At 34.1% G+C, this 288,358-nt stretch overlaps 1 protein-coding gene and 1 non-coding gene across 3 annotated transcripts; both read left to right on the top strand.

Moving 5' to 3' along the window:
- The first annotated feature begins 104,287 nt into the window (after window positions 1-104,287).
- Window positions 104,288-240,556, top strand: CDH9 (cadherin 9). Of its 2 annotated transcripts, none has more exons than XM_019450738.2 (12): window positions 104,288-104,766; window positions 152,084-152,360; window positions 205,844-206,138; window positions 212,694-212,813; window positions 213,403-213,570; window positions 215,637-215,824; window positions 216,775-217,028; window positions 228,117-228,289; window positions 228,703-228,824; window positions 234,069-234,186; window positions 234,301-234,552; window positions 239,531-240,556. In XM_019450738.2, exons 2-12 carry the CDS (start codon window positions 152,133-152,135, stop codon window positions 240,016-240,018), a joined length of 2,406 nt encoding a protein of 801 aa, XP_019306283.1. In that variant the 5' UTR covers window positions 104,288-104,766; window positions 152,084-152,132; the 3' UTR covers window positions 240,019-240,556. The 2 variants fall into 2 exon arrangements, with proteins under 2 accessions (XP_019306283.1, XP_019306284.1); XM_019450739.2 differs by having other exon boundaries at window positions 104,289-104,766; window positions 228,117-228,253.
- LOC128778438 (U6 spliceosomal RNA) lies at window positions 138,304-138,410 on the top strand. The gene has a single exon (XR_008424026.1). It is a non-coding gene; the product is annotated as a U6 spliceosomal RNA (small nuclear RNA).
- Window positions 240,557-288,358: the final 47,802 nt, after the last annotated feature.

The raw sequence follows: 288,358 nt of genomic DNA, 5'->3' as shown, positions 1-288,358 counted from the left end.
TGCCATTGAATTGCTTGGTTTTAAGTGTGCCCTTAATCAGTAACCAGCTGCTAAAACTTTGAAAAAAACACTAAGTAACCAAAGTTTCAGCATCTCCATCTATAAAGTGATGATAATAATAAAACCCTTATTATAGGAGTGTTGCAACAATTACATGTAAAAATTCTTAGACTGGTGTATTACACATAATTTAGAATGAGTAAATAGCAATCTCAAAACCTGTTATCTAGGGCACTGACACCTTACGATGTGATTTAAGTTCAAATGTTTAACATGCTAATATGTTTAATTATTCCTTAATTATTTAGCCACAATATGATTTAGCCACAATTTTATCATTTGTTAAACTAATTTATTTGAGAGAACTATCAGAATTCAGTAACTAAACTGTAGTGGTGATTAATGCAGACACATGATTTCCCCTAAATAATTGAAAACCAACCCCACATACGACATTTTTCTATACTTTCATCATAGAATACCAAAACATAGCACAAATTACTACTGTAGGTCACATATGTTACTATGAATATTTAGAGGAAAGGTAAGGTTTTAGAACCCCAAAACTATGGGGTGTAAATAGGAAAACTAACAAGTTCCTATCCTCATTTTTTTAATCCCTACCTGGAAGAAGCTCTGGTTTGGAGCAAAAGAAGGAGCCCTTTTATTTATTTTTAATTTTTTTAATGTTTATTTATTTTTGAGAGAGAGAGAGAGAATACAAGCAGGAGAGGGGCAGAGAGAGAGAGAGAGAGAGAGAGAGAAAGGGAGGCACAGAATCCGAAGCAGGATCCAGTCCCCGAGCTGTCAGCACAGAGCCCAATGTGGGGCTTGAATCTACAAACCGGGAGATCATAACCTGAGCCAAAGTCCGATGCTTATCCAACTGAGCCACCCAGGCGCCCCAAGAAGGTGCCTTTTTAAAATTTGCTTTTGTTGTTTAACTTTCCAGTAAAAGTTAGAAGTAGAGTTTTTAGTCTTGTTTTGTTCCAGAGATCAAAGTATGATAAATATTCTTGTAGCTGTCATTTGTTCAACATGTGGATGCATTTTGAAACATTATAGAAATAGGAGTAGATACGCGTATAGTCAGTTCTAATGCAAAATGCAATCATCTTTAGTAGATAATACCAGAGTTGGGGCGTCTGGTTGGCTCAGTGGTGAAGTAGCCCACTTCAGCTCAGGTCATGATCTCAAGGTTACTGGGTTCTAGCCCCATATCAGGCTCTGCACTGACAGCTCAGAGCCTGGAGCCTGCTTCAGATTCTGTGTCTCCCTCTCTCTATGCTCCTCCCCTGCTCACGCTCTGTCTCTGTCTCTCAAAAAATAAATCAAAACGTTAAAAAACTTTATAAAAAGATAATACCAGAGTTTTTAAAGGTGTATTTATATTTGTTTTTGTTTGTTTGTTCATTTTTTTTTTTTTTTGAGAGAGAGAGAGAGAGAGAGAGAGGAGTATGAGTGTGGGGGAGGGGCAGAAAGGGAGAGGCCCACAGAGGATCCCAAGCAGGCTCTGTGCTGACAGCAGTGAGCCCTACCCGGGCTCGAATCCATTAACCACGAGATCATGCCTTGAGGGTGCTCAACCAACTCAGCCACCCAGGTACCCCAAGGTATATTTATGTTTGTAAGTTCTTTTTTTTTTTTTTTTTTAGGGGGTGGTTAATTTATGGTATCAATCATTTGTTTTTATGCTTTGATCTATTAATGTAACACAGTAGTACCTTAATAAACATTAATATTGAGTATTTCACAAAATTCTAAGATAAAATTTGCTTTGACATTTGATTAATAATCTGATAAATTTGCTTTGTCTCAATATATAATGTAAGCTTTTATAAAAGTATGGATAACTGAATTTTTTCTAGTATTTAATGTTTGTGTATCTATTTCCTTGTTTTGTTCTCAGTTTTATCCTAGTCTTGTTAAATAAATTGAGAATATTTCAGTTATTATATTAGTTCTCAATGTTTAAAAAATATAATCTCTTTCATAAATCCATGGTGGAACTATGATCGATCTGGGAATAGGTTTCTTTTCCCCACTACCATTTAAATCTAATGTTTTCTACTTGGTCTTGAAAAAAAAAATGCATTTATATTTTCCTAGGGATTCAATTATTATAGTTTTCAAATAAAATCATACAAATTTACATTAAAATGTCTGAAATGCTTAAAATCGATCAGTATATAGAATTAGGTTTTTATTATTTCTAATGGTGTATAGTTCTCTTCTTTTGTGTTTCCTTATTTAGTTCAATGAAGTTTTACTATTTTTAGATAGCTTTTATGTAATTGTTATGTAAAACTAGAAACTGACTTATTTTTCTATGGTCTTTATAGTTTATCTCTGTACTTTCATATTTTGAAGTTATTTTGATATCCTCTTTATTATTCCTTATGGTAACCGCTTATTAGAATCACTTTTCAAGTTTTATTCTCATAAAATTTTGCTTCTATATAATTTGCTCCTAAAATGGCTTTACTGTATCTCATGGGCTTTGATATGCAGATATGTTATTTTCATTTATCTCTATTTATAATCTATTTATATTTCCTTTTTTATTCTTTTTATTTTTTATTTATTGAATTTTCTTTCTTTTTTTTTTTTTGAGAGAGAGAGAGGCAGAAAAAGAAGGAGACAGAGAATCCGAAGCAGGCTCCACTCTGTCAGCACAAAGCCAGACATGGGTCTAAAACCCGTGAACCGTGAGATCATGACCTGAACCCAAGTCAGACCCTCAACCAACTGAGCCACCCAGGTGCCCTATTAATATTTCCAATCTGTGAGTTATTCATATTATACTTTTACTTTCTTAATGAAAATGCATTAGGTAATTATGTTGTATTGTTATTTGCTAATTATATTGAATGATTTTTAATCTGTATTATGTTTGAAATTTATAATATGTTAAGGTATAGTACAGTTTTTACTTTTTTTCTGTTTTTCCATTTTTAATATGTTATTTTTTTTCCTAGGATTACCTGTTTTTTAATCAGAAAATTCAGTTAATTTATGTTAAATTATTAACAATATATTTGGATATATGTATGTATTTTTACTTTATTTTTTATTTACTATAAAATGAAAACTTTCTGCCTTATTTGGATTGGATATTTGGATTGGTTAATTTTTTTCCTTTATTTCTTTTACACAGGGATGGTAACGTTTTTACTTAGAGGGTCAAATATTAAATATTTTAGGCTTTGGGGACCACATGTAACCTTTGCTACATATATACCCTTTATTATTATTATTATTTTTTACAGCACTTTAAAGTTGTAAAAATTATTGTTTGCTTGCTGGCCATAGTTTGTTAACTCTAGCATCCTATTTCTATTCTTCTAGTGTTTACTGTTAAATTTTCTTATGCTTAAACATTTTTCTTCCAAAATCTATAGTGAAAAATTCTCTCTCCCCTTCACAAAAATCTAAGAACTTTCCCACCTTTATTATTTTCAATCCCTCCCTCTACTTTTTCGTATTCCATTCGAGATCATATGGGGATTTAAGGTCCTGACTGTTGTAAATTGAATATTATAGATATTTATTCTTACGGGTATTATCTCATTCATTTTCATAATAATAGGTAGATGTGATTGCTTTTTTGCCATTTTACAAATGAGTACTATTGAGAGTACATGCTCCTAGCCATTTAGATTTCACTACAGAGAGAGAAGGAGAGAGTTCCAACTGCACTGTCAACGTGGAGCCTGATGGGGAGCTAAAACCAATGAATCACGAGATCATAACCTGAGCCAAAATCAAGAGTTGGATGCTTAGCCAACTGAGCCACCCAGGATCTTCAATCATCACTGTCCAAATCTTTCCATTGAGATTCTCCCCATCCTTTTTTTTTTTTTTTTAACCATCCGTCTTCTCTTAATTTATTTAGATAAAACTATATAGTAAGAGAAAACTACATAGTAGATGTTGTTTCCATATTTTTTATTCTTATGCTATCATCATTTACTCTTTTTTTTTAATTTTTTTTTTCAACGTTTTTAATTTATTTTTGGGACAGAGAGAGACAGAGCATGAACGGGGGAGGGGCAGAGAGAGAGGGAGACACAGAATCGGAAACAGGCTCCAGGCTCCCAGCCATCAGCCCAGAGCCTGATGCGGGGCTCGAACTCACGGACCGCGAGATCGTGACCTGGCTGAAGTCGGACGCTTAACCGACTGCGCCACCCAGGTGCCCCTATCATCATTTACTCTTGAATTGGGTGACATTTGGGCAAAGACTTCTACCTACAAAATAATTTTCATTTTTTTTTCCAAACTATGAAGCTAATGCTCCAGTATCATCTACCATGAGTTTCTCCTGCTGAGAAAACTAATGCAATGAAATTGTTTTGAATTTAAAAAATTTTTCTGGTAAAAACAGTTAACATAAGGTCCGTTCTCTTAGATGTTTTAAGTGTACAATGCAGTATTGCAGACTATCAGTACAATGTCCTACAGCATATCTCTAGAGCTTCTTGCTTAACTAAAACTCCATATCCATTGATAAGTAACTATAGTTACTCTTGGATTTCTTTGCAGTTATGGGTGTGTGTGTAAATGTGTTGTCATTGTCATATTATTCTGGACATATTTTAGAATTTCTCTTGAATCATGTTTTCATAGCATGTGGTTACTATGAGTCTTTAGGTTTGATTACAGGAATAAATATTTTATTTTGTATTGTTTAAATTGAAGAAAAGATGTGGTGATTTTTTTTTATTTGTTTAAAAATTTTTAATGTTTATTTAACTTTTATTCTTATTTTTTTATTATTTTTTAAATGTTAATTTATTTTTGAGATAGAGCACAAGTGCAGGAGGGGCAAAGAAAGAGGAGAACCAGAATCCCAAGCAGGCTCTAGACTCTGACCTGGCAGCACAGAGCCCCATGCAGGGCTCGAATTCACAAACCATGAGATCATGACCTGAGCCAAAGTTGGATGCTTAACCGATTGAGTCACCCAGGTGCCCCATCTTTTTGTTTAATTTCAATTTTATTTTATTCTAGTTTATCATAGTATTGTTTTCTTCTTGTTTCCACTTAAAAATATTAATTGGGGTATTTTTGTACTTTAAAAAAATTTGTATTTTTTTTAGTTGAATATTTAGTTGTTTCTTTTTGTTTATTTCTTTTCTAATGAATGCACTTAAGATATTGATTGTTCCTCTGAATAGGATTTGGTGGCATTCTACCATCTTCATTTTACTCTTCTCTGACAATAAAACAAAATACAGAAATTAATAAACTGATATAGACAAAAAGCAGGGCTATATATTGAACCAGCATAGTATCGCATGCAAGTATTATCCTAATTTTCATTAAAAAAATAAGAATGAGAGGCACCTGGGTAGCTCCGTCAGTTAAGTGTCTGACTTCGGCTCATGTCATGATCTCAGTCAGGGTTCGTGGGTTTGAGCCCCACGTTGGGTTCTGTGCTGACAGCTCAGAGCCTGGATCTTGCTTGGGATTCTGTATCTCATTCTCTCTCTACCCCTTCCCCACTTGTGCTCTATGCCTCTCTCTCAAAGATAAACATTAAAAAAAAATCATAAGAGTGAAACTTAGAAATTAAAGGCCTAAAGTGCTGGTGGAGCCATAGCAAAAGTAGAGAAATATTTATCTTCCATTTAAGAATATTATATTTTACCATTCAACATGTTTTTTTTTTAAGATTTTCTTTATTCTGGCTCATCTTTTAAATTCAGCCAGTAAGGTAATACTTCAATATTTGTCTTCAATAATATGAAAAAAATTAAAAAATCAGAAAAAGGTGATTATAAATGGGAGCAGGAATAAGGACTCTTGAACTCTACACTTATTTCAAATTCATATTGGCAATGTAATTTTGGTCAACTGTATATGTTTTTAATATCTTCACAGTTGAAGTAAAAGGAATCATTTAATTGCTGGGCTTTGTTTGTGACATGTTTAAGAATGGGTCAGAGAAAGATTTATTTCCTTTGTTATGCAGAAGCTTTCTAGTTTGAGGCAATGTCATTTGTCTATTTTTACGTTTGCTGCCTAGGCGTTTTGTGTCATATCCAGGAAGCTTTCCCATGTTTTCTTCCTGTAGTTTTACAGCTTCAGGTCTTATAGTTAGGTCTTTAATCCATTCTGAGTTGCTTTTGTGTATAGTGTGAGATAATGTTCCAAATACATTTTTCTGTGTGTGTATATACAGTGTTCCTAACATCATTTATTGAACAGACTATCCTTGCCACATTGTGTGTTCTTGGCATCCTTGTTGAAAATCTATTGTCTGTAGATGTGTGGATTTATTTCTGGCCACTCTATTATGTTTCATTGGTTTATATGTTTGTTTTTATTTGGCTTGATTATGGTAATCATTCCATAATTTACACATATGTCAAAACATCATGTTGTACATGTTAAATATACACAGGCTTGGAAAAAATAATTTAATAATAAAATGGCTTGCATTGATTATTTTTTGAAAAAGTTAGATTTACTGTGTTATGGAACATAAAATCCAGGACAAACACCAGAAATTACAAACTGTTTAAAGGACCCAATGCATACTCAAGAGGGAGACAATATGATCTTGAACTAAGGGAAAGCCTTACGTTGATCTAGGTACAAGAAGGGGTAAGCAAAAGACAGACCTTTCAAGAAGCAGAATAAACATTGGAGGCAACAAATTAGAGAATGACCCATTGAGGGATTGAAAGCAATGTACAGTTGCCAGAATTTACAAGGAAGTTGGAAAAAAGTGAGAAATGAAATAAATACGAGATAATAGGTGGACAGTTCTTGGAGAATACTTTGAGTCATAACAACTTAAGTGGACTTTAAAGACAATAGTAAAGGTTTTAAGTGGGAAGAAGCAGAATTAACAACAGAAAAAATAAAAAAAACAAAATAGAAATTCACAACAATAATCATAGTAAAAGTCAGTTTTAAACATATAACCCCAAATTACCTTTTGTAAGTAGCAATAGTTCATCTAGTGAAGCTACATCATAACAATTTATTTATATCCCCCAAATTGAAAAAACAAATTAAAACTGTCTTCATCTCAAACAAAATCACATATACCTGTAACTCATTTTGAGATATTTCAGTACATATCTTACTTTTGGCAACTCCCAAAATTACCTTTTTGTACGGATTATTAAAATGCACATTATTTAGATAGCTGGATGAAGAAAAAAATGTAGAAGATCCTATACTATTAAAACCAGGAAAGAAGACACAGTGCAGATTTGAATATAAATATATATGTATTGATTTAATAAACCACGGTTGTTGGGAGGTAATTTGCCAAGGGCTTCTTACACTTTCACATGTCTGAGTATGTTGAGATTGCAAGGCTCTGATCATTCTGTCATCCAGGTCATTTTCTTTTCCTCTGGGTGTTTGTGTGACTAGAAATCTTAAAAGCTGAGATGATGTTCTTTCTGGACAAAAAGCAGTGTTGTTTATCATAAAAATGAAAGATTCCTTAAGCTCCAAATCCCACTGTATGCAAAAGTCCCTTTGTGTGCAACACACTGCCCGTGCAAGCTTTATTCTGACCACCCATGTAACCTCCTGCGATATGGGGGCAACAGAAACTTGTACAAGTTTCTGCCCGTCTGCAAATTGGAAGTATAATAAAAATCACTTGTCTCTGACCCAAGAGTTTCATGTCTTCTGTCAGCATCCCTGGAACTGTGACAGGCCGACATTTTAACTTGTATGAAGGGTGACATTCATCTCCTCATAATTATATCAAAAATTCCAATTAGATTTGAAAGCACAAACAAAATGTATAAAATTCTAGAAAGTGCAAAATCCACTTATAAAATTTTAAATATGAATAAATTAATTCATTTAATAGAAATTAAATAAGTTATCAAAAAACTATACTGAAAAATATGTCTGACACTAAACTTTTGGAAAGTTATTAAGATTGAAGAATCTTTTTTTAAAATTTTTAAATGTTTATTTATTTTTGAGAGAGAGAGAGAGCACAAGCAGAGGAGGGACAGAGAGAGAGAGAGGGGGAGACAGAATCTGAAGCAGGCTCCAGGCTCTGCGCTGTCAGCACAGAGCATGATACAGGGCTGGAACTCATGAACTGTGAGATCATGACCTGAACCAATTTCGGGTGCTTCACTGACTGAGCCACCCAGGCACCCCAAGATTGAAGAATCTTTAATGACAAGCTTTTCATGGGGGAAAAGAAGATTAAGAAAAAACATGCCAGTCCGTTAGGCGTCTTGATTTCAGCTCAGATCATGATCTCGTGGTTTGTGAATTTGAGCCCTGTGTCCCGCTCTATGCTGACAGCCAGAGCCTGCTTGAGATTCTCTCCCTCCCTCTCTCTCTCTGTCCCTCCCCTACTCATGCACGCTCACCCTCTCACTCTCTCTCTCAGAATAAACATTAAAAAAAAGAGAAAGCATGCCAATTTATTCTAATACTGTAAGTATGAGAAGGAATAAATTATGATCAATTCAGTCACAATTATGAACATGGTTACAAAAACCAAATACAATTATCATTTTAGTATATGAATCAAATAATGATATACAGTACATCTGCTCTTAGAATAAAACTCCAACAGTATTGAAACAACTAATGATTTTAGTATCTGAATTGAGCAGATACAGTTTTATTTTTTTTTTAATTTTTTTTAACGTTTATTTATTTTTGAGACAGAGAGAGACACAGCATGAACGGGGGAGGGGCAGAGAGAGAGAGAAACACAGAATCGGAAGCAGGCTCCAGGCTCCGAGCCATCAGCCCGGAGCCCGACGCGGGGCTCGAACTCGCGGACCGCGAGATCGTGACCTGAGCTGAAGTCGGACGCTTAACCGACTGAGCCACCCAGGCACCCCGAGCAGATACAGTTTTAGAGATAATTCTGGATTGGGATCTGTGACCATAAATTGCTATTCATTATTTTTTAATATATTTATTAGTTTGAAAATTCAGTTCTAGACTATATCAGAAATATATTTAGCTGGCTTACTTATGAGAAATTTCATTTACTTATATAGACATTGCCTAGTATAACATTGGACATTTGGAAAATTATTACCATTTAATATTAACAATAAATAAGCTTTTTTGAAAGTCTACTATGGGCCTTGTGTTTTATTGAGTGCTTTAGCATACGTATTTTTATATTCACAGCAGGAGACATGAAAAATGAAGCTCACTGAGGTTATGTAAACTTTACTACCTCATTTGCAAGAGGAAGAGTTTATTTTGTTATTTTCAGTTTTGCAATGCAAATGTTATCATATAAAGATGTTAATTACCTCAAATAAATCGATGAATCAAAAGAAATTTCATTAAACTTCTCATTAGGGATTTTTAAGATGACTAACACTTAGGTGAAAGAGTAAAAAGTGTAAGAATATCCAACTGTATGTTGAAAAATAAAAAAAGAGAGAGAGAGAAATTGGAGAAAGAAGAAAAGGGAGAAGATATGGAGGAGAGGATTGGGGAAAATAAGGACCAGTTTAGAAATGGGGACTGAACCTGATTGACGTAAAAAGTTAAAATAAAACTAAACCCTGTGAACTGGTTAAAATGATTTTGGTGTGTTAACTCAGAGCCCAGTGTACATAGAAAATAAAGCAGCATATTAGGAAATAATACTGAATGCAAACAAATACTTCAATTTTGTGGGTTATGTTAAGGAGACTGTTTTTTCTAAGTGTAACAAGTAAACTGTGAGTTTTATGTGGAAGTTGGTATAACATGATAGAATACATGTTTTGGGGAAGATCACTCCACCTGCACTAAAGTCAGTAAGTTGAAGAGGAACAAAAACACTTGGGGGAAATAAATTATTAGGCGTTTGTGGTAGTATAGATGGATAATTATCATAATTCCTTTGAGCTAATTGAATCTATGCAGTCATTCTAGGCTCTCTGAGTTGAGTATAGTGATTCGAGCTTTCTGCCATGTGGTACTGAATGAATATTTTTCCAGTATGCTGTTTTCACACCAATTCACCTCTTCCCAGGATTCATTAACCAGTATGCTTTATTTCTTTTGATACCATTCATCCGGGGAAAAAAAATTGACATAGCAGAAGGCACTAAGATGACAACTAAATCTAGTAATAATTTGATATTAGCTGAGAACCTAGTGTTCAGGGTTGTGTCTGTTTCTATTACTGACCAAAAATAAAATGATAAAGCTTTTTGAATATGCACATTTGCCCATAGAGATGACTACTTTAGGATATCCTGTTAGGTGTATATATTAAAGGAAGGATAAACATTTAAACTACTTACACATACTGTGATTAAATGAGAACTATTTCTAGGGGTGAATCAAATTTCATCAATTTGTGAAGTCCAGTGAATCTTTCACAGTATGGCTTTTAGTCAATATTTTAAAAAGTCAAGTAAATGCATAAGCAGGTTGAGAAATATAAATTTGCAGATAGATGTGCCTATAATATAGGCTTCTGGCTACATAGGTTTCTTTTATTAGACTATATTATAAAGTTATGGATATAGAAGCAAGATAGCAAGATCAGGAGAAATTAGTTGATGTGTGACAGTTCCTTAACCTGCAGGGGGGTATTTATAGCACGTTTACATCTAATCATTGAAAACTGGAAGAAACCGAGAGGTCCAATAGCTGAATCGATAAACAAACTATGGTACTCCATATAATGGGATGTTATTCGATGATAAAAAGAAATGAGCTACAAAAAGTCATGGAGGAAACAAAAGTGTAAAAATCTGTATAGATACCTGAAAATTCTGCAGTGTATGACTCCAACTATATACAGTGTGGGAAAGGCAAAACTGTAGGTAGAGTGAAATGATCAACGCTTACCAGGAGGGTTGGGATGGGAGGCTGAAGGATGACAAGGGGAAGCACAGGGAATTTGGGGGACAGCAAGTACTATTCTGTATGAACCCCTAATGGATCTGTGGCATTATGCATTTCATAATATTCATAAAAATATATTCAACACAAAGAATAAAACTTAATGTAAACTATGGACTTTGGTTAATAATATATCAATGTTGACTTATTAATTGTAACAAGTGTATCACATTAATATATCAATGGTAGGATAAACTTTGTGTTGAGGTAAGAGGTATATGAGAACTGTCTATTATCTACTCAATTTTCTATAAATCCAAAACCTTTCAGAAATGAAGTCTATTAATGTACACATAAATACAACCAAATTTTGAAAAATTAAAGAGAGGATTGGCCATGTAATATGATGTATATTTAAGGTGGGTAAAGTAATAACTTGTTATTCATAGCTGAGAAATTCAGAGGCAGTGATTTAAGTGCTCCACGTCTATTGTTTCCTTCTTTGTTCACTGCAACTAAAACCAATTGACTAATAAATAAACACGGCCAGAGACTTTTCAAATACTTTTTAGTTATGAGGAATGCTGTAGTTATATGTGTGTGTGTGCACATGTTCACACAAAGATGTGTTCTCCTGGGTGTATATTTGGATAATGCAACAGAGGTATATGTATACCATACAAAGTAAGATAATCACAGATTAAATATTAACTATATTCTTAGTTCTAAATATATAGATAACATGATAAAACAACTAATCTATTTTCTCTGGGTCAGGTTTCTATGCTTAACATCAATGACTGTATTTCCCTTTCAATGAGGCTGCAGAAAAACTAGTAAAACCCCTTTATGGTTTCTGCAGCATTTATTTTTTATTTTTTTATGTTTATTTATTTATTTTTGAGAGAGAGACAGAGGCAGAGAGACAGAGAGAGACAGTGAGAGAGAGAAAGCACACAAGCAAGAGAGGGCCAGAAAGAGAGGGAAACAGAATGCTGAGCAGGCTCAACACTGTCAGCTTAGAACCCGATACAGGGCTTGAACCCGAGAACTGCGAGATCATGACCTGAGCCAAAATCAAGAGTTGGACACTCAACCTACTGAGCCATCCAGGTGCCTCAGGCTTCTGCAGTATTAAAACAAAACAAAACAAAACAAAACAAAACAAAACAAAACAGGTGTTTGTTGTGTGTCCTGTATTCTATTTTCACAAAAAAACTCACCTCTCTAAAGATTCAATACCAAAATATCACACAAATACACAGACACACGCAGACACACAGACACACAGACACACAGACACACACACACACACACACACACACACACATACACACACACACACCCCGTATGCAGAATCTAGCAAGTATTTATATGCCTCCATCTTTTTCTATGTTAAGCTTGTTACAAAAATGGAAATAGGTTTCTTTGTGACAATTTAGCAATACCTAATGGTTATTTATTTTACTTCTATATGTATGAATTTTCTTCCATGCCCAATAACCCTCATCAAAAAAGACAACATTTGGGACACCTGGGTAGCTCAGTCAGTTGGGACTCCTACTTCAGCTCAAGTCATGATCTTGTGGTGCGTGAGTTCAAGTCCCGTGTCGGGCTCTGTGCTGACTGCTTCAGATTCTGTGTCTCTGTCTCTCTGCCCCTCCCCCACTCACGCTCTGTCTCTGTCTCTCTCTGTCTCTCTCAAAAATAAATAAACATTAACAACAACAACAACAACATTTTATCCAGAGAATGAGCAGATTTGTTGCTTAATGATGGAAGCTCCTTATTGCTCCCAGATGCTCAATTATAGGTGGTGGAAGACATAACCAGTATCATAGCTTGTGAAGCCACATAGTTGGGGAAAAACATGCAAGATGTCTTCAGCCAGGTTTTCTCCTCCCTGTGGTGACACGTAATGAGGGAACACATCACATTGCCACCAACTTTATCCACTTACACATATCTCTGAAGGTAGATTTAAAATAGATCTTTTCTTCCCATATGGAAAAAACAAATAAGCCAAAAACAAACAAACCACCACCCCCACACAAAACAAAACAAAACAAAAAAAAACAAAAACAAAACTTGTTTTCCATCTCATTGATTTTTCTCGTGTAGTATGGTGCCTTACTAGCGGATTTCTGGAGTGAAAGAGGACACTGGGAATAAGGTCACAGCAATTGAACACTGATTCTCCCATTCTATGAATTAGGATGGGCCCAGACAACCACCCCTGAAACCCAGGCCTTCCCCAGTATGGTCTGCCTTCAATCCATAGAATCAATCCCATTATATCCTTCATCCTTGTTTGTAGTAACCACAAGAACAACCAGTCTCAGTCATCCCTCAACTCCCTAAATCCAATCTTTTTCAAACCTCTGTAATTTGTTCTTCCACTTGTTTTTCCAGCTGAGTTCCTGACACCCTTATACTGTGACCAGGGAATTTTTTTAATGTTTGTTTGTTTGTTTTTGAGAGAGAGAGAGAAAGAGAAGCAAAGAGAGAGGGAGAGAGAGAGAATCCCAAGCAGGCTCCAAGTTGTCGGTGCAGAGCCCAATTCAGGGCTTGATCTCATGAACTCATGAGATCATGACCTGAGCTGGAATCAAGAGGCAGACCTTCAACTGAAAGAGCCACCCACATGTCTTATGCCCATGGAATTTTTTTTAATATATATATTCTTAGATAAACTTCTCTGACCATTCCTTTCAAATTATTTTTCTGATGGAATCATTGATCTCTCCTGAGGACATAACCTCCACTGCTGGATTCTTAATGATATCTTACTTTGCTCCCACTCTTCTTATACCAATGAGCCTGGATATTTTTTTTTAGATTTTACGCATTGTTTCAGGCCATTCTCCCTTTCTCCTTCCTAAAGACTTTTGGTTTTGATTTTCACACATACTATCAAATCTTTTGACCCACTAACCTCAATTGCTGCTTACATCTACAAACTCTTGGCTTAGTTCCTTTAGTCCCCCTAATAGAAATTTTAGCACTGGTTCCATCACTACTCCTGCCTTAATTATCTGTGATTATAATAAATACATAGATAATCCTTCCAAAGCTGACACTTCATCTCCTTGAACTCCATATTTCTAATTTTTTTTCTTCATCTCAGCAATAATCTTTCATGGCTTTACTCATAGTCTAGATCTTTTGATTACCATAAAGTATAAAACTCCATGATTGAAGATTTTTGAATCTTATTCTTTAACCACCATCTCTTCTAATTCACTCTATCACCTTGACCTGAACAAAACTTCATATCCATTGAAACCTCCATTCCATTGATCTTACCAGCTCTTTATTGTTTTTTTTGAAATATCAAATATTTTTTAAAATTTTTACATGTTTTAGGGGTGCCTGGGTGGCTCAGTCGGTTAAGCGGCCAACTTCAGCTCAGGTCATGATCTCACGGTCTGTGAGTTCGAGCCTCGCGTCAGGCTCTGTGCTGACAGCTCAGGGCCTGGAGCCTGTTTCGGATTCTGTGCCTCCCTCTCTCTCTGACCCTCCCCCGTTCATGCTCTGTTTCTCTCTCTTTTTCTCAAAAATAAATAAAACATGTAAAAAAATTTTTTTAAACATTTATTAAACATTATTAAACATTATTAAGACAGTCTCTCTCTGTCTTAAAAATAAATAAATGTTTAAAAAATTTTTTTTACATGTTTTATTTATTTTTGAGAAAAAGAGAGAGAAACAGAGCATGAGCAGGGGGAAGGGCAGAGAGAGAGGGAGGCACAGAATCCGAAGCAGGCTCCAGGCCCTGAGCTGTCAGCACAGAGCCTGACGTGGGGCTAGAACTCACAAATCGTGAGATCATGACCTGAGTTGAAGTCGGACGCTTAACCAACTGGGCCACCCAGGCACCCCATAAATTAATGTCAAATACTTTTAATTTTTTAATATTTATTTATTTTTGAGAGACAAAGAGAGACAGAACATGAGTGGTGGAGGGGCAGAAAGAGGGAGGGAGACACAGGATCTGAAGAGGCTCCAGGCTCTGAGCTGTCAGCACAGAGCCCAATGCATGACTCAAACCCATAATCCATAAGATCATAACCCGAGCAGAAGTCGGACATTAACCGACTGAGCCACATAGGCACCCCTTCATTGTTTTTCTTTTACTTGATATCTTATATTCCTCATTTCTCAGCTTTAATTCCATGACTATTAATTAACTCATTGATTATTTACTATATGCCAGGCACTATTTTAAGTGCTTCAGACAGTAAACTAAGATGAAAATACTTCTGCTTTCATGAATTTCAAATTATGATCATTCTCTTGCATATATCCTAGTATATCAGTCATTTTGTGCTAAATTTTCCTGTGTTAATAAATGATGCCCAAATATTCATGAATCCTGTTACTGTATATTATGAGTTGGCTTAGGTGTTCCTTCATCAAATCAGGATTAGGCTATATCTTGAACTTGTCCATTGCAGTAGAGAGAGAGGAAATATTGCATGTGGTGGCTCTAAAAGTTCCTATTTTGGGGAGCCTGGATGGCTCAGTCAGTTAAGCCTCTGATGCTTGGATTCGGCTCAGGTCATGATCTTGCAGTTCATGAGTTCTAGCCCCACGTAGGAATCTGCATTGAAAGCACAGAGCCTGCTTGGCATTCCCTCTCTCTCCCTCTTACTCTCTCTCTCTCTCTCTCAAAATAAATAAATAAACTTTAGAAGTTCCTATTTCTAAGTGGAATATGATACTCCCACTAAAATGGAATTGACCCAATTAAATAACGGAGCCACAATTAAAAGGATAACATACTTAGGATGAGGAACACAACAAAGAGCCTGATAAACTTTTTTCCCATTCTCAACAGTCAACCTTACTTTGTAAAACTGTAGACTTAACCTGTTCCAACTACCTCAGCTTACTTTCATCTGCACCTATACATGATGCCAAGAAGTACAACCATAGATCTGTTATGGGTTAAGTCTGTCCTCCCAAAGTTCATAATGTTGAAGTCATAAACTCTAGTATCTCAGAATGTGACCTTATTTGGAGACAGAATCTTTACAGAGATAATTATGTTAAAATGGGGTTACCAGAGTGACCCTAATACAGTATGACTGGCACCTTTATAAAAAGGGGACATTTGGGCATAAAGACATGCATAGAGGGAAGATGCCACATGAAGACACACAGGGATAAAACAGCTATCTACAAGCCAAGTAAGGAAGTATGGGATAGATTCTTCACTCAGTCCCAGAAGGAATCAACTATGTTGACACCTTGGTCTGGGACTTCTAGCATCTCAAACTGTGAGATAATACATTTCTTGTTGTTTAAGCCACCTAGCCTGTGGTGCTGTGCTATGACAGCCATAGCAAACTAACAGTCTCTAAAATATTCATCTGCTTATTCTCCTATCTCACACCACCCTGTCTTCCTAAGCATTAATAACACATCCCCTATCATCAGTCTGATGATGACGTCAGTGAGCTGATGACTTCATTTCATACTACTCTGAGAATTAAAGTCATCAGAAAATATCAGAAGGAGCCCTTTTCAGGCTCTCTCTACAAATACCCTCACTTAACACCTACATTAGCATACTCTGCATTATTGTCAAAGGCCATAGATGGAACAGCCTTGCTTCTATCTAAAATCAATACCGTTACCTCCTTTCATGTATTCAAGGGTGTCATTTTGGTAATTCTCTCTCCCATTTACATAATAAGTTTTCCTACTGTATTGCAATATTTTCATTGTCACATACTCTCTCATCAAAAAAAGGGAATAATATTTTAAACTCACTTCTCTTGCCAGATACAACCCTGTTTCTTTATTTGTATTTGCAGCAAAACGCATTGACATCATTGACAACTCCCATTGTTTCCAGTTCCTCTCTCATTTTATTTTAAATTTGCTCATATCAGGCCTTTTTACCTAACTATACTGAAACTACTCTCACTGTGCTGGACAGGATATTAAAGCGACCCTCATGATCCCTGCCTCCTAATATGTCTTGTGCAATCTCCTCCTGTTCAGCATGCATAGGAATTGTGACTGGCTTTGAATCCTTACGATGTGACAAAGGTGGTAGGTTTTATGTAATTATGTTCAAGTGAATATGTACTAATCTTTTGTGAGCCTCTTGCTGAGAGACCCTCTTCCTTGATAGCTTTGCTAAAACAATAGACTATGTTAAAGAGGTTCCTGTGTCATGGGACTGGTGGGCAACTTCCAGCTAACAGAAGATGAGGGCAGCCTCTGGCCAACAGAAAAATGGAGAGGCTCGCAGTTTAATGGCCCATGAGGAATTGATTTCTGCCAATGAACTCGGAAAACAATTCTTTCACAGTTGAGATGGGACACAGCTGGCACCTTGATTGTGTCTGTTAGATCATGTTGTAGAGTCGAGAATCTAGGAAGGTCATCATAGACTCCTAACTTACAGAATCCATGAGATTAAAGAAAAAGAATTGTGTTGTTTTAAGCTGTTAAATCTGCATTAATATTGTTATACAACAGTAGATAACATATACTCATCATCAATGACTGTCATCAGCAATGACTGTCATGTTGTTTAACCTAAAGATCAGTTCTTATTCCTCATCCTACCTGCTCTGTTAACTGTAGTTAGCATGGTTTATCACTTCCTTCTCCTTCTGTACTTGACTTCTAGACTGATGACATCTTCACTTTTTCTTCTAACATATTTCCTGGTATTTTTCAGTATCCTTTACTGGGTCCTTATTTTCTTCCTATATTTTACTTTATGAATTTTGCTGGGCTATAGGTTCAGGCAATGATCCATATGAAACTGAAACTCAACTCTACCTTGATAAAGAAAAATTTATTTATTTATTTATTTATTTATTTATTTATTTATTTACATGGAAAGAATAGAAGTACAGCGAAGCACAATGAGGGATAGATCCTGGTAGAACAAGTCAGCTTCACTCTCCTTGTCTTCCTCTGTCTTTTTCTCTAGTCTCTGTAGCCTGATTACTCTCACTGCATTTCTCCACTCAACCCCCACTCCAGCTCTGAGATCACTTTCTCCTCCCAAGTTGAATGCCAGATCTGCATGTTTTCTCCCCGTAGAATCTGTGTAAAAAGCTTAAAAGGGTGCAGACAGCCTTATCCTGGATGCTGGCAAGAGGAAGATCACTTGGAAAACATGACTTCGTCATGGGTGAAGAGAAGCTTCATGAAGTAGGAGTTGCAGTTTGGAAAATTAAAAAGGAGATAAAAGGGGAAAGGGTAACTAACCATCATCCAATAGCAAATTCTACCAATTTTTAGCTTTTCTCATCAGTGAGTTGCTTAGTTTTGAAATATGCCTCCTGAAATCTAGAATAATAACAATAAAAATCATAGTCATTAGTTTATTTTATCTCACTACCTGGCATGACCTCTGTAAACATTTTATAAGCATCTCATATGATTCTAAGGAATCCTTAAAAGATATAGATACTATTATTATTCTCATTAGCACATGAAGAAATCCAGGCATTTAGAGAAATTTTCCAAAGCTACCTCTTATTAATAATTACAGCTGAGGTTTAAATATAGGTTCCCTGACTGAAAATTCATGTGTAATATATATATATATATATAAATATATAACAAACAAATAATTTATATAATATATAAATAAAATAATTATTATACAATTATTATAAAATAAAATAATATATAAATAATAATAAATATATAAATATATATATACTAACCCTGCCTAAAAGTGTGCCTATGATGATGCTTGTTTTTTGTTTATGGGAGCAGGTGTGTCCTGGCAATTAAAGCATGGGCTTTGATGTCCATTTTGAAATGAGTCATATGATTCTTTTTATTTAAGTGTATTTATTTATTTATTTTGACAGAGAGAAGGGGGGGAGGGGCAGAGAGAGAGAGTGAGAGAATCCCAAGCAGGCTTTCTGCTATCAGTTCAACAAACTGAGATCATGACATGAGCCTAAATCCAGAGTTGGACATTTAACTTACTAAACCACTAGCCTCCTCAGTCAAATGATTATTAACATTTTTAAAATGTTTATTTTTGAGAGAAAGAGAGAGAGAGAGAGAGAGACCGAGCACAAGTGGGGAAGGGGCAGAGATAGATGGAAACACAGGATCCAAAGCAAGCTTCAGGCTCTGAGCTGTCAGCACAAAGCCTGACATGGGGCTTGAACCAAGGAGCCATGAGATCATGACCTGAGCTGATTCTTAATCATGTAACCTAGTCAACTTTGTTTAACCCCTTCTGTGTGCCTTATTTCCCAGTAGATTAATTGGGTAATGGAGTAATAATGTCTACATATGATAAATTTTAAAAGATAATGCACTTGTAGGCTTTCTTGCCATATAGTGTTCACTATTAACAATTATTATTGTGAATATTAAGATGTCAGAGTCACATTCTCCCAAGTAGATGCATTTCACTTTCTCAAGCCTTTTTTCTTAAAAAATAGAAGTATTTTTTAACCTTGGTTGTAAATATGGACTTACCTAATGGAATTCTGAGAAAAGTATGTCTGAATTGACACAGGTTGACATAGTAAACTCTAGGAAAACTGAGGAAGCAAAGAGGATAATAGCAACTTATCAGAATACTGGGAATCAATTATTTAAAGTCAATAGGACTGCATTCCATATCTCAATTCTTCACCCACTTGAAACTATGACCTATACCTTTTGACCTCACAGTATCTCACACTAAGTGATGAAGTGACTTTCTCTTCCCTTGACTTTGGGTTCAACCATGTAGCCTAATTTGGTCAACAGAATAAGACAGAAATTATGACAGGCCATCCTGACCCTCAGTCTCACTTTTAATACTTTCCTTCTTATGTCACTGCTGTTTTCTATGAGAAAGACATGTCAAGGCTAGTTCACTTGACCAAAAAGGTGGTAAGAGACACTTGGATCAGAATCATACCCATCCCCCATTGGGTCAATAAGTCTAATTAAGATCAGTGGACCTCCTAGCTAAGCCCAAACAAGTTGTGTCCATAGTCAACCAATTTATAGGTCCATAACAATAAATTCTACTTACTTTAAGCAGCTAGTTTTGGGCTGGTGTGTTGCATATCATTTCTGTGACAAATAGCACGGGCTAAATCTCTACTAGGTAGATGATAGGAAGATAGATAGATACAAATACAGAGATTTATAGTTACAGATATACATAAGCATATATATTTATAAAATCAGTGCATAGAAATATATGTTTCTATGCACTGAAAGAGAGAGAGAGAGAGAGAGAGAGAGAGAGAATAGGGGTATATAATATACATTATAGCAGCATGACTAGTTACATAAAGTCACATCAAAAAATAATATACACCACAATTTATAGCTTTGTCTGGCTCTCGACTTAAAGAAGGATTTTTCCTGAATTGGATTGGGAGTCTTCAGAATATGGTAGACATTATATCCAACTGACCAATAGTCATACCTGTCCATTATTAAAAATTATCTTCTTCATATTCAGCCTCAATCAATAATAAATAATGAACTTTGTTCATTAAATTATTGAATTTTGTTCTAACATTAAAACTTTGTTGTAAAAAGCTACTGCATATGAAATTTGGTTTAAAAGTTTAAAGTAGGATTTTAAGTAAATTCCACTGAGTCCTTATAAACTCTTTTTTGCATTCTCTTTATGACTGAACTAATCAAGCTCAAGTAACCATATTTTAAAAGATTCATATGAGTTTGAGAACATCATCTTTGCCCCTTAAGAATGGTGTGGAAGAATGGGATGACTTGGTTAATTCATTACATTTACAAATCAGTAGTGATGGAGTGATTATAGATTGACGATCATGTCTTTAAGCAGAACACATTTTATTTAATTCTTTCATCAGTTTGTACGGGCTAATTATGTGTGAGGAATTTTATTCTTTTATTTCAAAGGCTTGTCAATGTGTGGGATGAAAGCACAGGGAAAGAGAGCAGTTCTTTTAATTGCTCCCAGCACTGAACGCTCTTTTGTGCATAGTTGGAATCTGAAATAATTTGACCCTCATTGCTTTTATCTAAACACATTTAGACAATGGAACAAAGATATATTAGCAAATATACAAACACACCACCTTTTTTTAAATCATGGTTCCCATTAATCCAGTAAGACTGACACTAAAATAAAAGCAGAGGTATAGATGAGTTGGTTTAAACAATTGTTGGAGAACAGACTGAACAATTGTGCCAGAATTTTTCTTTGATTCTTATAAATATAGTGACTCAAATGCAAAAGTTTCCTATGTAAATAAGATCTAGTTAGAGTTCTCTAAATACTTACTTTCAAAAATTTAGATGAAGAAATGGATGTTGATATCCATAGTAAATGCTTCATATGATTAATTTTAACATCCTCCAAAAATATTTTCTGCTCATACATTCTTATTTGAAAATAGTCGTCTAAGAATAAAGCTATAAAATTATCCAGTTATTTAAGTTATTTTTAAATTAAACTAAAGAGAGTGAAATAATCGGTGTAGGTAAGTCTATATACACCTATTTTCAATCATTTATTAAAATGATTTCTAGAGTGAATATGCTGTGAAATAAGTGAATCTTAATTTAAAATGACTATAATTTCCAAAAAAACTGACTATAATTTCATAAACATCAGTGTATCAATGAAAAAAACAAACAAACAAAAGCTATAATGATACTAAACTTCTATTGAAATATTTTCTCCAGGATAGAAAAATCAGTATATTAAAAAAATTTTTAAATGTACCCTGAGAATGCAAACTGGTGCAGCCACTCTGGAAAACAGTACGGAGGTTCCTCAAAAAACTAAAAATAGAACTACCCTACGACCCAACAACTGCACTACTAGGCATTTATCCAAGGGATACAGGTGTGCTGTTTCAAAGAGACATGTGCACCCCAATGTTTATGTATATAGCAGCACTATCAACAATAGCCAAAGTATGGATAGAGCCCAGATGTCCATCGATGGGTGAATGGATAAAGAATATGTGGTACACACACACACACACACACACACACACACACACACACACACACAATGAAGTATTACCTGGCAATCAAAAAGAATGAAATCTTGCCATTTGTGACTACATGAATGGAACTGGAGGGTATTATGCTAAGCGAAATCAGTCAGTCAGAGAAAGACAAATTCATATGACTTCACTCATATGAGGACTTTAAGAGACAAAAGAGATGAACGTAAGGGAAGGAAAACAAAAGTAATATAAAAACAGGGAGCGGGACAAAACAGAAGAGACTCATAAATATGCAGAACAAACTGAGGGTTGCTGGAGGGGTTGTGGGAGGGGGGATGGGATAAATGGGTAAGGGGCACTAAGGAATCTACTCCTGAAATCATTGTTGCACTATATGCTAACTAATTTGGGTGTAAATCTAAAAAAATTAAAGATAAAATAAAATAAAAGACATGGCTGGGATAAAAAGAAAAAACAAACAAACAAAAACCAATAGGCGCTTCTAAAAATTTAAGAAATGTTGAATACATGAATTATATGGTAAGCTCTTTTATAAAGAGAACTGCTTTTTTTGTTCATCATAATAAATTCTCAAGATGTAAAAAAAAAAAAAACCTCAATTTTTTTTCTTGTCTTTATTTTAAATGCTATAGCATTAAAGATCATTTTTAAAAATTAAAAACAGCCATAATCCTGCCACCTAAAACCATGACTATGATAAAATTTCATTCCATCCGTTGCTCTACTTAGTGTATATATATTTAGCATAATTGCAATCGCACAGCATTTGCAATTATCAGTTCACTTTTTTCCTTTTAAATTTTATAATAACTTATGTGTCTGTAAAGCCTTTATAAGTATTATTTTAGTGACTGTATAAATGCCTCATTGAGTTAATGTGGAATAATTGACAGTTTTTCCTTTTGAAATTTGGTATGTTTACAACTTTCACTACTAAAGATAATTTTTCAATGAAAAAAAATTTAAGTTGTACCCAAATATTATATATATCACAATTGACCCTAAAATAAGAAAAAGATAAAATATATTTGATTTCTTTTTCTGACCTTGTTGGTTCTGGGTACTGTTCTTTGTGTCATCCTCGTTCTTCTGTCTCCTTAGCATCAGGTTATGTAAGTGTTTGGTCACTATTTTTATCTATTTTTTGGACCAGTTTTTCTCTCTGACACCTCTTACCTAGCAACTGAACTATCGTAGCCGATTCCAGGTTGATGCCAGATCCAGTCTCAGCAACATGAGTAGCTGAATTAACAGCCCATAACTCCATATCTTCAGTTACCCAGGATCTCAACCATTCCAGTTGGATGTGTCCATACAGATTGATTAAAAAAAAATCTATTTAATAGGAAATAGGTGGTTTGGAAATTCATCTACAGCAAAACAACACAAGTAAAATTATTTACTCAAATTTCTGTTAGTATATGTATGCATGTATGTATTTAAGACAGAAAATCTCCAAAGCTGTATATCACATAGTATTTTGTGATTTTTGTTCTGGTCTGTAAGTGTTTGCTTTCTTCTGTGTTCTCATTTGTATGTTTTACTAATCATATGTGTTTGTTCGCATGTATGCACTTATTTAAAATTGGTAACTATTATAGAAGAGGCTATATTCAAAAACAGTCCCTTGAATATAATTTTGAGTTTTGATTGCCATGTCAAAACCCCTAATATTTGAAATTTATTGATTTGTTCCCTAAAGTAATTATTTTCTTGGCCTATATTTTGGCTTTATGTCCATAATTTATGTTTAGAATTGAACTATATTGTTTTCCACCATATTGTTTCATTCAGGATGATTTTACAGGCAAGTAAACACAAAATCTGGCTCCAAGTGGCTTAATTAGTATGGGAGTTGATTGACCTAGGCTAGTATTTTAGGGAGGAATTTATGGTCATTCTGAGGGGGCATTAAACATTAAAGGAGACATAGAGTGTCATTCTCAGAAAGAGAAAGTGAAATAATACATAAGCATACTGAACGCAGGCTGTGAACTATGAATTCATAGTATTCATACCTGGTTGTGGAATCAGGTTGCAATAGCTTTAGTGAAGCTCTACTTTTGGAGAAGAATCAGAGAAGAGAGAGCATGCCTTGGAGATGAAGTGGTGAAGAAAACGAAGTAAAAGAGGGGGAAACTGACTAGCATGCAGAAATAAGAGAAAAGAGAACAGCATTTTTTTTTTTACTCATAATCATAAAACAAAATACACAGGATTGGGCAGAACTCACAAAAGAGGGGACTCACCAATAGGAACTCTGCACTTGAAATAAGAAGCAAAAAAATTGGAAAGCACCAATATAAAACCACTGTAGATAGTCAGAGGTTGTAAAATACAGATTTTCTGTGGGTAGAAAATCTCAACAATAATATACCATGAAGCTGAGGAAAACTCACACAACATCGCAAAGTGAACTAAATATATAAAAAATAACTAGAAATATGAAATATCAGTTTGAACAAGCAATACAAAATCTTAGGGTGCCTGGGTGGCTCAGTCAGTTAAGTGACTTCGACTTAGGTTGTGATCTCATGGTTCATGAGTTCAAGCCCTACATCAGGCTCTGCACTCACAGCAGAGCCTGCTTCAGATCCTCTGTCTCCCTCTTTCTCTGCCTCTCCCATGCTCATGGTCTCTCTCTCTCTCTCAAAAGTAAATAAACAGTAAAAAAAAAAAAAAAGAAGAAGAAATACAAAATCTAAGGTAGATATATAAAAGGATTTAAAAAAATGAAACTTGACTGAAATTGAAAAAGAAATATGTATATGTAAGAGACAAAATGATGTCAGAAATGCAGAAAAAAATTACAAACTGTCCAAGATGGCACAGATTGAGGAACGCTTAACAAAGAACATTGAGTCAGGGCAGGAAAACAATCACGATAGTAAATGTGAGATTTAAAAAATGTACAGTTAATCAGAGCAAAAGTGGTGGAGATGGAAAACAGGCAAAAGAGGTTGAACTTTTGTATTATTGGTTTCCCTGAAGAAAAAAATCAAAATAATGGACCCAAGCTAATATTACAAACTACAATCCAGAAAGATTTCCAGAAATTAAAGTAGATGGTATTTGTAGCTGTCCTATTATATTGGGATAATGTCATGCTATTCCTTCTAATGGACTTGCATGGAAGTATTTTGGGAGACCTTAGGAACAAATCACTTAATTGTGTGTGTGTGTGTGTGTGTGTGTGTGTGTGTGTGATTTATCATGACTTTTCCTCCTGCCCCAATAATCTTGAAATTCCACATTTAGATAGAACTGCAAAGAGAACAATGCCTCTTGGAATACCAAACCACTGCATGGAGGAGATTCGAAGAGAGATTTGCTTGGACTCACTTTGAACTTTGAAATAAAGAAACTGTTTTACTCTACAATTGGCAATGTGATCTTGTGGTGGCAGCAGACCTGAATCTGTTCTGTCCGATACAATTATTCATATTAAAATAGCATGAAACAATGAATAAATGAAACAAATGAACAAAAAGAAACTGAGATATGATTTTGTGAAGTAATATACGTGAATAAATTATAAAATAAATGTCAAACTCTAAAATTGCTGAACTCTGGCCTTTTACATCAGAATTCCTTTGGGCAAAGACTAGGCATTATTTATTTACTTATTTTAATGTTTATTTATTTTTGAGAGAGAGAGAGAGAGAGACAGAGGCAAAGTGTGAGTGGGGGAGGCTCAGAGAGGGAGGCACAGAATCCGAAGCAGGCTCCAGGCTCTGAGCTGCCAGCACAGAGCCTGACGTGGGGTTCAAACTCATGAACTGTGAGATTATGACCTGAGCCCAAGTCAGACACTTAACCAACAGAGCCACCCAGGCACCCTAGACATTCTTATTTTTAACGTGTATTTATTTTATTTATTTTTTTTTGAGAGAGAGGTAGAGTGGAGGAAGGGCAGAGAGAAAGGGAGAGTGAGAGAATCCCAAGAAGACATTGCACTGACAGTACAGAGCCCTAATGTAAGGCCAGATCTCATGAACTGCAAGATCATGACCTGGGCTGAAAACAACAGTGGGTCGCTTAACCAACCAAGCCACCCAGGTGCCCCTAGGCATTGTTATTTTTAAAAGCTTCTCCAAGTTCATAGCTGTGGCTGAAGACTGACTTTAGTGAAATGAAGTCTGTACATAATTATGAAAATGTTTCAGTGAAAATCTGTTTCAAAACAAAATACATGGAAAATTTATCATTACAGAAATCGTTATTTTTCCTCTCTAGAAGATAATTATTTCAATGTGATTCCATATCATCATGTATGATTTGCACCTGTTGATGTTTTGCAAAATTCTTCGTTTCTAAGATGATTGCTTGTGTAGTTTGTGCTTCTGCTATTAGAATTTGCATCATCCTCTGAAAAACTACTTGTTTCTGAACTAGGGTTCTCATTAAAGTTTTCATGGCTGATTGCAGTTGATGTGTACTGTGTAATCACAAAGCTTAGTCACATAGCTTGGAACAAGTATGGCATCTAGTCTTTCTTAGAAAGTAATTAGGTAAAATTTAACATCTTTAAAACTAAAATCGCCTTTTCTTTAAAATAAAAGTTCTTTTCCACCTGTCTTCAATTTCATTTTCATGTCACATTTTATCTTTTTTTAAATCCCCTTAATGATTCTTCTTTCTATGTTTTCCTATTTTTATTTATTTTGACTCAGCATCCTCAGGAACTTCTGCATCTTTTGGAAAAAATATATTTTATCACTTCCCCTGGAAAGATAGCTTTAATGGATTATGATCTAAAAATCTATCTTTATCACCGATCTTTTCTGTCATGAGAACTCTTCTCATTAACAATTGTCATCTGTATATAATTTTCCTTGTAGTGGCTCTGAATAATATTATTTTCATCTATTGTCTCATCCCATATAAGAAGTGGTTGTTTCTTTAGGAAAGATTTCCTTTCAATTAATTTTTAAACAAGAAACAGGCAAGCCTGCCAGGGGTCTTGTATATTGACAAACAATTCAAAAATTAGTTATGATGCTGTGCAGAGGAGGCATTCAAAAAAGCCTGAGTGGGCATGGGAAAGTTGAAAACCTGGACAGGGTAGTTTAAAAGTGTTAAAGAAGAAATATTCCTGAGAGTAATCCATACCCTATGCTACCCAACCTGCAATTTCATATCATTGCTAATATCTAAATGCATTGTCTTCTTAATAATATATTTGATTTGACATTCCACAGGTTGAATTGTTAATCTTCTGAAGATGTCTATGGTGGTTAGAAGCCATAAACCTTGCAAGGTTTCATTAATAAGCCAATTGTTACAGACTTAATTGTGTCTCCCAAATGATATGATGAACTTCCAACACCAATACCTAAGAATGTGATCTGATTTGGAACTAAAGTCATTGTAGATGTAATTAGTTAAAATGAGGTCATTTTGAATTAGGTTGGGCCCTTAATCCAATATAAGTGGAGTGCTTATAAGAAGAGAAGAGACAGAGACAAAGACACAAAGAGAATTCCATGCAATAATGGAGTCTGAGATTGGAGTTGCACATATGTAAGGCAAGGAATGCCAAATATTTCATCACATGAGAAACTAAGAGCCAATCAGATTCCTCCCCCCCACCCCCACCCCCCCCCCCCATCCCTCCGAGACTTCAAACAGAACACTGCCTTGTGAACAACATGATTTGGGACTTTTAGCCTTCGGAACAGTGGGAGAAAAAAAAAATTTCTGTTGTTTTAGGCCACACATTATGCCTTGTTACAGTAGCCCTAGGAAATGGATACACTGGTGAATAATAATTTCCCATCCAGCTTGAGTCACATCTTGCTGGGAGTTTGGGGGGCTACATTCCCCCAATATATCATAAACCCATTTGTATTGCATTTTTCCTACTTGTTTTCTGCTTTTGTTTTGGGAATACCGTAACCATATGTTAGTAATATAACACATAAATTTACCTTCATAGCCATCAATCTTGAAAAACTATTTATGGATAAATAAGATGTGATGTACACACACAGTGGGATATTATTCAGCCATAAAAAATGAGATCTTGCTATTTGGAACAACATAGATGGACCTAGAGAGTATAAAACTATGTGATAGAAGTCAGACAAAGACAGATACTGTATGATTTTACTCATGTGTAGAGTTACACAACAACAACAAAACTGAACCAACAACAAAAAAGACAAACAAAAAAGCAGACTCTTAAATACACAGAACAAATTGGTGGTTGCAAGAAAGGAGGTGAGTGAGGGGATGGATGAAATAGGTGATGGGGATTAAGAACACACTTATCTAGATGAGCACTGAGTAAGGTGTAGAAACTTTGAATCATATTGCACAACTGAAACTAATGTAACACTGTACGTTAACTCTGCTTGAATCAAAAAAAGAAAACCTACACTAGCATGTAGAAAACTCAGCCAATGTGTAGCAATATAATTAACTAGGCAATGCCTAGTATGTTATGCAGAACAATTATTCTAATTGGCCAACACTTATTTCACACCTGTGTTTAAATATTTTGACTAGTACTCTTGGAATAAATCATTCAAATCTTCATTTTTGAAAATTAAGAATAATGCTAGATAGTTAATTGATTGTAAAATACTTAAGAAAAAAATGGGCTTCACAAAACCAAAAATAAAAACAAAAAACAATAAATTATAAAACGACCTCCTGGAGTGGAGTGTCAACTGATACCAGACTAACCTGAAGCATAACATTAACTGCAATGTGACTATTAATATTGGAAATGCCATCTGGGAAGCAGCTGGGTAGCTCAGTAGGTTAAGTGTCCAACTTTGGCTTAGGTCATGATCTCGCAGTTTGTGATTTCAAGCCCCACATCAGGCTCTGTGTTGACAGCTTGGAGTCTGGAGCCTGCTTTGAATTCTGTGTCTCCCTCTCTCTCTGCCCTCCCCCGCTCGCAGTCTGTGTCCCTCTCTCAAAAAATAAACATTAAAAAAATATTTTTTTAAAAAAGGAAATGCCATTTGAGTTTTTATTGACATACACTTAAATATATGTGAAATCTTATAAATGTGCATCAGCAAAAAAACAAAACAAAACAAAACAAAACAAAACTTCTATTCACTACAAAACAGGTTGTAACACCCATGACTACCAAATCTAGAGGAAATGATTTTCTCTTGCTGAAAGGTGCAAATGGACCACAACAGAATAGTCAACTGGTAGTTAAAGTACTTCCTTGATATCTGAGGAATAAATTCTTTTAACGTGGTCTCTTTTATTTTATTGAAATGGTCATCTTTAGGTCTTTAAAATTACTTGAAAATTGTTTGAGGCTACTATTGGCTTGGGTTTCCTAGAAATGTTTGGAATTATGAGTTTACTCATAACAATATAAAGAAGTTTGGATTCTTAATTTTAAATGCCAGGGAAATTCTTTTTTGAGTCTCCTCACCCCTGTTATTTTCCTCCTGATTATGGCAGTTAGCTGTGCGCTAGAATGACTATCCTGCTGTGGTGTTAATCAGATGAGAAAAGACCCTGCTGGGAGATGTGGTAATTACACTGGGATAGTTCATCTCTTTCTGAACTCTCCCTAGGTCTTCATTTTTCCTAACAGCAACAGTGATACTAATTAAAAATGGATGTTAATTATAAAAGTTTAAAATATCCTTCCTTTACAAGTTAGTATAACCTTTTCCACCAATGAAAGAGAGAAGTTTTTACATTCTTGTAGCACTTTTGTCTGATGCTTCAAAATGAGTGAAAAAAAAAGCATTTTGTAAATGATAAATGTTCCTTTATACAGAGTCATAGTTTTCACCTTCCTTTAGGTGCTATTTTAGTCCCTAAGTTCTTTTCATTTATTAATAAGTAAACCTTCTATTAAACTTTATGGCTTATAAAATTGGCATCCTGCTTACAAAAAGAGTAGGATGTTTATTGAGGCTTTGAAAATCAATCTTTATTTATAGAGGGTTTCTAAACATCAACTAGCTGATGTTTGTTTGTTTTTTTCTCAAGAATGACAAATGCAAATAGAATTTGATGTTAATGTATGTATATATCCATTGAGGTGTTTCATCTAAACCTGTTTTTTCCATTGAGATTCAATTCACGTAACCTGGTATTGCAAATGAATGTGAATAATATTTATTAATAAAACTGTGTCTCTGAAAAGAATAAAATCAGTCTAAAAAATCACAAGTGTATTAGGAACGTATATTGGTCATAGATAATGGAGAAAATTGGTAGTTAGATTGTTTTAAGGGGATATAAATAGAGATATTATTGTAAAAAATCTCAGGCATTTATATGTTTAATTTAAACATAAAACAGTAATTCATAATTTGGAATTATCAGTTAACTTCAATTTAAATTTATTTTTTTTTTACTTTGCATAGAAAGTATTAAAATGCCCAGAAAACATGCTTTAAAGAATAAACGCTTCTGACTCATAAGCACCCGATAAAGTTCTAGCAATTATTCTCTGAAATCTGGGACAAAGAAGCTAATTGAGTGTATTATTATAAAACTCTAGGGGGAGAAACAACAAGTTCAGCAGAACTGTCAAAGGTTTAGAATATTTCTACTCTTTATAGGATTAATCTCTGGAAGCACGAGATCTGAAGCAAAGTATGAAAGAAGCAATCACATTTTAAGTGCTAATGTGACTGAAGACATTGTCATTTTACGGATAACCAGAGCATCTTTAAATATTAGATACTCAAAAAAGTTAGGGTTTTCAATTTAGTCCTCCATCAAATTCTTTCAAAACACACTTACATATTTTTAATCAAATAGGTTAAATATTAATATCTCATTTAAAAACAAACCTTATTTCACAAAATTTGCATATTTGAATACTGTAAATAAATAATGCCCAGTACAGTATATTTTTTTAGAAATTTTTGATATCCAAATTTATTTAACTTTATGATACTTTTTGTTGAATCTGACATACTTTATTTCTAAAATTCAGAATATATATAGTTCATGTTAAGGATACATAATTCAAGTTTACTGTGTAAACACTGTCCCAACAATGAACCATTTATGAAGGCTGGATCTTCCAGTTTTCTAACAGACTTCCAAAAAAGGTTTTAATAGCCATAGACTTTATGTGGAACTAAAGAATCCCAATCAGTACAATTTGAAAACCCTAAATAAATGAGCATAGTGCTAGCGAAATGATACAACATACAGAGAGTAGAAGAACAAACTAAAAAGCTTGGTTTTCAATTATTTAGCCATATGACTTTTAGGAAGTTAATTACTATATTTGAGTTGTAATTTCCTCATTTAATTTGTTATGAGAATTTAATGTTGTAACTGTATTAGGGATGCGATGTATTTATATGATCTAAAATAACATGTAGGAATCCTATACAAGGCTTATATCATTCTGAGTTCTTAAATATTTCCATATTTGATGTACTCATGGGAAATCTGAAGGCTCTTTGGAAAAAAAATCAATAATGTGGTTGCACTGGGAAATATACGGAAGAAATTATTTGGTAACTTGTTGCCTAAATCTATATGAACAGGTTATGATGGAGCTTTCCTATAGCACCTCTTGACCAACCAAGTTTTCAAACTTCCAGTTACAAAATCACACTACTTTATGCAAGTGAAGTTATATTTATGGATTGCACCATTACAAAGTCATTAGTGATATACCCTTGCATAACTGTTGGATGCACATATTCAAAGCAAAATAAATGAATACTCCTGATATTGATGAAGCAACTCAATCTCTCATTCTGCTCATATTAATAAGAAATAATGTAACATTCTCTCCACAGTTACCATAATGGAGAGGAAAAACTTTACTGTAGATAGGTCCACATTGGAGGTATATCATGAACAATATGTGTCATAAATCCTGGGACTTTCCCAGTAGGGACATTGGTCCTCATATTCATAGATTCTGTATTTGTGAATTTACTAACATACTAAAATGAGTTTGTAACCCAAAATCAATACCATAGCACTTTTGTGCCCATTTGCAAACATCCATAGGCAGTGAAAAACTTGAGTCATTGAATGCTCACCTTTCCAGCTGAGACTGAACAAGATGTCTCTCTGCCTTCTTGTTTCAGCCCTCATACTGTACACAAGTGTCCTTTTTGGTCTGTCTAGTACCACAGTGTAGCATTTTTGTGGTTTTTTTAATGGTGATTTCACTGTTTACAATGGTCCCAAGCTAGTCCTGAGCTACTATCTAGAGCCTAAGCTCAAGTAGACTGCAATTTGCCTTATGGAGAAAATATGTGCATCAGGCAAGGCCTCATTTAGACATGAGTTATAATACTGTTGAATGTGAGTTCAATGTTGACAAATCAACCGTGTGTGTGTGTGTATGTAGTATCTATACACAGAAACACACATAATAAAAGGTTATATATTGATTGGTTGGCACAAGTGTTATGACCAGAAGACCTAACTCTATATTTCCCCTAAGACCATTGATTCAGTATTCACTAATTCTGTGTTCTCTTAAACTTTATAGAAAACAACTGCTATGAATAATTACACTCGCCATATTTCCCTACCTTGATATTTTTTATTTATAGAAATATATTAATTTATTGCCTGGTATAAAAATTTTTCAGTTCTATCAATCATACTTGGTATTTATTTAAATGAGTTGGAAATTTACATCTGCACGAAAACCTGCACATGGAAGCTTTAGCTGTAATTGTCAAAGCTTGAAAGCAACTGAGATGTCCCTTAATACTAAATGAATAAACAAACGGTACATCCAGACAATGGAATATTATTCAACGAAATAAAGAAAGGAGCTATCAAGCCATGAAAAGACACAGAGTGACCTTAAATACATAATGCTAAATGAAAAATCTCAATCTGAAAGTGCTACATATTATATGATTCCAACTATATCTGGAAAAGATAAGACTATGAAGACAGTAAGAAATTCAGCAGTCAATTGGTTCAAAAGAAGGGAGAGAGGAATGAATAAGCAGAGCGGAGAGGACTTTTTAGAGAAGGGAAACTACTCTGCATGACACTATAATGTTGGATACATGTCATACATTTGTCAAAACTCATTGAATGTACAATACAAAGACTTAAACCTTGATGTAACCTATGAACTTGAGTTAGTGACAATGTATCAATATTGGTCTCTCAATTGTAACAAATGAACCATGCTAATTTAACATGTTAATGACCAGGCTGACTCTGGTGAGGATGGTGGGGATCAGGAGGATATGAGAACTCTATACTTTCTGCTCAAATTTTCTATAAACTTACAATTGCCCAAACAGTAGTCTATTCATTTGAAATAGAAAAAAATGGATGTTAAGTCTCTTAGATTCAAGTGAGATAAGCCCAGTTTAGCTAATTTAGCAGAAATAAAATGGGGATTTAAGAGAATTGCGAGTTCAGGAGAAATAGGCATTGAGGCACCTTAAAAATACTGGAAATTATAATACAGAATTATTGCAGCATCTGCAAGTAAAAATACTATTCATTCTGCCGCCACCGTAGCCGCTATTGGACATTGACTGCTATAACAAACATCAGCCTTAGTGCAATCCCAGCAAACTTGAATGTGTTGCCATAGATACTCCCCACACATTGGTTTTTCTGCTGTGACTTCTTTTTGTGTCACTATCTCCTGACGGAAAGTCTGTCGCCATTTAGGCAATGCACTGAGTCTTGGTCTAGTGTTTCTATCCTAGTCGTTAAGGGAACTCTGCCTTCATCTAAGATGTTCAAGTTAAGAATTCTCCATGCATAGGAAGAAGGCTCAGATTCTGAGAAGCCATAAGGAATATTAACTGTTCACTGTAGTAACACAATGCATTAATAGAAGAGGTAATGTAAAGATATTGTCAACACAGCACGTTTATTCATTGTAAAAATTTACTTAATGAACTAGCAAGAAAGTTATGCTATTGAAAACTCAGACATCAAATCAGGATTTGATATACATTTATTTTTTTTTTTTTAGATGACAACCTAAGGTCTAACTGATGCTTTTGAAGCAATGCTTCCATTCTCTTTTTTATTTCTCTAATACCAATCTGGGTAATTTCTTGTTTTACTCTGTTTACAAGTTACTTCAAAGAACATTTTACCTATGCTAGACTCCATCCACTGCATTCAGTTTTCTCTTCCTATAACTTCACTGCAATTGCTCTTATGAAGTTACCAATGCCTTCTAAAAATTTTTCTATTTTAAATTTCATTTAAAATAAAATTATAGGGGTGCCTGGGTGGCTCAGTCTGTTAAGCGTCCGACTTCGGTTCAGGTCATGATCTCAGTTTGTGAGTTTGAGCCCCACGTCAGGCTCTGTGCTGACAGCTCAGGGCCTGGAGCCTACTTTGGATTCTGTGTCTCTGTCCGTCTCAGCCCCTCTCCTGCTCACATTTTGTCTATCTCTGTCTCTCCAAAATAAATAAACATTAAAAAAATTGTAATAAAATTGTAATTACATACACTGTTGAGGACTCCCACCTTGCAACACTCTACTTCTGTTCCATGAAATCACTTCTCTGTTTCTGCCTATTTCTTTGACTGTTTCTTAGCAATTTATTTAAGAACCCGTAAAACCTAGAGGGTCATGAGGCTTCCTTATAGACTCTCCCCTGGATGAACTCACCCAAGACTACTGCTTTAAGCATCACTTATATACTCTTAATTCTTCCATCTAATCTCTGTATTTCCATTTTTCTTTAATGTAGACCCAAATTTCCCCAGTGTATCTAGAAATGTCCTCTTATATCTCATGATCCTCTCCAAATTAACACATCTTATAAGACTAAAATCTATTCCTCCACCTCTAGTCCTTTCCTAAATTAAACATTACTGCCACATTGTATCTAGTATACCTAACTGTATCTAGTATATTTAATTAAACATTGCCACACAGATAGGTTAAATCTTGTACATTGTTCTAAAATTTGCATTCTGACTTGGTCATCACAGGCAACCTGTCCCATAGTCCTATACTTTCTCCCACCTAAATAGAATGACCCTTTTTCTCTTTATTTCTATTTCCAATGTGTTGGTTAAACCTTTACTTTTTCTCCCCAAAGCTATTACATTTTGTATGTTGCTAACATTTTTACATTCTCAATCTCTTCCCTCACTAGAACCTTTCATACAATGTGTATAGTGAGATTTAACATAAATAAACCTCTTTCAAATTCTTCAATGTTGTGACACAGCCTATAAAACAACATCCGTGCCTTAACTTTGCAGTCAGCCTTCACAACGTGGCTCCTACTACCTGTTCTTAACCCTGGGCTTTGTTCGTAATGTAAGCAGTGACTCGACTGTTTACATTTGCCTCTGTATGTCATCTTTGACAATTCTGTGTCAAGTTGGGAGGTAGAATGGTGTATATAAGGAGATGTGGCTAGGATTTAGATAAATCTGAGGATGAATCCAGGCTCTTCACCGTACCTATGACTTGAGAAATATCGTTTCCCTGGGCTTCAGTGTCCTGATTTGTAAAACGGAAATACATACCTGACAAAGTAGTGATGAGTTGTAGACAATTTAATATAGCCCAAGAGTATGGAACCCTGTACAGACCTTTTGTAATCCACCATTTTATCCGTTCAAAAAATCAATTATTGAGTTACTATATGCCAGACAATACTCTGGAATGAGAGGTGTGCATATTTCTATGAACAAAACAACCATATTTCCATTGATTTCCTTTGTCCCTTTCTCTTTTTGCTTTTGACACTTCTGATCCATATATTTTTCTGATCTTACTCGTCTGATAAACGACATTTGCAGACACTGCAAAATTTCAAATGCATTTCTCCCCTCCCAACCTTGTGAAGTTTAGTGGAGCTTGTATGCACATTCATTATGGTGTTTGTTACTTGATTTCAGTTTATTATTTGTTCTTACTGTCAGACAAAAACGTTTTGTACAGCAGAACTCGTATCTTATTATTTAAGTAGCTATCCATGGTAAATAGCATACAATGAATAAAAAGTCTTATTCTCAGATGTTTTAACCTAGGTGTTTACATTTCCGCAATTATATCTTTAAAGCTATAGGTCAAGCATAGTGGTAAAAAGATTGGAGATACAAAAGTATAGGAATTATTGCTAAAAGGTAATTTGAGCAGAAAACACACATCCGTGAAAAAAAAAAGTTGAATTGAAACATAGTGCTCATGGTTTTTTTTGTTTTTTTTTGGGTTTTTTTTTTTTTGGCTAATTAGTAGTTCAGGTAATAAATTCCTTAAGAGTTCAGGGTAGAGAAACATCACTGTGGATTACTCCAGTTAAGTGAAATTTCCATGGAGAATTCAACTTTAATGAGAGGAGAGAAAAGGCAAAGACATTCCAGGTGGTAGGAATGAAGTAAGCAATGGAACAGAGCCAGGGATTTGCGGCATATTTTATGGGGAAAATATTAAATCAATTTTCTAAAGTAAAGAATTCACTTAGGGAGGTAGTGAGTGATGAATCTGGAGACACACAGACTGGCTATGAGAGATCTGAAGACCAGAGCTTTAGTGGGGCTGTATGATTTAGGTAGAGAAGAGTTACGACAGTCGATTCAGAGATGGAAGCAGAAAGCATTGTCTCAGAACATTTGGTCTGGCTGTGAGATGCTCGATGGTTGGCCTTCAGGGTGCCTTTAGATCTGGAGAGATAGTTAAAAGCCAATGCTGATTATTTTTATGTGAATTAATTACGACCACGGCTAGCATTTGTGTATCCTCTTTAGTCTTCTAGTAAATTTAATTCATTCTTGATGTCAAAGTGATGGCAACACTTCTAAACTAAATATGACAAGTTCTTCTGAAATACATAGTTTCCATAATTGTTTTCAACTTTACTTATTTCCAAAAGATACCTAAAATAGGTTGTATTAAAATCATATGGATTCTGGAGTCATATATTATTTTAATAATAATTGAGATGACTAATATGTGTATTTCCTTTTTATTCATTGAAAATTTGAGTTATTATACTGTAGAGGAGAGAAAATAAGTGGAATAATTTCTGCTTTCACAATGTTTACAATCTATTATGGAGACAGTTGAATTCATCAGCATGATATAAAAAATCAGTGGTAGATATTGTAAGGGTTTATAAAAAACAAAAAGTCTCATGGAAGCACAATTCTGGCAGGCATAATTAGAGCAAATGCCACTGAAAGGCTTGCACATAAGCTCTGTTTTAAAGTATATGTGGAATTTTGAAACACAGAGATGGATGAATAAAGGCATGACTGTAAGAGTGTCAAACAAATAGAGACAGAGAAGAACACGTGTATGACATATTTGGAAATTGACATATTGACAGGAAATCACTGTGGTGTGAACAAAGGATAAAAAGAATAGTATCCTGAGAAATAAAGAAGGTATAATTAATTGTGGCCATGCCACTGGAGTGTGTGTGTGTGTACGTGTGTGTGCATGCATGTTCATGAATGTGTGTGTGTTGGGGAAGCAGGGCTTTAAATATCATTATATTAATTTTTGATGTTATTTTTTGATAAAGTAGAGAGCCACGGGAGAAGTAGAAGGAGGACAGAGCAAGAGACTTCAACGGATGTGCTGGGGCCATAACACAGGCATAGGAAGGAGTGTGGACTCATGTTGGCCTCAGTGAATCATTGGAGATTTGTGAGCAGAATAACAACATGGTTCCTAAGGTATCTGGTTTAGGGAAGTAGCTGTGTCAGTAATATATAAGAGTTGAGAAACGAGAGCTTGTGATAAACAAAGAGAACATTTAAAAGATTTCTGCAAAAGTTCAAGTAAGATGTAAATGTGCCCTGAAATGCTGCTTTCTATCCAACACAAGCAAGTACACGTAGGGAAAAATAAACTGTATTCTAACAAGTAAAATTTAGTTATACAATCCATAACCAAATACTGTAATATATATTGAGGTAAAACTAAATTTTATAATAATAATTTTTCAGGTATAGAAAAAAACTAATTATAAACACAACCAACATATTAAAAAAGGAGGTTTTCTTTATTTTGCCAAAATCATAAAAACTTCTAGAAGCCGTTATAGCAAAATGTTTCTTTTCTTTTAAAGTTATTTATTTTGAGAGGGAGAGAGAGAGAACATGCACATGTGTGCAAGACAGCACATGAGTGTGGGAGGGGCAGAGAGAGAGAAAGAGAGAGAGAGAGAGCGTGAGACTCCCAAGGAGGATCCATGGAGTCAGCACAGAGCCCAACATGGGGTTCAACCCCAGGAACCGTGAGATCAGGACCGAAGTGAAAATCAAGACTAGGGCACTTAACTGACTGAGCCACCCAGGTGCCCCTATAGCAAGGTATTTCTATTAAAAAGCTATATTCACTAATAAATCAGTGCAAATGTTTGATTTTTAGTATTTATAAAACATAACCTTAGAGATATTGGATATTTCAAAACCCTGAGAAGATTAAGACTTACTATCGTCAACTACACATATGGTCATTATTCTTTATAAAGATATATTCCTCTTGTCTAAATATAATCTCTTACTGGCCATGTATTGTTTCCAGTTCAACAAGAGAATATAATATAAGGAGTATATTTTGTTTTATTATACACATATAATACTTTGGAATTCTGAGCAAATTCAAAAAGCTCAAATCATCCACAAAGAACCAGCAGTTTATATATTAAAAGTGGTGATACTTTTATAAAAAATACATTCTACAAAGTGTAGGAGTGGGCTATAAAAGGCAGGGGTTACAACATACCTTACCTATCTGCTATCGTTCCTGATGACGGGATGGTCATTGTCAAATACCATGCCCTTGTCACTTAACTGATGGTAGACCAGGACCAGATCCGAGGACTTAACTGTTAGTCTAGGTTACCTTTCACCTTCCATGGAGTTCTTCTGTTGGAGAGTGCCATGATGTCACCAATATTAATATACTATAACTTTGCTTTAATTTGAAGCATTATTAACCTTAAAACAATATTTTATCCAGGCTTCCTCATTAGAAATAGTGTATGTTTTATAACTGAGTACATATTTTTAATTTATTATTAGTATGATGACATTTTAATTGGAAAGCTTTATTTTACCAGCACTTAAGAGTTTAAAAGTTTACAAAAATCATATAGCTTTCAACTTATTTTATTTGTCATAAAGTCAAATGTTGTGAAATGTTCTCTATAATCTTGATATTGTCTTCATTTAGCAAGTTAGCAAGTTACCTAATTTTAACTGACTTGTAAGATATTCCAGAGATTTCACCCTTCCATGTATTTATTTTTCTTATAATTAAGGAAGAGTTTTATTTCATAATATAGTTCACAAAATATTTTGCGTGTATGTATGTCTTTACTATACTTACAATATTTATTATGTAAAAATTAACTCCCATAGATTTCATTGCTATTCAAGAAAACTCCAACAATATTTTACATATTCCCTCCCCACCCCTGTGCAGAATATATGCAGAGACCTTTAAGCCTAGAAGTTTCCATGAATACTATAAGGACAACTATCATTTTTTTTTAATTTAAATTTAGCTCTTTGATTATTTTCTAAAATGTACATTGTCTTAATAACATTAAGTTACTAGGTAACCACTGATTTTTCACAGAAATATATGTACAATTTGATTAATAAGATAACTGGAAGAAAACTTCTTCAATCTCCTCTCTGATTTCCAAAGACTATAAATACCTTATGAGTTTCAAGGTTCTAAAGGAATATGGTAGAGGTTAGAATCTCAAAAGTTGCATGAAAACTACTAATATCTTTATTTGGAGTAATGGATGTTTAAAATTGTATTTTGGTTTTCATCACCTTTTTAACTGATTTTAGTGTTCTTAACTCATTTTGTGTACTTTCTCTTTTGGGAAACACAAAACTGCATTATCTCAGAGCTGACTGGAGATGAATCCAACAACTGACTTCTTTCAGAAAGGCTGTCTGTGTTATGTTTTATGTATGTATGTGTGTGTGTGTATGTTTGTGTGTGCGTATGTATGTATGTATGTATGTATGTATGTATTTAAATAAGCAGAGTCAGATGATTCCTTTCCTGACTTTATTGTTGAGTTTATTCCATTTCATCTGTGTTATCCTTCCACTTTTTGTACTAGGAACTTTTAGTTTTTAAAGAAAGTTTTGTCATAGTTGTTGTGGTTTCTCTCCCCTTCCCTTCTGTACCTGTGCGATTTCAAAATTCGTTTTCTTTTCTCTCTGCTATGACCCTGACACTGAAAATGAAAATTATATAAATATAGTAAGGTATAATATTTAAGAATGTTTTATCTGCTTTCCAAATCAGAACATGTATTAGTTTGCTAAGGCTGCCCTAACAAAATATCAAAGACTGTAGGGCTTGAACAACAGAAATTTGTTTTCTCTTAGTTCTAGAAGTTGCAAATCCAAAATCAAGGGGTCATCAGGTTGTTTTTCACCTTCTGTGACCTCTCTCCTTGGTTTGAAGATAGACCCTTTCCACGGTGTCCTCATGTGATCTTTCCTCACTGTGTGAACATCTCCAGTGTCTGTGAGTATAAATTTATGCTTCTTATTAGGATACAAATCATGTTGGATTAGGATCCACCCTAAAAGTGTCATTTTAACTTAATTGCCTCTTTACAGGCCATATCTGAAAACAGGGTCATATTCTGAGGTACAAGGACTGAGGGCTTCAACATACGAATTTGGTGGGGGCAAAATTCATCCCATAACTCAACCCATTCAGAAAGTAATTTAAGGGTTAAGTCAGAGAGCATTAACCTTGAAGTCAGAAAATCTGTATTAAAAAAAGTTTCATGCCATTTAATAAGCAATTCAACATCTCTGAAACCCAGTTTGTCATTGTTTGAGAATAATAATGCCCATTTCGAGGTAATGGTTCTATGCTTGCACATATAGAAAGCCTGCCATATTGCCGTATTCATATTCATAATACATTTACTGAATATGTATATTATATCAATGTCACCACACATTTTTGTACATCCTAAGACTAAGGAGGTAATATGATAGAAATGCTGAAATTTAAATAGTGTTTTCATTTTGCCTTTGTAAGCAACACATTTTTTGTGAAGAATAAATTTGACCATAATATATTAAATGTGTCCTAAAATTATGAGAGCATTTTTGAGAAGCCAAATTGAAAGACTTTATTTGTATTTAGTCCTTCGTAATACTCTGGTTCATGCATCATTGATTTATAGACATTTGTCACAAACAAGATAGGCCCATATGTTAAAAGCACTTGCCATTTTTTTTTGTGACTGCTTTCAATCAGATTGAACAGATTAATGATTGTAATAATCAGTCATCCTGATTTTCAACTACATGGTCTTAACTATTCTACTATTTCAGGTTGTCCCTTTATCTAAATCATTAAACTCTTTAGGATTTATTAAAGCCTCTTTTTAGGCATATTGATCTGCATTCAATTTGTACCTCTTTGGAATGCCCTTTTCCAGCATGAATTTTCATAGCAAAGTATTATTGTTGATTGATGTGTTCATGTGTTGTTATATTGCTTCACCTTAAGTACCTTTTTTCCCCCACCAAATCTCCTTGAGTCTACTATTTTAAATGCTTTAACCTCTTGTATGTCTTTGTAATGTCCTTCCATGTAAGATCAGGTACAGTGGGCTGACTGTATTTTCTAGTGCAAATTAAAAACCCATTTGTTCAGCTTGACTTCTGCTTAGTGACAGCTCTGTGTATTTTTATGCTTAGTGACAGCTCTGTGTATTCACATGCGATGTGAATACATGAAGGACACAGCACAAAATCTAACTGCATTATACTCCATCTGCATTGTGAGGTAAATGTGGAATAATTACTACTGTCTAAGTTTTTATTCATTTTTTCATTAAAGCTGTTATCATGTCAGGGACAAGGATAAATAATACCCAATACCTGGCTTTTATTAGTTTCTGTCTTTGTTAAATGTGAATGACGTGAAAGGCAATAAGTAAGGCTGTAAAAAATCATAAATAAAACATTAGCACATTTTTTTAATAGTGCAGGTGTAAATGTCACTAATGAAGTAAGAATAAATATGTTATGTTAATTACACTGGTTTGCCTTAGTGTAAAATGTGAAAGGAAATGTAGTGCTTGACAAGAATGAAAACAGGAAAACCAAATTTTTTTTACCATAGGAAATACTCATTTATTTTAATATTTGCCATACAAGAGTAGGTTATATTACAGATTTGGCCATGTGCTAGACCTGTTTTACAGAGTGATATTCCAAGCACAATAAGTCACTTATGGCTATAATAGTTTCACCGGGTGGCCCCAAACAGATACCTACTTATACAGACTGTGTCCTACAGTGTGTTTTTCTCTGTTTCTTCAGGGTCAAATAGCACATAGTACTTGCTTCTTTAATGCTTCGTATCCTTTTCTTCTGTAAATCCTCTCTTGCTATATAACAATTACTCTTTAATATGCAAAAATACAGGAAAGTCAAGTGTATTAGAATGTCATTTAACCAAGTCTAAGTAGATTAGGAATTGACACTTTAAAAGCCAACTAATAAAAGAAGTTCATGAACTATAAACAGTAATTAAAAAATTATTTGTTTTGTTTATTTTGTGTGTTCCTCTGTTTAATCTAGAAAGAGCAAGAAATGTGTTGTCAAAGTTCATGGCTCACTTTTGAAGGTCTCATTGTATCTATTAGTGTGCGTTGGGAAGATAGACTATTACTTCATCCTTAGAGTAGAGAGCCACACAAAGATCAAATTTGACTAATTCTGCTAAAGTGTCAACTCCAAATTTCATTCATTCTTTGCTTATCAAATATCATTGTATCCAGCAAATCAAAAACAAAAAACCCTAAGGGTCATTCTGCTCTATTTTACAGGCAATGATGGTAAAATTGATCAGGCTTAGCACATATATAAATAAAAGTCCCCCTTTTAGAGATGAGTTATCTTTGGATCAGAAGGGATATTAAACTCTTACAACTGCACATAGCCACCAAGTCTCAAAATCAGAATTCATATTAGAATCAACACAACATTTGCAACCAACCTGCAATGCTCATGTGTCCTAAAGGATTATCTCTAGCCCAGACCTATGTCCTGAGGATCACGTCCACTTACAAATCATAACATGGCTTCTCAACATATTCTTTGGATGGTGCAAACACATCTTAATCCTAAATTACTAAAAGTCTGTCTTCTTCAATTTTTACTTATTTCAATGAATGATGCCACCTTGAAACCAATTTCTTAAGCCTGGAACCTAGCTTTCACTTTTCACAACTTCTCCCCTGAGAAGTTGTCACTTCTACATCCAGTATATCACTTGGCCCTGTCATCTTTGCCTGACAGATATGTCTTACATCCATTGACATTCACTCATCACCAGTGACATCACTGATTACTGCAGAACACTTTCTTCCTCTCTTACACACCTGCCCGGATACTGCAGTGGGCTCCTAACAACTATCCAGAGACATCATCTTGTCTCTCTTCAATCATTTCTTCACACTGCTGTTAAATGATTTAAAGCCCACTATACCACTGTTCCTTCATGTTATAACATTTTTATCCTTGCTGTAGTTCAACCACTCTAGATTTCTTTAAGTTTCTCAAATATACCTTACCAATGCCTGCCACAGTGCCTTTGCATATGTTGTCCTACTTGGAAAGCTGTTTGCCACCAAAAACTTACTTAGCCCTTGTCTACATCTATTCATCTTTCTTTTTTTTAAATATTTATTTATTTTGGGGGAGGGAGAGAGAGAGAGAGAGAGAGAGAGAGAGAGCACGTTTGAGCAGGGGAGGGACAGAGAGAGAGGGAGAAAGAATCCTAAGCAGGCTCCACACTTAACAAGGAGCCTGATGTGGGGCTTGATCCCACAACTGCGAAATCATGATCTGAGCTGAAATCAAGAGTCAGAGGCTTGATTGGCTGAGCTACCCAGGTGCCCCCATCCTTCTTATTTAAGGTCAAATACAATTTGCCCAAAATATAATTAACTGAGCTTCATATTAATATGACCTCCATTTTGCATTGTTAACAATATTTTATGGCCTTTTTGTTTATAATTGAATATTTACTTGTGTGATTATTTAATGTCTTACCTACTATGTGTACTGATACACTTTCTGAAGGAAATGTACATGTCTTATTTTTCACGTTTTTATATTCTATAGGTTTAGCACAGTGCCCAGGACAAATTATACAATAATTAGAAATATGTTGAAGTACTAAAATCATGTTTCATGCTAAAGTTAATGTTATCTAATGATGTAAAAACGTCACGCTAGAAATAGCATCTATTTTTCAACAGCTTATTGTGAAAGAGATCTCCTTGAATAAATTTTGAAGGCTTACGGTGGACATCAGTATAATCTTCACTACATTTCATTATTTTTTAACATTTTGCCATCCTTGCTTCATCTAGCTTTCTGTCTTTCTCCTTCTTTTCATTTTGCTTTTCTAATCACTTGAAAGAAAATTGTACACAGCATGACATGGAAACCTATTCCTAATTACGTGAACATTGTATTTCTTAAGAACAACATTCTTATCCATATTGTACAGTACACACCATTTTCACATTCAAGATATACAAAAATGGAAGATTATAATGTCTTGAAGGTTATAATAAAATAATTCACATATATGTATATTTTATTATAAACCTGTTATATAAGATATATAATAGGCCTATCATTATATGTGTTACAATATGCTCAAAAATGAATTTGATAGGTTAGCTTTCTATAATTATTTTAAGTGTCAAAAAGAGGATTTAAACTGAGGTCTACAAAACTCCAAAGCTCATTACTATTCCACCATATTATCAAAAATCATGATCATGTTATTGACATTGTTACCAGAATTAACTAGAAATTAGACAATATTTTGAGAGCTTAAATAGAAAATGTCACATAGGAAGGCATACTATGTACATTTGAATGCCAACTGAAGAATAGGAGATATTCTCAGTTTTTAAAATATTTTCTTCTCTCGGGGCGCCTGGGTGGCTCAGTAGGTTAAGCGTCCGACACTAGCTCAGGTCACGATCTCGCGGTCCGTGAGTTCGAGTCCCACGTCCGGCTCTGTGCTGACAGCTGAGAGCCTGGAGCCTGTTTCAGATTCTGTGTCTCCCTCTCTCTCTGACCCTCCCCCATTCATGCTCTGTCTCTTTCTGTCTCAAAAATAAATAAACGTTAAAAAAATAAAAACAAAATAAAAATTTTCTTCTTTGAAACTGGCTTTATTACTGTATGTGAATATATGATATTGTTCTGAGCCCGTTATGGTATAAGAATCACTGATAGGTTCTAGAGTTGTGACTGAATTATTAAAATTTGTGAGAGTAACACTTCATTCAAGAAAAGAAGAAAGAAAGAAGAGTTAAATAAAATAGACTTTTAAAAAATAGAAAAGATCAATGAAACTAAGAGCTGATACTTTGAAAAGATAAACAAATTTGTAAACCTTTAGCCAGACTCATCAAGAAAAAAAGACAGAGGACTTTAATAAATAAAATTAGAAAATAAAGAGAAGTAACAACTGACAAAACACAAATACAAAGGATTATAAAAGACTACTATGAAAAATTAAATGTCAACAAATTGGACAACCTAGAAGAAATAGGTACATTCCTGGAAGCATACAGTCTTCCAAAACGGAATCAGGAAGAAATAGAATATCTGAACAGATGGATTACCAACAATGTTATTGAGTTGATAATCAAAAAGACACTCAACAAACAAAAGTTCAGGACCTGGTGGATTCTAGTGAATTCTACCAAACATTTAAAGAAGAGTTATTTTTCTCAAACTATTCCAAAAAAATAGAAGAGGAAGGGAAGCTTCCAAATTCATTCTATGGGCCTCGCATTACCTCTATACCAAAAGTAGACAAAGACACTACCAAAAAAGAAAACTAAAGGCCAATATCCCTGGTGAACATAGATGCAAAAATCCTGAACAAAATATTGGCAAACCAAATTCAACAATACATTAAAAAGATTAGTCACCATAATCAAGTAAGGGGGATGTATTCTAGGAATGCAAGATTGGTTCTATATCCACAATTTGAAACATCATATTAAAATTTTTTTTAAAAACCACATGATCATCTCAATACATGTAGGAAAAGCATTTGATAAAAATTCAACATCTGTTCATGATTAAAAACTCTCAACAAAGTGAGTTTAGAGGGAACATACTTCAGAATAATAAGGGTCATATATAACAAACCCTCAGATAACATCAAACAGACCAGAAACAAGACAAGAATGTCCACTTTCATCACTTTTATTCAAAATACTGGAAGTCCTAGACAGAGCAATCAAACAGGAAACAAAGACTTCCAAATTAGTAAAGATAAAGGAAAACTGTCATTATTTGCAGATGACTAGACATAGAAAACCCGACTCCACCAAGAAAAACTATTAGAACTGAGAAATGAATTCAGTAAATTTGTAAGATATAAACAATTAATATACAGAGATCTATTGCATTTCTATACACTAATAATGAAACAGAAAGAGATATTAAGAAAAAAATCCTATTTAAACTTGCAACAAAAATAATAAAATACCCATGAATCAATTTAGGCAAAGAGTTGAAAGATCTATACTCAGAATAATAAAACATGGATGAAAGAAACTGAAGACAACACAAAAACATGGAAAGATATAACATGCCTATGAATTGGAAGAATTAATATATTTTTAAAATTTATTTAAATTCAAGTTAATTAACATATGGGGAATATGGTATTAGGACTACAATTTAGTGATTCATCACTTACATATAACACCCAGTGCTCATTTCAACAAGTGCCCTCTTTAATGTCCAGTATCCATTTAACCCATCCCCCACCCAACACCTCTCCAGGAACCCTCAGTTTATTCTGTATTTAAGTCTCTTATGATTTGATTCCCTCTCTGTTTTTATCTTATTTTTCCTTCCCTTCCCTCTATGTTCATCTGTTTTATTTCTTAAATCACACATATGAGTGAAATCATATGATATTTATCTTTCTCTGATTGACTCATTTCACTTAGCATTTACTGTCTAGTTCCATTCACGTTGTTGCAAATGGCAAGATTTCCATATTATCCAAAGCAATCCACAAATTCAATGTAATCTCTATAAAAATACCAATAGCATGTTTTCACAGAACTAGAAGAAATAATTCTAGAATTTTTATGAAACCACAAAATACCTCAAATAGCCAATGGAATTTTGAAAAAGAAGGAAAAAACAGGAATCATAACAATTCCAGACTTCCAGATATAATTAAAAGCTATAATAATCAAAACAGTATGGTACTAGCACAAAAAATAGACACACTGATCAGAGGAACAAGTTAGAGAGCTGAGAACATTACCCATAGTTATGTAGTTAGTTAATCTATGTCAAAAGTGGCAGGAATATACAATAGAGAAAAGACAGTCATTTCAATAAATGGTATTGATGAAAGTGGACAGCTACATGCAAAAGAATGAAATTGGGCCACTTTCTTACACCACACACAATAAATAAACTAGAAATTGATTGAAGACCTAAATGTGAGATCTGAAATCATAAAATTCCTACAAGAAAACATAGGCAGTAAATTTTTTGACATTAGTCTTAGCAATAAGTTTATGGATATGTCTTCTCAAGCAAGGGAAACAAAAGCAAAAAATAAACTATTGGGGCTACATTGAAATAAAAAGCTTTTGCACAGAGAAGAAATCCATGAACAAAATGAAAAAGCAGCCTACTGAATGGGAGAAGATATTTGCAAATGATACCTGATAAGGAGTTAGTATCCAAAATATATTAAGAACTTATACACTTCAACACTAAAAAACACAACTAATCTTTTTAAAAAATGGGCAGAGGACCTGAATAGACATTTTTTCCAAAGAACATATACAGATGGCCAGTAAACACATGAAAAGATGCTCAACATTACTAGCCATCAGGGAAATACAAATCAAAATTACAATGAGATATCACCTTACAACTGTCAGAATGGCTACTATCAAAAGACAAGAAATGACAAGTACTGGTGAGAATGGGGTAAAAAGGAAATGCTCATGCACAGTTGATGGAAATATAAATTGATTCAACCACTCTCAATAATTGTACTGAAGTATCACAAAAAAATTAAAATAGAAATACCATAGGATCCAGTAATTCTACTGCTGGGTATTTACCTCGAAAAAATAAAAATATTACTTCACAGTAATATGTGCAGTGTTATATCTATTCAAACATTATTTACAATAGCCATGATATAGAAGCAACATAAGTGTCCTCTGATAGATAAATGGGTAAAGAAAATGTGGTATCAGAGTACAATGGAATATTACTCAGTGATAAAAAAAAACCAATGAGATCCTGTCATTTGTGACAACATGGATAGCCTTAGAGGGTATTATGCTAAGTGAAAAAATGCATACAGAGAAAGACAAATACCATATGATTTCACTTGTATGTGGAATCTAAAAAACAAAACAAACAAACAAACAAACAAACAGAGATCATAAATACAGAGAACTGATGGTTGCTGGAGGGAATGGCGGTGGGAGAGGGGCAAAATCGATGAAGAGGATTAAGAGGTACAGACTACTAGTTATAAAATAAGTAAATCATAAGGATAAAAAGTACTGCATAGGGAATACAGCCAATGATATTTTCATAATATTGTATGATGACAGATGGTGACTGTACTTATCGTGATGAGCATAGCATAATGTATAGAATTGTTCAATCACTATATTGTATGCCTGAAACAAATGGAATGTTATGTGTCTACTATACATCAATAAAAAACATGTACTTAAAGCACTATTCCTTGACCACATCTGGAAGAATATTGAGCAGAGTTGACCAGAAGACTCATTCTAGCAAAAAAAGAGTACTGCCTTTCAAGTCATAGCACTTGAAAGAATTGTTGTTCCTGCCATGGGAAACTGTCAGTTCCTAAACACCTTCATAAAAGGTATGGATCTCCACCAGAAAAAATCTCTCTCCAAACCCACATGTCCCTCACAGTGAATCTCTGACTGAGGAAGAAGTTGAAAATGTAAGGGTAATTTTTACCACACCATTTTTAGCAACCAGAGAATGGTCTCTAGTCATGAAAACAAACAAACAAAAAGCAGATAAACTGAAAAAGCAGAATGGAAAGGCTACTATGGAGGAACATCATAGAATTAGACCAAGAACTCATAAAGATATATGAATACAGAACTAAAGGGTGTTTCTGGCCAAACATATGATTTTCCAAGTGTGCCAGAAATTTTGTTTTCATAAATTGGTATTATGCTTCTTGAAGAAGGGTCCCTAAATTATATAAACCTCAGGCCCAACAAAAGTTCGTATTTCTATATGAGACTTTAAGAATATTAAGAGAGGAATTGAAAGAGTTATCATTACTGAACTTTGAATCAGTACTTTGAGACACAGCTCATAAAACAGCACATTTTAAAAAATAATGGAAACCACAGGTAAAAAGCAAAAGAGAGATACAGAGTACATATTCAGGATAACTAATATAAAAACACATTAAGTTTTATGAAATGTCAGTTAAAAAAACAACAGAATTAAAAGAATTATCACACTTACAATATAAGAAAGCTTTTTAACTTGTTGAAAATTTTTTCCCTATAGACAGAAAGTAGATAATGAGCACCAGCAATATTTAATTCACTAATTGAATGAAACCATATTGGGCATCTTCAATTAGTCAAGCAGAATTCTAAGCACTGGGGATTCAGCAGTAGGGAAAAGATGCCAGGCTTTTTCCTTTCACAGAGTTTAATGTAGTCAGGGGAGGCATCCATAAATGAATAAGACTATATCATCACAGAAGATCATGTCAGGGCAGTATACATCCTGAAATATGAGAACATGGTATGAAATGGTAGTGAGTTGTTGGGTGTACAACTAATTATAACATTGAAATATATAATCACTAAGTATACAGAAAATATCTCAATATTTTCCAGTAAAAAATATTTTTGTATTAAGAATTTCAATACAGAAACAGTGGGACATTAAACTATGCACAGAGTCTTTCTAAGGCAGTCTTGTGCCACTGCCCCATCCACAGGCCCATGAAGCTGGCCCCACCACTGCCTCCTAATGGCAGCGAGTTGGAAGGGAGCCTTGAAAAACGCTTTCCAGGAGTTAGCTTTACCGAAACAGAGAGGAGCAAAGTGAGGAAGGCTGCTGAGTGTGTCTGTAAGCAAACAGGCCAATGGCCAGCAAAACATTCAATGAGTAAGCAAAACTTGCGATATTGACATTGGTGTGAAATATTAAATGGGATAAAAAGTATATGAAATGTACAGTTTACTGAAAATCTGTCTTTCAAAATTAGCAGAAAAAATTGTTTTACTCACTGAGCTATACTTTAGAGAAACTTCAAATGATACATAATTTTTATTTCATTAAAATTATTTTGGATTCAATAAATTAAAAAATTAGTTTAAACACTTAGCATAAATTTATTAATGACATCTTACTGAGAATAGCTTAGAGTAAAAACATAACTCATTTGTATTTATGAAGCTTTCAGTAAAAGGTTGGGTTTCTCTTCATTTCTTGAGCTATTGATGCTATTTCAAAAGATCTACCATAATATATTTCAACTATATTTCATTTGAATCATGTATTTGTATGAAGACTTAATTTTTTCTTTCTCCCTGGAATGGTTCAGAATTTCTTTTATCTCTAATTCTATATCTTGTACATAAAAGCCCTTATTCTTTCTTCAAAGGCATTCTAGGATAGTATCTTAGATCACTTTAATCTAGTTGCAATATTTACTTTTTAGAGTTTTTTAATGTGCATCTGTCACATTTTAATTAAAAACAAATCTTACTTTATAACATTAATTTTTACCATAGTTGAATTAAGAACAAATCATGTTTTAGAAAGTAAGCATTTAAGGCAATACGTGCATTTACTAAGTGTTCACTAAAGTTTTAATTCATATTTATGTTAGAGAATTTGATGAACTTCCTGAAAATAAGATATAAAATTGTTACTCCACTGGCCATAATGAGCCAAGAATGGAATTGGTTTAAAAACCCTATTTGCAATAGTAACAGAAATCCATAAAATTACTTAGGTATAAAATTCACAAAAATAGATGAGTTATATATTAATAAAACTACTAAAATACTTAAAATATAATAAAATCCAGAATATAGGGAACAATTAATATTCCTGGAGATTATAATGTTGAAAGGAAATTTACTGCAAATTGCAATTTATTAATATATATTAACAAAATATAAAATGTTAGGATATGAAAATAATATTTATTTGTTAGGCTAGAATAAATTCTCAGAACTGAAGATATTCTTTGGAAATAGTAACTGAACTTGAGAAATATTTTGAATTGTGCAGTAGAATGGATTTTTATAGCGTACAGCCCAGCAATTCCATTTTGGTATAAAATGCAAATAAATTTTCACTGAAGGAACTATGAAAGAACACTTAAAACATAAGAATATATTTTTCTATAAGCAATATGTTAGAAACAAACTATGTTCATCAGCAACAAAATGAATAAATTGTGAGTATAACCATACAGTTAAATACTATGTATTGATAGATATATATATAAATTAGATTACATTGATGAACATCATAAACCTGGTATTGAATGATGAAAAGTTTCCAAAAGAATACAATCAGTATATTATTTCCATAAAGTTTAAAAACTTGATAATCAATGCCATAAAATATTTATGTATATATTTAAACATGTATAATATAAAATAAACAAAAATGTATAATAATAAGAAACACCAAATTCAAGATAAACAATGAGTGCACAGGTGTCTGAAGCTGACTTGGTAATATTTTATATATATATATATATATATATATATATATATATATATATATATATATCTAACTGGATGGTGGGTACATATAGGTTTTTGGAAATAGTTTCACAAAGTTCTAAAAGTCTTTAATGTTTTATAACATATTTTTATTTTTATTTTTTTATTTATTATTTAAATTTTTTTTGTTTTTGAGAGAGAGAGACAGAGCATGAATGTGGGAGGGGCAGAGAGAGAGGGAGACACAGAATCTGAAACAGGCTCTAGGCTCTCTACTGTCAACACAGAGTCAGATGCACGGCTTGAACTCACTGACGATGAGATCATGACCTGAGCCGAAGTCAGTACCTTAACTGACTAAGCCACCCAGGTGCCCTTATAACATATTTTTAAAGAGCAGATATCTTACTATACATTATTACCTTACATATCTTAAATCAAAATTTAATTTTCAAGAGATTGGTAAAACATTAAAACATTTCATTTATATCCATGCTTATTACTATTGTTGTTACTGTTATTGACAAGCAATTTGTATCATGAGTGTTTTGGGTTTCTTTTTTATGTATATCTGTTTCACATTCTATAATCACATGTGTGATCAGAACACTTAATATTAGAAAGTATCAGATATAAAAATGTGCCTTCTTGAACTAGAAATATTAGCTATTACAGAACTATGGTACCAGTAGTATTACAAAATTTAATTTGTACTATGCATATCAAATAACAAACACAAAAGAGGACTAGGGTATGAGAAAGGCATTTTCCATCAGATGATAAATCTTTCTATAAACATCCAGTAATCAAAAGAGAATGGATTTGTACATAACCAAATAGATAGCTGAAAGAGAAAAGGTTGATTCCAAAAGATGAAAGTACATATGAAGCCTTAAGCAACACAAATAATACAATTAGTAGTGTTGGTATTAATGGTATTAGTATATATGGAAAGTTTACCATGCCCAGACATTAATTGTTGAATGCAAATTAAAACATCAGGGAGTTATTTGGTGCTCACCAGGAATGGTGATCTTTTGGGCAACAGGTAACCTCATGCATTCTACTGTTAATGATCATTGTTAAAACTCATTTGGAAAAAATATAGGAGAATCTATTAATATTCAAAATATACATTTTTAAAAAGTGAAGTACAATATTTTGGACTCTACTTACATAGAAATAAAAAAACCAAAGAATTTTCCTAAATGAAAAGATGCAGGTTAATTGCTACCCAGAAAAGAAGTTTGTAATTGTCAAATGTGTATAACAAATTGAATGCTCATGATAGGAGAATTAAAGAGAATAGAGAACATAAAAAACATTAAAGAAAATACAGAGAGGGTATAAGATATATCTATTTTAAAAATTTATGTTGCTCACTTTTGGCAAGGATATAGGTCAAAGATAGTTAGCAGAGTAAATAAGTAAACATTTAAGTATACTTCTTAAAATAAAATAAACTGTGAGTATGCACGTGACTTTATATGTGTTTATGATCACAGAGAGAAGTGTAAAGGGTACGCATAAATCTATGTTCAACGGAAATCTGAAGAGTTTGCACCGTAAGGAGAAATGAATACATAAGTGTTTCTATATATTATTACTTCCTTTGTTACTATTAGCATTTGTTATTTGTAGGAGAATATTTTAAAAAGTCAAACAGTATACAATGAAGACCCATGTTGTAATATACTTTTGTAGAAATCCTAAGTCAAGTACTTTAAAGGAAATCCATATGCTTTAGAACCAGAAGGATATAAAGTCAAATTTCTCTCCTAGTGTATTAGTATGCAATTTTTATCTCTGTAGAATATGCATATATTCCCTTTCAGAGTTATTTCTATAGGGCATACATATATTCCCAGTAGAATTTACATATATTCCTTTTTCTCTCATTTTTTATTTTGATGTTATGTGATGGTGATTAATATCTGAGAGTGGAGACTACTGAACCAGTAACTGGAAAACCAAAAGAAGCTTCCATTCCTTTGTCCAAATTAAGTCTTTTGATAATGATTGCAGACATGATGTGAAATGCTTATTGTTCATGAATTATAGTTAGCCTGAGAATATTTTGCTGCAAAAACCCTTCCTGATTCTCTTTTAATAAGCAATAGCTGTAAGAGAGTTCTGCTTGGCAAATCAGAAATCTGGAGTAGAGCAATATAACACTGGCTCTCCTGAGGCTGAACCCACTTGGTAATGTATTTAGTAAAACGAAGCCTAATGCAAAAAGTGCACAGGCTTGAATAAACAAAAAAATCTCCTTCATTTTATAAGCCTTTTAACAAAGTTGTGGATGAAAAGATAAATAATACAAGGATAGGAAATTATCCAGGTCTACAAAGGAGTAGGTTCATTGTTTGAGAACTAAAAAGGCTCTCAGTGGAAAGGCTCTCACATACTTGACACTTCTATATCACCTCATCCCATCAGTTTCCTCTTCTTGTGTCCACAATTGAAGTACATTTCCATTTCCATTTTAAGCAAAATCCTTGAAAGGGTATTTGAAGTTGTTGAGAAAGAGGGCTATGGAGGAGGTGGCAGAACCATTAAAGTTTCAAGGAATGAAAAGATGAAAATAGCTTCACAAACATAACAGGAATGATTTTAAACATCAGCATGTTTAGAAAATTGAAGAACCTGAACGAGTAATCTAAAAATAAAAACAGAGAATGAAAGCCATGAGCACTGCTTTTCTATCTCAACTAGGTGTATCTTTACATCTTCCTAGGTGATGAAATTCCTTGCTGTAGCTCAAATCTAAGGGAGAAAAATGAAAAAAATAAAATAAATATTAGAGTTTATAGATTCCTTCAGTTATTGAGATAGAATCATTGGAAAGGAGCTTACATATGATTTAGTCAAATCCCTCAGGGAAACTGGGGCACAGAGAAGTGATTTATGCACATTTATGAGAGAAAAGTCAGTCATGATTGGAACAGGGATTAACATGTAGGATTGTTAGCCCTTTTTTGGTGATTTTTTGGTATATTAAAAAAAAAAGAAATAATAAAGCACTTTATTTATCCAGTTGATAAACAAGTATTTATTGGGCACATCTTACTCATCAGGTATCTTCCCAGGACTGAGTATGGAGTTGAGAATAAGATATGTTCTTTTTTGGGACATAGTTTAAATTCTAATATGAGAGACATGTAATTAAAAAATGAAAACAAAAGATTCAACATGATAAATTCAAATGATTGTAGCATAACAAACAGAGAAAATGTGTGAATATAATTCAGGATTATTGCAAGGCACTGTTAGCCTTGAAAAGAGCAGTTTAATAGTAAAGGATGGAAGAAATGTTATATGAGATTATATATGATGCTTGTACAAATAGGAAAGAATTCGAAATCACCCTGAAGGAAAGACATTTGAGATGGATTGTTAATAGGTTTCATCTGGTTTGTACTAACTTCATGATTTGAGAAATTTCAATGGCATTTTCAATGAGGAAAAGCTAATATAATTAACCTGAAAAATTCATCTAGGCAAAAAAGTTAACACTGGCAGAAATGAAAGTTAAATCATAACTGTTCAAGTGAAATAAATAGTCCTGCTTCACTGTATAAAATAATTGCCCCCAAAAGTGATGTACAAAGTTAGTCTGCTGGTTAGAGACAACATCACATGGTTGATTACATGATATGTAAAATTACCCAGTACTGTAGAATAATAGGTAACAGTCCTGCGTGATGTCGATTTTATTTTTCAATCCATTTTAAAAAGATATTGCTTTTCAATTTATTTTATTTTTTTGAAAGCTATCACTAGATGTTGGGACAAGCACATTTCTAAGACTTAATTCACTCCAGAAATAAAATAGACTGCAGGGTAATATTTTTTAGCCATTCCAGGTTATCCTTTAAATAAGTTACTTTCCCTGCACTAGAAGCTCCCATGGTCAGTTCTGTAGCTGATTGCATAGTTCTTTCCTGATTAAAGATAGCTTTATAATGGGTGCCTGGGCGACTCAGTTGGAGTTGGAGTTGGACTCAGTTAAGCGTCCAACTTAGGCTCAGGTCAGGATCTCACGGTCGGTGAGTCTGAGCCCCGCATCAGGCTCTATGCTGACAGCTCAGAATCTGGAGCCTGCTTCGGATTCTGTGCCTCCCTCTCTCTCTCTCTGCCCCTCTCTCACTTGCTCTCTCTCTCTTTCTCTCTTTTAAAAATAAATAAACATTAAAAAAAAGTTAGCTTTATTTCATTTGTTTAAACCATCATCCTGATTTGAGAATACAAATTGCTTCATTGTATTCAGAGAGTCTAAAAGGTACCCTCAAATAGGAATAAATAGGAATTGAAATTTATTCTGCAACTAAATATTACTGTTGGCTGGGGTAGGTGAAATTGAACTACTACAAACAAATAGAAAGGGCTATTCGTAATGATTCGAGCTTACCTTGTAATAGAACTCCAACTTATTGTAGGAGATAGTTTTAATGAATAATTTGAATTTTTGATGCAATAACACCCCCCACCCCCCGCCCATGACAGACATTCAGTTTTTGCATGTTAAGGAAATAAGGTCTTGAAGGGATGCTTATTCACGGACAAACATACATCCCACCCCAAAATCCCCAGCATTACATAGTGTGATGCAAACGATTCTTAGAGATATCAAATTAATTAATTTGAATTTCTGCTCTTTTTGTTCCTGTTGGGTCTGGGGAGACAATTGTGGGATAGCTCTCAAAAAATGGGAGTAAGTATCATTCTGATTTATACCCTTGCTTTGTGGTCTTGAGAAAGACACACAATGAATATACTCACTTTATCTTTAATAACGGTAGTTTGACTTCAAAACAATTGAGGGATTTTTTTCCCCTTAAAAGAAAGGCATATTTTCTAACATCCACTTTTACTGGAAGATACCCATTTTAAGATCTTCAAATGGGTTTGTTATCTGTAACAAATACATGAGTTAGGGCGTATGATTTTAGAATAGAAACCCATAAAGTTAAAAGCAGAGAACTGAAATACTACCCACTGAAAGGTAGAATCCAACTGTTCATAATTGCTTGTGAATGCAGAAAGTGAGAAAAAGAAAAAAAAAGAGCCCTAATATTTCTGATTCATTTTCATGATCCATTGGCCAGCTGCTATGAGGAGAATCACTAATGAAGCATGGGGTTTCATGCTGTTTGGCCCCACAGCATGAGCCATGCTTCACCTTATGGTCACATTCTTTACTCGTTCCTAACACCAAAAAGGTCCATGTGTTCTGAACACATTAAAATAAGATATGTACATATTATTCAGCTTTCTTTGAAAACCACTGACAGCTACCATACCATTGGTGAGAGTGACAGTGTTCAGCAGAGCATTGTTCTGTGAAATAGAGTACAGAATCACATAGTGTGAAAGGAAAAATGTAAAATCAAAAGTTTTCCAGAAGCTATTATTTAGTATGGCTTTTGTTAAGGAGTTAATACTGTCATAGCTCACCTGTAATTTTTGTTTCTTCTTCAGAGAAAAATTGGGTTTCACAACGAATGAGATTGTAGTGTTTATTACATGTTTTTGATGTTCCCATCACTTATTAGTTTTGCGTTGCATTTCCTAGCACTGTAAAAATCTATGTGGTCTTTGACATTACAGTTTACAATTGAGTGCTGACAGCATAACGATGAGATTTTCTCATTTATTCTTACAAGTATTAAAAATAAAATTCTTAAATGGACTTTAAGTTCTGGCATGTCAAAAGTAAGCAGCATTGTTTTTTCTTAAGCCACCTTCTGTTTATAAGAGATTGTTCAATTGATTTGGTAAGTAAGTGGATATATGGAACTCTTTTTTTTTTTTCCCTCTGCATCTTGTCCTGGTTTTGAAATTGAGATTGATTTTCAAATGTAAACAATTTGTAGAAATCCATCTGTGAATACTAGCTGTCATTGGAAGATAAGCATGTATCTTACATTAATCTACTGAAATATGCCCTAACTCAAAATGTTTAATCTAAGTTAGAAAAGCCATTAAGTGTGCTTTCTTACATTATTTAGTTCATTATATCATGAATTTGTCCTATGAATAATACATTATGTACATAAGGAAATTAGAGAAATTATAGTAACACAGAAGGCCCCTCTATGGCACTAGCTGAGTTAAAATTACAGCGAAAGCATTCTCCTAGATATTGTGGATAAAACAGAAATTTGCTGTAGTTACGACTGTTATATAAAGCATAATGTGGGTTTTTTTAATCCTTAGAAATGTCATATTTTTGTTTTCTCTAAGAATGCCTCCTCCTGGGTTCCCCAGAAAACAGGATCTGAAGACCTGAAATCAACAGGAAGGCAACCTGTGTAGACACATTCTCAGAAAGGTCACCTGTTGACGGGAGGCAAGGATTGGACAGGGCTGGGGAACAGGATTTGGATATTGTGGCAACAGAAGACTCAACCTGGACGAAGTTCAGCTTAGGATCTAGGATGGACTTTGAGACAAAGAGACCAGGACCCTAAACTCCCGCAGAATTAGTCACTGGATATGGGCTCTGGGGAGAACAATACGTAGCCTTGGGCAAAGTGGTTCTCTTCCCCATAAGAACAACTCCCAGGGAGGGTCTCAGCTTTCACCATACTGTCAATTTGTATCTACCAACACTATTTTGCATGAACTTAGGCATGTTCAAAACTTCACCATATTATTTAAAGTTTAGCATTGTTTTCATAATTAATAATATATAATAGTGCCTCAAGGATTGGGAAGTATCAGAAAATTTTCATCCCTTTTAAATCATGAAAATGCTATTTGTTAATTTTTCTATGCTGCTGCTGATGTTGATGGCTCATAAATATGTATGTTGTTAAATCTGTGTATGATATTTGCCAAAAAAGCATTACCAAAGATATGAGTATGCCCTCATAATTTCTTGAGAAAACTTCCATATAAAATCGGTGAAATCGATTTTATCCTATCCTGTAACACGTATATGATAATGTTAGAGGAACACATAAATATCTGGTGACCTGAAGCTCCCCCCGCCCCCATATGTTGAGCTGTATAGTTACTTAAGAAATTCTACAAAAATAAACACCTAATATGTACTAAGGACAGATAAACTGTTGACCCTTACACAATGCAGGGGTTAGGAGTGCTGACTCCCCTGCAGTTGAAAATCTGTGAATAACTTTTAACTCCCCAAACACTAAAAACTACTAATAGCTGGAATCCTTACCAATAACATAAACAGTCGATTAACACCTGTTCTGTATGTTATAGGTATTATATACTATATTTTTACAATAAAGGAAGCTAGAGCAAAAAATATATAATTAATAAGATCATAAGAAAGAGAAAATACATTTATAATACTGCATTGTGAAAAGTCTGTGTATACGTGGATGCATGCAGTTCAAACCCATGTTGTTCAAGGGCCACTTGTATAAAGTATCTTGCACTCATGGGAGCCAACTTCTGGAAATTAGGGATTCCTTTCTTTAATTAGATTCTCTTTATCTTTAAAAAACGCACTGGTGTAAAATAACATGTTTTTTTTTTTGAAAGGGAGCTTTTTTCTTTTTTAAAAATCTCATAATAATTGCTAAGTTTTTATATATGCACTGTAACTTTAGGGATATCATTCAGTAAGCTGTAAAAAGTAACTATGAGTTTATAATTTAAAACATCTATTTGTGAGTGAATGCATAGTGACATTTTGTCTTTGCCTTATTGAAATCATTTTATTTCTTGGAGTCAGCTAACAATTGGCAGTGGTTATGTAGATAGTACTGTACCTCTTTCCAAAAGATACATTGTACATTCCTAGAGTGAAGTTCTTGTCTCTTAATACAAACTTAATTCTAGTGTAACTTCCAGTAGGACTTTATACAAGGCTTTCCCTCTGGCTTCTCCAAGTTTTTGAATTGAACAAGAAAAGTTACATAAAATGTTAATGTTTAGATATAAATTTCTGAATACAAAGTCATGTGAGAAAACTAGACATGATTTCTGGAACTTAATCATTGTCAAAATAGTAGAACACAGAATAGTTTAAATAATTTTTCAGATGTAATTTTTAGAGGGATAGGCCTAAAGTGTGAGGAAGTAAAAAAAGAAGAAATGTGTAGAATAGTATATATGTGTACAGAGAAAATTCTGTGTTTTCTAACATTTTATTTAAAATGTTCGAACATTGTGCAAAGGAGAAATGATTTACTGTAAATACCCATCACTTACCATTAATATTTTACTATAATATTTTACATTAATCTAGCTCTCTTCCACCCATGTTTCTTTTTTTGTTTTTAATGTTAGTCATGTTATGATTTTAAATTATTAATCAAGATGCTCACAATAGTTATGCAGATTACTGCAAAAATACTTTCTCATTCAATCCTGCCCTAAACTATTCTATTTAAAACTGGAATCCTCCCAACAAAAACAAACACACATGCACATATGCACGCGGGTGTATGCACACACACACACACACACACACACACACACACACGCACACACCTGGGGTCCAAATTCCCATTGCACCCATCTACATTTTTACAAAACCTTAACACTTCCCAACTTGCTATGAGGATGTAAACACCATAAAGATGCTTATTTGGTGGCAGTTTCTGTCTTTTGCTTGATAATTTATTTCAAAATTTCAGAAAAGAGCATGGTTCATAATATGAACTCAATATATATTGTTTCTCTTTCATTGTACGTATAGGTGATGAAAAAAGATGTCTCACTGCACAGTATCCTTACATTTACACAATACTACTACAAGTTTCTATATGCAATTGTATAATTTATTTATTTATTTATCTATCTATTTATTTATTTTTTATTTAAAGAAATTTATTTTAATGTTTATTTATTTTATTTTTTTCCACTTCTTTCTTTCTTTCTTTCTTTCTTTCTTTCTTTCTTTCTTTCTTTCTTTCTTTTTAATATATGAAATTTATTGTCAAATTGGTTTCCATACAACACCCAGTGCTCATCCCAAAAGGTGCCCTCCTCAATACCCATCACCCACCCTCCCCTCCCTCCCACCCCCCATCAACCCTCAGTTTGTTCTCAGTTTTTAACAGTCTCTTATGCTTTGGCTCTGCAATTGTATAATTTAAAGATACCCATATAATTACAAATTGATCCAAAAGCCCCTTCCCTATAATGTCCTCTATTAATTTATCATTTTTTTTCATTTTTTCCCTAAAGCTCTGTTTTTATGTAGATCTGGAGATCTAACTTCCATGGCATCATTTTAATTAAGAATAACTGCAAATAACCCAATTTTATCTTTAGTGTGCCTTACCATCACCATTGTCATTTTCTATTTGCTTATTCTGCCATTACGTATGGTTAAGTTTCTACCACTTGCTTCTACTTCATTTAGTTGTTTCTAGTACTTCTATATTAGCACAGATATCAAAATTAATAAGGGAACTGAAAGCCAGGGACACATAAACGGTCTCTCTTTCCTTCCTTTCTCTGTGTCTCTCTCTCTCTCTGTGTCTCTAAAATTATGTATGGAAGACCAATAAACTTTCAAGATCAAAAGAGTAACCTTAGAATGACAAAGCAGTAGGTTGGGCTTTTAAGCGCCGCCCCCCCCCCCCCCCCCCCCCGCCCCAACCCGTCATACCCTGAAACTGACACAAAGCCAGCCTCCTAAGCTACTGGTTCTAAGCTGTGGAGCACTTTGCTGTTTTGACAATCTGTTTATTATGATGAGGTTTCAGCTTTGACTTAATCTTGACATCAGTTGGCTTTTTAGCTGAAAATCTGCAATTGAGATGGTGAAGCTGTCACTCTTGCTGACCTTTTAACAGCCTGGTGACAGAGAGTCATCTCCTTTTACTAGACTTTAGTTAACCAGAGATTCTGTGGGCCAGTTTAAACCAGAGATTTGGAAACACAAGCTAACAAACTGACAAATAGGATTAAAACATTCAATGTGTGAAAACATGGTTGTTATTCTAGCAGATGATAGAAGAATTTGGGGTTGGCTTGCATAAGCTGCTTTTCAAAGCACATGAGCCAAATTCAGCAGATAATTTTTCATTTCTCCCTTTGACTTTGCTTGCGTAGATTCCTCCTGAAAGTAAAACTATTCAATTCTAGAGAACTGAATATTTTAGACTGAAGTCTTTCCTCATAAAATTCAAGTGCAGTGTGGAAATTGGATATCACAAGTAAAAAAGAAAACTATAAAAGAGAGTGTTTACTATCTTCAATATAAAATATTTTTTATATATTGCAATGATAAATGTTTTAAAATTGTTAAAGCATAAAAAATCCATAACAGCCAATAATATTTTCAAACATATATAATAGATTGTTTATATAGTAATTTTCTAGTTACCTTAGTATAATCTAATCTTGAAATTCTGAAAATATTAAACTATTAATTAGTATTTATTCCTTAAGTTGAGGGACACAATTTTAAGAAAGAGTGCTTATGGGGGACACCTGGGTGACTCAGTCAGTTGAACGTCCAACTCTTGATTTCAGCTCAGGTCATGATCTTGGGGTTTGTGGGATGGAGCCCCGTGTGGTCAGTGTGGAGCCTGATTGGCATTTTCTCTCCCTCTCTCCCTGCCCCTCCCTCACTTGCACTCTCTGTCTTTCTCTCAAAATGAGTAAAAAAACAATAAAAACAAACAAAAAAAACTTAAAAAAAAAGAGTGCTTATGGTATACATTTTATTTTTGTTAAAAATCTCACTCTTAAAATTCGTATGATTATCCTATGGTATTTTTAGAAAAAGCATTTTCATGATCCATATTTGGGATCATATTTCCTCTTCTTTCCTTACAATTTCCCCTTGCAATCCTTTTCCATTACATGCCTAATTCATATTAATCCTTTAATAGTAATTCTACTTCATCATTATAATAAATCATTTTAATGAGCATTTTTAAAAACACTTCTGACATTCTTATCAAGCATTTAATAGCGCAAATTAAGTAAATGGCAAATTATGATTTCATTTGTGTTCACTGTAATGTTATTCATCAGACATTATTTTGGCATTTGTATGAATGCAGCCCTCTATTTCCATGGAAATTTATTTTTATTTTGTTCTTAATTGAGTCAACTTGACTCATTGTTCTAGATGGTTTAGTTAGTAGGCTCAGAGTACCTAAGAAATAATTCAGGTACAAATGGAAGAAAAGAATCTCTACCCTTTTAACAAGTGTTTGTTTGGCCTATAATAATTAAACTTTTGGAAAATTTACATAGCTTATAGAATTTCTGCCTTATCCTCATAAAAATGGTTTGGGGGTTGCAGGGATAAATTTTGCATTTACAGTGTGTTCTACAGTTTAAGGGCCATTTAACTTTCATATTGTGCTTGTTGCGCTAAGTTTTAGTAGCTTCTTATCTCTTGCAGATCAATGAGACTGCATTGTCTACAACACAGACTTTCTTGAAGAGTACTGGGGACATCTTATCACTTTGTCACCTGTTTAGACTGTTTTGCCACGCATCAAAATTGGTTCTAATCTCAGTCTAGGTATAGGACCTTACATAACCAATACTGTTATCGGTAGACAAGTGATTAGGTAAAGTACAATTCATTAGGGTTTTAGTAAGCCAAGAAGGAAATACTTGTAATTGAATCAACCATTTGCCTGGACTAAGCTCTTGGTCTTGATTACAGGAAGGATACTCTCCCACCAGATGGATGTTGTGGAAAGTGGATTAGCTACTTGTGATTCCCTGTGTTCATGATAATTGCTAGATCTCAGAAAAATGTTTGAATTGGGAAAATGTTATGTGTCCAGTTTGGTCACAGAAAACAAAAGTACTCTGTTTAGAAATGACTGTGTATCATGATAAAAATAATATAATAATGATGGTAAAAGTAAATTACAGTTATTGAATTGGTTTTGAAGGCACAGTCAGAAGAAAAAAAATTAAATATTCCAACTATTATAGTCATTGATGGTGACTGTTTTGTTTTGTTTTTCTTCCTTTCCACATTTCCTGACATTTTAAGAATCCAATGTGATGACATCTACATTGTGAATTATGCTTCACATTGGGAGGTAAAGTGATTACTCCTTTACGTTAGCTGTCATTGTACATTCTCTTTAGTCTTTTCAGATATGAGCGTGGGAGAGCCGGAATAGAATTAGCAGCCAGTACTGAAGCTGAAAGGAGAGAGAAGAGACTCTATTCTGGGGTAAATGGGAGGTGTCTGAACAGCCTCCATTGGAAACTGAACATGTACTGTTTTTGTGTCTATCTGAAATTCTTCTGAGAGATGGAGGACAGAATGGGCTTCCAAACTACAAATCTTGAACTGAGATTGATATGAGAGACAGTGACATAAATTTGAAGGGGCCACGTCAGAAAAGAATCCAGACATTATTGTTACTAAATCAGAGCAGAAAGGAGAACTCAAGTGATTCCTTAAAATGAAATGTAATGGATAATGGTTGTAGAGATGGATCTTTTGTTCCTTGTCTGTTTGTAGCAGGATATTTTCAGACTCATTCATAGAGAAGGCACAAGCTGTTAAGGAAACCAAGCCAGTTCAGAAAAAAGAAAGAAAAAAAGACCTGGGACAGGCCAGGGTCTAAATAGTGAACTTTTGGTCTAATTAATTATGAGGAGTCTGCTTTGGCTCTGTTGCACGAGTATAATAATATTCTTTAAATCTGTTTTCCTAGGATTTGATAAAAGAAGTATATTTTTAGATAATGACTCTTAAAGCAAAAGTACTCTTTTTGGAAATGACTGTGTATCATGATAAAAATAATATAATAATGATAGTAAAAGTAAATTGCGATTATTAAATAACTATTACGTTCAAGGCATTGTACTAAGCAGTATATGAACATATTTTCATTTACCCTCTTAAAATTTTTGTAATCACCGTATCCTAAAAACCAAATGTAATATTGGAAGCATTATGTCATTTGATCAAGGTCCCTGAGTACTACAGAAAGCTAGAATATAGGCTGAGTGTGTCTGTCTCTCATCTTTTGAGCATTGATGTCTTCTACCACTATCTACCTCACCTCTATATGTTTACTTTGAAGGTAGCTTTACTCCGTGGGTAACTTTTTGCAAGCCTTCATAGAGAAACCGGTTTATTTTTCTATAAAAAAATCATTTTAAGGTCTTTTTAAGTATTCTCACTAAAATACCTTCACATGTATCAACTTAATGATTAAATTTTACATGCACCAACTCAAGTCAAAATCAAAGACAAATAGTAATAGAAGGCTTTCAAGCATTCACAATGGAGTATTAAGAGGAATTCAATACAAGGAAAATGAGTTTTCCTTTTCATTTTAAATAATTACTTGCTGACTACCTAACTTTTGGGGGGAGGCAGATTCAGAAATTTCAGGCTCTGGATTTGGTATTTGTTCTAATTTACATAATTTAAAGCAAAGTAAGTTTTATTGTTGAAGCTTCCTATACAACAAAGGAACATTTTTAGGTTAGATGAAAATGCATGTATTCTGCTAGTCATGAAACTAGAATTATTTTCCTTCATGTTTAGTAAAATGCTTCTTAGAATATAAAATATTCTACCTTTAAGTAATAAATACTCAAATTTTTTCTTCATTCCTTTTTAAACCTTTTGTATTACTTCTAGGTATTTCTAAATAGGCTTCTATTTGGAAATAGACATCAGTATTTCTGTATTGTGGAAAGAAAGGTGTTTTATTTAACTTTGATTCCTTTCTTATTCTCTAGCTTATATTTGACTTTGGATATGAAGATAAGAAGCATGACTATTTCAGGCCAGTAACTGCTAACACAGTTTTAACCACAAAGGAACTTAGTAGTTGGTGTCAAAGTGCCCAGGTATTTGTTAATTTGACTCTGGTAATATGACTGCATATCATGTCCTTACACTTTGGAGCAGAGATTTATAAGAAATCACGTATTTGAAAAAAATGTAAAAAAGGTGATGTTTATGCAATTAAAAAAAATAGTCCTCATCCTAAAGTTGGCTCATATCATTCATTCAAATTAACCTCCTGTCAACTCAGAAAGTCCTGTGAGAATCAAATAGCCCCAGGGACACCATAGTCCAGTCAATAACATGCCAATAAAGCCAGCGGTTCTTATACACAGTAAGGGCATGACCATTAATATCTGTACTTTTTCTGGACTTCTTTTTTTTTAAATTTTTTTTAACATTTATTTATTTTTGAGACAGAGAGAGACAGAGCATGAACAGGGGAGGGGCAGAGAGAGAGGGAGACACAGAATCTGAAACAGGCTCCAGGCTCTGAGCTGCCAGCACAGAGCCCAACGCGGGGCTCGAACTCACGGACCATGAGATCGTGACCTGAGCCGAAGTCAGCGCTTAACCGACTGAGCCACCCAGGCGCCCCACTTTTTCTGGACTTCTAATCAGGATAGACTTAGGAACATCTCGTGTTAATTCTGCAATGCCTGGGGGGAATTTACAGTTTTGTTTTCTTAATAGACCAAACTGTTAGTACTTATCCAAGCTTATACCTCAAACTCTTAACCATGAATTTATCACCACTATTTTTTTTTTCATAAGTTGAAGTTTTTTGAGACATTATTTAAGTAGACTGGGGGCAAAACTAATATATCTGATCCTAAGAGGGTGCCTGGATAGCTCAGTTGGTACAGCATTGGGCTCTTGATTTCGCCTCAGGTCATGATCCAAGGGTCCTGGGATCGAACCCTTTGTCAGTCTCTGCACTGAGTGTGGAGCCTGCTTAAGATTCTCTCTCTCTGTCTCTCTCTCTGTCCCTCTCCCTTGCTTGCATACATGTGCACACTCTCTGTCTCTCTCTGTATCTCGTAAGCAAAATAGAACTAATCTTAATATACAGTTATTCAAATGCTAAAATAGATCTAAAAGAAAAGTCAGCCCCAATATGGGGAAAATGATCTAGGTTATTCTAAATTCTCAAATTTATGCCATCATCTCTAGCTCTGAAAAATAAATCTAGTTTTCTTATCAGAATGGTGGCTGATTAGTTTTTAGCTAAATATGTCATTAAAATTAAAATATCAAAGTAAAGATTACTGCAAATAAAAATCACCAAAGAATCACTTATCTATTGTGTTAAATTTGTTAGATTAATTTCAATGAAAAAAACTAAATAAAGAACTTTCCACATAAGAATAGCAAGTATGTTTATAAGGATGGAGGAATAAAGCCATTCATATAGCTAAAATTCTACCTCAAATTAAAAATAAAATGGAAAGCTTTACAAAATGAGGCTACATTGTGAGGATGAAAGCCTTACAGTTAGAATGAAAATATGGATTTCCTTATTACATATAGGAAGTGTTAGATGTCTACATACTGAAAGTGCATAAAAAGTCTCCAAGCATAAATATTTTTGCTCAAATAAACTATTTTATCAAGTCCCATTTGCTAGTATTCCCTAAGCACTACTGAGCATTGTACATTATCATTACACACTTTAAGACCTTTTATATGCTTCAGTTATTTATGAATCATTGGTAGATTTTGTAAGTCAGAAAACAATGGCGATTGTGAAAATTAATATTCAATAATCATATTAGTTTACACAAATTATTAAAGGCAGTATTACTAATCTCTCCTTAAATGTAATTGGATTCAAAATACTATACTAAAAAGTAATTTTTGATACTTTTTCTGTAACTAAGAAAAATTGTATTTTCATTAATGTTTCTACTTATAATTTTCAAATATTTAATTTAGAACAACTGAAAACAATATTTTCTAATAGGTAATAAATTATAAACTATTACACTGTATAGCCAAAACTGTATTTATGATTTAGGGATGAGTTTTAGACTTTAAGTAAATAGTGAGAGCATTTATGTAAGGAAGTAAGAAATGTTGAGTTTGTATAGCTGAATTATTAGGGGTTGACATTTTTAATACTTCCAGATTATTCTACAGGTTAAATCTTTACAAAAAATGAGAAACAGAAATCTGAACTAGAAAATTTTTTTAATTGATATTGTACTTCTATTATTTATGCACTACGAAATTGGTACTTTTCTTGGACATTTGCACATTAAATATTAAATTTAGCACTTGGTTGAGAATAAGAGGCCACACAGTTCATCTTAAATATACAACTATGAAAAAGGGCAGGGAATTTTGCATGTTTAACAGAAATGGCTTCCCTTCACATCCATTTCTACCCAAAGCACGTCTATATCTGATACTCAAATCTACAATTAAAAGGAAGCAGTCATTGTACTTGGGGGAAAAAAAAGATAATACCACATGATGTGCTGCATATAAATAAAGGTAGATTGAACATAAAATAATGAGAAAGTAAAGACATACCATACAAATATTAATTATAAGGAACACTGTAGTAACTCTAACAATATCAGGAAAAAAAAAGTAGACTACAAGAAACAGAATATTTTCATGGATAAAGATAACACTTCATCATGATGAAAGACTTAATCAAAAGAGATTGAAGCACTCTATCTCTTCATCATTAATGAAAAAGTAAAAATCAATGAAATATATAATGGACAAGCAATATAGAAAATCAATGAAATTAAAGATGGTTGTTTGAAAACCTTAGTAAAATCAATAAATCTCTAAGAAAATATAAATGGTACAAACTACTAATACCAATAATGAAAGAAGAGAAAGAAACTCTAATTTTATAAAGCCAGAATTACTGTTACACAAATCTAACCAAACTATCATGAGAGGAAAAACTGTGATCTTTTCAAGGAATGTAGAAAACTATTTCACCAAATTCAACACCCAGAAAACTAGTAATAAAGGAAAATTTCTTCTACCCGATGAAGGACAGTATGAAAAATCAGCAGCAGTCACCATGGTTAATAGTGAGCATTCGGTGTTGTACGTAAGTGATGAGCCACGGGGATCTACCCCAAAAACCAAGAGCACACTTTACACACTGTATGTTAGCCAGTTTGACAATAAATTATATTAAAAAATAAATAAAATAAAATAAAATAAAATAAAATAAAATAAAATAAAATAGAAGCAAATCATACAGTCAAAAAACCCAAAAACAAAAACAAAAAAAATAGTGAAAACTATAATATTTTCTCCTGATGAAACAATGATTTCCACTCATGCTCTCATTTAGTTTTTCATTGCAGGTTCCACCCAGTACATTAAGGCAAGGAAAAGGAAGAAAATGCATACAGATTATAAAATGTAAAACTCTCTTGAATCATAATAATCATATGTATTTAATATAAGTGAATATCCTAAATCTATAAAAACCTATTAGAAATAAGTAAATTAGCAAGGCCATAGGACATAAAATCAATATACAATAATTAAAAAAATTTTTAACATTTATTTATTATTAAGAGACAGAGAGAGACTGAGCATGAGCATGGGAGAGGCCAAGAGATGGGGAAACACAGAATCTGAAGCAGGCTCCAGGCTCTGAGCTGTCAGCATAGAGCCCAATGCCCGTCTCGAACACCCAGACCGAGAGATCAGGACCTGAGCCGAAGTCGGACGCTTAACCCAGACGCCACTCAATATACAACAATTAAATAAAAGACAAATATTTAGGGTTAAGTCTAAGAACCTAGAATTAAAAAAAGAAAGAAAGAAAGAAAGAACAAAGGTGGAGGGCCTAACTTAACCTGATTTCAAGATACACTATAAAGCCATAGCAATCAAGAGAACGTGACATCAATATAGACATAAACATCAACTGAACAGAAGGCCCACAAAGACATTCACACACACAATCATCTGAAACTCTATAAAGGTGCCAATATAATTCAATTGGGGAAAGATTCTTTCCCAAGAAAATAAAAAGGGTGCTGAACTTTGATATACTCGTAAGATAAAAACAGGAATCTTTATAGAATTATACACATCTTTCATATCCTGAGATACTCTTAAGCCATAAAAAAGAACAGACTACTGATCCACACAAAGCATTATGTGGAAGAGGTCAGATCCAAACAGAACATTCTGGATTATCACATCTATGTAAAGTTCTAGAACAGTGAAAAAAAACTTTACATCAAACTGTATTCATCTGCAGGAAGAAATAAGTTTTGTTTAGGTAAATATCTCCCTTTGGGTCTTTGATTTCCTGATTTTAATAAATCTTTATAAATCAATTCCTAAAAGAGAAAATCTAAGACAGAATTCTTTGACCTGTGGTTAAATTAATTACATTACTTTTGTTCACTTTATTTAACTACTGGAGTCTCAAAAATGTCTGTATGTTGTGGTAGGTGACACTTCTTATAATATTCATTTGGCTAAAAATTTTAGAACAAAAATAATGAAAAAATTGGTTGTGCTTTCAATTTGGTCAAAAACAAGCACCTCCAATTAGGAGTTTTTATCTGGGGTGACATTAAAAATATTAAAAGTATAAGTGTATAAATATTGCCAAAATGTTTCTTTCCATTCCTCTCTTCTTTTTTGGTATTGCTTCAGATTTCAGTCTGGTGTTGCACTGGACAGGGAGTTACAGATTTGAAGAAATTAAAAAACAAAATTAAGAAACAAAAAGGGTAGTAAGCTTTGTATAGCTAGTGCTTGGAGAGAGAAAAAGATAAAGGAAGAGAAAGAATTAGGACATAGTAAGTGACTGGGAAAGGGTTTGGGAAATTATGGAAAAATGAGATATGAATAACAGAACTAACCTGAATGGAACATCAATCAGGAGGAAGATTTTAAAGAGATTTTGCTATATTTCCAATGTTATTATTTGGCTTTTTTTTTTTCATTCTCAAGAGAAACTTAATATAAAGCTACATTAATTTATACTTTAAAAATCAGATTTAAGATTGCTTTTATCATTCTTATGCAGAGCTTTTCTTCAAATGGCTCAATTTCATTTGTATCCTTCATATATTCAGTTAGGATATGACATTACAAAAGTTAGACATTTTGATGTCTTTAATGTTTATTCATCAGAATTCGTCCCTGTAATTCTTAGTTGTAACATTTTTTAAGTTTTGAAAATTGGGTATAGTTTCCAGTTAAATAGTTCTGTCAAAAAACACACTCATAATAGTAAATAATTAGAAATGAATCTCTTACAATAGGAAAATTGTTGATGGAATAAAGTTGGTTAAAAAAAAAGGCCTATACACTGAACGCAAAGATTATAAAAATCGATAGCTATGATAATGTGGTTTTTACTATTTTGCAAGAAATCATTGCCCAAACCTTAAATTAAAATTCCATCAAACATGCTACAATACAAAAACTTACATTCTGTTTTATTCTTTCCCCCCTAAATTTGCAACTTTTTTTAATTCGGAAAGTAGAACAAACTCATCATAAGAAAATCAGAAAATATGGATATGACAAAAGAATATACAGAACAATCATGATCCCAATCATCCTATGTTGGGTTTGGTGTTTATCCTTCTATATTCCTTTACTTGTATATTATGATTAATAGTATTATTGCATAAGATATATTGTGCCTGCTATGCATAAATTTGCCATAATTGGTTGAACAAGTCCTCTGCATTGGGGCTGTAAGGTTTTGTGTGGTTGGTGTGAGATGAGTTAGTGACTAAGACTGAAAACAGTTTTCACCAACTGGCCCTACATTCCTTTGGCCAGATTTTAGTCTCATGACTGTCGCCAGAGACATGGGCATGAAAAATGTGATCCATCAGCACTAGTGGGCTTCTAGATCTTCCCAATGGTGAGTAGAGAGCAAGATATAGAAATAATTACCTAAAATTTAACATCTGTGAGGTATATCAGTCAAATTGAAACAGAATAAACTTATTTAAAATACAGATCAGTACAAATGTCTCAAACTAGTATGTTAAAAGTGAAATGAGTGAGGGTAATCATTTTGACCAATCCTAATTATAAAAGACCTATTTGGATAAAGTATAATTTAATATATTCCTTAGATTTTTTATTTATCCTATGCAGTTAAAAAAAATCAAATGTACCCACTGAATTGCTTGTCTATATAAAGAATCGGGTTTTAAGAACTTAAAAATTAAACAAAAATATCATAAAAGATTTTTTTTAACTTCCAAAGAGCTCAGAAGTGAGGGGGAAAGATCCTTCAGTTTAAGCAGTGTCATATTCTGTCTGAAAATCAGTTTCTCCTTGATATGTTTTTCCTGCAGCAAAGTATTCTGACAGAGTCAAGTGTAATTGAACAAAAAGTGAAATTATTTCCTTTTATACAAAGGATGCCACACAATATTTGAATTTATATGTAACCTTGAATTGTCATTTCCTTTTATATTCAAGGTATGCCTATTGATTAGCTTACAAATTTTGTCACAAGTGTGACCCTGTCTTCATAGTTACTGTTAAAAATACTATTGTGAAAAAAAAATAAATAAAAATACCATTGTGTCACACTTTCTATCTTGTCCTGATGGCAAATAAAATTAGAATTGGAATAGTTCAATCAGGATTGTGGCTTGGGTCAACATTAAAGTTAAAGATATGTTCACAAACCTAAGATCTATGAGGAGAAGCATTGTCATGTTCAAGGCCATATCCTTGGCACTTCTATATCCTATCACATAGTAAGTATTCAACAAATATTTGATAAGTGAGATAGTAAGGTTTTTTGTCCTCCTAGCTCTGAGATGTGTAAGCTTTTATTTGGGAAATAAATGACATATCTTTTTCTCTGGTTTTGCCATGTATAGAAGGAGGCAATGCTTATACCATGGTGATTATGGTTTATTATGAAGTTAGACTACCTGAGTTCAAATCTCTGTTCTGCCATTTATCAGTTGTGTGATCTTGGGAAGGATGTTAACTTCTGTACAATAATTTCTCAGCTAGAAAAAGGGGAGATAATAATAACTCATATCTAATATGGCTGATGTGATAATCTAATGTGTTTACATCAGCTCTTGAGAGACCAAGCACTAAAAGGACACTGCTTAGCTCACTTAATGAAATTTGTAGCTAAATTGTGTGCCTACTTATGTCCACATTACAGTATAACTTGTTTTGTTTGATGCCAAATATGTAATACAAAATTGTTAGTGTCTTGTAAATTAAGCAGTAGTTGATCTTTTAAAATGCTTTTTAAAAAATGTCTTAATAATGGTTTACATTTATAAAACATTTTGAAAATAATCAGTTACTCATGTTTTCCTCTTAGTACAAGAATTCTTCTAGGTAGCTTTCTTATGTCAATCAAATAACAGCCATAAAAATACAGATAGATAAATAGATTTTAATGTCTCAGAAACTAGTGATATCAGTTATAAAACTTTTGCCCAAACACAAGGGTAAGGATACAATTTTCAGGGGGCTACATAATGAAAATATGAAGGATATAGATTACTTTCAATATAGTAGTATATTTTTAAACTCCACTTTCTTTAGAAATTATGAATAGATTCTATTTGGGCTTGTGTCAAAGTAATTTTCCGTGGTAGGAATCTTTCTGCTAGTCATTTTTATTCATTTTATTTGTTTGGATTCACTTTTTCAGTGAAAAATTACACATTGGTTTCAGGATTTTCTCTGTTGAATGAACATAGTAGACCCAATCCCCAAGCTGCTGAAGTGAAAAGGTAACTTAATGTCATCAGAACTAGGAATGTGAAGCTGAAATTGGTGACATATAAACAGTGCTAGTAATCATTTTCCATATAGAAATATTATTCAAGGGTCTCTAAAGAGTTTCTTTAGAAAGTAATAAAATGGTTTTCCATTATATAAACTAGCCATTTGTTAAAAAGAAAATGTAGCTAGCTGGTCATTTAGAAAGTTGGAAAATTGAATTTACTCTATAGTTGAGTGAGGAGGGTAAACAGTAGAGTGTGGGGTTCGTAATAACCCTCTTGAGGTCACATTATTATCATTCTCATTCTGGTGCTCTTAGACAAAGTTGATACAAAGATTTGGGGACTTTACATGGTGCTTCAAAAGACTCCAAGAAAAGAAATCTGTCATATCTAAACTAAGAAGGCTCTTTCAATGAACGCATTCTATATAAATACATTCTTGCTGAACTGTTAGCCTTTTAGATAGAGTCTTATAAAATTAGCTCTTAATCTTTGTATTCCAAGATATCAATACAAAAATCAAACAGATTTGAGGAGATCTGCAATTCACTTTATTCCTTCTAGAATATTTACATCACACTTCATTGTGTCCACTTGAAAACACATAATTATTTGAGATCTCTAATGGATATTGTAATACTCAAACAATAACCAAATAAGCACAAGATAATAGTATATACTTAGAAATGTGTTATATGGATTACAAAAACAATCTTAAAGCAAAGAAAAAAACTGTCCAATGATTGGATAGTTAAAATAATTTCTGATAGAAAAGACTATGAATAGTGTAGTAAAGAACACAGATTTTTGAGCTACATAGATTTGGATTCCTATCTTCAGTTTTGCCTATCAACCACCAGCAAACAGGTTTTTCCAAGTAATTTAGTCCCGCTATTTGTTTCTTGATCACTAAAATTAGAATAATGATATTGGAATGATATCAAGAAGTTATGAGATTTATATGAGATAATCATCTGGATTTAATGAGATTATAACTGACTAGTCCAGAGAAATCACTTTCTAATTCATAATCATGAAGATTTATCATAGAGGTATTTGCCTTTCACCTGCTTATTCTCATTTCCTGAAGTGGAGAAGATATTCTTACTTCCAGCATTGAGTTAGCTTTTAATGATAATCTAATAATTACTGAATCATCATGAAATGGGGTGATACTAAAACTTTTGTCACTGGTAAGATATTAGGCATAATCAAATAAAAACAGATGCCAGGTATGAACTGCCAGTAAGTAAGGACTAATACAAACCAAGTGAGTATCAGCCTAACAGAAAGCTAAATACAAAGAAAAAAAATACATCATATTTACAAAATGGAGATAAACATGTTAGCAGTTAATATTGACAATGTGTCCTGTGACACCATGGTTTTTTTTGTTTTGTTTTTGTTAGGGGTTATACTTGGGTTTTTCTGCAAACCTAATATATTTTGTGATAGGTGATCTTGCTCAAGATGATAGCAAACAGTTTGTCAAATGAATGCACAGAAAACCATAATTTATTTTCATTTTTTACAAATATATTGGTGTTATGTTACTAATAATTCAACCAAATTTACAGAAATTTATTCTTTCCTATAGTGAAGTCATTGTTATATGGGATTTCATACAAATTCTACTACCTTTCTCCAATTAAAAAATTTTAATTATTTAAAATCCATAATTTACATTAGGGTTCACTCTGGGCATTGTACACTTTATGAGTTTTGACAAATGTGTAATGACATGTATCCTCTGTTGTAGTATCATACAGTCCTCTGTGCTCTATTTATCCCTCTCGCCCCCAGAGCCCTTGGCAACCACTGCTCTTTTCACTGTCTCCATTGTTTTTGCTTCTTCCAAACTGTCATATAGTTGGAATCATACAGTATGTATCCTTTTCAGATAGACATCTTTCACTTGGTAATAAGCATTTAAAATTCCGCCATGTCTTTTAATGTCTTGGTAACACATTTATTTTTAGCACTGAATAATATTCCACTGTCTGTACATACCAACGTTTATCCACTTTTCTATTAAAGGACATCATGTTTGCTTCCAAGTTTTGGCAATTATGGATAAGGCTGCAATAAACATACATGTGCACATTTTTTTTATGGATATAGGTTTTCAACTCCTATGGGTAAAAATACCAAGGAGCAGAATTGCTGGATCATATGGTAAGAATATGTTTAGTTTAGTAATAAAATGCCAACTGTCTACCAAAGTAGCCACACAACTTTGCATTTCCACCAACAATGAAGGAGAGTTTCTGTTGCTCCTCACCCTTGCCAGCATTGCTCATTTTTTTTTTGGATTTTCACTATCCTAATAGGTGTGCACTTATCTCATTGTTTTAATGCACAATTCCCTAATGACATATGATCTTGAGTATCTTTTCATATGCTTGTCTTCTTTCTATATAGCTCTTTGGTGAGGTGTCTGCTTGAGACTTCTGCACATTTTTAATTTTTTTTGCTTAATGTTTATTTATATCTGAGAGAAAGACAGAGCAAGCACAAGTCAGGAAGTGGCAGAGAGAGACCAATAGAGAATCTGAAGCAGGCTCTAAGCTCTGAGCTGTCAGCACAGAGCCTGATGCGGGGCTTGAATTCACAAGCTGTGTGATCATGACCTGAGCCAAAGTCAACGCTTAACTGACTGAGCCACCCAGGAGCGCAGGAGACCCATTTTTGCTCATTTTTAAATTGTTCATTTTCTTATTTCTGAGTTTTAAGAGTTAGTTATATATTTTGGTTAACAGTCTTTAATCAAGTATATTTTTTTCTGCGAATATTTTGTCTTGGTATGTGGCTTGTCTTCATTTTCTCTTAACATAATCTTTCACGTAGTAAAAGGTTTTTTTTATTATTTTAATAAAGTCCAGCTTATTATTTTTTTCTTTCATGGATTATACCTTTGGTATAGTGTCTAAAAAAGTCATCACCATAACCAAGGTCACCTAGATTTTCTCCTATGGTATTTCCTAGGAGTTTGATAGTTTTCCATTTCATCTTTAGGTCTATGATCCACTTTGAGTTAATTTTTGTGAAGGGTAGTAAGGTCTGTGTCTAGATTTATGTTTGTGCTTGTGGATGACCTGTTGTTCCAATACCTTTTGTTGAAAAGACCATCTTTTCTCCATTGTATTGTACTTTCTCCTTTGTCAAAGATAAGTTGAATGTATTTATGTGAGTCTATTTCTGATCTCTATACTGCTCCATTGATCTACTTGTCTATTTTTTTGCCAATACCACACTGTCTGGAATACTGTAGTTTTATGTAAGTCTTGAATTTGAGCAGTTTCAGGTCTTTGATTTTGTTCCTCTTCTTTGTGTTGGAAAAAATAATTTAATAAAATCTAGACTGAGGATTATCTTGCAAGTATATCTCATATTCTAAAGAAATAATTGAGAAAATATTTTATAAAAGAGGCACTGTGTGTTATACACTTGCACACAACATCGTCTCAACTATTCAACTCTGCTGTTTCAAGTAAAACAGTCTTAAATAAAATATAAATGAATTAGAGTGGCTATGCTACAATACATCTTGATTTGCAAAAACAGATGCTGGGTCACAGGTGCTAAACCTGTTTTGTCTACTACCTTATAACTGGTATCAAACAAAGTCTTGGCAAATATCATGGATTTAGTAAGTGTATGGTGAAGAGACAAATAAAGAATATTTTTCCATTGGAAATATCTATTGATATTTTATTTTTAAGGTATTTATTTAAATTCCAGTTAGTTAACATACAGTATAATATTAGTTTTAGGTGTACAATATAGTGATTCAACACCACCCCGTGCTCCTCACAAGTGCACTTCTTAATCCCATCATCTACCCATTCCCCCCTCCCACCTCTCCTCTGGTGACCATCAGTTTGTTCTCTATAGTTAAGTGTCTGTTTCTTGGTTTGCTTCCTTCTCTCTCTCTCTTTTTTTTTTTTTTGCTCCTCTGTTTTCTTTCTTAAATTCCACATATGAGTGAAATCATATGGTATCTGTCTTTCTCTGACTGACTTATTTCACTCAGCATAATGCTCTCTAGCTCCATTCATGTCCTTGCAAATAGCAAGATTTCATTCTTTTTTTTTTATGGCTAAGTAATATTCCGGTGTGTGTGTCTGTGTGTGTGTGTAAGTGTGTGTATGATATACATATATGACATATATGAATATATATCATATATAGATATATATATCTGATATCTGATATCATATATATGATATATTACATATATATAAGTGGTATACCACATCTTCTTTATCCATTCATCAGTTGATGGACATTTGGGCTCTTTTCATAATTTGGCTATATGCTGCTATAAACATTGAGGTGCTATAAACATTGAGGTGCATGTATCCCTTTGAATCAGTATTTTTGTATCCTTTAAGTAAATACCTACTTGTGCAAGTGCTGTATCATAGGGTAGTTCTATTTTCAGCTTTTTAAGGAACGACCATACTGTTTTCCACAGGGGCTGAATTTGTGTACCAGTTCTAGCAATCTTTTGGTGGAGTCTTTCAGGTTTTCTATAAGAGTATCAAGCCATCTGCAAATAGTAGAAGTTTGACATCTTTCTTGCCAATTTGGATGCCTTTTATTTCTTTTTGTTGTCTGATTGCTGAGGCTATTTACTTTGTAAATAACAGTGGTGAGAGTGGACATCTCTGTCTTGTTCCTGACCATAGAGGAAAAACTCTCAGTTTTTTACCTATAATTCAGAAGTGTATATCCTATTTTCAGCAAAGCTTAAACTCCATTAAAGGGATTCTGGTTATAAGAAGCTAATAGTTCATGTATATTCCTCACTGAGAGGAGTATTATTGCTTATTACTCTATGCATAATGTATACAATATAGTCATCCACATCTGATAATAGTTTGTACAAGTCAATAAGGAGTCTATAACACAAGAAGAAAAAATAAATAATATTCCCATTAGGTAAACTTAATGTCTGCATTTTTAATACCGAAGGCTCTGTGTATTGTAATGGAAAAAATATATTTAGCTAAAATACATATTTATAATGCAAAAAATATATTAGCTAAAATACATATTGTAGATGCAAATTTCTCATGACTCTGAAGTAGATACTCTCATTCAAACACAAGATATAATAATAACATTTTTTTAGTAAAGTTCACTGTAGAAGTGAGACATTATTTCTGAAAACTCAGTTTATTTCATGTTTTAATTTAGCATTTCAAAATGTCTGTAAAAAGTTATTTAGAAGCATATTTATTTCTGTAAATTACAGTCTATTTTAGTAGTCAATTGTAGTATTAATATTCATATTAATTCTAGCCTGCTAATATTCCTTATTCTAATCAGAATATGCAAACCTTTGTTATTATTCACTGTTGCCATCCATTAACAAATCACATGGGAAAAATGTTCTTTAATACATTTTGCACTGAGAGTGCAATCTGAAATAAGGATTTTTTTCTTGTGGGATCCAAGAGGCATATTGGTATAGGTAATCTGAAATAGGAAATGATGTAAAATTGGAGAATCTGCTTAGCCATTTGTTGGGGTTATTACTGAGGATGATGAGATTATACACAATGCTTGGCTAACTGAAGCGTAGCTCAGAGATTTCAGGTGGGCTGCAGTTAAGCCTGGGAGGGCCTTGGGTCTCTTGGGATGCCTGTCTAACCAGCCTGATTGTGGAATGCTTGGGGGCCGGCCCTCTCGGGTGTTTCTGCAGTCCTTGGAGAACTCCGTTCTGTACCTTGTATACAAAGTTTAGCAAAACAATAGGACACAAAGACCCTTGCCATATATCTCTGATTTGATGAGTTTCTTTTGATTGTTCCCCTTGAAGTCAACCACCCTTTGTTTTTGTACCTGAAATGTTGTCCGCCCTCTGTACACAAGCCATCTGAGATTTGTGACCGGCCTGACACTGCAAGAAAAGAGAATAGGAGTGAGGTGAACGGGGTCTTCGTCTTTGAACGTTGACCTCCAAGCCTTCTCCTCTCCTTCTTGGCAAAGTGTAGAGTAATCTTTCATGCCTCGGGGCAGGGTTTGTTGGTCATTCCTGGCAGACATTGAATATCCAAGCAAGGATCTTAGTGGGTTTCATTAGTGTCAAAAGGGATCCACTATTTTAAGTAAATTCTTCAAGCACAGTGAACTAATTGGTCTAATAACAGCCATTATGTTTATTGAATTTGTTTCCATAGTAGCATATTTAGACCTATAATAAATAAAGGCTTTATTAAAAACTTATATTACTAATGAACAAAGGCAAGAGATGATAAAAGTAAAAACAAAGATTTAATATAGTCTATTAAACTATAATGTCCCTATGTTTTAACAAAAAGTTCTCATGATGCACAATCACCAGTTACAATATTCACTGCAGTGGCCCCGCTGTCCAGCTCTCTGATACTGACCTTACATATGAGTCCTAATTTCATCTCTTGAGCAATTTATAGGGCGTTTCCATTTGCATGTGCTGCCCTTGCCTCAAAGTGCATGGTTTAATACTGACATCATATTTTTCTTTATGTCTCAACATTCCTATCTCTTAATAAATAGGTCTAGAAAGGTTAAGTTTTCCTTCAGGGCAAGTCCAAACAACAATTATCAATGCTTCAAAAACTTAACCTTTCCTGTGGTCTGCACTGAAATATTGTCTGTGGGTCTAGACTCTAGCTCTTTGTAAAGAAGGCATCCAGTGAAAAGTAATAAGACTTTAACTATAATCTTCAAATTATCACTTGATTGATGTAAGAACTGAGGCTTAGAGAGCTTTGCCAGCTTGCTCAAAATTGCATTGCTGATGAGACTGCAAGAGGCTTTAAGAGAAAAGAAGCAGATATTTGGGGAGAAAAGGTAGAAGGGACTGTCTGTGAAAGAGACATGAGTACACAATTGAGAGAGTAAGGAAATGTGCCAATTGAACAATATTATCAAATACTGATGTGATTAGATATTAATACTATTAATGCTGAAGAATATAGGGTAATTTTCTTGTCATTTATTTTTTGTTTCAAAATTGACCAGTTTGAATTCACCTGATTTTCTTTGATTTAGGTAATGTAATTACTTATCTATTACATAAGAATTTGTATAATTTTTAGGATTTTGAGTGTTCTCCCTAATGTTCTCCCTAAATTGGTTTCTCATCCAGAATACAAAGAACCTTCTAAGCATGTTAAGTCTTTCTTGGTGAAAAAAAAAAAAATGCCAGTTGCAGAAGGTTCTTACTATTGTAGGGGAAATCTCAACCTACCCTGGTCCACTGGAAACATAAAAATGTTACTGAACTAATAGGCTTCTGATTTTGTAGGTTATGTTTCTCACTCTTTTTCATAAGTGCTTCCAAACAAGGCACATAAGGTATTCACTAATCCTTGGTTACCAGTGCTAATCAACATTCTAATCTAATCTTCACTTCACATTTAACCAAGTTTCTACTGCTAGCCTGAATGCTTTCTCTGAGAACAATTTGCTACATATTCAACAGACTGAAAACCCTTCTGGAATTGGCATCATTCCTTAGGAGCAGAGCTTAACCAAAGACTGAAGGAAGACAGAATATGCATACTTCAGCTCACTTGCCTTTTCGACATATGTGTTGTATTCTGTTTCCTGGAATTCGCATGTGTCATTAGGCTTCAAGTAAAACTAGTGGTAACTTGATGGATAACAACACATTTTCAATATAATATGATGAAAAGTAAATACCTATGGATTTCTTGGTTTTATAAGTCAAAACCTAAGAAAAAAAGATTTTCTTTTTAACTGAATTGGCTTAATATCTTGATAACACATATCATAGGAAAATTCATTAGTTTACTAATTATAACAGCAAACCAAGGAGATAAATAAATAAATCAAAAGTTGTTTTTTTTTAACGAAATGGCATCTACTTTTTTTCTGTTAAAATACTATGGGTGATTATAATGCACAGTCATATTTATTTCCTCCTATTAATGCTAATAAAAGCAGCCTTTTTTTTAAAATATGAAATTTATTGCCAAATTGGTTTCCATACAACACCCAGTGCTCATCCCAACAGGTGCCTCCTCAAAGCCCACCACCCACTTTCCCCTCCCTCCCACCCCCCATCAACCCTCAGTTTATTCTCAGTTTTTAAGAGTCTCTTATGGTTTGTCTCCCTCCCTCTCTAACTTTTTTTTTCTTCCCCTCCCCCATGGTCTTCTGTTAAATTTCTCAGGATCCACATAAGAGTGAAAACATATGGTATCTGTCTTTCTCTGTATGACTTATTTCACTTAGCATAACACTCTCCAGTTCCATCCACATTGCTACAAAAGGCCATACTGCATTCTTTCTCATTGCCACATAGTATTCCATTGTGTATATAAACCACAATTTCTTTATCCATTCATCAGTTGATGGACATTTAGGCTCTTTCCACAATTTGGCTATTGTTGAGAGTGCTGCTATAAACATTGGGGTATAAGTGCCCCTATGCATCAGTACTCCTGTATCCCTTGGGTAAATTCCTAGCAGTGCTATTGCTGGATCATAGGGTAGGTCTATTTTTAATTTTTTGAGGAACCTCCACACTGTTTTCCAGAGTGGCTGCACCAGTTTGCATTCCCACCAACAGTGCAAGAGGGTTCCCGTTTCTCCACATCCTTGCCAGCATCTATAGTGTCCTGATTTGTTCATTTTAGCCACTCTGGCTGGTGTGAGGTGGTATCTGGGTGTGGTTTTGATTTGTATTTCCCTGATGAGGAGTGATGTTGAGCATCTTTCCACATGCCTGTTGGCCATCTGGATGTCTTCTTTAGAGAAGTGTCTATTCATGTTGTCTGTCCATTTCTTCACTGGGTTGTTTGTCTTTCGGGTGTGGAGTTTGGTGAGCTATTTATAGATTTTGGATACTAGCCATTTGTCCAATATGTCATTTGCAAATATCTTTTCCCATTCCATTGGTTGCCTTTTTTGTTGATTGTTTCCTTTGCTGTGCAGAAGCTTTTTATCTTCATAAGGTCCCAGTAATTCACTTTTGCTTTTAATTCCCTTGCTTTGGGGATGTCAAGTAAGAAATTGCTATGTCTGAGGTCAGAGAGGTCTTTCCCTGCTTTCTCCTCTAGGGTTTTGATGGTTTCCTGTCTCACATTCAGGTCCTTTATCTATTTTGAGTTTGTTTTTGTGAATGGTGTGAGAAAGTGGTCTAGTTTCATTCTTCTGCATGTTGCTGTCCAGTTCTCCCAGCGCCATTTGTTAAATAGAATGTCTTTTTTCCATTGGATATTCTTTCTTGCTTTGTCAAAGATTAGTTGGCCATACTTTTGTGGGTCTAATTCTGGGGTTTATATTCTATTCCATTGGTCTATGTGTCTGTTTTTGTGCCAGTGCCATGCTGTCTTGATGATTACAGCTTTGTAGTAGAGGCTAAAGTCTGGGATTGTGATGCCTCCTGCTTTGGTCTTCTTCAAAATTACTTTGGCTATCTGGGGTCTTTTGTGAGAAGCAGCCTTTTGAATCTAGTAACTACATCCTAAAATTATGGCAAGTGAGAAGTATCAAATTTTAAGACCTATCCTTCTAGCCTTTACATTATTTTAAAAATGTTTACTTTTGAGAGAGAGAGAGAGCTCCTGTGCATGAGTGGGGGGGCAGAAGGAGAGGGGGATGCAGGATCCAAAGTAGGCTCTGTACTGACAGCAGAGAGCCTGATGCAGGACTTGAAATCACGAACTGTGAAATCATGACCTGAGTCAAAGTCAGATGTTTAACCGACTGAGCCACCCAGGCAGCCCTAGCCTTTCCACTTTAAATTGCTTATAAAGATATACATGGAGTTTGGATCCTACTTTTAGGAAGCAGATCACAATTGCTCATAGATATGCACACACACACACACACACACACACACACTCAAACACACACACATATGATAACTTCTAGTACCAGCAATAGTGTTGGAAAGCAATTCAGTCATGGACAGTGTGAATATAAATTGTGACAAACTTTGGAGAAAATATGTGGCAGTGCAAATTAATATCAAACATGTATATTACCTTTGACACATCAAATCAAATTTTAGAATTCTAATAGAAATGATAACACCATGCATATACCTTGTAAAACTATAGTGAGAGAACATGAGAAAAAAAATTAAATGTCCATCCGTGGGGAATGGTTGACCTTTTCTATATCCACCCAGTGAAATTGAAATATCATATATCCATGTCAAGCCATCATAATTAAGTATGAAATCTTGTTGCAAGATTAAATATATAAGAGGGGGAAGAGAAGAAAAGAGAGGAGACAGCTGAAAAAAATATCAAAGAAAAAAAAAAAAGATAGCTACCAAAGCTACCAAAGGGGCTAAGAGACTGACAGAGACTCTTTTAAAAAAATTAATACCATAATCATACTTAAAGCAAAATCTAAAAAAAAAAAAAAAAAAAAAAAAAAACCAAGCAAAAAACAGGATTGTAAATAAAATACACACATGAATTTCTTAATGCAAGTATTAAGAACCTTCATTTAAATATAGAATTTGATTGGGACACCTGGGTGGCTCAGTAAGTTAAGTATCAGACTGTTGATGTCAGCTCAAGTCATGATCTCACTGTTCTTGAGTTCGAGCACCACTCAGGACTCTGTTCTGATGGCATGGAGCCTGCTTCAGATTCGCTCTCTCATCTTTCTCTGCCTCTCCCACTCTCCCTCACTTTCAGAATAAACTAAATAAATATATAATTTGATGAAGAGAAGCAAAGAAACTTCTTCCTTCCCCCCTTAACACACAATTATGTACATAGTCAACATTTAGCATGTTCAGCCTCTGAAAGTTCATCAACCATGTTTTTTGGGGGGCCTTTTTATTGTCCACAGGGATTTATTATTCACCTTAATAAATTAATAAAGAATTTTAGTGATGTTTTCCTCCTGAATATCTTAGATAGACAACAATGACTTGTGCTCAAAAAAAAAGTCTTTATGAACTCAAAACATTGTGAAACCTTTTTATAAAATATGTCTTAGCCATGAAATACAAAATCAAAACTTTCCTTTAACACTTAAATTGTTACCAAATCATTCAATACCATTGTTTAGGAAGATCATGGGGAAATTAGTGATTTCAAGAAACACAGAAGTTTATATGCAAAAGTAACCTCACATTTAAATTTCACTTTGAAAATTTACTTGATCAAAAAACATTTCTTAGATTCTTTTATTCATTTCTAATTTACAGCATTATAAAGTCAAATTTTGACTGTTGAAAACAGTTGCCACAGATGAAAATGTTTTCCAACTGAATTTTCATAGTCATTACAAAGTTAGGTTTATAATGCAATTGCTGACAGGCTTTTAGCATCTTGATGTTCAATATTCATTTCTGCTACAAGAAAACTCAAACTAAAAACTTTTTTTTTGGTAGCTGACACTGTTCAATGCTTGACTGGAAGACTATTTTAGGACAATCAAAAGGAATAATAGCATACAAAAATTGATCTGATTTAATAGACACAATTTTGGAAAGGAATAATTTAACATAATGTGGAAGAAAAATCTTGTCTGTTTACTTAAAGACCAGAAAGCCCACAGATAAGCAGATGTTCAGTACTTCCCTTTGGTATTTTGATATTTAAGGGACTAAGCAGAGTTAATACAACCTCGTCTTTTCAATTCTACTAACTTTCATTGGATTTTCATCCTTTCCCTGTACCTTTTTATTTTTATTTTTCCTATTTTTTGTAGTTTCAAGTTTTTATTTAAATTCCAGTCAGCTAAAATACAGTGTAACATTAGTTTCAGGAGTAGAATTGAGTGATTCATCACTTGCATATCGTACTCTGTGTTAATCACAAGTGCCTTCCTTTTATAAAAAAAAATTTTATTAAGTGTACTTATATTTGAGATACGGGGGCAGAGAGAGAAGGGTACAGAGGATCCAAAGTGGGCTCTGTGCTAAGAGCAGACAGTCTGATGTGGGGCTCAAACTCACGAACTGGGAGATCATGACCTGAGTTGAAGTTGGACACTTAACCAACTGAGCCCCACAAGTGCCCTCCTTAATACCCATCACCCATTTAATCCATTTCCCCACCCACCTCCCCTTCAGCATCTCTCAGTTTGCTCTCTATAGTTAAGAGTCTGTATGTTGGTTTGCCTCCTTCTCTTTTTTTTCTTTACTTCTCTGTTTTGTTTCTCAAATTCCTCATATGAGTGAAATCATATGGTATTTGTCTTTCTCTGACTTAATTCACTTATCCTAATACTCTCTAGCTCCATCCATATTGTTGCAAATGACAGGATTTCATTCTTCTTCATGGCTGAGTAATATTCCACCACACACACACACACACACACACACACACACATGTATACCACTTCCTCATTATCCATTCATCAGTCAATGGACATCTGGGCTCTTTCCATAATTTGGCTCATGTTGATAATACTGGTATAAATATCAGGTTTCATGTATCCCTTTGAATGAATATTTTTGTATCCTTTGTGTAAATACCTAGTAGTGCAATTGCTGTGTCATAGGGTAGTTCTATTTTTAACTTTTGGAGGAAACTCCATACTGTTTTCCAGAGTGGCTGCACAAGTTTACATTCTCATCAACAGTATAAGAAGATTCCCCTTTCTCCATATCCTCACAAACATCTGTTGTTTCCTGCATTGTTAATTTTAGCCATTCTGACAGGTGTGAGGTGATATCTCATTGTAGTTTTGATTTGTATTTCCCTGATGATTAGTGATGTTGAGCATCTTTTCATGTGTCTCTTAGCCACCTGCATGTCTTCTTTGAAAAATGTCTATTCATGTCTTCTGCCCATTTTTTACCTAGATTATTTGTTTTTGGGGTGCTGAGCTTGATAAGTTTTTTACACATTTTGGAAACTAACCCTTCATCAGATATGTCATTTGCAAATACCTTCTCCCACTGCTTATAGTTTTGTTTATTGTTTCTTTCACTATAGAGACGATTTTTATCTTGATGAAATCCCAATTATTTATGCTTTTGTTTCTCTTGCTTCTGGAGACATCTAAAGAGAAGTTGCTATGACCAATGTCAAAAATGTTACTGCCTGTATTCTCTGACATTTTGATGGTCTCCTGTCTCACATTTAGGTCTTTCATCCATTTGGAATTTATTTTTGTGTGTAGTGTAAGAAAGTGGTCCAGTTTCATTCTTTTGCATGTGCCTGTCCAATTTTCCCAACACCATTTGTTGAAGAGACAACAGACTCATTTGTTGAAGAATCTTTTTTCCATTGGATATTTTTTCCTCTTTGTTGAAGATTAGTTGACTATAGGTGTGGGTCCATTTCTGGATTTTCTATTCTGTTCCATTAATCTATCAGTCTGTTTTTTTTTTTTTTTATGTCAATACCATACTGTATTAATCACTATAGCTTTTTAATATAACATGGATCCCAGAATTGTGATGCCTTGAAATTGCTTTTCTTTTTCAAGGTTTCCTTGGTTATTCAGGATGTTTGGGATTCCATACAAATTTTAGGATTATTTGTTTGTTCTAGCTATCTCTGTGAAGAATGCTGGTGGTATGATAGGGATTGAATTAAACGTGTAGACTGCTTTGGGTACTATCAACATTTTCACAATACTTGTTTTCCAACCCATGGACATAGAATGTTTTTCCTTTCTTTGTGTTATCTCCAGGGCCAGATGGCTTCACAGGAGAATTCTACCAAACATTTAAGGAGTTATTACCTGTTCTTCCCAAACTATTCCAAAACATACAAAGGGAAGGAAAACTTCCAAAACTCATTCTGTGAGGTGAGCATTACCTTGATTCCAAAACCAAAGATTCCACTAAAAAAGAGAATTACAAGCCAATATCCATGATGGACACGATGCAAAAACTCTCAACAAAATACTCGTAAAGTGAATCCAATAGTAGATTAAAAGAATCATTCACCACAATCAAGTGGGATTTATTCCTGGGATGCAAACGTGGTTCAATATTCACAAATCAATCATAATGATACATCACATTAATAAAAGAAAGGATAAGAACCATATGATCCTCTCAACAGATGCAGAAAAAGCATTTGATGAAGTAAAGAATTTTTCTTGATAAAAACCCTCAACAAGTAGGGATAAAGGGAACATACCTCAGCATCATAAAGGCCATATATGAAAGACCCACAGCTAACATCATCCTCAATGGGGAAAAACAGAGTTTTTCCTCTACAGACAGGAACAAGACAGGGATGCCCACTCTGTCTACTGTTATTTAACATAGTACTGGAATTCCTAGCCTCAGCAATTAGACAACAAAAAGAAATAAAAACCACCTAAATTGGCAAGGAAAAAAAATCAAACTGTCACTATTTGGAGATGACATGATACTCTATATAGAAAGACTCCACCAAAAAATTGCTAGATCTGATACACAAATACAGTAATGTCGCAGGATATAAATTAATCTGTTACAAAAAATCTGTTACATTTCTATACACTAATAATGAAGAGCAGAAAGAGAAATCAAGTAATCAATCCCATTTACAGTTGCACCCAAAACATAAGATACGTAAGAATAAAGCTAACCAAAGAGGTAAAAGATAGGTACTCTGAAAACAGTACAAACACTTATCTCTGCATCTTTTTAGAAGCTGCTTCTGTGGGATCTTATGTATACTATAGCCTCTTAGTAAGATATATAAAAAGCAAAAAAACATAAATTTTATTTATCCAGTTATACCAGCAGTTAATTATATAATCCAATTTTGTTTCATTTGTACTTTAGTATGAATATTTGTATGTCTAAGGAATTGGGAAAACCCATTTTATTTGCACATCAGAATTAAACTGTCAATATAGATGGAATGATTTCATGGTTAGTTGCTATTTGCCAATATTGTGTCCCAAACTAGAAATCACTTCCAATGAAGAAGAGAGGAAAAAAAAAGACAAAGAAAAAAGAGACAGAGAAAGGCAATGACATTTCTGCACAAAGAAGTTTGAAACTGTGTCAATTACTTGAAAAATCAATTTAATGTAAGCCCAGTCTCAGTGTGTTTGGTAGCTTGAGTTTAGATAACTATTTATAAAGTTCATTTCTGCAACTTCGGTTTAATCAGTAACATTATGTAATGGTAGGAGACAAGTCTCAGGGTGCTGAAATCTGAAACAGTTTTGGCTTCCTATGTGATTGATAAAACCTGTTTGAAACAAAAAACTTAATTCCATTGTCAAATGCAGTATCAGTGAGGAGCCTTATTTCACTTTCACGGTAGAACAATAGGAGATATATAATTCTACCTAAATTTGTCTCACTGTTCAGCTTATAATTAAACACACTGTCACATGTGCATTTTCTACTTTTATATTAGTGATTAAGAAAAGAATGGTTTCACCTAAATAGTATAAATTTCTATTTCAAATGGAATGATTCCTTTATGTGTTTATATAAATCATCCACACTTAATTTTTCTCTAAAAATTTTATTAGAATTATGTATACACATTTATAAAGATTTGTAAGACATTTGCTTGCTTATGTAGTTTATAGTTTTCTAAATGTTTAGTGGTAACAGTTAAATTAGTAACATACTTATTTCTTTAAATTATACAAACATAGTTTGCATGTGTGTCTTCAAATTCTAGGAAATTCTGAATATACCATTTACTTTTTCAGAATGACATCTTTTCCTTGAGTTTTATGATTTATATTGTAAGAAATTAATATATGGGGCAGGTGGGTGGCTCAGTCAGTTAAGCATCCAACTTCAGCTCAGGTCATGATCTCGCAGTTCATAAGTTCAAGCCCCGCATCAGGCTCTGTGCTGACAGCTCAGAGCCTGGAGCCTGCTTTGGATTCTGTCTCCCTCTCTCTCTGCTCCTCCCCTGCTCACATTCTGTCTCTGTCTCTGTCTCTGTCTCTCTCTCTCAAAAATAAATCAACATTAAAAAAAAATTAAAAAAAGAAATTAACATAGAAGTATACATTTTCTAAAAAAAATGTATATCTATCTATCTATCTATCCAAATATGATTTTATATTCAAATTTACTCACTATGATGATTCTATGCTATTCCTCTGGATTATAACATAGAGTTAAAAGCTTTCCACTTATGTTGTATTCTTAGTACATCATGTGCATAATTTGAAATAATAATTTTGCTAAAATTTCCATCCAAATGGAGAATTATATGTCAGTTGGGGTTACTGGAAAGAATATGGATTCTGGAGTCTTAGAAAAACAGTTTCCAAGTACTGGATTCAAGACTGCCTATTACAGGAACTTTCTCTCCTTCAGTTGTTTTTTTTCTTTCTTTTTCTTTTTTTGTTTTTAATCTTGCATTGAAAGGTGGTTAGGATAATTAGAGAAATTTTATTTAAGGCACTAAATATATCATACCAATATTGCTTAAGAAATCTAATGTGTTACACTCTTTATTCACATGGTCATTTATTTATTTATTTTTTACCTAACAAATATTAATTATTACCCTCTTCTATGTACCTATTATAGTGGGAGAGAAAGGAACATAAATAATAGCAGAACAAGGAGGTTTTGCTTAAAAAGCATATAGTTTAGTGTGCCACATGTTAAACAGAAACATGCCAATGTAGAATTATGCTCAATATTTTTCGGAGCATAAAGCAGGGGTCTCCTAATTCTGCTTGTGCAGTGGAGGATAGAGAGTTAAAGAGAAAGTGATATTTGATCTATGACTTGAGGGTTGCGTATAAGTTTGTTCTTCAGGTAAATTGAGTTTATGGGTAGAATAGTCAGGGAGGGAGAGATTAAAATGAACTGGAAACTTTCTAGACAGCGGGATAAGCATATGGAGGTAAAAAATAAACCGACATATACAGCTACCTGAAAATAAGAGCACATGGCTGAGATTCAGCCATGTGTGCAAGAGATGAGATTTTATACCATAAGGAGTCACATAAGCCATCTGTAAAGCAAAGAGATAACACTAGCAGATCTGAGTCACCCCTTCCCTACTTGAGGTTAATTTAATTGAGACACCAATTTTTCTCTAGGACAATAACCAATTCAGTGCTATGATAACTTGAGATAAGGAAAGCATAAAAATTGAACTCCACATTTATCTTAGCTTTTTTTCTGGGTGTGTTTTCCAAAGGTGCACAGGAAAATGGAATACAAGCAGAAATGCCTATATTGCTGCACGAATGAAACGGAGATTGGAAACCAAGACAGCCAGCGCAACTGAATTTTGGAGACAGGATATGAGAAAGGTAGAAATTGCATATAAGGATTCTCCGAAAGCTATATAAAAAATTTCCCTGGTGTCCTTGGCTGTACATATTCAAGGCAAAACTTTGGGATGCCTAAGACAGAACAGATGCTGGGAATCTAAAGAGCCAAATGGAAATGTCAGTGTTTTCACAGTGCTGAAATATTTTGGTGTATGAACCCAGCCAGAGAGAACACTGAAGATTCTGACTATTCAGCTGAGATTGTGAAAGGCACTAGGAGAAAGATCAAATAGAAAAAAATCTGCCTTAATGGGCCTATAATCCAGTTTCAATACGATCAAGGTGATCCATGAGAATTAGACTGCACAATAGAGCAAATATCAATACTCTTCAGAAGACACCATAATCCACATTCTCAGGGCATATTATCCACAATGTTCAGTATAAACGAAAAATCTCTAGACATGTTAGGAGATAAAATAGTCTAGTGATATTCAGGTGGCGACACTGTCAATATAGCATAAAGGAACGCTTGAAAATAATCCAGATATTACAGCAAGCACAGCATCAAAACAATGAGGACTAACCTGTGAAACAGGGAAAACAGTTGACAAAATCATGTCAATAAGATGAGCTAAGACCAGGCTGGTATTAGCAAACAGAAAATGGGATTAGAACAATTGGAAACCACTTATTAGAAAATATCCTATCTGAAGCATAGAGAGGAAAAAATAATGGAAAAGAGAGACAGCATAAGAGAAATGCATATGATAAACAAAAATGAACCATCATGCAACCAAGGTTATAGAAGTAGAAGAGAGTGGGAGAATGGAACAGAAGTAATTTTTTTAAAAAATATGTTTATTTATTTTTGAGAGAGACAGAGAGACAGAGCACAAGTGGGGAAGGGGCAGAGAGAGGGAGACAGAATCTGAAGCTGGCTCCAGGCTCTGATCTGTCAGCACAAAGCCTGAGGCAGGGCTCGAACTCACGAACTGTGAGATTATGACCTGAGCCGAAATCAATGCTTAACCAACTGAGCCACCCAGGTGCCCCCAGAAGTCATTTTTAGAAGAAATATTGGGCATCAATTTTCCAAATACAAAAAGATACATCAAACCACACATTCAAAAATGTGAATAAATAAACCAGAAGAAGAAACACAGAGAAAACTACAACTTGGAAAGTCATAAGCAAATTTAGAGAATGAAATGTAAAGAGTAAATTATAAAATCAGGCAGAGAAAAAAATATCATCTTTCATAATCAATAAGAAATATATAGAAACTTTGTCTCAGCAGAAGACAAAGAAATGCTATCTATAAAGTGATGAAAGAAAATAGAACAGTTAACAAGTAATTCTATATCCAGCAAAAGTATCCTTCAAAATGAAGATGATATAAAAATAGTCTCAGGAGGGGTACCTGAATGGCTCAGTCGGTTGTATCTGAATTTGTCTCAGGTCATGATCTCACGGCTGGTGAGTTCAATCCCCAAGTTAGGGTCTGTGCTAACAGCTCGGAGCCTGGACCCTGCTTCAGATTCTGTACAATGTCTTAATGCTTTGTAAACATGTAAAATTAAAATACATAACTATGACTGCACAAAAAGTGGGCACAGGAAATAAAGTTATTCCACTATCATTATTTTTGTATTGTTTCATATGCTATAGAAATACTAATTTGTTGTCTCTCATAATAAAACATGTATTGTCGTCTCCAATACATTTTCAACTTCTAAGATAACCAGCAGAGGATAGTGATAAATGACACAGCAAAAAACTAGTAGAAGACAGAAAAATGAAATAATTGACATTTACAAAATATCTAATATAAAGAATGACAAGAAAAGAAGAATAAAGGAGAAAGTAACAGGGATGTCTGGGTGGCTATGTGGGTTTAGCGTCCGACTCTTGGTTCGGCTCAGGTGGTGATCTCACAGTTAGTGAGTTCGAGGGCCACTCAGGCCCTGCACTGACAGTGCGAAGCCTGCTTGGGATTCTCTCTCTCTCCCTCTCTCTCTGCCCCGCTTCTGCTCGCTCATGATCTATCTCTCTCAACATACATAAATAAACTTAAAAAAGGGAGAAAGTAACAAAACAAAGAGCCATATGATAGATGTAAACCCAACTATGTGAGCAATCATATTATAAGTGAATTATCTAAACATGCCAATTAAAACACAAATATTATGGGGCACCTGGGTGACTCAGTCGGTTAAGCGTCTGACTTCGGCTAAGGTCATGATCTCACAGTTCGTGAGTTCGAGCCCCACGTTGGGCTCTGTGCTGACAGCTCAGAGCCTGGAGCCTGCTTCACATTCTGTGTCTCCCTCTCTCTCTGCCTCTCCCCTACTTGTGCGCGCGCTCTCTCTCTCTCTCTCAAAAATAAATAAAATGTAAAAAAGAATAAAACACAAAACACAAATATTATGAGACAGGATTTGAAAACAGATAACTCAAAATGTTTTAAAGACATACACACATTTAATGTATTTAATTATATATGAAGCTGACAGATCCAGAGTCATTCCCTACTCTAAGCATGTGTAATATACAAAGCAGGAATCTAACACTGATGACATTACTAATGCAATTGTTTTACCACGCTTTTCTCAGCCATAAGTCAGGAGATGTGCTCTCCTGTGGCACATTGCATAGGTTCAGGACATACAATTTATATTTCCTCCTTTGTCTTTCTCTATAAACATGTTGGTAGATTCTCTTTTCTCTACATGCAAGAAAGTGATTTTTCTCCATCATCTTGTCCTTGCCACGTTTTCACATGTTAATATTCCATGACCAGGTTTTGTCAACATTAGCTGTCAGTGTTAGTCTAGTATCTCAAAGTGAAAAAAACCAAACAGACATCTGAGACTTCAGCTGTGAGTGAACAGATACAAACCAAATGCTAATGTGGGCCTGGAAGTCAAACAGACACCATCAAATAAGATGATACCTGTAGGCCACTGGAACCAGAATTCCTAAAATGACCAGAGCCTTCTCCCCAGTGATGCACTTCCATGTGTTTTAAAAGCAAAAATTCCAAATTTGACACCAGCGACATAAACCTAGTTCTCTATAGCAATGTCATTGTCTCCTTTGGTCCTCACAGAGCTCCTATGATTATTGCCTCGTTTGTTGGGCGAAAACAGGCTGTGAGACATGAGTAGCTTGCTCAAATTCACACCTTTAGTACACAGAAAACTTGGAATTATTATCGAAATTATTAAAGCCATTCCTCTGAAAGATGGAAGACACAGCAAAAATCAGACAAATGTGCTCAGAACGTGTAATCTGATGTTTTCGTGTATGGCACACTAGAAATAACAAGTATCAGAAAAAAACAAATTTGGGTTCAATCACAACTGTGCCACCTGCTGGTTATGTGATTTGGCCATTATACTTGACCATTTCTGAGCCTACATGTAAGATGAGAAAACTCAGGCATGCTTTTTTATATTACTGTGGACTTGCAATGAGGTAAATTTAAGAAGTCCCTAATGGAATAACCATCATAGTTGGTCTTCAAGCTATGGCAGTTTCACTGTTAAAAAACAAGACCAATTATACTTAAAACACAAGTACAGTCTAGTACTTCTGTGTATATTTTTCATTTTAAGACCTAAAATTAATACATAGGTATTAAAATATTAATCTCAACAACACAGAATTGTTGACTAATGTTACATTTCCTTTTGTGGTGTGTTTATAATAGTTGTTAATCTACTTTTGCTTGTTAAATTATTTTGCTGTATAAAGTTAATCATACTTTACAGATAATGAAGTGATTGCAGAGGGCTCTTTCTTTTAGTAAAAAAAACAAAAAAAAAAACAAAAAAACTGAGGTCTTATATATTAACTGATTGGCTAAATTAAAAATCTGACAGCACCCTTCATGAGCCAAACCATATGCCAGGCAGGTAATGATATATGTGTTGGTGATGTCACAGTGTGTAAATAAGGAAAGTTTTTAGCCTCTAAGGAACTTACAGTCTGATGGCTGAAGGTGGACCTGTCAACAGCAAATACAAAACACAGAAATAAATATATGCCCACTAGTGATATCTGAAGAGGGGCGTACAAGAAGGAGGCCTTCACTGAAGGAAGGACACTTTCACAGAGGTGAAATTGAAAAAAAAACAAAAAACACAAAAAAAACAGAGAACAGAAAGATTTTCTCGCAGAAGGAATAATGTATGAGAAATATGAAAAACAGGCAAACAAAACATGATATACTCAAGAAAGTATGGAAAATTCCATTTACCTTGAGTACTGCATATTGGGGTGGGAAGGACCGGAATCTAAAGTCTTATGAGATCTCTAGACGTCACGCACTTAAACCTCCTGAACATAACCAGGGGCTGAATTTGTAAGCCCATTCTCAAATCAGCTCCTGAGCCCGTGATTGTTATCTGACCATTCTGCTTGTTGGAATCACAAGGGGAGCTACTGAAATTGCCAGGGTTTGGGCTTTACCCTAGAACAACTGAATCAGAATCTCAGGAAGAGAAGTCTACACTCACCTGATTCTCATGCGTGACCAGGTCCAGGAACCACTGAGCTAGTTACTCCAACCAGGGTAAGATGCTAATAGACAGTACGTTAGAGTCAAAAAGTCTTTCCTGTTTATTGGTTTAAGAAGAAACCGTCTCAAGGTCATTTTCAGTCTTCAGGGTTCTAAGGTATTCTTTTGGTTTCTTAAGAGAAAAAACTCAGACATTCTACTTTGGTATTTCGGTGTTTCTAGCAAAGTACTGTGTGTGTGAAGGTATTCTTTAAGTCTGCTTATTTATGAAGATGATGTTAAAGTCACTGTTTAACTCAGAGCTTTCGATCTTTTATTGGGTCTTGGCTGTGCACTTAAGATATATATATATGTCTTTTTTAAGTATATTAATTATAATTTTTGTGCAATTTGTTCAACTCATGTGTATTACAATCACATTATAATACAATGTGTTGATCTATTGTACATTATAAAACATACAATGTAACAATTTGCCGTGATGAAATAGAGAACAATTTAACAATATTTTAAAATTAAAACCTCCAAATGAAAAATAAAAGGACTGTATAAATTAGACTTTTAGATTTTAATATAAATTAGATTTTTATCTTCAAAAGACTTGGTAAAAAACAAAAGGACTATCATTAGCTGGAAGCTTTGCAAGGCATTTACATTAAGGCATGGATGGAAGTACCTTTACAAACCACCTACCAGAGGTGCCTAGGTGGCTCAGTCGGTTAAGTGTCCAACTTTGGCTCAGGTCACGATCTCACAGCTTGTGAGTTTGGGCCCCGAAGCAGGCTCTATGTTGACAGCTCAGCGTCTGGAACCTGCTTCAGATTCTGTGTCTCCCTCTCCCCCCCCCCCTAAAACACCCGTCTGCTCACATTCTTTCTCCCTCTCTCTCTCAAAAAATTAAAATAAAGAGTTAAAAAAAATTTATAAACCACTTACTAGAAATTGCTGTTTACTAAATCGAAGCATGGCACACACTGAGAAGTAACCATTAGCTTACTTATTGGGAAACATTTTTCTTTCTTTAATATTCCATAATTTCTGCTATTTGCATGTGCAGATTATTACAAAGCTCTTTGATTTAAGGGTCGATATTTCTAGGATTTAAATTGTAAATACCAGGCTTTTCAATATCCAAGTCTCTCAATTCATATTTTTCTTGTGAAATTTTGTGATGCAAATGGCATTACTTTTTGTTCTTCCATTTGTTAATACACTAAACCTAAACAGAGAACCTATATTACTCAGAAAACTGAACACAGATATGTTATTTCACTCCTTCCCAACTACAACAACAAAAAACCAAAACAAGCAAATAAACAAACCAAAGATATTCCACGGGAGGGAATCGCAGACAAGGAGAAGATAGTAAATCAATTTCAGAAGCTTGAAAGCAGATGAAGAAGTGTTTTACCAAGAAAAACAAATCTAAAATTTTCAATTGTAAAAGCTTATATAAACTTTATAAAAAGAAAATGTCCATAAATATGAAATAGAAAAGTGTGTTTAGTAGCCTTTGAGACAATGTTTATCAATAGATTTGTAGAAATGCCCACAATATATTATTAAGTAGAAAAGCAAGATGAAGAAACGTGAATCAAATGTGCTGTTTATTTTTAATTATAACACTAAAGGTAACATATAAACAACATAGGTCATAGGGAGAGAGCGATAAATAGAGAAAAAGACATAGATACAGAGAGACGAAGACGGATACATAGGTACAGATAATAGATTTTTAAATATGATTACATAAGGTATGAAAAATTTTACAAGAATTTGTTAATGTCAGTACCTAGACTGAGAGAAGGGGTAGTCAAAGCAGAAAGCAACATGAATGGGACAAAAAAAGAGGAAAAAAAGTATTAAAATGAAAATTTTAAGGTATCCGTAATAAAAATAATACACAAGATATGATCCCGTTAATTAAAAATTAATTGTGTGAGTGATTTCAGTTGCATGCTAAGTGATAACAATAGAAATTTTATTTGTGTGTATTCAAGAGATTTTATTCTCTGGCTTTTAAGATAAACATAGTGTTTATGTACAAGTTTATAACAAAACTATTTTAACTAAAAATAAAATAAGTGACAGTGTTTTTATTAAACTTTAATTTTGTTGGAAACTTACATAGAACACATAACATACCATTTACTGGCAAACTACTCTGTGCTTTCCCATGTGCTAAAAAGATGCAAAGATGAATAAAACCCTAGGGTTTTTAAAAATACATCTTCCTTTAATGTAGGTGTCAGTGTAATTTTTGTTATAACATGTTCTTTTTAGAATAGTTATCTGACTAACATCATCTGGAAAAGCGTTTGTAAGTATTTCCAAAGATTTACCCATGAGCCAGAAAAATAATCTTTAAAGTATGTTTAATACTTATAAATCATTTATAAATTGGAATGTTTTTCCTAACCTAGTTCCTTACTAGAACTTATGCTAAATCTAGATACGTGTTTCTTACATATTATATTAAAAAATCTCTTTGGCAAGGATAAACATCTTAGATAGAATTCTATACTGTGTAGAAACTTTGAGGATGAGAAATACATCTAGAGGATACACAATATTCCAGTTAGCTTTGCCCATTAGTGCCTGAGTTGTGATGCACTGTGTGGTCAGCAGGCAATTGAAGGAGGCTGTACAATAAGTATAGTGCTTAGAAGGATGCGCATGAAACTTAAAGAGAATTGGTCTCTACTCTAGGTTCTAACAACTGCCTAGGCAAATGGATTTTGAGGAATAACTTTCCTGGCCATCAGTTTTCTTGCACTATATCAAGAAAAACCAAAATCCATCTGGTAGAGTTGTTTAAAGACATTTATAAAATGGGTGCAGTTAATGCAAGTATACAATAAATTATAGTGTTGTTATTCCTAAAATTAGTGGTATCATTATTACTAGTGATAGCAGTAGCAGATGTAATGTTGGTCACAATAGTATTCACGTAATAAGTTTAACCATAATTGGGTTTTTGAAAAAAAATGGTGGAGGACTTGTATAAGCCACCTATGTTGTGCATGGCTTATAGATATCCAAGGACAGACTTCAAGGATACTGTGAAGTTCCTAAACTTTCATCTTCTGAGTCAGGTCTGGAATATGTCAAGATTCTCTGAACTATGAAGAAAGAACAAAGAGCAACTAAAACAGTAACTCTGACTCTCAAATTCTACTTCAGCTGCATTATTTGCTGTATATGGATCACTCCATGACCCCAGAGTCTACTCCTGGTCCATATTTTGTTGCCACAGACATAATATAAATCTTTTTCTTTATCATTTTTTCAACATTCTCTAGCAGAAGTGTTACTTTCTAGAGGCAATGCATATATAGTCATCGAGTGAGAACTGAACCAGAGGGTAAGCAATGGAGTAGTTTTGATAATTGCCCTTAGGATCAAACATGAATGGGCAGAGAAGTAAGAATCTCAGAGGAGAGACAAACATTAAAAATGATGTGGGGCTGGGGCGCCTGGGTGGCTCAGTCGGTTAAGCGGCCGACTTCGGCTCAGGTCACGATCTCGCGGTCCGTGAGTTCGAGCCCCGCGTCGGGCTCTGTGCTGACCGCTCAGTGCCTGGAGCCTGTTTCCGATTCTGTGTCTCCCTCTCTCTCTGCCCCTCCCCTGTTCATGCTCTGTCTCTGTCTCAAAAATAAATAAACGTTAAAAAAAAAAAAAACTGTTTAAAAAAAAAAAAAAATGATGTGGGGCTGATGGATGAGAAGTCCTGAAAGGGAGGTAGAATTTCTGGCATCAAGGCAACAGAGAGAGTGACTTGGAAGTACAAGTTTGAATAGCAAAATTGGGATTTTTGAAAAAAAATATACGCATATCATTTTTGATAGTAACAAGTCTAGGTATTAAGCTTTAAGTTAGGAGCAAACACCAGGTACAAGGTAAGGTTTACCCAGGAAAAAACAATCTTACAGTGAGAAAAATCAATATAATCTTGCTATGGTCTGACTATTTGTGTTTTCCCATAATTCATATGTTGACATCCTAATGCCCAAGATAATGCTGTCTGGACGTAGGGCCTTTAGGCAGTGATTAGGTCATGAAGGTGGAGCCCTAATCAAAAAGAAGAGTGCCTTTGTAAAAAGAACAGAGATTGATCCCTCACCCCTTCCACCACATGAAGATATAGCAAAAAGATGCAAAGCAAGCTCTCTCCAGACACCAAATCTACTGACACCTTAGTCTTGAACTTCCAGCCTCCAGAACTGTAAGAAACAAATTTATGTTGTTTATAAACCACCGAGACAATAGTATTTTGTTGCAACAATCCAAAGCGGCTGAGACAAATCTTTTTATTGCCTTGGCTTTCTCCATCTCACAGAGAGGGTTGTTTGATTTGGGAACCCTAGGTAATCATTCAAAAGAGAATCCATGTCCCAGGAGGGGCCTGTGGGGCACCAGGTCCTTTGATTTTTCTGGTTGAGATAGGCCACATGGATGAAAAGATCATTCTCTCTCCTCTGATTTTGTCCTCTACTGACATCCATTTACCAATCATAAAAGGCAAATAGAAATCTAATAGCCTTTCATCTGGATCCAGTTTTGTTTTACTGAGTCAACTCATTGCTATTCTACCCTGAGGCACAGAATGAGAAGAGCTATCAGGGTTCCACAGGTTTTTTCTCTTCTAGATAGGGTATGACGATAAGGCTACAGCTGAAAAGGAGAGGAGGAAATAATCATTGGAAATGGAAAAATCAAGAGGAGTCAAAGTGTTGTGTAAATCAGGTAAGTGGTTGCTTAATTTAAGAATGATGAGAGGGGTTCTCAGGCAGTTAAGCGTCTGACTCTTGATTTTGGCTCAGTTCATGATCCCACAGTTCTTGAGATTGCACACCACATCAGATTGTATGCTGAAAGTGCTGAACCTACTTGGGATTCTCTCTCCTTTCTCTGCTCCTCCTCCACTTGTGCTCATTCTCTTTCTCTCTCTCTCTCTCTCCCAAATAAGTAACTAAACATTAAAAAAAAAAAAGAATGATGAGAGTAGTGGCTAAAAATCAAAACAACAGCAACAACAACATAATAACGGAGGAGGAGGAAGCAAAGGAATGGTAGAAGAAGGAGAGGAAGAGGAAGAAGAAAAAGTGAGACACCTGGGTGGCCCAGTCAGTTAAGCATCTGACCTCGGCTGAAGTCATGATCTCACCATTCCTGAGTTCAAGCCCCGTGTCGGGCTCTGTGCTGACAGCGCAGAGCCTGGAGCCTGTTTCAGATTCTGTGTCTCCCTCTCTGTCTCTTCTCTCCCCCACCCATGCTCTCTTTCTCTCTCTCTCTCTCAAAAATAAATACACATGAAAAAAATTCTAAAGAAAAAGGAGAGCAGGAGAAACTAAACCAAGTAGTATACTCAGCTTCAATGAATGAGTAATAATCATCTCACTTTTAACTGATTTCAACAAGGAGAGTTAGGCATGATAAAATCTATGGCATGTATGGGTAAAGAGGTGAGGAAGAATGGTCTAGCAGTGACAAGCAAGGAGACAATTCATCAATTCATTCTAACTCTAGGTCCTATGGTACATGGACTATGGGAGAAATATCTCTCATGTGAGAAATATGAAACAGAAAAGAATCTTCAGACAATAGCTATCTTTGAGTTAGAGCTGGGAATTGAAAGGAATGTCCAAAGCAAAGGCTCAGGACACAATTTTCTGATGTTAAAACAGATTCACCAGTGGGTATAACTGGTCTGAGGGAATTTTGATGAGATGTGGGGAGATCTCAAAGCACATTGTGATGAGAATCATGAGGAAATGGCAGGGAAACTTCAACTTAGAGAGGACATGATGTAAGGAGGAATGTGAGCAGTGACCAGACTAATATTGACAGCGTGTTAGGCTAAAAGAGGGAATAATTCATAAATTTTGCTCCATCCTGATTACAGTTTAATCTCTAGATTATAGAAGCAAATTCTTGGTTTCAAGGTCTTGTGGGGGTTAGTCTTAACAGTGGCAGGCAACAGATGTTCTACAAAGATTTGAGCTGGGAAGAGGTGAGCAGTTCTCAGCTGTTGGTTTTAAATTCCAGGGTGGTCTTAGGAATGGTGTCATAGCCTAGGACACTTCTCACAGTTGTCCCAGTTCAATACCATGTCTTCATGGTCCTCTCTGAACACTGAAGGGCTAATTGTGTGCTCAACAACTCACTTTAGCATAAAATTCATTTTATTCATTAATTCATCTTGTTATTTTCCATTTCAGTGCAAGATAAACTAGCATTATGACTACTTGACTTTTTCAATATTTCTTTCTCAACAGTCTAAAATTACTAAAATTGAAAAGGAAAATATTTGGAGTTGTCTACGTGCCAGGGTAAATAGGTTCCAGTACCAATTCTAATGTGGAGGCAGGGAGATTCACCACACCAACATGTAATTCTTGGGACACCAGTTGGTTGTCCTATAATTTAACTTAATTATGACACTATCTATCTGAAAGTTGCATCATATTCCACAGGTTAAGGGTTCAGTTCCACAAGATTGCCTCCTTCCTCCCCCATTCCTTTCAGATGCAAGTAACAAATTCAGGCTCTAACCTTTGCTTCTGACCAAGCCGCTTCCTCTTGTTCAGAAATAAGGCCCCACCTTAGGTTCAAGGGCTCAGGGAACTGAGACTAACATTTTATTTTCTAGATCACCAGTTTTTTATAAAAGGATATAACTCAAGAAGAGACAGATGGAAGAGATACAGAAGGCATGGAACCCATGACCCATCCCAATGTGCCACTCTCCCAAATCTCTAGGTGTTCCCTAACCCAGAAGCTCTCTGAACCCTGCCTGTGCTTTTGGGTTTTATGGAGACTTCTTTACATAGGCAGGACTGATAAAGTCATTGCTCATTGGCGATTGATTCAACCTCTACCCCCACCCCTCTCCCAAGAAATCAAGGGTGTAGGACTAAAAGTTCTAACCTTCTAATCACATGGTTGGTTCTCCTGGCAACCAGCCCCCATCCTTTGTGGTGTTAGAAAAGTCATCTAATTAACATAACAAAAGACAACTTTATGCTCTCATCACTTTGGAAATTTCAAAGGTTTTAGGAGCTCTGCGCCAGAAATATGGATGAAGACTAAATATTTATGTTTTATAATGAATCACAATATCACAAGGATAAAGAGTTGCTTTGAACAGCATTAAATAGGTGGAGCCCTTGAGTATGGAGATGCATTACATTCAAATAAAAAGAAGATAAAAAAAATTCAAAGACATGTTTTCTTTTTTGTTTTGTTTGTTTTGTTTTCATATGGGACATTTGTTGCTGGTTGAAATGGGGAGAACCTGGGCCCTGAGGCCTTAACCCAGCCATCCCTAGGATGTCACCAGAGACTCTTGCTCTTGTCAGGAGAAAGAATTCAAGGACAGACACAACATGGGGGAGAGTGACAAGGGCGGGAAAGTTTATTAAAGCAAAAGTACACTTTCCAGATGTGAAAGCACGTGAGCTTGAGAGACAGAGAGACAGAGAGAGAGCTGCATCCCAGGGATTCAGGTTTGTATCTTTTATCCACAGTTATTAACAAAGGGTGGAATCTGCCTTACTTGAGGCCGGGATTCCTTGGAAGGAGGTTTCCATACTTTTTCTTCCTTATTTGGTTAGGGGTTTCCTGTTTCCTGTCATGGCATCTTGGGCCTGTCTGGTTTCATTCAGCCTCTTGTGGTCCTGTTTTGGACTGATGCCAGGACAGGCCTTGGACTTTCCCTGATAGCTGGCCATGCCTTGCTCTTTGCTAGCCTCATTAATTGGCTCTTCTGACACATTTACAGTACCAAACGATTAAGAAAAGTTAGCTTATGCTAAAATAATCTTGGAAAGAATAATTCAAATAATATTTTACATTTACTGTTAATGATTTTGATGTGTGAGTATATCAGAAGGGAAAATATACTCCTACTATAAATAATAAGAATGAATAATATTTTTGTGCAAACCTGTTGCTAAATATTCATAAACATTATTTTAAGAATTAAAATGATTTATTTAATATAGATTTCTACTTCTACATGAAAATTTACAAGTAGCTATACATACGATACAAGATAATTTTCCAAAATTCCATGGTTTAGGCCCTCTGTTTTCAAATGCTTCATAATCATTATGAAAAAGAAGAAAAGAGCAGAAGATTCCTGATAGCACAACCATAACCATTTTTTTAATGTGGTAAAAATGCTCCCTCCCCACTTTCTCTAGAAGTAGTAAAAATAACTTCAAATCAGGTAACAATAGAATGCTTGTTGGACTGTAGTTTCAGACAAAACAGTTTTTTTCTTACAGTTGGGTTTGAAATGAAATCTATTCAACTTTAGGGATTTAAAGCTTGTATTTGTGAATATTTATGTTAAACTATGATAAAATATTTTGTTTGGTTCTTTTTCCCACTTTACATATACTACTTTATCTCAGAATTAACAAAGAGACTTCTATAATATACACTTTTATTTAAAGTAACAAGTAGAGCTGGAAGAAATGAGTATAAAAGAGTGTGTGAATTTTATATTAAATATCTTTGCCTCAAGAAAACACTCTTAGCCTCCATGAAGAATTCACTAAGCTGTTCTTAACCACTTGGATCCATCTAGCCCTGGATAATATGCATAAAGCTTTATTTCTGTTTTCTGTTCTTTCATTTGTAGATGAGCAAAATGAAGTCCGTTTTTTTTTTTTTTTTTGCCCATTTCCTACACTTGAAATTCACAATTATTTAAAAACCTTGTACTCCAAGTTCAATTACCATATATTAGTAGTGCCATGTTTTATTTTGGGATATGTAAAACTGTATTTTCTAAGTATTTGTTTTCTCTTTTAAGAAATGAACTTCCATAGTGCACATGCCACAAATAGGCGGCTCTATAATCTATACTTTATAGATAAATGTCACTGTTGGGGTGGGAGGTGGCAATTTTATTTTTATTTTCTATTGTCAGTTTTCCTTTGAAGCATCAAATAGGATATTGATATTTTTTGGCACTTAAGCTATTTACTTATTGTGACTTAACGAGCCGTTATAAAGTGAGCCATATTCCCACCGTGCATTTCATACAACTATTACTAGAACTTCTTTTCAGAAGGATTTATCTACTAATCAATATCCTTCTTATTGTGCCATTTCCAGAAGTACTAAAGAGACTTCTCTTCTGAAACAGGGTTTGACTCTCTCGTGTTTTACTCTCTCTAATAATGTACAGTGTATAACAGTGAATCTAACAGGTGGACCATGTAAGTTCTTGTGATGTGTCTATGGTCACAATTAATTTTGACCTTTCTGGACAAGGTGAACCCCCCCCCCCCCCCCAATTGCATTATCAAATAAAAAGCAGGGTTGCAGAAATTTGAAATTGTATTTGAAATCATTCCCTTGCTTAAAAAGAACACATTAGGACGTCAGTTATTAGATGTTTTTAAATCGCTGTTTTTGAAAGGTTATTTTAGTTTATAAACTCAGTGACAGATAACAATTCATGATCAATGATAAATGCGATCTGGATTCTTTCTCTTCATTTTCGTAAACTTGAAATTGTGGTACTGAACTGAAATAGGTAGTCGTGAATTCTGCAGGGACTGTAGCCAAAATTTCTTTTGAGCAGAAGCATTCTCCATGGGATACATGTTTTCCATAGATGATTTACAGGTTACAGACACGCTGTGACCTCTCTCCCAATTGCAAACAGATTAAGCAGGGCTGATTAACCGAGACTAAAAACACTGGGTTATTTTCTCCGGTGGGGGTCTTTGACAAAGCCCTCCTCTCTGAACCCTCCGACTTCATTCGCTTGCAAATCGCTGTGCCTGAACAGGTCTTCCTCCCCCAGCCCCAACCCTTGAGCCCTGCAGCGCCATCAGCGGCAATATCTTCCTACGTGAGGGACGTCTCTTATTAATCAGAAACGCTGAATGGAAACCAATCAGACAGAGAGTTTCTTTGGCTTCAGCTTCCTGCCTGTCTGAGTTAAAAGTGATGCTCGGAGAGGGAGGCACACTGAGATGCATGAAGCTTCAGCTGTGAAGATACTATAAAAAGAGAAGAGTAGGAACGAGACAGAAGCAACACCGGAATTGTCAGTGCCGAGCAGGGCTAAACTCAGTTCCGCTACTAACCAAGGTAAATGCTATTTACTTTACCTGACTATACAATCTATTCAGTTTTTGCTTTCTTATACTAAAGTAGTACAAATACTGCTTTTCTCCTAGTTGCTTTATTTTGCACTCTCTCTCTCTCCTTCCCTCAACATTTGTTGGGAAGCAGGTAAGAATTTATTTTGTAGTATTTGAATAAGATATTAAGATGCTCAGTGAAAAAAACTAGCAATGCTTGCTTCATATTTTACTTTTACAAAACAGATACCTATCTAAGCTCTTTTCATCGTGCTAAAATTTGCACATGGAGCATTATTATAAAAATAAAACTAAACTTCACATTGCGTTTGTTGATTTGGAGGGGTGTTGAATTACTCACATTAATGTGTTTATGTATGCTATTATTATATTAATTTGAAATGGTCTCCTGGCTTTCTCATAACTTTTGGTTCCAAAATGTGAGTCAGAACTGTCAAAAATAAAGGCATCTTTATTCATCATTGAATAAATAATTTCTTTAGTTTTAATATTAAAATAAAATAATATATAAACAGTACAAATAACACATGTAGAGATGGACAGACATAGGCTGTCAGGATTAAGGTGATCACTATACCTCGCAAAGAAGATTTCTCCACATATTTATGGCTCTCACTCAAGTCAACATTCTGAATGTGCACCTCTGTTGGCTATAATTGCTCTCCATTATCACAGGCAAATGTATCTTAATAGAGTAAAGACTGGATGAAAATCACAGAAGGGAGAGCATCAAAGGCAAAATTGGCATGTTTTTTTGAAATGATATGGAAAATGCAATGATTTGATCAAGCATTGTTTTATTTTTCTTTGCATACTCAACATAACCATTCATATCAATTAAATTCTTAAGCACATTAATTTCAAAAAAAGCGTGATGAATTTCAACTACAAGGTTGTCAGCATTCTATAGTATTGACACTTAGATACTGGTAACAGTGTGTGTTCTCAGAATCTAATTTGAAAACCAAAGGTGCACTAAAAGAAAGGTGATCACCTGTAGTAAGTAGCTAAGTTCACATTTATTTGTATGATCAACTTTTGATGAGAATGTAGTGGACTATAGATCTGAGGAGAAATTGGAGGTCTTTTCTGAAGACCTGTTGTCATTTAATATTTTATGTTATAGACCTATGAGATTACTAATAATAAAGATATTTTTCCACAAGGTTTTCCAAATCTATGTAGCACAAAAAATTAATGATTTCATGACAGGAAAAAGTGGTAACTTTTGCGTGGCAGGAAGAAATCTTCATTTGGCTCTTTATCTATGGAATAAGAAGAGTTACCCATCTTCAGCCATAGCTGACTAAAAAAGAATTTGATCATTCAGTGCTCTTAACTGGAAAAGAAATGTGTTTAAAATCTACTGCATTCAGTGGAGAATAAATCCTATTTTCATTGCCTGCTTCATTGCCTAGGCGATGCTATGTCACGTGTAGAACACATTTGTGTAACCATGAATCTGGCTAATCCAAGTTTGAACAGTAGATCTTTTAAAAGATAAAGAAAATGAAATAGGACGTTGTTTCAGCACATAGTAGCAAAGAACTTAGACATAACAGGAGCAGCATGCATTTGTGGTCTTGGCATCAAACACAGGAATTCAACCGAAGTTTTCACAAAGAAAGAGTACGAAATAACTATATGCCCTTAATAGATGTATCCTGAGATGTTGAAATACTGTCAACTTTGTAGTCGCTTGTTTTGAAAAATGAGAAAATGTAAGGTAAAGTGCATGGTACGAGCAAATCTAATTCTGAGAATAATGAGTAGAAAAATGCTTCAGGGGAAGCAGATAGTAGTATCAATTTGAAAGTAATTCTCTAACTTTAAGTCAGATAGATTTGGTAAGACTAACAAGACAAGTCATCTAAGATAACATTATTTTCTGGGATGAAAAAATATGCCTTTCCCTTTATTACATTAGCTGATAGCTTTTAAGATAATTTTGAAATGGTCTTGCATAATTACTCACCAATGTTGTATTCATTGCATATTTGAAGTAAAAATGTATTGTACCATTGCCTATGTGTAGCAAGATCACAATATCAAAGTTGGCTTTGAAATGATCTTTTTAAATGTTGTGTTGTTTGACTTGATACATTTCATGTTGGATCAGAAGCTCTTCTGAATGTCACCTTCCATGAAGAGATTTCATTTGGTATTTTCCTACAACCCCTGTATATACAAGTTTAGTCTCTGAAGTGTCCCTTCTATGGTGCATTCACCAACTGGGATTTAAAAAACAATAACCGGAGAAATTTTTTCCACTGGCTTACCTCTCTTTAGACATAGTGATTTGAAGTACATACGCCTTTTCTATAATATTTGCACAATGTATAGGTGGAGTTAATCAGAATGCTTTGGACAATGCTTCAAATTGTTTAACATAAAATATATGAGTAATATGGCAATATATTGTATGCAGGAAAGTATAAATTTAGATGAAAGTTAATATAAAGAATACATGTGAATATGTCATGAGTAAACATTGGCTGTAATTTGTTCTCTGTGAAAGTGAACAGTCTAAATGAATAATTACTTAGCATTAATACACATGTTTCAATGTAATGGATCATTAGATTGCTATGTTCTTTAAGACTAATTTTGTTCTCTCAAATGAAAATTTAAATCTAAAGTATAAATAAATCTAACATTCGAAAAAACAGTGTGATAACTTACAAAACGTCCAATGTGATATTTTAAATATTTATATATTTAAAGTATATATTTATACTTATGACTTTGATATCAATACTTTTGATATTATATTTATAAAGTTATAAATATAATTTATATTACCATATTATAAGTATCAAATCAATAGTAATATTAACTGTAGAGTAAGTTTGTTCTATTGTCAAAACTAGACAAAAGTCTAGTTAAGTTCTTTGGTATTTTACTGCTTAAATTATCTACTTAATTAAAATTAAGTTTTCTCAAGAAAGACGACAGCATGTGAAATAGAACCAAAACCGCACTGGTTTTAACTAGCTTTGTCTTTACCTGATGCTAATTTGTAATAATTTTTCATTGTAGAACATCTTTCCTAAGGTAACATAATTTTGTTCATTGTATCTTGCATATTTGTTTTAAAAAATGAGTTGTGTCTTAAAATATATCCCCCCAAAGTCTCTTAATACCCATGATATTATCCTATTTAGGTGTTTAAATAAAACTAGAACTTTAGAAAAGGGATTTTAACCACCTTCAACTCTGATATTACATGAGAAAATGGAGGTTTAAAAAGATAAGATTATGTATCCAATGTTGTCAAATTGTATATTAAAATTGGCAACATTATGTGAAAATAAATAATGTTGACTCATGAAAATCATTTGGTATACACACACACATACACACAATGTTTAGTTGACAACAGTATCTCCTGGATTGCTTTAAACATTCTGAAAAAGTTTTTTTTTCTCTTATGAGTCACTTCAAATCCTCTGCCTGGAACCACCATTATCTTTATCATTAAAATATGGTAGGAAATGCACAGTGAGGTGAGTGTCTTTATAGCACTTTTATACATTTCCATAGCAGTCCTAATATGTTAATGCTCTTATCCCTAAATTTAGCACTAGTAAGAGATGGTCTTACAGCCACATTAAGAATGCAAAGTGCCTGAATAAAAGCATGATCTCTGGAGCCTAAGCAAGACATTTTATATTAGCACTACCAAGAAACATCTCCCCAAACATAAAAGTCATGATAATGGATCTTACTGCTTAGGAAGGGAAAATGGTAACCTCATAAGGTATTGTTTTTGTTGCTGTGAGGTGTGTGTGCATGCATGAGTGTGTAGGAGAGAAAGAGACTGGGAGAGAGAGACACACAGAGAGAGAGAGACAGAGACAGAGAGGGAGACACACACACACACACACACACACACACACACACACACACACACAAAGAGGGAAAGAGATTTATTTTCAAGAGGAAAGGTGGGGAAAAGGAGAACACCTAAATATTTTCTGAAAGTGACAGAATTTTTATTTTCTTTTTTTCCTTTTCTGTGCTTTTGCATTACTTTGCCAAATTATAAATCAATTGCAGGAGAAATGAGTGCTCTTGTATTATTTTTCTCTTCAAGAGCAAGATAAGTCCTGGTCTTTCTAATTAATCAATGAAACACCAGAGTGTATGATTATTTCATAAGTATGAACTAAAAAGCTTGCCTTTCATATCACTTTTTGAGATTAGCTTTATAGTTGTGAAGAGCATGGATGACTTCATTAAATTTTTTACTCTCAACACTTATTCATCTTCTAATGGAAATAGCAGTGGCTAATAGTTTTTATTTGATTTTTGAGTTTAAAGTTGAATGTGTTCCTAAATGTATTTAAGAAATAGATATACCTGACAGAATTTATATTAGAATATGCTAAGCTTACTATACTTTATTATTAATTAAGTATCCAATGCATAAAGAACTTTTTCCCCATTTTACTGAAACCCAATTTCAGGAAAGTCATAGTAATCTAGAAATAATATTCACAGGAAACCAGTATAACAAGGGAGATACAACACGTGTAACAATATGTAGTCTAACAAATAAACACCAATAACCACTTCCTGTGACAAAAGACATGTGAAATATTCTGCTTTTCTAAAACTGGGACATCGAACCTGAAAGTTTTCAAGGGGAGTTTTCCCCCAGATAGTCAAGTAACTTTCTCACCATCTATTTTTTTTCCACTAAAGTAGGTTACTGCAATAATTTAATGTAATTGCCGGAAATATTTTTTAAATATTCACTTCTATGTGTTATCAATGCTTTAAAATGCAAAGAATATACCATAAATTCAAGAAATTCAAATCTTTTTCACTGTAGTGGTAATTAAATCACAGATGAAACATCCGAGAAAACTCACAGGTCAAATTACAAAGTAACCTATATATCTGTACCTTTCTGTCTTAAATATGCATACCTGCATCTATATCTGTGTTCCCATTCATAATTCTGTATACTTGTATCTGTAGGTATCTCTGTGTGTATGTATGTTTATGTGTGTGTAGACTCAAAAAATATATGGAAAACACAATTATATCGATGTATACATCAACTGTAGTTCTAAATTGTTAAAATGGTATAACATTCATTATACACTAAAAAGCTCTTTTGTCAGGTGATTATAGATGTTATATTATGAATAAATAATGACATAGCAATACTATATATTTTTTTAATTTTGGAAAAAATAAACTCATAGTCCATGTGTTATGGCTGATCTGGATAAGTTTTTGAATAGGGGGAATTAGACTTTCACTTTTTAAAATCCTAACCAAAATAATTTTTCTCCACTGAATGTCCGCAACTCTTGAAAACCTCATAAAAATATAATCTCTTTACCCATTCCTACCATGGGAGGTAAAGTATCATGTAAAGTAGGAATTATAATGCTATCTCAAATCATATTGGTAAAAATTAGATTATTATTACTATCAGAAAATAAAATCCTCATTATTTTTCATTTGCTATGTATAATACAAAGAAAGCACAGTTACATGGTGGAATTTTAAAGTTATTTACTTGGTCATTTTCCCTAGCTGAGGATTAGATCAAGGCATTTTATACTTATATTACTGGGTAAATTATTTGCTTAACTGAAAAATTGTTTTGTATTAAAAATGTAATACTAAGATTAAATATCATTTCCTTATATCTAATAGGATAAACACAATACTTAATACAACAAGGATAAATATTTGTATTATTACCACTCCTTCTAGATTAATGTTATAACCTATTAGTACATTATAAATCAACTATGTGTGCATGTACTGAGCAGGAATTAGATTAACTATTAAAAGAAAGATAATATTTTTCCTTCTCCCCCAGATCTTGCCAGTTTATCTAGATGATGTGATATTTTATAGGTAGATTTAATTCTGTTATATTTAACATAAAGTTTAGATTTGTATTTCTGACAGTACTTACTCTTCGAAAGATGAAACAATTGATGTACTATTACAATAATATGTATGATTATGTATGCAAATCATATTTGTCCGATTTTTATGCTTAGCTTAGAATTGAGACCTCTGGGGGCGCCTGGGTGGCTCAGTCGGTTAAGCGGCCGACTTCAGCTCAGGTCATGATCTCGCGGTCCGTGAGTTCGAGCCCCGCGTCGGGCTCTGTGCTGACAGCTCAGAGCCTGGAGCCTGTTTCCGATTCTGTGTCTCCCTCTCTCTGCCCCTCCCCCGTTCATGCTCTGTCCCTCTCTGTCTCAAAAATAAATAAACGTTAAAAAAAAAAATTAAAAAAAAAAAGAATTGAGACCTCTGATACAATCATTAACAACGAAGAATGTTATTGTCATACCTGCAATAAATATATTTTTCTTTATGATAAAATTAACTTTGGTCACTTTAAAATAGGTAGTTCTATTAAAATACAGTGAATATCAATAATAAACATCCTTTTTAATATTGCCATGTTATTTTACGCATTAAAATGAAGAGTTTTTATCAGCACTGTATCTATATGTTTATCTCTCTATACCGACATAGATATGAAGATATGTATGATGTGTCTCAACTTCACTACTTTGGACTTGAAACCCATGTAAAATATCATTTTCAATGGCTGAATATGGAATGCTACTTAAAATAAGAAATGTCCAACTTTGGAATTTTTTTGTGATTTTAGACAAATAAGACAATTGTTCTGATATTATTTAAAAAATAAGTATATATCAGGAAGCTACTTGATATAATTACTTATACCCAAAGATGAATATTGAAACTGATGGAGACCACATGATAGAAAGGAGTCTAGGAAGAGGTGGGGTTTCATGCCATGCTCAGGAGAAGAGTCACACAATTTGAATTTTCTAATGAGGCCATCGCGGATGTCTGACATCTTCCCAGACCTATGCTGTTTTTAGGCTTGCTGCTAAACAAATGAAGCACTGCCTTTGGTATCACTGCAACCCTTTATTTAAACATGAGCATGGAAGGGTGCTGGGTACCTCAGCTGGTTAAACCTGCGACTTCAGCTCAGGTCACGATCTGACACTTCATGGGTTTGAGCCCCACGTCGGGCTCTGTGCTGACAGCTCAGAGCCTGGAGCCTGCTGCGGATTCTGTGTCTCCCTCTCTTTCTGCCCCTTCCCAGCTCATGCTTTCTCTCTCTCTCTCTCTCTCTCTCTCTCTCTCTCTCTCTCTCTCTCTCAAATAAATAAACATTTTTAAAAAAATTAAATGAAATAAATAAAATAAATAAAATAAACATGAGCATGGAGATTCTCCTCCATTATACCCAAGAGTAAATTGTGGTCATGGAAGTCTTATGTTGACATTGAGTAAATATATTCAGGGAGGAACAAAATGTTATTTCAGAATAAAACTGTCATTTGTATATGACTTGCATTCATTTCATTCAATATATTTATAAATTGTACTCTTCTAAAATTATAAGAAAATGTAAGTAAACAGCCCACAGGAAAAGAATATGAGGAAATTCTACCTGGAATGAAAATTTGATCCAGATTATGGGTTTGGACAAACATATCCCTAACTATTTATAAACAATATTTTGTTCTATAAAATATGGATTTGGAAGCAGATTTTAATAAATAAGTAACTTTAAATTATAAAATTCTATATGTATTCAATACAATACAATACAATGGCTTTCTACCAATAAGAGATTTCTTATAAGCTATCAGTGATATATATTTTATTAAAAATTCAGTTTTAGATAAGTTTTCTAGATGTAATGATGTTTTTATTGTTTCTTATTCTTGGAATTTCGCTTCTCTAACCTAGAACTTGTATGGAAACTGCTCTTCAATTATCTCCATTATGAAAAAAATATTTTAAAGCATTAATTAATCAATCTACTACAAGAATATTTTCCACTAATTTAGTATATAGGAAAGTAAGCATATGTTAAGTTTACAGAAGGGGTTTTAGTATTTAGGATGTGATTAAAAAGTTTTAAACAACATATATACTAATAAAATGTATCACCTGATATACTAATAACTATACATATGCATATATGATACACTAATACGTTACTATTTCTAATATGTTTGGTGACACGTTTTATGTTTTCTCTTTAAAATATATTTATAATATGTAGGAAAAGATATTACATCCATCTTTTATCCTTTCTCTTATGCTTTAATTTTAAATCATTTGGTGGCTAACACAGACTTCACTTAAACTGTGCCTTATCCACTGCCTTCTATCAAATTGAGTACAAATTTATAATGATTAATAGAAAGCTGATTGGTCTGTTCCATGCAATGAACTGTGATGATTTCTTTCTCTTGCTGTTTTTCATGAACACGTGCTATCTTACCTTTATTGCAACTTTAGCTTTGCTGCTACTTCCGTTTCCAAGTTTTACTGCTTTGCTTCTATCCCCTTCTCATTATTCCCCACCCCCACCACACCTCCACTTCAAAGACAGACTATTTAACTACCAGGGCCTGTCTTCCTTAACTTGGCTTGCATTGTGGGGAGATGATTCAGCAAACTGTAACACAAAAGTAGTTTTGCCAACATGAGAAATTCCTTAGATGTGGAGCTAATAAATATTGGTCCATATATTCATGGGCGATTTTAGAAACACTTCTCCATTCCACCTTTCCCCTACTTTCACTTTCTAACTGACTGCCAATGGGTCTTAAAAGGATTAAGTATTACCAAGGTCACAATTCATTAGGAAGAGAAGAGTAGAACAGGAGACTTACTGGTACTGAAAAGAGTACCATAAGTCCTGGACCATAAGTCCAGGAATGCAGTCCTCCATAAGGATTTTGGAGAATTGGTAAGAAAAATTGGGGCTCGAAAACCTAAGGCTATCCTTACATTCTGAAGTTTCATAAGGTATGTTGTATGTGGAGACAAATTGGAAAACTGTTTTGATATTGACTGGTTGGCGTCAGGAGACCCAAAATCGATGCATACAAACTTTTCACATTAAGAAGCTGGTCTTTGTCCCATGTCCACGTAGTAGAAATGTCATCTGTCTTACAGTTTGCAGGTATAGGCAGAAGCAATGCTTCTCATAACATTAGTACATTAATGTAGTATCCACATGTGTACAGCCTATTCAGAATCCTGTATGTACCCTTTGTTCTTTTCTTTTAAATTCACCATCAGGAAAAAGACCTTCAGATTCTCGGCAATAATTAATTTATTCATCCACCGGATGATTATTTCAGTTTCTTATTTGTGAACTTACTCATTATTGAGTGCCTGCTCTCGGTCCCTACGCTCTGTGCTGTGGTAAAACATGTGCTAGGGAGAACTTCTCACGGTTGTTGTTTCCAAACAACTTCAGTTGTTAGAGAGTCTCTTCTTTCCATATGCGACAAAATTTATCTGCTTGTAACTACGCTTTTTATTTCGTCTTAGCCTTGCCCATATAGTTTGGAATCATTACTCCACTGCTATCTGATAGCATTAAATTCATTCAAAGAAAACTGCGTCGATCTTATACTTAGTCATCAATATAAATATCCCTCATTATTTCACTTTTAATATAAGTAACATTTTACAGACTGCCTTACCATTCTAGCTACCCTGTGTGAGGTGAACTTTTGCTTGATGCTGTCTCTAAAATTGAAATAAAAAAATCCTAATGTGAAATATGGGGCACACAATAACTGGGACTAAAAACTCCCTTTTAAAAGCTACTTTTCAAATTAAGCTAAGACCATGTTTTTATCCCTTCTCACTGCTTCCATATGACATACACAGAAAAAGAATTCTTTATACTTGATAATTATTTCTTATAAGATGTTTCCAAATTCTGACAGATATAACCCTTGTCACATCTTACATTGGTCTCTTCCTGTCTAGTCATTGGGGTGCTTCTCCTGTAAGAATCTTAATATCTCTTTGTTGTGCTATTATAATAACCTTTTAATTGCTCACCTCACTTACAATTTCTTTAACAACTGATACATTCCACAAAGCATAATTTTGTCAATTAAGAATTTGGTCAAGTAACCCTGTCTCCTGTTACGCTCAGCCCATAATCCCGTTACATCTAGAAGTAAATCAATACTCCTCAGCTTTGAATCCAAGTCTTCAGCAGTTGGTTTATTTTATGTTTTAAGTTTTTGAGCTAAATTGGTACTCTTAGAAATATGGCCACAGCCTTAAGGAGCTCAAAGTTTAGGCTTCAAATGATCAAAACTATTCTGAAATCTTTACAGAAATATTGTATTTATGATTTAGTGTGAGTTCCCTGGAAAAAGGCCAAAGCTTTCATGATATTCATGGAATTTTCATATCACCCCAAAATAAAATATGGGCTGCTTAACTTGAATCCATAGAATTAAAATATCAATATTTAATAATACTACTTTATTGGAATAAGAGTAAAAATGCAGTATGCTGGCAATGTCAACAGACTTAGTTTCTTCCCAGCTCCATTTACTTGTTCTGTTTTGTTGGTAGGTTATCTTCACTTCTGGGTCCAAATTGTCTTACATATAATATGCAATAAATAAAAAACTTAGAAAGAGTCCTGGGGTCAGACGTCCAAAGTACATGAGTTGGAGAAAGTCTTTAATACTTCGGAGTTCTAGGAGCTTAATGTGTTAAGATATTAGCAGTATCTATATTATAATGTATTATGAGGAAACATGATTGTCCTTGGAATAACTTCTGTTATTACTATTATATTATTAAGAATATTATTGCTCAGGCTCATTATATTCAGGTAAAAACTATTGGTACTCCATATAGAAAAGCACAAGGGACCTAACTTAATTCGATTAATTTCTTTGTTCTTGAAATTAGGTAAGATAAATCTAGAAGCATTACGAATATACATATTTATATATATATATATATATATATATATATATATATATATATATATATATCATATGGTTCCTTAAGTTGACCCAACATACAATGAAATATTTTGTGTTGTAAATTTATTATATTAAAATTAATTTAGAATATTTGCTATCATAAATAAATAGTATAAGTTTTATTGCTTGAATTGGAATAAGTATATTACACTTGGATCTTGGAGACAAGAATGAGTTATAAAAGCCTTTTAAATATAAGTAACATTGGATAAATTTTCAATGGTAATAAAATTTCATAGTATCTCATATTATCACATATTTTTTTTTCATCACATATTTTAATGCCAGGTATTTAATTTTCCTTTTCTAGCATTTTATGGTTTCTCCCTTTTATTCATTGATTTATATTAGTGAGTATAAAGTGAATGACATTCTTGACCTTAAAATGAATAGAGCTTATCAAGGTGGTTTATTTGTATAAGAATTTTACTGCAGTTTGGGAAAAAAAAAAAGTTCAAACAAAATTAGTGGTAATGATTGCTTGTGAATAACATTGATTAAAATTACCATGGAAGTGGGGGGGCCTTCATGGCTCAGTTAGTTAAGCATCTGACTGGTTGATTTCAGCACAGATCATGATCCCAGAGTTATGGGATCAAGCCCTGCATCAGGCCTCGAGTCAGGCCCCATGTTGGACCCCGTGTCAGGCCCTGCATTGGGCTCTACCTCGCACTCTGTCAGGCTCTGTATTGACAGCAGGAGCCTGCTTGGGATTCTCTCTCTTCCTCTTCCTGTCTCTCTCTCTCTCTGTCTGTCCATACCCTGCTCATGCACTCTCTCTCCCTCTCAAAATAAATAAACATAAAAAAATTAATTAATTTGAAAGTTGTATTTGTGGTCAATATTAACAATTTGATAGTTTATCCATAATATGCATAAAATGGAGTTAATGTTACTTATGAAACACAGAAACCATTTTAAGTTATATTACTTCATAAATTTGTTCTATAATCAGGTATGGATGCCAAATATTTATTCAACGTTTACTATGCATGTTGCATTTTTCTGGGTGCTGAGGTTATAGCAGTAAACATGATAGAAGAGATTCTAATCACAAGAAGGTATTCTCTAGAGGAGTGATACAAATAATAAACAAAGATAAATATGGTATTGATAAATGCTAAGAAAATAGGCAGTGTGGCGGAGAGTTACCGAAGGGGTAGATAGAACAGGTTGCATGAGGGAAGTTTTATTGAGAAGGTAATATTTGAATTGATTCTGAATGGAGAGAAGGAAATACTATGAGAAACATCATTTTAGGTGGAAGAAATGGCAGACTCAAAAGCCTGCAATGTTAACAAATTTTGCTCATTTTATAATCTACTCCTAATTACAGTTAATTGTAATATATAAACACTACATTGTCATATTATGCCTATTTAGATACTTATAAATTTAGTAATAAGAACATGAGCTGAACATTTTCCAGTTTTCATAGTAATGCTATATTAATAATAACCTGCATTCTTACTTTTCTTTTGCTTCATCAAATAAGTACTTCCAATATAATATATTTATTTTTCAGGTATACAAAGTTAAACTGTCATTAAATGTTACTATTCATTACAGTAGTGGGAATTTCAGCTGCTGTATAGTATTTAAATATTAACTATGAGTGTTCAAATTATTAAGTTGTCTAGTTTCTCCTTTTATAAGTAGAAGACTCAAGCTGAGGCAAGGAAGAATATCTCATTGTGACAAAAACTAATATGCCTGTGTATAGCTCTGTATATTTCTATATTATTAGCTATAATAATAGGACTGTTAGTCTTACAAGTCTTCCCTACCACAACAACCCCCAAAAGGAAATCCATAATAGGATTGATTCTCCTTTATCCTAAATGTTGAGGGAGGTTCTATCTTTTTGAAGGCACTAGAAAGAGCAGAATCTGTCCTAGAATTTTCTCAAATGCCTTGAAATGTGGATTCCTTTCTATCTATGTGATTTTACCTTGGATATGATTTTCATACTTCTAATACAGTTTCCAAAAGAATTTAATCATGTGACTGAAATTCTCTACTTTTAAGGGTATATTTTCTGCAAGTTCTGTTTTCGTCACTTTGTTCGGTCATGCCTACCTTTATTTTCTGACACTTTCCTGGTTTCTCTTTCTTTTTTACGGATCTCCTCTGTTCAAGGATCTCTAGTTAAATTTTTGGAGATAATTATATTAAAAGAACTCTTATTTCTTTGTACCAGAACTCTAGATAATCTTTTGGTTGGCATTCAATATTTCCCTAACCTTATCTAAATTAGATGACCCCAGTCATATTCTCTTGGGTCTTGGGTAAACAATGTATTTACTGAAAAGTGACCTTTATCCTCACAAAGACTTGTTGGACACCCCTCTTTAAAAGGACCTGTGGACATAGTACTCAATGGATATTGAGAGTTCTACACCATTTGTACAAAGTAGACAATTATAATGACAACATGCTGCTCCCCAAATAACATGTAGATGATATGCTTATCACCCTACTTAATAGTGTTTACTTGGCTAAAATGTATTTAATAGTTGTAAATAAAAATGGAAATGTGGCAATTTGGAGTTTTAAGATCATATCAAAAAGTTTATTGGTTGTTTTCAATGGGGAAATACAAAAGTAAAGGTGTTTTGGGTGAATTTTGTTTTGGATGAATTATGTTTGGTAATTTTTACATTGCTTAATAATAAAACTGGTTCATATACCACATTGGAAGGTATGGTATTTATAAGTTTTTGTCTGAGACTAATTCTGTATGTACTAATTCCCTGCTTCTCCCTTTTCTAGCCAAAATCTGCCTGCCCTTCCCTTGAGCTACAGAGCAGGAACAAATCTCTACAGAGTAGGGACAGGTATTTACTTAAAGATTAACTGTAATGGTTAAGATGTCAGATTCTTGAACCAGAAACACCAGCTCCACCTCTTGCCTACAGTGTGGTCTCATTAATTTATTTCATCTTCCTAAATTTCAGTTTCCTCCTGTGAAAATGATAATTGTATTCATTAGTATTGTTGACAATGATTACGATCATGCATACATCAAAGTGCTTATCATAGTAGCCACTTAGTATATATTAATTTTGCTTACTACTATTAGTAGTAGTAGTAATATTATATTCACAATATACTCAAACTCTCAGTTCCTAGTACTGTTTTTAGAGAATTTTACCACTGTATTTGGGAAAAGTAGTTACAATATTCTGTACATGTTTGTAGGACTCTCCTTGTCTAGACTGCAAAAAGAAGTTAAAAAATAAAAAAATAATTATACCCCCAATAGTTGACGAAAAGATGCTTTTGGACCATGCTAAGACTTTACTTGATTAGACAACATATTTTCTCCAAGGAAATATACACTGGCTTTTAAAAGTACCATATGATCAATCATGAATGCAGAGAGTACCAGTAACAATAAGAACAGATTGGAAAAGTTAAAGAAACGTTGTTAAAAATTATTTAAGCAATCACACTTGTAAAAGACAAGGACCACTAAAAACAAAACAAACAGGGGCGCCTGGGTGGCTCAGTCGGTTCAGCATCCCACCGCGGCTCAGGTCATGATCTCTCAGTCTGTGAGTTCGAGCCCCGCGTTGGGCTCTGTGCTGACAGCTCAGAGCCGGGAGCCTGCTTCGGATTCTGTGTCTCCCTCTCTCTCTGCCCCTCCCCCGCTCATGCTCTGTCTCTCTCTCTCTCTCAAAAATAAATAAACATTTAAAAAAATTAAACAAACAAAAACCCTCCCAACTATAGGAGTATGAAAAATATGTTTGAAAATTTTTGAAAAATATGATTCTTGGAAAATATTTCTTCAATTTTCATTATAAATAAAAATAGAGCCAAGTTATCATAATGGTTTCTAATGATATTACATGCTACTTTAAATTAAAAAAAAAAACGTATATTCTATAAAATGTGATCTCTCTCTTGGAAGGGAGATTTTAAATGGAAAAAGCATGATTCAATATAATTAAGGATTATTATAACAAGAAGAAACCTGGCATTTTGTTTGACTGATTTTACAGATTAAGGATAACAAGCAAGACCCTGAGATGTTTGTTCAAAGTGATCCTAGAGGAGAAAAACCAAGAGTAGAATCCAGGGCTCCAGGAATAGATTATGTGATTAAGATTATTTTATCAATGTAAATCCTTATATTTTTACAAAGTTGTTTTTGATTCATAACCTTTTACATGTAAAATGTGGCATGCTGGTGAGCATGTGTAGCTAAAGGTGAAAAATAACCACAGTTTGATTCACCACTGTGGTTGGGCCTGGTTGTCTCTACAAACCTTGCTGAACGGATAGATGAACCAACCAAACTCTGTATGTAGAGAAAGAAAAAGAGATTTATGCCAAATGATATGCTAAAAGAACTAAAGTATAGTTGATTAATTATTTACCAAATTTTACATGGTGGGATTCTACTCCAAGCTGGTGTGGTAAAGAGAGCAATGAATGGGAAATAAAAAGACCAGAGAATAAGGGATGTGTATTCATTTATCAAACTGGGATTTAATTTCTTCACTCTAAAAATTATCTACTAGGAAACATCTAAGGGCATTATTAGTTCCAAAGTCAATGGATCTTTGCTTAAAATAATCATATTAAACTTTCAATTGTTTCTCAAACCAGCTTCTATCTTGGGGTGGGGGGTGGGGGGAGAGCAAACAATAGAAATAATGGAAATGCTTGGTAGTATCCAAAGGCCTGGATAACATGTTCTCATGACTGGCCCTCTTGAAGACATTTTCTTTCTTTCTTTTTAAAGCTTATTTATTAATTTTGAGAGAGAGAGAGAGAGACAGAGAGACAGAGAGACAGAGAGAGACAGAGAGCATGCACACAAGCAGGGGAAGGGCAGACAAGGGAGAGAGAGGGAGAGAATCCCAAGCAGGCTCCGTGCTGTCAGGATAGAGCCCAATGCTGGGCTGGAACCCACGAACTGTGAGATCATGACCTGAGTGGAAATCAAGAGCCAGATGCTTAACCAACTGAGCCACACAGGTGCCCTGAAGACATTTTCTGAGATGTGGATTCCTCTGTGTTAGGTCTAATTGCATCTGTTCAATTGACCTTCTCCATATTGCCTAAATGTCCTCCACTGATACCAGCATTTCCATGTATAAAAAGAATATGATATGTAATTTCATCATTGTCCACAAATATTCAGAAATGTATCCCTTGGTCATGTCTATAGCACCAGTCTCTTTCAAACATTCTGTCTGTTCACAACTATAATAATGAATTCAAATTATCAGCTGCCTAAAAGAAATTAAAGTTTCAGTCACATATTTCAAACCATTTTTGTGTTCAGATAATTCAAATAGTGTAATCTGCTCATTTGATTGAACTTATGTATATATTTACAGTTATAAAACTGTGCTATTTTTGCATTATTTACATATACAAATTATTTCTATATTATAGCAAAGATTGCACAATATGGAACAATTTGTTAATACAACTGTTCAGTCTTTGGGAAAAAAAGAAAGTATGTCAGTTTGCCAGTTCTAAAGACAAAATTGGATTCATTTGAAGAACAAACAATTCTAATGTCAAATGAATCCCTAAAAAACATTCAATTTGTAAAAGACCAGATTTTTTGAAAAAGAAATTAAAGGTCAGTTATTTCTTCGAGACATTATATATTGGAGTATTTTAATAAATCTGTCCTTGGATACCATATCATTGATTTATGTCAACAAATAATCTGTTGGTGACTTTAGGTTTTAGACCCCTCAGTAAAACTGACAAGAAATTACTATCTTTAGCCATGTTTTATCTATAGTGTTATGAGAGTAATAAGAAAAGCATGAATGTGTAAGATAACTTCTCCCAAATCACAAAAGAGCAACACCCTCTGTTTCAACGTATTGTCTTGAGAAAACATAACAATACCAATATCTGATAGTCAATTAAACATTTTGCCTTCACAATCTATTTACATGAAAATTAATTATTTATAGGTAAATTATCTCCTCTCCTTTTAATTTCCTACTGGAGTTAGATTTCTTTCTGATGTTCTGAAGAAGGAGATTAATCTATTCATTAATTAAATTAATATCATTGTAAAATAACATTTTGTAATAAGGAAGTACAGATTCTGTTTCTCTTTGGCCCTGAACCTTTATTTATAATGTTATCTTGCCCTAGTCTATGGGGAAAATTGATAGCAGCTGTGTTAGATAAACCACACTTACAATTAGCATACAGGATCTTGTTGCCAATGGTATTGCTGAGGTTATGTAAAATATTATATATTCCTGGCATAAGTTTTATAGATGCATCATATTTTATATTACTTTTAAGTGTTTTCATGTACATGGAAACAATGTCAGTATTATTAGTCCTATTTATATAAATGTAGAGGTAAATCATGTGATTCAAGTTACCTGAGGCTTATGTGATTCCTCCACTTTCTATACTCTCTATTAAGAGATCTTGCTTCGTGTACATCCCATCTTCTGTAATTTACTTTTGTAATTATATTATGGTTGAAAAAATAATTTTCTTCTAGGGGAATGTACAATCTTAGGACCATAAGCTAAGTATAGTACATAATAAGTCAATGTTAATAAGCCAACATCAGACTAAATTGATATGCAGACACAGTGTGCAACTCATATGTGAATTGGATTCAAAATCTCATAGTCATAAAATCAAGCTATTCAGCACAATACTTTAGCTCCCCCTTTTGGATGGCCCAGACTGCAATACAAAAAATATGAGAAAATGCCCTCGTCTGTCCTCTTTCCTACTGTCATTTTATATTTGAGGTAACATGTATTCCATTATTTGACTGCATAAAATTAATCATTTAAATCAGTTTTCTATTGAAAATAAGTCAAATATACTTCTGGTTTTTTTTTTCTGGTTGAATGTTATGTACACTTAATTTTAAAGATGTATTTTGACACGGTGTTTTAATAGATATGATTTAAAATCAATTATTGTTTACTTACTTTTACAAGGATTTTCAGTACTATTTCTCCAAATAAAATATTTGAGCTTAGTTGTGTCATAAACTGTACTAGTTATGCTTAAAACATATAATAACCAAGAAAGACTTTTCAAAGTATTGAACACCAGATAGTATAAATTTGGGGAATTCTTATTTAAAAGATTCCAACTACTTTCATTAATGACATAAACAGTAACACATCAAGATATATAAAATAAGTAATTTGTGCAAACTCTTAGTTTGCAAACATATGCAAACATATTGTGTTATGCAACTATATACACATATGTATATACACATATGTATATACACATATACACATATGTATATACACATATGTATATACACATACACACATATATATGTGCACATATAAATATATATATGGACAGTTAATCCTTGAACACAGATTTGAACTGCATGGGTCCACTATATATGGAATTTTTTCAGTAAACACCGTATTGTACTGTAAATGTATTTTCTCTTATGAGTTTCTTAATAACATTTTTTTCTCTAGCTTACTTTAGTATAAGATTACAGTATATAATACATATAACATACAAAATATGTGTTAATCGACTGTTTATGTTACTGGTAAGGTTTCTGGTCAACAATAGTGATTAGTAGTTAAGTTTTTGAGATGTCAAAACTTATACATGGATTTTCAACTGGGTGGAGGTTGGTCGCCCTTAACCCTCACACTGCCCAAGGGTCAATTTTATATAATAAATACTTAAAATAGTTAGTATTTTAAGTATTACTCATTATTCAAGCTGACCATACAAAACTATGCGCATATATAGTACATATGTCAATTTCTCAAAATATCAATATGAGCCTCTCCAAAGCTATATTGTCATCTATCACAGCATCTGTCACGTCAGGTGTGTACCTAATTGTTCCAATCTTCAAAGCTGTTCTTTCCTTTCATACCCAAATACCTAATTCTAGTTGCATGATAAAAGCAAACCTAATCCACCCTACCAATTATTTCTTTAAAATTTCTAGGAGTGTTGTAAAAGTTCTGGATTTCACCTGTTACCATCTGCTTAGGAATGTTCTTCAAGTTTCTCTGCTGATCTCAAGGCCTAGCCCTAACTAGGCTCCTTCTTGCTTCCCTTAGCCCTACTAATACTAGCACAGAACAGTAATTAATAATAATAATATAATTTGACACCATTTAAAGAAAGATAAAAGGAGTGAAGATAATGTTAGGGAACCGGAAAGCATCTGGAAAGAAAAACTGACATGTAGCACATAGCTGCTGAATCTAAATTCCATAGTCCAGGTGGTTTTCCAGGACTTGACGACTGGCCATCTCCATGTGATGCCATGTGACTGCAGAACATTTCTCCAGCATGTATTACCTTGGTACTAACTGTTATTTGGGAGTTCAGAATCCTCTGTCCTTCTCAGACTCTGGGAAAGGATTAAAAGATGTAAAATATGTGTGCCTGGGTGGCTCATTTGGCTAAGTATCAGACTCTTGATTTCAGCTCAGGTCATGATCTCATGGTTGGCGAGACTGGTCCTTGCACAGGGCTCTGTGCTGACAGTGGGGATTCTATGTGGGGTTCTCTTTCTCTGCCCCTTCCCTGCTCACATGCATGCACACTTTCTCTCAAATAAACATTAAAAAAAATTGAAAATAATTGAATGATAACATTATCTCAGAGATGCCGACTTTTTTTGTTTTAAATGTTTTTATTTTTGAGAGCAAGAGAGACAGAGCAAGTGGGAGAGGGGCAGAGAGAGAGGGAGACACAGAATCAGAAGCAGGCTCCAGGCTCTGAGCGGTCAGCACACAGCCTGATGCAGGGCTTGAACTCATAAACCGGGAGATCATGACCTGGGCCAAAGTCGGACGCCCAACCAGTTGAGCCACCCAGGCGCCTCTCAGAGATGGCGAACTTTTAAACTAAATTTTACATTATTAAAGAGAAAGATTAATACCCCTGTATGACATATGAGCATTTGGATTTTTCCATCACTTAATCTATAACCTACATGATTTAAAGGACTCCCTGAGAACAGAAAGAGCTTTCACAAAGACAAATCATACCGTCTAATAGTAGAATCCAAACTAAAAAAAAGGTATTGATTTTGTCAATATTTTATCAGTAATAACTACCCATGGGTTAGATCTATTTTGTACTATTTTTCTCTCTTAATTTTAGGTAGATATAAAAAATACTTAATTTTCTATATATTTAATATGTGGTTAAGGAAAGACAATATATGTCTGAGAAATATTCTATATATAATATGTAAAAAGTAAATTTCTTTAGTTCTTTTTTTTATGTTTTTATTTGAATTCTAGTTAGTTAACTTATAGTGTAATTTAGTTTTAGGAGTAGAATTTAGCAATTCATTACTTACATATAACACCCAGTTTTAGCTCTTCTTTAAATAAATGGAAGCCTATATCAGTTTGAATGGCTTTCTATTTGGCGGATGCCCCCTATTTATAAAACATATCATTTGCAACATAGAAATTGATCCGAATAATTTTCTGAGAAAGATAATGGGTCTTAAACTTTATTTTTTAAAACATGGATAAAAATTAGAATTAATGTCTCTCAGCCTTACTAGAACTAATGCCAGCTGCTATTATGAAAATTAAAGATAATATAATCCCTCTCTCAAACACACACAGCCCATCTTGGAAAAGAGCATATGTGTTAGGAAGCAGTGGGGCCTGAAGCTGAAAGGGTAGCGTGGGTTCAAGAATGGATCTCTGAAAAAATGAGCAGAGGGATTGCACCTGATGTAGGCAGCAGCACCAGAGGCTCCTTTAACAATGTAGATCAGAGTTTACTATCATGTGCTCTGAAATGAGATCATCTGGTTTCCTATTCCAACACTGTCATATCCTAACTCTAATGCTAGGGAGGTAATTTGATTCTTCTGAGCCCAAATTTCTTTATTTGTATAAGCAACCCATAATAGTTTTCCCAATATGTTCATTTGTAAGGCTCAATGAAATATACTTGAAAAGTATGTGTTTATGATGATAAAGGAGATACAATGTACAAAAAGTATTTTAAGAAAAGTATTTTTAGGTATATATGTCAGATACCAGAGAAAAGCCAGATTGAGGAGAAATAGAAGATATGAAAAGTTTTGGGGTGATAGGTTCGTATATTTATTAAACTTGAAGCTTGTCGTGTTGGAAAAGATAAGACAAGAAAGGAAAAGAATGATAAAAGTTGATAACAGTCTGGCACTTGGAACTCCAAGTGATCTGAATACAACTCTTTAGAAAGACTATCAGGTTATTTTAAGTGAATAACAATATGTGTTTCCTCTCTATGGATTGAGAAATAAGGTGTTCTTTGAAACTTTCAATCTGCTTCCTTAATCTTTCTCTCAATCTCACCAAAATTCCATAAATAAAGAGTTATCATATCTTAAATTTTTGATTCTTCAAAGCACTTTTAATAGTTGGTGAAAGAAAACAGAATTTCACTTGCTGGACAATTTCCACATTGGATTTAAGCTACTCTTGAATTTAAAACTACTACTTAAGCAAAAATTATGTGGCCCATCATGCTAAATTTCATCCCAAAATGGATGTAACCAAATTCTCAGATTTTTAAATCCAGCCATTGAAAAATTCAAAGTTCACATATTACTAAACTTTAAGCATTCTTATAAGATGAATAGCATATAAGTTTTTAAGTATATTGGCCAAATGAGCCTTCCTTCTGAATCAGTGGCCAACTGTAAAATTCACAGTAGTTGAAATTTTTATATATAAATCTTATAATTGTGTTCACATTGAGGCATTTTGTGACGAGTGATGTATTTTTTCATCAAATGACAGTCTCTCTCAACTTTATCCCTCTCCTCAACCTTGTACGGTCTATTGATTCCAGCACCGTGTTGCAGAATTGACTTGTGAAGGTATGGCCCAAACCCACACTTGACAGTGCATCAAAGTTCTGGGGAAAAAAACAAGATAAATTTACTAATAGTAGGTACTCATATGCTGGTACTGTCTGTCAGAGATTTATTGAGATGCTACAATATCCATTTCTGAGGATGGATGCAATTAAGGGAAAAATAAATTGCTCAAAATCTGTAAAATGTAGAACTGTTAAAGGATAGATTAGCTGACTAATAAAAATTATATAAAATGTCAGTAGATGTTGTATCTGTCTTTATACATTTCCTCTGCCTATTTACCTACATTAGTTCTGATGATGTTGATGAAAATCATGATGATGATGATGGTCTCATTAGATTAGGATGACAAAATCATGAATTAAAAATGATTGTTCGCTGAGTTATTATCTATCAGGAAATTATGACATACTGAATATCCTGAGTCACAGTGTTGTTGACAAAGGTGACTCTTAGAGGCTTAGTAAACAGAATCCTATTAGAAAAGATAAGCTGTGTCAAGTATGTGGCAGAGTATATGGTCACAGTATTATGCAATAAAAACAATAATTAAATAATTCTGTGACTCACTATTAATGTCCAAGTAACCAAAGCATACATTCTAGAATTTATATTTAGTAACAGGCTCCTTCCTAAGAGGCCATATTTGAGAATCTGATTTTGGCTTTGATGAATATACTTCATATCTCTGATGCTTAATGATGTTATTTAAGCAGCAAACATATGTTCCTTTGGCAAATATATGATGAAAAAAATAAAAATAAACTGGTCTTCTCATGTGACAGATTTAAATGAGTTTCCTACAGAGAAGGATCCATAGCAAGAGGTGTAAGGAACTTCAGCTAGGCCTAATTTTAGATTAACTTGGATGCATTTTTGCTTCTTAGTTTTCCTTTTATAGCAAAGAAAAGATGTCCTAATGAAGATTAGTAGTAAGAGTATGATTAAGGTGAGAATAATAGTCTCCCTTGGGAATGCAGTGGGTTATAGAGATATTTCAGTCCTTTATTAACCTCTTTGTGCAGGATTTCTAACTAAATTTTAAGCATTTGTAACTTTACAGTCCCTAAAAAAATAGATTCAATTATGTGCAATGTGTGTAATATGTGTAAAGTGAAAGATAACATGTTCAAATTGTTGAAATAGTACCTACAGTTAGGTATTCCATTACATCCCATCTTATAGGCATAAAATAAGCACATTGAGTCATTTGAACTCTTGATCCATTATTCCTCCATCAAATCAGATCATAATTCTACACAAACCCCTGGGTACATGATAAGGGTAATTAATTTTTAATGCAAGATACTTTTGATTCACAGGTTCTTATTTATTGGAAACTCTCAGGAAAACTGGGGTAGCTGAGAGTAGAATATGGGAATAAAAATAAAAATAAATCAATGAAATAAGAGATCCTTGTATGAACAAACAATAATTATGGCTCATAAGATGGGAGTATAATTGATGCAAGCCTCTGCATGTGAGGTTCGGGCAGGCAGGTGGGAAGTAAGCCTATTCCTTAACAAAATTTCCTTATAAATTCACACACACACAGACACACACCAATAAATCCTATCAGTGCTGATTTCACTACAATGTTCCTTGACATATTGTTTTAATTCAAATCCCTTGAGTAGTTCAGTAAAAGAAAGGAAATAACCTATGTTAATTACTTTATTAATTATCAATATTCATACTGTTTTATTCAGATTACAGCACAGTGGTGTGTTATGGATACTAGAGCCAGACTCCCCTAGTATAAGTCTCAATTACCATTGGAAAAGTCCAATGTCCAAAAAATCACGAATAATACAGTTGTGTCAAACTTAGGTGTATTAACTTCCTGCAACGAGGCACACTTCCCATCATGGGGAAGTTGGAAGTAATTTGGTCAGAGAGAGTTAGGATAGGCTTATTACAGAATTTGGGAATATGCTAGGATATTTGGGAAGTGCTTATGAAAGCAGAGATCAGCACTTGATTAGGTCATATCAGGAAATCAGGGCAATTTTATAGATGTATATTATCTTCTATATAGAAAGCTGGAAAAACAGTTTGAGATTGTCTTTGAAAAAGTAACCAAGAAAGAAAGATATTTGGTCATTTTGGGGCTACCTAGTGTCTCTGCTTTTGCCTTATCCATTCACAGCTATTGAGTGAGTTCATCTGATGATGATATTCTGTTCAATTGGTGTTCAGCAGGGGAAACTATAGCATAGCTCTTAGTCAGCAGGCCAGGTACCAGCTGTCAGCTCTCAGACGTGATTTTTATTTTCTCCCTCACCACCTAATAGATGTTTACCTTGGGCAATTTATTTAAACATTGTGAACTTTCATATTTTTCATGTATAAAATCTGAACAATAGCGCCTTCATCAAATAGATTTTTGAGAGTGTGATTTCAGCAATTTCTGTGATTTAAGATATATGCATCAGTTATAAAGGCCTAGGGTGTGCAAGAAGTTTCAAACAAAAATTTTCTTTTTCTCTCCCATTATATATCCATCACAGGTTGGCTTGCAGGGGTGGGGGTAAGCTCCTGTTGTCTTTATTTGGGGTCCTAGGCTGGGAAATCTTGCCATACTTGGTATGGCAGAGGAGAAAAGATCCCGCAGCAGTTCATAAACGTTCTTCCCAGATAGAGCACACATCACACCCACCCAAATTTCACTGGCTAAATAGCCCCAGGAAACTTAAAGATGGAGGTGGAAAAATTCCAGTGGACTAGGAAGAGAAAGACATGGGCTGTCTCAAAACAGAATGAATGATTACCAAAGCTGTGAGGAGTGTCTGGTCCATGACATGTACTTAATAAATGCTGGATAGATCCATAATGAATGAGTGTAATATTATTATCATCTCTATTTTCCTTCCCTCCATGAGATTTAATAGTAACTATTTATTATATGTAACTTTATTTTCAGATAGATTTTCCAGATGATATAAACCCTGGATTTTTTAATGAAAGTATCTTGACAATGACTCATTAAGTAAAATTTTTTGTAACTGTGTTGTGCTTATATAGCTGATTTGCAAACGTAAACATGCTAATGGATTTAAAATACTTTTAAACTTTAGTTAGAGAATATTTGAAATTTGAAACCTAGGAATAGACCATGGTTGTTGCTTGTTTCACCTTTCTTTCTTTCTTTCTTTCTTTCTTTCTTTCTTTCTTTCTTTCTTTCTTTCTTTCTTTCTTTCTTTCTTTCCTGTTTGGCTCTTATTTGACTGGTAAAATCAAATAATCTGTAGATCCATTTTGAAGTTACCAAATGATACACTAGATCCATGTTATGCTGTGACTGTGTATCACTAATTGAAAACATAACCATGGCGATTGCTATAGTAACATTTAAATTGGCATTGGTGCCAAGATCCTTACTATCGATCTGACAGAGTTCATTTCACAGTGCATTTCAAGAAAATAAATGGAATTTTGCTGGTGTTTTTATTCATATAGGCTGAGGAAAAAGAAAAAAAAATGTATAAGTGTTTTAAACATAAAAATATATATTTAAAAACCACACACATTTTAGAAGTAAATATATATGTTTAAAAATAGATTATTAGAGAAATGCTTAAATATAAATGGTCACGGGGTGCCTGGGTGGCTCAGTCGGTTAAGCGTCTGACTTCAGTTCTGTCATGATCTCACAGTTTGGGGGTTCGAGCCCCGTGTCGGGCCCTGTGCTGACAGCTCAGAGCCTGGAGCCTGCTTCAGATTCTGTGTCTCCCTCTCTCTCTGCCCCTCCCCTGTTCACACTCTGTCGCAAGAATAAACAAACATTAAAACAAATTTAAAAAAAATATATATATATAAATAAATATATATATAAATATATATATAAATGTTTATACATATATTTATATATATAAATATATATATAAATATATATATTTATATAAATATAAAATATAATATATATAATAAAATAAATAAATATAATAAATAAATATAAAATAAATAAATAAATATAAAAATATAAATATAAAAATATAAAAAATATAAATAAAAATAAAATAAATAAATAAATATAAAATAAATAAATAAATAAATAAAATATAATGAAATAAATAAAATATATAAATATATAAATAAATAAATATATATATATAAATATATATAAATGTTTATATATATATTTATATATATAAATATATATATAAATTTATATATAAATGTTTATATATATATAAATTTATATATAAATTTATATATATATAAATATATATATAAAAACTATATATATATATATATATAAATGGTCATGATTTATATGTGATTTCATACTTTAATATTAGAGTACTTCATATAATTTTCTTCCACATTACATTACTTTTTAAGAAGGAATTCCAAAAATAATATATGTTGGGGCGCCTGGGTGGCTCAGTTTGTTGAGTATCCAACTTTGGCTCAGGTCATGATCTCGTGGTTCACGAGTTTGAGCCCCTCATTGAGCTCTGTGCTGACAGCTCAGTCTCTCTCTCTCTCTCAAAAATAAATAAAACATTAAAAAAATAAAATATATGTAATTCAGTATACTGAACATTAAGTATTTAACTTAAATTATTTAGTCAGTAAACATATTTTTTAATCTTGTGCTCTGCATTGAGCAAGATGATTTAATATATGGATGAAAAAAACCCCTATTCCAATTTCAAATTATAGTCAAAAATCAAAAATCATAGTCAAAATAGTCATAAGTAACTTAAAAATATCTAACCTTAACTGAAAATTTTTCTAACCTTTTAAGAGAATTAGTAGCAATCAATGAGTATTATTATTATTATAACTGTTTTACAAAGTAAGTAACTGAGACATAGAGAAGGTTAGTGTCTTACCAAAAGTTATATGACAGCCTTCCAAAACAATTCTAAGTTTATGGTCTTAAAAATCCTTCATGTTAACTCTCTGTCCTTAATGTTATGGATTTAATGATGTTGAAGAACAGAAAAAAGAATCTTTTAAATTTACCTGATAAATTCAAGGAAATATTACAAATTGATAATAAACATTTATATTTAATTAGCACTGTGTTAGTTTTGTAGGGCTGCTGTAACAAAACACAACCAACTGGGTAGGTTCAAACAATTGAGATGTATTATCTTATAGCAATGGAGGCCAGACATCTAAATAAAGGTGTTGGCAGGTCTATACTCTGTCCACTGACTCTAGTGGAGAATAATTCCTTATTTCTTCCAGCCTCTGATAGCTTGGTTTATGGCAGCACAACTCCAGTCTCTACCTCCTCCTTCACATGGCCCTCTTCACTCTATATTTGTGTCTCTTCTTATAAGGACCTATTGGATTAAAGTCCACTCTAATTCAGGATGACTTCATCTTAACTTGATTACATCTTCAAAGACTGTTTCCAAATAAGTTCACATTTTTAGGTACCATGTGTGAGGAGTTGACTATACCTTTTTGGCAGAAACAATTCAACCCAGAACAAGCATTTTCATAGGCTGTTGAAGCAATCATCAGAACTCTTGTCCAAATATTTCTGGATTTCTCTCTTCCAAACACATCATAAGATTGTTTTACTCCCTTACCTCTGAATTTAGACATAACCATGGTTATGTTTTGCTTTGCCCACTGAAATGTGGGTGCAAATGTGTCTCTTCTGCATGGGAGGCCTAAGGGCCAACATGGGATTCTCCATGTTTCCTCTGTCTTCTCTTGGCAGTCATGGAGTACAGTGATAGAAGTTCTCCTGCCTTGGGTTCCTGGTGATAAGGTTTATTACAGTCTCCCAGGACAAGAACAGTGGTCATATACTCTGAGTATGCATTTGTTTCTAAAGCTACTGCAATTTTGTAAGTTTTCAATTACTATAGCATGACAGGTACATAAATATCTACTAGAGGTGATATGTTGTCCTAAAAACAATAAGAAATCCTAAAATTTGTAGCATTAACTTAATTCCTGGCTATCCAGCCATAAAGAAAGCCTAATCAGAGGATCACGAGGTGGAAATTCACTTCATAGAAGAGCGTAATATTTGTCGTAACTTGGAACGCAGATCCTGGACCCAGTGAACTTGTAGCCCTAAGGGAAAATATGGGAAATCAGAGTAATTGAAGGGCATATTTGACACCATGCCTGTATTGTCAAAATGCTATTAGAAAACAGATAAATTCAGAGCATTATTGTCAGTTTGATGGCAAAATATTTGAAGAAATGCAAATGGCATAAATGGACCAACAAGTTGAGTGAAAGAGCCAACTTTTTCAATGCTCCTTGTTTAAAAGAAATAATAGTTTGGTTTGAAAATGGATGATTGAAACTTTTGTAGCAGAAAGCAAAGCAAAAGAATGACCATCATGGCTATTTTCAAACTTCTGAACAGATTATGTCAGCAAAATTAAGGACCCAGTTAAGTGTTTGGTTCTCAATACATCCTTATACCAGATAAATTGTCTCATGTTAAAGACATTGAAACTATGTTTTGTCCAGTAAAACCTAATAAGACTAAGAAACCTATAATGAAGTAGACACAGCAAGACCTGTGGAGCAGTGGTAAGAAAATAAATAAATATAGAAAAATCTAAGAAGTATGTTTAAATGGAACATATTTCTATGGAGTGACACTTGACACATGAAACTAACTGGAGCCAAAAAGAAAAAGAGGAGTTAGTTTTTAAGAACTGTCTTGCCAGGCCAGATCCAAAACTCTGGGTCTGAGTGAGGTTAAGATGATTCTGGGGCCATCAACTTGCATGGCCAGTAAGTTCGCTAAGAAATTTGCTCATCTTGCAAAGAGTGATACTATTCACTCTGCCTTCTTCAGCAGTGGTCCATGAGGTCAACAAATATGAAAGAATTCCAGAAAATGAAGAGGCACAAAGACTACTAGATAAGGGAGATCCTCTCAAGAGACAAAACTGGAGAATAAGATCTAATTATGGCTTAATACTCTACTGTCAGAATAGTAGGACAAGCAAACAGGATTTCAAAACAGCCATCATTTTCTGGAGAAAACTTGTTGCACTTATGCTGCCCCTGTGTCACATGCTATCTTTTAATCTCTGGTCATGAGAAGCCTCATGTAGATTTGATATAGAAACTACTTCATGCTATGTTTCTTCTACACTCCCTCGATTTGAACTTGATGACAAGTCTGTATGGAACTTGTGAGTGGTATCTTTGCACATTTTTCTCCAGGAGGAAGAATCAGCCTCATATTTGGTTAATGAGGGCTTGAATTGTCATAATCATCTATGTTATTTACCAGATATTTCTAACTTCTGAGTGTTTGCTAGGAAGGTATTTCACCAGTACCTTTGAAGTTAGACAAATTCAGCTGATTTGGTCAAAAGGGAGTGTAATTGAAGTGTGTAAACTGATGTGTGTGGAGATGTTAAATGACTGAATGTCACTTGCAAAGTTACTTTTTCTTGCCTTGGTAAAGGTGGAAGTAGAGAGAGAAGCATGTCTGTCTCCCTTAGCCTGAAATTCTGATAAAGATGAGGTGGAACCATCAGCAAAACTAAAAGACGGCCTACTGAATGGGAGAAGATATTTGCAAATGACATATTTGTAAAAGGTTAGTATCCAAAATATAAAGAGCCTTTACAACTCAACCAACCCCCCCAAATAATCCAATTAAAATGGGCAGAAGACCTGAATAGCCATTTCTCCCAAGAAGACATATAGATGACCAGCAGTCACATGAAAAGATGCTCAACATTACTCATCATCAGGGAAATGCAAATCAAAACCACAATGAGATACTATCTCACACCTGTCAGATGGCTAAAATAAAAAAAATAAAAAAAAAAAAAAAAAAGGAAACAACAAGTGCTGGCGAGGATGTAGAGAAAAAGGAACCCTCGTGCGCTGTTTGTGGGAATGCAAACTGGCACAATCACTGTGGAAAACAGTATGGAGATTTCTCAAAGAATTAAAAATAGAACTACCATATGATCCAGTAATCACACTAATGGGTATTTATCCAAAGAGTGTGAAAACACTAATTTGAAAGTACATGTGTACCATTATGTTTACTGCAGACTTATTTACATTAGCCAAATTATGGAAGCAGCCCAAATGTCCATTGACAGATGAATGGGCATATAATAGTAATAATTATATATATGTGTACATATATATACATGTATACATGAATAAATTATTATTCAGCCGTAAAAAAGAGTGAAATCTTGCCACTTGCAACAACCGGATGGATCTAGACAGTATAATGCTAAGCAAAATAAACCAGTCAGAGAAAGACAAATACCATATGATTTCACTCCTATGTGGATTTTTTTAAATTTTTTTTTATTGTTTAGAGAGACAGAGAGAGAGAGAGACAGCATTTGAGCAGGGGAGGGGCAGAGAGAGAGGAAGACACATAATCTGAAGAAGGCTCCAGACTCTGACCTGTCAGCACAGAGCCCAACATGGGGTTTGAACTCACAAGCTGGGAGATCATGACCTGAGCCGAAGTCACGCACTTGACCTATTGAGCCACCCAGGCGCCCCACTCATTTGTGGAATTGAAGGAAAGAAACAAAGGGGGGGGGGAAGAGAGAGAAACCAAAAAACAGACTCTTAACTATAGAGAACAAATATTTGGTTACCAGAGGAGAGGAGGGTGGGGGACAGGGTAAAATAGGTGAAGGGGATTAAGAGTACACGTCTCTTGATGAGCACTAAGTAATATACAGAATTGTTGAATCACTGTAACGTACACCTGAAACCAATTCAACACTGTATGTTAACTATACTGGAAATAAATTAAAAATAAAAGAACTTCTGGCCTAAGTGAATTGAAAATGAGATCCTGAGGGGGGGGGGGGGGAAGATAAGGTGGAACCATCTTCACTAACTGACCTATGATAAACATGCTGTGTGTGTGAGAAACATTATTTTAATATACTGTTATCATTGCATTAAATAGTCCATTGCATTAAATAGTCCATTGCATTAAATAGAATATCCAGAAAATATATCATTTATTTTATGGGTATCAGCTAATTTAGCTCAAAGCATCCTAAAAACCCACAATAATACAACATGCACAGCAAGGTAAGTGGAGAACTCATAGTAAAATAAGAAGTTCAAAGGCATCTGGTAGGACTAGGACAGCTGTGATTTGAAACCAGGCATCCAAGTTCCAAAGTTAATGCTTTCAAACAATAAGCTGTAATAGTATGAGTCTTAAAATTTGAACAGTTTCCCAGGCCAACTTCACAGAAAAGTGAAATCAAGATAGATAGAAAGATATTTGCAAATTTATTTGTCACTAACAAAGACTGTAGCATGTCCTAGGAATTACACGTTAGACCATTTGAATATTTAGAGGCCATTTGAATAATCCAGGTAAAAGAAAATATATATTTATTCGAAAACCATTGCAATATATTAATTACATAGTGAAGGTTATAGTTTCAATCTAATGGTCAATTTCCAGTCCCCATAGTTATGATCACTTGGCTTGATGCCACTACCTCTTAATATACTTTCCTTTCTGGCATAAAAAAACCTCCTACTCTCACTCTGTCCTCTCTTCCTATACTCTCCCCTTCACTTATCTTTCTCAGACACAACTAAAACAAGCCAGGCACTCCATTGCTATAGGCTTTTACTCTGGCTGAAAATATTTCCCTTGCATATCTACTTGTATAGTTCCCCTTACTTCAAAGTTTTATTCAAATAACACCTTCCCAATGAGGCCAACCTGGAATTTCACCTCTCTTCCCTTCCCCAGACCCTATATTCAGATTCCCCTATATTGCTCTACTATTTTTCAATAGCACTGAATACTTTCTCTCTACTGTTTTCATATTTATTACATTTATTGGATAGTGTTTATCTTTTCCGGCTTGAATGTAAGTTACACAAGGGCAGAAGTCTTTGTTTGCATCTCAAGCATCTAAAGTGTGCTATGCATCTGGCAAAAGTAGGCACCAAATAAATATTTGAAAAAAAAAAAACTGAATGGCTCACTTCTAACAGAGTAGAAGTTCATTCAGACTATATATGTACAATCTTACGGGCTTCCCTAGATCCAGTCTGAGACTTGGATTTGGATATAGGTGATTGATTGAAAATGTGCTTCTCAGGAGATAACTGTAATAAAAGGGAATAAAGCAGGAAAAAGAAAGATCATAGAGACATATTCTCAGATTGAGTATAGCCTTGCCTGATCCACAGAGAGAAGACTCTGGAATACAGTTGACCCACCTTGAGGCAAAGGATCTATTTGCCCCTCATTGTTACTGATGATAGTGGTGAGTGGAGTAAGTCCCTAGTTTGGTGGTTCTCATCAGTCCAGAAAATTTCTCAGAAGGAGTTAGCTATAAGCAGGTAGCAGCCATACCTAACAACAGCTGGCTAGTAAGTAGACTGGCTTGGTAAACAGTATCCGTGTGGAACACACAGTGTCTACCACAGACTCCAGATTAACACTTCTAATAAACCATGGATGTGCTTATGCCTTTAAAATGGTTACTGTAATAGTTTACAATGACCTTCTCAAGTCTCATTTATAGTTTCCCAGGCAAATGCATATTGCTTTATTGCACATTAATAGAATATAATTATTTAATGAACTAATCAATAGTTTCAGGTTGAAGGAAAGGAAGACTATAATTATATATTATTAATCTACTATATTTCAGATTCTTTTTATACACATGATTTTATTTAATCATTTTATCTCTGTATAAGATAAGCTTATGATTCCCATTCCAGATATAATGAAAATAAAACCTAGTTAATAAACTTGCCTAAGCTCATTAAGAGAGTGACAAACTCAGAATTTTAATCCATATGTCCTCCCCGTAGGTTTACTGTTCATTCCAGTCTTCTGCCTAATGTTATTATAAAATTACATATTCTTCAAAATTTAAGTCTTTTTTTTAAATTTTGTAAGTAGTTCTAAGAAATCTTAACATAGAGTTTATATATTTAAACTGAAAATATATTACATCAATATTTGTACTATTCTCGAACTGAAATTTAGCATCCCTCCCAATAATGATTTTTTTTTATTTTTTTAAACATTTATTTATTTTTGAGACAGAGAGAGACAGAGCATGAACGGGGGAGGGGCAGAGAGAAAGGGAGACACAGAATCTGAAACAGGCTCCAGGCTCTGAGCAGTCAGCACAGAGCCCGACACGGGGCTCGAACTCACATACCGCGAGATTGTGACCTGAGCCGAAGTGGGACGCTTAACTGACTGAGCCACCCAGGCGCCCCCTCCCAATTATGTTTATGGGTATTACTACACAGAAGTATTAGAGGTATCTGTGATTTTATCCTCAGTAGGAATTAAATATCATACTAAGTGCTTCGTATGTTCATTTTTTTCTTTGACACCATGGTACTAATAGATCTGCTGATGGGTTTTGTAATTTATTGCATTAATCAAGAAGCATATATATTATTTAACCAAAATCAGTTTTTAAAATGTTTTGGTAGCTGTATTTTAATAGGATTGATTTTCTTTTCTTTTTTTTTTTTCTTTTCAACGTTTTTTATTTATTTTTGGGACAGAGAGAGACAGACCATGAACGGGGGAGGGGCAGAGAGAGAGGGAGACACAGAATCGGAAACAGGGTCCAGGCTCCAAGCCATCAGCCCAGAGCCCGACGCAGGGCTCGAACCCACGGACCGCGAGATCGTGACCTGGCTGAAGTCGGACGCTTAACCGACTGCGCCACCCAGGCGCCCTGGGATTGATTTTCTTTTTAATACTTATGTCTCATATCTTAATTAATGATTTAAAAACATTATCCTGTAATCAGATTGACAAAAAGTTTCATGAAACAAAAAGACTGAAATTCCTTTTTAAAATCCAAAATATTCTCTCGTGCTCGCCTTGGCAGTACAGATAGTACAATTCGAACGATACAGAGAAGACTGGCTTGGTTCCTGTGCAGGGAGGACACACAAATTCATTAAGCATTCAACATTCAAAAATAATAAGAATAAATAAAATGAAATCCATAATACCCGTGAATATTTGAAATATTTAAAATATTTAATTAAAAATTTTAAAACATTGAATAGTTAAAATATTAACTTATCTATGTCTCCACTGTGAAAATTATTATAAATGTCTGGACATTTACGTTATAATTTGCTCTTCCACAGCTATTTAACTTCCCTTCTTCTCCTCCAGACTGCCAAGCACATCCTACCACTACACCCTCTTGTCCCCATTTTCACCCCTCCCACTCTAAGACATAGGCAGGCCAACAGTTTTGTCTGAACTACTGGTTTCTAGACCTAACTCAAGAAACAATCTCTGTCTAATCAAATACAGTGTTAAATATGGACAATTTTTAGCACTGTTCACTCTTTCTTAAATGAGAAATACTTAGTGTAGGCTGATGGCATGTGAAACACTCATTAATTTGCATTTGACAGACTCTGATGTTCATTTCTGTCACTGGAAGCTGACGTGAAACCACAGGCAGGAAATTCACTTATACCTTCTCCACTAATTAAAAATTTGAGATATAAAAATAAGTTTCTCTTTAATTTCCCTGATAGATGACATATTATTGAAGAAATTCAAGATGTGATATCACACACACACACACACACACAAACACACACGTATATTCATACATAATGGAACATTACTAAGCCATAAAAAATGGAAGCTTGCCATTTGTGATGGACACACAGGGATTTTTACTAAGTGACATAAGTCGGACAGAGAAATGAAAAATGCTGTGTGATTTTACACATATGTGGAATCTAGGAAACAAAACAAACAACAACCAAAGCCCAGTAGAAACAGATTCATAGATACAGGGAACAAAGAAAACATTACTTCTAATGTCAGCAATCTCTTCGGGGTGTTTCATAAATAAACGTTTTTTTTTATGTATGTAAGACTATATTTCTGGAATGCAAACTCCTCAAGGAGTCTGTTATTCTTTTCACCTATAAAAATGCCTAGAAAAAGAGTAAGCATTTTGTATATATTTGGTAGAAGAATTAATATGTAGATTGTTCTGATGACTTCATCATGTCATTATGTTGCATGTAAGTTGCATGACTTTCTTACCCTTCCCCTTTCATAGACATTTAGTTCATTTCCAAATTTCTCCAATGTTTCTGTCAGAATGTTTACAGGCAACAGATGACATACTCATTGACTGAGACTGGTTTAATAGACAGTGAGGGCAGTGTTAAAGGCACTAACTAGGGATGGTGGCATGGCAGAATTCACAGCAGCATAAACTTGTTACCCCTCCTGGATCTACAGGAGGAAGGCGCCTGAGTAGACATTACTTCCGAGAGAGTACCGGTTATTCTAACAGAGCACCAGCTATCTGAAAGAAGCTGTGGCTCATTGTAAAGAAAAGCAACTGGCCATTAAGGGTGTGGTGTGAAGACTACCTCCATCTCCTTCTACTCATCATCTGCTGCCTATGCTTCACACCGGCTAAATGCACCCAAGGACCAGTGAGCCCACTGACACAGTTCCTACAAATTTATCTCCTGCTGCACTGAGCAAAGTAAGAACTGAGAGTGCGTCTGGAGGTGCAAACATAAAAAGGTCCAGTACATCTAATACTAAACATTGCTTTGGTAAATATGGTTATACCCAAGCCTCTCTTTCAAATGCCTAATTTCTTAAGAAACTTTCTTAGAATTTTATTCATTAAACACTGTAAACCATTCTAAGGCTTTGATCCTTATTCACAAATTACTTTCAACAAAATTTTATGCATTTTACTCTCATCATTAATAATATTCTTCTTTTTGTATACCAAGGACTATGCCCACCCTGCTATGCCTTAACAGCACTCAGTACTATCCTTGCTTTTTTCAGATTTTGGCTTTCATTGTCAAATATTAAGCCAGGTAACCTTAAACCTTAATTATAAAATTTGCATTTCCTTACCTTCCGTTGAGACTGAAACTGTATTCTTATTTTTGTACTGCATGTGTAATTTCAACCACTCTCATGGATTTAATAACCCTGGAATGCACTGGTGAAACTCAATAGTCTCAGTCAGTCCTGACAATTCCTTAAATTCCAGACTTGAATGTCCAAATGCATGTGGATTATCTCCACTTGGATATTGAATAAAGCATGTTCTAAATCAAAACCTTGATTCCCTAATTCCTCATACAACCTGAACTTCTCTAGCGCCTCTAATGGGCAAATGGCAGCTCTAATCGGATGTTCAAGCCAAAGCCTTGGATTCATTCCTACCTACTCCACTTCTGTTAATTTCATCCCAATGAGAACATTCACTTATCAGGATTATTTGGATCACCTCACCATTTTCTCTGTCTCCTTTCTTTCCTTATAAAATCTATTTTCCCATACGCCAGTCAGAGTTACCATTTAACATTAAGTTATGTCAGGATCCTCCGCAGCCACAAACCCTCCTGTGATTTCAATATTATGAAGGTTAAGACTCCTTATCATGGCTTGTAAGACTCTAGAAGTCTGTTGCCTCTTGAATCTCATAGCCTAGAATTATCCCCTTGTTCACTCAGCTGTAGGTACATTTATGTCCTTTCTATGACCTGAAGGCTTCTAACATGAACATGCTTTCTTCCCCTACCCCTTCCCTGCTAAGTGTTTGCATTTTGTTAGTTCCTTTCTCTGGAACACTGTTCCCATTGAAATCCTCATAACTATCTCCCTAAGTCCCTTCAGCTTTATGCTCAAATATCACCGTAATCTAGAATCCCCTTCTTTGATCATATTATCAAAAGTAACAGAACCTCCCCCAACACACATAATTTATCCCCTCTATCTGTTAAACTTACTCTATTTTTCTTAAACTTTATTTTTAGAATAGTTTCAGATTCACAGAAAAATAAAGAACGTAGAACATAATGTTCCAATACATGCTTTACCTAGTTCCATTTACTATTAACATATGATGTTAGTATAATATATACTTTTTTATAATAAATGGATCTATTTTGATAGATTGCTATTATTGAAGTCCATACTTTATTAAGGTTTCCTGTGTATCCAATAATTTTTCTGTTTCAGAATTCCATCTAGGATATTACATTTCATTAGTAGTCATGTGTTCTTAGGCTTCTCTTGGCAAAGACAGTTTCTCAGACTTCTCTTGCTTTTGATGACCTAGATGGTTTTGGGGAGAACTGGCCAGGTATTGTGTTGGGAGGCCTTCTATTGGAATTTGTCTAATGTTCTTCTGTAATTAGCCTGAGTCTGGCTTGGAGGAGAAGGCCACGGAGGTAAAGTACCATTTTCCTGATATTGTGTCAAGGGTACTTAACATCAGCTTGATTTTATATTGTTGATATTGACCTTGATACCTGGCTGAGATAATGTTTCTCAGGTTTCTACACACAAAAAATACATAAATATAATAAATAATAAATAAAATAAAATAAAATAAAATAAAATAAAATAAAAGTACTTGTTTCTTCTGGGGCACTTGGGTGGTTTAGGCAGTTAAGTGTCCTACTCTTGATTTCAGCTCAGGTCATGATCTCAGCGTTCATGGGTTCGAGCCCTGTGTCAGGTTCTGTGCTGGCAGTGCAGAGCCTGCTTGGGATACTCTCTCTCCCCTTCTCTCTCTGCCCCTCCCCCCTCAAAATAAATTAATAAAGTTAAAAAGAATAATTGTTTCTTCCAATTTTCATACTATACTCTTTGGAAGGAAGTTACTATGTACATCATGCACTTACATAGTGGGAATGTAGAATCTTCCTGCTTGAGGGCAGAGTTTCTATATGAATATTTGGAACTCATATTAAGGGAGATTTGTCTTCTCTTCCTCACTCATGTATTGATTAAATCATTTATTTATATCAATCTGAATGCATGGATATTTATTTTACCCATGTAATTATAATGTAATATTTTAGTTTCTTGCTCAAATTAATCCAGTTTTGGCCATTGAGACATTTTTTTTTTTTTTGTTCTGTGAGCTTTTGAAATACTTCTGTCAATGGTTTGTTTTTGGTGTTTGTGTGTTTGTTAAGCACCCCTTTACTTCCAGACCTTGCAAGATGCTCCCAGCTCATCTTATATGTTTCTTGGTCTAGTCATAGAGTCAGCTATTTCCCCCAAGGAGCTCTGGTTCACTTAATTGGAAAACTGTATTAGAAACCAAGATCTGGGTGCTAGGTTTATTGGTACTGGGTGGCAATGCGCTAAGCCATCTTGGCTGACAGAAAACAAACAAACAAACAAACAAATATTCTATACAAACTTGTACATATGCACACATCTATAAATATTTCAATATGTAGCCATCTGTAACTATATCAAAGTATACAACTTTTTCTTAATGCCTCCAATTCTAATCCATCACCACATGAATTTCACTGTTCTCCTCCTTTTGCTTATCTGCGAATTCCCATAACAACAGTAAGAAGCCGGACTCCCAATATCTGTCATCTATTTACTTAATTGTTCAGTGTCAGTATACATGTGTAGCAGCATGAGACTTGTTAACCTATATCCTCAGGAGAAGCAATTTTATTAACTAGAATGCAGTTTGTTGAGAAAGCTATCTTTTCTCCCCTGAATTGCCTTTGCCTTGTTATCAAATATTAGTTTACTGAATTTTTGTGGATCAAATTCTGTACTCTATTCAATTGTATGTGTCTATTCTTTTGGCAAAATCATGCTGCCTTGATCAGCGTAAATTTATAGTAAGTTTTGGAATTGTCTGCCACTTTATTTGTTTGTTGTTGTTGATGACTATTTGTCCTCTGCTAACATTTCTACAAGGTAAGGTACTTTAATTCATTACTGTATCATCAGTGTCTAGAACAGTGTTTGCATGATTTTTCGTAGACAGTGAATGAATACATGCCCACAATTCATTGGCGCTTCTTTTAAAATACTTACATAAGTCCACTACTTTGTTACTAGTTCTGAAGAATATTTTCATTTCTTTAAACTTTTTTATTTTTTTAAGTTTATTTTTGAGAAGAATATTTTATTTATCAATGATACTGCCTCATTCTCTATAAAGCTTGTTGCTGTCTTTTTCCCCCTCCTTTTCTCATGTATTTAAGAAGTTCACCAGATTGTGAGATGTGTTGAGACTTAAGTGCTCTTCTGTCTCCTACAGAAATTGAACTGCTCTTTCCCACATAAAGCCCTCGCTTCATCTGACTTGCTATATTGTTCACAGACTCTCTGTTGTGCTTGGTGAGGTGTTTTTTTGTTTTGTTTTGTTTTGTTTTGTTTTGTGTTTTTCCCTCAGCTGAAAGTGTTATTGCGTGTGCTCGTGTGATAGGATGGTGTGGATTCCCATAGGCTTTCGTATAGCCCAATTTCATGCTGTATATTATGTCATTTCCTCATACCAATGTGGAAATGTTTAATCTAGTTTCTAGTGTTTTAAGAACATATTGACTGAAAATGTCATTTGTTTATGACACTATCAAATTCTACCTGCCCCACACACCAATAATACCTCATTAGCCAACATTTTAAACAAGTCCTGAACATGGACCTCTCTCACTTAGCTGTTCCATCTCTCACACTAAGTTGCTTATAAGGCATATCTACAAATTAAAATATATACAAAATAATACCCCCTAAATTGTCTCCTTTCCCTCCCAGCCCTGTTATATATCGAATAGATGTAATAGTATCGGAACAAACTTCAAAGGGGGTATAAAAAGATTATACATAAGTTTTGATCCTTGTGATCCCCATTCAGGGGACCAACACTGGGGAAAAGTGCCTATTCTTTTAATTGAAAGTCAATGCATTTTTTATATATAACAGGGAGTTATCAACCATTATTTATTTTCCTAACCTAGTCTCACTAACCTTATAGATTGTGATTATCTTTCTAAAATTCTGGAAATACGGTCTTTACATCTCTTTATATTATATATATATATATATATATATATATATATATATATTTATTTATTTATTTATTTATTTTTATATATGTCTTTATATTCTATTATGTACAATGTTATAATTGTTATTTTTTAAAATAATTTATTTAGTTAGCATATAGTGCAACAATGATTTCAGGAGTAGATTCCTTAATGCCCCTTACCCATTAGCCCATCCCCCCCTCCCACAACCCCTCCAGCAAACCTCAGTTTGTTTTCCATATTTAAGAGTTTCTAATGTTTTGTCCCCCTCCCTGTTTTTATATCATTTTTGCTTCCCTTCCCTTATGTTCATCTGTTCTGTGTCTTAAAGTCTTCATATGAGTGAAGTCCTATGACAGTTGTCTTTCTCTGACTAATTTTACTTAGCATAATACCCTCTAGTTCCATCCACGTAGCTGCAAATGGCAAGATTTCATTCTTTTTGATTGATGAGTAATACTCCACTGGATATATATATATATACCACATCTTCTTTATCCATTCATCCATCAATGGACATTTGGACTCTTTCCATACTTTGGCTATTGTTGATAGTGCTGCTATAAACATTGGGATGCGTGTGTCCCTTCGAAACAGCATACCTGTATCCTTTGGACAAATACCTAGTAGTGCAATTGCTGGGTCATAGGGTAGCTCTATTTCTAATTTTTTGAGGAACCTCCATACTGTTTACCAGAGTGGCTGCACCAGTTTGCATTGCCACCAACAGTGCAAAAGAGATCCTCTTTCTCTGCAACCTCGCCAACATCTGTTGTTGCCTGAGTTGTTAATGTTAGCCATTCTGACAGGTGTGAGGTGGTATCTCATTGTGGTTTTGATTTGTATTATCCTGATGATGAGTGATGTTGAGCATTTTTTCATGTGTTGGTTGGCCATCTGGATGTCTTGTTTGGAGAAGCGTCTATTCTTGTCTTTTGCTCATTTCTTCACTGGATTATTTGTTTTTTGGGTGTTGAGTTTGATAAGTCCTTTATAGATTTTAGATACTAACCCTTTATCTGATATGTCATTTGCAAGTATCTTCTCCCATTCCGTCAGTTGCCTTTTAGTTTTGCTGATTGTTACCTTCGCTGTGCAGAAGCTTTTTATTTTGATGAGGTCCCAGTAGTTCATTTTTGCTTTTGTTTCCCTTGCCTCCGGAGACGTGTTGAGTAAGAAGTTGCTGCAGCCAAGGTCAAAGAGGTCTGGCCTGCTTTCTCCTCTAGGATTTTGATGGCTTCCTGTCTTACATTTAGGTCTTTCATCCATTTTGAGTTTATTTTTGTGTATGGTGTAAGAAAGTGGTCCAGGTTCATTCTTCTGCATGTCGCTGTCCAGTTTTCCCAGCACGACTTGCTGAAGAGACTGCCTTTATTCCACTGGATATTCTTTCCTGCTTTGTCAAAGATTAGTTGGCCATACATTTGTTATCATTGTTATTTTGATAGGACACTGGCAAAACCTGATTCAAGAGCTTCTCTTTGATATCAGTCTATACTGCCAGTTTTCTAGAGACCTAAAACTAAATATTTAAAGCTGAGAGTTTACTTATGTTAACTATTCAGAAATCCTTATACAAAGCTGGCAGCTTTTATTTCTTCCAACAATTTCTGTTTTTATTGAAATCATGTACAACATCATTCAGGTAAGTGTAAAATCTCAAATTGTAATGTGACAATAATTGAATATGAGGTTGTTGAAAAAAATCAATAAATGATTTTAGAGATCTTAAATATGTATTGAATAAATATGATAACCCAATAATCAATTATATATATTCATATATATGCCTACATACATTTAGATAATAAATGGAAGAATCATCAATTACTGTGAAAAATAGACATGTTAAAACATATAGCCCTAAATAGTTCCTTGATTATGTAAGACTAATTTTAATGTCTATTTAAATTCATAGAATTTGTTCTTTACATTTGTGTCACTTAAATGAGTTGTCAGACTTGTCTCTCCAACTGATATATACATCGATATCTATCTATCTATCTATCTATCTATCTATCTATCTATCTATCTATCTATGTAAAACAAAACACAATGCTTTGTTGGAAAGATCACTGGCCAAGGAATCAGATAACATGTATATGACTTTTGCCCAAACCATAAAATAATTGTGTAATCAGAAACAGCTTTCTTCATTTCTCTTATCCTCATATATCTTACTGAAAAAAATTTAAATTATATCACCAAATCCAAATTTTCTAAAAAGATAAATGGTTAATTTATGTGGAAGTACTTTGTTGATTACAAACAGTATAATAAGATATAAGTATACAATTGTGTTATAGATACATTTCATTTGAGAAATTACCTGAAAGACATGATTGGAATTATTAAAATACTTTATCTGAGTTTACACTATAGGGATAAGAAATAATGATATAATTTAGTTTAGATGTGGATTTTATATACTGAACATCCTACTTAATTACAATAATGCACAGTTGTTGTTTTGTTTTGTTTTTTTTTTTTTTTTGATTCACAAATAGCCAACAGCCTTTTTTCACAAATGCAATTGAAATATAATTATGGGAACAAGGGAATAATAATAAAACAATTTTCAGTTTTTAAAGTTAACAAGATTCAAGTGAATTCCCTGATTACAAAATCAAAGTTAAAGCAAATTTAAAATATTGTACTTTATAATGCATCTGATGGTATTTACTTATCAACAAAAAATATGATTAAAATGCAGAACATTTAAGGCTGATAGAGATAATTAAGCATAGAAAATTTAGTAATCAGCTTGTTGCTATTGAATGAATAAAGGATAGGAAGAATTTTTAATAAACCCCATGAGATAAGAGCTTGCTAACTTTAAAAGAAAGTGCAATAAAAAACGTTTTATAATGTGTACTTTTGTCTAAAAGCAGAGGAATGTGCGGGTGTTAAATTGGCCACAGGAGGCATACACTATTATTCCTAAATGTGAAAGAATTATGCTAAGAATTATGAGGAGAAGAATCTACTTAGTGAAAGGGATTCAAGTTCAAACAAACAGTCTATAATTTATATGAATCATGTTTAAAGTTCATATTTAATCCCACATTATGCAAATGTTTATGCATATTGCTCTTATTTTACTGAAAAAATGGACTGTAGTCCATTTGTTGGGAAGAAAACCAACAGAGTTCTTTTAAGGGCATATTTCCTCCCAGCTGAGCTCTTTCCTTATCTCTATTAGCTTGTTTAGGCAATGGAATATTAAGTCAATCTGATTTGTGATCCCAGACTCAAATTGAGGATTATCTATTTAGGCGTGAGTCAACTAATTTTATAAATACGTATTAAGCACCTACTATATACCAGTCACTATTTTATGCAGAATACAGTGACTTACAGAGTATCTCACCACCATACAAGTTACATCGTAACTAGAAAAACCCGTCAGTAAATACATAATCCACTAAAGCGAAAGAGATCATTACAATCATGGTAAATACTATATAGGGAATAAATGGATGGTATGAAAGAAATCAATAAAGACTGAAGTGGGGTAGGGTGTTTTTGAAACAGCTGTTATAGAAGACTCCTCAAGAAAGCAGAATGTGAGAGAGAAACTGAAAATAATAAAACGGAGATGGCTGTGGATGAACCAAGTAAGGCTGCAGGTCACACTGGGAGGAAAGAAAGACCCTGAACAGGGCAAAAGCAGGTGAAGGAGGCCCCAGGTGGGCGCACGTGGAGCATCATTATCCAGCAACAGTACAATTCGTACCAGGAGCACTGACAGCAGTCCAACAGAATTCAAATCCTGAATGCCTTCCACCTCTCCCACAGGTGTGTACCACCTTGTGATAACAGCAGGTTACTTAAACAAGCAAGGCCTCAGTTTGCCCCTCTGTCCAATGTGACATCCCTTCCTGGTAATATTTCTGTGATGGGAGTTAAAGAAACGATGCCTGAAAAAAGACTCAGAATAGTGTCTAGAACACAGAATGTACGTTAAGATAAATGTTGGTTGCCAGCCTCTCAGATGTCAGGAGGCTATCTCTGGAGCAGTGCAGCCCAAGGCAAGGGGGTACCTGGATTTAATTCTCAGTTCTCCTGGGTCTGCTTATATAAACTTGGGCAAGCCAATTAACCTCTCTGTGCCTCAGTTTCCTCATCATAATATAAGGGATTATGGAAGAACTCATTTTAAAGAGTTGTCATAAATATATACATTGAATTAGTAGGACAGCGAATCATTTTGCTTCCTACGATTAATATGTTAGTAATAGTACCAGTATAAAAGTGGCCAAAAATAAGAAAAAACTTGATTCTTCATTTTCCTAATAGATCATCTTTCATAAGAGGTGTCCCTGCTATAAGCGACACCACAAAAATGGCACAATAATTTACTCAACACACAAACTAATAATCTAAAAGCTATACTTTATGTATCTTTTTTCACCTTCGATATTTAGAACATAAGCAGGTAGCATCTACTCTTATTGACGTGTCAATACTTGGATTGTATTCATGCCTTAGGTCCATTTCTCCAGAGTTGGATCCTGAAGCAAGGATTAGCATACAATTGATTGGTTAACAAATTGCTTCCAGGTCAGAAAGTGAGAAAGAGCATGGGAAAACAGAATCCAAACAGGGTGTGATTTCAAAGTTTCAGCCTAGCATGAGTCTGTAGGGGAACTCTGGGATGTAAATAAAGTGTGAATTTCCACATTTTTGCACCTGTTAGACAATGGCTCAGGGATTTCATGGGAGATGATTGTAAACTTGTAGGAACTTTAGGCACCCTGTGTGTGTGAGCAGAGTGGTTCCAGTAGCCAAAGGAAGTCCTCCAAAGAGAGTTGCAGGTGCAGGTCATTAGAGGCAAAAGCCTGAAAAAATTTTAGTGCATGTGGTGTGTATGCATGTGTGTGTGTGTGTGTGTGTGTGTGTGTGTGTGTGTGTGTGTCCATATTAAAGAATGAAGGGAACCTGAGCACAGTGTCAGTGTCCACTGGAAACCACTTCTCCATATGCCACTGCCATCTTTTTCTTAACTTGAGAGATAGACTCTAACTGATCTCCCCCTTAACCAAATTTCTTGCTTACCCTCTAACCTACTTTCCACTCTGCAGCCAGATTGATCTTTTCTAACCATTTCATGTTAAAAATCTTCCAACTGATTTCCATTGCACTGAAAATGAATGCATTTTTTCTTACTCTAGCTTATAAAAGACCTATGGGATCCTGACCTCTGCCTAAGTCTCTGGCTCCACCAAATACAACTTAACTTTTCTGCTTAAATGCTTATTTCCATCTAAAGTGGGCATCACAATTAGAACAGACCACAGGAAATGAAGAATGCTCTCTAATTTCTCTTGCAAGAGTGGTCAGTAAAAATGATGGTGAAAAGAGATTTCCCACTGGGGGGAAAACAGGTGGCCAGTGTGGTCAACTAAGGAATTTGTCGTATTTTGTCAAAGTGAGACACCAGCTGTTCTTGAGATCCTTCGGCTGCTCATTTCCTACTGCACCATCACTGTTCAAACCATGCAGGGCATGTTCTGAGCTAGTGGCCACCAGATGGTACTTTTCCATTGCACTTTTTCTAAGCACTTTTTGACACTGTAGTTTTCTGATATTTATTTCAGAGTTTTACATCTGTTGTGGTTAAATTTACCAATTTTCTGTAGTTTACAGGATTACGAATAGCCACATAAAGTACTAAGAAAGACAAGTACCTGAGATTTCAGAGTCAAAAAGTAATGGATTTTAATTTCTCTCATTTTGCAGTGTGAGGATTTGTGATTATATATGTGTATTTTGTTAAGTAAGAAGTTTTTTTTAAATAATAGGTATGGAAATTAGAGTACATGTGTGCTGGACAGAGCCAATAGCTGTGGACCATAGCAAGCATCCGTACCATTATCTGCCAATCACCATTCCTTATCTGATATATGACTATGACTATAGTGGAAGCAACCATGGATGATGATGATGATGATGATGATGATGATGATGATGGCATTAACATGTTGACAATTTGTATGCTAGCACTATGCTAACTTCTTTACATATATTATCTTTTGTAAAACATTGTTTAAGGCTGTGTATCTAGTTCCAATACTTACTACTTGTGCATTTGCCAGATTACTTAAATTCTTCACATGCAGTTTTCTCATGGGTATACATTGTTGTAGAAATAAAATAAATTTTTTTGATACAAATAAGTATTACTTTGTATTCCTAAAGGTTTAAAATAAAATTAATAACAATGTTTTGTGAGTCAGGTAATAATTATTCTACCTTTCTAGGAGTAAGTAGTTGAGACCAAGTAAATATCACCAAATCTCACAGATAATAATGGAAAAGCCAAGTTAGAGGCACATGTTTGACCTTTATGCCTTGATAACAACAACTGACTCCAGAGACTTATGGTCCAGTGTTGGGCATCTGGCCTAAGCCAGGTAAATTAGAGTCCATTCCCACAATTTTTCAAACTCAAATTAGAAAACACTGTCAGTTTCTCTCTGGATTGGAAGATGTTAAATCTGAACTTTATATATTCCTATATGCCATCAGGTCGAGGAGGCTTAGTTGAAAGCAAGAGAGGAGAGAGGAGTGATTAAGAGAGAATAGTATTAAAGTACCCACGCCCCTGATTCCTGTTTTCATGAGCAGGAAAGGCCCAATTGCTTCTTTGCTCCTTTCATTTCTTCCTTTCCCCATTTAGTTTGATTTTATATTCCAGTGAATTCTTCCTTTGCCTACATTAGTTTGAGATGGGTTTCTATCACTCACCAATATCATTACCATCAGCAGCAGCATTATTAGGATTTCACATCTTCTGAATGTTTCCAAATGAAACCAATTTGTTTTGCTAATAAACAAAATTAATTCTGAAATACCAAATGAACTAGTGTTTTTTTCGCTTCAAGAAAATTCAACTTACCATATCAACAGAGAGACAGTGTTGCAAAATTCTCGATCAAGTTATCTCATAGCTAATACCCCCATATCGAATTTTACCACATCAATTTTGTGCACTCATTTTTCCTATTATTTTAGGAAATAAATATGTGTTGTTGTTTTTAATTATCAGGTAAAGTGTGTCCATTTAGAGCATGCTCTTTTCAGCCTCAAGTAAATTTGAGTGAGTTATTCAACTGACTGTCAGGAAAAATACAGTTATCAATTATAAAGGATCAACATAGTATGGTGTTACGAATTGCAGGACACAATCCAAAGTGTATTTGGTACAAGTTAGTTTGCCTTGAGGAAATACCTTATCATGGTACAGAAGAACAAGGAGGAAGAAGATGAAGAGGAGGAAGAGGAGAGGGAAAAGGAAAAGGTGGAGGAGAAGAAACATTGTAAAAGTTGATAGCTTGTGCACTGAAAACAGTGTTACTAAAGGTATATAAGCTCATATATATGTATATATTAATAAATACACTAGTTTTTATTAGTCTTTAAGACTCAGGAACATTCAGTATGATCTTTGGTATATGGTAGAGCTTAATTTTTTTTCAAATACTTGGTATTTTAAATTACAAATATGTTCTCATTTATATGCTGCAATATAGTGATATTAAAGTCACCTGTTAAATTTCTGTTTAGTTTATTTGTGCTACACGTCTCCTCACCTCGCTATATGATATGTGAGCTATATGATGTGATATGTTTAATGATAAGTTCACTGATGTAACATGGAAAAATAATGTATATATATTATTTATAAAATCTTAATATTTAGAAAAGTTTTATAGCTTACAGGTTATGTGAAAATGAAACACAACCTAATAAGCCATTTTTCTCTCTCTACTCCTCAGGGGAATTGGACAGTACATTGAATTTGATATCCTACTGAAGCTGCTTATAATGAGGACATACTATTGCCTATCACTATTCATCTGGACCTATATGTTTCATACAGTTGATGCTATTCCATTAGAAGAAAAAGCTAGTAGGGATTTGCCAAGCAAAAGGGTTGTGGATCTGACAAAAGATGATAGTAAAATGTTACATCGTACCAAGCGTGGCTGGATGTGGAATCAGTTCTTCTTGTTGGAAGAGTACACAGGTACAGACACACAGTATGTTGGCAAGGTAAGAATTTTTATGTGATAAATCTAGAAGCTGAAAGTGATGGCAATTTATTTACTTTTTACAGCAACTTCCCATATTATTAATGATTATTTTACAATATTTGACTAATTATGATGTGCAGAAGGCATAATATTGCAAATGTTTTCAGTAGGGTAGTATGGGTAATGTGATTTACTCAGGTAGCTAAATGTGGGTCAGTGTCCATAGCATTATTAATCAGCAATATATGATTTATATTTATATGTTTATGGATGTGCATCTAAAATGTTTTAAAAACGTTCTTTGAAATTTAATTTAAAGCATTGGATAAAGAATAACTTAGTGTGCTATGTGAGGCAAAACAAAATGCAATTATAGTATACCAAAAATTACTAAAATATATTGGTGACTACTAATAAACAATTTATCATAATTAAGAATAGTCTGCTGTGTATGAGAAGTAAATAAGTATAAATACTTCTCTCTCAGTAGTCTGTTTCTTAATATCAGTCAAACTGAACGACTTCTCGCCTGTAATCCAGACCAAAGGGCTCAAGGAGAAGGAGAAAGAAAACAGAAGTAGAAAGAAGGCAGTACCTTCGGGAAGGTTAAAACCATCCTAACAGCAATAGCGGCTCATTAGCAGTCTGGAACAAACCGCGATAGAGAATACGTAACTCTCCTTCTTGTATTCAACTTTGAGAAAATAGACTCGTAAACTTTCTCTTCCTCTTTTCTGTCTTCCTCAAAATAGATGACATGATCGTTCCAACATCCAGAATTTTCTATTTATCTAATATCTACCAGTCTCACTCATACCATTCTACATGCAAGACAAATCCTTTGTTTATTGGATTATTCCAGATATGTGCCTAATGCTGAGATACGTTCAAATTCTAAAAATAAAACAAAATAAACAATGATGAATACTAATATTGCTCATAAATCACATACTTTTTTTTCTTGATTCTTTGCACATGATACTAGAAATGACTGTGATGGTCACAGTATTTTTTGAGTTACTAGCAACACGAGGCAGATGAGATAGAATGGGCCAAAAATAAAAACATAAAAAGCATCTGATATCACAAAAGTCATGCCTATATTGCTTTTAAACTAGAAACACATTTATTCTGTGAAATTGCCAAAATCTTGATCTAATTTTTCAGTGTGTGTGTGTGTGTGTGTGTGCGTGTGGCAGTGTATTTTTTCAACTGCAGCTTCTTTTATCAGAAGCCTATTATTTCCTCTTCTTTTGATACCTCCTCCCCTGGTTCCACAGGTCACACTCATTTTGCCCCATATAGTTCACATGCTGATTCTTTTTTTTTTCCCTCTTATTTCTCCTCAGGTTAGTCATAGGGCATCCCCCAGCATCCCTCATTTAACATCACTTCTCACACCATAGTTAATAACTAACATCAGGATATTTCAAGTTCAACTGACAAATGTTTGTGTCTAAGGACTTGAAATTGCCTTATGATTCTTTTTCTAAGGCAGTGTATAAAGGGCACATTCAGTTCGCAAGGTCTTACATAGAGGGTTTCATCCTTGGAGATTCACAGATGCAGAAGAATAGCTACAGATAAAAAGAGCTGCTCAATCGTAAGGCAATCAAGGCTCCACTACAAGCATTTATTTTTAGCTGTAAACAAAGATGCTTCCTTCTAAAAATTATGTGTGCATTGATTAACAGACACCATTACTGCACCGACATTTTAAAATATGCACTATGGTTTAGAACTTTTTGTACCATCCTGCTTTTTTTTAATTAGTTCTGTAATCTGTCAAAAATAGTTACTAAAATGTGTGCATAGTTTTATTTAATTAGTTTTCATAAAATATTTGATCACTTGTCTTTGGACAATAACCTGTTTTTTTTAAGCCATACACAAGTTAAGGTGTTCAATTTTTTACTGGCTATTTATCCTTGACAACCAGATTATGAGCCAAAGGTAGAAAACCGATTATAATAGTAAGAATTTTTGTCAAATGAAGATAATCAACCCAAAAGGTTATGTCAACTATTTTTATATTATATTTGGAAAGCAATATATATACGAAAGAGAAGCTTCAACAAAATAAAACACTCATTACTTTTTCGAAAAAAAATGATTTCTCTGTTTTGAAATAGGGCCTTTTCTTAGATATGCCATGCACCATATATGGAGTTCACTATAAAAGTAGGCTTCCAACTACTGTTTACTTTCATTAACTTCTTAAGGGTCTGTGAACTCCTAACCTGTTCTCTTGGCTTTCAACATTATTATTCATTTGCATATGCAGAGCCTAGCTAGGACTTTACTTGGTCAAACTTGAGTCCTTCATTTAGGACTCAACTTGGTCAAACACATGAACACCAAACAGATGGTCTTTTTGACCACATTGCTCTGTTTGCCTAGTCTTCTGGGATCCACTACCGTGGCAACCTCCATGTGATGTAAAGGCCTACCATATTTACTGTGTACCGTGATTCAAAAAGAATAATGTAGCCTCTAATGCAAAGAAATTTTCGTATTTTTTCCTAGTTTTGCAGAGGCTTGGCATTGCAGACAATATTAAGGCCTATTGTAATTTATAGGTGACATAAAATTGTATAAAGTTGGAAGGATATATAACCCTTGGATGAAAAATTTAGGGTTTGATCCTGAATTTAAATGAAGAAGTTTTAAAACAAGTAAGAAAATAGTAGCAGTAAAATGTAACAAAATGTACATGCACATAAACATGCAACTTACAAGGGTCAGTCCTGGTTTTGCAATTTAGTAATCGCATACAATTTAGAAATTAACTAAACTTTCCAAACCTCAAATTCTTGTTAGGTTAAATTGTTATTAAGATCTCTTTAACTTTAAAATTCTGATGTTTTCTAGGATTGCGGATGGGACTGCATTTGTGTACAAGAAGGGATAGTAAAAATTTAACAAAATTTGCATGTGGATAAATCCAAGGAGGTGGGATTGCACATGGCATGATATGCATGTGAAACACTTGTGTGCACATGCACACACACACACACACACACACACACACACACAGAATAGCTTAACAGGATGAAGTTAGACTACTACTGTCAAAGGCTCAGAATTCCATGCTGAGTTGTTTTATATACAGCATGGAAGCTGAACCCTGTTGAAAGCTTTTGTACTAGTTCATTATTGGTAGAGCACAAGTCTGGGATGCTTGGTTTGCTTTCATTGTTAGGATGGACTGGAGGAGCAAAAAAAATGAATCACAATGATATTTTTAAAAGGAAAAATAAGGGGATATTTCTGTATGTCATTTCGTATTTTTTGCAAGACAGGACAGGAAAGTGAGGAATGTTAAAATTAAGAGTAGTTTTTGTATGTTAACTATACTGGATTTAAAATTTTTAAAGAAATGAAAAATAAAAATAAAATTAAGAGTAATTTTCGTTTTCCACAATAATTCAGTCTGAAGTTTGGTTGCTCATTTTTGATGGATGCTATCAGAGATATATTAATTCTGTTTTCTGTAATGAGGGAAATTTTTGGTTCTTACTTAAGAGGATTACAAAGTTATGACAATCGCCATGTAGCTTCCCCATAATTTGAATAGAAGCATGTGGCTGAATTACTTAAGCAAAAGAGTAATACTGCTCAAGAGAAGAATTTAAATAAATTTAACAAGAAGTATAGCAAAGGCTCCTACAACTCTGTTAGAGAAACTTCATATGCACTTGCTTTCTTACACAATAGGTCGAGATCCTGAGGAATCCCTAGTTGTCATGAATTAATAATTAATAGATCACATGCCTATTATTGAGAATTTATAATTAATATCTGATTAAAACACATTTATTACTTGGAGAGATACCAAACTTAAAAGTATAGTGTTTATTCCTTCTGAAAGAAAACACTGGTATTTATAAAATAATTGAAATATCAGCTTAACCGACCATTACACTTTAATTCAAAGCATTTGCTTTGCTCACAGCAATCAATATTGTGCTATGGAAATGCCTATAACCAGTCACCATTCAAATACAACATATTTTTACCGAGTTAGCTCTCTATGTTTTTATGTTTTAATTCAAAACCTTTTACTATACCATAGCCAAAATTACCATGAGTATAATCAGAATCTCAAATTGGAATGGGATTTTAACATTTATCAAGCTCTTGGTTACAACTGGATACAAGTTACTTCTTACTAAAACAGTGGAAAACACAGGTACCAACTGGAAAATGGATGGGAGTGTGGTTTATATCAGATTGAGTAATGAAACTGTGGGATGACTCTCCTTTACACTTACAGATATTGACATATGCACTAAATATTGATATCCCCCCAAAGCATACATAAAATAATGTACTTGGATAGGCAATTTTCTCTTAGGCTTTCAGAAAATGGCACTTTGATGTGTACAGAAACAGAAATAAAGTCTTAAAGTTCCTGAAGGATGTTTGATAAATTTTTATAGTGTATTATAGTGTTTTTCAGCATCTAAATAAATTATCTTTGTAAAGCTTTACTATGGTGCAGTACATGTAGCAGCTGTTTCAGATTTATGGGCACATTGTATCCCAAAATTCTCTTTATAGGTTAGTTGTTTAAAACTAAAAACACATGAGAAAAATATTAAGCATTAAGGCTAGGTTCTCTGGAAAGTCTACAATGGCTTATTTCACACTGAGATCTCTAAAACTCTGCTTTTGTACTAGAATGCTAGTATTTAATTCTTACTGTCAAGCCCCTCATCGCTTGCACTGCATTATCACTTCCCCGAACCACTGCATTAGCACACCTAATGAGTTTTTACTTGACTTCATTATTATTTTTTTTTAATTCCTAAAAACCCATTACACACTGTTTCTTGAATGATACCAACCTCTTGGACAAAATATCTATAGAAAAATTGACTTAAGTAGATTCAAAGTATTCGATATCATTGTACATTCCAGCCCGTATTCTATGTTCCCACAACAGTATAATATGGCTTTAGTTCTAGACAAAGTGAAACCTTTCCTCTTCCATAGGCTTCACTTCTATTTTATCATGGTCACAGACACTTTTACAGGGAGTATCTAACCTGCTTTTTCATAATTTCATCTCTTCTCCTTGCTTTAAGTCCTATCTCAACGGCATCCTCTTATATAAAGCCCATCCCCATTCTTCTTGGCTAGAATTTCCCATCAAAATTTAACCACCTTTCAAAATCTTATTCAAGGCATAATTTAAATTATTCTGGTCTAATATTTTACCATCTAGAATCTGTGGCCTTTGGGCTTTCAATCTGTGTTTGATTTCATTTTTTTCTTCCCCAAAATGTTTGACAAAATATATTTATTTACTCAAAATTAATATTCAGTTGCTATCTTTATTAAGCACTTATTACTCTGGATCCTGAGAGACTGGCACTTTGAAACATAGAAACAGCAGAGAAGGTTTAAAATAAATATATCTCAGTTTTCCTGGCACATTTTGCAAAAAGTCAATTCCTTTCCTGTATTTCCATTATCCTTGAAGCCCCTAATTGCAGCCGCAACCCTCTCATTTTGCTCTATGCCAAAACAGCACACTTTAGAATCATTTGCATTCCAACAATTTCTTTGCCCTGAATACAGGTAATTCAAACAGGCATTAAGAATTAAAAGATAAGATGAAACAAATTCTGACTGATTAAGGAAACATAACTACTTCTAGAAAAATTTACATTTAAAATTTAACTAAACTTTTTTTCCCCCTGGAATATAGTAACCGTTAAACCATTTAAAATATTAGAGTATGGTAGAAATGTTTATTAGTACGATTACCAAATATATGTGTGATTTTCCCTGACATCTTCCACCAACTTCAGTGCTTGTGAAATATTTCTAATATTTTAACAGTCTCTTCCTCTATTGCCAAACTTGCAAAAGATCCACGCTTACATATTCATCAGTGTTTAAAAAACAAACAAACAAAACAAAGAAACTTAAGAAGTAGTAGAAACTCTAGGAAGGTCTAGAGGGAGGACTGTGAAAAAGTATTTAAGCACAAGCATCATTTAATAATAAGCATTATTATTTTAATAAAAGTTATTAGTGTTCCTTACAAAAAACTAGGTCCATAAAATTAAAAGTTAATGTAAAAAATCTCAAAGATAACTATAATCACACTATGAAGATAAGGTTAAAAGTTTACATATTTCTGCTTATTTCCAGTTATATATTTTAGCACTGTTGATTTCATATTACTTACATATATTTTAATTTGTCTTTCTCAGTTAATTCTGTGTTTCTGCACATTGTTAAAATTTCAGTATTTGCCATATAATATCATACATATAATTTTTAAATTAAATTTATGTGTTTTCTGAAATTTCTATTTAGACTGGTATTACACACACACACACACACACACATTTCTGTGATGAAAATTTGGTAGCTAATAACTTTGAGTGTATTTTAAATTACACTTACTAGATTACTTTATTACTGAAAGTAGAATTCCAAGAGTAATAGATATGAATGGATTTTAAAGCTCTGGGTATGCATTAGTCAGTTGCATTTCAGAAAATTTATGATGCTTATCTTCCAAAAATATGCCAACGTAAGGCATTAGTGTGTTTATTTGTAAAGTTTTTTTACAAATTTATTTTACAAATAAAAAGAATAACAAAGTTATTTTACAAATAAAGATATTTATTTGTAAAGTTATGACTATGTTAATGTGGATCTTAACCCTGTGTATTATTATTCAATTAGTTTTAGAAACTGAACACCTACAATGCAGGACACCAAGACTGAATCCTAAACTAAGAGTAAATAAGATGTACTGGTCTCTATCTTAGAAATAGATAGAAATAATTTGTTGTAAATAAAATAGTCTCTATCTATAATAAGCAAAATGCTATTATTGCTGGCCTGTTGGAGAAATACCTGATAGAAGTTTCAATTTAGATGATGGAAAATACTTTTTTCCTTATCTACTAGACTGAATTCCTAATAGCTAAATTCTACCTAGCCTAATTTAGCACTAAAATCACCCTCCAAGTTAATAACGTATGCATGTTTGTTTCTTTGTTAATTTAGGACTGCCATATTTCCCTATTCCCATGAACGTAGACTATTTTTTTTACCAGATTTTAACAAAATATTCAAACTTTGCTTGTGCAAACTTTTTGTAATGTGTCCACAGTAAATTCTAATGACTCATACTAATAGTCTTATAGCTATTGTGGTATTGTTCATGGAAAAGGAATTAGGACAATATCCTAAAAGATGTTCAGCCTTTTTTGCACTGACTTCATAAAGTAAATGAGGCCACTCTAGATATGCCACTGAATATACATTTAGTGGAACTCCCTCAGTAAGTATCCTGTTTCACAGCCAGAATGTTTTAGGGATGCTATTACAATAAATCATCATACTCAGAACTATACGCTAACAGACAGAAACACAAAAGTGAGTTCAAGATCAATAAATAAATGTATTGGCAAATCTAAGAGGAAAAAGGCCTTTCTTTTTCCTACAATGGGAAGGGATATATTTGTATGTGGCCATTTTGTGAAAGTTTCAGCTCCTTTAATGGTTACTATAACAAAAGCTTTTCTTGAAAAATTAAAACATTGCCCCACAGTTATGTTCTATTGATCTTACTCTACAAATACAATAGGATACATCGCTATTGCATATTAATGGTTTTTAAAAATGCAATTTAAAAACTATTTTCGTAAATGTGTCTTCTATATTTGAAAGGAATTATTGCATACCTACTGGGTACAGTATTTTGCAATCTTATATAAGCTTGATGATAGTATTATTCAGTTCTCTATGGTTAAAAGTTTTGTGTCTCCTTATTCCAATTCTTACTGTGAGAAGAATATTAAAAAGTTCAATATTTTAATTTCTCTCTTTACCTCTGTCAAATATTCTTTATTTGTTTTTATGCAATTATCAGATGCATGGCCAATTATCTCTTAGGTTTCTGATTAATTGATGCTCTATTATTATGAAATATCACCCTGCATCTTTCATAATACTACTTGCTTGAAGTTTACTTTGCCTGGTACAAACTTGCCACACCAATTCATTTATGATAATATTTGTATGGTTGATCACTTACATCATTTTGCTTTCAGCCCTTCTGTACAATTTAATATAAAAAACAGCTCTTGTAAACATCTCAGAAGTGGTTTGTGCTTTTCTATCCAATCTGACAATCCTTAACATTTAATTAGTGTTAAGTCCACTCATAAACAATGTAATCATTGACATAATTGGATCTAAGTGTATCATTTTCTTGTTTTCATTTGTTCCATTTATTCTTTCTACCTTGGTTTTTGCTTTCCTACCATATTTTGGGTCAACTGAGTGTTTTCTTAAATGTCTGAATTTGGTCTCCTTAACCTACTATAATATAAATCAAATAAATATTATATATTTTTAGCATGCAATGCAATCATCTTACAACAGTATGATTTTATTTCCTCTGTAGGGTTTTAGTCTATATTTGTCAGATATTTTCTCTCTGTATATATTATAAATTGCACCCTGTGTTGCTAATACTTTATTATTTAAGCATTCCATTATTTATTAAAAATTTTAAAAAACACAATCTTAGGTTACATTATGTTACATTATGTTGTGTTATATTTACTTATGTAGTTACCATTTCCAGTCAGTGCTTTTTATTCTTTCATATTGATCTGAATTTCTGTGTACTATCATTTTCTTTCAACCTGAAGATTTCCTTTAACATTAATTGTAGTTTGTATCTGATGGAAACAAATTTTTTGTTTTTTTTTAATCTGAAAATATCATTATTTCACAAGTGATGAATGGATAAAGAAGATGTGGTAGATATATACAATGGAATATTATTCAGCCATCAAAAAGAATGAAATCTTGCCATTTGCAACAGCATGGATGGATCTAGAGTATATTGTACTACGTGAAACAAGTCAGTCAGGGAAAGACCAATACCATATGATTTCAGTCATATGTGGAATCCAAGAAAGAAAACAGATGAACATAGGGGAAGAGAAAAAAAGAGAGGGAAACAAACTATAAGAGACTTTTAACTATAGATAACAAACTGAGGGTTGCTCAAGGGGAGGTGGGCGACATGGGTGATAGCTATTAAGGAAGGCACTTGTGATCAGCACTGGGTATTATATGTGAGTGATGAGTCACTAAATTCTCCTGAAACCAATATTACACTAGATGTTAAATAAGTAGAATTAAAAAAAAAAGTGAAACAAACAAGAAAAAGAAAAAAAAAATACTTGTTTTACTTTTTATTTTTTTAAGTTTATTTATTTTGAGAGAGAGAGAAAAAGAGAGGGCAAGCAGGGGAGGGGGAGAGAGAGAGGAAGAGAGAATCCCAAGCAGGCTCCTTACTATCAGCAAGGAGTCCAACATGGGGCTTGATCCCATGAACCTTGAGATCATGACCTGAGCTGAAATCAAAGGTAGGACACTTAACCAACTGAGCTACCCAGGCATCCCTAAAAAGAAAAATATTTTAATTGAATGTAGAAATATAGATTTACCTGTTTTTTTTTTTTCTTTTTGTACTTAAAATTTTTGCTACATTGCATTGTGGATTTCATTACTTTTGGTAGTAATGCATGTATGTCATGTGTATTTGTCTCTGGTTGCTTTTAAAGGTCTGTGTCCTCAGCTCTCTGACTGTCTGTTTCAACAGGGGTTGTACTTTGATACCTAGATGTGTTTTCTTTAACCTGTTTGGGACTCACTGGCCTTCTTAGACAAGTGTGTCCTTTTTCATCCAATTTTTAAATTGTATGCTTATTTGTATTTTTATGGCCTGCTCTCTCTTCTTTGGAGGAGGAGAACTCCAAATACAAGTATATTAGAGCATTGTACATTGTCCCATACATCACTGAGACTGTGTTCTATATTTTTATATCTGTGTCAATATATTTTTATATTGGTGCTTTAATATGGATCATTTATTTTTGGTGTCATCAAATATATTGTTTATTTTGTTTCTGTGTCCACACCACTGTTGCACATTTTTATTACAGAAGCTATAATTTCCAGTTCTAGGTTTTCTTTTCTGTTTGATTTTGCATGTAATTTATGAAATCCCTAATATATTATGTCCATTATTTTAGTATGCCATAAACATTCTTTAATATACTTATGATAGCTATATTTAAAGTCTTTTCCTGTTAAATTTAACACCTGAGTCTTATTTTCATCTATTTCTATTGACTATTCTGTTTTGCTGTATTTTTCTGCTTGTTAAATCTCTACAAAATTTAGATTACATACTGGGTATTAAGGGTAACATATTGTGGAGATTCTGGATTTTGTTTTCTTCCTCTGAAGATTGTTGACTTTTGTCCCAGAAGGAAGTGAAATTATGGAATTCTACTTTGATTGTATGTAGGCTTTTAGGATTTTCAAGGAAGACTATTTTGTTTATTCCCTTAGCCCTGTGGTATAACCCTAAATCCTAGCATATCTTCCTGGATCCTAAGTTATCACTTTTCTGCTGTTTTACTGGAAATCTCAAAGTGTTCACCAAACACATTTACCTACAAGGAGCTTTAATCTTAAACTCTTCATTCCTAGTAGCTGGAATGGCTAACCTCTCTGCTTAGTTAATCTTCAGACTGTTCCTTTTCTCTGGATTCCTTGGAGTCTTAGTCTGTACATGGTCAGTTTAGAAGTCAGCTACATGTTACATGCAATGTATATTCAAGATTTAGGGCTCTCTCTTCTGTGGCTTCCTCTATTCCTGGATTTCTTCTCTCAATTTTTAGCCATTATGATGTCCCTGAATCCTGACCTCCGATGCCTCATCATAAAGACTGCTGATTTCTGCTTGAACCCTGTCTTCTTCATGACATATGAAATGTGGTATACTTGCAAGAAAAAAAGGGGTTAATGTGGAAATCACTTTATTCCCTATTTGCTAGTAAGCCTCTGAATTTTTGCTCCTGGTTCTTATCTACTACCTTTATAAAGTGTTTTGTATTTTTAGTTTTTTGGTTTTTTTGTTGTTTTTTAACTAATTTGTAAACAGTTAATTATTTCAAGAAGAGTGTTGTTCCCACACAAGTTATGTTCCATGACTAAAATCAACTTCTATGTATTATTCCCTTCTTAAAACTTGTGTTTCCTTTAAATAAATGTCTTATGATTGAATGTATGCATAAAATGAAGCCCTATGAAACAAAGTCAGTGATGAAAATATAATTCAGAGCATATAGATTAAAAATTATTTTATTCTAGGGCACTTGGGTAGCTCAGTCAGTTAAGTGTACAACTTTTGATTTCGGCTTAGGTCATGATAACATGGTTTGTGAGATCGAGTATGCATTGGGTTCTGTGACGATAGCATGCAGCCTGCTTAGGATTCTCTCTCTTTCTGCCTCTGCTTCACTCTCTCTCTCTCTCTCTCCCTCACTCAAAATAAATAAACATTTTAAAAAGGAAAAAACTATTTTATTTCATTTTCTTTTCTTGAATAATTTTTCTTTTCCACAGTAGAAGGAACTGAAGAAGGGGCTGGGCATTCCTATAAAAGGCCCTAAGAATATCACATAATAAATTTTAATTTTCTGCTGTAAATAACTATTTTAAGATCGTTAATTGGAATAGTATTGTCAATATGTTAAGAATGAAGCAAATTGCTTGAAGAGAACATTAAGTCATTAGATAATATTAAGTCATTAGGTAATAGTAAGTCCTAACACTATACAGGAATAATGGCAGTGACAAGGCAGAAGTCTTTATATCCACCACTGTTCTTTATATCCACCACTTTTTCTGGGTGTGTTGTTTCTTTTCTTCTCTTTTCTTTTCTTTTCTCTTATTTTCTTTTCTTTTCTCTTACACTCTTTTCTTTTCATTTTTCTTTTTTTTTTTAAAAAAACATTTAACATGTATTTATTATTGAGAAACAGAGAGAGAAGAGCATGAGCAGAGGAGGGGCAGAGAGAGGAAGAGACACAGAATCTGAAGCAGGTTCCAGGCTCTGAGCTGTCAGCACAGAGCCTGCCACTGGGCTCAAACTCAGAAACCACGAAATCATGACCTGAGCCGAAGTTGGATACTTAACTGACTGAGCCACCCAGGTGCCCCTGGGTGTGTTGTTTCTTCATCTGTCAACCACTGTTGAAATTCAGTCACTATATTTAATAAATTAAAGGATAATAAACTTTTAGGGAAAAAAAACAATATTTCCAGTAATTATGTTAATGTATGTTTTAAAAACACATTTTTAAGTTCTTACTTGCAACACATTTTTAAGTTCTTACTTGCTTAGAAAATCATTCTTTGTAGTTGCTGTAGTATATTTCACTTTAATAATAATTAATAAAAATGCAACATTCAATATCTTTAAAGGCCCAAAATACTAGGTTACTGACAAAAGCTTTACATTTACGAATCTCTGAATAAAAAGTTTTATTGACTTTTCTATGCTTACCTCAATAAAGCATGTCTTAAACTGTCAAAAAAAATCTTCACTTCAAGTAAGTGAAGTCATTTTTTATGTGTATATGAAAAAATAAGTGTCTTGGTCAAACCACAGACAAATAAGTATTTGTTTAAACATGTTATGAAATCAGTTTTATAATATACAACAAAAATCATAAAGTATATTCCATTTTCCCAAAATTTGTCATTAAATACATTTTTTATAAGTTTAATTTCTAATTTACAATGAGCTAAATTTAGTAAGTGTTTTTCACATAAATGAATATATATATTTTACTTCAAAATTAATGTGAACAAAACAATGGTGAACATTTATTATAAAATGGATATTAGGAACACAATGAAATATAAAATATCATAAATACAAAGTTATGTCACTACTATTTCCCATAAATTCTCATAATAACTCCTCTAAAGTAAGTCAGGAAACTTCAGTATCTTCAAATTATATAAACCTGAGGTACTAGAAAAATTTCATTTTTCTTCTTCCTAGTTCTATTAGGCTAATATTAGCAAAGAACTTGCTTTGTTGGTGATAAATTGGAAGATTAAATTGAAAGTTAAAATCTTTGACCAAGAGACGAAAGATAGGGACAGAGATGAGAAGGGTAGACATGCCCTTAGACATTGCCTAGCCCCTATTCCACAAAGTGCCTTGTCTGGTTAGTGCTTATGGGAGGAATACACAAAAAATGCTTTAGTCAAAAAAGTTACTTACTTACTTACTTACGTACTTACCTATTTATTTTTTTGGTGTATTCCCAATAGTTTATTTTTGGTTTTGTTTCCTTTGTGTAAAGAGAAATATACATAAATATATTGCTAAGGCCAAAGGTCAAGTATTTACTGGCCCGTGCTGTTTATGGTTTCAGGTCTCACATTTAGGTCTTTAATCAATTCGAGTTTATTTTTGTGTATGGTGTAAGAAAGTGCCCCCTTTCATTCTTTTGCATGTAGCTTTTCAGTTTTCCCAACACCATTTATTGAAAAGACTTTTCTTTTTTCCCATTGTATTATTTTTGTCTCTTGTCATAGATTAGTTGACCATTTAAGCATGGATTTATTTCTGGGCTGTCTATCCTGTTCTACTAATCTATATGTCTGCTTTTGTGCCTGTACCATACTGTTGTGATTACTATAGCTTTTTAGTATATCTTGAAATCTGGGATTGTGATACCTCCAGCCTTGTCCTTTCTCAAGACTGCTTTGGCTATTTGAAGTCTTTGGTGGTTCCATACAAATTTTAGGATTATTTATTCTAGTTTTGTGAAAAATGATACTGGTATTTTGAGAGGGATTGCATTGAATCTGTAGATTGCTTTGGGTAGTATGGACATTTTAATGACATTCATTCTTCTAATTCATGAGCATGGTATATCGTATTTGTGCCATGTTCAATTTCTTTCATCAGTGTCTTAGTTTTCAGAATATAGGTTTTTCACTTCCTTGGTTAAATTTATTCTTAGGTATTTTATTCTTTTTGGTGCAGTTTTAAATGGGATCATTTTTTGAAATTCCTCTCTCTGACACTTTGTTATCAGTGTATTTAAATGCAACAGATTTCTGTATGTTAATTTTGTATCCTGCAACTTTACTGAATTCATTTATTAGTTCTAAAAGTAGCCATTGATAGATGAATGGATAGAGAAGATGTAGTCTACATATATAATGGAATATTATTCAACCATAAAAAGAATGAAATCTCGCCATTTGCAGCAACATGGATAGACCTAGATGGTATTATGCGAAGTGAAATAAATCAGAGAAAGACAAATACCATATGAATTCACCTACATGTGAAATGTAAAAAAACAAAACAAATGAGCAGGCTCTTAATACAGAAGGGAGATGGGAAGGAATGGGCAAAATAGTTGAAGGAGATTAAGAGGTACAGTTTTCTAGTTATAAAATGAAATAAGTGAGCCATGGAGGTGAAAGGTACAGCATAGGAATACAGTCAATAATATTATAATAATGTTGTATGTTGACTTACGGTGACTATTGAGTAGTGTACAGAGTTGCCAAATCACCATGTCATATACCTGAACTAATATGACATTGTATGTCAACCATACTTCAATATTTTTTTAATATACTGAAACTGTGACATTCAGAGTGCCAGTAAGTTCAAAACAACAGTGCTAGAGTGATTCTTTGACTATGAGAATTAATAACATTTAGAATTAATTTCATAGACATTATTTTTAACCATTTCTTAGAAGCTTTAGAGGAATTGAAAGAAAGTCAGTGAGGCATAAACACAAATTTAAAAATAACTCTTAGAGATGCCAGGAAATTGGTGTTACATATTTGCCCCTCAACGTTTGCCTGCTAATGTTACTCTCTTTGCCTTGGATCATTTAGCCGTTATCTCTGTGTCCTCTGATACTCTTTAAGTTCTAAGTTAAAGGCAGTAATATAAAATGTGACGATTTGGGATGAGAGTGTAAAAGTGCCATTAGAAAATTGTAAATAATTTAAAAACTAGACCATTAATAAATTGGTCTCCTTTGTGAAATGATAACACTCCTCCTCTTAAAGTGTGCAAGGAGAGGATAAATGTACACTGAGAGTGGAAAATTTATAAATGATGAACAAAGCAAAGAAGAAAATATAACCCCCAAACTCACTGATAATTATGGTTATAATGAGATAATTTTTTTGGTATTCTTTTTTGTGATAAAATTTGTATATAGTAAATATCTGAAAATTAGAAATGGTGTTCTGCCTATGTACCTAAGATTTTATATATATATATATATATATATATATATATATATATATATATATATTTTTTTTTTTTTTTTTTTTTTTTTTTTGAGAGAAAGAGAGAGAGAGAGAGAGGCAGAGACAGATGAGAGAGAGAATCCCAAGCAGGATCTACGCTGTCAGCATGGAGCCCAATGTGGGACTCAATCTCACGAACTGTGAGATCATGACCTGAGCCAAAATCAAAAGTTGGAGGCTTAACCAACTGAGCCACATAGGCACCTGGGCTGTGTACCTAAGATTAAAGTGTGAACATAGTTTGATGTCCCAGAATGATTTTCCAGAAATAGTTTTCAATTGCTGTGTAACATTGTGTCAAATAAAAATAGTATTATGAAAAACCCCATTACAAATCACAAAATAGTGACTGTAAACATAAATGATTCTGAAACAACAGAAAAACATTTTAAAGAATGCCTGTGTTTGTATGGGTATGTGTTGCCAACTTGGTTTGTTTAAGATGTACATGTGCAAACTGATGTATGCACATCTTAACTGTACAGCTCAACGAGATTTTATATTTCTATTTGCCTATGTTAATATGACCAAGATCACAATATAAAAAATGTTTGGCATCCAAGAAGACACCCTCTCATTTAGCCTTTCCTAATCAATGACCTCCCATAGGTTACTGCTTTGCTGACCCCAATCCCTATTGATAAGTTTGCAAGTAGTTGAATTTTATATGCATGGGATTACACAGTATGTCTGGATTCTGTATTTCAATTTTATACAGGATAACTTCATCCATGACATTATATGTAGAATTAATTCTTTTAATGGCTACACAGTATGCCATTGCTTAAGTATGCCACAATTTATTCTATTGATAAATGATTGATGCACTTCTAACTGGATGTTATTATATATAAAATGTGCTATGAAGAATCTTACACATTTTATTGTCACATGTGGATTTATTTCCTTTGGGTATATTTTAAGAGTAGGATTGCTGAATCATCGAGTGGGCATAGATTTGTCTTTATTAGATACTCATAAAGCATTTTCAAAGAAATTGTACCAACGTTACACTCCCTCCAGGAATTTGTGACTGTTCCATTTACTCCATGTATTTACTAATGCTTTTAGTTCCATATATGTTACTCCATATATATTACTAATGCTATGTAACTTTACCTTGCCATGTCATAAAGGTTTTTATACATACTAGTCATTTTTTGAGAGATATTGAAATTATTTTCTCCTAATTTCAGCTCACTTCTTCATTACCATCATAGTGTATTTTAATGAAGAAAGTTTCTTACTTTTAGTTCGGTTCAGTACACCAATGTCTTTCTTTGAGGCTATTAATTTTTGTGTCCTATGATTGAATTATCATTAGGGTAATATCTTTTGCTTTTTTTCTGGATACTTCATTGTTTTCTGTACCAAGTTTAGGTTTATAAGCCAACTGAAATTCATTATGGGCCACATGTAAAGTAGAGATCAAGGAGTGAATATAGGCCTAGATTTTTTCTAGTATTAATTTTTTTGTAAAGATCATTTCTGCATCTAATTCCAATGGCCACTTTTTGCATAATTCATGTGGCTGTTTAGGTGTACACGTGTTTGCTAATCTTTTTGTTTGTCCTTATGTTTATACCAAATTCTTGTCGAAGCATTATTGTCTTAGTTTTTAATATAGCCATTTAAGTCCCCCAACTGTATTCCTCTTCTTTAAAACCACTGTGGCTTCTGAGGTCTTCTGCATTTTCATAAACTTTTAAAAATTAGTTTGTCAAATTCCACTAGTCTCAGGAACTGTTTTGGATTTAAGAGACTAAAATGACATACCTATTTTAGGAAATGTGTGACTCTGGATTGAATCCTGGGTTTTGTGGCATATTATCATAAATTCTTTATTAGAACAATTGCTATATTTGAAGAGGGACTTTTGTTTTAATGTTAAATATAATTATACTATTAAATTTGTTTAATTTTATAATTATTATCATGATTATATTAGACAATTTTCTTGTTCTGAAATATTCATTTTGAAGTATAAATTGGTAAGGTGTCTACAGATTGATAAAGGCAATTTTAACATTTATTTTTTTAACATTTTCTTAACATTTATTTTTGAGAAACAGAGACAGAGCATGAGTGGGGGAGAGGCAGGAGAGAGAGAGAGAGAGGGAGACAGAATCTGATGCAGGCTTCAGGCTCTGAGCTGTCAGCACAGACCCGACATGGGGCTGGAACTCACATACTGCGAGATCATGACCTGAGCCAAAGTCGAATGCTTACTAACTGAACCACCCAGGTGCCCCATAAAAGCAATTTTAATTCATACAGTACATGTCATAATAGATATGACAAATATCATATGCCTACAGAAGTATCTAAATGAAGAAGAAAATGATGAACAGGCAAAATGATTGAACAGTTATTTCACAAAAGATGATACCCAAGTGGCCAATAAGATATATATGATAAGGTGTTCAAGTTATTAGGAAATGCAGATTTAAACCACTTAAACAACAGAATGACTAAAAGTAAAAAGAAAATCCCAAGGGGAGGTGATGGTATGAACAAACTGAAACTCTCACAGATTCAGGATAAACTATAAATGCTATAAATGCGAGCAACATTGAAGGGCACTTATCTGGAAAAATACAATATGCTTAGATGATAGAAGACTCAAAAATAATCTAAAGATTAAATGCCATCCTATTGATATCCCTGTGTATTTCAGATCTCGAGTACATGAAGCTTAGACCTCAATTTGGAGATGTTAGCAGAGACAGGGGGGCTCTACTCTCTGTGATCCTCCCTAAGATTGTGCTGTACAATTTCTAGCCACTCTGGCAAACCCAAACTCTTACCACTGTCTTCTCAGCCAAATAACACTGCTTCTCTCTGTTTGGGCTCTAAACATATCGTCACTAACTCCCTAACTGGAAAGTACCTTCAGGGGAAAAGGCTGGTAATAGCACAGGCCACAAAAGGTATAACTCAAAGGAATATACTTTGCAGCACTTCCTCTTTTGATTCGCCATCAGTTTTGTCTGTCTGCCTGCATATCTATTTGTTTTGATCATGTTTTATAATTGTTCCCAGCGGGTATATTTGTCCAGTGCAGCTAAATACCAAGATTGCTTTTGAGAAACACTTCATAATGTGAATGTAGGGTTCATGGGCCACTAAGGCTTGTGATATTGTTAAGATTTAAATATTTGTCCAATGTGCCTAATAAAAATAAGATATACTTATTATTTCTGTTTCTTGTTTTATCATATTAGGTAGAACTTTCAGAGTGTTTTTTATCATAGGTAATAGTGTGAGTCGATTCCTTACTGTGATATGTCACTCTGAAGGATAAGTTGTTGGTACTTTGGGGGTTCTCTAGCATGTTAAGAAACATGGTGCTTCACTGTTTCCTTCCTGGCAAAAAACTCAGACCTTCCAATGAACATCTGCAGTGGCCATTTGTAAACATTTGCTATTCATTTCTTGTCTGGACCAGCAAGTCTATTTTAGAGTTATACTCTGCTCTTCTCATCGCCACATCTCGAATGCCCTGTGGGATTGATGATTAGTGCCCCTTCTTTCCAGGGCAATTTCCAACACCTCCACTCATTCCATCAATACCTCAGTAAGAGTGTGGGGGCAAGAAGTCAGGTGTCACTAACTAGCCTTCACCTCTTGAACTATCTAATCTTTCATACTACTTTATATATAACAGAATTATGTAAAATAAAAACCAACATCACCATTATGTTTTACCGTATTTTATAAAAATACTTCCATTATATCTTTTCAGACTTGGTTATTCTTTGAAAATATAGATTTTTTTTTTATTCTACTTTAGTGCCTGGAACATATTAGCACTCAAATCAATGTTGGTTTTAATCCAGTTTTTAAAGCATGGGACAGTGATATTATCATTGTTGTTATCACTGCACTCATTAAGGACAAGGCACAGTTAAACTAAGCAAGCAGATATTTTCCAAACCCACTGAACTGTTTTAGAGGAGTTTTGCAAAGGGGAAAATTATATATCATGCTTATTTACTTATTTGTCTTTAAAAGTACAAAAATCATCATTTTACTCACTACATATGGCCTTACCATGTAGACACAATTTTAACAAAATGAACCAGAAGAGAGAATAAATTAAGTTTTAAAATATATTGGGTAAGATAATTAGATAAAATTGAGTCATATTAAATACTATAAACATTAGATATTATTTTGTTGATTTTTCAATTTTAAATTATAAAAATGCAGTATTTTGGACCTTAACATCAATAACATTATGTTAAAAATGAGATCACAATAGAAAAAGAAAGAAAATTAATTCAAAGAATAATTCATTAACAGACATTCCCTAAGTAGAGAGACAGACACTCAAATTGGTGAAACTTCTTGTTAGAATCACTTGAAAAACTTCAGTTATGAAGAAGTTGAAATTGATAGATAATATTCATGCTTGTGATCAATTTAAATTCAGTCTTTACTGGATATCAATAGTTAATGTGGCTTGCACTGCTAATCTTCAAGGAGCTTTTTTCAGTAAAAGAATAGTTGCCATAAAAGTGATCGCAAGGTAAAGAACAAAAGCAAATGATATATTTATGCAGGTACTTAGCAAACATTTTATAGGTTACAGACCATGGTTGCTTAGGTTTTCCAAATTCTTAAGCCGTTAACTGAAGCCATATAGTATAGGGGTCATATATAGAACACGTTCAACAATCAATTTAAAGCCCAAATCATGATCAGGTATCATTTCAAAGTTGTGTAAAAATATAAGGTACTATTCCTTTGCTGCAGTTAGCAATCCTAAAATTAAACCTCATCATTATCACTCCTTAGTTCCTTCCTGCCCTCCACCTGCAACTAAATGCAAAACCAAAAGACATTTTAAAATGTTTGACCATATGCTGTGAGTTGTGATAAAGACGCTTTTAATATTTAGTGTGACATGGCCACAGAAAAGCATCTAATATACAAAATAGGTTCAAGAAAAACGAATGCATGAGTTTATTCCTCTTCTGTGATTGATCTGGTTCCATTAATTTACCTTCCAGACTCATAAGTGTGGTGACATACTTGTTTCTGCCACAAGTAGTTTATCGGTGTCTCTTGTCAGCTTTCTTATATTAAATCTTTAACTGGCCCTATTCCCTCTGATTTTTGTTTTGTCTTTCAAATTGCCTTTATATACTCTGTGAGAGTACTTTTTCTAAATTATCTTATCCTCTTTGAACATCTTTAATTGTTCTTACCTAGGGAAAATGCTCAAATATGTTCAGACTACTGTTATTTTAAAACCTTTAAGAATAGGGCATTCGCTATTCTTCTTGGGACACTCACCCCATACTTAATTTCCATTTAATCCTGAAATCTCCATTGTTTATTTATACCTTCCATTTTATTCATTGCATATTAAATCCTGTTCAAATTTAAAAGGTCTACATTTGATATCATTCTTGAGAGCTGTTTATCCACCTGCCAGCCAGTGGTTGCTATTTTCCCTGTCCTGTAACACTATGTTTTATAGTATCTTTGTATCTTCCTATCACACAGCTGTATCTGTATATGTGTATGTGTGCACACGCATGGTGAGCATGGGTGTGTGTGCCTGCATATGTTGTGAGTGATTTTTGTGCAGGCTGTGAAAAGAAAAATTACTTAATCCCTTTACATTCCAATGTCCCAGCTCAGTGCTTGCATGCACACGCACACATGCACACACACACACACACACACACACACACACACACACACACATTTGTTAGAGAAATAAAAACAGCTTTCTGCGTAAAGAGACTAAATTTCTGGAGCAAATATCCTAAGGAAAATCCTGTTGTCAAGTGCTTTTCAGCCATGTAGTCGATTCTGGCAACATGTACAAATAATCACTTGCATGAAAATGATTCATTCTAAATTCTTTTCTTTTTGACTTGCAAGTCTTACATTTAATAAATTTTGTGCATTGAGGGCACAATGGATAATACCATTTAAAGTTGTTCCTACTGAACAGGTACTTCTCTAAAGTTGGAATGAAATAGTGGGAGTGATAATACATTGCTGTAGTTAGCACTCCCCAGAGTATAATAATTGCCTCTTGAAAATGATGTGTTCAAGGCAATAACCTTCATTTGTATTCTATGAGATATAATATGACCAATGAGTGAATCCTAATTTTCTCTCATGTCATTTCACTCCTGGTAATAAGTGCTTCATCTTGACCATTTTCATGGTGAATAATGCTGGAATCATACAGTACACATTCTCTTTTCTGACTTTCTGGTCAAGGCTAGAAATAGAGGCTCCCATTTTAGCTTTGCATAAAGCTGAAAAGAAACAGAGTTTGCATTTATGTCAAAAGGAACTTCATAGAATAAAAGGTAGCTGAAATGTGTGAATTGTGATAAGAATGGCCTCTTCTATGTCGGAAGCATTTCTGAGGTTTTTACTGCTAACATTCTTTTCCCCGCTATGGATCAGAAAATTTAAAGGAAATGAAAGTTTATGTTGGTATTCAATTTGAATTATATGTAAAAATCTCAGGACCATATTTATTATATTTACACTAGACATTTGAATCGCTGTAGGACCTGCAACATTTATGAGAAAAAATCATCTTACTTACATGTACACAGGTATAGAAGACAAGGTCAAATTTGCAAAATGAGGTTTTTCTCAAATAAATAAGGTCTAGTCTATGTAAATATATGGAAAGAAAATTCAGTGAAGGCAGAGAAAGGAAGGTTCTGATTACTAATGCAAAAACTTCATGATGTACTCAATTATTCTATCATACTTCTTTGGAGTTGCAATGATTTAGTTATTTCTGTGTTTACTTTAGATTAATAAGCCTGGTAAATGTGATGTGCCTTGAAGAACAAAGGTTGATCATAAATATCAAAGCAATGAAATATTGTGAAAAACATTTACATGAATACAGACCATATATATCATGTGTATGTATATATTAATTTAATGAGGTTTATTTCTCATTACAGGTTACATGAGTTGTTAGAAAAAACATGAATAAATTGATAAGGATTATTTTTTGCTGTAAAAACAGTGAGCTTCATAATCATTTCTTCACTAAGCTATTTGAAAACGTTTAATTGATTAGTAAAACCTGTAATTTAAGGTCAATAGCTTTAATTTAAATTGTATGTGTTATCAAGAAAAAAGACAATGACTACTTAGTTTTGTGACATTTCCATAGAAACAAAAACCTGACATCTCTTGAATTATCAGAATTCAAAATTTACTACTATATTTTGTTTTGAAGAAATTTTGAAACTCATCAGACTTACTCTGAAAAAGGTGTATAAATATATATGTATATATGTAATTTATTTTTCAATCTATCGGTGAAATCAGCAGACTAAGAAAAATAAAAGTCTAGGGTTCTTGCTGTCAGAAAAAAAAAAAAAACAAGGAAAAGAGAATTAATAGAAATGATAAGTGTAGATACCAAGCAAAGGAAATTTTGAATCTTTAAAGCATCAAACAATCTATTTAAACTCTACAACTATATACTGGCATCTGCTAGTTTGAGGCTCTATGCTAGGATATTTCAGATTACAGTGAATGTTTACAAGAACCACACAATCCAATGGCAACAGGAGTAAGAACATACATACAAAAGAAAAAGCTATTTTTTGAAATGATTATCACTCTGAAAACCCTTCTCTGGCCAATTAACATTAGAACAGATTCTCTAGCCACAAAAACAAAAATAATATCAAAACAATAGTGAAATGCAATTCTTCTTCAATGAGCCTAGTAAAAGTGAAAGAGCTTGATACTTGGCAAGGGATTTTTGAAGTCCCTTTTAGATATAAGTATCCAAAACTACCAAAAAAATAAGATAATAGTTAATAGTTGATGCAGCAATTCCCCCACTAGAAATTTGTCCAGTAGATATATTCTTAGAAATATATGAAGACATATGGACAAGAGTATTCATTATAGCACTTGATATAATAACCAATGACAACAACAAAGGATCCAAACTAAATATCCATTCATTGAAGATTACTTAAATAAGAATAAACAATTCCTTCGCTGTGGAAAAAGAGTACATGAAACCATATAAAATGATATGAGAAGCTCTCTAAGATAAATTAGTAAAAAAAACCAAAAAGCAAAAAACAAAAAAGGGAGAGATTTTAGGTTTAAGGAGGATTAAAAAAACATCAGTTAATAGTTGCATACTTATATATCTGATATATATAGACTGTGTTTCTGGTCAGTGAGGGGAGGACAGATGGGATCTTTATATTTAATTTGGTTTATATACTTAACACTTCTATCTAATTCATGTGACGTGAAAATCTGTCCAGACTTGGCCCCATCACTCTCTAAATTCTAGGCACTACTCCTGCCAAAAGTTAGAACCCTGACTATCCTGAAATGGTTACTGTGTTCAGACCATCCACCTCTTTGGGATATATATCTATTCATCTATCAAAAGTCATCTCTTATACCATCAATTCCAGAAAACATTCTCTCAAATATCCCCAGGATTCTTCTCTTTCCTGAACATACTTCTATATATACTCTAATAATATCATTTTGTATTTCCATTGTTTGAATGCCTGGCATTCTACTAAAATGTAAATCCATTAAATTAATGTTATTTTTATCTCTTACAGATACTGTATTGCATAAGCTGATGGTTCACATTGGATCTATAATTTTATCTAATGAAAAGTAAAATAAATACCATAAGAAATAAAAACCAAAGTTTTCTTTAAAAAAAATGTTTAATGTCCATTCATTTTTGAGAGACAGAGATAGGGCAAGTGGGGGAGGGGCAGAGAGAGAGGGAGACAGAATCTGAAGCAGGATCCAGGCTCTGAGCTGGTGGCACAGAGCCCGATGGGGGGGCTCCAATTTGGGAACGTTGAGATCATGACCTGAGCTGAAGTCTGACGCTCAACCAACTGAGCCACCCAGGTGCCACAAAACAGAGTTTTATACGTATAGATGTCACTTAAAATAGGATGTGAATACCTCTCACTATTTCCCCCTAGTAGAATGTATGCTCCAGTTAGCAGGCATTTTCACTTGTGTTTGTTGCTGTATTCACAGTGCCTAAAACCGTGCCTGGAATATATTTTGATACTAAACAAATGAACATTAGAACAGATGTAGAACTGTAATTGCATTCATAAGTACTCTTTCTGAGGAAACTTATAATTAAAGTAATTAAATAACTTTCTTAAGGATTTGAATTTATAATACATTTAAATTTGGATAGATACAGTTTTAATTTCAAACAGAACTTGGTCTCGAATCTTATGAGCAAGGCTACTCCTTTAGAGAAACTTACAGGTAAGTATGGGGTTTGCTGATACTGACGGTAATTAAATTACTGGGGCAATACATACAGGGAAAGAAGACAAGAGAAAAGAACATAAGACAACAGAAGAGGACTCCAGGACAGAAACTAAGGAATGCATACGTTCCAGCCCAAGGGCTAGTCATTCCAGAAAGAGTCAGAAAACCACAGATAAAGACAAGCTCTGGGAGAATTAGAAAAATTCAACATTGCAAAGCTCAAACAAGGATAATTTGCAATAATTACATGGTAAATGATGTCACAGTAATGTATTTATGTAATTGGGCTAAGAGAAATACTGGGTTTGTTAACTGTAAAAGAACATTCCAATTTTGTGGGTAGAAGCCAAATTGTGAAGAACTGTCTTGGGAATGTCAGTAGAGTAAGTGGAGAAAGTTAGTAGAGGCTCTTTCGTTTATTGTACGACAAAAGAAAAGGAGAAATAAGTGGTACCTTCACAGAAATTAAATATTTTGTTTTTTTGGGTGGATAATTGGGAGAAATCAGGTGATGTGTGTTTAGAAGATCATCTGAATACGGATCGCATATTAGATTGTTTCCTACCACAGCAGATCCTGAGAGCTTGGTATGAAGCTGTAGCAGGAAACACTCTGAACCAGAGCCACAAGAAGTAAAGACTCAAGACTGGAAAGAGAAGTTGAACTGGGACATAGGGCAAAAGCCAATCCCGTGAAGAGTTTTAGATCTGGAATTGCTCTCAGAGCTACCCAACACTGAGACAAGGAACCTGGGACTTTGTACTGTGCATCAAGCGTTGGATGTGGGGAGCTTCAGGGAAGGAGTTTAACTTGGGTGAGGTGGTTCCCTTTCACTGAGCTGCAGTAACAAGAGAATTTCATCAGTGACCTGGGGAAAGTGCCCTAGTTCTGAAGAGGAGATAGGTTGATCGGAACATACATAGCACTAAATTCAGTTGGCAAAAATGGTATATAATATTATAATATTATAGTATAGTACAGTATATAGGTTTAAACCCACCAAAAAGATTTACATGGTTATTTAACATATTAAATGCTTATGGAAATATAAAATGTTTTGCTTTATTTTACATGGTCATAGAGTTAATTTAAAATCTTTAATTTTGGTGTTACTGTTACTGCTGTTCCAATGCTTTTGAATCAGCTCTACATAGAACATGAGAGAAAATGAACCAAATAATCTAGTCCTCTGGCTCATTCTATTACTATGAAGTCCACATTTCTTGGGACAAGCCCAGAAGTGTTCACATAATTAGGCTAAAATAGTGGGTTCAGTTTCTAGTTGTTCAATTACTGTTTCCTGTTCATAAAGTGCACAAGGGTATCACCAACTGCAAAAGAGAGATATTTTATTTTAATGATGCAATAGGAAAACTATTTTAATGACGTAAAAGGAAAACTAGTTAAAAGTCAATGTATCCTGGATATTTTAATTACAAGAGATTCCATTCTTTTTAAGATAGATTTGCAACTGTTCAGTTAAAAAGGAATATAATTGGTAAAAGATATTTTAATAGTCTCTAGTCATTGATTAATCTCTTCATTGTCTGACACAGGAAAATCACTGGGAGACCAACAAGAATTAGTTATTAGCTGGAAATTTTTAGCAAAGGAATAAGAGACTGGAATTTTGCTGGATCAGAAGATGTATCCTTGTATTTTACAAAATAATTACACGACTTAAATATAATGGTATTGAGAACATCTATTTGATTCATGAAGGCAAAATTATTTTATTCAATCAACACACCATTTTTCTGGGAAGAGAAAAAGATCAATGGAGAAAAATAACCATCATTTATAGTTTTATATATTTTATGACTTTGATTCCTGTGCATTCATTGAGAAAGGATAGGCCATAACTCAGTAGACCAAATTCCTAGGGAGTAGGAACAACGGTCTCCTTGTGATGCTCTTGGAAATCTAGTCTTTCTGCAGTGAAATATAAAATTAAAAAAATATTTCTCAATCTCCACGTTCTAAAATAGGTGTGTGTGTGTGTGTGTGTGTGTGTGTGTGTGTGTGTGTATGAATCATCATAAAGGCTTGTTCTATATTGAACATAAGTTTTATGAAGAGAATATTTCCTTGAACAAAACAATAAAGCAGAACACAATGACAGCTCTATTATAAAGTTTATGGAAGTACTATTCACAATTTCTTGATTGCACTTAGCATGAGCACTCATACTTTTTCTTTTCCTTTTAATGGAAAACTATAATATTAGTGCTTCCATGAACCTTGAATATAATTTGGTAAAAAGCCTTCAATTTAGTGAGATGGATTCTTTTCTAAAATCATAGTAGTATTTATTCAGAAAGATTTTCAAACTTTTAATCAGTGCCATTTCTTTCTAATAATCTTTAAGTTCAAGTTAAAGGTACATTTTTCCATATTCTTATTTTGTGATTCATTTAACATTCACTGAGTTACCTAATCTCTGGGAGTAACTTCACAATGTCCATTGAAATAATGTATCATTTTATAAAGAGTGACAAAGACCTAATCACCAATCTGCACTAATGTTCATGGATACATGGTAAGAGTCAATTTGCATTTGCACTCATTATTCGAGAAAAATATATACAATAATTAAATAAACATTCCCAGGGTTCTCTAGTTTAGAAACTTTTGGGAGAATAGTAATGGCTATTTATTTATTATTTATTTGATCTACGTTTCCATATCTAATTTATTTATGTAGTGCTGATTTTATCTTGTAATGTTCTGGCTGAGCTCAAAATTCAGCAACGCACAGTTGTTGTCAGCATAAACCAGGAAACATAGAACTGGCATTCAGTGTCTTTGTGCTTACCCTTATTTTTCTATATATTTTGAGAGAGTCTAAGATATAAGTGACATATCCAAAGTGACATACTTAAAAGTCCAGCAGATAGCATCTCACAGGAGATTAGAGCCAGAAGCTGTTCCACTGCTAAACTACAAAGGAATGTAAATTACTTTGGTACTATTTTATGTTCTACATTTTCTTCTGAGCAAAGCAAACACTATTCTTGAAAAAGGACAAAATCTAAATGCTATAGATTGAAGATTATATCACTATCTGTAGTTCTAAAGCGATCAATTCTAATGTGATTTACAGAGTTCTGATCAATTGTCATGGAGTATTTTTGTCTATTAAAGTAATTGTTTTTGCAAATAATAGTAACACAGATGATTGCAAATAATTGTTTTTGCAAATAATAGTAACACAGATGATTGTTTACTTTCTTTTAAATTGTCATGACATCACTGTGCAGATTAATTTGTTCAAAGAGAAGAGATTTTTCGGGGGCGGGGTAGGAAAATGTATTGACTTAGCTGCAGGAAGATTCCTTTTATTAAGAAAATAATTTTGGTGGGGCGCCTGGGTGGTTCAGTCGGTTAAGCGTCCAACTCTGATTTTGTCTCAGGTAATGATCTCCTGGTTTGTGGGTTCCAGCCGCACGTCAGGATCTGTGCTGGTAGTGCAGAGCTTGCTTGAGATTCTCTCTCTCTCTCTCTCTCTCTCTCTCTCTTTCTCTGCCCCTCCCTGCTCTCTCTCTCTTAAAATAAATAAACTTAAATTTTTTTAAAAAGAAAATAATTTTTGTTTACAAAAAATGTGATAAACTGATTATAGAGTGAGATCTTTGGGGAGAATCTAAACCAACAAAAAAATAGTTAAAAGGAGAAAGCTTGGGGTTTTTGTCTGTGGATGGGTTGTCCAACAAAAGAGGACAGAGGTCAGGGAGATTATTAGCGACAGGAAGCTACCTGTTCTGTATGGTGAAGGATCAGTAAAAGTCAGAAAGAAAATCTTGGATTTGATAGTAAAAAGGCTTTAACACAGTGAACACATAGTGTTAGATTTCTGTGTAGTAGTCACAGTGACTGTGCCTGGACCGTCATATAATAGATAAAATCTATTGTCCTCTTAGCTTTAATTAGTTTTATTTTATAATACGTTCTACTCTGTTATGATAAATCTGATTTTGAGCAACTATCAATGATGAAATGATTTAGTATGCTGTATAAGTTTTCTGAAATCAAGTAATAAGAGACTTTAAAAAGAAGAAAGTGGGACTGACAAGTTTCTGATATAGTGCTTGAGAATTAAAAACAACAACAACAAAAACCTGGGTCTGTTTGTTTATTTGCTTTAATAATATTGAAAGTTTTATTTTCATATGGCCCAAATAATTAAGTATATGAATCAAAAAAAAATCATTATGCCAAAACCAGAAATATTCTGCATTGAGGTACCTTTATTATCTCTTTGACATATGAGATGATACTAACCCTTGTCCCATTAGGTGTGAGATAAACAGAAAGATAAACAGAAAACACTAAAAGAAGAGGGTTGTTGCTGTAAATAAGGAGACATTTTCAGAAGACATGATGAGGAAGGTTCCGCTTCCTCATTAGGCTTTTGAGTCCACATCTATAATGAAAGTTACCTGAGGGGTTCTAGAGTCTTATGTTAGTTAGAATCAGTTAGAGGGTTAGTCTTCAGTGTGCCTTGGTACATTCTTGCACTCAGTTGTGCCTGCCTTTCTTGCTTTTGATTTAATAAACAAACAAACAAATAAGTACATAAAAATCTCCTCAAATAAAATAAAAATTGCATATGGAATTGTTAGTAGATATGTTGATTGGTTCATTGGTTAGTTTGTTTGGAAATTAAGTGAGTTAATTTTTTTCTTATTTTCTTTACTTAAACAATTGTACCTGGGATGACTTGGACAGTTTGCAAGAGAAGAGGGAAGGGAATATATACTCTTGATAATGGCTCAGTGAATGTAGAGAGCTTTGCATTATAATAGTATATAGTAAAAGGGGATTTGTGCAATTTCATCTAAATTTTCAAGTTCTGAATACACCAGGTGATATCAAGTTTATAATTGGAGCTATAATACACAATTTAAAATTAATGTCACTTAAATGACAAAATATTCAGAGGTTCAAAATCATATCAATTTCCTTCTCTCTCTTCATATCTACCATTATTAAAACGATGTTACATTTTAGTTTGTTTTCTAATTGAGCTGGCAGTACTTTACAGAGATGTGTGTTTGAAGTCACTGGTTGTCTTCTTTTATGTTGAGAAAATTTCTAAATACCATTCTCAACAAACAGCCTCTTGTATCGTAATTATATTACTAATTATATTATTCTTTGAAAGTTTAATATGATGTCTAAACTTGTCAGTTGTTTTATGAATGGCACATGGGTGGTAAGCTCTTTGTGTCCATGCATGAGTTATATTGATTTTATCCTTACATTTAATTAACAATTTTACTGAGTATGGAATTCAGTTTCAAAATAATTTGAACATGAATATACACATTCACAACAATGGTCACTCCTTTAGCTTTCAGTGTCCAAGACTGTTGATGACAAGTCTACTGTTTACATAATGCACATTCCCAAACAACTGATCTCTTCACTGGAAGTATTTAGGATGCCTTTTCTTTAGGTAGTATTGTAAAAGTTCATGATAACACAAAAGAAAGAAAATCAAAGAGTAGCCAAAGTCTTGTTTCATTACTTTTTTTTTAAGTTTATTGTTTTGTTTTGTTTTGTTTTTAGAGAGAGAGAGACAGAGCATGAGCATGGGAGGGGCAGAAAGGGGGAGAAAATAGAATTTCAAGCGGGCTCCACTCAGCACGAAGCCCAACACAGGGCTTGATCTCATGACCTTAGCCAAAATCAAGAGTCAGATGCTTAACCGACTGAGCCACTCAGGCACCCCTTTTTTAAAGTTTTTCAGAGAAGTATTACTAACATAAAATTAACCATTTTGAAGTATATAATTCAGTGTAATTTAGTACATTTTCAATGTACAACCATCAAAAACATTTTCATTACCCCAAAAAGAAAACCCATTCCCATTAAGCACTCACTCAACTTATAGTTGAGTAGTATTCCATCGTATGAATATACCACATTTTCTTTATCCCTCATCCATCAATGGGTCTTTAATTCCACATTTTTGCTATTGTGTATAGTGCTGTTATGAACATTCATGTACAGGTATGTTTTTTAATGCCTAGAATCTGTGACATTGGTACATTATGTGACAACAGAGCATTGAGGTTGGTAATCAGCTGATCCTGAGATGCTTGTGGGGGAAGAGGGGAGGGTGAGAGAGAAGAGGAAAGGAGAAGAGACTGAGCTACAACCACAAAATCTCAGAGAGCTGCCATGTGAAAATCACTTGACCTGCTATTACTGGCTTTAAAGATAAAGGAGGGGCTTATGAGCCATGGAACCAGGCAGCCTCTAGAAACTTAAAAAGATGAGGAAATAGATTTTCCCTTAGAGTTTCCAGAAGGGAATGTGACCCTGGTGATATCTCGATTTTAGCCTGGTTAGACCTGTCATATTTCTGAGTGTAAAAACTAAAGATAATAAATTGTGTTAGTTTAGGCCATTAAAATCATGGTAAATTGAGGTGTGTGGGTGGCTCTCAGTCAGGGAAGCATCCAACTCTTGATTTTGGCTCAGGTCATCATCCCATGGTTCATGAGTTCAAGCCTTGTGTCAGGCTCTGCACTGACAGTGCAAAACCTGCTTGGGCTCTCTCTTTCGCTGTCCCTCCCCCACTCTTCCTTTCTCTCAAAATAAATAAATAAACTTTTAAAAATAAGTAAATAAATAAATAAGTAAATAAGTAAGATTGTAGTAAATTGTTAGAGCAGCACTTGGAAGTTAAGGGCTTCTTAATATTGTAACATCTAACCTGAACTTTTAACAGCAATCAGAAGTTAACACTGCAAAGAAGTGAGGAGATATTTCAGATGGTGAGAGCTAACGTTTGAAAAGAGAGATAGAGCCAACAGCTAAAAAGAAAAAGAACAGCTGACGAATGATAGATTAGCGATGTTTGGTTTTAGTTTACAGTGAGTATTTAACAGCTTGTTATGAAAATATTCTAACAGTCCCATATAAACTGCTATTTAGGTTGAATTTTATGAGGACACACATGACTTAATCAGCATTTGACTTTTAGGAAGTTTCATCAGGATTATTATAATTTAAAAATTATCATTAATTTTTCTTTCTTATGTCACAACTTTTTATCTTCATCACAGAAGGGAGTTTTTAAGATCCAAAAAGTGGAGATATAATTTTTTGAGAATGGGAAAAATTGAGCAGTTACCAAAAAGACAAAAATGCTCTAAATTTTTCAGAAATCCAGTTAGAGAGAGAATTCATATTCATAATTGATAATCACAAATGAAGGAAGCTGTGGTGAGTGTTGTTTTTAATTGGAGTTTAGACATTTATAGAAAAGAATGAACAATGATAAGTCAGGAAATCTGTTTAAATATTTTTCCACAATAAAATTCTAACATGATCTTAAACAAGATAATTAATTTGTCTTTCTAAATTGAAGAGTTTATTGAACTCATATAATTGAATCAGTTATATGGAAATCCATGGTGAAGAAAGAAAGCCAATGTAGATGTAATTCAATGAGTGAGGAGAGAAGTAATGACTATATAAATTTGGAGAGGTAGAAAGAGGCAAGGTCAGGTAGGTTCTTGCAAGCCACGGTAATCTGTTGATTTTCTTTGTGGTTTTTGATTATTTGCCTGGTTTTGGTTTTTGATATGTGTGTGTAACTTAGGGCAATGAAAAAACATAGATGATGTGTTTTAAGCAGGTGATTCATATAAACTGATTGTTTTTTGAAAAGATCAGTCTGGTTGTTGTGTGGAACATGGATTCTAATGGAAAATGAAATTCAAGGAGATGGAGTAAGAGGCTATTGAAGTAATTAAGGTGGTCCACAGTGCTGGCTAAGATACACTAAGTTGAACTAAGATGTTAATAAAAGAGTTTTGAGACCATGGGATTTACAGATAGACTGGATGGAGAGGTTTCAAGAAAAGAGAGAAAAGAACTTCAGTGTGATCAATCATACAAAGGGTAGCACTATTGACCACGGTGGAAACAGCAGGTGAAGAGATGAGTAATGGCTAGTTCAGAGAGAAATAAGAGAATCTTGTTTGGACATATAAAGTTTTAAACGGCTTATTTGACACATTGATGGGTATAAAAGGCAGGCATTTACATATTAGATTTGAAAAGACTGGAAAAATTACGGATGAAGATGTCATTGTGAGAGTCATTACATATAATTTGTATGTAAAGTCATTTGACTAAACTGCTTACGAAGAAAGTATAAATAGAAAACAGGGATAAGGACTCTTATTGTGTAAAAATAAATTCATTAAAGTGGTATCCATGGATATGTCTCAGAGAGAATGCTTTGTGCGTGTACTTGCAGTACACTAGTGTATAAGCTTTATTTTCAATAACATTTTTGAAGTATAATAGAGAAAAATTAATAGAATAATAATTAAAATTTCAAATTCACTCTGTCATAACTGAACCTAAATTATATAATGTCTTTATACGTCAAGTTACTGACTTATTAGGTTTTTAAATAAGAATGTTTGACATATTACTAAGTGGGAAGTTTAATCTTTTCAAACAAAAATGAGGAAATATATTGCAAAATTATGAAAACATCTATAAACATTGAGGTTAGACAGAAGTTAATGTGGATCATCCACTACAGCCAGTATGTTCTATGCCAAGACTGCATAGAAGATCAATTCTATAGCATGCATCCTAATTACTTTCTTTACTGTTTTTTTTAAAAAAAATTTTAATCTTTCTTCACTTTTGCGAGACAGAGAGAGACAGAGTATGAGCGGGGGAGGGGCACAGAGAGAGGGGAGACACAGAATCCGAAGCAGGCTCCAGGCTCTGAGCTGTCAGCACAAAGCCGGAGGCAGGGCTCCAACCCACGAACCGTGAGATCGTGACCTGAGCCAAAGCCAGACGTTTATCCGACTGAGCCACCCAGGAGCCCCTTTCTTTACTGTTTTTAAAATTTTTTCACCATTCAACTTTGTACTCTCCTCAAACTGTGTGTTCTTTAGGGAAAGGAGAATTTTGGTTTAATACAATGAGAATTAGTCTTAGAACAACAAAATTCCTTGGGAATTTTTTTTCTCTCTTTCTTGCTTGCTTGCTTTCTTATTTCTTTAATTGAAACTATGCATTGAAGATGAAAGTTTTGAGGGGACTTTTGAAGTCCAAGGAAAAATACATCTGTGAGAACAGCAGTAGGATGCCTATGATTAAGAAATGATAAACAATTGTTCTTTCCTTCTGAGCTAATAATAAGACAAATGATAAGGAATTGTCAAATTAGACTTGCATTGATCAGACACATTACCCAATATCAAGCCTGTGATATTTCATGTATTTGAAGGATACGTGTAATCTACAGAAATATATGAAGGAGGGGTGCCTGCATGGCTCAGTCGGTTAAGTGTGCAACTTTTGATTTTGGCTCAGGTCAGGGTCTCACAGTTGATGAGATTGAGCCCAAGCTGATAGCACAGAACGTGCTTGGGATTCTCTCTCTCCCCCTCTTTCTCTGCCCCACCCCTGCTCACACTCTCTCTCTGTCTCTCTCAAAACAAATAAATAAACTTAAAAAAATATATATATATATAAAGGAATATATACAAAGTAATATATATATATTTATATTTACATATATATATATTATATAATATATATATAAAGGAAAGAGAGGTGGGGGAGTTTAGTACAGCTCACCAGATCCCTACAGGATGCATCTCCAGCCCATATCTAAAGAATAGGCTTCTGTGTGAAATGGATAATCACCTGCTTTAGAAAACTGGGTAAATTTTGGTCACAAATCATCTCCATTTTGTACTGAAGTAGTCACATGTGACATTTTCCAGACAGCATACCTCATTAATCATGGATTTTTTTTTATTTAATTACCAAAGGCAAACCTAAACCAGGGATAGTCCACTAACACATCTAAAAGAGAATTCTTCTCCTATAAAATGCCATTATTATTATTTTTTTTAGGACATCTATTCTTAGCATGTTTACATTGAGGTTAGGTGATGTTCACATGCCTTCTTTCAACCTAAGGAGGGTCTCTCTAGTAATGCAAAGGAAACACCTTGAAGGTAAACTAACTTCCTAGTCTGATCTCTGTCCTCAGTCAATATCTTCATATTTCTAAGACACATTTTAATTATCTGTTTTATAGTTTGTGCTATATTTTCTACAAAGATTAATCTTACTAACACCATGACAATGAATGGGATTTGACTCATGCAATTTTAAATAGGTATTTCCTTGCAAAGCTTGTTAAACATGATGATATCCCTTTTGAGTTATTTTAATATTCTTTTGTCAGTGCAATTACTCTTATTCCCCCAGTGATGACAGTCATTTGAACTTTTTATACATTGATGCAAGCATTTATTGAATGTGTAATTTTTATAAGGCCAACCTTACTTCATTTTCTGGACAAACTGTTTTCAGAGTCCTTTCATTAAGTGATGGCTTCAGTTTAGATCATAAAATGTTTTCTCTGCCTGGAGAATTATTATTTATACAAGTCTGGCTCTAATTTAATTCTCTAAGTCATATGTTCCTCATATAGCTTTGGCAAAGAGATTAATGTAGTAATTTCTCTACATACCATACATTCCACTGATTGAGATGGTGACCAAAGACCATTATTCTCTGAATTCTGGGTTATATTTGATTTGTAGACATAAAAATATCCCAGCTACCATAGGAAAGGGTTTAGGACACTGGCTTCCAGGTGTTAGAACTATGCACTGTGTTGCCCAGTCCATCCATACCCAGTAGAGATGACTCAACTTTGCTCCTCTATTCAAAGCCAGTGGGTTGTATCATAGCGAGGACTCCTTTCATCTGTGATATTCAGGCCATTAGAAAGCAATGATAAAAGCCATACTTCTTTGTGATGACCCACACAGTTGAACTTCCTTTGTTTGCCTTTCTACACCACAAAGCCATTGCATGATGTCTGGTAGCCTTTCCTTGTAATGAATAAGCTCTTTTCCACCATTCTTGACAGCTCTGCTAAAGTTATTATTAAATTAATCCATATAATTAGGGCTTTGTTTTCTCTCAAGACCAATTTCTGGCCATTGCCAATCTCCTGGAAAAGAGCATTTTCTGACGTCCCTATTTGGATAAGCAAGATGTTTTCAGCAAGTTGGCAACCTTCTAGGAATGTTATTTCAATCCTACTCAGAGTCTCCAGGTGGACTCCTACTGTACCTACAGAACATTTAAAACAATGGGACCAGTGCTTACAAATCAGCACACATATTTTTACGAGAGCATGATGAGCGAGAGTTCAATATTTCTTCTGTGTGAATAACAAGTCCTCAGGTTTCTTTCTCCACTCGCCAATGGTCACGTTAGATCTGAGAGGGATAACTAAAAGTATTATTCTCTTGCCCTGAGATGCTCACTTGGAAATGGCATAGTTGCATCCCTACCTGGTTTATTAATCTTTTCTTATGAATGCCTTTTCCATTTGGTATACCTCCCATTTCTGTTTATTACTTTTCCACCTAAGGTTGACTTTTAAACTTAGCAGGAATGTTATTTACCTACAGAGCTGGTAATAAAAACTGCTTTACTAACACTTTTCATCCACCCCTGCCCTCATCTCTAGGCATAATTGGGATTTGCAGGTAGAGGATATTGGACAAGACCTGCTGCTTGATAATGGAATTGCATTTGTAGGTAGCCCTAATTAGGCCACGGGGGTTGGTGTTATGACTTACTCCAAAATACCTTTAAAAATATGCACTGGTAAATTCAGTGACATTAAAATTAGGTCTTAGGCATTCTTTACATAGACAAAAATTTTAAGTAGGTGTGACATCACTGGATAAAGAAGAATGGAAGAAAAATTTTCTTAGATGGAAAGATGAAGTGTTTTGTAATTGCATTCCCCTCCTTGTCCATTCCTTCTCTAGAGGCTATAAACAATTCTAGTGAAGACCTCTCTTTACCTCCTCTCATACTCAAGAATGTGTTCCTTTAAACTATTAAGACAACCCATAGACCCTTTCCAGTCACCTGTTTTGAATAACAAGTGTTTCAATTGCCTGTTGAGTAGAGCACTTCTCTGTGTAACAAGTACTGTGATATGCTTACAAAATTTGTTTCCTTGATTCTATCTATAGAGTAGTAACTGTATAAAAACTTGTACTTCAGTAGAAGAAATACACCCATGCAAGCCACATGGCTGTTCTAATCCTTTAAATGTACCCTCTGATGTTATACTTGTTGTGTGATTAACAAAACTGAACTAAGAATTAGTGGCAGGCCCCCATAACACATATTTGTAACTCCTCAGGCTGCAAATAGAGGTCATGTGATATGAACTATGTCATGCCCTAGTACTTAGGAACTTTACTCACAGCCATTTTCAAGCAATTTTTTTTTCTGTTGATATTGGATGAATTTCTTGACACAATGGATATTTTGTTGGCTGCCAAGGGCATTTCTGATCTCCCAGCACATCAGTGATTGACTGAGACCCAACACATGCTTTCATTTTATAAACTCAAATAGCTAGCGCCAGAAATCTGACTAAGGCCCTGCCTTGGCATTCCATTGCCTTTATGAGCTGTCATCTGCTTTTTTTTTGTTTGTTTATTTAAGGAACACCCTTTTATAGTAATTTTAAGTCATAATCTATATACAATAAAGTGTAAAGCTAATCTTAAGAGCTTGATGATGTCATATATGTTTATAGGTGCACACACACACACACACACACACATTAGTAACTACTTTTCAGATCAAGGTATAGAGACTGTCCAGCATTTCTGAAAGTGTCATTTTTAGTTTCCCAATCAATACACCAAGACTCTGACTTCTATTATCACAAATAAGTTTTGCTTGTTTTTGAACTTTATATCAATGAAATTGTATGGCTCTTTAAAATGATTGTAGTCACTGGAAAGTATTTGAGATTCATACATGTTGTGGAATGCATCAGTATTTTGTTATTTAAGGCTGAGCAGTACTGAATTTTATCGATATACATAATTTCACGTTTCTACTATTGGGTGTCAGACTATTACAAATAAAACCTATATCAACAAATTTATACAAGTGTTTGAAGTGGGCATTGGCATATGGATACGTAACAAGAAGTACATGCACTTGGTCTAAGGGAAAGTATATAAATGATTTTTTTTAATTTTTAATATTTATTTATTTTTGAGAGACAGAGACAGAGGGTGAGTGGGGGAGGAGCAGAGAGAGGGGAAGACACAGAATCTGAAGCAGGCTCCAGGTTCTGAGCTGTCAGCACAGAGCCTAACGCGGGACTCGAACTCAGGAACTCCAAGATCATGACCTGAGCTGAAGTTGGACACTTAACTGACTGAGCCACCCAGGTGCCCCTAAATGATTTTATTAGAAAATGCAAAAGAGTGTATCAGATCTGTGAAACAAGCTTCCTTCCAAATTGAACAGTGTTTTGCACAACGTATCTTTCTCAGTTTAGTTTTTAATTTCAGGTTTTCTGGTATATGTGTAGTACTCCCCACTGAGCTTTCACAGCTGAAGCGTTTTGATGAAGAGTAATGCCGTTGAGAACATTTTTATGTTTATTGACTAGTCAAGTATCAACTTTAATGAAATGTCTGTTTTCCTTTGACCCACTTTGTATTGGCTGGATTTGTCTTTTGTTTATTGACTTGTAGTATTTTCATATTTAGAGAGATGAGTCCTTTGCTACTTTATACTCTCTCTGCAGTCTGTGGCTTGATTCTCAATCTTACATGGACTTTTTTTTATAAATTTATAATTTGTGTTTTGTTTTTAATTAATAGAGTTTATTTTTTAGAGCAGTTTTGGGTTTACTGAAAAATGGACCAGAGAGTAGAGTTCCCTCTCCATTAACACCATGCAGTAGTGTGGTACATTTGTTACAACTGATGTGAACCATATTGTTACATTATAACTAAAATACATAGTTTACATTAGGGCTCATTCTTTGTGTTGTACAGTTCTATGGGTTTTGACAAATGAATTGTGTCTTGTATCCACCATTATAGTGTCATACAGAGTAGTTTGCCCTAAAAATCCCTTGTGTTGTATCTATTCATCCCTCCCTCCCTCTCCTGAATGCCTGGCAACCACTAGTAATTTGATTATCTCTAAAGTTCTGCGCTTTCCTGAACATCACATAGAATTATACAGTGTGCAGTCTTTTCAGATTAGCTTCTTTCACTTACATTTAAATGTAATATGCATTTAAAGTTCCTTCACGTCTTTGTTTTTAAACTTATAATTGATTTGTGAAGGGTAGAGAGAAAATGGAATAAATAAAATGCTCAAAAAAACCAGAAAATGCAGAAAAAGATCAAATAAACAAAAAAGAAATAAAGAACCAGTAATTAATAGAAAATAATTACAAATATGGAGGATATTAAATCAGTTATACCAATCAAACTCTTTAAATGTGAGTCTAACACACCACTGGTAGAGAGTGGATAAAAAATATAAAAATATAAAACTCCACCATATGTTGTCTAAAATGAAACCACTTTATATTTAAAGTGGGTTAGATTAAAAGTACAGAGATGGAGAAAGACATTCCAAGGCAACAGTAATCAAAAGAAAGTTGGAGTAGTTAGATGAACTTCAGATACAGCTAATATCAGAACAAGAACATTTATCAGGGATAAATAGAAACATTACATAATGATAAAAAGGCCATTCCTCCAAAAAGACAACAATCCTTAATGTGTATGTACTTAACAGCAGAGTATCAAAAACACATTGTCTGTTGATGAGTATATTTTAATTTTCATTAAATAAAAATATTATTTGTATTTATTGTTTGGACCTATTGATTTTACAAAAGAAATATGTGCCTATTTCAATATCATGAAGTCAAGTTCATGTTTTTTCCAAGATGATCTTTTTGTTCCAGCTATCATATTTAAGTTTGTAATATATCTCAAATTAATTTTTGTGGATTATGTGAGGTATGAATGAAGTTTCTTCTGTTTTTAAATACCAATATCAATGGAGTTGCTACAGAATTTGCTGAGAATGTTTCCACAACAAAATTTCATTGGCACCTTTTTCTAAAATCAAGTGTATCCGTGAGTTTATTTCTAGATTTCCTATTTTGTTCTCATTTGTCTATTTAATACTTCACTCTCTTCATTATTGTAATTCTAGAATAAGTTTTGAACTTTAACAATATAAATTCTACTTTTTTCTTCTTCCAATTGTCCAGGCTACTCTAGGTCATTTGCATTCCCATGTTAATTTTAGTTTCGGCTTATCAATTTGTTGTAAAAAGTAACACTGAAATTTTGATAGGGATAGTATTCACTCCATATATTACATATTATACATGATATTTTATATATTTACATATATACATATATATGTGGGCAACAACAAACATAATACAGACCTACATCAATAGGCCATGGGCCAGATATTTTGGTCATCTCCAATGCAATTTAATACATAGCATAATCTGATGAGTCTTACATGTGTATGTGAAAAGAATGCATATTATGAAGATGCTGGGCTGTGTGCTATTGAAGTATTATTGGGATTGATTTGGCTAAGAGCACTGCCAAAATATTCTGTACCTTTACTATTATTTGCCTTTTTTTTCTCTAATTACTCAAATTAATATGTTAAAATATCCAAATATAGATATCAGAATGAACTTTATATTGATACAACTGGTGTCATCTAGGGAGGTATATACACAGACTAGTAGTCAGCCATAAATTTCATTGTTCTGTCAGCTGAAAGGTTCTAAAAGCAACAACACCTAGTAGCAGTAAACACATCTAGCATTCTGATCTCGATTTCTACTGTCATTCTCCAATAAAGAGAACTGAGTCTTCCTGAAAAAAAAGGATGATTCTAGGAATATAACAAGAAATACAGAAGATGATTGTGGTGTATCTTGTGTTGCCAGAAATTAAGGAAATGCATATAGACAAAAACACACTACAAAGATAGGAATATGGCAAAAGGACACAAGAATTGACTGTAAGGGCTCCCAGTGGGCAAAACTGAAAAAATTGGAGCAATGAAATACACTGGTATTAGTCCCCCCCCCCGCAAAAAAAATCCAAGAGTCCAAACTGATATAACTAAATAACAATAGATAAGTAAAGGGGAGAGAATAAACAAGGCTCCCATGTAGAGAAATTTCAAATGATATATGAAGATAGTCTCCCTTCAAAGAGGTGTAACTCCCTACTCCTTAAATGTTGGCAGAATGTAGCGACTTCCTTTTCAAGAATATGGTAAGGGGTACCTGGGTGGCTCAGTCGGTTAAGCATCTGACTCTTGGTTTCAATTCAAGTCATGATCTCACCCCTCGTGGGTTTGAGCCCCACATCAGGCTCTGCACTGACATCACAGAGCCTGTTTGGGATTCTCTCTCTCCTTGTCTCCCTGCCTCTCACCTGCTCATGCATACACACACTCTCTCTCTCAAAATAAATAAATAAACTTAAAAAAAAATACAGTAAGACAAGGGAGAAAGACCGTAACTGTGTAGCACAGACACTGGACAAACACTAAGTCAACTAAGTTAGCGTCAACGGTGATATATCATGATTACAGAATATACCCTTGAAACGTGATGAAAAGGCCACGGCTGTGGTCTTTCTCCCCAAAACACATAATCCTAGAATAATCATGAGAAAGAACATGAGATAAAGTCCAAAAAAGGGATATATCACTAAACACATGACATACACTCTCAGAACTATGGAGATAATAAAAAACAGAAAGTCTGAGAACCTGTCGCAGTACAAAGGAGTTTAAGGAGCATGAGGACTACATGTAATGTGGAGCAGATAAACGATATGCGGTAAAAAGCAAGGGACTCTGAATAAGATACACACTTTAATAATAATTTGTCAATATTGGTCCATTATTGTAACAAATATACCACAATATGAGGTTAATAACTGAAACTAAGTGTGAGGATGTGGGAAGTGATAGAGATAGCTTTGTAATTTCTGTGTAAATAAAAATATTCTGAAAACATTATTAATATACATGTAGAGGATTAGAAGAACATACCTATTATTTGTACATTTACTGCACATTGTACATTTGTATGTTGCTGCTTGTATAGCTGCTTGGATGATATGTGGGCAGTATTATGACTCACTGTGATCATCTGTTCTGAAATCTCATTATTTCAATTATATGTATTCAATGTATTAGTTTCTTGTAAGAATCAAAACCTAATCATTTCCATAATAAAATCCAACTGTGATTTGGATTGTCTGCTACTTCTTTAGTTTTATGACAAGTATTTCATTTAGAAATTTATTCTTAGCTCCATGAACAATAATGATTGTCATATCTTTCTGAGATAATGTCCCCTTCAGTGTTACTAAGTTTCTTCTGTATTATTTCTTAAAGTTTATTTTGTATAATTTTAATATAGCCCTACATGCTTTCTTATAATATGTATTTATGACATTTTTATTTTTTTACTTTAAATTCATTTATACTATCATGTTGAAGGCTTGGCTCTTGTAATCTACATATACTTAAGTACCTTTTTGTAGTGGATTCTAATAGTCTTACTTGAGGTTTTAAGCCCACTGATACTGATGTAATCACTAATATGTTTGTGTTTATATACTGCTGGCCTTCTTGTTTTACATTTGTTCTAATTATTCACCATTTACCTCTTGCTTCTTGCCTTTGTTTATAGAAAAATATTTCTGTCTCCTCAACTTTCTTTTTGTCTACTAATTAGCATTTCATTTTATTTCCACAGTTGCCATTTTAGCTTTATCTCCTTGTATTATTTAGCAGTTGCCCTGAGGATTATAAAAGGAATATAAGGATAAGGGTTATATCCATCCTTAACTTATTCAAGTCTAACTGGAATATGATGTCATTACTACATAGTGTTAAAACTTGGTGAAAGCAGAATTCCATCTACTTTGCTATTATTGTTATGTATGTTATGTTTACTATGCTATATAAATTTTATAATATGTTGATGTTATACAAGATTTAAACAGCCATTTTTCTTTTAAAAATACTTTAAGATAATCTCTTATGCCAGCTGTTTTGCTCTCATGAAGTCTCCTCATTTCTTTCTTTATGTCAAGGATCCAATTTAGCATTATTTCCATTCAGCCTAAAGATATCTATTTAGTATTGCTTGAAGTGAAAGTCTTATTGCAGTGAATTCTCTCAGCATTTTTTTTCTCTCTCAAAATACTATTTCTTAATTTTTGAAGGTTATTTTTACTAAACAGTTCTGGCTTCCATTATTTCTAATATGAAATCAGCTGTCTTTCTTGTTATATTTTTTTAACCTAAACTTATGTTTATTCCTTGGATGCTTTTAAGATTTTTTCTACCATTATCTCTTAAAAAAATATTCTCTGTCATATTCTTTTCTCCCTTTTGCAACTGTAAGTGCATGAACATTATTCCAATTACATGTATGTCCGTTAGTAGCTCACATATTGGGATTGTCTGTGTTTCTGTTTCCATTGGAGATATATATACACACACACACACACACACACACATATGTATATATACACACATGTATATGTAAACATATATATTAAATATATATTAACATATATATATATATATTAAATATATATTTAAAAAACACATTTTCCTAGAACTTAATAATTGATATATACTACTATATTACTATATTCTGGGAATTGTAGATGATACAGTCTTCTTGTCAAACATTGTTTTAATAACTGTTTGAATGGGCCCATTTTAGTTTGTCTATCTTTAAAGAATTTTCATTTTTTAAGTTTTATTAAATCCTGTTGATTTTTTTAAGTAAGCTCTATACCCAATGTGGGGTTTGAGCTTACAACCCCAAGATCAAGAGTCACATGCTCTACTGACTGAGCCATCAAGGCACCCTCTGTATTTTTTTTCTTAGGATGTATTCTTCACTCATAGACACAGTTGTTTCTCCCAAGGCATGGCTTTTCTCAATTCTTAACACCCACAACATTCAGTTAAGACTGAACCATTCTGGCTGTGCCCAAACTCCTCTCTTCCCATTCTTTGTAATTAGTGAAATTCTCTATTAAAATTTTAGATCCCCAGAAATTTTCTATGCTAAGCCTCTGTGGACATGTACACTATATGATTCTACCATATTTACACAGATGCTCTGACTGGAGCACTCTGTGGCTCTCGCCCCTTTGTATCCTGTCCAGCAAATCAGTGCCACAGTAACAGCCCTGAATTCCCATCTCTGTTTTTCTCTGCCCAGCAGATTTGCCACTGTCTGTACATGCTCCACATCCCTACAGTAAAATTTTTCCCAGGCAAACTGGTAGAATGAATTTATAACTCATTTTGTTGCTTCCCTTCTGTTGTGTAATTCCTAAAAACAGCGACTTCATGTAGTTTGTCCAGATTTTTAGTTGCTTACTATGAGAGGGTATGTCCAGCTAATGCTTCTTTAGTCAAAACTGGAAATCTTTATGGCATAGCTACATTGCATATCAGTGGTGTTATATTTAATTTTCATTTACCCAAAACTGCGTATTAATATATTAGTTATAAACCCAATACTTAATACAAGTAAATTTAAAGATAATTCAATTTATCTGAAATAAAGAAGAAAAATCTGCCTTGAAGACTGCTGCACAACACACTATTTTTAATATATTGGACATATATTTTAACATTATTAAGACATCAGAAGTATTATTAATCATTATTTTTAGTAACTGTCAGCTATAGCTCTTATATCATTCCTCTTTAAAAACTGAACAGTTAGAAAATTCCACATATATATTTTTTAGGAATATGTGAAGATTGTTGATAATAAGAGTTGGACGATATACTTTTGAAATTAAAAACATGTTAAACAGGGGCTCCTGGTGGCTCAGTTGGTTCAGCACCCTACTCTTGCTCTCTGCTCAGGTCATTATCTCCTGGTTGGGAGATCGAGCCCCGCATCAGGCTCCATGCTGGGTGTGGAGTTTCTCTCTCTCCCTCTCCCCTTCTCCTTATTCTCTCTCTCTCTCTCTCTCTCTCTCTCCCCCCCCGTCTCTCTATCTCTCTCTCTCTCTCTCCTTCCTCTTTTTCTCTTTTGCATGTGCGTGTGCAAAATAAAGAAATAAAAATAAACACTTTAAACAAAATTTAAAGCAAGCAAGTAATCAAAAAACTCTTACATTCCTAAAAGAAAATGGATTAGGAATAAATTTGCTTGGATTTTGCAAATTTTGCCTTCAATTGTAGTCGTCTACAGGATATATATCTATATACACATATATATATGTATACATGTATATGTATACATATATATTTGTTTTATATAATATATATAGATATATATTATAAGAAATTGGTTTATATGATTATGGAGGCTGGGAAGTCCCAAGATCTGCAGTTGGTCAGCCAGAGATTCAGGAGAATCAATGACATAGTTCCACTGGGAGTCTGAAGACCTGAAAGTGTTACGTTCCGGTCTGAGTCTAAAGGCAGGAGAAGATCAACGTCCCAGCTCAAACACAGTCAGGCAGAGAAAGCAAATTCTGTTTCTCAGGTTTTCAGTGGATTGGATGATTCATACCTAAAATGGGGAGAGTAACCTGCTTTACCTGGCCCATCAATTCCAATATTAATCTCATCCAGAAACACCCTCAGATACACTCAGAATAATGTTTAACCAAAGATCTGGGCACCTAATGGCACAATCTGACACATAAAATTAACCATGATAAGGCCACTTCTTCTTAACTTGGCACTCACACATATCTCCTTAAGTCATGCTAATCTCAAAGAAAGACAATAACAAGGTCATAATTCTGCCTAACAGAATACAACTATTTGCACACAACTGGGATTACACTAACCCCTTTCCAGAAGAGGTATAGTCCTTTAGTGATGTGTATTCTTCTCCTTGGTATCTTGTAACATAAATACAATAATGTAAAATTAATAATATTTAAATACTGTGATAACAAGTTCATGTATCTTATGTTACATGATAAAGGAAAAAGATGGGGAAAAACAAAGAAATTTGTTTATAAAAAACACACTGTATTCATAACAAAATAAGGAGTAAGTACTCATGACAATGAGTCATTCTATAACTAGACACATTCTGTAACTAACAAATAACTGGTATTTGTAACTGCTTTCCTCCACTACCCATTCTGTATTCCCTTTGCCTTCAGGAAGCACCTAATCTGGTTATGGCTCTTTCTCTGGCGGGGTGATTCAGACCTTGATTCCTGAAGGGTCTGGAACACTAGTAGTCTTTTATGGACTGGGTTGCTGTAGTTTTTCATTGATCTTAATCACAGGGCATAGTAATACTAAGAGACACTCTAAGGGATCTCTTATATTCCAAGTACTGCTCCTTGCCTCCATTTCCCCATTATAGTCAGAACCAATCACCTTGGCAATACAATAACTCTATTATTTGCCTATTGATTTAGAGGCATGAGGAGTCCAACAATCTTAGCTTGCAATTCAGTGAAATTATTTTTTTGTCTCCTGGTGGAAAAATTTCCCCATCTCTCTAGAACTAAAAACTCTAGGCCAGCATAGCATAAGGTCTCAGGAACAGGGAATAAAAATTTTGCTAGTGGGTTACTAGGGGTAATAGTGAAAGATGCCTCTCCTATTTCCACTCCTTAATTCTTGGACCTGTGAATCCTGAAACAACACCATTTGTTGGATGCTGATTCAGAGCATATGTAGCCTTCAAGATAAACTCACCCCAGCTCTGCAAGGCATCAGCACCTAGCTGTCATAGTAACAGAGTCTTCTAAAGGTCATTCCATCATTGTGCCAAATCAGTTGCTTCAGGATGGTGTGGACCATGGACCATGGTAAGACCAGTGAATCCCAAGAGTATTTACTTATTGTTGCACTTGTTTCACTGTGAAGTGATTTGCTTGATCAGAACTAATACTGTATGGAATACCATTAAGACATGCTGTAAGTCTATGGATGGTAATTTTGGCAGAATCACTATGTGCAGGGAAGGCAAATACACATCCACTGTAAGTGTCTATTCCAGGAGTAATAATAGTAGTAATAATAATTAAAAACAAAAACAAAAACATTGTCCCAACGCACCTGGGTAGCTCAGTAGGTTAAATGTCCAACTCTTGGCTTTAGCTCAGGTCATGATATCACAGTCTTGTGAGTTCGAGCCCCATGTCAGGCTCTGTGTTGGCAGCGTAGAACCTGCTTGGGATTCTCTCTATTCCTGTCACTCTTTGCCCCTTTCCTGCTCATGCTCTCTGTATCTCTCGAAATAAATAAATAAGCTTAAAACAAAACAAAACAAAATAACAGCATCATACCTTTCAGGATGGAAGCATTCCCGTGTAATTGACTAGTTATCAGGAAGCTGGATGATCACCCAAGGGAATGGCACCATATTGGAGGCTCAATGTTGGTCTCTACTGCTTGCACATTGGGCATTCAACAGTAACTGTAGCCAGATGGTCCTTAGTCAGTGGATGTTCAAGTTGTTAAACCCATGTATAACTTCCACTCCTGCCACCATGGCCGCTTTGTTCATGAGCCCATTAGGAAACGACAAAACTGGCTGAGGAAAGAGACTGACTTGTATACACAGACCAAATCATCCTATCTTCTCAGGTGCTGGGCCCCACTCAAAACTAGCAGCTTTTCAGGTGTTTCAGTAAATGGATAGAAATAACATATCCAAATGAAAAATACTCTACCTCCAAAGACCACGAGGTATTGGGCTTCTGTTTTGGTTGGAGGATGGGGAAGATACAGCAATTTATCTTTTACTACAGAATGGATTTAGGATCCCACTGGGCCCACTATTAGACAGATGTCAGGCAAAACTCCATCAATCACCTGACTTCCTCATACCTCTACTCTGGTTGGCAGATCACACTGATTTGGGTTTCCTGGAGTCAATGAGAATTCAGAGATTGTGTCCAGGACTCCTCAGGTGTCTGATTACTTCCTTTTTATCCAGCACACAGTTAACTTGGTAAAAGGCATAGGCCCATTTGCGGAAGGCCAGGAGAAAGACTAATAGTATGAATGTTCAGGCATGTACTGGGGACCTTCCTCAAGAAGACTTGAGCATCCCTTTCATTCAAAGGGTCTGGGTCTGTTAACTGGCTCAAGTCTGGGGATGGACTGAGGAGTCATGACTTCCTTGTTTTTACCTTCAAGTTAGTCTTTCGTTTTTTTGATCTTGAACTCTTCTGCTTTTATAGATCAAGGGAGAACTTGGTAGACTTCTTCCTATCTATATACGCATCTATATAATTTAAATTTTTAGCTTATTTTGCATGTACATTTAAATTTTTCAAATTTCTAAAAACAACTGTAGCTGGCAAAATTATGATACTGTTGATTTTGTACAAAACATGATACTGTTGGACAATAATAGCTAGCATTTTAAAACATTATTTAGGATTTATTGTGCTATCATGGTTTTATTCAAGTTTAAAAGAGGCAAATAAGTTATTTCCAGGGAGGGAGGACTACTTGGTACATTGAGATCTGAAGAAAATAACTATATTTTGGTACTCATATTTCTTCAGGAATTTTATGTGGGCTTGGTTCTATAATAGATAAGCAATAGTCATAAGATTTCTACTTTATTTTCATTGATCCTATAAAATTGCTGAGTGTTGATTCCATATAGAAGATATTATACTTACGTTATAATAGGTTTTGCTATTGATTTCTATCAACTCTAAGTGTGTAACTGAAAATTAATAATGTACATGATGGAAAAATCCAGTATTTTAATATAGCATCTTTTGTTTTTTGTTAGATTACACCAGATAATAAATATTGTGTTTTCGTTCTTAAAATGAAATTGTAAATTAAAGACACTGCTTTAAAATATGTGCTTGATTTTATGTGACATAATTCTTTTAAAATGGTAGTTTATTTTATTTTCTTATGGCATTTTAAATTAAGAGAATAAAGAGTACACATAAAATATCATGGCAGACATTAGAACGGATAGGAATAGGATGTAAACCTAAATTATGATTTCAATATAGGGATGACTAAAATATAATTCTGTTGCAAATATTTCATTTTGTAATTAAAATTCAATATTTTCAGACCACAAACTTATTCTGAAAATTTTGTAGTTCCATTACTATTTTAATTTCTCTCTGGACACCATATTCAGTCCAAGCAGCATAATTTTAATACTGAAGTTTCCTTGAAATTTTTAAAATCAAATATAAAATCATTCACAGAAAATTGTAGTGATTATGATTACCATGTTTGTCTGAATATTTTTTCAGCCTTCAAAATACTTTAAATGAGGAGAAATGTTTGAAAAGTGAGTGGTTTCCATTGGTATTTGAATCTAAGTAAGATAAAAAGATATAACTCCTGGGGCAGCTGGGTGGCCCAGTGGGTTAAGCATCTTACTCTTGATCTCTACTTAAGTCATAATCTCACAGTTCGTGAGTTAAAGTCCCACATCAGGCTCTGCTCTGATGGTGCAGAGGCTGCTTGGGATTCTGTCTCTCCTTCTCTCTGCCTCTCCCCCGTTTGTGCTCTTGCTCTCTTTCAAAATAAATAAACATGAATATGAATATGAATATATGAATATAAATATAATATAAATATAAGTATATATCCCAATGTACCACTGGTTGCAGCCTACATAACCTGCAAAAAGAAGGAAGATCTCTCCCTGCCCCAGCAACAATACACTAATCAGCACTTGCAGCCAATGAGAAGCAGCCACAACCTCAAAATTTTGTTCTTCTCCAATGAACTTTTGTTTAAAAAACAATCTTCCTCAATTTCCTCCTAAAACCTAACAAAAGCTGACCGTCACTTTTTCTCAGATTTGCCTATAGCTTGCCACAGTTTGCTTGTCCTGAATTAGAGTTCTTCTTCTCTTCCTGAATACACTCATTTTTCTAATAAAATACCTGGCTATTTTTTTTAGGTTGACATATTGGAATTATGTTAAATACATGGAAAACTAAAAAGGAATGATATACAAAAAAATAAAAAATACTTTGTATTCATGTGTATATATGTAAAATTTCCATTGACGTTGTTTTTCTCCAGTTTTGATTTAATTTCCAATTAGATAACATACAGTGTAATGTTAGCTTCAGGATTAGAATTTAGTGATTCAACTCTTACATACAACACCCTATTCTCAACACAGTGCCCTCCTTAATCCCTATCACCTATTTCATCCATCCCCCCCACCCACTTCCCCTCTGGTAACCATCACTTTGTTCCTTACAGTTAAGAGTCTGTTTCTTGGCTTTCCTTTCTTTCCCCCACACCTCACCCATGTTCTTTTGTTTTGTTTCTTAAATTCTACAAATGAGTGAAATCATATGGTATTTGTCTTTCTATAACTGACTTATTTTGCTCAGCATAATACTCTCTAGCTCTATCCACATTATTGCAAATGGCAAGATTTTATTCTTTTTATGGCTGTGTAATATTTTATATATAACTATAACTATATAACTATGTGTGTGTCACACACACACACACACACACACACACACATATATATATTATATATGTCACTTCTTTATCCATTCATCAATAGACATGAACATTTGGGCTTTTTCCATAATTTGGTTATTATTGATCACGCTGCTTTAAATTTCAGAGTGCATGCATTCCCTCAAATTAGTATTTTTGTATCCTTTGGGTAAATACCTAGTAGGCAGTTGCTGGATTGTAGGATGGCTCTACTTTAGCTTTTTGAGGAAACTCCATGCTGTTTTCCAGAGTGACTGCACCAGTTTTCATTCCCACCAGCAGTGCAAGAGGGTTCCCCTTTCTCTGCATCTTCGCCAACACCTGTTGTTTCCTGTGTTGTTGATTTTAGCCATTCTGATAGGTGTGAGATGATATCTCGTTGTAGTTTTGATTTGTATTTCCCTGATGATCAGTGATGTTGAGCATCTTTTCATGTGTCTGTTAGTTATCTGCATGTCTTCTTTGGGAAGATGTCTATTCGTGTCTTCTGCTGATTTTAATTGGATTATTTTGGGGGGGGTGTAGAGTTTTTTATATATATTGCATATTAACCCTTTATCGCAGATGTCATTTGCAAATATCTTTTCTCCCATTCTGTAGGCTGCTTTTTAGTTTTGTTGATTGTTTCCTTCATTGTGCAGAAGCTTTTGATCTTGATAAAGCTCCACTAGTTCATGTTTGCTTTTGTTTCCCTTGCCTCTAGTGACGTATCATAGCAACTTCTATGGCCCATGTAAAGAAGTTACTGCCTGTGTTCTCCTCTAGGATTTTTATGGTTTCAGGTCTCATATTTAGGGCCTTAATCCATTTTCAATATTTTTATGTATGGTGTAAGAAAGTTGTCTAGCTTCATCCTTTTGCATTTTGCTGTCCAGTTTTCCCAACACCATTTGTTGAAGACACTGTATTTTACCCATTGGATATTCTTTCCTGCTTTGTTAAAGATTAACTGACCATATAGCTGTGGCTTCATTTCTGGGTTTTCTATTCTGTTCCATTGATTTATATGTCTATTTTTGTGCCATTACCATAATGTTTTACTACACCTTTATAATATAACTTGAAGTCCAGAATTGTGATGCCTCCAGATTTGCTTTTCTTATTCAAGGTTGCTTTAGTTATTCAGGGTGTTTTGTGGTTCCATACAAATTTTTAGATTGTTTTTCTAGCTCTATGAAAAATGCTATTGGTATTTTGATAGAGATTGCATTAAATGTGTAGATTGTTTTGGGTAGTATAGACATTTCAATAATATTTGTTCTTCCAATCCATGAGCATGGAATGTCTTTCCATATTTTTGTCACCTTCAATGAAATCCTAGCAATTTAAAAGAATAATATCAATCGTTCTCTTTGGAATTTTACAGTTTAGTGGGCACAATAAATAATTTCACCAAATGTGGTGAATATCACGATAGGACAATGAAATATGCTTTGTAACTATAGAGCTGGCATATGTATTCTAATCTAGAGAGTAGGAAAAGTCATCCTGATTTTAAATGAGATATGATAAATGTTTAATTAGGAGACAATGCAGAGAAGAGAAAGGGTGTTAAAGGGTAAGAGGAAAATATGCAAACATCAAGAATAAAAACTGGAACAGTATTCTCTGAGAAATGAAGAAGATAGAACAAGGCAATATATAATATTATATTGTATATATATATATATTACATATATATAATATGTATGTATGTATTACATATATATGTATATGTAATATATATATTACATATATATAATATGTATATTACATATATATAATAATATATAACAATATAATTGGTTGGTACAGAATGGTAACGAAGTGGGTACAGGTGGCAGTGATGTATCTAGAGATGAGGATAAGATTATGGAAGATGTATAAATAAGGCGATAGAGTCCAAAAAATTAGAATAATAAAAGTAAAGATTATTTTTGTAAAGAATATTATGTCTTTTTAATAGAACAGGCTTAGATTAAACACACATGCACACATACACACACACACACATTTGCCCAATAGAACACAAAAATTTGCATGAGTATAACCCAGGTTTGTAAGACTTTAGATTTATGTTTCTCTTGCACTGTACCTTGTGGAAGATTTTTAAGCTAAGAGGTAACATGACCAGATTTGTGACGTTGAAAATCACCTCCCTGGGGCACCTGCATGGCTCAGTTGGTTAAGTGTCCAACTTCAGCTCACATCATGATCTCAAGGTTAGTGAGTTCGAGCTCCATATCAGGCTGTCAGTACAGAGCCCACTTTGGATCCTCTATCTCTTTCTCTCGCTGCTCCTCCCCTGATCATGCTCTCTCTCTCTCACAAAAATAAATAAACATTTTTAAAAATTATTTTAAAAAAGAAAAGAAAATCACCTTTATAATGGAAAACTCTTTGGAGTAGACTGTGAGGGGTGGCAGACATTAATTAGGAGATTGCTACAGTGGTCCAGATAAGATACGATGCAGGACAAAACCAGGGTGATAGCCATAGGATGGAGACATATAGATGGGTCGGGAAGGGGTTTCAGAGAAGACTGCATATGATTATTTTGGCATTGAGATTAAAAGTAAAGAAGAGTAAAATATGCATCCCAAGTTTCTTATTTTGGCTACCATAAAAAAACTATTTAAAAAGTCAAATAATTCAAAGATAGAATGGGACACAGAAATAGGTGGAGCCAGGAAGTAATGGGAATTTTGGGATATATGATAGAAGACAACATAGTTGTCTTCTAGGGGACAGGCTAGTTAAGACTCAAGTTTCAGAACAGTGTTAGGTTTGAAAAAATGTCAAGATTTTTTCCAATTCTAAATTTCTGTGAATACATGATCTGTTTGTCTGTTTTAAGTACTCAGTAGACTGTCTCCTACATTAAAAAGTCTATTTTTTAGTTGGTTATGTATCAGAAGGAAAATAATTTATGAAAAAATATGTATACAGCCAGTGGAAAAGCCCTGTGTTTTTTATATCAATTGAATTTTAAAGAAGTCTATAAAATATGTCAATTTCCAAACAAACAAACAAACAAAGGATATCCTGGTTGAAAGTGTACTCTCCCAAAATCATATAGAGAAGAATTTTTGAAATAAAATTCCATCCCTCTGGTTTCTCTGAAGACAGAGCCTCTGAATCTACAAATATTTTACTGATGAGAGGTAAAATCAGTTTGCAGTTATGGTATATATTCTAAACTTATCATGAAAAGTTCAAAATGTCTCACATCATCTCTTAGTTTAGTGATATTAAATGTAACCAGGAGTATGTCACTATTTTATACTCAAGCTCTAGGTTTATGGATGTTTTGTTTTTTCTTGTTAATGTGTCACAGTTTAAATCTTTGAATCATTCAACACTGTTTCAAAAGATATATTATTCATTTTTATTTCATTGTAAATTTAGTCCCCTATGATGTACAGATGTAATTATTTAACATTTTTGAGAATGATAAAACTGGAATGTTTAGTATTCTCACCTGAAAATTAAGATAACAACTGTGATCGTTGTTTTAATGACATTATGTGAAGAGTTGATATGTGCCAAAATTAATTTTTTTCTGTAATAGCAATGCATGTATTTATAGAACTTTTCTTTTCTGCCTCTCTGAAGCTTCACACTGACCAAGATAAAGGAGATGGAAATTTAAAATACATATTAACAGGAGATGGGGCTGGCAGTCTGTTCGTTATAGATGAAAATACAGGAGATATTCATGCTGCAAAGAAATTAGACAGAGAAGAAAAATCCCTATACATTCTTCGTGCCAAGGCTATAGACAGAAAGACTGGGCGGCAGGTGGAGCCGGAATCTGAATTTATTATTAAAATCCATGATATCAATGACAATGAACCAAAATTCACAAAAGACTTATACACTGCCAGTGTTCCTGAAATGTCTGGAGTCGGTAGGTATATGTTAATCCATGTAAACTAACATTTTTATTTGTTTGCTAAGGTAATAATTATGGACATACAGTTACCATATATGGTTCTTTCAAGATGAGAACTAAACTGAAAACTACTATTTAGTTTTAACTGTCTCACTTCTAATTATTTTCAATTGTATATATTTCAATGATTCCTGCTATGGTGTACCTTATACCTAAAATGATATCTAAAAATATGATCTAACAATATGATTAATGAGAGCAGTTATTCCATTGCATTTCTACCAACACCTTCACCTCTCCTCAACTGCTATTCAAATAGCAGTCAAGATGAATGTATTTCTGCTTGAAATAAAAAAGGGATATCAAATAGTGTCAGCAGTTTTGGACAGTTTTGCTTGCATTATTTTGCATAACAACTAATACTCGCATTTGACAAATTTCTTTTGATATCTCATTTGATCATTGAAACAACTTCATGTGGAAAGCATGGGAAATAGAACTTTAAATCCCCATTCTGTTAATTAGGAGCCAGGATTCTGAATGATTAAGCAGCTGAATTAAGATCAAATAACCTGGTAGCCTAATAACAATATTCCAAGCCTTTTAATATTATTTTAGTTGTGTTCTACTACCAAATAATAGTTTATCATGCAAACTGAAAATAATTGTTTCATTTTTTAGGGCTGCCTACAATTTAAAAAAAAAACATTTGTTATTATGTAATTTATCTGTATGTGTATGTTTAGATGTCTTAAAATAAGAGCTATTAAGTCATTACATATTTAGAAAGAAGTGATATAAACTTGCTATAGTATCCAAAATATGCATAACTGATTTTCAAAATTTGATACTATGTAGTTGGATATTATTTCAAAATCATTGTTCATTGATTAACTTTGACATTATTATAATTAGTACATGTTTCAGTCTAAAATAGTTTTTTATGAGGAAAACAAAATTATAACCACCTTTGCTGAGTGAAATGATATAAAATGTTTCTTAACTATGTGTGTCATCTAGACAGAAGAACCAGGGGTTTGCAAAGAAGTTATTTCTTTTCATCTCAAATGAAATCTCATCCATCTGAGAAAAGAGGCAGTTCTCTTATCTTTTAGGTATTCATTCCAATAATATGAAAGAGAATTATCAAATTAGACAGAAGTCCTAGGAAATCATACAGCCTAGGATGAAATATGAGTTGCTGTGTTTTCTTTAATATTTTAAAATATGTTAGCTTGGTATAGATCCGTGGAAGTACTGGACTGATCCATATAGGTCGACCAGTGGGATAATGTAGATACATATGATGATGTCTTTATGGGCTTATATTTGAGATGAAGATACATCTAAAATCATACTTTCCATTTCAACTGCCTGTTGATGAGTATTCTAAAGTAGTTTGGTTTTCTGGTAACACCCTTTAACCTTTATAACACATTATTGTTTATCCTGCATATATGTTATTTTACCAGGTATTTTGACAAATAGTACAAAAACTGTCACTTATCCTTCTGGAAATAGATTTGATATACATACAAGAATAAAAAGTATAATTTGGATGACAGATATTTGAATAAGACACATTTTGATAATAACTGATTTATAGTTGAATAACTTTTAAAGTTTTCAAAGAATTAACTCAATTAACTCATTTTAAAAACCAGAATACTTATTTATCAGAGACTATTTATATTTAAACTCAGATACCTGCATTTTCTCCCATATTATTTTGTGCTATTTAATGGAATATTATCTCTTATTCTGTATATTCCAATCATTTATCTAATTCAAACATATTCTATCTCATCTAGGTTACATTAATACTTATCAAATACGTAATAATATCAGGACTAGAGTAAGCACTTGTATATTTTATTTAAAAAAATCTTTGCTCATTCCATACCATAAAATATAGAATATATAAGTTTATACATGGAAGAAGGCTTATAGATTATTTTGTGCAAAAAGCCCTTCCTGTAAGGCAATCTATATTTATATAAACCTTAAATTACGGGCAGCACAATTTCTTATTGTTGCAGCCTTAAAAATGCGTATTTGGTGGGGTACCTGGGTGGCTCAGTTGGTTAAGCAGCTATCTTTGGCTCAGGTCATGATCTCGCAGTCTGTGAGTTCAAGCCCCACGTCGGGCTCTGTGCTGACAGATCACAGCCTGGAGCCTGCTTCAGATTCTATGTCTCCCTCACTCTCTACCCCTCCCCAGCTCTGTCTCTCTTTCTCTCTCAAAAATAAATAAACATTATTTTTTTTAAGTGAGAATTTGGGTAATTGTCAATTTTATTGCCTCTGTGCCTAGAATTCCAACAAAACAGAAAAACAACAACAACAACAACAACATAGAGATGTATGGCTCTGGTTGCAGCTTTTCATATTAATAAAAGAGGATTTAAAAGTTACAGATAGATCTTGATCCTATTTATGGAGGATAGTTATTATTAGTACTAAGATTGACATCACTGTATTAATTGCTTCCTGTTTGGCCCAACAATAGACTTCGTATGTATATCTAGTTTTAAATATAAATGTACATATTATACACACACATGGAAGACACTACATTTGATTTAAGCACTTATTTTAATAAATAAGTAAAAATGAGCCCAAAAGAATTAAACTGGCTTGCCCCAAAACATAATTTATTACTATACTATTGTAAACAGAAAAACAATGTTTAATAAATGCAGGGAAAGCTGGATAATTTTAATGCCTTACTATTTGTCCCCACTGTAAAATAGTTATGCTTATTATGCAAAACATAGTTTGGAACACTTCCAATTTTATTAGATTCTTAGTAATTCCTCAAAAGCAACATTTTTTAAGTTTTTATCTCTTAATTCAAATGCCCCCTCATTAAAATTAAATCCAAATAAGAGGAAAGGGAGTGAGTGCATTTTGCATTAAGATTTTAGACCTGTTAATATATAAAACATGTCTAAATAAAGTCTATAAATTTTATATTTTTAAATTATATGGTTCTTTTGTCATAAGTAATCCTGTTTTAAGGGAAAATAAATATTAACTCACTATAATTTTGTAGATGTTATTTCTATGCTTTTACTGATATAAATAATCAATTGCAGAGAAAAACTAAAGGATGATCTTAAACTAATAGTTAAAGCCCATGCATAATCAGACAACAAAAAGTGCTTCTATAAATGAAGTAATGCACAGTCATTTAATTCTAATATTATCTTCCTTATATTAGTGATTTTCACTTAAACCAGAGCTAAAAAACTACTACCATTAACTTTGGGGGTAAATAAAGTCTTCTAAAATAAAATGAAATTTCTTTATTATTATCCTACCCTTCTCCCCAATATACCCCCTAATGGTCTCCTCGATACTGTCCCTTTCTTCCTATTTATTTTTGTCCGAATTGTGTCTCCTGTTTCTCTCACACCAACTCCTCTCCTTGCTCTATCTCTCTGCCCCTACTTCCTTCTATCAAAACCATATGCCACATTCCATTGTGTTGCTCAGAATTACTTTTTAGTTAAAATTAAATGACTCTAATTAATTGTTGAAATCTTAAATGCGTTGCATCTTCTGATCAGAACACATAATCTGGACAATATTTAAGGATATATAATGAAGGCAAATGGGATGCATTGATTTTAATATTTATAGCAGAGCCCAACTTTTTTCTCATTGACTGGGTAGTTCACCATACTGGTCTCTCAAAAACTTACCCAGTTCCTCTCCAACACCATCACTTCAACAAGAAATCCTTTTGCAGTTTTCACAGTTGGCACATATAACTCATCAACGAACCCTTTACGACTTAACCCAAGCCCTTTCTTAGCAGTCACTACCTGTGGATTCAATAACGTGTCTAATCACAGCCATAATGCCAGACAAGCCACTTAGTAAAGAATTTAGAGTGCTGTTTCCTTCTTCAGATTGTCTAGGATGCATCCCATCTCTGTCACCTACCAGGTGACCATGAGCCACTTCTATATGTCTCAAGGCCTATATCTTATGCTAATCATAAGAATAAAGTAATCATACAAATTAAGGGCTGGGTATTCTGCCTCGTCTACCTTACAGTCTATAAACGTACATTCTCATTATGACTTTCTGCTGGAAACCATGCTGGGCTTCAGTTAAAATCTGAATAAGACCAGACAGGCCCCTGCCTTTGGAGAGATTACATCATACAGGACAAAGCCTGCAAATAAATTTATCATGATACGACAAATGTCATGTCATATGATACATTTGTCATTTAAGCTTCACTATAATTTTTTAATCTTTGTTTAATATAAAAGTAAAATATTTAGATTATTTGAGAGCAAATGAAAATTATAAGAATTCCAGAAAATTCAGAGGGAGATAAAAATCAAAATCTTTTAATTCATCTTTATAAACACATATTTACGAAATTGGTACAAAAAACATAAAAACCACCTTCTAATTTTATTGCTAAATAGTACTAACTGATAATAAGTCACTGCATTTATGAAAAAAAAGTACAACTCTCCATTCCCTAATGTCCAACACATTAGGTACTTCTCTTTTTTCATTCTGCTATTATAAATATCATAGTATTAAGCTGTCAGTGTTTTTCAGTGTTTATCAGCATTCCTAATCATTACCATGATTCTACAAGAACAGATCGTAGTTTATATGAGTGTTTTTAACATTTTAGTTACATTACAAAATTGATTTTTATTATTTAGATTGAATTATTTTTTTCTTTTTTAGGTCAAGTATTTTTGGATATGTTCAAAGATCACATACCTACAATAAAAAGCAAACAATAGAAAACAAATTTAACAGCAAAATACATTATTAAAAGTGTCAAAAGGTATAGAGAAGTGTTTTTACCTGTTTCCACTATGAAATTATACCCACAGTAAAAGAAAAATGAAACTGGTTAGGAAAATACCGGTCATGAAATGGATGAATTCACTACTTACATTTAGAATACTGATTACACTTAATAATTCATGTTTCAAATAATCCTCAAGTATGAAAATAATTATTATTCTCACTAATATATGTTCACATAAAATTATATTTAAGAATTCATATAAGTCAGAAAAACACTTTAGTTGAACTTATAAACATTATTGTATTCTATTGTATTATACATATTATATTATAATATAACTATTATTTTTGCCTTTGTCTGGCTAGGACATGAGTGAGTGTTCTTTAAATGACAAAGGAGTACCCCTGGGATGGACGAGTGAGTTGTACTGTGTCTTCTTACAGAACATATCAATTCTGTTGCAGCTGAGGAAACAGAGGCCTCAAGAGAAAGAACTCAAGTTTTCTATGCTAATTAATTTTGAAAAAAAAAAAACATAAAAACGAATGCTGCTAGATTCCTGTGTTAGTATTCAGATACATTGATGGGAAATGAGCTGTTAGTATAATCTTAACATACAATTAATAATTTTTAAGCATATACATGCAAATTTTGAGAAACATTCATTACAACTAAATTAGACCAGTTCTGAGTGTGTAACGTATGGGGGTTTTAAAGTAAGTGATATGGCCAATATGGAATTTGCCCTGTCCTAAAGAATTTCACAAACTAGGTAGAATCAGAGTCAAACTTCGGAAAATTCTATGTAGTATACTAGAAAATGTCATACAAACTCATTTTGCCCAAGGGATACATGGTAGGCTTTAATCAATAGTAGTTTTACAACCATGCTTTGAATCTTTATAGCGATTAGTGAGATATCAGAAAAGCCCATTAATATACTGCATTATGTTTAGCCCCTTTAAAACCTTTTTATCTTTTAAATATAAAAAATTGTGATAAAGTTAAAAGACAGTGGTTTAAGTTTCAGAAAATAAAATTAAACAGAGTAGTGTTAAATTATAGTATTGCATGTGACAAAATCTATACTTTCTTAATTTGGGGGAAATATCTACTGATTTACTTATGTGCAGCAAATAATATGTAGCATATCAATAGATATAATCATATATGACTATGTTAACTATATTTTAAAGGGAGGCCCAGATGCTTAATAATCATGTATATCTTACACACACACAAAATTACAGGTCAATTTTATGCCCTTTTTTCCCCATGAAAACAGGGTCCCTCTATTTTTCATTCTATGTATAATATACATTTAATTTATCAGAGTAAAAAGCAACCTGGATGTTACCAATACTGGTTTTATCTTTGAATATACATTTCCAGTAAGCAAGAAATGCATTAATTGAAAATTGCATGCACATTGTATTCAGAGAAAAATTGTTCCTCACAATATTTTTGGTCAACTAAAAGTGCAGTGCATTTGTCTCATTATATTCATTTTTGTGATAAAATAGGTTGCTGATTTTTTTCTCAGATAGCTCAAACAATAAAATTATGGGGTATGTAATTTTTAAAAAAATGAAAAAAGAGAAGTGTTTTGTTTTTTGTGGTTGTTGTTTTTGTGAGGCAGCATCATTTCAACACATTTCTTTGAACATGTACCATCATCTAACACACCACATGACCCACCAGCAATAATTTTTCGGAAAGACCGTTTCAAAGTTAGAAGTATTTAAGTATCTTTGTTTGGGTGGGTGGGATTCGTGTAGGTACGTCTGTCATACAAGTGACCGCAACAGATGCAGATGATGCCAACTATGGAAACAGTGCAAAAGTGGTCTACAGCATACTGCAAGGACAGCCATATTTTTCCGTGGACCCAGAATCAGGTAATAGCCTTTCATACTTGGTTTCTTTCTCATCTCATTATGTAATACATCCGGATGCACAATTATAGATTGTTCTGTATTTTAAGAGCTATTGATTCAGTATCATGCTTCCACTTATTCCCCATAGTTATTCCATGGAAATAAAAGCAAATTTCATATTATTTAAATAGATTATTTGAACTGTTATCCTTTTAGACTATTATCTACAGAGTTTAAATTTACGACACCAAATACAAAATTTGAGATTTAGCACTTTTTGTGTCCTAGGAAATACTCAAAACAGAAAGAATGTGAAAATCATCAAATTAAGTAAGCTTATTCATCTGAATATTTTTTAATGAAGTTAATTTTTTTAAATCAAAAAATATAATTAAATTGATTTAGCCAAGCTCATTCCCTGTACAATAGCCAGTGGAAGAATTCTGTCTGTTCTGTCCATTACATTAAATTGGTTATGGATTTCATACAGTTAGGTACACCAGCTTTTTGGCTGTTTGTTATGATGAACTTCTATAAAATAGATCTTGCATAGGTTAATCTTAGAACTCAGTGATTAAACTGTAAAATATTTGTCTACTTTTTCTAAAAGGCATAATAAAAACTGCACTACCAGACATGAGCAGAGAAAATAGAGAACAGTACCAAGTGGTTATACAAGCCAAAGACATGGGCGGCCAGATGGGAGGCCTTTCTGGAACCACCACCGTAAACATCACTCTGACAGATGTCAACAACAATCCTCCACGATTTCCCCAGAGTAAGGAAGGTTTTATTTCTCTCGTGTAGGAAGCCTTCTCCAACACACTACGAATAGAGGCTTAGATTTGTACCAGTGTTTTCACTATTCGGTTGTGAACAAAGACAAATCCACAACCTATCCCTCCGACAAAATATTATAATTTCCCACAAATTGACTTCCCAATATTGGCTGTGATCATCTCACTCTTTCTCTTATCTGTTTCACGGTTTAGAGCACGGACTCTTAGTTCTGACAGCCTGGTTTCAAATCCCATGTCTGTCACTCGTCAGACCTCAGTTATCTGAGATTATCTTATACACAGTTATCCTATCTGTATATAAGAATTATACTCCCTTATTTAATTGATTCTAAAACACAGACTTGATATTTTAAAGTCTCAGATATCAGATACTAGTATTACAATCAACACAAAATGGGTTCAAATGGCAGCACTTGTTTTTCTTAATGGCCTTTTGAGTTGTGGTATGCCTTCTTTCTGATGACATCTGAGACATGTTTGCTAGTATCTGTTATCTACTTGTAAAGGTCAAATCAGTCAATACCCTTTTAGTCATCACCATTTTAGGCACGTATGTTAAATCCTGAATGCTTTGCATGCCATGAATTCCCACACAAACAGATTCCAATCCTTTCCATTTTGCAGTGAGTACAAATATGAAAGGCCTATTTTGAAATGTTCAGTTGAGGGGGTCTCAAATTTAAATTTATGATATTGAATCTAATACATTAGAGCATTTTTCCAAGCTAATCAAAATTAAACTATATGATGATTCAGCTTTGGATGGTTGACATATGTATCTGATAAATGTTTTAAAAAGTTTGCTAAGAACATGAACAATAAGCCTAATTAACATAAATCTAAACTTTGCATTCAGTTTCCATAAATATAAACTGAAACAGTATGACTTGATGAATTCTCAAACGGCTTGGCACTCTATAATTCCATGATCCATTATAATCTTAGCAAAAGGTTTAGAACAATAATAGTAGTAATAACAAAAAATGTTTAAGAACTATCCCCGGGCTAAACATATAAAAGACATAATTTCATGTAATTCTCATTAAAAAAAAAACTGTGAGATGATTGCTGTCATTATCACCCAATTTTATAGATGAAGAAATCAAGGGTTAGAGAATTTAACTTGCCCAGTGATGAGAATTCAAATCCAGGCAGCTGGATTTAGAAGTCCTCCTTAATCACCAAACAAATTAGAAAGAGAAGACTTTGAATCAGAGAGACTTAGTTTTGCATGCTGTTTTTCTCAATTTTATAGGATTGTTTCTTTGAGCCCTATCCCTACCTTGGTATTATGAGGACGGATATTAGAATTAAATAAATTAATATAGAGGGCCTTTGGCCTTATACAGAATGCAGCCCATTTTAAATGTTTAAAAACATTTCTAACTTTCATTAACTTTTTTTTTTTAACTTTTTCCTATTGATTCTTGAACAAATTGTCACAAACTAAAATCCTTTCAAGGACACCACAATGCAATATAATTGGCTGGAACTGAAGGAAACAGAAACATTCATATCCCTTAAAGGCATTAACAAGCAAAAAGGAAGGAAGGAAGGAAGGAAGGAAGGAAGGAAGGAAGGAAGGAAGGAAGGAAGGAAGGAAATTCCTGTGTATGGGTTTATTTTTCTATCTCTGACCTAGAATATAAGAATAAGTGCATGTTTTTGAAATAATTTGAAAGTTGGGAAAATAATGACAATATTGAAAGCTCCAGATAAGCGGTAAATAATTGGTTTTCTTGCCCTCTTAAGTAAAAGTTCTGGATTCTAATATCGTGCCTACCATCTGTTATCTCAATAACCTTGGAGCATCCACTTAATCTTCCTGGAACTTATATTTCTCATTTACAAAGTGAGAGTGCTCTGCCTTTATAAATTATTTTTCCAATTTAATAAATCTATAATTTTTGACAGCTTACAATTCAATATGATGAAAAACTCTCCCAGTTTAAAATTAATTTATTGAAGTAAAAAAGGCAGAGGAAAAGAAAGGTTTTTGTTATCTGAAGATGAAATGCCAAAACAGCTCTGATTGAATTTTCAGGTACGTATCAATTTAATTCTCCCGAGTCCGTACCTCTTGGAACCCATGTTGGAAGGATAAAAGCCGATGACCCTGATGTGGGGGAGAATGCTGAAATGGAATACAGCATTGCTGAAGGAGATGGAACAGACATGTTTGATGTCATCACTGACAAGGACACACAGGAAGGGATTATAACTGTCAAACAGGTTTCTTTACGCTGTCTTCATTTCTTCATTGAGTGCTTATAGTTTATTTTTGCTTTTCAGTTAAGGGAAGAAAAGCCTAGGATTTATTTTTCCCATCTTTACAGTCTTCATAGAAGGGGGTATAGTTGTGGCTTCATCTCAAGTTACGCATCTTCACCACTGACACTTAAAAAGTGATACAAAGCCTTAATTGCTTGTGCTTTTATAGCAGACACTCAAGGTAGGACCAGACAGCCTCGAAAGTCCTTGTTTTATACTCTCCCTGGCTGAAAAAATAGGCATGCAGTCATAACTTTATTTCACACACTTTTCAAAATATTCCAATTTGTCTCTTCAAGTAGATGAAACTTGAAGATGTGTGTTTTATTTTGGATTTCTTGATTTTTAATGCAGTGTGGGAGAACATGATGAAACTTTATCTAGAATAATCCAGCTAAATATTGATCATGTTCTATTTTTCTGATTTTTCTGTTTCCATTCACATCTTCCTTTCCATAGTGTTCAGATGAATGAAATATGCTTTTTCTTTTTAAAATATCAGTTTTAGAAATGTTGGAACTAAGGGGGCAACTTATATGAGCAGTTTGCTAAATCTCTACTTCATTTTATATTTACTCTGATTTTAACTTTGTATAACTTTAATAATAATAGTAAATAATCTGTATATCCATTAGATAATACATCTGCCTGTGACCATCAAAATGTGAATTGCATTAATAAGTGGGATTCAGTCTTAATGTGCATACCATTATATTCAGTTACCCCCTATGAATAAGTGTAAGACAAAACAAAAAATTACTAGTTTATTTGATATACCTATGCAGCAATAACTGAGGAAGTTTTTTAACCATAATTCCTGGCACCGGTAACAGAGCTGGATATTCAAATTTAATATTGTCTTCCCTTGTCATATCTGCTATATTATACTAATTTTTCTTATTTAACTCCAGAATTTAGATTTTGAAAGCAAAATGCTGTACACTTTAAAAGTGGATGCAAGTAACACTCACCCTGATCCACGATTTCTACACCTGGGACCTTTCAAAGACACAGCTGTGGTCAAAATATCTGTAGAAGATATAGATGAGCCTCCTGTGTTTAGCAAACTTTATTACTTGATAGAAGTAGATGAAGATGTAAAGGAGGGCAGCATCATTGGACAGGTTACAGCATATGATCCAGATGCTATGAACAATTTAATAAAGTAAGTATTTTGTGATAATTTAAGTTTGCAGAAAAATAATCATCGTCCATTTACAAGCTGTTTGAAAAAAATAACATGGTACTATGTATGATCAAGTACAGTAATAAGACTAAATCCTTCCATAGCACGATTCTTAGTTGAACTAACTTCTAAGTGATCTCAATATATTATTGTATTTGACTCATCATTTTGCAAGGTAGATCCTATTATTATACCTGACTGCAGATGATAATATGAAGACACAGCATTTAAATAACTTGCCAAACAATTAGTCAGTGGCAAAGCTGGGTTTGAGAATCAGGCCATCTGGCTCTAAGAGTCTGTGATTTTAATCCTCCGCTGTAGTGATTCTTATCTCATTGCCTCTCTTGGAGAAGTCATAGTTCAAATAATAAATGACCTAAACAAATAAATTAGAAGAAAAATTTGTTCTAGGAATGCTATTAAGAGGTAATTTGAAAATGTGGAAACATCTTTTAAAAATAGTCACTAGGCATCAAAATTTTTGGAAAAAACGATATGTCAACCTTTTCTAATAACAGAGAATTAGTAAAGAAAGTAATGATACTCGCAAATATAAAACATATTAAAATTAGTATCATATTGTGTAGTATAGCGTAAATACTTTCCCAAAGTTTGAATATAGTATGGACCATTTCAAAGATTTCAAATATGCCAGAATCTTAAGTGATTGCTTTATATGGTTCTTAAGGGGAATGTAAATATAGTTGTGAAATTAATGAATGAATACAATGGGTGGCTGAAGATGAGTGTCTGATTGTGGCATTAAATTCATGACATGAGACTGTCAAACATGTTGCCTATCCCTTCTTCTGTAAAATAATGGTTACCGTTTATTGAGCACCTGGTATAAACTAGAGAGTCTGAAGAGATATATATTTATTAGCTCAGCTCAGCCTCATTACAACTTTATTGGGCAGATACAACTCTTATCACCCAAATTTTATAGAAGAATAAATAGAGATGCAAAGAGTTAAGGACACAGTGAAATATAGTTAGCAGACCAAGGATTCAAACTTTAGTTGATCTGAATACATAGCCAATTCTTTAGCAGTCATACTCTGCTTTCCTAATGACCTGTTTACTAATTAGAGATAATTAATATAATGTGCTGCATTTGTAGACTAATTTGACTGACTTCAGTTATACAAGGTAGATCCCTCAGGGACAAAATTCTGCAAAAGGCAAAACATGTATTTTGCCCCTCAGAATTTGGTCTAGTTTCTCTTCATTTTCCCCATTTCCCACAGTAGGGAGTTTCATCAGCTCCAGCTACAGACATGTTAGCTTAGAAAATTACAGCCTTTTTAAAAAAATTATTTTAATGTTTATTTATGAGAGAGAGAGAGATTCCGAACAGGGGAGGGGCAGAGAGAGAGGAGACACAGAATCCGAAACAGGCTCCAGGCTCTGAGCTGTCAGCAAAGAGCCCGACACGGGGCTCGAACCCACAAGCCATGAGAACATGACCTGAGCCGGTCGGACATTTAACCAACTGAGCCACCCAGACACCCCAGAAAATTACAACCTTTTCATTCTTCTTTTTTAACACTTGTATTAAGGTATTATTGACCAACAATAAACTGCACAACTTTGTATGATTTGAGAAACTCTTGTATATTCAAACACCCATTAAAACATCATCAAATTCAAGATAATGTAGATATATCTTACCCCAAAAAGTTTCTTCATGTCTTTTTAATGCCTCCCTCCCAAACTTCCCAAAACCCACCCCTGATCCCCAGGCGAACAACGATCGGGTTTCTGTTGATATAGGTCAGAATGGATTCTGTTTTCTTGAATTTATACCAATGCAATCATACAGTGTTTATTCTCTTTCGTCTAACTTGTTTCACTTAGCATAACCATATTGAGACTTTTCCATGTTGTTATATTCCAATGTACAGAAATACCACATTTTGTTTATCTGTTCACTGATCAGTTGATAAGTACATATGCAAATATTTGCGCATTGGTATTTGTATAGTTATATGTTTTCACTTTTCTTGAAAACATACCTAGAAGAATTATGATCAGATCATCAGGTAGATATGTATTGAACGCTTAAGAAACCAGCATATTATTTAAAGTTAAACAATGGCTCTACAATTTTACATTTTAAAGTGGCTATACAGTTTAAAGTGGCTATACAATTTTACATTTTTACCAGCAATTATGATGGATTCAGTTTCTATATAGCCTCACCAATACTTGGGAGCCTCCTTAGCCATTCTAATAGGGGTATAATTGTATCTCTATGCCGATATGTTGAGCATTTTTTCATATGTTCAATATGAAATATGTTTGATTTATTTTTCATATATTGAACAAGCTCTGCATTATTGGGATAAATGCCACTTAGCCACATTATGCTATTGTTATTATATATTGTTGAATTCAATTCACTAAAGTTTAAAAATAATTTTGCACTTTTTTTTAGAAGGGGAAGGGGAGAGGGAGAGGGAGAGAGAATCTTAAGCACACTCCAGCACAGATCCCAAATCAGAGTCCGATTCAGGGCTCAATCTCAGGAACTGTCAGATCATGACCTGAGCCAAAATCAAGATTAATGCTTGACTGACTAAGCCACCCAGGCGCCCCAGGACTTATTTTCATTGGAACATTATTTTACAGTTTTGTTTTCATGTAACATCTGTTTGTATTTAGCGTCATGGTAAGACTGTCTCACAGAATGCAGTCGTAAGTATGAGATCCTCTTTTAATTTTTTGGAAGAGTTTGCATAGAAATGACATTATTTTTCCCTAAATGTTTAGTACAATTTAAAAGCAAAGGATGATATTCTCTTTTTTCTATGAGTCACAACTACAAATCCTATTTCCTTACCAGTTGTAAGACTTCAGGTTATCTTAACTCTTACATGAGCCTGTTTGGCTTTGTTTTCCTTTTCCTTCATCTTTCAGGGCATTTGGTAGTTTCATCAAAGTTGAAAAAAAGTTGTTCATAATATTCCTATTGTCCTTTTGATACCTCTAATAATAATAGTCCTCTATGATACTGTTAATTTGTATCTACTTCTGTCTTTTTCCTGACCTGTGTGAGTAAATGATTTTTTCAATTGTTTGTTTTCTCTTTTTTTTCCTCTGATTATTCTTTCTTCAGCTTACATTGAGTTTCATTTGCTGTTCTTGCCTATTTCCTTGATTCAGAAGCTGAGATCATTGATTTGAGACTCATTCCTATTTTCATATGTACATTTTAGTGCTGAATAAATTTTTTATTTATATTTATTTATTTTTATTTATTTAGGTACAGCTTTAGAGGCCAAAGATGTTTTTTTCTACCAATACAGTAAAACTTCTGCATTGCCCTTATCTTAATTGTTCTCTTTGTAACTTGTCAGTTGTTCTTTAGGATGCTTTTAAATTGTGTCACTACTTTTAAGTAATTTGATTATGATGCTCCTGTCTATAGTATGCTTCATTCATTTTGTATTTGAAGTTTATAAAGCTTCCTGAATATGTAACTTTATGCCTTTCTTCAAATTTGGAACAGTTTTCAGCTGTAATCTCTTTAATATTTTTTTGCCCTACATTCTTCTTTTTAAGGACATTTAATTATAATTATACTAGGTCTCTTGAAAACGTAACACAGTGCACTGGTGCTGTTTATTTAATCTTCTCTTTTCCCTCCTAGTCATTTTAAATAGTTCCCATTCATCTTCATCTTCAAGTTTACCAAGCTTTCCCCCCCCCATATCTAACCTGCTTTAATTCCATCTAGAATATTTTTCATTTTACAGGTTATAGTTTCTCCTCTGAAAGTGTTATTTCTCAGTGTTTTCAATTGCTAGGATTTTCTTCAATCATATTTTCTTTCAATCATATTTTCTTGTTTTTTGCATGCCTGTAATTTTTGATTGGATATCAAACATTGTGCTCTCACTGTGGTTAGTGTTAGATAGCTTTGCATTTTCATAAATATTCTTGAGCTCCATTCAGATGTGTGATTAAGTTACTTGAAACATCTTAATCTTTTTGGACCTAGCTTTTGTGCCCTTTTTCTAGACCTAATTTTACCCAATAAATCAAGCAAGACCTTTCAGGGGCACTTAGGTGGCTCAGTCGGTTAAGTGGCCTATTCTTGACCTCGGCCCAGGTCATAATCTCACAGTTCAAGGGTTTGAGCCCTGCATCCAGCTCTGCACTGATGGTGTGGAGCCTGCTTGGGATTCTCTCCCTCTCTCTCTGCCCCTCTTGCTCTCTCTCTCAAAATAAATAAATAAACTTAAAAAAAAAATCAAGTAAAACCTTTCTGAGTAGTCTACCAAAGCCCCCTGAGTTTGAACTTTTTCCTTTGGCTGGTGGAACCTAGAATTCTTCCCAGTGACAGGCTAGTTCACAGTTTCATTCCTTCTTATCTTTGTGATTGAATACCTCTGTTGCTTCACTCTATCTGTTCCCATGTGAGTTCTGATCAGAACTCCACTGAAAAGTTGAGTAGCATTCTCTTCAAATTTCAGTAGTTCCCTCTCTATGAAACTCTCTCCCCTGAATTACTCCATCTTTAAAATTCTAGGCAGTTTGGTTTCAACATGGACTATCAGCATTATCTCCTGACTGAGGGGGCTGACAGACTCCATCTGGGATCCCACTTTCTGTTTCACTGTCTGGAACCTCCCCCTGGCAGCAAACTAAGGAAGTCTTATGTATCATTTCATATCTTTCTCTTTTCTCTGAGATTATGGTCATTGTTCTCTGGTGTCTAATCCTTCAAAAATAATTGTTTCATATATTTCATTTAGTGTTAGTGGATTGTGTGTGTGTGTGTGTGTGTAGGGAGCTGGCAAATCCAACCCTTGTTATTCTATAGTTGTTACAAAGGGACATTCAAAATATCATTTTAAACATGTTTTTGATCAACATATTTAGTCATTCTTACACAGGAAATTTTGTGGCAAAGAAGACAGGTATAATTCTCTTCTCAATAGATACTTCAGTGGCATTTTATTCTATTTTTATCAAGTATTGAAACTTTCAATTTATCAATCACCTAATTTTAGTAAGTAGAGATCATTATAATATATAGAGGTGTATGTATTTTTATTAATTGCGAATATTTGATAATGCCATTAATCTACTCAATAAACTTCTATTGTATAAATAACACACTACCATGTAGGTGATACATGGTTGATGGAAATTTAGTTGCAAACAGTCTTTCAACCTGTATATATATGTATTAGACACAGATGTAAACAGACATAGATATAGATATATAATATGCTCAGTGCATATATAAATATATACTTTTCTATATCTGGAATCTCCTCAGGATACAATTTTAGCAGTAAAATTTCTAGCTCAGAGACTGATAAACTTGCAACCTTGCTTCATAGTATATAAAAGTGGCTGGTACATTTTAAGTTTATATCTGTCCCCAAAATATTTGTTTTATAGAGTACTCAAGTATAAAGAAAGAAACAATGTACAGTGGTTTCCCTATAAAATCTCAGAAATTATGACAAAGAAGAAAAGTATTGAAGAAACAAATTTATCCTCAATTGTATTTCTAAAATATTGCCAAGCCTGTTAACATATAGGCTGATTCCTGTTTGCATAAAGATATATGCAAAGAAAACATTTATGTATCAAATTACAGTGTGAAAAACTAGCAATAATTCAACAAGGAGACAACATCGTAATATGTGACTCTTTTGTTTGCTCTTATAGAATTTAGAAGGATGACTGATCCCTAGAGCAGAAAATAGGCTATGATAAGCATCATGGACAAATATTTTCCAGGGAAATCTGAGGAACTATTTCTCACTCACCAGTAAATCTGTTCATCAAACATATTTTCTGAAATACATCTGCCACTTGCAACATGAAATTATGATTACAATTAGCAGCTGTTGTCAGTTCTGTTTCACCCCATTAGTAATCATGGATTTCTCAAGTTATAGGGTTGATTATAGCTTTACAGGTTCTGAAAGAACATGTTGTCTCATTTCACACCTACTTTATACTCAACATTTAAAGTTCAACAAATTTTAGAAGAAATCTTTTTTACTGCAAAGTGAGAAGTATGTACACAACAAACCTGATGGAAAAAAAAATGCTTTTTTAGTGTTGCTTCAGGAAAATGTACATGATTCCACCCTAAGCTGAAATTGGTGAATAAGTGTGTATGTGTGTGTGTGTGTGTGTGTGTGTGTGTGTAACAGTTTCCTTAATAGTTGCCTGATTTTATTATAGAGTAGGATAATTATTATTATTTATTTACAAATTATGATTATTTAAAAATAATGGTGGGTACCTGGGTGGCTCAGTTGGTTGTGTCTGACTTTGGCGCAGGTCATGATCTCATGATTGGTGGGTTCAAACCCTGTGTCAGGCTCTGTGCTGACAGATCAGAGCCTGGAGCCTGCTTCAGATTCTTTGTCTCCCTCTCTCTCTGCCCTTCCCCACTTGTGCTCTGTCTCTGTCTGTCTCTCAAAACTAAAACACATTAAAAATTTTTTAAAATAAAAATAATGCCACTAATATTTGAAAAAACAACAACAAAAAGATTTGAACTATTCATTCAAGCATTATATAGCCACATTCTCATTTTGAAGGACAATGAAACTTCCATAGGTCATAGATAGAAAACACATTTCTGGAAAGCAGTGGATTGAAAGAAAAGAACAAACTTATTACCTAATTGTATTGACTTAGTCAGGGAAAGATGTACCTGGAATTCAGGAAAGGAAAGGGAATGCTATCTTTGACATATTTCTGCATAGTACTGATTTGTTCTGGTGTCTGTAATTTACTTTACATATTTTATTGTGCTAGATGAAAATGCAGGGATCTGGTACGTGTTAGATTCTTAATGGGAGAACATTAAAAATTAAAAGCAAAGTAAAACCAGAGTTCACTTCCACACCTCAGTTCTCTTGTGCTTTTTACTTATTTGCTGTTTCTGCACATCCTGTTGTTGCAGAAGGTGTTCAGTTAAAAAATTATACCAGTGGTCTTTTAAAAAAAAAAAACAAAACTTATTGCTCAAACTTAAATGTAAGGAGATCAATAAAATAGTGTTGTTTTAATAGGCCGTCTACTAGAACACAGAGATAGCTTTGTTCTGTGTTAAGTGTTTATCAGGTTCTTTCTGGTCATCTGTGGTAATCCACTGTATTTATTATTAATAGGCAAATAAAAATGCCCCATTCTGTGTTGAAAATAGAATACTGGCTGCTGGATAAAAGAAAAATATTTCTGGGTTTTGACAAATTGTGAGACATCATTTGCACTAGGGCAAATATAGACCTGGAAGTTGGCAGTATTCATGTTAAACTGAGCTATTTCTAAATTGTCAAAGTGGGTCTCCATCATGAAGTCTCAACCTGAAAAGTAGTGCCTTTCAAGATTGAATCTAAGCGTAGAACAGTCAGAAACCCAGACCTATTTTGGTCCCACATAAGTTCCAAGTGAGTCAAATCTGGACTAACATAAGGTTAGAATTGTTAGCTATTCCTCAATCATAGAAACACCCATGCTAATCTCTAGGGCAAGTAATAATAAACATAAAGGATTTTTTTTTAATTTTGATCTGCAATTCAAACAGTAGGAAGAAATCCAATGTCTGTTTAGCCATAAGCAGATAATGGTTGCTATTGACTTTTCCAACAATGAAAAAAATACATATATATTCAGGCAAATATTATAAATTGAATTCCATTCAATACATAGATGTGGTTGAGTTATGTTCTTTTACTGTGCTTTCTTTGTGTTCATTTTAGGTTTGTTTTATTCATGAGCAGAATTTGGTGTAACTATTTAAGTAAAATGGAACATTTTAAAAAATGTTCTAATGACTTTCCTAGTCCACGTTAGGAACTAAGTTATAGGAGACTTGACCTCTAGAGATAGGAAACACTGTATTTTTTTTTTTAGGCATGTATTAAGCAATAGTGATTAAAAAGAGAAAATTTAATATGACCGTTGTCCTCAATTTTAGTATATTAATAGTTATTTGAAAAATAAGAGTCATCTCAGATCCTTGTCTGACATTGAATTGTTGGTTAAAATCTGATAGAACTTTTGTTCCTAGGAGATATATGCATACGCCATTATGTATTTTATATATTGATTTTTATATCTTGGTTCTAGTGATCTGTTTAGGAGTTCCTACATCAAAAGTATCACTAGTATTAGGCAGTGACCATATATTATATAAGGTTTTTTCAAATCTCCCAAATTATTTTCATAACACCATGTAGAAAAATTATCATTATGATTATTGAAAAAGTGAGAAGATACTACCATTTCCATGTAGCTCTACTGCCCATTGCACAACTCTTCCAAAGGGCAAGAAGGTGACTGGACTGGTTTTATATTTTGAGACTAAGGTACAGACAAGAATCTAAAACCAACCATGCAAAGTTTTTAGCTATTCCACCTTTGAGATGAAATCCAGTACATACATATTTTTTTTCCCACATGCTCAAATACTTACTTTGAAATAGTATCTGTCAGTTGAGACAATCATTTTATAAAATTTAGCATAAAATAAATTAGGCAAGGCCTATGATGTTAAATTATTATAATTATTTTGGAAATCTGAGTTTACTAATGGATCCTTTAAGTTCAATATAGGTCTTATAGCCATAGACTAAATCACAGGCTCTTTTTTAAAACAACCAAAGCAAACAAACAAAAAAATCATAGAAAACCTAAATGTATTTTCATCAAATATTTTTTAAATTACAAATGTTTCACAATGTTTAGAACAATAAGATAAAAGCAGTGTGGGTGGTAAACCATAAGAGACTCTTAACTACTTAACTGTAGAGAACAAACTGGGGGTTGCTGGAGGGGAGGTAGGCAGGAGGATTTGGGCTAAATGGGCAATGAGAATTAAGAAGGGCACTTGTTGAGATGAGCACTGGATGTTGTATGTAATTGATGAATCACTAAATTCTACTCTTGAAACCAATATTATACTATATGCTAACTAATTTGAATTTAAATAAAATCTTGGAAGCAAAAAAAAAAAAAAAGGAACACTGGCTGCTCAATTTCTATTACTTATGTTTATGAAAGTCAATGTTTGATAGTGAATATATTACAGATTTATAATGGGAGCTGTAATTTCCAAATTCACCAGATCAAAAAGGAGTTCATTTGTTAAGTGACTTTAATAAGATATTTAGAAAAATGAGAACTACATCAGATGTTGATTAGTTTCTTTGTTGTCTGTCATTTTCTTCCTTTTTCCATCTTTATTCTGAACAGTTTATCCCATGGTATATAGCTTTACTATATTAAGTCTTGTCTAAAGTCTTACAACATGGGATTGACCTAAGATGTTTGTTAGAAATACAAAATCCCAGCTCCAACACCTGACCTACTGAATTAGAATCCGTTTTTAAAAAGATCCCAATGTAGGGGTGCCTGGGTGGCTCAGTCAGTTAAGCATCCGACTTTGGTTCAGGTCATGATTTCCTGGTTCATGGGTTCGAGCCCTGTGCTGGGCTCTGTGCTGACAGCTCAGAGCCTGGAGCCTGCTTCAGATCCTGTGTCTCCCTCTCTCTCTCTGCTCCTCCCCCACTCATGCTCTGTCACTCTCTGTCTCTCAAAAATGAATAAACATTAAAAACAAAATTTTTAAATAATTATAAATAAATAAATAAATAAATAAATAAATAAATAAATAAATCCCAATGTAATTCATATGAATGTTAATGTTTGAGAAACACTTATTTTCCTATATGGCTTAATTAGATACTCAGCAGCAGAAATCTCAAAGAGATGTGTTAGTACAGCCTAACATGGCCTGACCTAAGGTATTTTATTATAAGCTAGCCTTTTAAAAGATCTTTCTTATGATTACATTACAGCCTTCTATTGCTGCCATAGCAAATTACCATAAACTTAGTGCCTAAAGTAACTTAAATTTATTATCTTAAAGTTTTATGGGTTCGAGATCTGGGATGAATCTCACTGGGCTAAAGATGTTACTGTGGACAGGGCCATATTCCTGTCTGGACACGGTAGGAGAGCAATCGTTTCCTTCCTCATTTAGGTTATTAGATTTCAGTTCCTTGCAGTTGCAGGACTGTAATTCTTATTTTCTTGCTGTCTTTCAGCTGAAGGTTCATTCTGAGTTTCTAGAGGTGGCCTGCATCCTTTGGCATGATACCCCTTCCTGCAATCCTCAAAGCCAGCAATAAGAGATCAATTCCTTTCCATACTTTAAATCTCTTTTTTTTTCCTCCTGTCTCATTTCTCTAGAGCACATCTCTGCCTTCTTCATCCACTTTAAATGGTTTGCATGATTCATTTAGGCCTATCTAGGTAATTAAGAATAGTCTTCCTTCTCAATGACTTTAACCTTAATCACATTTGCAAAGTTACTTTTACCATGTAAAGTAACATATCCATAGGTTTCAGGGATTAAGAAGTAGGCATCCTTTGGGGGACATGAGGAGGCATTATTTTGCCAATCATAGAGTGTCCATATCCAACCCTGATGAGAAAGAGTCATGGAACTCTGTGTAATATGTCATTTCATTTTTATCTGGAATAGGTCAGAGGAATAGATTGGAGGATGACCTTTGATTCAGCTGATATGTTCCCTAAAAGAGAGCCATTCAAGAGCAAAGTATTTTACAACAGTTTCTCTATTCACTTATAGCCATAAGGACTCTGTGGACAAGTTCTTATGTTTCTTTTTAACATAATTTCAATTTATCTATGCAACTGACTCCATCAAATTTAATATGACTACTTAATATGTCTCAAGCACTGCAATAGGTCTATGATAGGATAAGTAAATCAAGTGACAATTAAAAACTCACTCAAAGGCTGCTGCAAGTATTCCTGAGTATAAATAATAACTCTAAAGTCACACAATCATAGAATAGTAATGATGGAAAAGGCCAAACATATCAAATCGTCTAAGTGACAGTTACATTAAATAAAAATTCAAGAAAGTTATCAGCATTTTACTGTCATGACTTTATGAGAACATTGTTTGAATTGCCTATAACTTTTAAGAAATAGTAGATGAACTAATAATCTTAAAATAATGCCTAGATTCATGAATCTCTTTTCTGCCAGATACTCCATTGATCGGCATACTGATATGGACCGGATTTTTAGTATTCACTCCGAAAATGGCTCTATTTTCACTTTGAAACCCCTGGACCGGGAATCATCTCCTTGGCACAACATCACCATTACAGCCACAGAAATAAGTGAGTGGGAAATACATCCATCTGAACACCAAAGTGGTAAAATAACAGCAATAAGTACACTCTATTTCTTGAGTGAAATAATTTTATCGTTAGCAGCCTGAGCATGTGTTGGATATTATATTATTTAATGATTATCAAATATCCACTTTTTAAATTTAATTTTCTCTTATAGCTTACTGTAGGATGGAAATATGATCTAACCTCATAAAAATAAGTAATCTAAGAAAATTATGTCTTACAAATAATAATACTTCATTCTCAATCATATTCTCCTCTTTTTAATCATGCTTTCCATCTGGACCATGTAAGCAAGCTGAGATATTCATCAGCAATCCAATTGAGAAAGTGAATACCACATAAATGATCTGTTGCTAAGTTACAAATGGGGAGAGTGGTGTCACTGCTTCTCTGTAAATGAGACTGAAGTCTTACACATGTTCTTGTTGCAGATAACTCAAAACAAAGTAGCCACATCCCTGTCTTCATCAGAATTCTAGATATAAATGACCATGCTCCGGAATTTGCCATGTACTATGAAACATTTGTTTGTGAAAATGCAAAGCCTGGACAGGTAAATAAAATCATTATAAACTTAAATTTGTTTTTTCCTGTTTCCAAAGGCAGGTACCATTATATTAATTCACTTGAACAAATCTTTTTTTTTTTTTTTTCATGCAAACTATTGCCATTCCTCTTTGTCACCTGTTTATCTCCCCTTACCAGAACATTCACAGTGATCTAAAAAGGTAACTTTTGAAGTGGTTTCTATTATGGAACCCATGATATATTAGAAAAAGTTGTAACATATGCTTTAATATATATACTGGTATATAATAAATATCTATACATATAGATCTATCTATCTATCTATCTATCTATAAGAAATAGTTTCTACCTGGATTCATAATGATGTTGAAACTGAGTTATATTCAAGAATAGAATGGATATTTGCAAATGACATATCAGACAAAGGGCTAGTATCCAAAATCTATAAAGAGCTCACCAAACTCCACACCCGAAAAACAAATAACCCAGTGAAGAAATGGGCAGAAAACATGAATAGACACTTCTCTAAAGAAGACATCCACATGGCCAACAGGCACATGAAAAGATGCTCAACGTCGCTCCTTATCAGGGAAATACAAATCGAAACCACACTCAGATATCACCTCATGCCAGTCAGAGTGGCCAAAATGAACAAATCAGGAGACTATAAATGCTGGAGAGGATGTGGAGAAACGGGAACCCTCTTGCACTGTTGGTGGGAATGCAAATTGGTGCAGCCACTCTGGAAAACAGTGTGGAGGTTCCTCAGAAAATTAAAAATAGATCTACCCTATGACCCAGCAATAGCACTGCTAGGAATTTACCCAAGGGATACAGGAGTACTGATGCATAGGGGCACTTGTACCCCAATGTTTATAGCAGCACTCTCAACAATAGCCAAATTATGGGAAGACCCTAAATGTCCATCAACTGATGAATGGATAAAGAAATTGTGGTTTATGTACACAATGGAGTACTACATGGTAATGAGAAAAAACGAAATATGGCCCTTTTTAGCAACGTGGATGGAACTGGAGAGTGTGATGCTAAGTGAAATAAGCCATGCAGAGAAAGACAGATACCATATGTTTTCACTCTTATGTGGATCCTGAGAAACTTAACAGAAACCATGGGGGAGGGAAAGGAAAAAAAAAAAAAAAAAGAGGTTAGAGTGGGAGAGAGCCAAAGCATAAGAGACTGTTAAAAACTCAAAACAAACTGAGGGTTGATGGGGGGTGGGAGGGAGGGAAGGGTGGGTGATGGGTATTGAGGACCTTTTGGGATGAGCACTGGGTGTTGTATGGAAACCAATTTGACAATAAATTTCATATATTGAAAAAAAAAGAATAGAATGGAAATACATTACTAAATAACACATGAAGTATGAACATGAAATTGTTCTGTGTTAGTATAATGGGAATCAAAATAATTATCTTGTTGATTACATTTTCCTCTTTTAATCTCTCAGGCAAGACATTTTGGTTTGATAATTATACTTTGTGCTTTTTCAACTTTAATCTTATTGAGATAAAAAGAGACTGCTTGTACAAGAGTTACAAAGTCCTCTTGCAAAGTTCCCTCATATATAAGATATCTCTAAAGTAACTTTAAGCAACTGCAGAATATGTTCATTTTTGACACTAATATAGTATTTTACAAATGATAGTAACCGTACAAATTTCATTGAAGGAAATTTTAACAAGTTAACTTTTAAGATATTTTTTAAGGAAAAAGTGGGTGGGTGTTAAGAATCATATATAATTTCATCATGTTTTTTATTTTATTTTACTTATTTTTTTAATATTTATTTATTTTTGAAGGAGAGAGACAGGCAGAGTGTGAGCAGGGGAGGGGCAGAGAGAGAGGGAGACAGAATCTGAGCAGGCTCCAGGCTCTGAGCTGTAAGCACAGAGCCCAACTCAGGGCTTGAACTCATGATCTATGAGATCATGACCTGAGCGGAAATCGGATGCCCAACCAACTTAGACACCAGGCACCCCTCCATCATGTTTTTTTAAACACAGAAAATAAAAGTGAAATACAGTCTTTTTATTCCAATAGAGATTGCAATGGACGAAATGTTCATTTGAAACCCTAACCCCCAGTATGGAGATAGAGCTTTTAAGGAAGCAAATAAAGTTAAATGAGATCATAAGGTTAGGGCTATGATCTGAAAGGATTAGTGTCCTTTAAGGAAGAGACAACAGATAGATCACTCTCCCTCTCTCTCTTTTTGTGGGAAGAGGCATTGTAAGGACGTAGCAAGAAGGCAGCTGTCTGCAAGCCCGAAAGAAAGCTCTCACAGACCTTGATCTCAGACTTCCAGTCTCCAGAACTGTGAGAAAAATAAATTTCTGCCATTGAAGCCATCCAGGCTGCATAATTTTTACGGCAGCCCAAGCAAGTAGACTAAGACAGAGATATGTACCATATTCCACTTGCATACACAAAAGATAGAATTGGGGTATTCTTATTCTTATTCTTACTTGCCAAAAAAGCATCATTACATAGTTATCTGGATTAAAAATTGTTTTTCTTTTTTCACTTTGCAACATGTAATGGACATACTCTCAGTTCAGCAAATGATTATTTTTAAACCGATGCTGAATTTTTACAGCATAGCTATACATTCATCAGTTTATTCAACTACCCACTTAAAATGGAAATTTGGTTTACAAACAAAATATTAACTCAGCAGACAGCACTATAATGAGCCTTATAGTACATTTATATTTATATACTACCTGGTATTCTTTTCCTTTGATACAACCTTCAAAGTAGGAATAAATTTGATATGTAAATGTTCATCAATACCTCCAAATAGTTGTCTAAATATGTCATATATCTAGTGGATGACTGCCTATTTAGTGGGCAACACTAGATTTTAAAATGTCTACCGAAAAATAATATCTCATAATAATTTTAACACGGATCCTCCCAACATTATTTGAGCTGAACATTTTTCATAAATGTGTGGCCATTTTCACAACTGTATTAGTTTCCTAAGGCTACCATGAGAAATTACCACAAACTAGAAAGCTTAAAACAGAAATGTGCTCTCATACAGTTCTGGAGAATAAAGTCTGGAATCAACGTGTCAGCAGGCCATCCCCTCTCTATAAACTCTAGGAGTAGACTCTTTCTTGCCATTTCCTAGCCCCTGTGAGTGCCAGAAACCATTGGCATCCCTTGGTTTATAAGAATTACTCCAATCTCTGCATACACTGTCCCGTGACATTCTATCTGTATCCCTATTTCCCTCTTCTTATGGGAAAAATCCAGTCATTGGATTAGGGTCCACACTAATCCACCACGGTTTCATCTTAACTTGATTGCATCCACGAGAGCCTGTTTCCAAATAAGATCACATTCACAGGTACTGGAAATTAGGATTTGAACATATGTCTTGTAGAGAAAGAAGTCAATTGACAACAGTGTATAGATATTCTTTACTCGTTTGTCTATTAATATGCTTTTCATGTGAGTAATTGATATGTATTACAAATTAATATTTGATAAAAATAACTGATCTGAACTAAAAATTATTTTAATAGATACTATTAGTATTAAAATTTCTGTCATTGTTTCTATACCTGACACATAACAATTTGCTTGTTAAAAGTAACAAGGTTAAAAATGTATTTTAAGCTACGGATATGTATTCTCTGCTAAAATATGCTTAAACAATGGCTGATCTAATCACTTCAAGAACTCTGCCGTATAACTAGAGGACCTACATTGTTTATGATTTAAAATATTGCTAAATATCATGGGGCGCCTGGGTGGCTCAGTCCATTAAGCGCCAACTTCGACTCAGGTCATGATCTCGCGGTTTGTGGGTTCAAGTCCCACGTCGGGCTCTGTGCTGACAGCTCAGAGCCTGGAGCATGCTTTGGATTCTGTGTTTCCTCCTCTGTTTGCCCCTCCCATGCTCATGCTCTGTCTCTGTCTCTCAACAATAAATAAACGTTAAAAAATAAAATAAAATATTGCTAAATATTGGATATACCATTGCCAATATGGAACAGGAGGTTAAGCAAAAGTGCTGAAGTCTTAAAAGTATTTTTTTCTATGTCATGACCCAATCTTCTAAGGAGAAAATGTGCATCAAATTTCTCTTAATAATTGTACACATACAGAAGAATTATATAAAGGAGCGTAAGGTTACATGCCACTCTGTCAATAAAATGAATGAAATCCTACTTAGTATTAAAACGGGAAAAAACATTGACTAGTGAGTCATCAGGTTAGTATGGCTACAGAAGGTTCACAGTAACAAAAACTGTGGATATGCCAAACTACTATGAAATTCCAACAGTTGTTCGTCACAGAAGTCGGACTACTATGCCTCTAAGCGAGTGGCGCAACTGTTTTTGTGGAAAAGAAATTTGAAAGTAAGAGTAATTAAGTGGCTGTGATTTCAAGCCACACAGATGGCAGACCCAGGACTAGGAAAACAGGCACCCGATGTGTAGCTTGGTGCTTTTTCCACTGTAAAATGTTCCATAGAATTTTTTGTGTGACCTGTAATTTGCAGCTTCGTCTTCACACGAGGGCACACCTGTAACTTACAGCAAGCACAGCCAAGAGGTGTCATAATTTCTCAACGTCAACACTGGTTTTATGAAACCTTCAAAGCATTTATTTGTATCTCTTTCTAAGCTTTGCAAATACCACTAAAAGAAAAAGAAATAAGTTGAATAAACTATGCAATGTGATTGTAGTTATGGTGCCCCCTAGCTTTAAAATCTTTTGCTTTCTGGTATCATGTGGCATATTACTCATTGTTTCAAAACTATATTCATAGTGTCCTTGATCTGTAAGAGTGGCTGTGCTAAGCACTTTTGTTTTTGAAAAGTGCATCTGTTATGTTCTCTGCCTTTGAGACAATCGTTATTTAGTGGAGGCAACAGATTGGTAACCAATTATTATTAAAACACACTGGGACATTCTAACAATGTTAAAAGAGGAGATGTTGGAGTGATTGAATTTTTCTTTAAGGTTGGATATTGCAGCGGCTGGGAATCGGACAATAATTCATAGAGATACCTTGCATGGTAATACTTGATGGACATTTTTTTATCCTTAACTAATTGTTATATTATACAGAACCATAAAAAGCTTTGCCATAATTTCTGAAAATGGGCTCTTTTTATTTATTTAATGTCAGTGATATTTTTAAAACCCAAACACTGATTTAAAATGTCCTATAAAAACAACATGCATTGCTTTTTCTTGTGCTTTATTTCATTTATTGACTTGGTTTCAGCTGATTCAGACTGTCAGTGTCATGGACAGAGATGATCCTCCCCGAGGCCACAAATTTTTCTTTGAACCAGTGCCAGAATTTCCTCTCAATCCGAACTTCACCATTGTAGATAATAAAGGTATAGAATATTTTTAAAAGTAAAATTATAAGGCCTTATGTTCTAAAATTAAAGACTGGACTCAATTGTTTCCCCCACTTTTTTTTTCTTTTCTTTTTTTTTTTTTTTTTTTAGATAATACAGCAGGAATCATGACTCGAAAAGACGGGTATAGCCGCAACAAAATGAGCACCTATCTACTACCGATTTTAATATTTGACAATGATTATCCAATTCAAAGTAGCACCGGCACACTCACTATCCGTGTGTGCGCTTGTGATAATCAAGGAAACATGCAGTCCTGCAATGCAGAGGCCTTGGTCCTCTCGGCCGGTCTCAGCACAGGGGCTCTGATCGCCATCCTTCTCTGCATCATCATACTCCTTGGTAAGCTCTGCCTCTGAATGTTCGTTTGACTCAAATAAGTCTCTCCTGCACTGTTCAGTGATGGGGCTACTGAAAAGCACACTTCTCTAGAGTGAAAGATTGACATTTTTAACTCTTTATTGAAATTGTTCTTTCGATTTGAAAAAAAATCTAGTTGTCTCTGAGGATAGGACTAGCTTTCTAGAGATGAAAAACAGAGCTAACAGCTCATGCCTTATGCATGTATACACACACATTTTAAAATCTATTTTGTATTATACTGTTTAGTACTAGCTAATCATGGTCACTGTTCTCAGGACATTTACTTTTACAACTGATTTACTTTTTGTATCAACTCCATAAGATGGATACTCTGGTTCTTCTCAAGGAAGACTAAGTAACTTACATAAATTCAGTCATTTAGAAAGTGTTTTAAATAGCGTTCAATATATTAGTCTATTTCAGAATTCTCCTTCTAAACCATTATTCTCAAAGTCAAAGACTACCTTTACAAACAATATATCTAACAAATACCAAGTTATGTATATTAGACACCCAGTTGGCAAATGCAATTAAATTGTCAATATAAGATGAGCATTTTATTGATACAATTTGAACATAGGTGCAAATTAAAGGTTTAAGTTCATTTTTAAAAATATCAGTATGGCATTGTGGTCTACGTAGTCCTGCAGTATTTTCTAAATAAAGTCATGCTTGCTATAGCAAATGTTTGATTTGAGCATGCCCTAACAGGACAACGATTTAATTCAATTAAACAGTTGTTCCACTGTAAAACATTCCCCCCAAAATTGTTTCCATCAAATATTCATCCAAAATGCTTATGCTTAGGGCATGAGAGCCAGCCAAATTTATGTTCCAATGCTCATATGTGCTGGCTCCTTTTCACCGCAAATCCTTTCAAGCAATCTGGATGAAATCCCTCTGGCCAGATATCCTTATGCGACTTCAGTGGGGGATTGATAAAAGTGAGGGGAAAACATTTGTCTCAGTTCAAATGATCCAACTATTTAGAAAAACATTTTTTCAGGGTGCTTTAGAACATACATACACCAACACCAGTCCACATCTCAGAACTGCTGCTAGAAAGTTCAGCTCTTCTGTAAAATATTTTTTGTATTCCCATGAAGTATCAATTTTGGCTTACCTTTCAGCTAAGTGCTACTGATATTATATTGTTTTATTTGGTCACATAGCTCTACTTTCCTAATTTAGGACAACATGGAAATATGCATATTTTAAATTTGACTTTTAAATTTCTATATTAAGATAATACACACACAAAGACACACATGCATACATGAGGAAACAAAAGCGCCCCCTAATAAGCTTACATACTATGTCTTATGACACTACATTGTTTAACAGTTTTTTCTAAGCAGAAATCCTACAAGGCTGTTTCTTTATTTTGAGAACTCGGTCACCTTCCTGCCCTATACAATATAGAAGGCACACATTTCTTGTTTTCCACCTTCCCGACCGACTGCATAAAGATGGAGAGATTTTCTATTATTTTAGTTAAAATTGTTTCTAATTCAGAAGGTTTCATTATCAAAGTTCCTAAAACATTTTTGCTGTGATTTCATCTTTTTAAAAAGTTTTTGTTTGAATTCCATTTAGTTAATGTACAATGTAGTTTTAATTTCAGGTGTACAGTATCAACACTTCCATAAACACACTGTGCTCATCACAAGTGCACTCCTTAATCCCCATCACCCATTTAACCCATCCCCCCCACACACAGTTCCCCTCCAGTAACCCTCAAGTTGTTCCCTATAGTTAACAGTCTGTTTTATGCCTCTCTCTTATTTCCCATGTTGATTCCACATATGAGTGAAATCATAGGGTATTTGTCTTTCTCTGACTTATTTCACTTAGCATAATACTCTTTAGCCCTGTCCACATTGTTGCAAATGGCAAGATTTCATTCTTTTTTATGTCTGAGTAATATTCATTGTGTGTGTGGAGATATATATATATATATATATATATATATACACACACACACACACATACGTTATGTATATATACATATATACATATATATATATAATATACATACGTATATATATGTATATATATATATACATACGTATGTGTGTGTGTATATATATATCTCCACACACATACATACATGTGTATACACACATACATATGTATACATATATGTATGTATGTATATATACATATGTATGTATATATACATACATATATGTCTACATATGTATGTGTGTGTATATATATATATATTTATTTATTTATTTATTTATTTATCTTCTTTATCCATTTATCCATTCATCTGTGGATGTACACTTGGGCTATTTCCATGATTTGGCTATTGTAGGTAATGAATTAGTATATTTGTATTCTTTGGGTAAATATCTGGTAGTGCAATGGCTGAATCATAGGGTACTTTTATTTTAAACTTTTTGAGAAACCTCCATGCTGTTTTCCAGAGTGGCTGCACCAGATTGCATTACCACCAACAGTGCAAGAGAGTTCCTTTTTCTCCACATCTTCACCAACACCTGTTGTTTGCACACAGTTACTAAATTTCTATAGTTAGAAGAGTTGCCTCTTTGCAAGACAGTGATATAGCATGGACAATAATATCTCAGACCTACCTTTACAGTTTGAAGAAATATAGTTATTAGAGTTTGTCTATGTTACAAGGCAAAGTCGAGGATTAAAACCTGATGCAGGACTTTTTAACTGTTTTAGTTCCTTAGACACCTTGGGAATCAAACTATGGGAACTATTTAGAATAATAAATCAATAATAATAGGATATATAAAAAAAGGAAATATGTTTATCCAAATTAAATAAGAAACAAAAGCAAAATGTGTTTAATTATTGTCATATGTGCCTTATTCTAGTGCAAGTCTAATGATTATTTAAGATATATCATAACTAAAATGCAACATAAAATATCTATGATTTCTGTTGGTTTAATAGTCACACATACTGTTACTATCACTACAGTACTTGTATATTCTGATATTCATAATAGAAATACTAAATTCCAGTAATAGATTAATAAAAATAATGACATACTTTTTTCTATTCATTATCTTTACCTTTCTAAATTCCATTCACATAACCTCAGTCTAGGGAAATGAAGCAGGTAATTGTGACCCAACAAAGGAACAGGTTCCAAGGTCCATTTGTGGGAATTAATAAATATTATATTAGCTAAGAGCCCTTAATATAATTTGACTATGTTGTTCTTATTTTATAGCCAGAGTTTATAAAAATTTTGAGGAAAGTAGATAATTTATAAATTAATTCAATATTAAATTTATAAAAAAAAACCTTTTTTCTACTTCATGATTCACTAGATTGGTGGATTTCAGATCTATGCTGAGTTAATTAACTTATGTTCATCCTTTAATAGGGGAAATAGAGATATGTCTCATTTTTATTGAGTAGTTTTTTTGTTTTATTGTCTCTAAAATGATTCTGAATATAGCTCAGCACCCGGAGCCTATTCTATGGAGGTTAACTGAAGATGTTACTAATGATTTTTTTTTTTATTCTTTCTACCAATTATTAGGAGCTAAGGAAAGTGTTTTGGCTGATAGGACAATAGCATTGGGCAGACTTTAAAGGAGTTACAAGAAACTCAAGGGCCATGGTGAAGTGTGGTTTCAATGTAAATGAGTTTGCTTTGTGTGATTTCAATACAAAAATCAAGAAAAGAAATGATAGATTTTTGAGCCAACATGTTCTTGTTTTTTAATAAAACCTAAATAGTATTAGCAAAACATTTAGCTGCCTAAATTAAGGAAAAGCTGTTTTTTATTTCTCTCATGCAATGTCTAAGTGTGTTTTGGGAAAGTTTATCTTTATTTAATTTTTAACTTTTCTTATATACAAAATTAGGAACTTGTTCCATTTTCAATGAAAAACTTATATTTTGGAAATTATTTATTTTTTCTTACTTTTAAATGTATTTGTAAATTGCAAAATGTATTTATTTTGCATACAGACATTCATTGTCACATATATGCATATGTTACATTTTAGTAACATAACAAAAATAAGAAAGTATATTTCATGTGGGGAGTTCACAACTAATTTGATAACACAAGTATATAAAAAATAAAACGATACAGCAAATAGAGGGATTACAAATAACAGGTCAGCCAGAAAGTTCCAATGTACTTCTATAAGTCAAGGAAATCCTCAATAACAAGACAATTAGTCTGAACTATCTTTAATCTGAACTATCTTGTAAGATGAGTACAGGTTAAAGATAAGTAAGAATTTGAATTCCATATCAGAGCTTATAGAGTGATGGCTCAGATTTTAGGTAGGCTTTCAAAACCAGGTCCAAAAAGGAATTTAAATAGATAAGAGCTATTAGAAGGATTAGATCAGTAGCACATATATATTTTTGTATATATTATATACACACATATATTGCACTTTTATGTATATATGCATGTATATGAGTGATGTTTTGCATATATTGAGTCATTAAGAAACTATTAAATTATTGCTCAATTTATCTTGGGCTAATAATGAGTGTAGCTTTAGAATTTTAGTATTTTTAAGCAAGTTTGCTGTTGGAAGGAATGAGATATCACATAATTAACAGCTGGCTAAATGAATTAGCCATAACTGAATAAGGATTTTTCAATGCCAGAGCTCTACAGGAGAGTGACTCTTGAAAGTAAATAAATGGACTGTAATATCTGCTCTTTTATCAATACAGGACATTTACTCATTGGCCCAAGGCACTGTGTATTTGTGTAGGATAGTCACTTTTTATCCAAACAAATCTTAGCATCTCTCATACCACACAAACTTCCCTTTCCAAAATGTGCTATATTTAATTTAAACCTGAACCATGGAATCTCACTATTTTCTCTTTGTTGTTGTTGTTGTTCCAAAGGGTGCTATATTTAATTTAAACCTGAATCATGGACTTTCACTATTTTCTCTTTGTTGTTGTTATTGTTGTTGTTATTACGAATAGTTTTAGTTGTGCTGTTTGCTGCACTGAAGAGGCAGAGAAAAAAGGAACCTCTGATAATTTCAAAAGACGATGTCCGTGACAACATTGTGACCTATAATGATGAAGGTGGTGGGGAAGAAGATACCCAAGCTTTTGACATTGGCACCTTAAGGAATCCAGAAGCAAGAGAAGACAGTAAACTTAGAAGAGATGTAATGCCTGAAACTATTTTTCAGATAAGGAGGACTGTGCCTCTGTGGGAAAATATTGATGTACAAGATTTTATCCATCGAAGATTGAAAGAAAATGACTCAGACCCAAGTGCACCACCTTATGATTCACTGGCAACATACGCCTACGAAGGCAATGATTCCATAGCCGATTCACTCAGTTCTTTGGAGTCTCTCACAGCCGATTGTAACCAAGATTATGATTACCTCAGCGACTGGGGACCTCGTTTTAAAAAGCTTGCTGATATGTATGGGGGTGATGACAGTGACCGAGATTAAGAGTATCGTATGACTTGATCCATGTTAGTGGAAGTACGCTTCTTGTTACTAGATTGAGTGGCCTGCATTCTCTTCCTTGGAGGAAATTTTTTAAAAATTGAAATTACAAACAATACGTAGGTGTTGTCTTAGTAAGGGTCTGCTTAATCAGTAAGTTTCTGTGAATGAATATGAATGATATAGATTTTAAAAAAAGTAATAATAACCAGTTCACTCTCTTTGCCTAGCAATCTCTGAACGAAAGTATATCACATCAATAATCAATACAAATTACATAAAAGGCTTTTTGTGCCTTTCCTTAAATATAAAGACTTTATAAATGTTTTCTTAATTGACTTATAGTCACCTTTACTATTAAACATTGTGCAACTGCTTTGTAAATTAATATGAAAATATATCCCTAAAGAAATAGGAATGACTATTACTGCCATATTTATTTAGTTGAAGAATGTCTTTGTGTTAATTCATTCATATTTTTATAAATGTATATTTATATTTTTGTATTTTTATGAAATAAACTAGTATTTATAAAAATAAATATCATTTTATTTACTTCCTAGAAGCAGTTCTGATCTCAATTATAACAGAAATTTTTTACATCTTTATAGACAAAACACAATTTACTCAGGGAAAAAACAGCTAAGTTACTGCATGTGATTTGGAACTAGAATGTAGCAAGACTATAAAAGAGCTTTAGTGTAAGTTATGATTTTTTGTTTCTGCCACTTGAATATGGACAAATGCTTATTCAACCACTGATATCTACCCATTAATAGGATATGAGACCTTTGAAATATAAACTATTATAAATATACTTGTGAATGATTATGGTTTTTATATAATTTTTTCTATAGAATCAGCCAGTGAATTTTATTTGAGAGTATATGAAGTATGTGTAAGAAATGTTATATGTGTCAGGGGAAAAAATGTAAATCACTCTTTCTCCTTCAACGGAAGTTTTCAGAATGAAAAGGAATAGTTCTGATTTTGTTCTCCTCATCAGATAATTCATGGAATATAAGCCAGGTGACATTTAAAATGAGTATCAACAAACTAGAGGGTTTTTTTTTAATTGAAAACTTTATTGCGTAGATTCAAAGTCACTGTATTTGAGGAAATCTTGAAATAACTGGTGACATGTAGGCTGAAGATTAAAAAAAATTAGGGAATGTGTGGTTTTACTAATGATTGGGATTGTAAAAAAAATCTGTTTTTGGACAGAATTTGGACCCTTTAAGACATGAGAAAGAGGAAGAGAGTAGCAGAATTGTGCATAATAATCATTAGCAAATCTCTGAGACTGCTATGCAGAAAACCTGCCTCGGTTTAATCTGGAGAATAAAACCTAAACTAAAATATGGAAACTTCACAAGGAGATTACATACTATTCATTTCCTGTGCCATGAATTATCTTTTGCTTTCTCTTTTATTATTCATCCTTTAAGGAGTAAATATCATACCCAGGGTCATTCTTAATGTGGAATTTATTTAGAAATTTAACACTGACTAGTCTGTTACCAAGCCTTTTTAAATAGCAAATACCAATTATAGACAAATTTGTGTATTCTGTTACTATGTTATAAAATTTTCAAAGACCATTCAAGAACTTTAGCACCAGTAGCTGACACATATTACAGATTTAATTTGATGCTGAGAAAATAAAATATACTTTGCACTTAAGAAAAATTTGAAATTTTTCTAATCATTGGAATTTTCCAGAAAACAGAAAGTTTTTAAGTTTTAGGTTTAGTTTAGAAAGTTTTTTTTTTGTTTTGTTTTTTGTTTTTTTTACTTTAGAAAGTAATTAAGTTTTCCCATTGCTAGAGCTATTCCAGCATGAATCAGACAAATATTTGAGGAGGATAACGTTGAGTGGCTTAAAGCAGTCGGCAAAAATGAATTAGATATCTATTAAACTTCTTATCACTTTATTCTATAATCACTAGAATAAGTGGCAAGAAGTAAACAAATTAAGAAGAGGCTATAATGACTGTACGTGTAACAGCTGTCTAGAAATGAAAAAAAAATCATGTTGAGTCAGAAAAGGGGAATTGGTAGTTACATTGCATGCCTGGGTTTACCACACTTCAAATACTAAGCGCATCACAACAAACCAAGCTACCTGTAAGTTGTAAACCTACAACTGCAATGAGGAAATCATATTAATACCACATAGAATAAGACACATTAAATTTTTAAGCTTGATTATGAAGAAATATTCATTTGATTACCATTTTTCAGCACTTTAATAAAACTGGTTTGAGTTCTCCCTTTCCTGGATCTGAGAATGACTGATATACCGATGTCTTTGTGAGGACAGAGCTAATAGATTTCATACTTAATAAGTATATGATTGTTTTTGCTATCAATCAAGGAGTCCTATTTGGTCAAAGAAATTACCAGTTTCATGAAATATTAATGCTTTTCATAATTTTCTAATAATCTATGAAATTCCTGTAGTAGGAAAATGCATTTAGAAGACTGATCAGCTTTTTTGTAAATAAAAAAAAAAAATTTCCTAATTGAGAAGTAAAAAAAAATATATATATATATATATAACTTCCCCACCCATACCCACACAAAAAATAGAGATAATAATATTTACTCTATTGTATTTGGATAATTTTATTTCATTAAGATGCACACAATACATTCAATAATATTAGTTTCCATCACTTGATTCTCATGGGACTGAGACACTGGTAAAATCTGAGGAAAATTAATTCTTAAAGTGTGTTTACTTTCCAAACAAAATAAATTAGTTAGCTTTGACTGTTTAAACTTAAGATAAAATTGAAGCTAGTTGAGTAAACATTTTTTTCCAAATATAATTAAAACAATCATTGTTTTATATATTCAATAAATTCAAAATAATATATTGTCTATATTTATATCTGAAGTTTTTTTCAGAGAGAGGAACCCATCTACATTATTTGCACTTTAAGATATGGACTGGGTGGTAGTATCTTCAATCCTGCTCTTAGACACGTGAAATAGATTCCAGTCACTTAAAAAAATCAATTTAGTAAAGAAAAGAAAACAGCATTACCAACACAAAGCAGTAAACAAATAAGGGGAAAAAATCCTACCATAGCCAGTGGTTGAACTGACCTCAGTTGATTATTCCTTCCACTTTGGCGTAACCACTATAGCTGGCTGCCAGGATCCTTTATTATATTGGGTATTCTTTTATTTTACTCAGCCTCCCTGACTGGCTTCTTCCGTCTAACTCTGTATTTTAGAGTAGACCAAGCCCTCTTTTTTCTTTTCTTTTCTTTTCTTTTCTTTTCTTTTCTTTTCTTTTCTTTTCTTTTCTTAACTTAAATTCTGGCTCTTGATGATCTATCCACTTTCCCAGTTTCTATACATTTTTACATCAATATCCATATGAACATATAGATATATCAATATAGAGATAAATTGAAAATTCTCAAACTTAGACCTCCATCTTTGGAGGTCTACAACCCCCTATCTTTGCTTCATTCCTATAATCCAAACATATTTCCAATGAACTGTTCTAAATTTCCACATGAAAGTTTAATGAAGGGGGATATGTCCAAATTTTAACCTCTAATTTTTGCCCCCAAAATCTGTTCTCCTCTAAAAGTGGCCCAAGTTGATGGAAAAAAAAAAAAAAAAAAAGACCACAACATCTTCCTACCTGTCCAGGTCAAAAATCTTGCAGTCATCCTTCATTTCTGTTATTCTATAATCCTTCATAGGCTATACTTTAGGAAATCCTATTGACTATACCCTCAAAATCTGTCTGGTATATAATAAATTTTCATCACATCCCCGGCTACAATCCTGGCATTTTGTGCACCTGGATTATCGCAGTATACTTCTAAGAGTTCTTTCTTACTCACCTTGGCTCCTACCATCTATTTGAAAAGACTGAAGAGAGAATACAGACTGGTGTGCATTTCTTTTTCTTCTTTGTTTTCTTTTCCTTCCTTCCTTCCTTCCTTCCTTCCTTCCTTCCTTCCTTCCTTCCTTTTCTTTCTTTTCTTCCTTCCTTCCCTCCGTTCAATTAGGTAAGCATGAACATCTCATTTCTCTATTCAAAACCTATCAATTGTTCTTTACAGTGAAAGTCAGTCCTCACGAAGTTATCAAGTACCCTTTATCTCTTTGATCTTACTCTCCTCTAATTCCTTAACTCATTTCACTTCAGTTATTCTGGGCTCCTTGTTCTTCCTTTAAAACACTAAGCATTTTCCCTTTACACTGACTGATCACTATCCTTGAAATTAGTTTTCCCCAGATATTCATGAAGTTAACCATTAGAACTTCTTTCCAGTCCTGGGTCAAACGCCACTGAAAACTACAACCCCCAAAACCCATTTCTCCTTTCCCGATTTATTTTAAAATAAATATTTTCCACAGAAAATATCACTGTTGAACGCAATGTATAATGTGTTTATCACTTAATTATTTCATTTGCCAAATTCTACTAGAATGATTGTTGGTTCACAAACTGGCCTTTCCACACACAGGGCAAGGGGAGGTGGAAGAAGGAGGAAGGCCCCTCCAGACTGGCCAGCGGCAGGTTTAATAAGCAAAGGAACTTGCATACGAGGCTTGTCTTGAGCAGCAACAGGACAAGTTACATTTCTGCACCTGCCAGCCAGAATCTTAAAAGTTTGTCAAAGGATTTAACTGGATTCAGTCACCTACTCAGCCTAGTTGGTCTCCACAGCTCCTTACTCTCTCAAAGGTGCAACACTGAAACAGCTCCTAGTGTGAGAATGGTGGGCAAAATGTACATTGCAAGGACAGGGGAGGGTTGTGAGGAGCTTCTGAAAACCCAGGGTCTAGTTTGGGGGTCAGCCTGAGGTCACATACTCTCAGTGACCTCTTCCAACAAGAATTCTTCCCAAATCATACCTTGTTAACGTGCAGCAAATATTTGTTAAAAGTTAAGTGACATGCTCAATATTTAGATATGATACTTTTCTTAATTTGGTAAAATATTATCAACACACAGGACTTTAAATAAAACAAATGTAAACAAAAAAGAATTATATTCAAATTCATAACAAAGTATATGCCTTCAACACAGTATTGATTACAGCCTAGAGTATTAAATCTAAGTACTGTATGCTGAATTCTGGTTGATCATGATTAGGTCACTATTTAAAAAGATCTTTTCAAAATTACAGAAAGCATGACTAAATTTTTTCCAGTTTTTAAAAAAGCCTCCCTAAATTAAAATTGTATTCAATGATCCGTGCTTCTAAAAGTATACGGTAATGGGATTTTACTAGATTTCAGGCCATCAATTCTAAACGCCAGAATCAAAACACAAGCCAACACAAATAAGGAATCAAAGAAACAGCCTTCTCTGTGCAGTTTTAATTACCTTTATAATCACCTAATTATTGGATTGGTTTTAGCCCTCTTTTCTCACATTTGGATAATATTTTGTGAATAAAGGCAAGCTGAACAACCTATGAAAATGTTTTCTTACTTAAATATGTTTAATTACTTTCCAAATTTCAGTAATGATGTGTGACTATTTTTTAAAAATAAGCATTGTTTGGGGGCGCTTGGGTAGCTCAGTCGGTTAAGCATTCAACTTTGGCCTAGGTCATGATCTCACCATTAGGAGTTCTAGCCCAGCATCGGGCTCTGTCCTAACAGCTTAGAGCTTGGAGCCTGCTTTACAGTCTGTGTCTCCCTCTGTCTCTCTCCCTCTGCCCCTCCCCCACTCTTCCTGTCTCTCTCTTTCAAAAATAAATAAACATTAAAAAAATTAAAATAAATAAACATTGCTTAATAACAGTTCATATAAAAAAAAAACACCAGCTATTTATTATGTTCAAACTAGCAATGTACAGACATTGGGCCTTATCTTACCTGCAGTTTTTGTTATTGTTGTTGTTTGATGGAATATTATTACCAAATATAGTGTTAAAAAGGACAACAAAAATCACCATAGTATTACCAGCATTTAAAGGCCAAGGTATTTCACCTATACATAATTCCCTGTGGATTTTCCTGTGGAATCTAGTAGTGAAATTAGGTAGTTTTCTGCTATATTTATGTATCACTCAGTAAATCTCAACAACTGCCAGTTCATGTCTATTATTTTCTTATTGTTTCTAAACACATAATCATGTAATTTTGATAGTAGCCATTTTTCAATAACATATAAATATCTTTCACAAATATGTGGCTTGCATTTTCACTGTAATTAATTTCAATGTAACCAAAATTATGTATACTATGAAGTTAACCATTAACTATGTCTTATGGTTTCCCTGCAATTTTTTGCTTGGTTTTCTATGTATCCTTATTACTAATTCAGCTCCAAATTCTGTCAGCTGTATAAATTTTCTCTCTCGAGGTTCAGAAGCACAAAAAAAGTGGAGAGCTAATTTCATCTCCTTGAAGAAATATTTCCTTCAGTCACTGAACTGTTCTACTGAGTGAGATTAACTGTCTTCTAAGCCAGATGCATCCTGGTACCTCCTCCCACCATCTACCTGGGCATTCCCTGAGTCTCTCCTCCAGAACTGGAATCCAGAGTCCTATGACCCATGTCAAACACTTTCAGTCTTTTTTTCTTGTTCCTTCTCCCCATTCATGTTTAGGATAATTTTGTCTACATATCTCTTAAATGACATTACTACACATTTGTGTCTAATACTATACTTCCATTGTGTTTTACACAAACAGAAATGCTTTAGTAATCACTTGTCTTTTGGCTCTAACTGTATTGGTGTCGTGAAGTTTCACTAGTTTGAAGGAAGTATTTCAACTCCTTGGTCACCAGAAATTTCTCCAAGGACATTTACACAGCAGCTTCATTAGTTTATATGATCTGCCTATTCCTCATAGGCATTAGGCATTTGAGTTTGTAACAATGTTAGTATACAACCTTGACCAGAATTCTAAAAAAAAATTATGAATGCTATTATCAATAAATCTTATTTATTTGATTTTAATTATTATAAATTTAGTCTATGATCATTACTTATACTAATATATAATAGCCTCACATATATGCATTATAAGGAAATACATTTTGGGTAGTCATATTCTTGAAATGAATGTATAAACATTCAGATCTGGTTTTGTCTGTTTGGTTTTATTACACCAATTCAAGTCTACTTTTCAGTGTATATAATCCTGAAAAATGCATTTAAAACCCTTCAGATACTTGGAAATTCAGTATGCACACATTGATTTAATAATCAAGTACAACATGATCTAGAATAATATGCACAAAATATCAACTAAAGCCAAATAAAGTATATACCTTTATATATTTATTTGAATCAAATGTTATATTCCTCAGAGTATATCACATTTATAACCTCTCTCTCCTACCAGCTTTGTAAGAATAGTTCAGTTGTGTGGTCTGTTAGTTTCAAATTTATTTATTTTATTTTATTTTATTTTTTTTAATTTTTTTTTTCAATGTTTTTTATTTATTTTTGGGACAGAGAGAGACAGAGCATGAACGGGGGAGGGGCAGAGAGAGAGGGAGACACAGAATCGGAAACAGGCTCCAGGCTCCGAGCCATCAGCCCAGAGCCCGACGCGGAGCTCGAACTCACGGACCGCGAGATCGTGACCTGGCTGAAGTCGGACGCTTAACCGACTGCGCCACCCAGGCGCCCCTCTAATTTATTTTTTTATAGGAAACATATTGGTGCCTTTTTCTATTAATTACAGGAATAGTATACTGAGAAAAGTAATGCTTTTAATGGAAAGTATTGATTCAAATTATAATTTACTTTTTTCAGGATGCTATAGCAACAAAGAAACTTCACTGATAAAATCTTATGTAAGTTAATGATTAACTTATTAATTTTATAAATCCCAATTAAATGCTAGGATTATGTGAATCTAGGTGAAAAAAAAAGCAAAAATAGGACAGCGCAGAACCCATTTCTTATAAGACTTCAAAATTCAATTCAATAGACAAAACATTAACATGAGTAACTAAAATATAAAGTGGTATGTGATTAAGGCTTAGAAATGGTATAAAAAAAGGGTAAAATAGTATTTCTTGGCTTCACATGTGTTTCACAATTATATCATTTAAAAACTGGTAAACTAGAATTACTATATCCGGTAAAAATCAATCAAAGTCACCTTTGAATAAAATACGGTAAGGAGCTGTTTCTACTTAATTTAACTCAGTCAATTTTGATATTAAAATTTAAGATCACAGTGTAACGAGGACACAGACACCATTTTTTGATATTTGACTACTGAGAGCTTTAAAGCCTTACCCTTCCCTCTTTTCCTTGAGCCCCAAGTCTGGACAAGCTGATAAAAGTCTGGCTGTTCCTTCTTTGGGCACAGACAGGAAATTCAATTCACATACGTCCTACCCATAGGAGCAAAGTTTCATCTAGCCCCGCCCTCTAATCACAATGAAAACTTAGCCATTTTGGAATTACTTGAGAGGCTTCAGTGTTCTCCCAAGAGGTGTCAGTCATATGAATAGTAAAGCTTTTCATACCTTATTGGTGTGTGTGCATGGCATCTTTGGTCTCTATGTTCAAGTCACACTTTGAGTGGGAGTCCATCTACCTGTGCAGAAGACCACAAGAAACAAATTACTATTAAGTTTTAGACATCTAAAAATGGTAGTTTGGCAAGGTCAAAACAGATAAAATATGATTTTATAAACATTTAAAATACTCTAAAATATTTCACAGATATTTTATAATGGTCCTCTTAATCATGAAATTACTCAAAATATCATTGTATTTATTTATTAAATGCAATAATTTAGTATAGAGCATATTTGTGGTTTTAATTATAGGGTAATGCACACTTGGTTATTGACAGACTAAGGAAGTTGGTAAATAGAAGAAGAGAATAGCTACATTAAGATGTATTTATGCTCCCATGTGCTAGGCGCCATACTCAGCATTTTACAGGGATTACTCACGTAAGTCTCAAAAATCTTTTGAGACAAGTATTATCCTTCTCTTTATATATAACAGGGAGCTAAAATTTATTTAAGGTTAAAGGTTAGTAAAATATGAAGAAAAGCTTTAAATCTAGGCAGCCTGACTCGATATGGTAGGCTCAGCTTTTTAACCAGTATCCTATATTAGGTCATCATTTCATGAAATGGAAAGCATGGTAGTAGCATCGAGTTAGGAACTTTTAATCATATATTTGTCTCAGAAAATATCAATCATATTCAATTTGATTAAAAATATAATGAAATGGCTGGCTCAGTCAGTAGAGCATGTGACTCTTGATCTCGGGATTATAAATTCAAGCCCCGCATTGGGTGTAGAGATTACTTAAAAATAAAATCTTTAAAAAAAAATAATAAAATGTCCACTAACAATTTGGGGTTTTGAAAAACTAAAGGATATAAAATATTTTTCTTGTAAATGAAAGGATCTGAAATTACACAAGCAAGTTCTAGATAAGGGTAATACCAGAATCTGAAGACATATAATATCTAATAATAAATAGCAAAAGCTAACAAAACTGCAGCACATAAAGCGATGTATTAAAAATTGATACTCTGTGGGACACCTTGGTGGCTCAGTCAGTTAAGCGTCCAAATCTTGATTTGGGCTCAGTTCACGATCTCACAGTTTGTGGGACTGAGCCTGGGTAGGGCTCCTTGCTGACAGCATGGAGGCTCATTGGGATTCTCTGTCTCCCTCTCTCTGCCCCTCCCCCACTCGTGTACACTGTCTCCCTCTCTCTCTCTCAAAATAAATAAACTTAAAAAAAATGCCACAATATGTACGAGATTTCTATTGATTATTTCTCCTTAGATGGGGAAATCACTCTGTGATTAGGAGAAATTCCCACAAAATCTTGTATATTAAATACATTGCATTGGATAATAAGTTATATGGAGTATATGTAGAATTAAATATGTCTACTTTCCTTAAAAATTAAATATTTTGACTTTATTTTTACTCTTCGGTTAATGCTAATAATAATAGGTAAATTTGTATTCATACTTCTTTAAATTTTTTTAAATATTTACTTTTGAGAGAGAGAGACAGCGAGTGAGGGAGGGGCAGAGAGAAAGAGAGACACAGAATCCAAAGCAGGTTCCAGGCTCTGAGCTGTCAGCACAGAGTCTGATGTAGGGCTCAAACCCACAGACTACAAGATCATGACTTGAGCGGAAATCGGACGGTTAACCAACTGAGCCACCCAGGTGCCCAAATATGTATTCACACTTTGAAGCCAGGTAATAGTGGGAAGCTTGTCACATTCTCTCAGATAGGACTGGGACAGAGGAAGCAATAGAAAGCACCAGCACTAAAAACAAAGATTTGAGGTCAGAAGTGAGACCTTATATCCTGCATTTCCATATCACACTTTTAAACCTTTGAAAGACCACTTTTGAATTAATCTGCAAAGCAAGCAAATTAAAATGGTGCCTGGCAGCAATTAAGTCTAAAGTCAGGAAGGAATATTGAACATCACAGTTATCATTAGCCACATTCATTCTAAAGTGGCCAATTTGGAAATTAGGAACATCTTACTAGGATGAAAGAATAGAAGAATGGACGATGGTGACACTAGTCTGATTACTTTTTCCTCTGGCCACTGAATAAAATATATGGCTTTCTTTTCCCATGTGTATTCATTTAAAACATGACAGAGGTGAGCCAGGGAGTCATTTTGATGACTGCCCACTCTGCTCCACACATATATCCACCCATTCCCAAAGCATGACTTTTTTACTTTTAATTTTTTATATTTTGATTATTTGAATATAATTGACACACAATATTACATTATTTTCAGTTGTACAACATTGTGATTCAACGTCCCTATGTGTTATGCTATATTCACCACAATTGTAGCTACCATCTGTCACCATACAATAGCATTACACTACCATTGACTATATTCTCCACACTCTGCCTTTTATTCCATGAATTTTTCATTCCATAACTGGAAGCCTTTATCTTCTCAATGATGGAAAACTTCAGACATTGTCAAGGATAAAACTCAAATACATTTAATCTGGGTAGACAGATAGACAGATATAATACTTATATCTATAATATATTTAAAATGTAGCATCTATATCACAAGATCTCCTGAAAGTGTAGAGGGTCATTCATATATGTCATCCGAGAGTGTTTCCATACTCAGATTTTAATTTTTATAGAAAAAAATCATACTTTGAGTTACAACTCACCCAATAAGAAAGAACTAATTGTGAAGTTTACAGTATTCTAAATATTCCCCTATGTTCTGGATGAATGGTGGCTTCCTGTATTGATTGCATCATGCTAACAAATTGCCTAACTTACAAAAAATGTCGCTAACAAGTGCACACTTGTTTCAGTTTTAGGATTGTTGATGTATTTACGTAGCGAAATAAGGCATCTTATCAAGAAATAATCATGTAATATGATGTAGTTCTTACTTGAGTATTTATTTATCGAATTATGTTAACCTAATGAACTGATGGAAATGTTGATCCAGTGCTACTAGATCAGAGGACAGACATGCTCCGAATAGGAGAGTTGATTAGACTGATCTAAGCGTCAGTTAATAAAATAGTGGGGAAGTTATTTCCATTTCATGGTCTGTAAAATTAATTCCTTAACCTTCCAGCTATAATGAAAGATCGTATTTTGCATTTTTTCATTATTAATCTACTCTCATACTTATTATCATGAAATTATATTAAATATTCTCCACCTTTATTCATTAAAACTTTAATGCAATAACCATCAGTTTTACTCACTGAATAACAAATAATTTAGAAACAATGTGAAAAGATATTTAAATGCAAATCTCTGTTAAATGAGTGATCTGAATTCCTAAAAAAATTATTTAAAAATCTAATCTAATTCAGTTGAAACTAATACAGCTAAACTGCTTGCCGTTAGATCATATATGACAAATTAATTAACATGATTTGTTTTTATCTTCAGCAGCTTAACAAAATATCTTTTATTTATTCTCTAAATACTATATTCATCTTCCTTTTAAGAATAAATATACATGCTACCAGGCAGCAGAAACCTATAAATAAAATAACATTTCCCAAGAAAACTAATGTGTATTTAACAATTTTAGGCATATATTTTTGGTGAATTTCTACATATGCAGCAGAAACACCTTTGTGAATTGGGACCAAGAAAGTGAACTTAAGATTAAGAGGAAATTCTGCTCATCTTTGAGAGAAAAGCTCTTTTTATAGATTCCTATGAAAGGTCTAAGAGGAAAAGCATAAATGTAAGTGATCAAAAAGAAAAGCCCCAAGCTAAAAACTATGCTATAAATCTCAAAGGGTAGTTGCATTTTTAAGATTTTTTTAAGTAGAATTCTATTTTGAGGAAAAAAGAAGAAACTTCATCCTTATTCTTCTTCAATTTATGAGGAAAAGAAATTACACCTCATTAAAATTTAATTTAAAATTAAATCCCAAGTAGAACAAAATCAACCATAGAAATGACTGAAGCTCTAATCCACTGAGAACAAAGATGACAATGATTTAAGGAATTATATGCTCATATGAAAGTTCTTATGTGCTCCTACAACATTCATTATCTTTCATTATATAAATGTCCTTTATCAGTACAAAGCCTAGCAATGCATCTCGATAGGAGAAAAAAACGTAGCCAGAGAGACAGTGAACAAGAAAGCACACACACATTTTCCTGGTCTATCTTACTTCTCTTATTTAAATTATAGATATATATTTTTACTATTTTCACTTTTGATATTATCAAGCATCCATAATCACTAATTTACTTAGTCCTAGTTCACTATGAAAGTATTATCTACTTGCCTTGCGGCACTGAGTCAGTTTTTGCACAGTGTCATATACTGATTTGACCAACTGCATTCATACTCACAAATCAAAGTTTTCTCTTTTTCTAGGGATCATCAGTCTCTTTAATATAAGCACATTTTCTCTGCTTTCTGTGCTCATTCACACGGTATTTCAGAAGTTCTAAGATATTCTTTGCCTTCTGCAGGTCATGGAAAATGCGAGGGAAGGATGCAGAATTGAGGAACTTGGAGATAGCTTCCATCTTTTCCATGGGTACTCTGTTATTCCATACTCTGCTCTTAGCCCACTATCATGGGCTATTTTATTATCAAGGTTTTAAGCATCTGAACAGTAATGGAAAGAGCCTCCAGAATATTGCCCAACATTCAAAATTATGAGACACATGTTGCATTTTCCCAAAAAGGCATCCTGTTCTGTTCTCTCTGTTCTGCTTTGATGACAACAATAAAGCAACTTTCCTATTCAGGAACTCAGTCGGCATCTAATTAAGACGAGAAGGGAAGCCAGATTATATTTTTGTTAATATATCTCTGATATGTTCAGGTGAATTTTGTTTGATTCTTATGGAGCAACACTTCACCTGACTCCGGGAGATAGGACTACGTATGGTACCTTAAAAAATTGGGCAAAGACTGTCTACAACTTCTCCCATCAATAATTACAATTTCTTAGGGCACCTTCAGCATGCTTCATGCCTAAGTTTCTCACAGTTAAGCATTCAACTCTTGATTTCGGTTCTGGTCATGATCTCACAGTTCATCAAGCTCTGTGCTGAAGGCACAGAGCCTGCTTTGGATCCTCTGTCTCCCTTTCTCTCTGCCCCTCCACAGCTTACTCTCTCTCTTTCTCTCAAAATATATAAAAACAAACTTAAATAAAAAAGAATTATAATTCCTTTCCCCATGCCATGAATTTAGGCTGTTGGTGTTTCTACTTGCTTTATTCTAATAGAATACAGCAGAAGTGATTTGTCCAAGCTCTGAGCTTGCAGTTCTGCCCTTGCCCTGAGAAATAGTCTGCCCTCAAATGAGCAAGCCTGGCTACCCTCCTGGGGAATAAGAGAAAATATTCATATAAAGAGAGCCTCTAGCTACTCCAGCTAATCCCCCAGAACTGTGAACAAACCCAGAAAATAATATCCAGGCCAATATGAGGACCACCAACCTGAGCCTTGACCAAATTGCCAACGCGTGGAATGATGAGTTAAGTGAAATGCTTTTGTTTTATGCCCATAAGTTTTGGGGTAGCTTGGTATATAGCAACAAATAACAGAAGCATTGGGAAAGAATAATTTCGTCCCCTGTACATTGAAGAAGGAAACCAAAATGCCAGTTTTCCACCAACAAGATCTTTTGTAACTTTTGGCACCTCGTGACTATCCCTCTGCTTCTCTGTAATTCTAGGTACATAAAATCAGGTGAATAGTATGTGTTTGGTAATTGGAAGGCAGAGATATTTCATGGGTCCATTTGTAAACCTCAAAGAAGTATTTAATGACACACTTTTGTCCTCGTCTTATATTTAATTAATCAAAAAAGAAAGATGTCAACGTGTTCAATGTGTTTAACTGAAGAAAAGGATTATACGCAAAAGAGTGGACAGAGTTAAGAGAACCATCAAGAGAGACCGAATGAGGATGAAGACTTTTCACGCGTAGTTCAAAATGAATAAGGAGACAAGCAGTGTGACAGGAAAAAAGTTTGGAATAGGGTCCCTGTGGGTAGAGAAATCTGTCCAATGCCACACCCATGGCAAACAGAGAGGGACATCAATATTTAGAATTACAAACTCCTATATAATTTAAAATAACATTCTGACTAATCAAACATATATTTGCTAACTTATATCTATAGACGACTATTTTTATAAAACATTCTGAAGGTCAAACTACAATTACACAATTATTCCGCATAGCAAAAAAAATAAACAAATAAACTATACTAAAAACAAAAGATCATTTTGGGTAGTATTAGACCTTATTAGCATTATGGCAATAAAATTCTAATGTTAATAAACCTGTAGATATGCAAAGGCTTCTGGATTCCTAAAGTCTGAAAGTTAATAAATTCTCATGAAATGTGATCATTTTGATGATTTAGTAGGCTTTTGTAGTTTATTAATCTTGGCACTGTTTCAGTAAAAAAATATGAGAAAGAAGGATTTTTTATGTCTAAAAGAAATGATTCCGATTTCTTGGTAACATACTGTCTTTGAAAATACAGTGACTGGAAGTAAAATAAGGAGATTCAAAGTTCAAGAGTCAACCCAAATAATATGCTGGATGAATGTATACCTTTTCATTTTTCAAAATTTAATAAATTTGATCTCTTAATACACTAGCAACATACATACAGAGACTAAATCCTACTTATCCTTAACACACAGCGTATGCCAAGACTCTGGAATTAGTAATACATAAATTTGTTGGTTACCCAAATGAAAATATTTGGGATGAATATTCTTTGCCTTCAAAGAGGAGAGCAGACTAGGAAAACCTTACCTCATAAAAGTCAGAGGGTATTCAAAAGGATTCTGTAGGAAGAAAAGCAAATGGATGACAACAGTTTTTCCAAAGGGACTGTCTCCACTAAAGACTCACTGAATAATAATGATAAGGTCAAAGCTCATTTTCTTGTCCTTTGTCAGTGAGAAAAATAACAAAAGGACAATAAGTGTCAAAGAATCTGTGAAGATCTTTCTTGGCAACAGTGCCTACAGAAACAATGAACCCCTGCCTAAGAGAAGTACTACTATTGTGTGACATGATGGCAAAAAATAATTCATTTACATGAAGAGGATGTCTGGACGAAGCCACCTTTCTGAGAGGTTACTGAGTGGCAGCCCTGTTAAACAATATCTCTTTTCAGAAAGAAAGACATGAGTAACTGATCACAGAGAAAGTGGCTTGCTTGATTTTATACCTAAAGAACACTTTCCCTAAATCACTAGGATGAATCACCAGTTGGCATTCATTGCAGTCATATACCAGTGAGAGCAGATGGAATATAAAATGGTATGAAACATGTCTACTGAGAAAACAAGCATTTCAAAAGTTAATGAAAGACAAAATAACAAGGGTATAAAGTAGGCTTAGTGAATGTTAATGTAATTACAGCATAAAGAGAACCCCTACACTTTTAATGATTATCCAAATGGGAAGTAATAATAGTAGTAAAAATAATACCAGTAATACATTTATCATTTTTCCAATCATCATCTTAAACGCTTTAGTTATACCATATTACTTGATCCTTAAATAACATTTGAGAGGTATGCTTTTAGTAATCCTATTTTATTGAGAAGGCAAATGTAACTCAGAATTTAAACAAACCTTTAGGGGGTTGAAGATCCAGCATTCAAATTAGACAGATGCATCCCAATATGTTAGTTCACAAATGTTATGCTATATCAATTACATTAAACCATATTTTGAGTGTTAGATTCTTTGTATTAACAAATAAATAGATGTAAGAATATTTTGTGGAATGCCTCAGTATTTATTAACTCTAACATTTCAGTGCTTACTATTTACCAGGCCCTTTGGGCATTGGCGATAAAACAGTAAACAAATAACAAAAACCAACAATATCTTACCTTACTTTAAATTACTTAATATTTTAGTAGACAGTACTCAGTATTCCTTATTGAGCACTTACTATGGCTTTGCTACTTCTCTAGGCTCCTTAAATCTATTAATTAATATATCATTGAGGTATGATTATTATAACATACATCTCTGTATGAGTAAACGGATACAGAGCCATTAAATAGCATGCTTCATGTATGAGTTCTCACAGTTAATAAGTAATAAAGCTGAAACTATCCCTCAGGTAGCCTGCCTCTCGATTCTACAGATGTGACTATTATAAAATAATCCAGGAGTATTTTATCAGAAGGCTCTGACAGTTTCTAAACTACTCACTTTAGTCCACCTTAAAATCTGCTTCCTTAAGGATGGATTAAATAATGAACTCTAAAGATGAAAAAAGTTTCTAAAGAAGTTAAATATAATAGTCTATAATGGGAAGATAAGCTAGCTTCAGACATCAGCCAGAATTTGTGGAGCTGGAGATCATGGAGAACAGAGCCATGCTCCTGTGGAGTAGAGTTGTTCAGCTAACCCTAATACTGTCCGCGATTTACTATGTGAAAGAAAAGAAATTCCTATCCCTTTTAAGTAGCTAAATTATTGTTGTATCTCTGTTACAGCCTAACTTTACCACAACCCCAAAAAAGATGATTATTAAATAATTTAATTCAAACTTCCTCATCATAAAAGGGTATAATTAACTACCAAAGAAACCATGTATTTGAGAAAAAAAAAACTGAATTTAGCTTATGTATTAGCTGTCCTCCAAATTTAGGATAGGAGCAATTTTAGATTTGTGAACACTCACCAAATGTTATCCTTAGGGGAACTGGAATCCTAATACCACTTAGATGAAACGTCCCATACTTAGTAAATTCTATCTGAAAATCCAGCCAAGGCTTTAGTGTCCTATTCAGTTTGCTATTTCCCAGTCTGTATTTTTTATTTAAATATCAGAACAGAGACCAGCATTTCTACTGAATTTTTCTTAGAACATTTTTTTCTCTTTTAATATATGCTGCATTTACGAAAATGATACATTAGTTCTGTTCTGATTTTGATCCAGACTGAGGTCATTCAGGAAATCTGCCATGCTAGAAAAGGGCTGAGTTCAAGCTGTGTACTTGCTACCCAGAGTCAGATCTTTTGTATTTTTCAGAACCATAGGTATTTTTTACCATAAATATCTCATGAACTATGTGTATGTTTTCAAAATTACATAAAATGGGACTGAAGACTCTGAAAGGCAAACATTATTGGTATTGGCTTGCCATTGCTTCTGAATTTTGAGGTCAGAAATAGAAGTAGGGGCAAAAACAGCAGATGTAGGGCACATGTATTCTAAGCTTCTCATAGCATATAGTCAAGGCTGTATTGTGGTTTTCATGAGCCACAGGAAGTTTTGCCTCTGTGGGTCCCTACTTCTATTAAAAAAAATTTAAATGATATTTTGCATCTTGAAATAAAGATATATTTCATAACCATAAAATTCACCCATTAAGACTGTATTACTCAACGTTTTTTAGTATTTTCACCAAATTGTGTATCCATTACTACATTTTGCATCTAGTACCACATGTCCAAGAAATTTTAGGACATTTTTATTATCTCCCTCAAAACCCCACTCCCCTTAGCCATTACCCTTCTATTTCCTGTCTATCATGTGTTGTTTAACCACTAAAATGGCATTCCTTTACTATTCCACTGCCTCTAATGTAGTAAAGGTGGAAATACATGTATGAGGGTAAATTACTAGGGACAATGATGCAAGAAATAGATGAACCAGAGCCAGTATACTAGCTCAGATCTTTATATGATAAAAAAAAGAAAACTCTATCTTGCACAAAGTTACATAGGTAATGTTTTCCTCCCAACACTAGGCAAACACTACCATACTTTCTGTCTCTATAAATCTGCCTATTCTGTACCTTCCATATAAATGGAATCATACAATATGTGGCCTCTTAACACTTGTTGATTTCACTTAGCACAATGTTTTCAAAGTTTATCCATGTTATAACATGTTATCAGCACTCATTTCTTTTTATTGCCAAATATTATTTCATTGTTTGGATATATCAAAATATGTTCATCCATTTGCCAATTAATTCATTTCCACTTGTTGACTATTATGCATAATACTGCTATGTACATTTGCATACAAGTTTTTGTGTGTGAATATGCTTTATTTCTTGAGCATGCAAAGATTTTTGTTAGTTTTTGGTTTTTCTTTTTATTTTATTAAAGACTATTTTTAGAGCAGTTTTAGGGTCACAGCAAAATTGGAAACAACTACATGGATTGGATTTTCTCCCAACCTCTCCTTCGTGTACACACACCCAGATACACAGTGACTAGCCAAAAACAAGTTCATGGCTTATATTTATTTTATCTTTATCACTAGTGACAACTATCCTCAATACAGCTGTAACACAGAAGATTAGATGGAACATGAGGTGGAAACAAGAGATTTTTGTTTTGTTTTCATGAGTGTAATATCAGTAAAATAGTGTCAGTAGGACCATACCACTGTGAATTAAATAAGAAAAAAGATGAAGAAGGAAAAACAACACAGGTTGAAGATTCAATCAAGAAATTTGGGAAATAATTTTAGTAAAGGTCTTTTGTTGTATTTATTGAGTTGACTTTTTTTTTTAAGTTGTTTCTTAGTATCTATTAGTTTATTAAAGGCAGGTGACCTACTGGACATAATAAAAATGCAATTGCTTCTTTATAATTAATTTAGTAGAATATGGACCAGACTGCTAATTTTAATCTAATATTTATTACTGCTTTCCTCCAGAGTAGTAACATCTTTGGCCTAGCCAATGGTCATACATAATAAACACCTAATCCTAAAGCCTCTTGCTGCTAGTGTGGCCATATCATTGATATCAACTATTAGAATATGAGCAAGATTCATATGCTTCACCACTAAAACGGTACTCTTTGTCTATTCCATCACCTCTAATGAAATACATAAAGATGGAAACACATGTATAAGGGTAAATTACTAGAAAAAATGATGTAATAAATAGATGAAGCACAGCCAATATACTACTCAGACTTATATAATAAAGAGTTAAATTTCTATCTTGCACATGGGTGCATAGGTAAGAAGTTTTCCAAAGGTTAGCGTTAAAAACATAATCTATATTTAGTTATAGGTTTTGGAATGTTCAGTTCCTCAAAATTATCAAACTCTCAACTTTTTTTGATATCAAATACCCTCAAACACCCAAGCCAGAGTCTTGTGGATTAATCACTTGCTATGAAGCTTAGTTCATCCTATCTCTTTGGGCATTTCCTCCCTCAACCTGGTAGCTAATATTTTTGACCTTTCTAGCTTTGAATCACAGAAGACATAAGGAAAGGAGAGATAAGACAGTTGTTATAAAATAGCTAATATCTTTCTCTGCTCTCTGCATGGTCCACATCTCCTATAAACACACTAGTACACTTGAAACTTTGGTAGCAAGTGTTTTCTTTTTGATTTGATAGGATGTTTCTCCATTATATCTCTCTCAAAGCATCTGATCAGTGTAACTCTTGTTATCTCCAAATGTCTTAGGCAAAAATTACCTTCTAGAAGTTAATATGGAAAAAAAAAACAACCTTCATATCCTAATGGCTTAATTCAGTATAAACGAAGTTTATTTTATATTCATCCAATCGTTTGAAGTAGTTGTACTGAAGTTGATTTTCTGAACAGCCAGCCATTCAAGAACTCAACTGGGCCCTTCCATTTTGCAATTCCACTATTCTTTGCATTTGCACTTGCATCTGCTGTCTTCGCTAGACAGCAGAGAGAGACACAGAGAGGGAGAGAGACAGAAGGAGAGGAAGAGATTCGGGCGCCTGAGTGGCTCAGTCAGTTAAGTGTCCGACTTTGGCTCAGGTCATGATCTCATGGTTCCTGAGTTCGAGTCTTGCATCGGGCTCTATACTGACAGTTTGGAGCCTGCAGCCTGCTTCGGATTCTATGTCTCCCTCTCTCTCTGCCCCTCCCCTGCTCGCTCGCTCGCCCTCTCTCAAAAATAAATAAACATTAGAAAGAAAGAAAGAAAGAAAGAAAGAAAGAAAGAAAGAAAGAAAGAAAGAAAGAAAGAAAGAAAGAAAGAAAGAAAAAGAAAAGGAGAGAAATTAGGGCCTTTTATGAAAGGCTTGGAAGTATTGTATCTAATTCCCTTCCACACTGCAGTGGCCAGAATGGAAAACACACAGCCACATGTATGGGAAGTTGGGAACTATGACTTAGATATAGTTTCAGGAAGAAAGAGACATGATTTGGGTGAACTGGTAGTCAGAACAATAGCATACTCCTCCCCCAGACCACTGTGGCTCCCTAACTTTAGTGATACCTATTACTCCCTTCCACTGGTCCCACTGAAGTTTTTCTCTCTAGACCTGCACTGGAAAAGAGCATTTTCCATCCCTCTTCATTTGTAAGAATGATTTTGAAAAGATCTTGAATAGAGTACTCCAAATATATCTCCAGAAAAGTCCTTGCTATAAAATCTGTGTTTTTTTTTTCTTTTGTTTTTTTTTGCGATTTTATTACTTCAGGTTTGATTTGGAATCTCTGAGGGATTCTAGACTCATGCCAAAGATACTAGGGCAAGAATTTTGACAATCTGTACTCGAGACTGATATCATATAATCGTGCCTCTGGTAGAACTCCAGTTCTAAAATCCTAGGGGAGAGTAAATTCTTAGAAGAGAAGAATAAAAGTGAGCAAAATTGGAGAGGCTGAAAACATAGAAAGGAACTGAGTTGGTGGATAATTCTGAGAAAATGGAAGTCAATGAGCTCAGAGCATGGTTGGTGGTGTTTCTTTAGGTGGGAAAAGAATGAAAAAAATTGATGCATATATAAATAATTCTGCTGGATTTCTGATAGGAACTTGGGTAAGTTTCTATTTATTGGCATCTGCTTTCTACTGAATATTAGAAAGGGAGTGTTAGAAATGGGAAATTCAGAGAAAATGGAGAGGCTTTGAAATAGCTGATTGTAGACTATATCAAAGTATATTTCATGGAATATCCAACTTGCAAGGTGCACTCTAAATAAAAAATTCTGTGGTTAAATATAGAAAGCATTATTTGCATGGTCAATGAAGATTCTCACACTATGTTGGCATATGATAGGGTCCAGATTTTGGTGCTGAGAATGAACATGTCACTTAATGTTTAACCAACTGATTCATCAAAAATATTTAAAACTATAACTTTCTTTGACCACAGTTGATCCTTGAACAACATGAATTTGAAAAGAACTTATTCATTTATAGGTGGATTTTTTACAGTTCAGTATGGTAAATGCATTGTCTCTTCCTTATGACTTTCTTAATAACATTTTCTTCTCTTTGGCTTACTTTATTGTAAGAATACAGTATATAAAATATATAACAAAATGTGGGTTAATTGATTGTTTATGTTATTGGTAAGGTTTCCAGTCAATAGTAGACTACTAGTAGTTAAGTTTTGGAGGAGTAATAATCTATACAGAAATTTTTCACTATGTGGGAGGTCAGCACTCCTAACCCATGTTGTTCAGTGGTCAACTATGTATCTATTTAAATACCACTGAATTTAATATAAACCACATGGGAAAGCATTTCATATAAACCACATGGGAAAGCAGCCTTAACATATTTTCTCAAGAACTAGCAATTATGACATTCTCAAACATTAAAAAAATTAGATTGTATGTGTCCAATTTGTTCTCTCTCTAGATACATAAACATCAAACACAAAAATTATCTCAAGCTGTAAAACTATCAAGCTGAATGGAAAAGTGGATGATTGTGGACTGACTCACTTTCAGTTTGTGAGAACATACTGGCAAGAAGAAAAAAAATACATAGAGGTTATGTTAAGTGCAAGCTTGTTTTCCAACATCTAGGAGATATATGTTTGCTTCTGAACATTTTTTCCCTAGATCTGACTGGAATAAATTCACAATTTTCCCATGTGTTTAGTTTATCAGAGGCCCTTGGTGAAATGATTGGCCCATTACATTTCAAAGTGAAAAAGAAAAAGGAGACCAAAGGTAGAACCCCTTGGGGCTTACATGATTTTATGACTATTCATTGAAGTAAAGGTTCTTAACGTATTCATTCAAGAAGACAAAAAATACTTTACGACCAGCTGAAAGAAAATGTTTCCTCAAAGGATTTAAAAGTAACTGCATAGGTCTACTTAATAGCATCATTTATAGTCACATGTACATTCAATCTTTTTGCATAAGCCCACAGATTAATTTGCATAATAATCACTTAAGGCAATTATCCCCATAAAAGGGATTGTGGGGATCTGTAATATTTCTCTGGGTAATATAATCTGAAATTCTCATTTTCTTCTAAATTCTGAGAACTATGTGCTATGTCAAATGATACTGTATAATTTATTAATTCAAGTTTACAATAAAATTCCACATTTGTCTTTCTAGATGCCAACCTGACAATTATTTAGAAATAATAGCTTACATTTTACAGAATAAACAGGAGAATTGTATATCAATCTAACTAATCAACAATTCCAAGGTTGAAAAAATGCTTCAAAAACCAAACAAAGCTGTTATTCATCATGGTTTGGGCACCAGAAAAATAGGACTATTTAAGGTAATTTTCTCAGTTTAACTCAATTCCATAGACATAACATGTGTCCCCACTTTAAGCCAACCAAAATGTGTTGTATGATCTACCCAATATAAAATGAGGGGCAACGGAATGAATTTATGATAGAATTTATAATTAAATTTATAGTCATTATATTAAATATTATATATTTTGTATAAATAAAAAATAAGGGTGTGGTCAGAAGGTACAAACTTCAGTTATAAAATAAGTTATGAGGATGTAACATAGCATAGTGCCTACAGTTAATACTGTATTGCATATCTGCAAGTTGCCAATAGATCTTAAAAGCCCACATCACAAGACCAACAAACAAACAAAACAATAAAGACACACTTATCATGGCAGTATGTTAAAAGTGTAGACATTTAATTTTGTGTCAAGCTAGATAGTTGGTAAGACTTATTTAGGCATGAATTTTATAAATTTCTTTCTAATTATTTGATCCATGTTCATTCTAATTGTCTTCTGTTTCTCCACTCTCTTTTGCCATTTTTCTGATCATCTGAAAAGGCTCTCTGCAATGCCTCTCTCTGAAATGATCCAATGTGTAAAAAGGATTACTTCCATTAAACTTCCATTGTACTCAGCAAGAAAATTTATAAGCTTTCCGTATCCTTTGCTCCCCTTTTCTTTAATGCTTTCATTTTCCTCTTTGAAGATTCTGCTTGTGTCACTTATTGGGTCTCTTTTCTCTTCCTGCACCTCAATTTCACTTCTTATAATATATCAATGCAAACTAGATATTCCATTATGTACTGTGATTCCTTTAAAACTTCACGTTTGAAGGATAGTTATTTTACCTCTTTTGCACACTAAGAACATTATATATTTTTTTCTTAAGGATTCCTTAATCATATTTGAATTTAAAAAAGGATTCTTGGCAAAATACCAGAAGGATGATCATACCCTCAGGAAACAAAATTACCCTCCTGTCAATGAAACTTCCGGTTATCTCACTCTGAAGTGTCCCAATTATAGCTTCTGAGCAAGATCAAAGAAACCATTAGAGTCAAGGAAAGTAGGAAATGGAATCAGAACACTTTCACTTTTAACATTTTATAGCCCATCACGTGTAGATTTAAATGGTACAACATAATCTCAGATCTGCATTGGCAGATGTCTCTACTGATCAGCATTCAGTAGTGTTCTTTCCAGTTTTTAGATAAATGTACTCATAAGCATTAGATAAAAGGCATTTGTACTGAATGTATGGTAATAAAATTAAAGATACAGGCTTATCCCTAGATAAATGTAGCTGAAGCCCTTTGTGATCGTGTCACTTTGAGAAACAAGACAATAGAGGCAATTTTAAAACTTCTGGAAGGCCTGGGCATCAAAAAACTTAATACATTCATTTTTGTAAGCGGCATCTTTGGTTGGCTGGTGCTGCTTTAAGCATGTGTTTAGTTTACGTGATAGTTAAGTCTGTAAATCCTAGAATAAAGGCCATGTGAAATGCCTCTGCTAAGCATACTTTAACACTATGCTCTCCAATCATAGCACTCACTTTTCTCTACAGAAAATGCATGATGATTGTTCTCCCTGGTCAATGATATTTAGTTTTCTTCATTCATTTTATATACCAATTACTTAATGTGATTCCAAACACATGAAAATACTCAAAACTATTTGTTTATATCAGGAAACCCTAAATGAAATAGAGTCCTAAGGTTTTATAAACCTAGAAAAATAATAATTAATTATTTATCTGGTAAAACAATAATTAGCCAGGGGGAGGAGCCAAGATGGCAGAAGAGCATGGAAGTTTTTTGTGTGTCTTGCATCCATGAAATAGAGCCACCAACACGAAACCATCCTACACACCTAGAAAACTGATCAGAGGATTAACACAACAATCTGCACAACCTGAACCACAGAATTCAGCACGTATGTGTCTCGGAGAGGTAAACTTGGGGAGAGAGAAGCCGTGGAGGGCAGGGAGGTGCTTTTGCATATAGAGAGAGGACGGAAACAGTGGGGAGATTACGAGAAAAGCACCCCTCACCAAAAACAGCTGGAGAGAAAGTGGAAAATTGGAAACAGCCGCAGGGACTAAACTAAAAAGGGAGAAAGGAGAAAGGAGAGGGTTTAAATTCCATGAAGACTGTAAACAAGGGGAGTACAAAGGCTGCATCTCCGCAGCTCCATACCTGGCGGTGCTCTGGTGGGAAAGGTGAATCCCCAGGAACAGAGTGGGGTCCGGGAGGTTCTCGGGCCACACAGGGAAAAGCGATTCCACTGCTGGAAGGACATTTGGTAGAGACTGTTGAAGCCACCTGGTCCCAGCAGACTTGGAGGCAGCCACATTCGCTGGTTCTGGGGCAAGGTTGCTGAGGGTGAAGCCTGGTGTCAGATGTGTGTTGTGATTTTCCATGGTCCCTGAAACGCTGAGGCTACACTGTCTCGTGATCTTTTTGGGGGGCGGGCCGGCACCTGGCCACAGTCTCTGGGCACCGGCAACAGCAGGGTCTAGCGGGAGTACCTGGGTGCAGCCGACATTCGGCCATTGCTCAGTGAGACCCTCCCGCAGAGTGCTGGAGCGGGTCAAAGCCACAGTCCTTCCGAAGTAAGAGGCCGGGGAAAACAGCTGCATCTGAGACAAAACATGGGAGAGAGGTACTGCCTGGGGCCTGGTCACAGAGAGTGGACGAGAGCTGAAGTTGGAGGACCGGTGTGCGATTGCCGATCTGGGACAACAGACTGGGTGGCTGGGTGGCGCCATTTTTAACCGCTCCCATGCATGCACACCCACAAGCACTGCAACAATCCACCCCAGTAGGCTAGCAGCGCCATCTAGTGGAGAGCGGAGCTTTTACACCAAGCCCTGCCCAACCCGGCCAACTTCGCTCTTCAACAACACAAACCTCACCGCCAGCTTAATTTATGGACTATAAAGGGCTACATGGACTGACCTCTAGGGGAAAACGAAGCAATTTCAGTCCTACTTCAATCTGTTAGCAGGTTCATCTATTCAATTTTTTTCCCCTCTCTTTTTCCTTTTTCTCTTTTACAATTCTTTTCTTTTTCTTGAATACAGAAAGAGAAAAAACTCATTTGTATTTTCAATTTTTATTAAAAATATCTGTCTTTAATTTTTATTACCATATTTTTTGCTTTTGTGTAAATTTTTTCAAATTCTACTTTACTTCCATCATTTTATTTTGGTCTACTTCAGTGTACTCACCTTTTCAAATTTTCAAACAATTTCTTTTTTCTTTCTTTTTTCTCTTTTTCATTTCTTTTCTTTTTCTTGAATGCAGAAAGAGAAAAACTTCATTTTTTCTTTCAATTTCTTTTTAAAAAATCTTCATTTAATTTTTATTACTATATTTTTTGCTTTTATGTAAATTTTTCAAATTCTATCTTACTCCCATCATTTTATTTCAGTCTACTACAGTGTATTCACTTTTTCAAATTTTTAAACGATTTCTTTTTTTGTCTTTTATTTTCTTTTTTCTTTTTTTATCTTTTTTCTTGTTTTTGTTTCTTTTCTTTTTCCTTAAATACAGAAAACGAAAAAATTCATATTTCTTTTTAATTTTTATTAAAAATATTTTTCTATAATTTTTTTCTATTATATTCTCTACTTTTGTGTATTGTAGTCTACTTTAGTGTATGTATTCATTTTTTCAAATTCTAAAACGATTTTCTTTTTTTTGTCTTCTCTTCCCCACTCCTTTTTGTTTTGTTTTGTTTTTGTTTCTCTAATCTGTCAAACCACTTTCTACACCCAGACCAAAACACACCTAGGATCTAGCATCCTCTATTCAATTTGTGTGTGTGTTTTTATTTTTAATTTTAATATTTTTTAATTTTAATTTTTTTAATTTTAATTTTTATACCTTATTAATTCCTCTTCTCCCTTCAAAATGACAAAATGAAGGAATTCATCCCAAAAGAATGAGCAGGAAGAAACGACAGCCAAGGATTTTACCAACACAGACACAAGCAAGATGTCTGAACCAGAATTTAGAATCACAATAATAAGAATACTAGCTGGAGTCAAAAATAGATTAGAATCCCTTTCTGCAGAGATAAAAGAAGTAAAAAATAGCCAGAATGAAATTAAAAATGCTATAACTGAGCTGCAAGCACGGATGGATGCAGCAGCGGCAAGGACAGATGAAGCAGAAGAGAGAATCAGCGATATAGAGGACAAACTTATAGAGAATAACGAGGCAGAAAAAAAAGAGGGAGATTAAGCAAAAGAGCACTATTTAAAAAATCAGTGACTCATTAAAAAGGAACAACATCAGAATCACAAGGGTCCCAGAGGAGGAAGAGAGAGAAATAGGGGTAGAAGGGTTATGTGAGCAAATCATAGCAGAAAACTTTCCTAACCTGGGGAAAACACAGACATCAAAATCCAGGAAGCACAGAGGATTCCATTAGATTCAACAAAAAACCGATCATCAACAAGGCATAGCATAGTCAAATTCACAAAATACTCAGGCAAGGAGAGAATCATGAAAGCAGCAAGGGAAAAAAAAGTCCCTAACCTACAAGGGAAGACAAGATGAGGGCAGAAAAGGGGCAGAAAAGATGAAAACAAAAACAAAAACAAAAACAAAAACACCAGAGACTCCAACTCTACAAGCATCATAATGGCAATAAATTCATATCGTTTGGTACTCACTCTAAACGTCAGTGGACTCAATACTCCAATCGAAAGACATAGGGTAACAGAATGGATAAGAAAACAAGACCCATCTATATGCTGTTTACAAGAGACCCACTTTAGACCTAAAGACACCTACAGGTTGAAAATAAGGGGATGGAGAACCATCTATCATGCTAATGGTCAACAAAAGAGCGCCGGACTAGCCATATTATATCAGACAATCTAGACGTTAAAATAAAGACTGTATCAAGAGATGCAGAAGGGCATTATATCATAATCAAGGGGTCTATAGACCAAGAAGACCTAACAATTGTAAACATTTATGCACCAAATGTGGTAACACCCAAATATAGAAATCAATTGATTACAAACATAAAGAAACTCATCGATAGTAACACCATAATAGTAGGAGACTTCAACACCCCACTCACAGCAATGGACAGATCATCTAATAGAAAAATCAACAAGGAAACAATGGCTTTGAATGACACATTGGACCAGTTGGACTTAACAGATATATACAGAACATTTCATCCTAAAGCAGCAGAATATACATTCTTATCCAGTGAACATGGAACGTTCTCCAGAATAGACCATATACTTGGACACAAATCAGCCCTAAGTAAGTACAAAAAGATCGATATCATACCGTGCATATTTTCAGACCAGAATACCATCAAACTCAAAATCAACCACAGGAAAATATTTGGAAAGGTAACAAATACTTGGAGACTGAAGAACATCCTACTAAAGAATGAATGGGTTAACCAAGCAGTTAAGAAGAAATTGAAAAGCATATGGAAGTCAATAAAATGATAGCACCACAACCCAAAACCTCTGGTATGCAGCCAGGGCGGTCATAAGAAGAAAGTATATAGCAATCCAGGCCTTCCTAAACAAGGAAGAAAGATCTCAGATACACAACCTAACCTTACGCCTTAAGGAGCTGGAAAAAGGACAGCAAATAAAACCCAAAACCAGCAGAAGACAAGAAATAATAAAGATTAGAGCAGAAATTAATGCTATCAACGCCCCCCCCCAAAAAAAAAAAAAAACAGAAGAGATCAATGAAACCAGAAGCTGGTTTTTTGAAAGAATTAACAAAATTGATAAACCATTAGCCAGTCTGATCAAGAAGAAAAAGGAAAGGACCCAAATAAGTAAAATCAAGAATGAAAGAGGAAAAATCACATCCAACATAACAGAAATAAAAACAATAATAATAGAATATTATGAGCAATTATATGCCAATAAAATGGGCAATCTGGAAGAAATGGACAAATTCCTAGAAACATATACACTACCAAAACTGAAACAGGAAGAAATAGAAAATTTGAACGGACCCATAACCAGTAAGGAAATTGAATTAGTAATAAAAAATCTGCCAAAAAACAAGAGTCCCGGGCCAGATGGCTTTCCAGGGGAATTCTACCACTTAAGGAAGAGTTAACACTTATTTTCTTGAAGCTATTCCAAAAAAATAGAAATGGAAGGAAAACTTCCAAACTCTTTCTATGAAGCCAGCATTGCCCTGATTCCAAAACCAGACAGAGACTCCCCTAAAAAGGAGAACTATTGACCAGTTTCCCTGATGAACATGGATGCAAAAATCCTAAACAAGATATTAGCCAACCAGATCCAACAATACATTACAAAAATTATTCACCACGACCAAGTGGGATATATACCTGGGATGAAGGGCTGGTTCAATATCTGCAAAATAATTAACGTGATTCATCACATCAATAAAAGAAAGGACAAGAACCATATGATCCTCTCAATAGATGTAGAGAAAGCATTTGACAAAATGCAGCATACTTTCTTAATAAAAACCCTTAAGAAAGTAGTGATAGAAGGATCATACCTCAAGATCATAAAAGCCATATATGACAGACCCAAAGCTAATATCATTCTCAACGAGGAAAAACTGAGAGCTCCCCCCTAAGGTCAGGAACAAGACAGGGATGTCCACTCTCACCACTGTTATTCAACGTAGTATTGGAAGTCTTAGCCTCAGCTATCAGACAACAAAAAAGAAATAAAAGGCATCCAAATCGGCCAGGAGGAGGTCAGACTTTCACTCTTCCCAGATGACATGACACTCTACATGGAAAACCAAAAGGTTCCACCAAAAAACTGCTAGAACTGATTCATGAATTCAGCAAAGTGGCAGGATATAAAATCAATGCACAGAAATCGGTTGCATTCCCATACACCAACAATGAAGCAACAGAAGGAGAAATCAAGGAATCGATCCAATTACAATTGCGCCAAAATCCATAAAATAGCTAGGAATAAATCTAACCAAAGAGGTGAAAAATCTATACACTGAAAACACAGAAAGCTTATGAAAGAAATTGAAGAAGACACACATAAAAAATGGAAACAGATTCCATGCTCCTGGATAGGAAGAACAAATATTGTTAAAATGTCAATACTACCCAAAACAATCTACATATTCAACGAATCCCTATCAAAGTAACACCAGCATTCTTCATAGAACTGGAACAAACAATCCTAAAATTTGTATGGAACCAGAAAAGACCCTGAATAGCCAAAGCAATCTTGAAAAAGAAAACCAAAGCAGGAGACATCACAATCCCAGACTTAAAGCTGTACTACAAAGCAGTAATCATCAAAAAAGTATGGTACGGCACAAGAACAGACACTCAGATCAGTGGGACAGAATAGAGAACCCAGAAATGGACCCACAAATGTATGGCCAACTAATCTTTGACAAAGTAGGAAAGAATATCCAGTGGAATAAAGACAGTCTCTTGAGCAAGTGGTGCTGGGAAAACTGGACAGCGACATGTGGAAAAATGAACCTGGACCACTTTCTTACAACATACACAATAATAAACTCAAAATGGATAAAAGAACTAAATGTAAGACAGGAAGCCATAAAAATACTTGTGGAGAAAGCAGGCAAAAACCTCTTTGATCTTGGCCGCAGCAACTTCTTACTCAACACATCTCTGGAAGCAAGGGAAAGGCAAGCAAAAATGAACTGCTGGGACCTCATCAAAATAAGAAGCTTCTGCACAGCGAAGGAAACAAACAATAAAACTAAAGGCAACCGATGTAATGGGAGAAGATATTTGTAAACGACATATCAGATAAAGGGTTAGTATCCAAAATCTATAAAGAATTTACTAAACTCAACACCCAAAAAACAAATAATCCAGTGAAGAAATGGGCAAATGACATGAATAGACACTTCTCCAAACAAGACATCCAGATGGCCAACCGACACATGAAAAAATGCTCAACATCACTCATCATCAGGGAAATACAAATCAAAACCACAATGAGATACCACCTTACACCTGTCAGAATGGCTAAGGTTAACAACTCAGGCAACAACAGATGTTGGCGAGGATGCAGAGAAAGAGGTTCTCTTTTGCGTTGGTGGGAATGCAAGCTGGTGCAGCCACTCTGGAAAACAGTATGGAGGTTCCTCAAAAAATTAAAAATAGAACTACCCTACGACCCAGCAATTGCAGTACTAGGCATTTATCCATGAGATACAGGGATGCTGTTTTGAGGGGACACATGCATCCCAATATTTAAAGCAGCACTATCAACAATAGCCAAAGTATGGAAAGAGCCCAAATGTCCATCGATGGATGAATGGATAAAGAAGATGTGGTATATATATATCCAGTGGAGTATTACTCATCAATCAAAAAGAATGAAATCTTGGGGCGCCTGGGTGGCGCAGTCGGTTAAGCGTCCGACTTCAGCCAGGTCACGATCTCGCGGTCCGTGAGTTCGAGCCCCGCGTCAGGCTCCGGGGTGATGGCTCGGAGCCTGGAGCCTGTTTCCCATTCTGTGTCTCCCTCTCTCTCTGCCCCTCCCCCGTTCATGCTCTGTCTCTCTCTGTCCCAAAAATAAATAAAAAACGTTGAAAAAAAAATTAAAAAAAAAAAAAAAAAAAAAAAAAAGAATGAAATCTTGCCATTTGCAGCTACGTGGATGGAACTAGAGGGTATTATGCTAAGTAAAATTAGTCAGAGAAAGACAACTGTCATAGGACTTCACTCATATGAAGACTTTAAGACACAGAACAGATGAACATGGGGGAAGGGAAGCATAAATAATATGAAAACAGGAGGGGGACATAATATAAGAGACTCTTAAATATGGAGAACAAACTGAGGGTTACTGGAGGGGTTGTGGGAGGGAGGATGGGCTAAATGGGTAAGGAGCACTAAGGAATCTATTCCTGAAATTATTGTTGCACTATATACTGACTAATTTGGTATGTAAATTCAAAAAGTAAAACTAAAAAATGAAATAAAATAAAATGATACAAATAAAAAAACAATAATTAGCCATGTTAATTTTTCTCATACAAAAATTATAGCTATAATTGAAGTCGTATTAAAGTTGCATGTTTTTAGGCATACTTGGGTCCCTATAATATCTAAAGCCTTTCACATTGTTCCTTTCATTTATTTATTCTGTCAGTCCATTGTTCTTTCAGCAAATTCTATTATGAGATTAATATTGTTAAACGCAGTCTTGTGCATCATTAATATAGTTGTAAGTAAAACAGACAACTTGACTGTAGTCATATCTTACTGATATAATTTATATTCTAGTGGAGAAAGTAGACCAGAGAAATACATAAATATAGTGTAAAGGAGGGTTGACTAGGTGCTAGGAAGAAAATAAAGCAGGTTAAGAGAGACCAAGATTCTTAAGTGGTTATATAGTATTTTATAAAAGGGTATTAGGTAAAGATTCCTTGATATGATAATATTTGAACAGACACTAGAAGGAAAATAAAGGACAAAAGTGCTTGAAAATTCTGGGAGAATACTTCCCAGGCAGAAAAAAACAACCCCCAAAACAAAACAAACAAAAAGGAACCTAAGTCACCAAGGCAGAAATTTGCCTGGCATGATTTTGGGGACAACAAAAAGCAAAATGAGAGAAAATATGAATGAGAATGAAGGAATGAGGTTAGAGATAGGTTATAAATATAAGTGGTTCAGATCACATACATCCTGGAAGACCATTCATATGGAATTTGGATTGTAGTCTGAGTAGGAGTGGAAAACCCTGGAGAATTTGAGCAATATGATGAGACATATTTTTACGGCATCAAATTTGGTATTGTGGACAACGATGGCTGAAGTGAGGTGGTGAGAATTGGTGAGACAAGGTATATTTCAGTGGAACAACCTATAGTATTGTTGGTGTATTGAGTGTGATATATCATGGGCAAAGCCCAAGGATGATTGCATAGATTTGGCTTGAGCAAGTAGAAGAATCGAGGTATCTCTTCATTAAAATTGGAGTAGTGCAGAAAGTGTAGGTTTGATAGGGGAATTATAGTTTCACTTAATACACATTAAATTTAAAATGCCTTGTAGAAACAAAGTGGAGTTCCTGGAGTTAGGAATAAGATCTTGGTAGGAGATATGAATCGCAGCTGATCTATATAGAGAACATTTAAAAAGTTAAAAGATTGTATAAGATCACTTAGTTTTGTCAAATGCTGCTGACAGTTGAGAAAGATGAAGTTTTCTAACTGTCCATTGAACTTGGCATCCAAGGTCTATTAGTTACCCTGAGAAAAGCTGTGTCAGTGGAGTCATGAGAAATGAATCATGCCGTAAGTGTTTCCAAAGGAGAAAGAAGTAAACCAGAAGATTTAAAAATGGAAAAGTTTATGTTACTTGGAAGGGCTTCAGAGTCAAAAGAGAATTTTTAATATGGTGAGATATATAAGCCAAGATAGATGTTAATGAAATGATTTAACAGAAAAAAAAAAAAACATACTGTTAGAGGAAGTCGAAAGAGGGAACAATTTCTAAAGTGATGGTAAAGAAAGGAAGACATAAAAATCACAAGTGGGTATTTCTAAGAAACCCAAGGAGCATATCCACTGTGATGGAAAGAAAGACAAGAACATGGATTCAGATAGATTTGATAAATTTACTGGTAGATATATGTGGACATTCTCTTCTGATTGCTTCCATTTTCTCTGTGAAAAATGCTAAAGATATCTTGGATCAAGGCAGGAAAAGGAAGTCTTAAGTGATTTAGGAGAGAGGAGAAGATGTGACACAGGCATCTAAGAGAGTGCAACTTTGCCATCAACTGCACTTAAATTTAATTCTGTCTGAAGCAAGGAACACTTAGTCCTTTTCACCCCTTTAAGACTCTAACCCTCACCTATAAGTACAATGGACTACAATTTCTTTGGGTTACTACTTGACCTTGAATACTCTTCTCCTCTGATAATACACTCTAGCACTTTAGCTTTCTAGTGGTCTCACTCTGAGAGACTGTTAAGTACCACAAAGAATTCCTGGCTTATGGTTTTGGGCATTCCAAGTGATTTTTACACAATACTTTCTTACTATATATTTTGTTGAAAGAATAAATGGTAATTCATACAAGGATGAAGTCTTAGTTAAGAGATTCACTTTGAAGCCCTCATTATAAGCTTTATACACAATTACCACAGCCTCATAACTGAGGAATATTCCCAACTACACTATTTACATGGTCCCAGAAACGTAGCGTACAAGCACTAATGTCTGACAATCCACTTGAAGTAATTAAAATGTTTATCGGTGCTTCTGAAGCCTAAATCTTCACTAATAATCAGATGGCCTTGTCTTGGGTGCTGAACTTTATTTTAGCATATATTTGAATCTGTAAGCATTATAAAAAAATTCCATTCAGATATCACTATTTGTTTTCCTTCAATTAGGTTGTAATTCTTACTTGAAATTTCAATACGATCTTAAATAGTAATTTAAAGACCAGCATTAATTTCACAATAGAGGCGGTATTTACTCATTTGCATAACAGTCATATTTGAGAGTGGATTTTTGGATGTGATATTACACTAAATTGAGTTGGGATGAACACATATAACACACATAACAGTTTTAATAACTGTTCTATATTGTCAGCAAAAAGTACTATTTTTTTAAATAAAAGTTACTTCTATCCAGATCTGCCTCCATATACAAAACACTTTATCATAAAATACTCTCAGCTCCAGGCCTACAACCTATATACCTACTTGAATCACTCCCTGGCTGACTCAAAGACAAATTAAACTCAACAAGACCAAACTGAAGTCATGATTTTTCTACTCTCAAAAGTGATTATCTTCTAGCCTTCACTATCTTAGTAAATGAGAACTGATTCCACCCAACTATATAAGTCAGAAAACACACTATCACACTCTCCCACACTCTTCATTATCTAATCCATCAAAACATTCCAGGCCATTTTTTTTCCTACTAAACACTGTTCAAACACTGTGTCTACTTGTTTTCCACCTGCAAAACTCCCTTCTTACTCCAAGATATTGCCATATAACTCCTGGAGTCAGCAACAGCCTTTTAATTTGACACCAAGTGCCTTTAGCACTTTTAAACCATTATTTATGCTGCACTCAAGAATGTTCTCATAGAGTTAAAATTTTATTTATGTTGCTCCATATCCTTAAAAATAAAAATTAGAAACAATAATCAGGGCATTTCCATTGCTCTTAAACTATTTAACGTGACATAGATCTGTCTCCTATATGCCTCTTTAGCTTTGCCTCAAATACACTCCCCATTTTCTTTAGATATTAGCCATTTTGTCCTTCTTACATTTCTGCAAATGGGACATGCTTCTGCTCAAAGTCACTGTCAGTTGTTCCTTCAATTGCTTGGGACAATATTAACTGGACCTCACACATCCTCTCACTTTGTGAAATCATAATCTTCCTTCCAATTTCAAATTAAAGATCACAGGGGTGCCTGGGTGGCTCAGTCGGTTAAGCATCTGACTTCAGCTCAGGTCATGATCTCAGGGTTTGTGAGTTCCAGCCTCGTATCAGGTTCTGTACTGACAGGCCTGGAACCTGCTTCAGATTCTGTGTCTCCCTCTCTCTCTGCCCCTCCGTTGCTTGCACTCTGTTTCTGTCTCTCTCTCTCTCTCTCTCAAAAATAAATAAACATTAAAATTTTTTTTTTTAAATTAAAGATCACATCCTTGGAAAATATTTTTCTGGTCTATCGAATGATTAACTCCTCCTCTTACACCATGTCAAGGTTATTTATTTTATATTTATTCAAGGTTACATGCACTGTTTCATCAGAGCTATGGTAGTTTACATATATTTGTATATTTTTGTGATTATTTGCTTGATTACAATCTATTCCATTAGATTGAGACTCCACAAGGTTAAGAACCCTGTGTGCTTTGCTCACAATGATCCCACTACTGTCCACTTTGAACCGAACACATCCTCATTAAATACTAGTTGAGGGAAAAACTGAATAAAATACACAGACACTCTGATATAGAACAAGAGTGCTCAGGAGAATCATATAATAATTTTCCAAAGATAGAGCGATTAGAAGCTTACTGGAAGCATTCTGGTTTTAAACTAACTTAATCATGGTTGTTTGTTTGTTTGTTTGTTTGGTTTGGTTTAATTTGTTTTTCCTTTTTAGAAGTAAAGTGCCAGAGGCAATTCTGGAACCAATTATTCAGAAATGCATAAGCTAAAAGAGGATTCTGGAAACATCTTTGTTTCTTGGTTTGTTCAGATGGCAGTTACTCCTATAACAAATGCATGTTATATATATTTTTAAAAAAAAGAAAAGAAAAAAGAAAAAGAAATGAACTAAAGTCAAATAACAAAAAACATATCTAGGTAGATGATATATCTACCTACAGAGAAAATGTTTATTCTTCAAATGATTGCTTATAAATTATTAGTCAAGTTTTTCATTTTCTTGGTCTAATTTGAATTGAGTTCCTTTTTCAATTGATAATAAGAAGAGGATTTTTTTCTTTAATTTTAGAAAGATAGAGGGAGACCTGGGGAGAGGGGGAGAGGGAGAAAGAGAATCCCAAGCAGGTTCCCCATTCAGCACAGAGCCCAACACAGGGCTTGATCCCACTACCCTGGGATCCTGACCTGAGCTGAAATCAGGAGTTGGATGCTTAACCAATTGAGCCACACAGGTGCCCCAAGATGAGGAATTTCTTATATGTGATTATTCTGTTTTGTTTTACAAGAAATAAAATATAAAGGTATTATTTAATAAACCCAATTTAACACATATTAAAGTTTATTCACTAGACTTTTAAAATTAAGAATCATGCTTCTAATCAACATGAATTTGAATATTAATGGAAATTTTCACAAAGGAGTTATTCTCTAGAATCAAGTCTTTTTTAAAAAATAAATGCATGCTAGAGGGGAGGAGGGTTACAGGATGAGCAAATGGGTGAAGGGAAACAGGAGGCACAGGCTTCCAGTTATGGAATGAGTAAGTCATAGGAATAAAAGGCACAGAATAGGGAATAAAGTCACTGATATTGTGATAGTGTTCGTGACAGATAGTTGCTACGCTTGTGGTGAGCATAACGTAATGTATACAGAAGTTGATTCACTATGTTGTACACCTGAAACTAATGGAACATTATTTGTCAACTATATTCAAATGAAAAATATCAAAATAAATACCTGCTGTGTAAAAGTATCCTTAATTCATAATTTTATGGATAACTATTTCAATTTATATTTTGTGTTTGTAACAGCTTAAGTAAAATAGTCCCTGAAAAGGAAAAGGAAGATTTGTATTTCCCTGGAGGCTCTCCTCGCACTAACTACTTGGCCTTGGGCAATGCACACTGGCATTCTGGATCTTGCTCTCTCCCTGTCTCAAATGGATGTGCTAGTCTTGATTATTTCTAAGGGAACATTCAAAGCCATGATTCTGTGGCTTGATTTTTCTAATTCAAATAGAATACAGTATTAATGTAGTCATAGATTTTTATCCCTGGAGTTTCTTTAATGGGGAAATTAAAGTAGCTTAAAGAAAATCACAAAAGTATAAGTAAAAAGGATACATAGACCTGGGGATTATTTCCCAATTTGGACAATTTTGTTGCTGAGAGATTGTTTCCATGGTACAGATTCTGTCAAAATCCCTCAGAAAAGATGTCTATATTACCATTATTTGCTCTGACAATATCAGCTGTTAATAGTCTTATACTTCCTTTTCAAAACAGAGTTTGAAGCAAGGACAAAGAATGAAATGGTGTAAACTCATTACTGTGCCAAAATTTAATTCAAACTCATTATCATTTAAAAACTATAATCTTGTGCTCTCTCAAGATGAGATACTCACTCAGGGATACTGCATCATTATCTTTCCTTAGAGACCATTAAAAGAAAATTCTCTGCAGGGAAGTGAAGGCCAACAAAAATTACCATCTCATCTATTTAGAACTGGAACATATTTCATCTTTCAATGTGTTAGATTTACTTAAAAATTAAATTTTTATTTAAAAAATTAAATTAATTTTATATTGCAAGTCAGAAATAAATTACATGTTATGTGTATATATGTAGGTACACATATGTACATATGAATACATCTACATACACATTTTACAAAGTCAGAGCATGTATCATTTAGTAAAATTGTCCTCTGACATACTCTTGCCAGGCTGTAATGAATCATGGATACCCATTAAAATTTATTACTCAACATATCACTTCCTCTTTTCAATAATTATTCTTTACATAACTTTTTTTTTCCCTTTAAAGTACACACTTGGAGCAAGTAAAATTAGGTAACATATTTTTGTATTCAACATATTTTTGTATTCAACATATTTTTGTATTCAACGTATTTTTGTATACTACATGTAATCAAATTGCTGAGTTCTGCTGATCCACCATTTTGTTAAAACTAACCATAATAATGGAACTTGTCATGCCTTGACTATTTATAAAGCTTTTCTGAATTTGAGTTTTTCTAATATATTGTGCCATTTTATACTTGTGGTATATACCAGAATACAGAATCTGAAGCAAGAAACAGTCTGCTTTAGTATAATATATACCTTTTATACAACAGCATATTCAAAAGGTACATTGCATTATGTTAATATTGTTAATTTTATTTTTTATGTGAGATATTGAAAAGTTATAGTTAATTATTTAGATTTAAAGTGTTAGGTAGGTGCTAGACATGAACAGTGGAAGGAACATCTGGAGGCCAAGTTCCAAGTCTTGAAGGGGAATGACAGAGGCATGAGCTGGAGGCAAGGATGGTGATAAATAAACTAAACATTAGAAGCCCTGGGACAAAACATCCTGACCTTGTGGCTCCCAACACTTTGGGGCTGTCAGACCAAAGAGCCATAGGTATGACTGTGGGCTCTTCTCTCCCATCTCTGCTCCACCTTAACCCCAGACTCACTTTAATGCATTTGCATTGTGGGCACAGGCCTCCCTTGGAGAAAGGCTGCCATGACATTTTTGGTGGAAACCTTGTAGGGTCAAAAACTCCCCCTCCCAACCTGTGAGAAGAGTCCCTAAATGATTCGAAAAAGCCTCATTAGAGGCCACCTCACAGCACATCACAGCTCCTCACAGACCAGAGAGACCCAATAATATCCAATCCCAAAACAACCTAGGGTCATTTGCACCTCCTGGAACCTGATGTTCTCCCACCTTGGCACTGTACTGTCGCTTTAATAAACTGCTTTGTGTTTGCTACTTTCCTTCTGGCTGTCTTGACTTGGGCGTGGGCCTGCATGTAAACCTTCTCGTGGGGAATCCCAAGGACTGAGACCTCCATTCACACAATGGGGACTCTATAACTGGCAACAAAAGTATTTTTCCATAAAACTAGTATATGATTTTAATTCATTCAACTAATTCTAAAATAAAATATTTTAATGTTCTACTCCAGATTCCTTACAATTAGTCATCTACCCACATGCAACATAGCAGTTGGTGAATAATTGCTTTTTAATAAATAAATAAATAAATAAATAAATAAGCAAACAAACAAACACCTCAGACATATGCATTTCTTTTCATTTGAACTTTGACCAAAATAACCACATCTGGGAATATTTTTTGGTTTGTTCTTGACTTGCTAGTTTCTGTTCTTATTCACTGGTTTCTATATTTCAACACTGTACTTAGTACTGGTGTTTCCTCTAATTTATCAACTTTTCTGACCTTTGTTCTGAGTGTTTTCTTGTCTTACCACTGTAGTCATAGCTTTACCTAAATGCTGATTTCGAAATCTAAATCTAGATTTGAAATCTAAATATCATGAGAGATAGCACCTGGATTCCCCTATTTCTGAGGATGGATAGGAGCCTAACTACTGTGAGCACCCATTCCAAATTCCAAAATCATCACCTGTATCATAAAGACATAAGAAGTTTTTCTTCTCATAAAGCCAATTCGCTAACAGAGGTGCTCACCCCGCTTACAAGGTGGATCTGGCATGAACTATGTGTGAAAAGTGGTGCTGCCAACTGCTCTTACTTCAAAACTAATTACTGTTCATCTTGAGAATATATTTGCAATGTGTTGTAACTGCTCAACTATATAAAAGGCTGAGATTCCTTTCTATCTTTGCAACCTCTTCGTGGATTGCCTGTTAGAGCATCACATTCTGATTTCATGCTTATTCAATAAAAAAAATTACTTTTAATGCTTATTTATTTTTGAGAGAGAGTGCAATCAGGGGAGGGGCAGAGAGAGAGAGAGAGAGAGAGAGAGGCAGGAAACCCTAAGCAGTCTGGTGCTGTGAGCACAGAGCCCAACATGGGGCTTGAACTCCCAAACTGCAAGATCATGACCTGAGACGAAGTCAGAAGTTTAACCACCTGAGCCACCCAGGTACCTAATAATAACATTATTTTCTTTCTCTGCTACTTTTATGGAAGGTCTCTGGGATAGCATATAATTTTGTTTTTAATTATATTTCCCAAATAACTTAACAGCCCTCAGAAGAAAGGAACACTACCAATGCTTCGATTTTGTATTTCGAGCCTCTAGAATCTTAACACAGTAAATCTCGGTTATTTAAACCAACCAGTTAGTGACACTTTGTTATGGTAGCCTTAGCAAACTAATCATATGTTTAGACTAGGGTTTGAATTTAAGGACTGGAAAAAAACTAAAAACCTTAATCCCAGGTTGTTAGACTTCTATTAAAAATCTGCCTACTTTATCCTAAACACACATTTCCCTGTAATTTTTCATAGGAGTGGGAAATGTCAATAATAGGATTCTGATATGTGTGAACTTTAGGAACATAATACTTCCCGAATACACATTTTACCATTATTTAACACATATTTGATAGCATTACATGTTTCACCTATTATGTTAAAGATTAATATCTCAGGGGGCGCCTGGGTGGCTTGATTGGTTAAGCGTTCGACTTTGGCTCAGGTCATGATCCCACGGTCTGTGAGTTCAAGCCCCGCGTCGGGCTCTGTGCTGACAGCTCAGAGCCTGGAGCCTGTTTCTGATTCTGTGTCTCCCTTTCTCTCTGCCCCTCCCCGTTCATGCTCTGTCTCTCTCTGTCTCAAAAATAAATAAACGTAAAAAAAAATTTAAAAAAATAAAATAAAAAAATATCTCAGAAGCATATCATTGCCCCTTGTAAAGGAATTCTCTAAGTTTTCACAAGTCCATAGTCTGTTGAGCTTTAAACCATTCCAGAATCTATTAAAAATTGAGCCCCAGTTTTAATATCTACCCAAATAATGTCAAGATGAAAAATAATCAGACAAAAGAGAGATTTTAGGATTTTAGATTTCATTTAGTAACCAATCAAAAACGTTGGGGTGCCTGGGTGGCTCAGTAGGTCAGGTATCAGACTTCAGCTCAGGTCATGATCTTGCAGCTTGTGAGTTTGAGCCCCGTGTCGGGCTCTGTGTGCTGACAGCTCAGAGTTGGAGCCTGCTTTGGATTCTGTGTCTCCTTCTCTCTCTGTCCCTTCCCCACTCACCCTCTGTCTCTCTCTTTTTCAAAAATAAACATTAAAAAAGTGTCTTCAGAAGCCTGTCATAATTTAAAGTAACTTTGTTCATTTTGGCCCTGTATCTAGGAATCACACTATCAGAGTGAACCACTGAACTCTCTCCAGAGTGATGGGAATCTCTTTCCTGCCAAATTAATAAATTCAGGTTTGATACAAATTATTTTGTTGTAGTAGGTTTTTTTGTAACTCTTGAATACCTCTGTTTATGGAGATCAACAGACAGACAGAGATGGCTTATGTCCCTCTCAATCCATGATAAGGTAGACCACGGTAAAAGGACATCGCAGTTTTGGCTGAGACGTTTCTACAACTTTTCACTGTTTAATGGGTCTTCATTCTGAGTGTTAACATGTAGAGGAATCCAAGCAATCTCCCACCCACCCCAGCTCTACCGGCCCAATAATTAAAAAAAAAAAAGTATCATGGATAAGGAACTGATAAAAGCAGAAAGAGCCACATCAGTGGAAATCTGTTTGAATTTCTTGTCAGAACAAACAACTGGCATTATTCTGCCCCTGTCTTTTCATCCTAACTCAAGCCACGGGGTGCTGTGAAACAAATACAAATCTAGACCTAGATGGGGAAATCCTTTACTCAGAACAAAGTTTATTATAAAGGGGAATGCCTCAATCTTAGAAACCTACCAAGTGTCTCAAAATCAAAAGGAAAAAGGCTTTTCTTTATGTGGTGGGGACAGGTAACAAATATCAGCAAAATCTTCTAAGAGAAAGTTGGACAACTAAGGGAAAATGATCATTACAGTCTGACAGGAGGTGTTTCTTGCTACAATCAGTGGATTCCTGGGATAAGCGGATAAGAGGGCATGTTCCACTTTTTTAGCTCTTGCTCAAACTTGGGAGCAGTTAGAAATCAGGGACCCTTAGGGAGGAGAGAAGACTGACAAACGGTTGGTCAGGACAAAGCAGAGGGTAAAAAATAGTCAATGATGTTGTAACAGCATAATAAGGGGACAGATGGTTGCTACACTTGTGGCCAGCATAGCTTCACATATAAACTTGCTGAATCACTATGTTGTACACCTGAAACTACTGTGGCATTGTGCATCAACTACACAAAAAACCCCACAACATTAAAGAGAGAGAGAGAGAGAGAGAGAGAGAGAATTGGGCAACTGAGAACATTTTGTCAGTGGGAATGGAAGCATTCTCTATTCTAGTAAATGTGATTTCTCTACTCAGAACTGAACCTCTGTGGACAGGGGCTACTTGGTATTTTGTGAATCAAAGTCAATTTTATGAAGAGTAACCCCTCTAGCCTCCCAACCCTTTCCCTACTGGGAAAACATTCCCTTTGGAACATTTCAATGCACATCTTTGGGAAGCCACTTAAAAGCCAGTCTCCAGGGAAACACTCTGCCTTTTAAAACTCAGGTATTAAGAATCTTAAATCTATTTGTGTAAAAACAAAACAAAACAACAAAAAAACAAAAACAAATACAAAGATAAGCAAACATATATTTATTAATTAATTATTCAAATACACTATCCTTTAATGATGTTTTATTTTCCATACATCCTAATGTTATTTAAAAACTGAGTTCATTTTATAAACTGGAGCATCATAAGAAAACAAACTACAAAGCACTTTCAAAAACTTTTATTTATTATGGGTAAACATCAATGTGGAAATATGAAGCTTTATATGGTATGTTTTTTTAATATAATGTTACGAAACTTATTTATATTGGTTTTAAAGACCCATTTTAATTATTTAATATGATTATATTTACTTATATTTGAAACATAAAAGATAACATAGTATTTAAGTAGATGTCCTATATAACACATAGGACAGTAGGGTACAATCCGAAAGTTTAGTAATTCAGAACATGACAATAAACCATATGAATAGAAGTATCTATATACTCCATTTGTAGGTTTCCATTTACTATGACACCTCACTATACATAATACATGAGTATTTGGCAAGTTGCTTAAATATGACATCTCCTCATTTTTCTCTTATTTAACTAAAATATACTTGAAAATTTACAGGTGACTCTGCAAGCAAGAAAATATCTTTGATTCTTAAGTTTTTGTGAATAATGTTAAAATCATCATGCCTGTGACTTGTATTTACCACTGATTTGAACTGATGTGACGTTACCTTTAACTTAACAGTGCGTAAACTTGTTGAAAACACTTCTGTATAGAAATCTGACTGAATAAACTAACACAAATATAAAAATATAAGGCTTTCCAGTCAACATGGTGGAGAAGTAGGGGGAAACCACATGTCCCACATCTCTCAAACAAAGAAGTGTAAAAGCCAAAGGACTTTGATCACCAGAGCCTGGGAGGAAAAGAGACTGAATCTACTAGGAATAAAATGGAAAAGCTGGAAAAAAAGATAGGTGGGTAATTGCGAACAGGGGGAGATAAAAAAAAAAAAAGGCCGCATGGGCATGGAGGGGAGGGACCCCTTCTGCGGAGAGACAAAGGGAAGAGAAAGAGTGGCTAGGGAAGTGCAGGAATGTATCTGGACAGGAGAAAGACTGAGACTCGGACTGAGACTGAGAGGGATCTGATCTCTAACAGTGGGGCTTTCTTTGGACTGGGGCCAGCTCCCTGTTCGTGTACCTGGGGAGGGGGGGATCCAGGCCTGGGTGCAGGTGTAGGTCAGGGGCTCAGTCCACGCTGGAGAAAGTGGTTCCCTCCCTGGAGGGCTGTGCCATAGTACAGAACCTGCCTGTGTCCACCACACCCGGGGTGCAGTGACTGGGCCAAGGGCACAGTCTACAGGAGGATAAGGCGGCCATTTCCCTGGAGTGCTGTGGGAAAAGACAAAGCCTGCCTGTGTCTGCCACCCTGGGGGCTCGTGGTGAGGGCAGCAACTCAGTTCGCAATAGAAGTCGGTCCTCCCTGAAGTGCTGCGACACAAAGCCGGCAGGGACCACATATCAGCGCCCTGAGAGGCGCTTCCCCAGGGCCAAAGCACACAGAGCAGGACTTTGAATCCTAGCCAAGTGCAGGGTCAGGGGAGATGGTGGAGAGAGAAGGACCACCCTGTCTGTGCCCACAGTACAGTGAGGAAGACTCAAACAGAGTCCACCTGGTCTGGCTCTGTGGAGAGAAGACTGGGGGATCCCCATCCCCCCCCCCCCCACCAAGGCAGAGTCTTAGGGATCACTCCTGGGACCCATAGTGGAGGTGGGTTCAGATTATGCCGAATCACATCCCCTTGCACTGGGTAATGGCATATGCACTGGAGCGGCACAGACCCTGCGGACGGCTACTACCTACAAGGGATGCAGCCTTGCCTGGATTAACTGTAGGTCAATTCAACTCAAGAGATACATTCTCTTCCTCCCTCCCCCCTCCCCATTTCTCCTCCTTATCTCTTTCCTCCACTAGGCTGGTTACTCTGGATATTGGTCTGTCTAAACAGACATATTTAATCCATTGTCTTGATACACGTTCTACACCTCCTTCTTTACACTCCTTTCTCTCTCTCTGGAATAATCAAGCCATATAGTTTCTCTGTCTAGGTAACTTTATCTTCGTTTTATTTTCCCCGCCTCCTTCTTCATTTTCCTTTCTCTCTCTCTGGATTAAGCCTATTAGACTCTCTGCTTGTCAAGGTTTATTTTTTCTTCTCCCCGCCCTGTCATTTCTCGCTTTGTATGTGCCCTTCCATCACCACCGCCTCCACCCTCTTCTTTATGGTGGTTTTGGTTTTTTTATTTTTAATCTTTAGGTTTTTGTTTATTTGTTTGTGGTATTTTTGTGTTTGCGTGTTTTTGTCTCCTGTATGTCTGTTTTCATTTAAAGGGCTACTCCAAGGAACAAATCAAAGCACATTTAGTGGAGGGTCCAAACTACTACTACGAGTAGGGTAATAAAATAACAAAACTCAAAACAACAGAGAGCAAGTAACAATCCCCGAAAAAACACCTCCTGAAGGGCCAGATCCTGGACAGTGTTTAATATAGCAGTGCCCACAGGTGCAGAGCACACAAGCTTTTAAAATGTATAAGGGACAGAAAACTAGCCAAAATGACAAATCAGAAGAATTCTCCTCAAAAGAAATTCTAGGAAGTAGAGACAGCTAATGAATTGATCAAAACTGATTTAAGCAATATAATGGAACAAGAATTTAGAATAACAGTCATAAAATTAATTACCGGCTTGAAAAAAGCATAGAGGACAGCAGAGAATCTATTGCTACAGAGACCAAGGGACTAAACAATAGTCGTGATAAATTTAAAAATGCTTTAAATGAGGTGCAAAATAAAACGGAGGCGGCTACAGGACGGATTGAAGAGGCAGAGGAGAGAATAGGTGAATTAGAAGATAAAATTATGGAAAAAGAGGAAGCTGAGAAAAAGAAAAAATCCAGGAGTATGAGGGAGAATTTGAGAACTAAGTGATGCAGTCAAATGGAACAATATCCATATCACAGGAATTCCAGAAGAAGAGATAGAGAAAGGGGCTGAATCTGTACTTGAACAAATCATAGCTGAGAATTTCCCTGATCTAGGGAAGGAAACATGCGTTGAAATCCAAGAGGAACAGAGAACTCCCTTCAGACGTAACTTGAATCGATCTTCTGCACGACATATCATTGTGAAACTGCCAAAATACAAGGATAAAGAGAGAATTCTGAAAGCAGCTAGGGATAAACAGGCTCTAACATACAAAGGTAGACATATAAGGATAGTAGCACCTATCTACTGAAACTTGGCAGGCCAGAAAGGAATGGCAGGAAATGTTTAGTGTCATGAACAGAAAAATATGCAGCCATAATCCTTTATCCAGCAAGTCTGTCATTCAGAATAGAAGGAGAGATAAAGGTATTCGCAAACAAATAAAAACTGAAGGAATTCATCACCGCTAAACCAGCCCCACAAGAGATCCTTAGGGGGACTCATGGAGTGAAATGTTGCAAGGACCACAAAGTACCGGACACAGCATTATAAGCATGAAACCTACGGATTTCACAATGACTCTAAACACATATCTCTCAGTAATAACACTGAATGTAAATGGACTAAACGCTCCAACCAAAAGACATAGGGTATCAGAATGGATAAAAAAACAAGACCCATCTATTTGCCGTCTACAAGAGACTTGTTTTAGACCTGAGGACACCATCAGATTGAAAGTGAGGGGATGGAGAACTATCTATCATGCTACTGGAAGTCAAAAGAAAGCTGGAGTAAGTAGCCATACTTATATCAGACAAACTAGACTTTAAATTAAAGGCTGCAACAAGAGATGAAGAAGGGCATCATATAATAATTACAGGGTCTATCCATCAGGAAGAGCTAACAATTATAAATGTCTATGCGCCGAATACGGGAGCCCCCAAATATATAAAACAATTAATCACAAACATAACCTTATTGATAAGAATGTGGTAATTGCAGGGGACTTTAATACTCCACTTACAACAATGGATAGATCATCTAGACGCAGGATCAAGAAAGAAACAAGGGCCCTGAATGATACATTGAATCAGATGCACTTGACAGATATATTTAGAACTCTGCATCCCAAAGCAACAGAATATACTTTCTTCTCGAGTGCACATGGAACATTCTCCAGGATAGATCACATACTGGGTCACATAACAGCCCGTCATAAGTATACAAGAATTGAGATCATACCATGCATACGTTCAGACCACAATGCTATGAAGCTTGAAATCAACTACAGGAAAAAGTCTGGAAAACCTCCAAAAGCATGGAGGTTAAAGAACACCCTACTAAAGAATGAATGGGTCAACCAGGCAATTAGAGAAGAAATTAAGAAATATATGGAAACAAATGAAAATGAGAAGACAATAATCCAAACGCTTTGGGATGCAGCAAAGGCTGTCCTGAGAGGAAAATACATTGCAATCCAGGCCTATCTCAAGAAACAAGAAAAATCCCAAATACAAAATCTAACAGCACACCTAAAGGAAATAGAAGCAGAACAGCAAAGACACCCCAAACCCAGCAGAAGAAGAGAAATAATAAAGATCAGAGCAGAAATAAACAATATAGAATCTAAAAAGGCTGTAGAGCAGATCAATGAAACCAAGAGTTGGTTTTGTGAAAAAATAAAAAAAATTGGCAAACCTCTAGCCAGGCTTCTCAAAAAGAAAAGGGAGATGACCCAAATAGATAAAATCATGAGTGAAAATGGAATTACTACAACCAATCCCTCAGAAATACAAGCAATTATCAGGGAATACTATGAAAAATCATATGCCAACAAACTGGACAACCTGGAAGAAATGGACAAATTCCTAAGCACCCACACACTTCCAAAACTCAAACAGGAAGAAATAGAAAACTTGAACAGACCCATAACCAGCAAAGAAATGGAATCAGTTATCAAAAATCTCCCAACAAATAAGAGTCCAGGACCAGATGGCTTCCCTGGGGAATTCTACTAGACACTTAAAGCAGAGATAATACCTATCCTTCTCAAGATGTTCCAAAAAATAGAAAGGGAAGAAAAACTTCCAGACTCATTCTATGAAGCCAGCATTACTTTGATTCCAAAATCAGACAGAGACCCAGTAAAAAAATAGAACTACAGGCCAATATCCCTGATGAATATGGATGCAAAAATTCTCAACAAGATACTAGCAAATCGAATTCAACAGCATTATTTCACAGCAATAATTCAACAGAATCATTCACCATGATCAAGTGGGATTCATTCCTGGGCTACAGGGCTGGTTCAACATTCGCAAATCAATCAATGTGATACATCACACTAATAAAAGAAAATATAAGGAGCATATGATCCTGTCAATCGATGCAGAAAAAGCACTTGACAAAATTCAGCATCCTTTCTTAATAAAAACCTTGAGAAATTCGGGATAGAAGGAACATACTTAAACATCACAAAAATCATTTATG

Source organism: Panthera pardus, unplaced genomic scaffold, assembly GCF_024362965.1.
Source record: "Panthera pardus isolate Hobbes unplaced genomic scaffold, ASM2436296v1 HiC_scaffold_2, whole genome shotgun sequence".
NCBI classification, from domain to species: domain Eukaryota; kingdom Metazoa; phylum Chordata; class Mammalia; order Carnivora; family Felidae; genus Panthera; species Panthera pardus.
Note: the sequence above shows the minus strand (reverse complement) of the source record. Positions and strands in the feature narration are given on the sequence as shown.

Excerpts from the sequence above, each read along its gene's own strand:
- CDH9 (XM_019450738.2), top strand. The coding sequence starts at position 152,133 with ATGAGGACATACTATTGCCTATCACTATTCATCTGGACCTATATGTTT. Across the intron at positions 213,571-215,636 it reads TCCTCCACGATTTCCCCAGA|GTACGTATCAATTTAATTCT; the intron begins GTAAGGAAGGTT and ends TTGAATTTTCAG. Across the intron at positions 228,825-234,068 it reads AAAATGCAAAGCCTGGACAG|CTGATTCAGACTGTCAGTGT; the intron begins GTAAATAAAATC and ends ACTTGGTTTCAG.